This window comes from Arvicanthis niloticus, chromosome 3, assembly GCF_011762505.2.
Source record: "Arvicanthis niloticus isolate mArvNil1 chromosome 3, mArvNil1.pat.X, whole genome shotgun sequence".
NCBI classification, from domain to species: Eukaryota; Metazoa; Chordata; class Mammalia; order Rodentia; family Muridae; genus Arvicanthis; species Arvicanthis niloticus.
The window spans coordinates 133,056,734-133,304,574 of record NC_047660.1 but is presented as its reverse complement, the minus strand read 5'-3'; the positions used below and the strand labels follow the sequence as shown (position 1 = coordinate 133,304,574).

Sequence of the window (247,841 nt, the reverse complement as noted above, 5' to 3'; positions counted from 1 at the left end):
CCTAAATCCCTCAAAGTCCATTTAGTTCTGAGGAAGTCTCAAAATATACTAACCTTGCTTTTGGGCTTCTATAGTTCTGCTTCTGGCTGTTAACTGAAGTAAGTCAACACAAAACATGGTTTTTGTGCTTAAAAGCTCACCCGGCTAAGCGCTACACTGGGATCCCAAACACCCAGTCTAGGCATCGGCTGGCTGCTAAAGACTTCCTATTGACTTAAACCCGTGCCCCAGCACTCTTCTCTGGTGCATCCGCTGCAACAGCCACACTATATTGCTCTTCCTTGCAGCCCCCCTTACGTCTCCTCAGCAGTGATTTGACGCTCACTGACTCAGTAGCTCCTCAGTTACTACTGAAAAAAAAAAAATGAACATGACTGCTTAAAAAGATTGGGACAATCTAACCACTTTTCAGGTTAATTCACAGTTGTATCACGAGGCTTTGCCATGATATTGCTAACTTGCCACTACCTGAGAGGAAATAAAAAAGACATTTTTTTTTTTTTTTTTTTTTTTACTAGTGGAAATGACAAAATGCTAAATTATAAAATGTTGGAAGAAAAAGATACAGCAATTTAAATTTCTGGCAAGGGGTTTTTAATTTATTTGAAGCTCAGAGTAATCTGGGTCAGACAAATCCATTTCTGGAAAAAAAAAAAAAGTATACTTTATATTCTGTGACCCAGTGCTGGTTCTCAATTACATTACTATATGTGTGTTTTTATAAAGAATAATTGCTTTGCTTTTCCTCCTCCTCCTCCTCCTCTTCCTCCTCCTCCTCCTCCTCCTCTTCTTCTTTTCTTTTCTTTTCTTTTTTTTTTGGAAGAATTTTTCCAGGGTATGAAAATGTTCTTATTGCAGAGACCTGGTACTTTTGAACTGACAGGTCTAATGTGCTAGCCTATTATCCGGTCACGAAGGTCGACATGAAAGTCTAAGTAGACAGCAAGCAACCTAGAGCCTACATGTTAAAGTTGTGTTTGGGATATTTTTATCACCAAAAGTGTTAGTAAAGTTTTCTGTTTCTTATTGCCATTTACCTACAGTTTTTAAAAATTTTATAGCTAAGAGTTGTATGTTTACTGCTGAGTCTCAGAGGCTGAAGATTCCTTACAATGATTAAAAGCAAACAACAAAACAAAACAAAAAGCCAAACTAACTAACCTGATTTCAAAGAGTACCATAAGCAGTAAGCAGAGATCAAAGTGCTCTTTAACTATGTAAAGCTTTTCTTTTGCACATATTTTGAATCTTTTGAAAATATTCAAGAAGCTGGGCAGTGGTGGCCCACACCTTTAATCCCAGCACTTGGGAGGCAGAGGCAGGCAGATTTCTGAGTTCAAGGCCAGCCTGGTCTACAGAGTGAGTTCCAGGACAGCCAGGGCTACACAGAGAAACCCTGTCTTCAAAAACCAAAAACCAAAAAAAAAAAAAAAAAAAAAAAAAAAAAATCAAGAACCACTAAGTTAGTGCTTCAGGTATGTGGAAGACTATGAAAACAATATAATAATTTTAGAAGACAAAAGAGAAAACTGACTCACAGATCAGAAGCCTTCTGAGGAGAAGAAGCAAGGGGGGGGGGGTGGGGGGGTGGGGGGTGGGGGGGTGGGGGGGGGCGGGGGGGGTGGGGAAGAGGCTGAGCTCAAAAGCCAGACGCTCGAGCCACACTGAGCGCAGGATCTGGATGTTGCTATAATGTAATGGCTATTCCTGGTTGTCAACTTGACTATACACAGAATGAACTACAATCCAGAAATGGAGGGTTCACCTGTGATCCAGATCTTAAGGCTGGAAGGTACAAGCTTCTGACCTGGATCTTGGCATGGAGATCTTGAGGCATAGTGGCCATGAAAAGCTTAGGTTCTGACAAGGTTGTACATGCCTTTAATCCCAGGAGACTGAGCCAAGGAGATCTCTGAGTTCAAGGTCAGCCTGGGACAAGCCAGTCTCAGGCGTGGTAGTACACACCTTTAATCCGGGACACACCTTCTGCTGGAGGTCCAGAATAAGGGCATTGGAAGAAGGAAGATTCACTCTTCTCGCCTGCTTGCACTTGCTTGCCAGCACATCTGTTGGAACCTACTTCTTCAGGATTCCAGCTCATACAGAAGACCGGCTGAAACACCCAGCCTTGTGGAACTGAGTAACTACTAGATTCTTAGACTTCCTATCTAGAGCTGCCCATTGTTGGGTTAGTTGGACTGCAGATTGTAACAACAAATTCCCTTAATATATAGAGACTATCCATAAGTTCTGTGACTCTAGAGAAACCTGACTAATCCACTGTGCAACCTGAGTTAGCTTATCCTGCCTTGGTTTCACCATCTCTAAATTAGTGTACAAACCATAGTCCTCTCTTGTGAAGGCTGCATGAGATAGCATGCATGTGAAACCTCAGGAATGTTCTCCAGGACAGAAGATTTTCTGTAACATGGTTCTTTTTCAGTAGGAAATTGTTTTGGCTAGTCTTATGGCAACATGATACACAAACTAGAGTTACTTGAAAGAAGGAAACCTCAGTTGAGAAAATGCCTCCATAAGATCTGGCTATAGGGTATTTTCTTAATTAGTGATGTTGCAGAAGGGCCCAGCCCATGGTGGGTGGTACCATCCCTGGGCTGGTGGTCTGGGTTCTATAAGAAAGCAGACTGAATAATCCATGGAGAATAAACCTGTAAGCATCACCCTTCATGGCTCCTGCATCAGCTCCTGTCTCCAAGTGCCTGCCCTGCTCGAGTTCCTGCCCTGACTTTCTTGATGATAAATAGCAATATGGAAGTGTAAGTCAAATAAATAAATCCTTTCCTCCCCAACCTGCTTTTTGGTCATGGTGTTTCCTCTCAGCAATAAAACCCTAACTAAGACAGACATTTTGTTGGGTGTAAAAAGTGGTATTTCCATGGATTTAATGTTTTCAGAGTGATTGACTGGTCTAATACGCAGGCTGATATTACTCAGAGAAGTCAACCTTCAAATGAATACAAGCATATAGAATTCATAACTTGGAGCAAGTGCAGGACCAAGATGTTTTTATGCAGAGAGCAGGATTCACCTTAGCACTGTGTTCAGGAAAAGAGGAGTGTGAGTTTGGTCTCAAACAGATAGCTTTAAATAAGCTTGAAGAACAGGGACAGGAAGCTTTTGAGGCAGGAGTCTGTGTAGCATAGACTGGCTTCAAACTCACTGTGTAGCCAGGATGACTGGATACTTCTACTTTCCCTGTGTTCACTTCCTGAGTGAACTGCATACAGACACACTCATCACCCTTATGTCATATACTGTTGAGAATGAGCCTAGGGCTTCACACACGCCCGGCTTCACACAAGCTTGAAATAAATAAAACAAGCATTAAAGTAGGCAGGTGAGGAGAGAGACTGCGGTAAAGCCAGAAGCATCCTGCTAGTTATAAAACACAAAGGCAGTGCCCTAGTTACAATTTCTATCATTGTGATAAAACACCATGACCAAATGCATCTTGGGAGGACAGGATTTATTCAGCTTCTGTATCATCATCCATCTCGGAGGGAAGACAGGGCAGGAACCTGGAGGCAGAAACTGATGCAGAGGCCATGGGGCGCGGGGGGGGGGGGGGGGGGGGGGGGGGAGGGGGGATGCTGCTTACTGGCTTGATCCCTGTGGCTTGCTCAGCCTGCTGTGTGGTAGTGTCTGGTACCACTAGCCTAGGAGAGCACTGCCCACAGTGAGTTGGACCCTTTCACATCAATCATGAATCAAGAAAATGCCCCACAGCCTTGCCTACTGGCCAATCCAGTGGGGACTTTTTTTTTTTTTTTTTTTTTTCCAGTTGAGGTTGTTTTTGCACAAGTGCCTCTAGCTTGTGTCAAGTTGACAAAAAACAAACAAACAAACAAACAAACAAACAAACAAAAAACAGTAGAGGCAGAGAATGTGAGTCTTCTGGTTCAAATTGCCAAGCCAGCTCATCCAGGAACACTGAAGAAACCTGAGATTATGACCATCTAGCCCAGCCCTGTGCTTGCTAATACCAAAATAAGACAGGAGCAGGTTTGTGCTTCTGCCACTGTTCTTTTGTACTGATGCTGGAGTCCTCAAAAAAACATTTTATGGTATTTTTAAAAATAAACTTTATTTATTCTTTATTGTTATCGTTGGGGGAGGGGCTGGAGTGCCAGGGGTCATTTTGGGAGGTTGGGGACAACTTTGTGGAGTCCTTTCTCCTTCACTTCAGTTAGACAGGTTCCGGGGGTTGAGCTTAGGTTGGCAGACCTCTGCCAGAGTGCTTTACCCCCCTGAGCCATCTCCCTGGCTTCTAAAAATGCTTTTAAAGAGAAGAAATCCTGCAGGAACGAAGTGCTTCTCTGCATGAACACTTTCATTTCTCTGCTCGCCACAGCTTGGCAAGACTCTACTGTTAGTGGGAGCCTGTGCCCCAGTCTGTTGGGAGAAGTTCAGCCCTTAGATGCCTTTGCTCCTGGGACTTGATAATTTATGGTTTCCACCTTGAACTCTTACTAATAGTCTTTCTTTATATACTCGATTTCCTCCAAAAAGACCAAAGGGAAAGTTTGGAAAAAAAAAAAAGCCTTTGTAGTTGGTGGATTTATCAACTTTTGACAACTGTTAGAACAACTTTAATCTTTTCTTAAAATCTCTTGATTGATTGGCTTTTTAAAAGTACGGTCAGGAAGGTAAAGTGATTTCAAACCCTTATGTTATAGTCTATCTTCAGAAAGCTTGAGGGTCATGAAAACTAGGTTAATGGTGTTTTTAAAAATAATTGTGACATGCTCTGGGGCTGATCTTCATAAGGTTTTCTAGTAGTTTCTTGGTTAATTTTCTCAGTAATTATTAGATGGAGCCAACAGTTCCTATTTTTTTTTTTTTTTTTTTTTAGAACTACTTAAAAGCAGGAAGAAGTCCTCAGTTTTCCCTGCTACAGGAGATCTAAAGGCAGAATTGTTCTAGCCTAGCTAGGATCCCATCCCTTCTTGGGGCAGGCATCCTCTTAGTGCTCCAAATAGTCCCACTGAGCATTGTCTTGTCACTGAAACCTGGCAATCAAGAGTTCTGGGAACACAGCGGAGTCCCGCAGACTGCCTGCCAAACACATGCAAAGCCCTGGACTTATTGTCAACACTACATGGAACAGGCGTGATTAGTGGGTCTGCATGCAGTCCCAAGCACTTGAGAGGCGAACACAGGGAAAGGAGACGTGTCCAGTCATCATAGGCTACAGTGAATTTGAAGCCAGTCTATGCTACACAGACTCCTGTCTCAAAAGTTTCCTGTCCCTGCTCCACAAGCCACTGACTTATGGTTTATGAACCTGTCCTTGATATTTCTGCTATTTTTAAAAAGGTAGATTGGCCAGGAAGGTTCAGGGATCCTATTTCTGCCCAGTTGCTATAAGCAATTGGAACCAAAGATCTGGCACATATTAAAATACTTTGCCATGCAGTAGGTTTGTATCTTGTTTCTCTGGAAGCCGAGAGCTGTGTCTTCACTGTACTAGGTTATCAAGGTCTGGGGTAGCTTGCTTGGTCAGCTGTGGTGGAGACAATCATGCTGCCACTAGGCCAAGTATGGTGGATCACTTTATTAACAACCTCACCAGTGACAAACCCTCCGTAAGCTTCATGCTTCTGGAGACTGACTTGACTTAGCTGAGGTTTCACTCTAGGTCTTACTTCATGTAGTATAAGGTGACTACGGCTAAGTCATCTTTAAGGCTCACACATCCACAAGGCTGAGGCAGCTGACACTGGTACTCTCAGCCTGGAAAGCCATACCTGGCTTTCTGTATGCTCCCTCACACCAGGGTAGCTAGACTCCAAAAGAAAGAGACAAAGGGGGAGGAGGGAGAGAGAGAGAGAGCACTAAGTTGGCCCTATCACCAACTGTATCCCATTTGTTAGAATTCAGTCCAGTCTGTATTCAAGAGGCGGGCAATCAAATGGCACTCCTCAATGAGAAGTGTGTCAGAGAATTTGTGGACATGCTCCATAGCTGTATATAAACTGGAAGGAAGCTCTCTCAGATTTTGCTTGTCCTGGTCTCTAAAACAAAAATAAGAAAGTAACTTACCTCGCAGGTTTTTGTGCAGATTAAATAAAATTGTACCCAGTACTCAAAATACGTTAGCTTAAACCATTATCATGCCGATTGAAGACCTAGCAGATGCTGGTTACATTCATCAACGATGCTAGAATTCCAAGCAGATCCGTTTGTAGAGGAGGGTCTTGGTGGCCTCTGAGAAATCCCAGGGCCTGCGTGGTTCTTGTGCTGGTGGGACAGAGTGACTATATAAGGTTTGAAATCTTCGGTTCACCTCCTTTCAGTGACAGTATCCAGATATAGGTCAGTGCACTTAAACCTGGCCCCATTTATGGCAATTGATTTCATTATAGGATAAAGTCGTTAGATTCATGAGTAATAATTACTGTGTCTGCCGTGCTTTTAACACCCCAGCCATGTAATCCTCACCTCACCCCATGAGTAAGTTTGATGAACACCCTTACCTCTTCCAGGAATAAGTCAGACCCAGGGTCATGTGGCTTGTCCTGAATCCTAGTGTGGCAAGGACAGCTGGAGTGAGAAGCTGGGAGTCCTGCTCTTTAGATCCTCTACCATGGCCAAGTGACTGCCAGTCATTGCTCAGTACCTAATGATATATTCAATATGTATGTCAGTAACAGGGACAATAAAAGCCTCGCATGGCAGGTCATTTTCTCCTTCATTAAATTGTCATTTTGTGTTATTTTTGGGCACCCAAACTTTGACCTAGGAGAGGAGGCAATGTGGAGAAGGAATGTTCTCTTTGCTGCGGTTCGCGCCCAGGCCCTTGCAGCTGTCCGGCTCTCCATCTCTGGTCTGCCGTTCGGGGATCGTGCAGTGACCAAGGTGAAGGGCCGGCGCGCTTCCATGGGTGTCCCCGCCCGCCTGGTGCTCACCGGGGGGCGCTGTGCGGCCTGCGCCTGGGTGAACGGTGGTAGGGGAGCGAGGGGCGCGTCCGGGCGGCGAGGTCGCCGCCCCCGCCGGGAGAGGGGAGTGGCCGCGCCGCCGCCGCGCCTCAAGCCAGAGCACTCGGAGCCCAGCCGGCGGACGCGGTGTGGGTGCACGGGACGCACGGTCGGCTGAGCGGCGCGGGATCCCCGGCAGCAACTGTGACACGAGTCCCGCATCGGGTCGGACCTGCGTTCTCCAGGCGGCGGCCAGCGAGCAGCACGCGGAGGCGGAGCGGCAGAGCGGTTGCTGGGCGAGGTACGCTGCGCTCCTCCGTGCCGGCTCCCTTCCCGCCCGTGCCTTTGTGCGCGCGGCCCCAGGCTCAGCCGCAGCCTGCAATCCCAGGTCATCAGCTCCCGGGGCGCTCCTATGGGGCGCTGCGGCGCTCCACCGTGAACCCACGCGCGCTCGAGGTCGTCGAGGGTGATCCCGGCCCCGTGTGGCTTCGGGGGCGGCAGGAGGGGGAGGGGGCTTGCAAACTAAGTTGCTTTCTCACTTTGTGATATTGGCTTCGTACCAATGGGCGCTGGGGAACCCTGCTTCCTGCGGGCCCACTCGCATCCCCCTCGATCCCTCTGGCCCACTGGAGTTTCCTGGCCCCGGGTTCTGTGGAAGGACAAGCTTATGGCTTCCTGTGGGAAGGAGAAGCGGAGGTGGAAGCGGAGGTGGAACAATGGGGCGTCCTGGGGAGTGGGGTTCAGGTGCGGTGTGCCCCGGCCGTGGCGCACCCGGAGGGGCGCCGGGACCTAATGGATCGCCCTGTGAGTGCAGCTGCGCTCCGCTCCTTTGTTCCGCCACAGCGGAGGGGGCTGCCCCGGGTCCCGTTTCCTGCCCGGGATGGGATTGATTCACAGTCCCAGAGAGGCAAGGGGAAGGGGGCGGGGCTCGAATGGAAACCAGATTGGGAACGGGAGCCCTGGAGGGCGCTGGGCAGGGTGGAGCGCTGGGGAGGGGGTGATGAGAGTGCGTTGGAGTTAATTACAAACACAACCTTCTGTCTAAAGGCCTGTGGAGTTTATTTGCGGTGCTTTGTTCATACTACGGCCTAGCACTAATTGGTGCAGCAAGTTCTGTTCTTCCTTGAAGTTCTAGGCTCTGGCTATGGAAGTTTTCTGAAAGCATATCTTGTTATGTATAATGGATTAAGAGGGTTTTTGTTTTGTTTTTGAAATATTTTTTCGCAATGAGTCAGGATATACGTGTGCATGTGTATCTGTGGATTTCACTATGGCTCGGATAGGCTGACAAAAAAACCAAAACCAAAACCAAACCAAAAACCAAAAAACTTTTTGAGACATGGTTTATTCCCTGGCTGACCTGAAACTCAAAGATTCCGCCTGCTTTTGCCCTCTGAGCGCTGGGACTAAAGGTGTGCACTACCACACCCGGCTAGGTGGGTATAGAGCCATTTTTGACAAAAATAGTTTTCCCCATTGTCATACAGTATGTTTAGGATGCTTTTCCAAGAACGTTTGGGGCCTGGGAAGCACCAGGAAATTGGATTGCTAAATAAATGAAAAGATGATGTAACATTGAGTTGAGGATTCTTTTTCATTGGTCCCAGAAGGAAAAAAAAAAAAAAAAAACCCACCCGACACTCTTTGTGGGTTTGGGTTTTGATACTGGAGCCATGGCCTCAAGTGTTCTGGGCTTTTCTGGGGGCCTACTGGAGTAAGAGAGAGAACACTGCCCGAGAGTGACTATTTCTCTCTCTGTGTTTTTAGGAGTAAAATTGAGTGTAGTGTGTCAGGTGTTTGTTAAAGTGACCCAGTCCTAGATTGGAATCAAGAATTCCAGAAGGATAATCTGATTTTGGGAGTGGGAGCAAACACTGGGGATCAAGCTATGGGTGTTTCTGAAAAAGGTATTCCAAGAGCAACTGAGGAGGAGGCTGACATTTCCAGGCATTGATGGTTATGCCTGTGGGACTCTGATGGAAGAGACCCAAAGTCCAGTGCAGGTTAGAATTACTGTGGTGATAACTTACAGCCTTCTGGCTGGGACCAGTGCTTCCTTTTGGACAAGCCGAGGGGCCACCATGAAACCACCACGTTGGTCATTTGCTTTCAGGAGGAACCAAAGCTGAAAGCTTTTTAACCTTAGAAGGCGAATTGGGAGCTTACTCTGGGGGAAAAAATGTTTTGTGCCCACTAAGTGGTAATGGAGAGGAACCCTGCAAGCTCTGCTGAGGGCTTTGCCTGTTTTTGAGGGGATGTGGTCACGCTTCCAAGCCAGGCTGTAGAGGCTGTAGAGAACATGTCCTCAAAAGCCAGCATGATGTGAGGCTGGAGTGGGACAGTGTCCAAGTGTCAAGTTGTGTGCCATTACAACTGTCACACTGCCTGGCCGTGGACCGTGTTCAGGGCACTCTCTTTTGTTGTTAGCCTCCCGTTCTGTTCTAGACTTTCATTCATGTGAGTTGTTTTGTTAAGTGAGTTCAGTTGGAGTCCTCCCAAGTGCTCTTTGGTCCATACATTAACAAAATGTAAAGCATTACTGCTTCGGGGATCATGAATGGGAGACTCCTTAAATAGCTGGTTTCTGGCCTCTGGCTGTCCCAGTGGCTGCAGGGTTGTGTGGTGAGCCTGGCCACGGGCTGCGCCCCCTCTGGGATGAGTCATCACTCTGTCAAGTCTGGCGTTTAAGACTGACTTTCCCTACACAGCTATGCAAAGCAACAGGGATGGACAGGCCTCGCTGGGGAAGGGTGTGGGCTTTGAGTGAGATGCACATTTGTCTAAGAAGAGAACTGTAACGTCCTTGGCATCTATTGTATAGCCATGCCTGTACCACTTGATCTGCTGTGGTTGATGTTTGTCTCTCTCCTCTGAGCCACTGTTTTCAATAGCTAGACATTTACATTTTAATTAAATAGGCCAGCACTAATTATAGTTACCATTTACTAGGTTTATTATGCGTAGAATTTTATAGACATCATCACTATATTAATCTTTAGTAAAACAACTTGGCCAGAGGTCTCAGTTAGCCCATGCTGGCCTAGCATTCACTATACGTAGCTTGAGATTGTTCTTGAACTCTTGATCATTCTGCCTCTTCTCCCACCCCCAGGGCTAGCTTTGTAGGCACAACCCACCATGCCCAATTGAAATTTCTTTTGGTTTTTGTTTTGAAACAAGTCTTACTTTGTGACTCAGATTATCTTAGAAATCACTGTATATCCTGGGCTGGCTATTAACTCAAGGTAATCCTTCTGCTTTGGCCTCCGAAGTGCCGAGATTATAGGTGTGAGCCGGTGCTCTTTGCTTAGTACTTTGCCTCTTGTATTATAGTTGTGTAGTGTCCAGTAAGGGACAGAAATGAAGTCTCAGCACTCAATTCTGAAGTCAGTATTCTGACTAAACACTGTATAATTGCTGGGTTCGGTGCTGTGTATCTTTAATCCCAGTTATGTGGAGGCAGAGGCCGACAGTGAGTTTAAGGCCAGCCTGGAGAGTTCCAGGACTATGTAGAGAGACCGTGTCTCAAACAACAAGCGGACAAACAAATAAGCAAAATCTTACGAATAATCGTAATTCGCCTACTTCCTTGATTAGCTTTTTGCAGATTCCAAATCACTTTCATGTGCTTTATAGTTGATCCTTCCTGAAGCTTCTGCAGAATAGTTTTAGAAGGCCAGATGAGGGGCATCACTACTTTAAAATGCCAATATTTGAAAAGTTTATAAGCATTCTTAAAAAAAAAAAACAAACTGCCAGGATCTTATGTAGGCCAGGCTGGCCCAGAACTCACTGTGTAGCTGAGGATGACCCTGGACATCTGTTTTCCTGCTTCCCACTGCTTCAGAGTCTTTGATTGAACTCAGGACTTCCTGGGCAAGCATTCTCCCAGGGGAACTGCTCTCCAGCTCCCTTTATTGGTGGTTTTTGAGGCTGGCCTGGAATTTGCCATCCTTACATCCTTTGAACAGTGGGATTATAGGCATATGCCACCACACCCAGTTCCCATAAGCTTCAATGGAACAACTTTATTTTGGGGGCCAGCATTTAAAATTAAGGTTTTTTTTTTTTTTTTTTTTCATTTCAAATTGGTAGAATAGAAGTTGACTTTATATACTATTATACTTTCCTATTTCTTGATATCCATTTTGGCTCTTTTTCTCTGAAGGCCTCTGAGAACACTTTGCTCCTCCTCAGCTGAGACTCAGGAGGAATGTGATGCAGAGAGGAAGTGGGACATCAGAGTTGGAAGCACAGGCAGCCCCAGGCTGAGGATTTTCCCAGCACATGCTGCCCGTGCTGGCAGGAGCCCTTTGCAGAAGACATTCTTCCGTAGAGAAGTGTCAAGGGTCTTCCTTCACTGGATCCTCTGAGATCATCACATTACTGAGCTCTGTGGGAACACACATTCCACAAGATTTGTGTACTTAGTCCTTCCCTACTGGGACGTGAACTAGTTTAGACATCAATATAAAAGGGGAACAGAGGTGACCTGTATCCTTGGGCTGGAACAGAGAGTGGTACTGGGCAAAAGGACCAGACCTTGGCCCAAGAGTAACCACCAAGTACAGGATGGAGATTTGTATTGAATTATTTATGGAGTTCTCAGAATGCTGCTGGGCAGGTAAAAAAAAAATCACATTCCTCCACTTATAACACACACACACACACACTATATATATATTATATATATATATGTATGTATATATATATACACACACACACACACACATATATATATATACACATACATATATATATATACATTCACACACTATATATGTGATATATATAGTATGTGTGTCACATATATATAGTGTGTGTCACATATATATAGTGTGATACATATATATGTATATATATAGTGTGTGTATGTATGTGTATATATATGTATACATATTATTTCCTACAATAAGAATTTAGAAACTTTAAATTGTACCTTTATTTGTTTAAGTATTTTAGCCCAGGATAATGTTGAGTCCCCAGGGTCAATGGCATACCAGCAAGTTTGTTCTCTTCACATCATTAATTCTCCAAGACAGGCAGTATGTGTGAGTTCTTTCCTACAGACTAGTACTGAAGCAATGCTTGGGGGATGATGAAAAAGGCGCTTAGCAGACTCCTTACAGATTTGCTTGCCTGTGACAGTTTTGGGTACCTTCTTCATCAGTTCGTATTCTGTTAAGCACCCAGTTGCTGTGAGTGAGACCCTGTATTTGACACCTTTCAGATGCAATAAAGAAAATCCATTGTGTCTCCAAGGACAGTGTAGGTGGGCAGATGGATTCGCCTAGAGAGTGGATGTTGTTGAGATGAAGAAAATGGCTGTGACAGCTGTGGCGATCAAGGCCACAGCAGCACACACTGCCCAGGAAGCTGAAAATAAACAAGTGGGAAGAGAGTCAGGAAGTGCAGCACAGGTAACCAATCCATCCTTGACTTTGTTTTCCTCAACTTATGAGGCCCAGGACCCTGAAGTCCAGACCCTGGAATCTGTGAGAATGAGCGAGCAGCACATGGGTAGCTGTCAGGTCTTAGCTCCAGCGTCCTTTTGTCCTGAGTTCACCATTGCCTCCGGTGTGTTTGTGTTTTAAAGGCTGTGCTGAACCAGAAATGTCCATAAAGGAGGGATATTTCTGTCTTGGTCTCTGTTCCTGTTGCTCTGTTAAAATACCACGACAAAGGAACTTAAAGGAGAAATTGTTCATTTTGGCTCACACTTCAAGGTACTGTCAGTCTTAGCTGGGACATCAGGGCCACAGGAGCTCCAGGCAGCTGGCTATATTTTTCCCACAGTCAAAGATCAGAGGGAGTGAGTGTCTTCTGCTGCTGCTGGTCTCACATTTCCATCCAGGATCCCAGCCAGAGAGTGACCCACAGTGGATGGGTCTTTTCACCTCAGCACAGTCAAGGTGATCCCCATAGACATACCCAAGGGTCCAACTCCTTGGTAATTCTAGATTTTGTCAAGTTGATGCTAACCATCACCTTCCTACTTCAAGTTATGCTATGGGCCGTTCATGATATTTTCAGTAAGTACATGAGGTATTGCTGTTGTTAGTGCATGCATGGGTAATTATGTGGCATAGTTTTTTTTTTTTTTTTTTTTTTTCCTTTACATGGGTTCCAGAGTTCAAACTTAGAGTGCTTGTGGCTCAAGCACTTTTACCAGCTGAACTATCTCACTGGCCTTGGGCCACTTTGAAGGAGTTTGAGGATTTTGAGGGAGCACCCATTTTGGAGAGAGACTCCTTCCTTGCTTGTTTTCTTGGTCATCTAGGTACAGTCAGGCCCCCTGCCTATGCCCTGGCTGGCCCCATAGATGGGAAAATGGTTTGCTTTCTCTCCCTTTATCCACCTTTTTTGCATCTTGTGCTTAGCTCCCCGGTCCTGATTCTTTTCCCCACTGAGAAGCCAGGCTCTGGCTGGTGATCTTTCTTGTCAGTTCCCCAAAGCCCACAGCCCCACATCTCTTTCTGTGGGAGTTGGGCGTTTTCTAGGAGTTTCCTGGGTGCTCAGCCTCTGGTCATCAGTGTAGGTGGGAGCAGAATACTGTAGTCATAGTGAGTACAGGGTAATATGGGGTGAAATGGGATGGGTGTGTGACCCTGCAGACATTGGCCTGAAAGACTCAGGGAGAAGGAGGTTAGTCGAACTTCTAGCCTTCCAAGATTGGCAGTTTTAGAAATGGGAGTCCACAAAGAAGAGAACGTAGCATTCTTCCTTAGCTGACTGGACATGCAGCAGTACTGCCCCTGACAGACACATCAGTCATTTGTCTGTCTTTCCTTCTAGTACAAACAAGCCTAAGAGGACACCAAAGCTGGGTTTTCCAGAGGTATTAGGTGCCCTGAGATTTTGGAGATGACAAAATTTTGCTATGAACATGAAAATAAAATTTAGGGTTTTTTTTGTTTTGTTTTAAGTTTTTAAACATTTACAAAAGAGAAATTTGGTCGATCATATTTTGTCCTTCATGCTAGATGCATGTCTGCAACTGTCACACAGATTTCCCATAAATATGTAATAAAAATACTTGGGGCTGTGGTACAGGTAAAGTCCTTGCCTAGTGTTAGATCCCCTCTGAGTTTAAGTTCTGTAGCACTGGGGGTTGGGGTGGGGGCAGAGTGTGGAGGGGAGTAGCAAGCCAAAATCACCTCGGTATCCCCCGACCCCAGTCTTCTTTTTTTGTTTTGTTTTTTCGAGACAGGGTTTCTCTGTGTAGTCCTGGCTGTCCTGGAACTCACTCTGAAGACCAGGCTGGCCTTGAACTCAGAAATAAGCCTGCCTCTGCCTCCCAAGTGCTGGGATTAAAGGTGTGTGCCACCACTGCCCGGCTGACCTCAGTCTTAAATGAGAGAAGGGCTCACCCACTGTTTAGTCCAGGCTGACCTTGAACTTTTCTTTTAACAGTGTTGAGTCCTGCTCTTACCCAGCCTAAGAATTCAGCATTCTTTTGTATTTTGTTTTACTTTTTGTTTGTTTGTTTGTTTGTTTTTTGAGATAGGATCTCTCCGTGTAGCCCTGGATGTCCTGGAACTCACTCTGTAGACCAGGCTGGCATTCAAATCAGCGATTGCCTGCCTTTGCCTCTGGAGTGCTGGGATTAAAATCATGTGCCACCATTCCCCAGTTTAGAATTCAGTTATCTTTAAGTAGCTTTTAGAAAGCTAAATTGAAAGAAAATGGAAGAAATTATTAGTTATTGGTCTTAAGTACATGTGTCATGGACCTGTTATGTTCCTTCCCTGGTTTTACGAAGAAATTTTCAAGCCCTGAGACCTAAAAATAACTCCCCCAATAGACACATGCGCACGCACACACACACAGACACAGACACACACACAGACACACACACAGACACACAGACACACACACACACAGACACACATACACACACACACACGCGCGCGCACACACAGACACACACACAGACACACACACGCACACGCACACGTGCACACGCGCGCGCACGTACACGTGAGCACAAGCACACACATGTGTGCACACATGTGTATACACACATATGCACTCTAGCACATGCACGCGCACACACACACACACACACACACACACACACACACGCACCCCTCCAGAACTGATTGTGATGTCCCTGTCGCCCCATTCACAGTTCCCAGTGTGTAATCTCTCCCCTTCCTCCCTCTCCTTCCCTTTAAATCCTGTACTATTCTCCCCTGCAGAGTTATTTGCCATGTTCAGATAGGAAACATGCTTGCTTCCTAGCTGACCATTTTTCCCCCTTGAAAGTGCTTCAAAAGAATTGCCAATGTTCATTCATTTAGAGCCAGAGCCCAGCTGCCTTGAGGAATAGCTTAATTTTCATAACATTGGGTTTGTGCCAGTTTGCATTGCTAGTTCTATTTTTCAGTCCTCATGTAATCCACTTACATTTGAAGTAGGGGAACCATAGTTATGAATCAGCACGTGACACAGCGAGCCACGTAGGAAAAGGTTCTCATTTGCCTGAAATCTCCAGGGTGTGGAGAAGTATTCATAGAAGCACGAAAACTGCCATGAAGGGTTGGGACTTACTTAGGGCTTCCTCCTTTCATGTTCTGTGACATTTGGGGAAGGAAGTGCAGTGTGACTTTCCATGCAGGTTTTATAAGAGTCCAAGGGGATCTTGAACATTCCTATTAGGACAGTTTCTGCAAAACCTTTCAGGCCTAGTGAAGTTAATTTTGGCTTGTTTATTTTTATCTTATAAGCTATATGTTTCTTACCTTCCTTAAAGATAGAATTTGTAAAGTTGGTGTTTTGACTTTGAATCCCCAAGTTCTGCAAAGATGCAGTTGAAAGGATGCCGGCTGTACTTGAGACAGGGCCAGGCACATAGCGCTGCTAGGAGCCCTTGGTGGTTTTCCTTCCTGCGGAGATGGCTCACGGTCCCCCAGACCTGTCTAAAGAAAGCTGTGCTTGGCTTGGCTGTTTTTACTAGAAAGCATCCTTACTATGCACTTCTCCATTTCCTGCGACCCTCTGTCCACCTAGGTCATTGCTGAATTCAGCTCGCACTCTCTGTTCGAACCCTGCCTGAAGCCTTTATTCTGGTTTACACTGTTAAAAGCATTTGCCCAAAATAGCTTGTTCCACAAAAAGAGCAATATGGGAAAAATGACGCTCATAAGTTACATAAAAAAACAGTTCCTTGGCCAGTGCTGCTACTGCTTCGTTTGAATTGCTTCCTTTGAAGTACGTTTCCTTGCAGGATGACCTCCTGGCCTTTGTGGATGTGTGCAGTGAAGTCCTGAGAAGGAGCTGTGGCTGTCACCCGTCTCATCTGATGCCTCGTGTACCCTCATGAGGAATCTGTTTCTACATAACTCTGCTGTTGTCTCTTCATTGGATGTTTTCAAATTCATGGCTCTCTGACTCTGCTGAGAATATGTCCTGCATGAAATGAACTGCATTCACGCTTTAACTTCATAATGACCCACCTTTCCTTTCCTTTTCTTTTCCTTCCTTCCTTCCTTCCTTCCTTCCTTCCTTCCTTACACACACACACACACACACACACACACACACACACACACACACGCTTTCTATGTAGCCCTGGCTAGCCTTGAACTCACAGAGATCTATCTGCTACCTGCCTTTGGGATTAAATGTTTGTGTGACCATACCCAGCTATCACACCCAGCTTTTTTTAAACCAAACCAAACCAAACCAAACCAAACCAAACCAAACCAAACCAAACCAAACCAAACCAAACCAAACCAAACCAAACCAAACCAAACCAAACCAGCTTGTTTTTTGCAAGTGTCCCATCCATCAAACACATTTAAGAGTATCCAGTTCTTTTTCCATTTTCTTTACCAGTTTTCCCCCCCAGATTCAAGGTGTTCTTGCTCTTTTGAGTTTACAACACTCCCTGATTGAACTTAAAAGAAGAGAATGTATTTGAAGCAATAATATGGTAAAAATAACATTAAGTACCATCCCAGCGCAGTTACTGGGATTCACAGCATTCTCCATAGTGTGTCAGTTGGTGCGCCACGTGCAGCTGCACATTTGGGTCACCTGTGCCTGTGTTCTCTAACGTTGCTGGGAGCTCCCCACACCCACCTCAGTTCACCGCCCACCCTTTCTGTGTTACTGGAATCGCATGTGTCTTAATAGAAATTCAGGGGGAATGGACAGCTTTATAGCTTCATGGCTTATGGCCACAAACCTGATAAACCTCTCCGTTTACTTAGGTTTTTTACAACCTTCCAGTGAAATCTAATATGCACGTTATGTGTGAAAGTCTTTATCATTTGTTAGATTTTCTAGGTTGTTTATGGCTCTTCTGGTCAGTGTTAAGTGCCGTTGTGATTGCGGTCTCTGGTGTACTAAGAAGGAATTGACTTTGTATTTGTTCATTAGATGGTTCTTGGTTGATTTAAATGTCTTCTCATCTGTACTTGCTATGGGGACCAGGAGTCAGATGGCTTTCAATAGAGCAGGAAGTAACTTGAGTGTGTATTGGGAATGTCACAATTCATTTTAATTTAAAAATGTACCTTTAGAAGTAAAGGAAGATGACTTTTAGTTACTTGAATGCGTTCTCAGGTGCACGGTAGATCAAGGGGAGCACCAGTCATTGTGGACTTAAGTCAAGTTATTATTTGGTAAGTTGTGGAACCTAAGGTAAGCCAACTTATTTCCGGTCAGTATGCTCTTCTCTCTCAAACAAAGCTGCCTGAAGAGGGAGAGGACTGTCTGTCTTTGTGGTGGAATAGACACCCTATTTCCAGGTTTTAGTTCAGACAGCCCCTATGGCTCACCTCGTGGACTGTTTGAATTTATGATGGTGTGAAAGCAATATGCTTTCAGTGGGAACTGTACTCTGGAGTTTGATTTTTCCCAGGTTAACAATATATATCTTGTTGCTCTGTCCAGATGCAGGGCAGGATGGGAGGCACAACTCCCCTCAGCAAACATGGGCAGCAGGGCTAGAGGACCAAAACCCGCAGTGCCTGCAGTGGCGTGCAGTGTGAGGATCCAGAGGCAGGGCACAGTAAATGCAGTTGCAGCTCAGGGCATTTCAGCCTCTGATGGGTTTTGGGGGACTAAGCTCCATCATTAGTTGAACACTTACTGCTGCTGTCCTTGCCACTGACTCCTGCTTCTGTGGGGCATCTGAGCATCCAGGGAAGTAGCTGTCTTTGCTTGAGGTCAGGTCTGCTCCCAAGAGCAGGGTAGTTGGCTGGGGCGGGGGTGTGGGGTGTGGGGGAGAGTGATCTGGATTACCCTAAGGTCCTTGCACCCTGTTTCTCTGGCAGTGCAGTTCTGTTTGGTCAAGGCTTTGCACTTGGAGCAACTCCATCTGAGCTGTAGTCATTACAAGTGAGAAGCAGTGTGGTGCGCTGGTGCAGGGCTCACACAAGCATTGGCTTTGAACCTTGGCTTTTCTCTTTAGTGTTGCTAGCCTGTGTCTGTACTTTACTGTTGAGCCTGTGTCTACCTGTTTCCTCATCTGCAAAATGTGAGTAATAGCAGACTGTTCTCTGGGCTGTAGTAGGCACTGTGTGAGGAAGGCGTGTGTACACGTGTAGTGCCAGCCCAAAGCAAGAACTCTGTTAGTTCCCATTGTTCAGTCTTTTTGAGAATGGATTCCTGAGGCCACTCCTCCTTGGGATATTCAGAGCTGTTTGAACTCAAGACATGTGTATACTTTATGACCAACAGAGACTTTGACATATTTCTGTCTGGGACAGGTTTATAAGAAGAAAAATGGCACAGGAAGCAATGTTGGCAGTGACTGTTAGGACAGAAGAGCAACCACACGTGTATTGTTACCCCTCTTACTGGTTTTCCCGTGACCACTGATTGTAATACAGCTACTGGAAAAAGGAGAGGCCAAGCTAGCCTTTGCTCAGACGCTGTGGTGAAGGACAGCAAAAGGATTGGCTGACAGTCTAGTGCTGGCAGTTTTCACTGGGGGAATGCTTTTCTGGTGTATTTAAGAGTTGCAGAAATGCAGTGATGTGTTCAACTGTGTTCAGACAACCTCAACAGAAGTCCCCCAATGTTAGCAGATGGGCTGTGTGCATTGGGAGCCCCTCTTTGAGAGTTGCTTATGGTCTCATTTTCCCTCTTTGTCTCTGTGTTCCCTGAAGGGCTCCCAGTCATCCCCACTCCATCGCTCCCTTCTGTCCATCTCCCCTTGGATGCCACTTCTTTTAATCCTACCTTTCTCCTTTATTTGCTGCCATGCAGGTCTGATGTGCATGCCCAAGGAGCAAATTTGATTTCTTTGTTTGCTTGTTTTGTTTTTCGAGACAGGGTTTCTCTGTGTAGCCTTGGCTGTCCTGGAACTCACTCTGTAGACCAGGCTGGCCTTGAACTCAGAAATCCACCTGCCTCTGCCTCCCAAGTGGCATGTGCCACCACTGCCCGGCTGTAAATTTGATTTCTTATTACCTGGTAAAGTACTTTTCACCTTCTAAATCAAGTGGCCTTGTATTTAGGCACACCTAGACTCAGCAAGAGAATTTATGAATTAATTAAGCCTAAGGTTCCAAAAACACCTAGAGCCATCCTTGCAGGGTTGGTCAAGGGCATGCTGGACTTGAATTTTTCTCTTTGCTTGGGGGTCATCTGCATTGCCACCATTGTGTGTGCATCAGAAAATTCGAACTTTTCCATACTAGTAGACTAGAATTCTGGAAAATTACCCAATGCATTTTCACAAGGAAACTATGCCAATCTGATAAGTTTCCTCAAAACCTCATTGCTTTTAATTTCTCTCATGGAGACTTCATCAAGCTTTCCAGCCTTCCTCGTGTTTCTCCCTTTCTGTAATTGTGTGCGAAGAAGTGGTTCCCCCCCACCCCCCCGAGAAGTTTATCTACAGGAATTGATAGCTAAGTAGTTTCAAAGTAATCCCATCAGGCCGCAGGGTTACCTGGGGAACAGCAGCGTTGCCTGGTATCAGGGGAGAGTTGCTTACTCGAGGTGGGCATTTCAGTAAACAGAAGTACTGCCTGTTTCTAAAAACCTTGTTGTGTAATTGGTTTTTCATGCCATAGCTGAATGTAACAAACTATTTACATTAGTTCCCTGTCTTAGGGAATCTGTTGCACACCACAGCAGGATCTGAGTCGATAGTGTGCTCATGATTAGGACTTGTTGCTTTTCAAAAGCCTTCATCGCAGCGGTTCTTTAAATCTGTTTGAGCATGGGCAGCAGGTACAGGGGTGTCTGTCTGTCAGTGATGCTTGGCGGGTGTTACAGAGCCACGTGGAGTTGGCATGACCCTGCAGATTGATTTTCTATACTCATTCTGTGGCGTTGAGTTCAAGCTGGGCATGGCAAGGCTAAGGCCCGGACCTTGAGGAAACCCAGTAACATCGTGGGTTTGGCCTTAATGCTGGGCCTCCCTTGGCAATTAGAAAACAAAACCCAGGTGTAGGGAGAGTGTTGGAGGCAAGTTGTATAGTTCTGTGGCTCCTGGAGTGACCTTTTTGTATCCGATAGCCCTGGTGGCTCCTCACTAGGTTCCAGTTGCATACACTCTGTGACCTGTGGCTACCTGGTTCACCTTTGCCTCCTGTGGGAACTATTCCACCTTAACTGTTGTTTTTAGCCCCAGCTGGTGAGTTTTTCTCTCTAGAGCTGTCAGCAGCCTTGGCTGGTGTGCCAGCCTTTCAGTTGTACATTGTTTTTGTGTCCGGTTAGATTTCTAGAAAGCAGTTGTGAGGTTCTCATACTGACAGTTTCAAAGAATAGTTGGGTGTAGGGCAAACTACTTTTTGTAAGAATTTGTGTTGAGATTGTGGCAGATGTAGCAAGGAGATGGAATGTCAGTCAAAGGGATTTAGGGATGTAAACACAAAGCCCCGCCCCCAACCAGCCCCGCCCCCAACCAGCCCCGCCCCCAACCAGCCCCGCCCCTAACCAAGCCACCTTTTACAGTTGGTACCTGTTGGGAAAGGGAAACCAGTTTTCTCCAGTGGAAGGTCAGGAGGAATATCAAGCAGCCACACTGCAGGGCAGGCCCTACTCCCATGAGTGGTTGGCTAACACAAAACCGATCGACTGGCTGACTTTCTTTCAAGTGGCTTTTTTTTTCCTGATTGTTTTTTTTTTTTTTTTTTTTTTCTTTTTAAAATTTGTTTTGATTTTCAGTTTCTGGTTTGTTTTTGCTTTTTGAGAGAGAAAGAACATGAGGGAGGTAGGGATGATTTGGGATTAATAATAGAGTGGTAGAGTATTTATCTACCATTCAGGAGACCCTGTGTTTTATCCCCAGCACTGCATAAAGGTAGGCATGGTAGTAGTTCACCATGCCTGTAAGCCCAGGATTTAGGAGTGAGAATCAGGAGTTCAGAGTTATCATTGAACCTGATCTTGAATTTGTTTTTCTGTTTATTTTTTTAAAATTGTACTACCTTAAAATGAAAACTATAGTCATTTCTGAATAAAAGTTTCTAACCTTGAAATATAAATGTAAACATAGAAGACATTTTCTGTGTTGCTGCCTAGTTTTAAAATGTTACATTGAGTTGTCACTTAATTGAGCATGTTCATACAGTGAGATGTGTTAATCCATGTAACACTGTGATATGTAATGATCATGTCTCTCACCTCAGGCGCCGACCATCTCTTTGTAGTGGGAATGCCGCACAGTTATTCAGACACGTTTCATGACAGCGTAGTATTCCACTGGGTGCTGTAATTTCTACGGCACAGTCCTTTATTTTCAGATTATGTTGGTTTGCTGTCATAAATGATAACGTGGGCTCGTACGTTCTTCCCTCTCTGTTCCTTCTCTTCCCATTCCCTTCCCCCTTCTCTCTGTTCATGGTTGGCCTCTATTCCTCCCCCCTTCTCTCTGCCTTTCTTTCTGCCTTTTTCTGTCTCTACTTCCTCCTCAATTCCCCTCCCCAAGCTCTAAATGAACTCTATTCCATACTTAAAAAAGAAAATAAGAATAATACCGTGGATGACCTTTTGGTAACTAACTTCTTTCAGATTTTGGATGATTTTCTACCAATAGGGCCAAGAGTGAGAGGACTGCAAAGATTTTCATGAAGATTGCCATCATCGGTTGGGTGGTGCATGTGGATGGGAGGGGCAGGGGGAGTTGGAAGGAACATGGTAGAACACTTCTTCTGGCTTGAGTGATGCTAGCACAGACAAGGCTGTGGGGAGGGGTTCATTTCCATTTGCATAGCTCATTCAGGCAGTGAGGGAGTTTCAACACACTGCTGAATCCATGGGCTGGAGCTTGTGCAGTAGTCAGGGCCCGGGATCCAGAAACAGGTATCATGATGTCTAGGTGTGCTTCAGGCTGTACATGTGTTTAGGATTAAGTCTTGGATACCTAACTAGAGCTTGGAATGAGAAGAGAAGGTGGAGGACAGGGCTCTGGGGACCATTGTTTTGTGAGTAGAGGAAGGAGGAGCTTCTGAGACAAGTAAGGTTAGTAGGAATTATCATACAGCAGAAAGGGCGGTCCTAAGGAATGGGGTAATGGTGGGCCATAGAGGCATGGTGACACAGGGGCTGGTGGGCCACAGAGACACAGTGGACAGACTTTGAGATGGTTTCAAGGAGAGAGAGAGAGGGAAAGAGAGAGAGAAAGAGGAGAGAGAAGAGAGAGAGGAGAGAGAGGAGAGAGAGGAGAGAGAGAAGAGAGAGAAGTTTCTAGGCACGTCAGTGCCTGTCCAAGGTAGACTGTTAGACACCTTAGGCTTGGGTGAAGAGACAGGCTAGAAGGGGCTGTAGGATGTTGTGTCAGTTTACTAAGGCTTCCATAACTAAATGCCACAGAGCAGCTTAAACAGAGCCATTCCCTTGTAATCTGGAGGCTAGACGTTGAAGATCAAACCATCAGCAGGCTTCCCAGAGGTCTCTACTAATGCCTTTTGAGTGGCTTACAGGAGACCTGCCTTGTTCCCATCAGGCCATCCATTGATCTGTCTTATCTGTTACCTCTATTTTCTAAAAAACTATTTTATCTTATGTGTATGGATGTTTGTTTGCATGTATATCTGTGTACTATCTGTGGGCCTGGTGCTCACAGAAGCCAGAAGAGGGCATTGGATCCCCTGGACCTGGAGTTTCAAATGGTTGTGAGCCACTCTCTAGGTGCTAGGAATCAAACCCAGGTCTTCCAGAAGAACAGGCAGTGCTCTTAGCTGCTGAGACATCTCCCCAGTGTCTCTTCTTGTAAGGGTCTACTCTAGTCTTCCCCTTTAGCATGAAAGAGCCTCTCTCCAAAGACCATCACACTTTATGGTACTGGTACTGAGGACTTCATGTGAAGAGGAGAGAAATGTGGGTAGTATACATGGACTGTGAACCCAGTGACCCGCCTGCCTCTCCCCTTGCCCTGTACCTCCACCCTGCTGACCATCTGGCTCTTGTTGGTCACCTCAGTGGCTCTATTCTTGCTTGACTCTTTCCTGGTCATATAGATTTGCACCTTGGCACTTTTCACAAATCCAGCGTCATCTGTCTTGTCTCCTACTCTTCTTAAGTCACAACTCCACCTTCTGTGGCAAAACGCTCAGTTGAACTGTTGTAAAACGTATCTGACACTAGCATGGAGCGATCATGGGACCCCGAGCTTTTGGCTTTTCTTACTGTGTTCCTCCTCAGTTTGTGGTTTAAAGGAAAAGAAAAATGGGAATGCCACTTTAGGTCAAGGTTCAGTAAAAATGTACATTTGAGTTTGCCTTATGTTTCACAAATTAATTTTTTTTTTCCTCCAGAGTTTGGTTTTGAGTTCCTTTTCTTTTCAGGAGCCCACTTTAGTTAAAATTAGACTGAGTGGGTTGCAATCCCAGTAGAGTATGGGGGCAGAATTATTTCAGTGGGTGTGTTATAACTGACATACATCCTTTCTCTGTCTCTGTCTCTGTCTCTGTCTCTGTCTCTGTCTCTGTCTCTGTCTCTGTCTCTCTCTCTCTCTCTCTCTCTCTATATATATATATATATATGTGTGTGTGTGTGTGCATAATACACACACACAGACATATTTATATAGACACACTTGAGTCACACATATAGACACACACAGACACACATACAATCATATGTACACACATTCAGACATACACAGACACATGAACAAAAACACACACATATTCAGACACACAGAGATACAAATACATAGACATACATATTCAGACACATACATATACACATGAAGACAGACACAAACATACAGACACACATATAGACATATGAACACAGACACACACACAGATACACATATGAACACATAAATACACACTCACTCACATACATGGCATGGAGGATGAAAGCTGTGTAAATATTAAGATCCTGTTTGATGCTAAGCTAGACACACAGACATGCATATTAACAAAGGAATAAGGGTTGATGTAGGTGTGGACCATAAGCATTTAGTTGTTTTGGGTTTTAATGTTTATGTGTTCACCTAGAAATGTGGATTTTCTGATGTATGTGAGTCTTAGACTGCTTCTCAGTACTGTAACAGAATAGCTGAGGCTTGGTAATTTATTTAAAGGTTTTATGTCAGCTCATCATTCTGGAGATCCAAGAGCACATACATCAGCATGTGCTGGGTTTATGAAATGGAATGCATTTGGGCCCTCATGGAAGAGAGAGGAACCAGATGAGTGGTTGTGCTGCGTAGTAACCCACCCTTTACAGGACTAAGCCAGTCTTTGGAGAAGCACACTGATCTCTCTTAATCACCGCATCATCTCCCAACAGCCCACCGCTTCTTAACATCGCTACAGTGGGCAATTAAAAGGTAACATGAATTTTGATTGGAGCACACCGTATTCAAACTGTAACAAGGAGTGTAGGTGGTTTTCTTCTCCCAGTAATCTTTTGAAATACATTGATGTTATTTCTACATGAAAGGTCTTAGCTTTTTAAAAATTCACCCAGCCTCATGTCATCTGAATTGAGTTCTGCTCTTCCCCCCTCTCCCAGTGTAAGGAATCGAACCTGGGGCCCTCACACAGGATAGGCGCATGCTCTACTATAGAGTTAAAGATCATGTTATTTTCAGGACGTTGAGTATCAAATCTGTAAGTGTGGAGCAGTCGTAAATAAATTTACTATTTGGCTGCTTAGAGCAGGGATGTCCACATGTTTTCTGAGGTCCTTGATAGTCTTTGCTAGAGTGAAATTCTCTTTTGAGGGCAATGTTTATCTCTGCTGGCAGTTTTAAAGATGTAAAAATTTGAAGTATGAAACTCAAATTTCTTTTTCAATAGCAGTGTTATGTGTTGATTCTTTGAGTCTTTAAGAGGACAGCTATGGCATGACATGTGACCTTGTGCTCCCGACTCTATGCTCTGCTGTGGATTTGAAGTGTTATTTTTGTGCCTCAGTGACTTGAGCACTTGTGACTATACATTTGGAACTGAGTACATACATCAGGATATAGTTTCAAAAGGCCAGTTCTACTTTTAGCTGGATAGCATGCTGACACTGTCTTCTTTAATTGTCTAGGCCACAGCTTTAGAAAGCAGTAGTACATGTGCCAGGCACGGTGGCAGAACCTATAATCCCAGTACTTAAGAGGTTGAGGTCAGCCTGGGCTACATAGTGAGTTGCAGGCCAAGTGGAGCCACAGGAGACACTGTCTGGGGGCGGGGGCAGGGTAGGCCAGGGAGGGAGAGAGGAAGGCCTTCCGGTTTGGCCAAGCTTGCTCCCTCTCATTGGTAAGTTTCCCAGATTTTAATTGTCTAATTTCTTCTGTGCATTTTCTATTTCATCTCGTTTGACTCACTCCAGTTCGTATTCCCAAGATTGGAGGCCCAGCTGCTAGTCAGTGCCGTGCCTCCCCCAACCCTTAGAGCCTGCTTCCCCCTTTACTTGCCTGCTTTTATGTAGTGTGTAATCTAAACCACTACACCAAGCAGCCCTTGCTCTGTTAGTATTTGTCACAACTAACCCAGATGATGAGCTAAACATTCTTTTTGCTGTCTAGGCTGTTTTTAAATCTGAAGTGTCTTTCCAAAGCCCATGTGTTAACCACTTGTTTGCCAGCCTGAGGCACTCTTGGGAGAGGTTTTTGGCCACCACGTGGTGAAACACAAACATCTACCACGATGCACCACGCTAATCCTAAAGCCAAAGGGCTAAGTGAATGTGGAACAAATCCTCTGAAACTACCAGCCTAAATAAACCTTTGCTTCTTTTAAGTTGATTACCTCAGGCATTTTGTTACAGTAACAGAAGGATGACTAAGCCAGCTTCTGTATCTGTTCAGAGGTGCTTAGGTGGCTCTCCATCATCTGTATGTAGGATTTCCTCAGACTGAGACCATCCTGACCATTTGTCATTAGTAACAGTAATTAGTCTGCAGTGTGGACGAGGTACATGAGGCTATGTCATAGTCCTCTCCTCTCTCCTGCTTCCAGCACTCAGACAAATATACGTTCTTTAGGTAGATCCAGCATAGCCTCAGGTTCCCTTTATTTTCTGCTGCATTGCCCTCTAGGGCTGTACATAGCTGTCCCCTGTTGCCATTTTATGTAGTAGCTCTCTGCTAAACGTCTTTTAAAGCTTAGCGCTTTAAAGGGTCCTTCTCTGTGGTCACATCCATGTCAGCTTTTGCTATCCAGGTCATCCAGTCAAGTTTTGCCCTGAGCTGTCTTTCTCTGGTCTGCCTGTGCCGTACCAACTGCTCTACTGCTAATTGCAAATGTAAATCGGATCCCCATATTCCTCATCTTGAGGTGAAGAGGTTGTGTAGTGTGCACACTGTTGATTGTAATTGTCTCAGCTCGATTGCAAATGCTTGGGAAGGGGCGGAAAGATTCTTGCTCTACTGTTGTGCTCTGAGCAGGCTGGGGGCTGGATTAGGGCAACGGTGCTTGACAGCACACGGTCCACTGCAGTTCATCATGCAGGTCGGCCCTGGGTGGATGCTCAGGCCGCCTCTGCCAGCCTGGGGTAGACCTACTTTCCTCTTATCTGTGTGCAAACTATTTGTTGTATTTAGTGTGTTCTTGTCACAGTGAGTGTCTGTCTCTCCCTTTTGTATGAACCGAGTGCTAAAGTGCTGGTGAAGTCTGTGGAGAAAGCAGTGGAGGAGAAAAGTTGGTAAGCAGCTTAGCGTCTAACTGGGGGACCTTATACTTACTTTAGTTCAAAAGGCCTCCGATTTTTCTCAGCGTCTCTCTAACCACGTATTATGAAACCTGCAAAGAGTAGAACTGTAAATGTTAAGGTTTTAGCCTTTTAATTTCATGGTTCACAATCTCATGTATTTCGAGAATGCTTTTTGACCGAAGTACCTACAGAGGAAGTGAACATCCCTCCCCCCCTAGATTTGATGGTGTAGTTTGTTCTGTGTCCCCTGGGGACACAGGTTGGATGGCTCTTTGCATGGGCAAGCTGATTAAGGTGGATTTTTGTATAAAGTAATAGGTATGCTTTGTTCAAGGAGAGAGGTGTACACGAGGCTCTTTTGCGTATGGATGACGGCATTGGGGAAGTCCTGCTGTTGCCTTCGCATCAGTTGGGAGTTTAAGCGGAACTGTCATTAAAATTTAGTTAACATTTGCAAGTAGACATGTTGTAAGCATAGGTTTTAGGAAACATGTTTGGCATAATTTAAAAATTATTATAATGTGCTGTAAAGGCTGACTTGTTGTTCCTCAGTTCTTCATAAATGGTGCAGAGCACAGTCAGTAAGAATGTGATAGCTTTGATTCTTTTTTTGCTTTTTTGTTGTTTTTTTCGAGACAGGGTTTCTCTGTGTAGCCCTGGCTGTCCTGGACTCACTCTGTAGACCAGGCTGGCCTCGAACTCAGAAATCCGCCTGCCTCTGCCTCCCAAGTGCTGGAATTAAAGGCGTGCGCCACCATTGCCAAGGATAAAAAGACCCAGAAATTGATACAGAAAATGCTTTCAAATTCTAATGTGGTTGTTGATTTTAATCACCTTTGCGTGAATCAACACACTGTAGCAAGTTAGCTGTTTCTTTCTTAATTCTTTTCAAATTAGGGAGTAGTTTTGCTCTCTGAATTTATGTTATCAGGGTCTTTGGGGGGGGGAACATCTTAACTATTTTTGTTTGATCGCTTCTCAACAATAAACATTCATGAGATCCTAATGTAAATGTATAAACATGTCTCCCTTTGTTTACATAGTTTATTAGACTTTATTTTAGTAGCCAACTGCTCAGGGAGTTTCTGAATTTCTTTTCTAAGGACTTTTCTTAGTCACAGCTACAGAGCCTTTGCTGAAGCTGCATTTTCAAGGAATGTACTTCTGCTAATATGTAGACGTACTAATTTGTAATTTTGATCTCATAACTAAGTTCTTTATAACCAGATGGAGTTTTTAAAAGGTAGCTGATGATTGTGTGGATAGCTGTAAACACACAGAATCCGTGGATGCCTGGGGAGCTGCATGCTGGACCAGACTGTTTATTTTATGCATATCTTTCCGTGGTGTCTGTAGTTAGACTTTTAATACATGTTTTTCATGATGCGTCTGAAACAGACAGCTGCTTTTCTTTGCTTCTAAGAAGACGGCATCGAAATTTTTGTGGACTGGCATTTGCCGACTTTTTGATTTTTTTTTTTTTTTTAGAACATTCTTTAGAATTCCCTAGATGATGGAAATCAGCCTTTCTAAAATTAATCATGACAGCAATGAAGGAAAGAGGGACAGGAGACTATAGGAGCAAACCTGGGGGGCTGTGTTATGTACTTTTGTGGGGAAACTGAGGCTTGGAGAAGTGGCATTGTGCCTGAGGTATCATGGGCACACGGAGCTGGATCTGGAACTTGGATCTTCTGGGTTTGAATGATCTAATGACGTTGTAAAGGGAGCAAAAGTCTAGGATGTAGCTTAGTGGTAGATCACTGTTCTGGCATTCAGTGGTCCAGGCTTTGAATGGACAGGTGGTGTAAGCAGAGGGAGAGGACTGGTGGGATTTTTATCCTGTGGAACAAAACGAGCTAGGTACTCTATGATGAGTAAGTGGGTTCTTTTAGAAGGGCAGTTGGTTTCCTGGATGGCTGTACTGTTTAATAATTACTTGGCGCTATTGGCACCTGCGGATCTGCCAGTGCCAGTGAGAGCTGTCAGCTTGCCAGTTATAGTTGAGCACTTTTACATTCACACTGGGGTTCCAGTGTCGCCAATCTAAACATTTGACTCCTTGGAATCTTTTTGTCCGCCTTGAGGTAATGGATTGAGAAGTCTAAGGTTTATAATTAGCACACTCCCTCGTACAGCTGAGTTTGTGTTTCTGGATGGAACAGAGGTTTATGGTGTTTGGCTACCTTGTCCCGCAGGGATCGTAGCCCTTCAGACGTTAGCTCATTGATTCTTGTAACGTTGCTCCCTGTGAGTTGTGTAGCGTGATTACAGGTTTCCCCTTAACACTAAGTGTTCTGCATCTCCTGGGCTTGTGGAAGGTGAGGGATGGATGCTTCTGTAGGGTGTGGGGCAGCAAAGGAGGTGGGTAGGATGTGGCTTTTGGTGAGCCTTGGTGAGATGTCCCTTCCTCATGTTCCTGACTTAGGGGACCTAACTCTGGGAAGTGACAGTAGGGACATGGTGCTGGCTGGGCTTCCTGAGGAATGTGTGCTGGTTACTTTGCTTCTGTCACAAAGTAAGAAGTCTCAAGGGCTGCTTAAAAAAGGAAGTGTTCATGTTGGCTCACAGTTCAAGGGTGCAGTCTGTCACAGGAAGTCATGACATGGTGAGGGAGCTGGACACAGTGAACCCACAGTCAGGAGGCAAGGAGTGAGAGATGCTGTTGCTCAGCTAAGTCTTGGACCCCAACTGAATGGTGCCACACACATGTAGGGCGTATTTTTCCATCTGATAAAACTAAACCAGAAACTCCCCCTCTGACACTTCCAGAAGTTCACCTCTAGGTGATTCTAGATTCTTGGCAGAGAGACTAACCAAGATTAAAGGTATGACTCCAGGAGAGCGGAGGTCTTTTGCAAATGAGGTGACTAGATTAGGAATCTGGACATTCTTGAGAAGAGAGAGGCGGAAGAGCACGCATGCTCTTAAGGTCAAAAGAAGAAACCCGTTTCTGCTGCGTTTTTTTTTCTCTGCCAATCTGTGTACGCCTTGCTCTCATCCTGAGTTTGGGGATCAGAAATGAATTCCAGAGGTGAATTCCCTTGAATTGCAGTTCTTGACTCTATGATTGCCAAGCCTCAGATGGATGTACCGTTTGCACCAGTATCAATCTAGGGTCCTTTCTTGTTCCAGGTACATCAAACCCTCAGCCTGTGGGTCAGCTGTGGCCCAGGATAGCTATGAATATGGCCCAACACAAAATTGTAAACTCATTTAAAATTAATATTTTTACAGTTTCTTTTTGGTAATATAATTTTACTGTTCCCAAGCACAACCTTTGTAGATGACACTGTATTACATTATCTATAGGTCATGTGCCAGATGAACTATTTCTACATGACTTGGGCAATGCACAGTGAGACAGATGTCTTACCTCTGGATTGCTACGAGGAGCTTGGCAGTTTAGGACTCAGATCAAAGGGCGTGTGCATAATCCACCAAGTGCAGGGATTCTAAGCCCCTTACCATGGTTCATCTTTCCTGACTCTCACAGAGGAGCAACCCTCTAGGAGCCAGTGTTTTTTTTCTGAAGGGAGGGAGGTTTACCTGGGATGTGATGATGCCTGACTCCCTGCAAGTCATTCTCTTCCATCAGGAGATATGGAAGAGATAATGGTGGTTAGTAATCTAAAACCTTCACTGTCTAGATGATGTGTTAATCATATTTGCTTTCCACAGCTGGAAACAGCCTCCCTGCCTCCCAAGCCTCCATCTCTTTATGAACTGCAAGGTCTCGATGCTATTTTCCAGTCTCCGCAGCCTGCCTGGGAGTGAGTGGATATTGGCTTCTAGGTAGTTCTTGTTGATCAAGCCAGTTTGTATGCTCAGGTGGAAGCCAACCTTGACCTTGGTCAGTGGTGATTCTGTCTGTTTCTGGTTTTGCAGAGACACTCTCTGGGGTGTTAACCTTGAGATAACCATAATGTCACAGTTGTACTCTTACACAGGGCTGTAGCATATGGGCTTACATTTGTAAGTTTTCTGTTTACTCTCAGACCTTGTTCATAGCTATTTGATCTTCACTGCCTGTTCCCTAGCCTAGAACTCTGATGAAAGTCCTCTGAGCAGCAATCCGGTTGTCTTAGCAGAAGGCCTTAAAGAAAGGCTGGCGGTGGGCCTCCCTTCCATGTATTGACTTTACCAATGAAATAAAAGACTGTAAAGTCACCTAACTATCATTTGTGGAGATAGACACTACACATATAAATTTCTCTTAGCAAGCATGTTGGTAGGAGTGAAAATTAGCATGGTCACAAATGCATGTCAGCCCTCTTCCTCACATGCATTGAACAGCAGAAATCGGCTCTGTGGTCGTGTGCTCCACTAAACCTAGCTCTTTAGTGTGAGCCTGCCTTGCTCAGGGGAGGAGCAGGGACACACACTCGGTACTATTGCTGTGTTCAGTGCCTGAGATGCCGATTTCTTGTAGCTCTGGAGACAGGGAAGTTCAAAATTTGGTTTCTATAGGGTCTCCTCTTGCTGGGTTGCAGAAACATTGGTGTCTCCTCACATTTATGTCTTTTACAAAGACAAAACCTTCCTGTGTCCTTCCTGGTGGCCTCTAAAGCTGTTTCTTTTCAAAGGCCTCACCTCTAGTACTGTAGAGCTGGGAAGAGCTTCAGGTGGGAGAACACAAGCATTCAGTCCATAACAGCTGGCTTGCTTGTAGCTTGCTTCATAGGATCAGTGACTCCTCACACTGGGTTAAGTCAGGCCAGGCCATGTTTAAGTCAAAATCCCAGGTAAACCTCCTGAGGCTCAAAACTGGAAGTACCCCTGGCATCTGAAGCTTTTCTCTCTGCCCCACATGTTTTGTTTTCAGGTTTCATTCTTTCTTTCAGAAGGGTGGTCTCTGCAGGGCTCTTCTAAATGAAACGTGTTCTCAGCATCTCCACAAATGACTTTAGTGCTTGCAGCCTCTAAACTGTGGTTTGTGTGTCCTGGTCTCAGGCCCATGGAAGCTGGCATTGTTCTGGCCAGTGTACATTGCCCATTTAGCTGTGACCAGGTTGAAGATGTTGCCATTGGAGGCCATTGGAAGCCTTGACATGCTGTGTGTTGTATGTGTGTTGTATGTCCTAGAGTGGAGAGACTTCAAGAGAAGAGATTAAGGAGGAAGGCAAAAGAGGGGTGGGTGAGGTCATAGGTTCTCTGCCAAGAAATCTGTTTCTTTTTGAAGTAAAATATACATAAATGAAATTTATGAGTTTAGCTTTTCATAAGAATTCTAGTAAATTAAGGATTTAGGCCAAAGTAAGCATCTTGATTTGAGTTTTTTATTTCTTGCTCATCTGCATTTTCTATTTTTTTTTTTCTATAGTGAGCACACACTTCTCTTAGTCATTAGAAAGGTCATTTGAAATGTCAAAAGTGGACTGTTTGGGTTGGAAGGTTGCTCAGTGAGTAGAAGCATTGGTCACTAGTTCTGATGATCTGAGTTCCATTCCTGACCCACGTGGTCAAATGAGAGAGCAGACTCCCACAGACGTCCTCTGACCTCTGCATGTGTGCCCTGGCATGCTCACGTGCACACTAAATAAATGTGATCAGAAAATGGGGTGTTCTGTGGCTGCTCCTGCTAAACTCTGGCTTCTGGGCGTGGTGTGAAGGAAGGGGAGAGAGGTACTGTGATTGCTCCTGTGTCCCGAAGCAGTCATACAGTGCCAGTATCTCATCAGGATTAGTTCTGTACATGTTGCTTGAACAGAATAAAATGGACATATAATCCCCACCCCAACCCCCACCCCCATCCCCAGGAAATTCTTGGTGCTATTTTAAAAGGTTGAGGAAGAAAATTCCAGTTCTCAGTGCTTGGCTCCTTGAACCTCGAGGTAGAGCTTTTGGTCTCTCTTGCCTTTCCTTGTTTTGGGGATTTGATGAGAGTTATTTTGTTCATGACATCTCGTCGTATTGGCCCAGTTTTCTAACTGAAAACTGCATGCCATTCTCAAAAGCATTAATGGCTTCATTTGGAGCCACATGCTTGATTTTATTTCCTGTCCTATTGTTGGTATTGTGATTTTTGGAGAAATCAAGTGACTCGAAGCCCTTATCATTCTTCTGCCTCCTAGTTGTGACAAAACTTATACAGTGGCAGCTGTGAGATTGCCCACTGCCCTATGACTCGGACTGCCCTATAGTCGTTTGCGTCTGTGTTGGCTGTTTGAATTTTATTGAATGCCTGCCATGTACGTGGGGCAGTGCCATAGACTTTGGGGAAAAACCCAGGAGTAAGACATGATTCCTACATTGAAGAGCTGATTTTGTAGAAAAGGTATGGCCAGCAAACAGGGCCACTGTACCTGGAGGTTAACGAGTGGAAGCAGAGTCAGTTAAAGACACCAGTACTGTTAGGAAGCCCTCCTGTAGCTTCTGCGGCTGGAGCATGCTTCTAAAGGTGCTACAATGGCATCAATACAGTTGCTACAATACAATTCTAAAGATGCTGTGATGTTTTAAATGTCCTTCTCTTTCAGTTAGCCAGCAGAAGACAACTTTTCAGTGTTTTCCTACGCGTAAGTTGTTTTTGGATTCGCTGTAGAGCCTGTTTCAGATTTAAAATACTATGACTTAATATTCTTGTTACTCATTGAGATGTCAGCTCCAATTTGTTCATGCTCTTTCAAATGCAGAAGTGCTTCCGCCTAAAGTATTCATTGTTGCTGGCCTGTGGTACTCTGAGAACTTCAATGCATTGTGGAGGCAATAAGATACCTTTTATTTCTGTGTATCCTTTATTTCTTGTTAACTGTTAACTATTGATTATTAATTTGGAATATCTTTCTGTATTATTGTTTTGATATTGAATGGTGGAGTGCTCATGTACTTCCCATGTTTTTTGTTTTTTTTTTGTCCCCATCTATGTATGTGTCTGTCAGCCAGAGGGATGGCTGTCTCAGTATCTGTAATATTCATAGTTATGGTGAGTCTCGTGGTAGGTAGCTTGTAATATAAGGTAAGTAATGACTAGTTTGTTGAACTGTTAGGTTACAGTGGTACTAAGATGCTTTAGGATATTTTATCTTACATTCTCTTTTTGATTTTGAAGATAGTTTGAAATGATGCTTTTAATATTTTAAACTGTGTTTTGTGCTATATAGGATTCCAGTAAACAAGCTGGTAACATTGAAATAAGCAGTAGTCATTTTAGAAGTACTTGAGAGCAGGTAGGGGAGAGAGTGGCTGCCTTAGATACATGGAGAGTGGCTGTAAAGAGCTCACATGGCCATGGGGTCATCTGGTACTGGGTACTTGGGTTGGCTGCTGGCTCAATTACCCTGTGATTCAGGGGCCCTGCTTCCTTTGGCCCCCAGAAGGTCCCCCAGTCATTGTGTTTTATAGATGGCCTCAAGTTAGGGAGGAAGGTTAGATGTCACAAAGTAATAAAATCTATCAGCAGCCTGGTACTGTGCATTAGGTACACCCAGTTTTATGTTAGCTACGGAGTTGGTTGAATGATAGATTGAGAATTTCAGAGCGGTCACAGATTAACAAGGATACAGTGGGCAGGAAGCAAGAACAGGCCAGAACTGAGCAGCAAGAGCTATGTTGCTGAGGGGGCCGCATAGTCTACACGTTGCTGTGTGTGGTGATGAGTGTAGTCCTGGCCCTGACCATCTGCTGTCCGCACTCCCAGGAGGGTTAGGTGGTTGTGCACCAGCTGTGCTCCCACCTCCTGCTTATGCTAGGGTTGGGAGAATGTAGAACTGCCAGAAACTGGCATTGACTCTCTACAGAAGTCATTGTAGCTGGGAACTCCCTAAATGGTAGATCAGGGACAAGTAGGAGTAGGACCAAGTGACCAGCCCATGTCTACTGTGGAGATCAGCTGGCCTCACACACTTTATTTGTTTTGGGTCAGGTTTGTTTGTTGTTTGAGATGGAGTCTTGCTATGTAGTCAGTCTACACATTGTCCTGCCCTAACCCTGTTAGAGCAGGGAATGCCTGACTTCACATACACCCTTCTCTTCATACCTACATGTAGGAAAATACAGTGCTCCAGACAAAAGGATGCATCTCTTCACTGCGTGACTACAAAATGTGATGACCCACTGTGGTCTGAGAAGGTCTCTTTTGTTAGTTGACTTACCTGGCTTCCTGAGGGATGCAGTGGGTAGGAGACTTTGTGAGGCTTCCATCCTTAAGCAGTCCTTGTGAGTTAGACATCTTGAGGGCCGGTTGTTGGTAAGGGTCGAGCAATCAAATATCACCATCAGCCAGAATTTTGCACTATCATTCCTTAAAGATGGAACTGTTTTAAAGGTTGACTTGTTTCCATGGACTAGCAATACACACTGAATATACCACCAAGCCTCAGGAAACTAACCTGAGAATTTGCCTCTTGGCCTTACTTCCTTCCCTGCGGAGAGCTGTCAGTCTTGGTTGATGGTTGGTTGAGGGTTATTAAGAACTGGAAGCAGCAGTGTGGTGGTAAGTCCCGGATTCTACCTCTCTGCAGTGGGAGGGCTTATTTATCCCCTTTTAGGCACTGGAAGCCAAATGGTTGGCTTTGGCTGGGCTGCGGCAGGCACAGTGACCCTTCTGAGTAGAAATTCTTCCCTTGTGGGCCTTTCAGACAGGCCATTTTCATGAACACATGACTCTGGTATTCTGAATTTCCTGTATTCAAATCCTCTAATGTTACAGGTATGAGGTTCGCCGCCCGTGGTTCCAGTAATAGCTGTCAAATCTTGTAGGTCTTAGATGTGCAGTTCCCGTGTCCTCCAGTTCACACCCCATGCCTTAGCTAGGTCAAGCCTTTGCTTCTGACATTCCACTTTCTGGCACCAGTTTGGTTCAGCATAAGATGCCTTCTGGTGCAAATAGTTAAGAGAGCTAAGGGGGCTCACATCATGGAAACCTTGAGGAATGACGTGCCAGGGACCTTATGTGCAATTTGATCCAGAGATTTTTGATGTCACTAGAATTCCTTCACTAATAATTTTCAGTAATTTTCCTGGCTTGCCTCCTCCATGTGCGGTTTCCCCTGGGACTAGCCCATTTGGTGTGAGCAGGGCTGGTTGAGTCATCCCAAGTGTCCTATCCGCAAGCCAGCCTATCAGAGTGGACAGACCTGCGATGCTGATACTCCGGCCAGCATCAGATTCAGAGTCGGCCTTGAGTCAGATATAGCGACTAGGAGATGTTGGGCTAGTGTTGTGTTGGTTGATTTAATGTATATATGATATGTATGTGCTAATGACCTGCAGTTGAGGGTACAGCAATATAGACTCCTTTGAGAGCTTTTGGGAATGGGAACGCGCGCATGCGCGCACACACAGACACACACACCACACCCTTCTTTGTTTGATATTCACACACATGCTTGTGTATCACACAGTGCCCTACATACACCACCATTTTCCTGTATAAAGCCATGGAACTTCTTTTGATGTTTTAAAGAAACATTGTGTTAGCAAATGCTTCTGAAATTTGTTTTCATGGCTAATCATAAGTCTGTCAGAGAAGGAAAAAAAATTCATTTTTTTTTTTTGGCAGAGCAAATATGCCAGATATTTTTAAGTGAACTCAACTTATGCTAGAGGTAATGGCTCTAATATGCTTAAGGCAGAATAATGTGGATGCAGTTCATTTGTAGGAAGGTACGGGAGTGTTCCCGCCACGTTTCCTGTGGGATGCGGTTCATTTGTAGGAAGGTACGGGAGTGTTCCCGCCACATTTAATGTGTTCTCTTTTTACCTCTAATGATGGGAACCATCATGACATCATGCCCCCAAAACCTCGATGGGCTAAAAAGACAAACTTGTAACAAAATGAATTTTACATTGACTTTTCAGTTTGGTTTGTTTTATTGGTATATTATATTTTGCAAAAATCGTATTTTTCAGTTCTTAATCTGTTTTCCCGAATTGATTTGTACCTGCGTGCATTGTGAAGTTAGGATAGAATGTCAAAGCCGACTGACTGTAAACTTCCTTGAAAGTTGTGGCTGTAGAGATGGTGAAGCAGGCTTAGTTACTTCGACAGGCTGGCTGTTTAATTACCATTACCTGCAGCTAGCAGGTGTTGTCTTTCTAGCTGCTTCTATAAATAGACTATATTCAGAAATCCACCCGGGGCAGAGTTCCATTCAGCCACTTCACTCCTGTAAGTTGCTGGTTTAAGGTGGTGGTTATTTTTGCAACCCTTTCCAAGCTGGCCTCTCCCCTAATCCCTAAGCTCTCTCCCATCACCTGCCAAATTAGGTGCAATGCATTTACAGACCCAGCGTGGTTTTGGCACTGTTATGCGGCTGAAAACTTGAAATTTGATTTAAATGTTAATTTATTGGGACAGAGTTGGGCCCTCCTAGTCCTTCAATGGTCTCCTGGCTGCAGTTCAATCTCTGGAAATGGCAGGCACCTCCCACCTGCCCCTGCTCGGTTCTGAAATGGAGCCTGACCTACCTCAGTGCAGGAGCCTGACCCATCTCAGTGCAGGAGCCGTTCCTTGTTCTGTGGTTGTTGGGTTTTAGTGGTGCCTGGGACTAGTTATTCCAGGTGTGGTTGCCCTGAAACTAAATCATATGTTAGTAAATAAATAAATAAAATAAAAAGATCTTTTCTCTTGAGTGTTAAATACTTACTTGATTCAGACGTATTGGAGAAAATCTCGGTTCTTTCATAGTCCCTTTTTTGGCTTTCTAAGGCCTTTTTGTTTGTTTGTTTGTTGTTGTTTTGTTTTGCTTTGTTTTTAAAAACAGAGTCAGAAATAACAGACATATTTGTGGATATATATTGATTGCTAGTAATTAATAACAATGAATTTCTTAGTTACTAGGTCTTCCTGTTTCTCTTTATAACTTCAAGAAGATGGGTTTTCTCTTGCCTCTAAGAGACTTCTTGGCTATTTGCACCAGAAGATGAGAATTTACTTAAATTGCTAAGATTTAAACAAGCAGACCTTCCTATGGTCTAGTGTGAAGCGGCCACTCCATATGGAAAGACTCAAGTGGACTTTGCACTTAGAGCCAGGGGCTTGCATACACATATTTATTATAATAACCACAAATATTGTGGTTATTAATTAGTACCTTGATGTCAATTTAAGCTTGACTTCTACCCTGGAGACACGTTTTTTTGGAATGGGACAGTAAGTGCATCTGGCAGTGGAAAAGCTAACAAGACAAGCATTACCTAAGAGACATGCCACACCCTTTCCTCCGTTAAGCTATCGAAGGGTCTCTGGTCCTCTTGACAGCACAGAGGTTGGGAACTCTCATGGTTTAGCATTCCTCTGTGGGCTGTGGGTAGTATTCTACATACAAGGTGTAGAGTGCCACTGTTATAGGGCGCCTTTGTTTCTAAATGGGTAGCCTTTCCCACTGAGCCAAAGGAAAGGTAGTGTGTGGATCTGGTCATTGTGGGTTAAACGGGTTTTCTTTTTGCTGTTAGGTTGGCTAGTTGAGATGAAAATTGAGAATACAGTTATTACTCTTGGCAGGTTGCATTGTCTAGGCAGCCTCTGTTTACCAGCTGGTTGTGCTCTTTGTAAGCTAGCTTCCTGGACCTGGGAGGAAACGTCTTCCCGTAGCTACAGTATCCAAATAACATTGGGGTTCTTTTTGTTTGTTTGTTTTTGAGACAGGGTTTTACTGTGTAGCTCTGGCTGTGCTAGAATTCACTATGTAGACCATGCTGGTCTCAAAGTCACAGAGAAAAGCTTGCCTCTGCCTCCTGAGTGCTTCATTCAAAGGCGTGTGCCACTATGCCAGGAATGTTGCGGGACTCTTTAACACCACATTCAAAGCATTTATAAGTATTCACAACAAGTTGAGCATCAAGTTTTCTTCTCACTTAAAAAAAAACCCAAATATTTATTTACTTTTGCGTGTGTCTGGGTGACATGGTGAGTGTGTGCTACCGTGTACTGTGCAGATCAGATGGCAACTGCTGAGTACCTCTTCTCTCCTCAGGTCCTGGGAATTGAACTCAGATTGTCAGGCTTGGTGGCAAATGCCTTTACGCACCGAGACATCTGACTGCCTCAGTTTCCTCCTACAAATTTTACAATCAATATATTTTTGGGTGTGTGTGTGCCTGCCGTGGTATGTGTGCACAGGAGTCAGATGAGAAATTACAGGAATTGCTTCTCTCCTTCCATCTTGTGGGTTCTGGGGATTGGGCTCAGGTCAGCAGGCTTGGTGGCCAGTCCTTTACCCACTCAGCCATCTCATTAGCCCAGGATAGCTCATATTCATATGGAGCTAGCCATATCTCTAGCGGTGTTATTGTGAGGATTAAGTTCATTCCTGAACGTACAGTTCTTTGGTATGGTGAGCAGTCAGTGTTACTGGCGTCATTTAAAAAATGCAATTTCTTGGGGGAAATGCACTGTAACTTAATCTTGGAAATCTTGTTATCTTAGGGGAAGCTGGTTCATATAAGGCTCAGTCTGACATTGCTCTACAAGGGCTGGTGGCAAAGGTGGTTTTGGAAAGGGATTCTGCCGGAGTGTGCCAGTTTTTGGTTGGCGATAGAGATGGCATAGGGCAACAGTGACTTTGGTTTCCAGTTGGCATTTTCTGTAGATGGACTTTGCCTTGGAGGATGGATAGGTAATGGGTTTGCTTTGGCAGCAGGTTGGCATCATGGTGACTTCAGCCATTTGGATTGCTGGGCAGGTGGGGGTCATTTCTCCGGTCATACAAAGAACTCATCCGAAAGAGTTTTGCTCATAGAACTGACTCCTTCTTCTCTCTTCCAGCTGGAAACCATGGCCAAAATGGAGGTGAAATCCTCACTCCTGGACAACATGATTGGTGTTGGAGATATGGTTCTTTTGGAGCCTCTCAGTGAGGAGACGTTCATCGACAACCTGAAGAAGCGCTTCGATCACAGTGAGATATATGTGAGTGCGTGGAGGCTTTTTTGCTTCACACTTGCTTTCTTTGCTTTGTTCCTAAGCGTTCAGTTTTGAGCATTTACTAGATTGACATAGGCGCTGCACTGATGAGTCCAGCGAGTATTTCCCAACGAGTTTAACCAGCAGCTGTACGCAAGGTATCGCACAGGGTTGAGGTCACGATAACACAAGGGTGGTGTTTCAGTTCCTCCCTCTGAGGACATCAGTTCAGACAGAGTGTTGAGATCCATTGGTATTTCGGATGCCTTCAGAGGATTAGAACACTGATCTCTCAAACTATTCCCCAAAACAGGGCAGTGAGCTTTCAGAAAAGACTGGAACCTTCCTGACGCTTGCCCATAGAGGGACTGCAATAGATTGCTAGATTATTAGCATATGTTTCCTGGAGGTGGGCATCACTACGGTTGCTCTATGTATAATGGCATGCATGAAAAGGCAGAATGTAAACACATCCACTAGCAGACAAATGTATGTTTTCAAGATTCCTGAAAAGGGACTTCGCAGTGTTACTGTGTTAAGCTCTCCAAATATATTTAAAACATGAGCTAAAAAATAAATCTGTCTTCAACCCTTGCCCGTGTGGACATAAAGGTGTGGTGTGAATTCAACCAGTGAAATGGGGTATTGATCTCCAGTGCGAGGGGCTGAGAAGCAAACAGCACCTCAGTTGGATGGTGGTAGTGTGAATAGATTTTTGCCTTGCTTCTGAGCTCTTTCCTTCTTTAAAAAATGTGCTTCTGTGCATCAGAATGAGCTGTATTATTGGGATAGGCAGCATTTTTCTTTATTGGTATAAGGAGGAATTAGAAGGAGAGACCTAAAGGTGAGAACTAGCAAAGCTTTGACTTTTATAGAACAAGCTAAAATTTATATGAAAAATTATAAGCTTTATTATTATCTTTTGGTCACATAAAGCTTTCTGTTCTATGTAGTCAACTCTCTTAGAGGTAGGCCGTCTGTAATGAATAGTATCTTGTAGGTGACACAAGTTTATTTCTTGTAATCTAGAAAGCCCAGGAAGAAAGGACTAGCAGGTTCCGAGAGGAGGGCCTACCTCCTGGCTGATGGATACAGATGCTGCTGTGTCCTCCCAGGACCAAAGGGGAAGTCCAGTAGGGCCCATATCACTAACTACATTCTTGTGGATTCAGCACACCTCCCAGAGGCTCCCCCTCCAGACCACAGAAACACTTAAACCACAGCCCTCGGGGCAGCTCAAGGGCAGCAGCTCTCACTAATTAATTTTTTTGCGAAATAAGTCGTCATCTGAAGTTTCATAGTAAAGGGAGACTTGTGACCCCTGCTTTTAGGATATCTCTTTGATAACTGATTGCTAAACTGGGAATTGTAACAGTTCAGAGTTTCCTTAAGATGGCGATCCAAATGGAAAGGGCATTGAGTGCTTCTGGGAGCAGAAGGATGGCCTTGTTTGGCGTGGTGTCACCTCCCCTCCTGGTGTAGCAGGATTGCCTTCAGGTGGGAAAGCCTGGCCATTCTGCAGCTTTAATTGAAAGTATGGTCTGATATCAAATGAAAGATGGTCTGATATCAAATGAAAGATGGCCTTTAAACACTGGTCTCTGAGACTCAGACAGGAAGAATCAATTATATCCTAACTAATGGTGCTGATCACTTTTCTTTTTGGCTCTAAGCAGCACAATTCACTTTTAGATGAATTGGAAATAGGAGAGAAGGGCACTCTGTGAGTTTGAATACCTGATTTGTTGTGGCCACTAAAAATAAAACAATCTCCCTCGTAACAAAGTGGATCTAGCAGACAAAATGTCTGGGTTTCAGCTCTACATAATTTTATTTTCTAAACTATTTCTGGAATGCCCTTTCAGGCTTTATGACAGAAGTGGAAAGTTGACTTTAGCTTGTAGATACTGACATCAGTCGTTTTCCATGATACTTGATGGCCACTCTTCTGTGAGCTGAGCGCTCTCACTTCTATGCTTTTAAACACGTCATGTTAGATGACAATGGTGTCTCGATTTCCAGTGATACAGGGAAGATTCTAGAATAATGCAGATAGCGTGACCCTGCTCCTAAAGTGGGAGTACATTTTGAGTGTGTCTGACTATGCTGCATTGATGCCCACATAGAACAAGGCTTCTTAACTGAGTGCAGTAGGGGAGAGTTACTGTTCCATCTCTGCTTTGTAAGTTAAGCATATATGGCTTTAATTGCGTTGGCAATTAAAAAAAAAATGCAAGAACTGCATGGTAGATATGGTTATCATGGCTCCCAGCTGAAAACACCATGCACCCTACTGTAGGGAACCTGTCTCTAGCTCTTATTTTGATAATATTCTTGCTTTTCTTTTCTTCATGGATTTACTATAAAATTGTTTGGCCTGGAGCTTTAGCCTAAGTTTAAAATGTCTGCAGCAGCATCATCACACTGTTGTGTGTGTTTCCAGGTCTCTCAGAATAGCAGATTCTGTCGAAATCTGTTGTGTCCACCTATAGCTTTACTCTGTTCCTCAGACAACCACCTGGGATGAGCCATCCTGTAAGCACGCTAACTTTGTGCTGACGATGCTGGCAGTGACCAGAAAGTTGGCCCAGACTTGTAAGCTCTTGTATTATCACAGTGTGAGCAATTTCCTGTGTGATCCAGCCATAGATTGGGGAACTCTGTTTTCCATCCTGCTGTCCATCTTCTTTTTAACCCCCCCCCCCCAAAAAAAAAAGATAAGGGGGGGGTGTTTGTTGTCACAGAGCTGTTGTGAGAGGTACTTTGCTCTGGATGTGATTTGAGCTAGCATAGTCACAGACCCTCAGAGTCTCTGGGGCTTCAGCCAGCTGACTCTGGTGTGTGAGAGGGATGGATACCCAGGCAAATACAGGTCAACAGCTAGGGATAGTGAAAGACAGATGGATGCTGAGAACGAGCTGATGTACGGGGTGGCCATGTTGATGTTACTGCCCATACAGAAGATGTGCTTCCCAGGAGGGGTTAGTCGTGAGTATTAGGCTGCCTGTGCACCCAAAGGCATGCTTCCCAGACTTCCTTGCTGTGGGCTTCTGATGCCAGAAGAGGGTGAATAGATTTTTCAGAGTCTGAAGCAGAATTAAGTCTAATGATACAGAGAGGTTTCACCAGCTCCTTGCATGCAAAATAGTGTAAAGCTTTATTTATTGTTCCATACCAAGTGAGTTTATTTTGATGTAACTCCTTGCAACCTTCTGCATAAAATGCAGCCCCAAGAATATCTTCTGAACGGGGTTGACACATTGTTTAAATAGTAACATGCTGGTTCATGTCTGTGGCCCCAGGAGCATCAGTGTTGGCGACTGGTTCAGCTTTCCTTACAAGCCAGGGCTTTGGGCTTGTTCCTGGCTTTGGGCTTGTTTGTTGGGAGCTAGGGGAAGATCAAGTGGTGGGAGATAGAGGGAACAATTGGACTGGTGGGTTAGAAGCATGCAGGGTCAGAGGCTGTTTGCTCTTGGCAGAGTGTAGTTCAAGCTGGGACCAGCTGCAGGCCTTGCCTTTTGGTCTCAGAGGCTCAGTGTGGGGTCAGTGGCTGGGAAATACTAGTTGTGACATTCCCAAGCTCTGCTGTTCTAAGTTCTTTTTGCCCTTTGTCAGCCCTTCCGGCCCCTCCACCCCCACCCTCAGGCAAGCTTGCAGCCAGGCAGGTCTCCTGTGGGCCTTGTTGTGATGGAGGAGGAGGCAGACCTGAGGATGATCTGTTTTTAGGGTGACTGGTCAAAACTGTGGTTTTGTCCAGGAACAGGACAGCTGCAATTTAGGTAAGAACAGGGAGGACAGATATGGAAAGTAAAGAAGCAAGGTGCCTGTCTGCTGGCAGAAGTATTTGTGGTGCCCAGCAGTAAATTTAGTTTGTTTTCTGTCTGAATTGTCAGGTTGGAGATGTCTACATATAGAGGTCTGAATTAGCCCAGTTTCAGGATCTTATGTTAAACTAATTGCACTTGTAAAAGTGGCAGCCTGAAAAATCTAGTACAAATTGCCTTAATTTTTTAAAAATTCTGGAGGTAGGGATGGAATGGGACCAGACACTTCTGTAACACTCAACTATAAAGTACTGGATATTTGGTTAGTTTTGAACATTGTAACAATTACACTGGTTCACATTTGTACACTTCTCACTTACACACAGGGTAGTTCATGCCATGTGGGTCTGACACATCTTACACAGGGTAGTGCATGCCATGTGGGTCTAACACATGTTACACAGGGTAGTTCATGCCATGTGGGTCTAACACATGCTACACAGGGTAGTTCATGCCATGTGGGTCTAACACATGTTACACAGGGTAGTGCATGCCATCTGGGTCTAACACATGTTTCTAGAGATACTGTTTGCCATACATGACGTGTCTCTTTTTGTTACAGAACAACTTGAGTTTCTCATCCTCTTATTGTCTGTGTATGTCAGAAGTGCTCACTATTTATGTGACTGACTTAGCGCAGGGAATTCCCACCCTGTACTGAATGAGAATCTAAAATTTGGACCTTTCATTTGATAGCAGAACTCAGAGTTGACACTCAAAGTCTAGCTTAATGTTATTCCTACTGCCTAGATGTCCTCCTGGTTTTTATAATTTCACAGTTTCTTCTTAAAAGTCTTTACATTTTTTTCTTTTCTTTTCTTTTCTTTTTTTTTTTGTTTTGTTTTGTTTTGTTTTGTTTTTTGAGAACATTTTTTTCTTATACAAAAACGATACACTTTTGAAAAGCATCCAGGCAGCTTAGGCACATGTAACATGGAAATGTGGTTTTCTTGTATCAGATTTCCAGAAGTAATCCTAATTACTGCACTGTTTCAGAGTCTTCCAGGTGCTCATTTAAAGAAGGAAGGTTTTTTGGTTCTAGAGTTGGAATTAAGTTCTCTTTCCTCAGACATCCCAGACCCATCGAGGTTTGTGTGGGACAAGGTTAATCTTCAATGCCATTTCTACTTGTGCCTACACCAAGTAGGGAAGGGAGGTAGAGCCCACCCAGACCTGTTCTTGTGAAATGCCTAGACTGCAGTGTGTGGGGGTGGCTGGCTCTTGGGGGGAAGATGGAGAGCAAATTATTTGTGCAGTGGGAGTTTGAATGCCAACACAACATCGAAGCCTAGATAGGATAGAGCCAGGAACTTCAGTTGTGTGGTTAGAGGAATGTTGTGTCTGATTCTGAGATCAGTCCATCTCTTGCAGGCTTTAGGAAGACAGTCAGTTTTGATAATAATGTGTCAGTTTTTAGACTGTCCACACTTTCATAAAACCATGGTAACTGGAAAATCCTTAACCTTGTTGATGCATAGTTGTCTGTTTTCTGCCAATCTTAGTTATTTCAGGTTGCAGGTTCTATATTGTTCTTGCAATATTTGTGTAATATTATAAATATTCATAATCATTTAACTCAAGTATTCTGGTTGATTTGTAGTTAGATTTGGAGGACATGAGGATATCAGGAAAGACCTCTGCTGGAAGCACTTTGATGGCAGGCACCCTGAGTGGGAGCTGAGGCCTGACCTGAGGTCTGGCTCTGCCACTTTTGTCTATGAGACCTGGGAAAAGTTCATAAACACTATGAATACTTTAGGCCCTTTATATTTTAGTTCATTTAGTTCTTAGAGAGTCTTGTGTGCTGTAACATTTCCTTTTACATGTGACAAGACATTCTTAGGAAGGCTCAGTGTCTGTGGGTATGAAACGGAACCGTGATTTACATCCAGGAAATCCAATTCTGGAGGTCGTGTAGGAATGATAGTTCTGTTCACCTTACATGAATATCAAATGACCTCACTAATATGGAAGCCTGTTTAGTTTTAAGTAGTTATATATAAAACAGAAATTTGCATAGGCTTTGAAATAAGGCAGTTTCCAAGCGACCTAGCTGAATGATGGGTTTGATAATCAGTGCTCTTGCCATGTACTGACAGAGCACTCAGTGCTACAGTGACATGAACTTATCAGACATCAGAGAGGTACATTGGGTTCTCAAGTCAGAGGTTATCATGCCATGGTCCTTATAAGTCAAAGCAGAGAGAGACATGAACCAAGGAGATAACCACGTTACCTCCATCCCCCTCAAAACCAAACCAAGCCAAGCCAAGCCAAGCATAGAGCATCTCGTTCCTAGAGTGTTGTTCATCATGTTATGTGGACTGCAAGTGATTGGCAGTTCCTCATGGTCCTTTTCCTTTATGAACACAAGGTAGAAAAAAGCACTTTGCTTACCCACATGGGGCCAGTTCAGTTACACATGAATCTCCTTCTTTATTTACAGAGCAGATGGATTCTAATGACAATTTTAATTCTTAGTCACTCACAACCATCTGAACCATTGTCTGAGACTGAGTTCTTTCAGCTATGAAATGGGTATTTTGAGAATTATCTCACTGAGTTCCTGCACGGATGACTGACACATAGTAGGAATAGGATATATTGTAGGTGTGGGACTGTATTTGGGGCTGGGAAGCCAAGAATGACTTTTCTTCAATGATTTAGAATTTGTTATTTTTTGAAATTAGATTTCCATTTTTTTCTTCTGTAACTGAATACTGTATTGTTTTTATTTGATGTTTTGTTTTAGTTTTTTGACTAAGATGTATTTGACACATGTTTCTGGTGGCTGGTGGTCCAGACAGCGTGGCATTATTGTCCTGGTGAGGGCTTCTGACTGTTTCACAGCATAGTGGAGACACAGAAAAGGGAAGGTCTGTATGCGAATGCCAGTGATCAGTTGGTGAGACAGAAGGTGCAGGGACTCTGGGGCTAGGTTGTACTTTTTATGACCCTCTCCATGAAGTTGCATCCTGTGAGAACTACATGAATCTCCCCTGAGAGTGGTGCCCCACCCTTAAAGGTTCCCCCAACCTGACCACATTTGAGGTCAAGTTTCCAGCATGCAGATTTGGGGGATGGGGGGACACACCCCAGCCAAGTAAGCCTCTTTTTCTTCTTCCCAGCCTCTGTCTTCCACTTTGCTCTTGCTTTTGTGTCTTCCTTGTGGAGACTGACTTGCACCGTGTTCCTGTTTCCAGGTAGCCACATGATATTGTTTTCAGGACTCGTGGCAAGAAGAGAACCTAACCAGCCAGGGCCACAGGAACCCTAGTGATGGGCTTTACTGGATCTGGAGAACAGTATATATTTGGAAGATCCCGCCTCCTTTCAGGATCTGTCTCGGCGATGATATGGCAGTGGGCCGCTGTCCTGCTCTAAATTAAAGGCAGCCTGAGCCGATATTTTTAGCTGGTATTTAAATGTGGCATGGGACTCATATATAGTTCTTTAATTTATAGTGTGAAATGACTGACAGCCCAGGAATGAAAGATTATGATGTGATGGTAGGCTAGACCAGCAAAGCAGGCCTGGGTGTCATCTGCAGTCACAGTCTGCAGGCCTCTTAGTTTATTTGTGGACATCTCTGAGGCCGGTGACTTAAGGCACTAGATAAAACAGTGAACTGAGAAATACTGGAAAAATAAGAACACCAGGCAGGATGTGGTGTACGCTGTTCTGAGGGATCATGAGGGCGGTGAGGAAGCAGGCTTTGCAGAGCCTTTGAAGCTGACTCAATGTGGTGAGAGGAAAGAAGAAACAGTTTAGGAGAAGCAAGTATGGGCATCGCGCTGGGCACATAACCAGTCCCCCGTGTCCTGATTTTCCTGTAGCATTGTGATAGATGCAGGTGGGGCTGTGTGTGTACTGGTGTGTGTGCACCAGTTCACAGTTGTCTTAGCATCAAGGAGGTTACTGTGAGGCCACCACTGCTGTGAGACCTTGGGGACATTTTTTTCTCCAGATAATTCATTTGTAAAAAGAGGGCATTATTAGTGATGAAGTGTGTGCGTGTGTGTGTGTGTGTGTGTGTGTGTGTGTGTGTGTGTGTAGTGCCTCATGCATATAAACAATACATATATAGTACATTGTATATGTTATATACATACATACATATATTTATATACACATACACGTATATACCAGAAATATGTTTCTGAGAGTCTAGCTGTCAGATTCATACATTAGATCACATTTTTGTTGTGCCAGAAAGGTATTGAAATCTGTTCTTGACCTCACATTTATAATTTTGACTTATATCATTTTGTACAATTTTGAATGATGTAAAGAACAATCAAAGCGTTTGGTAGATCATACTCTGTCTCCTAATAAAACCCCAAAGGCAAAGTATCTCTTCAAGAGAATTGTGGGAAATATCACAGATGTCCACGTCATAGCACTGCGGTGCATAATAGTTTGTGTCCTGTGATCAAATTCCCAGGGGTCTAAGACCCAAGAAGAGAAAGGATCCCTCATCATGAAGTGAATGGTTCTTGTTTCTGAGGATTCCAAGGGGTGGTTTTGCTTTTGTTTGTTTGTTTTTGCTATCATCTTAGTAATAGCTTCACTAGGCTTATTTCACGTGCTCGCCTGGTAACTCAGCCATTTCCTGTTTACAAAGACCATTTTGAAAATCTTCATGACTCTGACTTTATAGGACTACTGGGTGAAGTTTGCTGAAGTGCAGGGCTTGGAGTCCTGACTTGGCTGTTATAGAGTGGTCAGTAGATTCCAGTGGAGCCATGTGCAGTTTATACCACCATAATAGGTACTGTTTATGGAATATTTGCTGTGGGCTTGGTGCTCTGATATGTAGTCTCATTTAATCCTCAGATCTTCAAGGGGGAATTAGTAGTAGTCCCACTGTATACAGGAGGAAACGAAGGGAGAAGCTAAAAATGTGCCTCGCTTTACACAAAACTCAAGATTTACAGGAAATGTGAGCCAGCTTTAAACAACACTCCACATAGATGAAAGCATCCCCGACAGGGTATGATGGAGAGCCCCGAGTGGAGAGCTCAGATCCGGTGGTGTGGGTCACATTTTAAGCATGATCATCTGACCCTTTGCCACTCAGTGACTTCAGAACTGTTCTTGCACTGCCTGGAAACTCTAGAGACCCATTCTGATTCCTCCCTCCCCTCCCCTGCTCTCCCTTTGTCTCTCCAAACTCCTCCTCCTTTCTTTCTTTCCCTGCCCTTCCTGTTAAGGATGTGATTCTCGGCTTAATTACTGGTTGGGTAGCTTGACTGGAGGGAAACCACACTATTTATTCCCTGTGTTCCAAAGGTGCTCCAATCTGAATAGTGTTCCCTTGCACGGTTGTGCTACAGTTCATTCACCTGTTTCCTGTCAGTGCCCCCTTGGGTTACTTCCCTGTCTCAGCTATAGAGAGCAAGGCTGCTGTGAACATGGATGTACAGATGTGTTTTAGTTCCTAGTAGTGCATGCTTTAGAAGTAAGTTAGGAGACAACTAATCAAGTGACTACCCCCTAAAACCAATCTCTCAAATGCTGTTCCTTGCTCTTGCTTTTCCGAAGTCAACTTCCTCCTGTAGACCTGCTGTGATCTCTGCTTTTCTTGGACATTCTTAGACCCTCTACAGGTCACAGGGACCTTTCTCCATCCAGAGCTCAGACCACGAGTGCTCACGTGGACAGTTATGTAAGATCCTTTCACTTAGTGACTAGATGAGTTAGCTTGGCTCCCCCACCATCTTTGTTTGTTTGTTTGTTTGCTGGGCAGCCCAGGCTAGCCTTGAACTCCAGTTCTCTATATAGTTCAGGCTTGCCTTAGACTCATACTTGTCTCTCTGCCTTAGCCGTGCTAAGGCTGGAATTTAGGCTTGCACTATCAGAGTATTTAGTTCTGGAACTTTGTTTTCCTGTGTAGAAGACTCATCTCAGCAATATTATGAAGGCCTCAGACGTATAGACTGTTGTGGAATTCTATAATTTGCCTTTTGTAAATGTGTTGCTTATTTATTTAACAGTCAGTTCAGTCAGTTTGGTTATGCGGTCCTGTGAGGGGCCGCTCTTGAGTCCTAGCCCACCCTTGCCTTGAACCATTCCTGCTTCACATGTATGGAGACTTGGACTCGGGGCTCGGACATCTTCTCTAATGGGTTCTGAAGACACTTTAGAGTCAGTGGCACTTCAGCTACGTAACTGTTTTATCCGTCAACTGACACCTTCCTGTTAATTTTTTTTTTTGATGTCGAAATGATTATTATGGTTAATTTTTTTCTGTTAAGATCAAAATGTTTTTCTTGTAACCTGAAGATTTCTTTTCTTTCTTCTTTTTTGTTCGTTTCTGGTGGCATAAAGACTTCAGCATCCACAGTCTGGATGGTTCAGTGGGAGGCTTCTGCCCAGCAGAGGAGTACTTCCGTGTACAAAGGTTGAAGACACAATCCAGAGCTCCTGGGCTTAGAGTTGTTGACTGTATACTCTAGGGAGACAGCTCATCCCTGACTTCTCATCTGAATCCATTTCTACAGACGAATGTGACCATTTGTTACTGTACTCCTTGCTTGGTTCTTGTGACCATAAGATAAGAATCTGTGACCCCGTCATGTGGGTTTACTCACAGCTAAGTAGAAGGCTACTGACGTGCATATTTTTTGCCAGCACTCTAAAGTACCTGTGTTGAATTTTTAAGGATCACCACGGTCATGCAGAAGATAATTAAAATTCTTAAGACAATGAAGAGGCTGGGTGACAAGTTAGTGGTGATGGGTACAGGGGCACGGCTCTGAGTTGCTTCTTGCAGCTGCCTGGGGGATTCATTTCAGAGAAGTCCACTTACACAAACCCAAGATTCTTGGTTTCATCCCAGAAGAGATTTTCAGGATAAGCTAGTATGTGTAGTGTTATGGTATAATCGTGTCAGGAGGGAGTACCTCGGTGGGCCCATGTCGAGGTGTCCCTCCTGAGGAATCTCGCCATGCAACAGGCCTAGTATAAAGAATATTTATTATGGGGGAGGGGAGAATGGGGACCTGGGAAGGCTGGGAACAGAGCCATGAGGGCAGAGAAGTAGGGAGAGAGAAGGACAGAAAAGAGAAAGAGAGGAAGGGATGGAGAGAGGAAGAGGCCGACTGGGAACACGTTGGAACAAAGAGAGAAAGAAGATGGAGAGAGAGAGCCTGGTGGGCTGCGACTTAAGCTGTTGCTAGGTAGCTGTTGGGCAGAGCCTAGCAGAATTGTTTGTAACCCAACATGTAGAGTTAGATTAGAATTTATTGAAAAACAGATTTTAAGCATAAGGATTAAGAGAAAGAGAGGTTCTCAACTATAAGGTAAGATATCTGGGAGTGTGGTCATCTGCTTCCCAACGTCACTGCTTTTCGGCAGTCAGGTAGACAGACACACTCCAGTGGGTTCTGAAGGTCTTTAAACGGGCGCCAAGGAAGCTGGGTGAAGGTAGAGAGGCACCTGCTGGGGTTCAGCAGTGGTGACAGTCGAGATGGTGGAGGGGATGCAGGACTGTAGGATATCCTCACTGTAGACAAGTATTTTACTTTGTGAGATTCTCAGAAAATATCCAGAGAGCAATAAGACCCTACCCAAAGCCATATTGTGTTCACATCTTAAAACCCTCTATGTTGTCATTTTAACATAAAATAAATAGAGGAAATAGATGGGGCTGGAGAGAAGGCTCGGTGGTTAAGAATACTGGCTGCTCTTGCAGAGGACCTGGCACAATCTTCTGGCCTCTAGGGCACCAACACACATGTTGTGCATATACACAGAGGTATACACACCGTATACATAAAAATTTAACACTATGGTTATTGTGTTATTGCGATGGTTATTGTGTCAGAATTCTTGCTTTTCCACAGGCAGGAAGCTTAACCCAGAAAGTTGCTCTACAGCAAAGCTACCCAAGCAGGAACTAAGACCTGAGTTCTTAGCAGCAGTGAGGTGGATGGAGATGGATAGAGAGAGGAAAGAAGGGGATGAGAGGGGAAGAAGGAGGGGAGGAGGGAGGAATCCGGCCCTAGAGTTTCCAGGCAGGCAGTGCAAGAGCAATTCTGAAGTCATAAGTCACTGAGTGGCAGAGGGTCAGGTGACAAACATGCTTAGGTGTGACCACACCACCGGGTCTGAGCTCTCCACTCGGGGCTCTTCATCATACCCTGTTGGTTATGCTTTCATCTATTTGGAGTGTTGTTTAAAGTTGGCTCACATTTTCCTGTAAATCTTGAGTTTTGTGTAAAGTGAGGCACATTTTTAGCTTCTCCCTAACCCGGTCTCCTCCTGTATACAGAGGGACTACTAATGCCCCCATGAAGATCTGAGGATTAAATGAGATTACATATCAAAGCACCAAGCCCAAGGACATAAGCATTCTGTAAACAGCATGTGTCATGGTGATGTAAACTCTGTGTAGTTATCTACTGACCACTGTATAACAGTAGAGTCAGAACTCCAACCCCTATACCTCAGATAAATTATCTAAGTCTATAATGCCAGAGTTCACCTGGGACCTCTTTAAAAGCTGTGGCTGGCTGGGCCTCCCCAGGTCACTGAGGTGGTCTCTGAGGAGAGAGCTTTGCGAGGACTCCTTTGTGCTTTAAGCTCTGATTCCGGGGACTCTTCTAGGCTCTGAACCCCAGAATCTGTAGAGGAAAGGCTGCTAGACTGACTGTCCTCCTCAAGAGAGGTCAGTTTCCTGCAGTCACAAGAAGCACCCTCAGGTTGTGTGTGCTCTTTGCAAGGCATCTGTTTGGAGGGCTAGAAGTTCTTAAGACATGCAGCTGGAGATGGTTGTGACTTAGGAATGTTTGCAAATTCTTGAGTTAATGTCTGCCCCGAGAAGTGAAAGGGAAGCTGTTCATTGAGTGTGCCTTTTATCCAAAGGTCCAGCCTCTCTTCTCTCTCTTTACCTTTTCTGCCTTGTTCCCTTTTCTTTCTTCTCTTTTCCTACACATGTCCTACATGTTGGAGGTTCACACACGCACTGACAGACAGGAGAGGAGCTTTTCAGTGGCTCGTGGATGGGACGTTGACACTGCTGACTGCTGGTCGGCGCTGAGATTCGGAGGATGGGGCGTCGAGCAAGGCGATGGCTCCTTGGCAAGAAACTTCCTATCTTTTGAGGGCCTGATGCAGTAACAAAATGCCAGGGAGAATGTTTAAGTCCAAGTCTTGGTTGGTGTAGAAATGAACTGTGTTCAGCCTAGAACCAGAGTTGAATGTCAGTCTCACCCAGCCAGCCAGCCAGCTGCTTCCAGAGCTGTCTTGTGTGTCTTCAAGGAAGAAGGATTCTGACTGAAGATTTCCTTTTTCCTACTGCTACCAGGGGAATTTTTAAGTCTTTGCAAATAGAGCCTTTAAGGAAGAGACCAGTCCTGGTCGAAGGCCAACCTGTGAAGGGGAATGAAAGTCCAGCCTGGCAGGGATGAGGTTATTCTGGAGACACATGTGAGCTTCCCTTTGACTATTAAAACAATTGTCCCCAAGAAATTGAAATTTCTCCAGGAATCTCATGCTGGGAGGAGAAGACCTCAGCTTGATTTCGAAAAGAGAAACTTGTCTCCAGGAAAGAGATTTCACACTGCCCTAAGAACTTGTCAGGCAACTCTGCAGGAGAGATAGAAGCCCAAACAATGGTGTGGACTGGGCTGCTCTCTGACTGGGACTATCTTCTATTTAAACAATACCCTCCTATTAAGACCCTAAAGGGGGACCGTGTGTGTGTGTGTGTGTGTGTGTGTGTGTGTGTGTGTGTGTGTGTGTGTCTGTCTGTCTGTCTGTCTGTCTGTCTGTCTGTCTGCGGGGGTGGGAGAGAGAGAGAGAGAGAGAGAGAGAGAGAGAGAGAGAGAGAGAGAGAGAGAGAGCACTTATGTGTTTGCAAGCATGCCTTCCTCACTGGACTTCTTTGTTCTTCCCATAAGTCTCCTTTTCCTGCTTTTCACTATTGCTTGTTTGTTTAATTGGTTTGTTGGGGGCACAGGCTGGGATCCTGCTTAGTGGTAACATGGGGAATATGACTGCTTTAGTGTCTGCTTAGATTATTGTCTCTTGTCCTGCTTGGCCCCTTCTCTGGAGATGCTGTTTGTATCAGTTATTGAAGTGATGCAGCAAGCCATTTTGAGAAATTAATGGCTAATGGCAATCTTCTGGCTCACAACTCTCTGGAATAGCAATTCAGGCTGATTATTTTTGTGCCTCTTGCTGTCCTCACCTGGTTTTATTCCTATGGTTGAAGTATCTGGTGGCATCAGTACGGGGGTAATGGTTTGGGATGGCTCATTCATAACACCTATAGCACAGGCTTTAGGGCGGGATGCATTGCTTCCCCACTTGACTTCTCCATTGATAGCTCAGGCTTATTCACCTCTAGAGCACAGGAGAGTTGTACAGACATGGGCACATCGCAGTCCACACATGGTTTTCAAATCTCTGCCTGAATTGCATTTGCTAATGTCTGTTTGATCAAACCATGTATGTCTCGATTCACAGGCTGGGGAAATAAGGACTCCCCTTTGCAACACTCCCCTTGTTTCAAAGTGGGTATTGATGGAACTACTAATGACGGAATCATATTGTGAAACAGGTCTCACAGAGAGGTTTATTAAAGAGAGGGGTTTATTACAGGGAGGGGGTAAGGGGTAAGAGGGCATGGGAGTGGGGGTGGTGCCTTTGGTTGGAGTAAGGGAAGAAAAGAAGAGGGGAGGGAAAGCTGGCTTTTTATCAGGGCCATGGTGCATGTGCAGGAGGGCAATGACAGAGGAGACAATGGGACCACTTGTGATGACTGTCTTGTCCTCAAGTCCCTTGGGGCTGATCATGAAGGTGTCTAATGGTTTCATTGTCGCCAGGTCCCTCGGGGCTGGCTGTGGAGGTGCCTCATTACTGACAGATATTTATACAGGTAGAAGACATTTTTCTGGCTGTATTTGTAAGCAGCCCCCTCAGTAGGGCAGGAAGCTGGAGAGAAGGACATTGCTGAGGGCTTTGTTCACTGACAACACATGGACTACGGGCTTAATAAAGTAGTGGCTACTGCATGTAGTGAATTTGGTATTTCATGTCATCACAAGAATGATGGACTGTATCGCCCACCTTCCTAGTGATGTTGGAGCCTGTGTGAGCAGCCTTGGTGGGTCCTGTTCTGCACGGCAGTGACACAGCTGGGGGCAGAAGCACAGCTAACTCAGAGTGCTCAGAAGCTACAAATAAAAAGAAATTCTCTTGTCATTAGCGGGGTTTTTTGATGTTGAAACTGAGACAGCAGTTTGTTCTCCTGCAGGAATGCCACAGTGGCAGAATTTTATCACAGTGCTGCATTGTAAAGTTTGGTTTGAAAGAGCCAGCTCAGTTGAGAGCAGGATTCGCTGCTGGTAACACATCTGTATACTTATTTTACTTTTATCTTACAAAAGCGGATAGATGCACGTACTTTCCCTGCAAAGAAGGCTCATTATCTATTTAATAACTGTTAAAGCCGTGGCCAGTGGCCACATTGTCATTTCTGTGGTGTAACTATAATTGTTAGAAGTGATTCTGCTTCCCATTTCGAACATCTCCATTCACCTGTTCTGGAGAGTTCTGGTGTGAGGAACATTGAAAGCTTTGAGAAACTCTTGTCTGATTGGGACTAGGGAACCTGTAGTCATTCTTTCAGGCCGGGTTAATGGGGTCCTGATGACAGAATTAAGGAGCACACACTGTGTGGAGGTTCTTATATAGTGGCATGTTTTCTGCCTTTGGTTAGATCCTGCTCATATTGGTGGAACATATAGAAAACGGTTTGTTTTGTTTCCCATGCTGGGAAAGGCCTTAAACATTGAACTCACTGTGACTCATATAAAGGCACTGCAGAATGTTCCTCCTGTTTCTGTGCCTTACTTTTCAAGCCCATAGGTCTCAGTGGTGCCAGGGCTGGAGAACTTGTCCTAGAAATGTTAACTGTTGATGGGTGACATTGGAAAAGTGAGGGTGCTAGGCTGGCCACACCCCTGCTTTCCTCTTTAGCAATGTTTTTTCTTTTTAAAACATTTCTTGTAAAGTTACGTTTTATTTATTTATTTATTTATTTATTTATTTATTTATGTGTGTGTGCGTGTGTGTGTGTGTGTGTGTGTGTGTGTGCGTGCATGCATGCATGCATGCAGAGGCATGTGAGGCACATGTGGAGGACAGAGGGCAACTTGTACTCGGTTCTCTTCTTCCACGATGTCTGTGGGTCCCAAGGATGGAATTCATGTCTCAATGGCAAGCGCCTTTACTGGCTGGGCTGTCTCACTGGTCCGCTTTTCAAAATTTTTTATCATGTATATAGTTTTACCAAGTAGCTATTGCCTGTGGCATTGTGGCGTTGCACAAAATGGACTAAACCAGTCTTCCTGGAGATGCCAGCAATGGAAGGTTTGCAGCTTGGAGTTAGTTAGCATCTGTGAAAACACAGTATTGATCCCTCAGGAAGTACATTTAAATTTAACATTAAATGTAAATTCAACATTACACGTATGTTCCATCGAAAAGAGAATGTAAATCCTACTACCAAAGTGTATTAGATACAGTATGAAATTCTGATGTTTGCTTATTTCCAAGGGCTGTGGATCTGATGCTGAATTGCTTGTGGTCTGCACTGCCAGTAGACAGTAGGCTGTAGAGGGGCAGTGCTGAAGGCTTACCCCAGGTGTGGGCGTGGCTGGGATAGTTGGGTTGCTGATGGCTTTGAAGCAGACTGATAATGGGGACTGGAGGCATTAGCGTCTCCTGGAAAAGGGTGGCTTTTGCTTACAATTACCAGTAGTTATGAGATTTGGGCAAGTGTGACAGGGCTTTGGCGAGCTCCGGTCCAGAGTCATAAAGTTATGCCAGGATTTATCTTGAAACATATCTTCATTCTACAAATTTGTGCTTTTCATTTGTGAGAAGAGTGAACATGTACTCTTGGCCACCTGGGCTCTCAGAGGCACAGTATTCTTAAATGTGTAAGACTGGTGGAGAACAAGTGTTGGTTTCACAAGGATGAAACCACATCACACTGATCTTAGAGATAGTTGTTAGCATATTATTTCTTTCCTTTTCTCTTTTTTGCAGACATATATTGGGAGTGTGGTTATATCTGTTAACCCCTACCGGTCCTTGCCCATTTATTCACCCGAGAAAGTGGAAGATTACAGAAATAGAAACTTCTATGAACTGAGCCCTCACATGTAAGTACGGCTTGCAAACTCTGAACTTTCCCCTTTGCTTCAGTGCACAATTGACAGATGTGTGCAGCTGCCTCCTCGCATCACAGCAAAAATGTTTTCTTTTCCTTGTTTTCTTCGGGTTTTTAGATCATGGAAAAGAATGTAGAAGTTAATGCGCTGGAGACTGAGGCAAACACTGGTGTGTAAAGTATTTCTGATGCGGCGTCTGTGCGAGCAGCAGCAGCTGATGAGTTTTGTACATAAACCAGGAGTGCACATTGTTTATGAGAGTCCGGGTGTGGGGTGGGGGTGGGGGGGTCAGGCGCTGGTGGCACACATTTCCATCCTAGCCCTCGGGAGGCAGAGGCAGGGGCAAGACCAGATGGTCTGCAAAACAAGTTCTAGGACAGTCAGAGCCACACAGGGAAACCCTATCTCTAAACACCAAACCAAACCAACCAACCAAACAAACAAACAAAACAAAACCGGAGTCTGTCTAACATTTTCATGGTATTTTTGGGCTAAGAAAGATCTCAAGTATTGAGTTATACTAGTGTTTGCCTTTTGTTTTCTACTCTGAATGACTAAAGTAACCTTACAAAAGTTGTCTTATGCTTGATGGATCCATACACACTTGGATTACTAGATTTAAAATTACGCTTCTAAAAAGGTCTAAGAAAGAAAGAAAGAAAAAGAAAGGAAGAAAGAAAGAAAGAAAGAAAGAAAGGAAGGAAGGAAGGAAGAAATTATAAGGCAAGTTCAGCGGAGTCTTAAGCAACAAAACTTTTTATTACACTAGTTACACTCTGCTCGTTTATACTCAAAAGAAATCTGTTCACCCCTTATGTTCTTGTGTCCACTGGTAAGTTAAAAGACAGAGAAAGATCTTGTTTGGGCCAAGTGGTGTAATGATCAGAGAGCCTCGGGCTTCTCTAGTTTTGCCTGAGCAGAGACATTTCCTGCCCCTCCTCCATGGGTATGTGAATTCCTCTGGAATTCTTAGTGTTTCCAGTTGCCTTAAGTAACTCGTGGCGATTTGCAAAGGGGGTGATTTGTTAGATGTGATAGAATACTTGTATGCGATAAAATGTCGCGTGTAGATTTAAGATATCCCGGAGCTGTTGCTGGATGCTGGCCCAGGACTGATGTATACAAAGGTGTCTTGAGAAGTGTCAAGGGCTCTGTGAGGCTGTGCCGTGATTGCTGCTATTATTACTGTTAGCTTTTATCAGAACACCCTCATCTTCTCGTCAAAAACGTATGCCTTGTTGAAAACAACCGCGGCGCATCATCAGATGTGTGTACATGAACACGTGTGTTCAATGCTTGCTGTGAGCAGAAGTGTTGATGTGGAAATAGTTTAGAAAAGGTCTTGGCTGAGGAAAGATTAATTTGTCATTGGGATATCGTGATAGGGCCGGTGGTGGTGGTGGTGGTATGGCTTTTGAAAGTGGCTAAGCTGCAATCCTGTGGTTCAGCTGTTCAGCAGTATCTCCAATCAGCGCTGATTTGGGTGACTGAGAAGTTGTTGATGTCTGAAGACGCTTGATTGTCGCACTCGTCGGTAAGAGGGGGCTGCTGGTTAGATGACAGGGATGCTACTGTACAGTCCACCCAGTAGTGGCACACAGCAGTCCACAGCTCACAGGGACAGTGTGCTGGAGCCAAGAAGCTCAGTACTACAGAGGAAGAACTTCAGCAACACCTTACCTGTGTTTGCTCCTGTGGTTAAAGATCACCTCTGTCGGTTTTGATGAAAACTGAGCTCTTATAATTAAGGAATGTGTATACACACACACACACACACACACACACACACACACACACACGCACGCGTATATGCACATATATCTGTCTAGTGGACTGTGTCTATCTCACTATCTCGTTGTATATTTTGATTTCTCTTGGTGATGTAGCTTATAGGGACATGTGGGGCTGTTTGGAATTAAATATGTGAAAATAGTTACTAAAAAACAAGCACTCTGTATTGTCCCAATTAGGTAGGTTTTGCCAGTGGTCTAGTCTCACTGTGCCTAAGAAAAATAAAAATCTGAAATTGCTTTTACCATTTATAAATTATAATCATTCCTCTAGATTCCTTGCAGTAACACATTTTATTTAGTGCCTGAATGTTTGTTTTAAGTCTTAGGTATTGAAGTCATGTTCAAAGTATGGTGCTTGGAGTAACTGCCAGATTCTCCCAAAGACATACTCAAAAACCATACTGGGAAAAGCCTGTGCTTTGGGAGCCCAGCTCCCCACGGACTTCCGGCTGTTCTTACACACTGCAATATATAGCTCACTCGGTGATGGATGTGGGGCTGCAAATGGTGTTCATTCTTAGTTTTGCTTTTTGCTGCAGACCTCAGACTTTAAGACTGCAGACCTCGGACTCGGACTTTTGCTTAAATGGTAACAGTACTGAGCAGACCAGCTGGTATAGCCTTGAGACTTACACTATGTGCTGGCATTGCCCTAAAGACTTTACCTGTATTATAATTCACTTCCTTCCCAAAACAATACTTTGAGGGAGATGCTGTTAGTAGTACGGAAGTGGTTACATCCGTTGGTGGCAGAGACCTTGTGGGCTTCATACCTCGCCCTCCTCTGGAAAGGAATTTCACACTGTTCTCAGCAGGGCTTCTTGCTGTGTATTTCTCCAGGGTTGCCTGTGTTCTTGTGTCTCCCACCCTCCGTAGGAGATATGACCATGCCTCAGGTTACAGCCTCTGTCTTCCCCACATCTCCGTTTGCAGTTTTAAATCTCTCCATTGGGAATGTTTTGATGTGGTAGATGGCTGTTCTAGGACATGCTTTGGACTGTCTGTCTTTATTCCTGCCTCTGAACCATTTGGGGGGGGGGGCGGGGAACAGCATGACACCTCTATCCGGGAGGAAAGCAGTAACACCAGCACTAAGGGATTCCCCGTGGGCCAGAGAAGCCTACGAAGCCCTAGGTGTGGTGACTTTGCGTGTCTGCCAGCCTCTGCCCTGCCTCCCTGTGTCTGGCCGCCTTCCCGTGCTCACACTCATTCCCTGCTCATTCCCTCCACAGCATCTCTGCAAGCTTTGCATCCGCACCTACAATGCTTGCTCTCCCTCAGCCCCAGAGCAGCTCCAGTGCCTTCTTCAAATCTCAGATGGTGTTAGACCCTCTCTCACCTCTTCTCTGCTCCGGCTGGCTCAGGCTGGCTCCGCTGCTTCCCTCCCAGTTAACAGTTAGCATTTACTCTGGGATTATCTGCCAGGTCAGGTGTGGTTTACCTGACGTCAGTTGCATCTGGAATGTGGGAGGGGACGTGACAGTGAAGGTCCATTGCATAGAGCTTGCTCTCTTACAGTCTTGAGCAAATCACTAGAAGAAGCTTTAATGCTGAGAAATTAAGTAGTTTTTTCTCTGCCCAATGGGAAACTATTTTTAGTTTATGATTTGTGTTGAGGGAGAAATACCTAGTTGATACCCAGATAGTTTCATGTACATGAGGGCTTGGCATGATGCTCCATGGCCCAGTAAGAAAGGACTGCTGCTGCCAGTAGACACGAGAATTAGAGTAACTCCGATAATAAGATGTGAGACTCTTTGCCAACCCTGTCACATGCTCTTTTCTAAATCTGCCTCCTCCTCCATGCTGGGACATTTCCCATTTCGTTTGGTGTATGAATCTTGCATTATTCCTTGTGAATATTTGTTTTTGACAGTATCTTGAAACAGGCTTTGTACTACAACCCAGGCTTCTGTTCTCAGATAGTTTTGGGTTACACGGTGATAAAAATGACTTTGGACTTTGAGATCCTTAGTTAAAATTGTTTCAAGAATTTGGTTTGGGCTTGTTGATGGCTTAGCACCACAGGAGTCTGAAGTCAATGCCCACAATCCATATAAGGTAGAAGGAGAAAATTGCTGTCACAGAGTTGTCATCTGACCTCTACACACAGACCCTGGGATGCATTCCTCCTGCCCCCCTCCGTCATATAAACACACACATATATAATCATAAAGTTAAAAGAAAATGGGGGACCTGTTAGTTTCAGGTAATGTGCTTGGATGCTTATCTGTGAATTCACCCCAAACTGCATTGAGAATCTGAACTCACAGTCTGCAAAAGCGTTTTCTTCTGATTCTTGTGTTTGAAAATGTCTCAGATGTATCTTTTTGAAAAAAAAATTTCAAGCAGTTAAAATATTTACATTCCACTTGGGCGGTGGTGGCACACACCTTTAATCCTAGCAAGTGGGAGGCAGAGGCAGGGGGATCTCTCTGTTCAAGGCCAGCCTGGTGAGAGTGACTTACAGAACCGCTAGGGCTACACAGAGAAATCCCATCTTCAATCAATCAATCAATCAATCAATCAATCAAACAAACAAACAGACACAAAATTTACATTCCGTGTAAGAAATATATGCATAAAATAGGATTTCTTACCCAAAATCCTTCTGAAAACACATTACTGTTGCATTTATGGTGTATTTGGTCCCTTAAACATCCAGCTCCCTTGAAGGGAAGTACCATTTTTTTATATAAAAGCTGCACTTTTGAGCCTGGGGTCCTCGGGTAGCAGCTTCAGGGAAATGTGGTTCCTTTCTAATTCGATTTTAAAATTTTTTGATAATAGTTTTAGAATGGTATTCTAAGGAGGTCTTGGTACATTTCAGACTACTCAGTAGCCAGGATCTCCAGAGAACCAACTTAGATCTCGAACTTTATCCATAGGAAAGAAGGAGGGGGATGAGAAGAGGAAAGCTTTGGGCTGTCTTGGCTCCTCCCACTGGGATGCCACAGCACTGGGATGGACTCCCCACGGGGATTTAGTTACCAGACTCAATGGACTTTTTTCGCTATATGTTTTTTTGGTTGATGCCATTTTTCACCCACAAGGTTGTAATCAGACCATGCGTCTCTTACCTATGCCCTGTGGTGATTGTTAAATCTTACTTCATGGTCAGATCCTGTGTGACCTTCCTGAGTTATCAGAATTGCCCGTGGGACCTTACATACTACCTGTCCTCTCTGTGGTTAATTGTGTCCCGTCTTATCTTTGTTTTTCCTTTAGATTTATTTTAATCTTTGTTTTTCCTTTAGATTTAATTCACATGTTTGGGTGTCTCCTCTGCATGTATGGGTGTGTATCTGGTGTCCATAGAGTTCAGAAGAGGGCACTGGATCCCCTGGAACTGGATTTAGAAGTGGTCATGAGCTGCCATGTGGGTGCTGGGAATTGAACCCCTAGAAGAAAAGTCAGTGTACCCTTAACCACCGAGCCGCCTTTTGAGCCCAAAGTGCCATTCTTTTGAATTAGGAATTTCTGTAAGTTAGGAAATTTATCCTGCTCTGTGGCTCCTGAAGCTCTTCCTTTAAGAGGTCAATAACTAGAAAGCAAAAGGAATTTAAAATAATTTTTATCCTATTTTGCTTAATCTCATAAATGACGTAATTGAAAATAAGTTCTTTTTCATAGGATAGGGAGGCTGTCCTGGCTGGTTTTATGTGTCAACTTGATACCAGCTGGAGTTATCACAGAGAAAGGAACCTCCCTTGAGGAAATGCCTCCATGAGATCCAGCTGTAAGGCATTTTCTCAATTAGTGATCAAGGGTGGGAGGGCCCATTATGGGTGGTGCCATCCCTAGGCTGATAGTCCTGAGTTCTATAAAAAAGCAAGCTGAGCAAGCCAGGGGAAGCAAGCTAGTAGGTAACATCTCTCCTTGGCCTCTGTATCAGCTCCTGCCAATGTGGAAGTGTAAGGTGAATAAACCCTTTTCTCCCCAACTTGCTTCTTGGTCATGATGTTTGTGCAGGAATGGAAACCATAAGACAGGAGTGTTTAGTCAGATGTCATGAACCATGATGAAAAATTTTATTTTTATCAGAAGGCAATATGCTCTTATAGTGCCCTTGACCCTGAGTATTTTTAGGTGGTTCATTTTGTTCATGCTGTTTATTCATGCTGTCCAAGAGCCTCTTGGAGGAAACTCACCACATAGAGGCAGACTGTATCACGATACTGCCAGAACCCGCCCTGATGGGCACAGTCCAGGACAAAGTGGAAACACATCCTTCTTGAATTGGGATAAACTTGTGTTGTTCACATTACAGTAAGATTTGCAAGCACTATTTGAGGTAAGCCATCTTTCCATTTTGTAAGTAGAAATTTGAAAATTTAGAAAAAAAAATGATTTAATGATTGAAATTTTTCTTATTACTCTCCTAAAAAACTCACGACTCACTAATTGGAGTTTAGGTGGTGCTAATGTTATCATACAGACGAATCTCTGTGACCTTGGACCCTGTGTTTGCATCAAACCGAGTCTTTAGGACTGCATGCCTGCAGAATGACGTAGCAAGGTTGCCTGTGTGACCTGAGTACTTGGTTGACCTGTACTCCAGGTGAGCCAGGTAAATGTTATAAACATTCTGATCATATCTCAGAATGTGGAAATGACGAAATTGGGCATGCAGAGCTTAGGTTAAGGGTCCTCTGCAAGAGACCTGGCTGCTGTCCCTTTTATATGATCAATATTTTACCTATGGCACAGCATGGAAGCTGTGATTACGACAGGCTTTATAGTGTGAACTCTCGCTTACGTCCTGTATTTTTGTAATGGTTGGTTGGATAAGCGGTATGGGGGATCTTTTCCTGAAGAGTGTGGGCGTGGCTCGGGTGTTGCTGAGTTGCTTACTGCTGCTCTCATTTCCCTTTCAGAGCAATTGCACCTTTAGTTGTTCTAGTGCCTTCTAAGGCACTGTATGTAGGAAGATGTTTGTCCTTTCCTGTCTATCACGCTGTCTACTTAACCGCTTTAGAAATGTTACTCATTTACTGAGTAAATATTTAATGAGCACTTGCTGTGCCCCGGGCCCTCTTTGAGGCACTGGGATGCAGCAACAAACAGAACAAAATTCTCATTTTCACTGGGGAGATAACATTTTGACTTAATGTATTCAAAGTCTTGCACACCACCAGCTAGGAGGGGGAAAGGGAACAGGAAAGGGGATGAAACTTTAGTGAAAGAAGAAAAAGATGATTTTCAGTGGTAGCCTTATAGTATATCTCTGGGATCACATTCTCTGAAACTGTGTGAACCGGTACGGTGGAGACTCTTGGCTGATGCTTTGTCTCTGTGTCTCTGATGTGCGTGTGTGACACGTGCAGGATGGAATCAGAGTACTGACTCACTCTGTATTTCAGACACTTCAGATTAACGTCTCCCTCTTAGCGACACCATCTTGAAAATGGTCGAAACCATCCTTTTACATTTATACATGATGGTGTGGGTCATAGTAGGGAGAAGGCAGACACAGTGTTTGCCTTCCATCTTTGGAGATATTTGTTTGGTTTAGAACAACTGAAAATCTCTTCAGAGTTCTAGTATCAGTTTTGCAGTGGCCATGGTTCAAAAGTCAGCTGCTACTGGAACAGCTTCTGATGCTGGGCCTACAGCCAAGCATGTCTCCTGGCCTCATGTGGACTCCACTTCGAAAAAGTGCTCCACAAATTGAACTCACTTTTAAATCTCAGACCTTTTCCTCAGGTGTCTGCCACCTTCCTGGGGCTACTTTTTTTTTTTTTTTTTTTTTTTTTAATTACAATTATTTATTTTACTTGGGGGAAGGCATGGCAGTCAGAGAACAGCTTACAGGAAGTCAGTTCTCTCCTTTCACCATGTGGGTCCCAGGAATTGATCTTGGTCATCAGGGTTGCTGGCAAGCACTGCAGAGCCATCTCAGTGTCCTGCCTGGAGCTACTTTTCAAAATAGTTCCTTTCAGAGACTGTTGTTTGGGTAGAGGGAGACCACAGGTAGTTATTATTCTTTCAGACTTTGAAGCTTTTAAAGCTAAAAATGGGGAAGTCAGTGGGATTTCAGCCAGATACTTTTGTTTTAAAAATTATAGTGATGTAAGAATGTGTCTGACAGTAGAAACTTTGTAGTACGTCCAGGAAGTCTCAGAGTCCTTAATTGTAGATGTCTGTTGAGACGTTTTATTGTTTCTTGTCAAATGCTCATCTGGGATTTGAAAGACTTTATCTAAAGGCTGTTTGTAGAGCTGAGCATACATCAGATATTCGAACCAGCCTGGAGGTGGTTTCAGTGATACAATCTCAAAGGTAAAGTTTGGTTCCCAACAAAGCAGACTTTCCTGTCAGTGTCACTGGTCTCTGATGGGACTTGGGAAGTTCTATAACAGTCCGGGAAAACGCTCCATTCCATTAGACGGGTAGCCCAAGGCCCCCGCCTCATAAAGGGTTAGCCCCTGTCTCCTTGACATCGAGGCAGGCAGAACACTCTCCGGGCACCCTTCCTGAACAGTATATGCTTAGGGAGGGTGCCATGTCTACCCCATTGTTTTTCAACAAAGAAGCTTTGCTCTGATCTGTGGGCAGGCCTTGTGTGACAGAATTGGAATTTGTCAGGGTAGAGGCTGGCCAACAGTTGTTCTGATCCATTTTGGGGAGGTGAGCAAAGTGAGTTTGGGGTCTGCACTTGGGAGACTCAGGCCTAAGAGTTGAGATGGGCTTTCAGGAGCTGAAACCCATATGAAGGGGAGCAGGCTCCATTATGCCAGCCCAAGAAGGGGGGCTTGTTGTTGCTCTGTGGTTCAGGGTATGTTCCTACCGGTTCTAGCCTGTGAGCAATCCAAAGTCATTGAGTGGAAGGATTTGAACTCTCTCCCAATAAACATAATTTAGTGTCCCTAATATATGCTAAGTTCTGCATGAGTTTGTTGTGAAGAATATACAGTCGCTGCAGGAGACACCAGGAAACCAATAACTGTAAAAGGCAAAGAAAGGCCACAGAAAGCAGGATGCATCCTGGTCCATCCTGTCTCATTAGTGTCACTACAGAGGGCTACAGTGTTTGAGTGTAGTAGTAATGGCCTTATGGAGAAGGTTTTAGAAGGTGGGGGCTTGTTACATGCTTACAGAATAGAGTCCCAGGGTCAGAGAGGCATTCTCAAGCCACGGGGAGCAGTATTGACTCCAGCGTTCAGCATGTCATCCGGATGCCTGCTAAGGACCATATACCATGTGCAGATGGAACCCTCCATTCCCAATACTGGATCCCTATGACTCAGGGGTTCAGATGTACTTGAGAGGTTTTAGGTGGCATTTGAATCCCTCTGTGTGGTTCTCCAGGGAGTGTTTTTTTTTTTTTTTTAAAAAAAGAAAAATGTAGTTGTCATAAGTTGGAACCTGTTGGCTCTTGAATATCCACTGTTGAGGAAGCAAGAGGGTAGTTGTCTCCTTCTAAGACTGTTGGTTCACAAAGTACTGAGTGTGTTGTCTTGTTCTTTTGTCCCACTTACCCACTTAAAGAGCAGTGTTGAGTTGGTCTCTTTGGTTTTCCCTATGGAATTCCCATATCTAACAGTAGGTGTAGAGTAAGTACCATTTCTGATACCAGAGTGCGTGATTCTTTTCCCCCCAACACCGTTAGCTTCTCTAATACTAAGCGGACATTTAACAATCCAATCAGTTCTGACACTCAGCTGCTTAGAAATAGCATAGACTTTATGGGTCACGGACTGTCCAACAAGACTTCTCCACTTAAGGTGCCATCGGTAAGTGTCTTTTCGGATCATACTTCTTTTTCAGTAGGCACACATTTAGATCCATAAATGTCACCTTGCCTCTTTCTGTTTTGAGGATTTTCTAGAGCCTCTCATAGAACTTAGGGAAACGCTTAACAGTTACTGATTTATTAAAAAGAGAAGATGCATTGAAAAAAAAAAACACTGACTAGCAAAGCACATGGGAAGGGCTCCAGGCCAGGCTGGACCTATGCTCTCCCAGCATGCTGCCTTCCCTGTGCCTCTGTGTCCTGCCAGCTGGAGTCCCCTCCCTGCCCCTGGGCATCTCACTGTCCAGGTTTTATGGCCTGATCTCTAGACACGCTCCTCCACCCCACTCCCACCCCCCACTTATTGGAGGTGTGGGGTGGGCCCGAGTTTTCACTGTCAATGGCAGGCTGGGATTTTCTGATGAACACCCCCATCCTGAAGCTACTAGGTGACCCACTGTGAGTCACCTGCTAGCATAACCTCAGGTAAGGGTGAAGGAGGCCTTTTTATGAATAATAAGAGACACTCTTAGTACTCAGGAAATTGCCAAGGTTTTAGGAGTGCCTGGGACCTGAGGCAAGGACCGGACTGTACATGTACGTGCATCCTCCACAAGCAGCTTGAGAAAGCCTGTCCTGAGGTGCTTGAGAGCTGGATTCCTGAACTTGAAACCGTTTTGTGGGGTCTGGTTTTGGTGTTCTAGAAATCTGATGCAGCCAGCTTCTCTTTCAAAGTAGTTCAAAAGTCCTGCCGCCTGAAGCATCCGACTCAGCTTCCCAGCCCCTCCTTAGGCAGCACCTCTGTTTGTCACACTGTCAGGCGGACCCCTCAAAGCCTTAAGAACTCTCTTACCCCTCTTTCTGCAGGATTGACTAGAGCCCTTCCCCACCGATGTCAGCATTTGTATCCGTGCTTTTCTGGCCACACCTCCTAGCTATCATGACAGGTCTTTGCATTCCTTTATCATAAGACTGAGAAAATTAGACATACTCGACCTTAGGTTTCCTCTAGTCTCTTTTGACTTGAAGCCACTGAATGTTTTCTATTTCATGAAAGTAGTTATTCTTTTATTTAAAAAATTATTCCTTGTATTTGTACACACACACACACACACACACACACACACACACACACACACACACACCATGGTGGGTGCACATGTAGAAGCCAGAGGACAAGAAGTTTGGGCAGTCCTTTCCTCCTACTACGTAGGTAGGTCCTGAGGTTTGAACTCAGATCATCAGACTTGACAGCAAGCTCCTCTACCCATTTTCAAAAAGCTATTTGCTGCCACTAAAATAGCTTTTTGAAGATTACCTGCCACCTCTATATTGTCAGATCTAGTGACCAGTCTTGCCTTGTCTTTGGCAGTGTGACAAACTTCTTCATGCAGTCTTTCTAAGTCGGGCTCTCTGGCCTCTATACTCCTGCTTTCCTACCCTCTGGCTCCTCTAGATGGATCTTCTTTTCGGTTGCTTTCTCAGTGGGACTTGGCTCTGGGACTTGTCCTCTCAGACAACCACTTAGACAAGCCGAGGGTTCCGAATGCCTGCTGTGCTCTGATGTTGTTTCTTCCAGACTCTGCAACCTCAGCTACAGACAGCTGGACTGCACTCAGCTCTTTGGCGTCCCCCCAGCTCTCAAAGGCATTTCAGCACATTATAGCCCAGACTTGGGATGGCCCTGCTCCCTTTCTCTTCCTGGCCGTGGGTGGCGCCAGCGCCACCCTCTGATTACTCACAGCCCAGACCTTTCTAGGCCGTTTCTCTCTCTCTCTCTCTCTCTCTCTCTCTCTCTCTCTCTCTCTCTCTCTCTCTCTCTCTCTCACACACACACACACACACACACACACACACACACACACACACCTTTTCAGTCTATCCCCCACCTCACTACGTGGGCAACTGGTTCACTCCAGCTCTCTGCTTTCTCCCATCATTTTGTTCTCATGTGCTGAGGACACGCTTTCCACAGGTGTTCAGGTAGTGGCTGTTCACACCTCTGTATGGCTCCCAGGTGCTGGGCTGCGGTCTCCCTGCAATTCTTGTCTCTCAGCCCCTTTCTTGAATTGCCAGTGTAATGGAACAGAAAGTAAGTATTTATTGGTTCGTCCCTGGGATCTTGATCCTAGAACTCTCAAGATACCCAGATCTGTCAAGGTTTGGGTCCGTCTAAAAAAGACATGCGTGACTCATAACCCTCCCTCACCCTGCACTTACTTTAAATCATCTTAAACCATCTCTTGATTACTTACAAAACCTAATACACCACGAATGTGATACAAGCCATTGAGTCTGACTTAAGAGAACAATGGTGAGGAAGTTTGTGTTCAGTAGTTTTTCTTTCAAGTCTTTTCTGTTGGTGGTTGGTTGATTTCACAGACGAGGAAACCTGTGAGCACAGAGAGCCAATTGCACATGTTTAGAGATATAAGGAAGGAATTGAACCCCTCAAAATAATGTGTTCAGAGACTTGGGAAGTGCTACGTGCATGGAGTCTTAAGGGAGTCTCAAAATAGGTGGCAGTTGTAGCTTAATAACTAGCTGTATGGAATATAAACAGAAAAGTGCTATTTTTGACCATGGCACAGTTAGCCAGGGTGCTAGGAAAAGCCATTTGGGTTGAGTTGGTAGCTCCATGTAGAACTAGTTTTAATTTTATTAAAATATTCAAAATCCCCATACGTTTGAGTCATTGGGAGGACTGAAGCATTGTGACAGTTACTCTAAAGCAACAGGAGTGTGTGGGGTTTGGAAACAGGTGCTACTTGAAATTGCAATTTATGTCTGGAGAGAATTGCCAACTTTCAACTCAATTGCCAACTGGGAAAAAAAATTCAGACTTCTTGACTATGCTCCAGTGTGTATGCATGTAATGTTTTAATGAATGATTGGCGAATGACTTACTTTGCAAATAACTTGTAAGTGTAAACATGTTAATTCATTTATGTTTCATGACAAAATTTCTACTCGATATTGGTGATGGATAATAATATCATTCAGGTGGGGCAACATTTGATGAAAAATATACTGATTGGCTTCTACAAAGGTAATATTTGCTGTGTATATGAAGTTCTTTTCTTTGGATACTGGTGTCCAATATGGATGCATGGGCCATGTCATTAGCTTCAAGACTAAAAGGAATATCCTAAGCCTTACAAATGGCTTAGTTTAATTTTACAGAAATTAACACTAGAGGACTGTGGTAGGAAGTACGTCTTTTCCACTAATCATTTTTGCTCTGTCCACCTTCACAGTGTGGAGTTAGAAAACATCTGGAGAGGGAGGTCTGGCTGCTTCCCAGAATGGACGTCTGTGTTAGGGAAGTGTAGGTATCGCCAGCTGCTTTGGGTTCAGAAGATGCTGTCATGTCCATGCGCCCTTTGTCACCTTTAGCTAGGTAGTGACGGTGTATCCAGCTGCCTTGGCTAGCAGGGACTTGGGCATATTTTTTGCTCACATAAACAGAACAGCACATAAAACCTGACATTTCAGATGGAACGTTCTCACCCAAGGCCGTACAGATTTATTAAAGAAAACATTGGTAAAGTATGAAGGCACTAAAGGTATAATTTGTAAGCTAAGCACAGGTAGCTGTTGAGATGACGTTAGGTTAGTGAGTCATTGTTATCTGGTTACTCATTACCTGGAACCTTGAGTAGAAGGAAGAAGGAAGTGTGGAAATCTGCATGTTTACTTTCTGGGCATTGTTCCTAAAAGCCACAGAAAATGGTATCTCCTGCTTTGAACACTGCTTCCTTTTCCTAACGTAGCTTTCATCTAAGGAGCATTGTGTCTAGGGTGGGAAATGGCAAACTCTGGCCTGCAGGCATATAGTTAAGATACCACGATTTTTACAACTTGAAAATTGTTTATCATTCTCTGGACTTAGGGACATTTTTCTTTGATGATTGCTCAGGGATAACTCTGATCCTGAATATCACTTTGAGAATTAAAATATGTTCCAGGTAAAGAGTCTGGCTTTGGAAGTGGAAATGTTTGTTACATGTGCAGTCTGTTTTAGCATTAGGCTCTTCTGGCCTACCATCCCAGTCACTGCTTCCTACCACAGTCTGTGCACACAATGTGCAGCAGCCCTGTGTCCTATCTGGGGCAAGAAACTGACACTGCTGTCCTTACCATGCACAGTGCCATGATCTTACGGTTCTTTTTGTACAGTGTCTGATCTATCTCAGTATTTTCTATTCATGTACTGAGCTTTTTACAAGAGTAAACATCCCCATTCCAGGATGTTACCCTTCCTTAGTTGCTTCATAATCACTGGTCTTAACATGCACCCAGTAGGCTTGTTACTTGGTCCAGTACCAGTTTTGTAATGCATTGTGTATCTTAGGAGACACACAAATATGAATTCAAACCTTTAATAGAAATTCTAATCTTTTGTATCAGCTCTCCAAAGTATCCCATGGGATTTATGTGCCTAACTTTAAGGTATGTGGGAATATAGTCAGGAAATACTTTCTTTTAATGTTCAGCTAGTCTGTTCTGACTGCCAACAAATTTCTATTGTTATAGTGAAAAGTCAAGATTATAGTGTGCTTAAGATCTAACAGTGGAGTCTAAGGGAGGGCTGGGATGAGGGAATTAGCTTGTGACGAAGGCTTGCTGTTTCCAGATGCTCACCCAGTCTGCTATGTGTCACATAGCTATCCTCAGGCTCTCTTCCAACCTGCTTATATCATCTCTGGAGCACCTGGTTTACAAGGCTTCTAGAAAGGGGAAGAGAAGAGCCTGTGTGGGCCTTCCTCATTGGCCTGTGCATAGTCACTTGGGTCACTCTAACTGCAGAGGAGGCTGAGAACCAATTTTCTCTTGTGCCAGCAAGAGGAGTACAAGGTGGGATATAGTGAGTGTGTCACACCAGCTCCTGCCTCCTAGTGTGTAGTGTGCCTCATTAGTGTGTAGTTGTTAGTTAAAGTTAACTCAGCTCATAGGAGCCATGTCAAAGCTTTTGCATAGATTTCAGCATGAGTGGGATGGTATATTTTTAGTAAGATTGAGCTCTTAAAACATCTCCATTTTTTTCTTATAATCGAAATTACAGTATATTTTCATCTTTTCATTTTAATCTCATCTGAGTGCATTCTTGCAGAAATAAAACCATTGGCTCTTTTTCCATGTTTCTGCTCTTATTTCTTTGTCTCACACTACTGTTCTGAATAGATAGTGCTAACTTTGGTTTATTAAACAAAGGTTTTTGGCAAGTCAGTTGCTATGTTTAGAATGAATCAACTTTATGTTACTGTTTGACGATGTAACTAAATGCTTGATACATTGCAGCAGTAAATGGTTTTGGCACAAATCACTTATTGATTTTCTTGCGACTAGTATTGGGATTTTAAGACTATTAGATGCTGATCTCTTCTGGGATTCTGGCACCATGGTTCTAACCAGCTTGGAGACCGAAGCCAGTGCAATGTTAATGTTTTCAGATCCCACTCTTCCCAGACGGATGGCGAATATGTAAAAGTCAATTTCCTCCACACTTGGGAGTTTAAAGCTGTGTTTAAGGACAGCGTAAATTGAATTTTCCTTTCCAAATATGGCTGTAGTCAAACACAGATGATGGAGAAGTAAAACCGTTAGAAAGGACCACAGAGGAATTCTGTTTTGTGTTTTTGGTCAAGTAAAAAGAAAAAGAATGCTTACCCAGCCAGGCTGATACTGTGATCATGAAAGTGTTTTTTTCCGAAGTCTGTCTGACTCCAGATGTACCCCCCTGTGCAGTTCCCTGAATGTGGGACTGGAGAACAAACAGGCAGTAACAAACACAAGAAAGAAAGGAGAATAATACTGGAGATTTGTACAAGAGGTGGGTGGTTCCAGTGGTTGGGTGATGGCTATAATTGAGACCATACATAAGCTTTGAGAAGACAAGTGAGTCCATCTCAGTAGACTTACCTCGAGTCTTCTGGTTTCTACGACACCAGACAGAAGAGTAGAGTCTCAAAATTCTTAGCGATGTGTTGAGTTTTGAAGCATAGCATCTTTCTTTGGTAAGCCCGTGAGTGTGTGTGAATGTAGATGTGTGTGTGTCTATCCATTTATCCATTCTTCATTATCCTCCCTCTCCCCAAAGAAAGAAAATCTGCATATAGACATATTATCCCTGCTGTATCAATTGTTTTAACTAATTATTCTATCATCTCATCTTCATAGTTGACTGAAGACAACTTACGATTTTACAGTTAATGTAATAAGTTAAATAGCCTTTGAAAGTCAGAGCAGTGGGGATGTAAAAAATAGCTGAGACCTAAGGAAAAGCTAGTACTGTGATGTTCTCTGTAGTAATTGAACTTACCCTTTTCATTCCCTTGTGAACATATGGGTCAATATGAAGGGGAAATACGATCAGTCATAAAGTTAGTTTTGCCTGTGGGATTAAAGTGTCTTGTTTGTTCAAGGGAGTGAAAGTTTTTCTTGTGTTAAAAGGAGATTTCTCTTAGGGGGACTTAGGGCACTAGGGACATCGTCATGAATATCTCCCAAAACTTCCTTGTAGAAAATAGTGTCGTAACACAGGAACATAACACTGGAGTTTCCTTACAGAGTTTGGAAGAAGCAAGCCTATGAGAAGTTTAAGTCAGCTTCCGTGTGTAAGGAATCTCTAGAGCAGAGTGAACATGGAGGGTCCACTCGCACAGGACTGTGCATGGTGAAGCATCTAAGACGCTCATTCAGATGGATCTGGGCTTCCCAGTTGAACCACCACAAATGCCTCTGAATCTGGAGGGCCTAGAAGGGAAGCAAGACATAGGGTTCTTATGGGATGTCGATGTGTCTATAGATGAATTCCAGCGGCATACAGACAGTGTTAGTTGATTAAAGAGTGCAAGGAATACATAGATCACTGTATTTCCGCCAACTGCGGAACCTGTGACAGTTTTCAGTTTATGTTTATTTCCTTCTTGGAATTTAGGCAATCTGTAGATCCATGAAGATTGTATTCTAGGTAAGGGCTTAGAGTACTTCTGCTGTTAGTAAAAGACATTCATTCATTCATTCATTCATTATCATTTGTTCTTTCATTCATTTATTCAGTGATGAGCTCTTACTATGACAGTCAAGACTGGCTTCAAACTCCTTCCTGGGTCAAACAATCCTCCTACCTCAGAATAGCTGGGGCCAGAGGTGCACAACACCATGCCCAAGTCAAATGCAAGTCACACTGAATAATAGTGGCATTTTATCATAACTTATGAAGCAGATGGAGACTTCCCTGAGTAAATGGCTCCTGTTTTCTGTAGGGACGTGGGTCCTAAGGTATAGTTCAGCTTTGTTTTCTCTAGACCAGCACTGGTTGGCAATCAAACACTTCTGTAGGCAGGCTGGAGTTACTACTAAGACGAATATTATCCCAGTAGTGTTGGTAGGATGTGTGTGTGTGTGTGTGTGTGTGTGTGTGTGTCTGTGTGTGTGAGAGAGAGAGAGAGAGAGAGAGACACACAGAGAGAGAGACAGAGAGACAGAGTGTGCGTTTGTGTGTATGTGTTCAGTGTGTGTGTGTAAGAGAGAAACAGAGACATACAGAGAGTGTGTGTGTTTGTGCGTGTGTGTGTGCACATGTGTGTGTGGTGTGTGTGTAGTATGTGCATGTTGTGTCTATGTGCACGTGGGTGTGCGTATATGTGTGCATGTGTTTCCATATGATTCTTGATAGAATTGAGAGAGGCTTTCCTCCACTTGTGATCAGAGACAGGTGGCTTTGTTCTAAATCTTTTCTTTCTTGCTGTTGCTCTTGCTGTTGGTGAGAGTCCTCTGCTCCTGTTCTGGGATATGCCACTTGAGTTGATTGGACTTGGCAGCATGTGCATGTCAGGTTTCAGTGGCAAGAAGGATGCTGGCCATCATGAGGCCGAGCCACCACCACAGCTTTCTAGGCAGTGCCCAGGAGTCATCATAGAGATTTAGAGTCTGAAGATGCATTAGAGCATTTTCCAGCAAAAATTTCAAGTGCCAGTTTCTGCAAATCCTGGTGATTTCCTGGGAGAACACCGCGGTTCCTGCCCTCCTTCAGTGGAGGCCTCTATCTGGAGGAAGGCAGAGGAGAACAGCAGTAGGCAGTGTTTAAGAAGATGTGAATGACAAAGTGAGGGTCTGAGAGGTGGGGGTGAGGGTTGGGGTTGGGGTTAGGGGTTGGTGGTTTTGTTGCTATCTTCACATTTAGTCACTTGATAAATACTGACCAGAAGAGATGAGATTAAAAGTGGTCATTTGGCCAAAAGGGTTATGGAGAAGTGACTCTACTTTTGGGGGGTGAGTGGGGAGAAGGCATCCTCAGCTAAGGGGTATGGGAGGGGTACTATATGATACCTGCCAGCCCCGAAAGTGACTCTAACAGCCTTTGCCTTCTACTTCAGAAATTAGTCTAGTGATGACTAGTGATGTCAGCAGTGCAGACATCATCACACTTTGATTGCCTCGAGCAGGTAGATTTTAGGTGACTGTTTGCCCCTGACGTCAAGCAGCATTTCTGGACATTAGTATTAGCGAGAATTGCCAAATCCTCCCAACACTACTTTAATGATCTATGTTGAGAGAGTAAAATAGAGGCCCACTTCTCTAAAGTTTTCTTCTTTTGTTTAAGCTTTTAACTTTAGAGTCTCTGTGTAACCCAAGCTGACGTGGAGGCTACAATCCTCTTGCCCCATGCTCACAGGACCCGTGGTTACCAGGCCAGCGCTACCACACCTAGTCTTCAAGAACTTTAAGCCCATCAAGTTACTTGTTTCTGAACATATAAGTTGTACTTACATATGGAGACCGAAATAACATTTCTTTTGATTTCACTCTTTTTTTTTTTTGGTCATTTTGAGATAATTACAGTTATTATAAAATTATTATCATTATAAAATTAAAATACAATGTTCTGTCTACTAATACGATGAAAGAATGTATCAGATACCATTTTAGCAGTTTATTCTGCCTAATATGCTGTGCTAGGAACTTGTGTAAAGAAAGAGAAATTGTAAACAAGAAGTCCTCCTAACTGATGACACTATACGCTGAAGGTGTAGTAGGTAGGCATGCAGAGAGGGTGCAGGCGAGGGATCCTAGCCTGAATGATGAATGCAAGGCAGGAACTTCAGGGGAGAGGGTCCAGAAAAGGAACTGGGCAGCCTAGACATTGCATTACAGTCTTTAAGACATGGGAATCTAAATGATCTGTCCCAGATTCGCATCCAGATGTGAATAGATGACTATAAATCCGTGTGTTTTGGAGAGAGCCTCTTGGGCTGCCCTTTTTCCCTTCAACCTAGTTCTGTCTGCCTGGGAAATCCTGAGATGTGCTACTGGTGCTACGTTTTGTGATTGAGCAAAACACATCTTTGTAGAAATCTTTCGAACCATGATTTGGGGGACAGAACTAAAGTGGCCTTGTGAAGGGGCTACTTACCTGTTCTTTCTACCTTGATATAAACCAAGCCATTACCTCTAGTTGGCATCCCAGTCCTTCACTGATTCGTTGAGCACTATATTTTAGACACTGTTCAGGGCTCACTCTGATAACTGAGGCTTAACAGGTGAGCCAAGCCTCAAAGCTAATTTTCTTTTACAACTGTACTTCTTTTCTATTGAACACTTTTAAACAGCCCCCCTCCCCAATACGTGTACTTGGGGCTCTAGTTCAAACACCACTTCCTCCACCCAAAATCTCTGGTACCATGGTCAGATCTCCTTGTACCTCTTTAGTATGCAGGGTCTCCCAGCTCAGTGTTGTCAATTGAGAATGGCCTTCCTGTGACCCACCTGGCTAAAGTGAAGCTATGATGTCCACGTCCTTATGCCCTCTGGACCCAGCGGCACAGTGAGTGTCCTCAGAGTCAGCTGGTGCAGAGCAGTTTATATTGGAATGTGGAAACATGAAGGACTTGCTTTTCTGAACGACCTCAAGATTTGGGATGTGGGCCTGAGAGCCCAGTGTGTTCTCCAGTTAATAAAGCAGAGTTTGGTTAGGAAGGGTCTTTAAACTGACCCTTCTGGGATGAGTCTCCAGGACTCAGTTGCCTATAATAGGGTCTTAGAAGCTGGCTGTGTATGAGCAACTTGGAATGAGTAAATAATAATACATTTAAAGTTCTGGCATATTTGTGCCAAAAATTTGTTTAAACTGTGTTTACCTTGAGCTGGAGAGGCTGTTCCTGTGGATGTGATTATTTTAATGAGAATTGGGAAATAAAAGACGATTGTCAGACTTTCCTTATTGAAAGAGATACCAAAAATACCCAAGTGCTAATTGGGCTTGAATCGAGAGCCCCGGCTGTGTATTTGTTCTTTCCTCCGAGTCATGTGTGTTTTGCTCATTTTTGGAGAGGGGAAATAACATAATTTCCTCCTAGCCCCCATAATTTCCTCTACATCCTCCTGGCCTCTGGCCTTGCTTGTGGCTTAGGGTTCAGATCTTACAGTTTTCCACGCTTCCCCAGCCAAAGCCACTTTTTTCCTCTCTCTGTTTTCTGGATGTTTGGAAGTACATTGCCATGTTTGTTATCATCTCTTGTGGGGCTTTGAGGCTCTTTCCTGTTTTTTAGGCCTCCGGAGGGCTTTAGAGCCCCCACTCATAAGTGGCTCATCCCTGGTGAGCACACCAGGGACCCCGCCCTTGTAAATGACCTTGTCCCTTCCTCTGTATACCCTCCTATGATTAAGGCCACCTGTGCTTCACTGCCTTCTCTACAGTAGCAAAGACTGGTAAAGAAGTGGAGCTAGAGTTAGCCTCCTTTGACCTCTTTCCAAGTCCAGGAAGGATGCTGTTATTGAGGGGGACTCTTGCCCCAGCATGTTGGTGCCCCAGACTTTCTTGGGTATCCGTTATCTTTAGAACAGATCAAGTTTTCTGAAGGTAGTTTTCGGCAGCACACCTGACTCACCATTAAATTCCAAAATGCTGCTCCCAGGCCACGAAGGCCGAAGTTTCTTCTTCTCTATGGTTTTCAAAGCTGAATCTAGTCCCTTTCCTTCCTGGGATGGGTTAGTCAACCCAAGCCTCTTCTCTGCTTCCTGATGCCCTGTCTCCAGCCCTGGCTTTTCCAGTCATTTATGAAAAGAACCATCACTGGTCCAGCCCACCATCCAGCCCCTATCATCACCGTCTGGTAGAAGGACAGGTGTTCATGGTGTTTATTCTGTTGGGTAAGTCTCAGGCCAGTCTGTGGAGCCTCAACAAACTGTAGGGTCTTCATTGATAATGGGGTCCAAAGAGTTTGGATATGCCGCTAAGCATTTTTTGTACTAAGGGTGTTGTAATACAAATTTCTAAAAGTCTCAAAAGAAGAACACCCATGTAATTAATTAATTAACTAATTAATTAATTTCAGTGCTGGCAGTTGAACCCAGGGCCTCCTGCATGCTAGGCAAGCTGTCTACCTCTGAGTTAATACTCTTAGTTAAGTTGGATTCTTTTTTCTTTTTCTTTTTTTTTTTTGTAACCAGCATGTGAGCTTTTAAGAGAGAAAACATTGCTTATTAAATCTAGAGCTGCATTACTAGAGTGTGCAGTCAAGTCATGTGGTGTTTTGTCACTCCTTGAAGTATAACACACGTGAAGTACTGTGACTCTGTCCTCTTAGTGGTTACACCTGACTGTAAAGATTAACATTTATTTTTGAGTGACAAGATATCATGAATTCCGTGAGCACTGAGGTTGGCCGGTCAGTGTGTGGCAATGGGAGGGTGTTTTCTGGATGCCAGCACGAGTCTAAAGGAAGAAGCCTGTGTGTCATGTCCTGCTCCAAAGCTGGGCTTTTAACCTTTTATTTCGTGTTCTGCTCTTGTCAAGAACAGATGTCTCCATTTCAATTCATCACAGTGATATTTTGTCTATTTGGTGGCCAGTAGAGACACAACTTTTCCAGTTAAAATACAGCCCAAAGAATGTTTAGGCTATGAATGCATATGAGCTTAGGAATTCAATGAGCTAAAATACTTTAGAAAATTATAGATATAGATCATTAAAATATACATTTTAGTGCCACTGTGTTTTGTTATACTGCGGTATGATATTTTTCTACTATTGAGGTGGCAGTTTGGGGCTTTCTCTGAGTTTTGATGTAGAAAAGGAAAGTATGGTTCCTTTTTAAAAATCAAAACAAAACAAAACAAAAAAAAGCAGTCCTTTAAAATATAATTCCTGTGGATAGCATGTCTTGACTCATTCTTTTGTAACCTTTCTCACATGCCATATGATTGACTCGGTTTACCTTCTGTGTTTGAGGCAGGGTCTCATGTTGCTGCAGGCAGTCCTTAAACTTTCCATGCACAGGAGGATGGCCTTGAACTGATCCTGCGGCCTGCACACTCTGAGTGGCTGGGCTGGCATAGACCAAAGTGCAGTTAAACTGTCCAGAGCAAAAGCACCAACACTGTAAGGATGACGCTGCCTCTTAGGAGGTAGTAGAGTGACTGTCTCTTGAATGGTTGGTTTATGTGGTGCTATTATTATTTTAATTTTCATTTAATTTCATTTTAATCCAATTCAGGGCTGCATTCTTTTTAAAATTATTATTATTTTTTATTATTCTTTTCTCCAATAGTGGTTTCCCCTTCTTTCTCTCCTCCCATGGCCCCACATCCTTTCTCTTCCATATCCCTCCTCTCCTCAGAAAAGAGCAGTTCTCCCAGGGACATGAACCAAACAGAATAAGCTACAGTAAGACCAGGCATACAGCATCACATCAAGGCTGGACAAAGCAACTCAGTAGGAGGAAAAGGGACCAATAAGTAGGCAAGAGTCAGGGAAAGCGCCCAATCTGCTCCCCTGTTAAGATTCCCACACTGACATCAAGCTACTCAGCCATAACATATATGCAGAGGACCTAGGACAGACCCATGCAGGCTCCCTGGTCTCTCTAGTTCCCATGAGTCCTGGTTAGTTGATCTATGGGCTGTGTTCTCATAGTGTGTCTCTGACCCCTCTGGCTCCTCCAACTGTTCCTCTTGGTCCTCTGCAGGACTTCCAAACTCAGCCTAATGTTTGCCTGTGGTTCTCAGCATCTGTGTTCCCATCATTCGCTGGACGAAGTCTCTCTGGTCTCTTCGATGAGGATTATGCTGGTTGGTCAAAAGTCTTATGGCTGGGCTGATGTCCCAAAGCCTCCAAAGTCCGTTGGACTTTGCCTGGTTACAGAAGATGGCCGGTTCAGAAATCTTTGCTTGGGTTACTCTCAGATTCCATGGAGTGTCTTTTGCCCTTGGTCTCCATCTGCAGGGCTGTGCTCTTGTCCAGCAAGCACACCCAGCAGAGCCACCCCCACCGCTCAGCTGTTGTTCTCTGTTCGGTCTGTTTTCGTTTTTCTTTCTTACCCAGGTTTTAAAAAAAATAATTTTTAAAAATTCTGGTTGTAAACCCTGTGTTATTTGGTGGTTTGGGGATTTGTGATAGACCCCCTTAAACTCTGAGAATCGCAGACTCAGTGTTACAGTGCCGTGCTAGAGAGCACGGTGCTGAGGCCTCCACACCCCACACCTGCCCCAGGCCTGCCCTCTATGCTGAGTCCCTCAGACCTCGCACCTGTCTTTATGTACTTTCCTTCCCTTCCACTTCTTCCGGGACATTTTGCTCCTCCTTTCTTTTGAGGACGGCTTACTTTGATCTTTGTCTTCTCTGCACTGACGCTTGGGTTGCTGGGATGCTAAGCAGTGTGGCTATGAGGAAATACCGTTATATACTTAACTGTCTTGGACTGTAATTCAGACATGTTTACTCTCTTGGGAAATATCGTCCTGTTATAAATCAGGGTTCCAGCTGCCCACTAGATAGTCATTCTCGCACATCATAAGGGACAGCCTCATCCTTACAGTGTTGGTGCTTTTTACACTTTTACAGTTTTAGTGCACTTTGGCCTAAGTCAGAACAGCCATGCTGAATTGACGTCTTTGTAGAATGTAGTTATCTACAAAGTATTTTACAACTTACCAACTTAGCCAACTTAGGGACTCTCCCTCAGAAAACAGAACCCCTACATTTCTTTCTCCCTTTTCTTCTCTTTGAAGTCTTCTTGTAGGCCGCCTTGCCTCTTGATCAGGCTGAAAGAAGTTAGATTTAGCAGATGGAGCTTAGACATTTTTAAGCACATTTTGGGGAGGGGCGGGGTGGTAACTTAGTTTAGAAACACTGAGATGTCAGAGCTGAACTAGAGTTAGGAAGGGAGAGAGACAGTCGAGATTTTAGTTCTAGAAGAGAATGTTGAGTCTGAGCTATTTGAAGAGGGCTGAGTTGAGAAGGGGAATTCCCTAGGGGGGTTGAACAACTCTGGGATTCAGGATCACATGGGAGGAAATGCCAGTTTGAGAGCCTTAGAAGTTTGAGAGCATTTGAAACAGGAGAGTGGAATCATTTATCTGAATTCAGGAGAGTTTTCTGAAACAGATTCTATTCTGTTAAACACTAGTTAACAGAGTGGTCCAGAACAGACTGGGTGTGTTTGCAAGCCACCCATTTAGGCAGAGCTGGAGACACTAAAACCTGGCTACTCTTGGGCATGTGTGCCTAGGTAGCAGTGCTGTCATGTTGGAGTGAGTAGCTCAGGCTTCTTTTCTGCTCTGCACTTGAGGTGAAACAAACTTAACAAGGAAATGGCAGGGTGGAGAGCCAGTGGAGAGCGTGGAGAAGGAAGCCCTGCCATTGCCCCTGATGACCATGCAGGCAGAACCACTATGATTAACACTCTCGAGTAGAAATAAGGCAGAGGTGGAACATAAATACCAGCTGGGCTCTCTGCAGCATGCAACCCACCCTTCTACCCTCACAGAAAATGACAGATGAGCCCCAAACCAAACTTTTGAAACCGAAACACGGTAATAGACAGAGCTGCTTGAAAATGCACAGTGGATGTATCTTGGTGTTCACTGGGCAAAGTTTGGTGCTCAGTAAACAGATGGGCGGCTGCTCTGGAAGTCTTGGGAATACCAGGTTGCCCTCATTCCTAAGGCTTAGCTCCAGGGTGGAAGAGGTGGAGAAATCCCTGCTTTTCTTGGGGGTCTGGCAGAAATCATGCTCCTCCCCTGTACTATCAGCGTTCAGTCATAATGGTTCATCCCAGTGTGTGGTAAATAATGCTGACACGTCACAGAGTAATGAAAAGCATGTGGATCATGACTGCTTTTAGCTAAAACTTCTCTAGAGATTTATTTAGGTTCTTTAATTATAGAGAGGTTTGGAGGCTTGGCATATGGCTTTAGTTTATACTTATAAATGGTGGCCTTGGGGCTGAGTGTGTGTAGAGTTGCCAGGGAGGAAGAGGAGTACATCCAGAAAAGGGATTGTGTTTTTTTTTTGGGGGGGGGGCATTCTTTTTTTTTAAAAAAACTCTTTTTTGGGGGGGCATTCTTTTGGTCATTGAAATAAGTGGAGATCTGTGTCTGTAGAGTTAAGAGCTGTGGCATTTTTGAGACTTGAGGTGGGTGTGTCTTGGAGCAAGGCAGCTTTTAAAGTGCTTAAGTATTTTGGTACATTTTCATGGCCGTTAGAAATCAGTCACTTTCTAGAGTCTTAAAAGAAAAAAAACATCCCCTTTTAGTTTTTTAATCTTATGCTAAAATTACCTCTGCCATTTAATGAATCAAGTCCTTAAGCAGTTAAGGACTGTTGGTTTTCTATATCCATGGATTCAAGCAGCCTTGGATCAGAAATACCAAGAAAGCAAATTATGTTTGCACCGAACATGTACAGACTTCTCCCTTTGTCATTATTACACATTACAGCTATTTGTAGCACTAGCATTAGACGAAGCGCTGTAGTTCTCCAGAGACAGTTTAAAGTATTCCGGGAGCTGTGCAGGGGTTATTTGGAAATACAACATTACTTTATATAAGGGGGTTGAACATCCACCATTTGGGTAGCCAAGGCGAGTTGGGAAGAGGAATGTCGGAGATGCTCAAAGAAAACAATTCTTCATAGATAACAAGGGATAATTATATTTTTATTTGGTCAGACAGAAAAAAGTAAGTCTTAGGTGTTTTGCCCACAGTAAACCCCTGGCAGAATTACTTAGTCATTTTCCCCAACCTTTTACATGTATGCATCTATGGGCCAAATGCTGTTATTTCTGTTTGAAGTAATTTTTCATTATTTGGTGCTCAAATAATAGAAACAAAGCTAATTTAGTCCTGGAACCACCAATAGAGGCCTGTATTTGACAATCCAACAATCCAGTAAATCTGTGTGGTTGGAAAACTTCTTTTGTAGTCACTGTAATGTACTTTCCTGCCTTGCATGTCAAAGAAGACGATGCAAGTGACATCTCTGAGCATGATCTGGAAGTTGGAGAAGTGGGAGGGGAGGCAGGCGAGGAAGAGAGTCCAAGCAGTGCTCTCCTTCCCTGCATGAAGGTCATGGAGAGGATGAGACTCTGGGTATTTACATGTTTTATGGAGCTCACTCACTCCAGCATTGTTCTTTTTCAGAGAAAGTGTATGTGTGCATCCATCCTGTCTTGCACTGGTCATGTTACATATTAGATTTAAAGCTGTGTGCACGACACGGGGATTAATTGGCTAGAAAGCCACTACCATGCAGGAGCTTATATTGTGGAAGGGAATAACAAGGTCTGCCTCTCTTAACTTTTATTCATACGTTTATTCCACACGTGCAAGGCCACGGATATGCCAACCACGTGAGGGTTACAGAGTAAGAGTCGGGTGGCTCAACTCCGGTACCACACAACCTAGCAGGAGATAAGATATGGAAGCTTAGACTATGTTTGAACTCTCTGCCTAGCTTCCCTGCCTCCAGCTTGCCTTCTCCAGGCTCCTTTGTCACACTGTGACCCATCTGAAGGCAGAGGCTGGCTCAGTTCTGTCTTTGTCATTTAATGCTGGTGGTACGAAGATGTATCCTTGTTTGTGCCAGTCATGTGAGATTTTTAAATGAGTAAGCATAAATGGGTTGTGGAAAATTCTAGTAAATGGAACTGTTTCTAGCTCTCAGTGCTGCCTTTTCCACTCCCACGTATAGGCCTGCAGCGGGACACCTCAGCGTGTCTTTTGTTCCTAGTTGGGACCCTGTGGAAGTGCCCCTAAAGCCTGTGTCAGCCTGCTTCCCTGGTAGTCTGGCTTTTGTTTATGCCCAGAAGCTCTTTGCCTTGCAAATTCATTCTTTGGAACTAATTTTCCACCTCTTAAGATTTCTCTTCTCCAACTCCAATCCCGACCCTCTTGGGTCGTTGTCTCGCTCTGCAGTGCTCTCCACATTAGCACGAGGCATGAGCTATTCATGTTTGTTTCTTCTCTGCTTTCCACTCAGAACTCACAAAAGAGGCTGGATGTTATTTTATATTCCCAGCTTGTTCTTGACACACGTTCAGTAAATAATGTCAACTTTCAGTAAATAATGTGTTAACCACTGGGAAGTAGGAACTTGGCAAAAGTATTTATCATATTGCCCAGAGGTTTTTTCATTTTTTTTCAATGGAAGAGGAACATTTATCTTGTTAGTAAAACTCAAGGAGGGACAGACCAACAACAGGAGGACTAGTTTCTGTGTCTTGATAGGGAAGTTCTGTCATCATAACATAGGATGATCGGCTGGGCACCAGGCAGAGGCCAAGAAGCACAGTGAACTCCGCAGTACTCACTGGGTTGTAAAGCTCTGCATTTAGCTTCATAGTAGTCACAGCTAGGTGGCATTTGAATGTATTTTGCTAATGTTTGGAAAAAATATCTTTTATTATTATATTGACGCTTCCATTTTCCATTGATAATGCTTTCTCACTATATCAAAATGCTTGAGTATATCTCTGAACAATACAGTCTCAATATTATCCAGTTGTGGACATGGCACTGAGACATTTTTTCCTTGGTTCTTTGAATTACCCAGATTTTAATAGAAAGACACGTACGCACGCATGAACGCACACACGCACACAGGCAGGCACAGGAGGGATAAGTAAAATTTCATTTTAAACTAAATAAATTAGTGTTATTTGCTTAGTAGAGAATTCATGGGAAAAGGTAAATGGACCAGAAAGGATGGATATATTGATTTGTATATTTTAAAAATTGTCAAGAAATGTGATGATTTACCTGTTCTTTGAAACGAATCACAGAGGCCCTTAGAATACCCAGAGGTACCCGATAACCACATATTAACCAGCTGAATTCCCCACATTTTGTCTTGCAGCTTTGCTTTGTCGGATGAAGCATACAGATCCCTCCGTGATCAAGATAAAGATCAGTGCATTCTCATTACTGGGGAGAGTGGAGCAGGAAAAACAGGTGAGACCACCACTAGACTGACCTTGCCCTCTCTGGAAGGCAGATGCTGCTGAGTGACAGCAGGAAAGGAGCCACATGGCCCTCAGGTAGCCCTCGGCAGCCAGGTGTCCACAGCTGCTGTGCAGGGGCAGATGGCCACAGTTGGTGTTCTGTGGGTAGCACATCTCTTATGTGAGGGGTAAAGGCACCATCAGGGTGCCAGCCAGTGTGAGTCCCACCTCTGCTTCTCAATCTTCCAATGCTGTGACCCTTTAATACGGCTCCTCCCAACCATAAAGTAATTTTCATTACTACTTCATAACTGGAATTTTGCTACTGTTAGGAATTTCAGTGTAAGTATCTGATATGCAACTCCTGTGAAAGGGTCATTTGACCCTCTTTCCCTCAATCCCAGAGGGTTTGTGACCCACAGGTTGAGAACCACTGCTCTAGAGTCTTTTGATCTTAAAGAACTAAGATTATGTAGATGTTGTCCAATACCTAAAAGGACAGGCTGTGCTTCTAATAAAAGGATTTCAATAAAACTGTAGCAGGCATTGGTTTTGTTTGTTTGTTTGTTTGTTTGTAAAAACAAGGGCAAAGGGGGTTGGGGTAGGGTGGATTTTCTTTGTAAAATGCTTCAGATGAGACTCTTATAACTGGTCTTCCTCTGAGTGTGCAGAAATGTGGTTGTGTTTCCATCTTGTATTTTATTTTAATGATTACACTTAACGCTTTCTGAGTCCTCATTGATGAAGAAAAGAAGCTTTCCCACAATCGTGCAGTCACCTGAGTCCATCTTAGCTTGGCCTTGAAAGCTTTCTTCTCATCTTCAGGATGGCTTTTCCTGTATCTGACTTCTTGCACTTTCTCAAGGGGTCCCTTTCCCACAGACCCCTGTAATGAACAGTGAATTGTGAGCTAAGTGGCCAGCTTCTTTCCTCGAGCCCTTTGGAGACATACTGCATGGATTCTTTGGGTGTGGTGCAGGCTGTGGCTGCTGAAGGGGCAGAAGTGCAGGAACCCCCAAGTCACACTAGCATAGTGTCATAGGTTGGAAGAGATTTTAGTTATAGGCCATCCCACGTAAAATCCTCCGCATGGGGCAGCCAAACCCCTTGTGGTGACGGAGTGCTTTTAACACTGTATTTGACTTACAGGTTCAACTAGTAAGTTTTTCTTCACCTACCTCTGTCTCTCAAGTGCTAGAATTTCAGTGTTCACTACCATACCCAGCCTCAAGCTAGCATTGGTGGACGAGATTATTTCAAACCTACACGTAAAACCTTTTATAAAACAAATAAACAAAACTCGCGTTCTGTTGTTCTTGTTCTAATCGAACTTTTAAGGAACTGGCACATCCTTGTTTTGCCCTTTCTCAGAGTCACTATCATAGCAGTGATCATAGCAGTAGTTACTGTACTCTGAGCATTTGAGATGTGCTTGGCACCATATTTACATTTTTATTGTGGAGAAATTGAGACACAGAATGGTTCAGCAGTTTTCCTGAATATCTCTATTACGTTACTGTTGCTTTGATAAAAATACCTTAAGGGAGAAAGGGCTTATTTTAGCTCAGATTTCTGGGTTATAGTCCATCATAGCAGGGAAGTCCTGGGAGCTTGAGAAAACTGGTTACATTATATTCACAGTCAAGAACAGAGAGGGGTGAATTAATTAACTATTGACTATTAACTATTAACTATTGTGTTCAGCTAGCCTTTTCCACTCATACAGGTCAGAATCCCTTGCTTAGGGAATGGTGCCACCCACAGTGGGCATGTCTTCCTACATCAATTAACATAAGACAATCTCTCAGCCAGCCTGCTCTAGATAATCCATTGACAGTCCCTTCCCTTTGTGATTCTGCAGTGTATCAAACTTCCCATCTCCTAGTTTCTGTAGCCTTTTAAAAGGGGGAATGATGTTTTGTGTCTACATATAGTCAAGTGATTAAATGAATCTCATTGTTGAATTTGAGGAGCTAGCCTCATGTCTAATAGAGTAATTGGCAAAAATACCAGTTCTCCTAGAAATTGCCCAGAGTTAGCTATTTTAGTTATTTATAAGGTCTATCCTAGAAGTTAATGGATTGATTTGCTTAGTGTTGGACATCTTTATCTCTCTGTAGTCTCTCCTTAGGTAGTTTCAGGTTGTCTCTAATTAATTGAATATATTCTGCATTTATACTTCCACCTGGCATTGCCTATTTAATCTAATTTTTAATATCACCCTCTCCTGTACCTTACATTCAGGTCCACGTCTATTCCCATCAGTCTTTCTCTGGAAAATACTTCACCCGAGGTTGTTCTTCCTTTCTTTTTGTTCAGATGGAGCCTCTAGTCCAAGCCACCAGCTGTGATTTCCCCTGAGTACTATTCATAGCCATTCTAAGGTTTCTCTTGTTCCCTTTGTATACCCCAATCTCTTTTATAGACATTGTTTTTTTTGGCGCTTCAGATTATGGGAACTGTAACATGAAGAGTGACCATGGGGGATGATGTGCTCTTTACTTGTCTCTTCTTGCTCTTTCACATGAAATGAAGTTAATTCCTAGAAGCCACCACAGTATCCTGTCTCTTGAGGATGGCCAGTGTAACTGGTGGTGAACAGCACAGAGCTGTGTAAATGTTGATGCAGTGGCTTATTTATTTCTTTAGCCTTAAAAGCATAAGATGCGTGCCTTTGGCATGCTGGTCTGCTTGCTTGTTGTCTTTATCTGGTGATGCGGTAGCCCTTACAGCAGGGCTCTGTACTCTGACTGTACCTCATGCGTCTGTCTCATCTTGTCCTTTTTGATTATGTCCGGCAGTCCACCCGTTTGTTTCTGAGAGCCCCCTTTCTGTTTTCTCTTGGAAGAAATTCTTTATGTAGTGTTTTTTTGTGACTAATGCCTTTTAAAAAGGGTATTCGGACTATATCACTCGTTCTTAAGTGAGTAATTTGGAAGTGGGCTGTGGTCACTTCAATCCACTAGACTCTAAAATGCAATAAATCCCAGGATTTGTGTTGTTTAAGTCTCTGTCTTATGGACTTATTTATGAGAAAATGAAATGATAGAAGTTAAATATAGAGATTGTATTATGAGGAATTTGGGAAGGAGGAGAGAACCCAGACTGCATTTGAAATCATTGTATTCACAAGTTTAACAATTTTAGTTCTGCACACATGCAGCCATTTAACTTCTGTTAGTAGGATAGAATTGTCATTTACAAAGAGTCTAACATGTGTATTACATAGAGTGTTTCATTTAGAGTAGTCTCTGACTTAAGTAGTTAGATAGCTGAGTAGTTTAGATAGAACTGCCATGGAGTGTCAGAGGGCTTTTTTATATGAAGTAATTAATTTAACTGGGCCATAAAACCCCCTTGGCAGATGACGATGTTATTAGTCGTAAACACTGGAGATTCTCGTATGCTACTGGGTTACATAATATGGGCTTTTAGGGAGAGCCATGAACTCTTTGAGTGCTATGGGGGTGCTGTTTAATTCATCACTGCTGTGCTAAATAAAAAATTCATCATGCCTTTTAAAAGTGCCCAGCTATTTCTAGGCAGTGAACTTGGGAGTTCACTTCTGTGAATTCAGATCCTTCGTGGCAAACTATTCAAGCTTCAGGATAGGGAGCACAAACTGTTCAAGCTTCGGGAGGCAGCACATGAGGTAGCCATCAGATCTGCATGTCTCCGAGGACATGGGTACATTCTGCACCTGAAACCACTGTTCTGACATAAGCAAACATTCTAAGTTATTCAGTTGCTAGCTTTACGGATCCATCAGTTTCTAGGAAATCATCAGCTGTCTGCTTGCAGAGGTTTGGAGTCTGTCTCGCTCATCAAGATCTTTGGGGCTAAACCCCAAATGACCTGGTTCCAGTTTATGTGCACAGTCGTTCTCCGACTGCAGTCTCTGACTTAAGCATTGAAAACATCATGTTGGAGCAGAACAACTAAGCAGGCTCAGGGCCAAGATGCACCATGCTCTGTTCTGCTTCTTCCTGACACAAGTATTTTATATAAATCATCATGGAGGCTGTGGCTCTCTCAAGAGATAGATTACATATGATTTTCTTTCAGGGAAAATGTTACAAGGCATACTTCTCTTGTAGTAGAGCCTGCATCTCTCTTTCGCCTCTCTTTCTACATTTTATTCATTTATTTGTTTGTGTGTGTGTGTGTGTATGTGTGTGTCTGTGTGACACGTGTGCCATGTCACACATGTAGAGATCAGAGAATAACTAGTGGGAATTGAGTCTTCCACCATGTGGGTCTCAAGTATCCAACTCTGGCTGCCCCGCTTGGCTGCAAGCACCTTTACTCATTAAGCTGTTTTGCTGGCCCCATGACTGTATTTCTTATCAAAACAATTCTCGTCTTTTGTTTTCATTGATGTAGTTCCTGGTTGCCTGTCTGATTGGTTTGGATATGCTGTAGCTGGATTGTGAAGGCCTGGGGACCCTGAAGGAGATGTTCTTCTAAGCAGCAGAAGGGTTGTTTCACTGAACACAAACATGGCTTCACTGGTGTAGCTGTTTTTACTTGTTTGTTGAGACAGGATCTCACTATAGAGCCCTGGTTGTCCTGGAAGGCTGGTCTTGAACTCAGAGATTCACCTGCCTCAGTCTCCTGAGTGCTGGAATTAAAGGTGTGCACCACCACCACCTGGCAGGCATTCTTATTCTTAATGTTTCTCAAACACCAGACCTGTGTAACAGCTGGGTCCCTAGAACATCTTAAACGTTTTAATGAACAGGACAGAGAGGTAGAGAACTCCTGCCCCCACTCTGTGTGTGTGTGTGTGTGTGGCACACACACACACACACACACGGTTTATCTGACCTCATGTGACATGCATGCTATTACATGTATCTGTGAACGCAACTCTTGCAAATGCCTATTAATTCTTACACAGATTTACTAAAGCTTTGTGACCAAAAGCTTAAAATAAGTTTGCTTACACTCACAGCCCTGTCTGCCCAGTCCTGAGACTGAATCCAAACCGAGCCCACTCGGTGAATTCTTAGGGGTTTAATGCTTTAGGGAGTCCCATGTTCAGGGTCATGTGTCTGTTTTTTTTTTCCCCTTTTTCATTTACCTACCACCATTATAAAATACTCTCTCAATAAAAGTTATTGTATGTGAATTCATTTTAACTTTGGTTATGGGACACATATGTAATAACATTATTCAAACCCAAGGCCAAGTGCCAACGAATACGGACAGGTCAGTTATTTTTCCCCTTATAGTCCTTTACAGTCTCCAGAATAAGGTATCTATAAGGTCTTTTCATTCCCTGTAGGAATTAACTATGGCTTAGACATCCTGAGCTCGACGTATCTGACTGCAGGTCACTTGTCTGGTGATGCAGAGTACGTGCTAAACCCTAATCGCCCTACCATGCTCTAGGAGAAGTGATTCTGGCCTTGAAAATCATATTTTGTCCAGCTGCTAACAGAACTGCAGGTTCAGGTTTCATGTAGACATAAATTTAAACACGCCTGGGTTTGATAACACGATGCAGTCCTCAGTGATTCTAAGCTGTGCGGTTATACTGTGCTAAGTTTAAGGCTGTATTTGTAGACTTACCAGTCAGTAATTAAAAAACTAGACTTTGAACCCTGGAGGATGGTATCCAGATCTTCCCTATCTTCAGCAGTATGTGTTTCCTTTATAGGGGTTATTACATGAAGATTTAGTTTTTATAAATACATAAAGATTTGAATACAGATTCAAATTCATTCAAACTTTAGAGCTTAAAGGAGAGGAAGCTGAATGCCTCATGTGATAAGCATGGTCTCCTGTTCCCAGCATGGCAAGGCCTGGAAACGTCCACACAACACAGCCATGCAGCTTGTCCTTACATTTACTGGTGTTTTTAAAAGTAGCGGCTATCTCATGAACTACTTGTGTTAAAGATCAGATATTATGTCGGTGAAAAAAATGTAGGAGTTAATCTTTTTTAGACAGCATGGCTTTATTTGAAAAAAAATGTGCATGTCTTTGTGTGTGAAGGCATGGTATGGCGGTCAGAGGACAGCTCCAGGGGCTGCCACTTACCCTCCACCTTGTGACTTCTGCATGGGCTACAAGGATCTCAACCAAGGTTGTCGGGCCTGAGCAGCAAGCGTTTTTACCCCACTGAGCCTTCTCTCTGGCCTCCTGCAAAAATTTATTTTTAATTCCTGTTTCTAGAAATGAATTATTAAAATGAGTTGTGTAGTAGAATTCCTTAAGGAAATTAAGAATGTGAGCATAGATACTTTCTACCAACTTATTTGTTAAAAAATAATAATTTATTTTAATAATAAATTTTAATAATTTATTTGTTAAGAAATAATTTGTTAAAACTTGAGTTATATCCTTGAAATGTACTTAAAAACTGTCAGGATTGTTTAAGGATATTTTAAAGCTAGTAAAAGTGCCTACCTTGCATTGAATTAAACCATCTCTACCTGTTCTTAGGTTCTGTAGGTTTATGTGCATTGTAACAGGTAAGGTAAGCCCAATGGACGTTGCACGAGATCTGCTTCCAGACTCAATCCTGCCTCTTTCTGGGCCATCCATAGGCTCCAAGAGGCCACATCAGGTCTAGTGTCACCAGTGAGCCATTGTGGTTGAGTCTCAAGTTTGAGGCTTGACTGAAGAAAACTCCAGTTACTGAGATAAACAAAGTAGCCTGCGGCTTTTATGTTTTATTTTAGTTTAACTAACAGAAAACTTACCTGTTATTTTATTTAAAGCATATTCTGTTTAAGAGAGTTATTTTGCTATAAATAGATTCAGTTTGCTAGCTTTGTAAAGAGAAGGACCAAAAGTTTATCTCTAACAGGAGACAATCCCTAGTATATACGACTGTAATGGTATGTAGTAGGGCAATGAAAGTACTCTGGAGACAGAAAGTGAGGAAGAGCCAGGAAGCGTGTTGTGTGACAGTGACTGTAGATGTAGTCACCATCTGCACAGAGTTCCTGTGCAGAGCCCAAGACCCAGCAGATAGGATGTCAGCATCCATCAGATCTAGAAAGAGGAGTGCCAGTTCAAATCAAGGGTAGAGGGAAACTTGGCCACTAAAGACTCAAGGGAAATACAGTAATTATACAGCAAATCCCTGAGAATAATGAGATACGTGTTTGGGGACTGTCTTAGTTAGGGTTTCCATTGTTGTGAAGAGACACCATGACCACAGCAACTCTTAACTCATTTAATTGGGGCTGGCTTACAGTTTTCAGAGGTTCAGTCCGTTATCATCACGGTGGGAAACACCGTGGGGAAGCATGCAGACAGACATGGTGCTGGAGAAGCCAAGATGTCTACATCTTGATCCTCAGGCAGCATAAGGAGACTGTGTATCATACTGGGCAGAGCTTGAGCATAAGAGACCTGTCCCCATAGTCACACACTTCCTCCAACGAGGCCCTAGCTCCCAATAGTGCCAGTCCCTGGGGGGGCAAGCATTCAAACACACGAGTCTATGGGGCCATTCCTATTCAAACCACACAGGGACTTTGAATAAAGGCTATCTCATGTGATCTTGCAATGATAAAATAGTCATTGCACTTTTATGCTTGTTAAAGGGAAGTAGCAACAGTGGATCATCACAGACTACTAGAGCGTTTGTATGGGTCCATTTGGATTACCCAGAAAGGAAACTGGATTGAGATTTAACTGTAGTATACACCCTCTACCTATAGTTCTTAAGGCTCCCCCAGTTTCTTTCTTTCTTTCCTCATGCCATAAATGCTAGTACTCCCAGAGGACACCAGAGCCTTATGACCTCTGTAGATTCTTGGAGCATCTCACTTCCTATTGTTCAGGCATCCACATGTACATTCAAATGCTGTTCAGCTTGCCCATCCATTGTTTGCCCTGGAGAGACGGTACTATACTCAATCTATAACGCTGCCCAAGACAAACAGTCATGTCAGGGTAGCCTTAGTGCATCCATTTGCAGGTGCATCATCCCATACCTGAGACGGGCTTCCTGCCCATAGATAGTAGTACCAAATAAAGATTTAAAACAGTGCTAGCCTTGCATACCCTGACTGCCCAGATCAGTGCATCTTGTTCTGCTGGCTCTTAGTCGAGCATCTCCCAGATGTTGACCATGGATTGTTGAAACTAGACATAAGGGGAGACTCCGTGGCAAATAAACTTGAAGGAAATGCAACATTCTAGAGCCCCTTTGGAGTTCTGCAACGTGCAGGAGCATAAGAAAGGCTCTAAGAAGCCCTCTGATAGGGACACTTGCTTCACTGTACTTCCCTCACTGGGGTCCACATTCATTAGCCTTGCATCACCTTCTCTTTGAACACATGTTGATAGGCTATCCCTTGGAATTAAGTGTTAAAGGAGGTGGTTCTGTGTAGAAGATGTTTTGAGAGTCATTGACTGGCAAGAAGAATTAAAAAACAGAAATAGATCTTGTCCCTCTCCCCACATTAGCTAAGAATTATCTGCTCTGTGTGATGGTTTTTTTTTTTTTTAATCAGCATGACTTTCAGGGTTACTTATAAAATGTACAAAAGTGACTGCCCAAGAAGGATTGGAAGTCTCCTTTAGTTGCTCACTTTTGGAACTGAAGAATAATCAGTCTGACCTAATTGTGAACAAACTGATTTGACTCAGAAACTATTTTGAAGGAAAGCAGCTCTTTTAAACTTCAGAAATACATTTGGCAAAGATGTACAGATGCCCAAGTTATTTTTGGCTTGAATCACGGAAAGAACATACTTGTATGTGCTCGATTCCTCTGAATGTGATTCTCCTGAGGTTTTTGTTGACCATGTAACTCAGCTTTTGTTTTTAACAGCTCAGAAATAAGCTTCAAGCGCAAGCACATTCTAACTGAATTGATGATATGTCAGTTTAAAATGCTCAGCTGAAAGCGTTTCCAAAACCGTAAAGATGTTTGGAAACGCAGCTAGTGAATCCTCTCTCCAAAGATGATTCAAAGATTCTTTAGAATTGAGTAACATGGCTGTTTCCCTCCACAGAGGCCAGCAAGCTTGTCATGTCCTATGTCGCTGCAGTGTGTGGAAAAGGAGCAGAAGTTAATCAGGTCAAGGAGCAGCTTCTCCAGTCCAACCCTGTCCTGGAAGGTAAGGATTTCATGTTTGGTCCTTGTGATTCAAATAGCAACTGTGTTTTCGGTTTACTTCAACTGCCCAATGTTCAGGGAGGGAAGAGGACACAGTTCAGGCCAAAGCCTGTTGAGGAATTAAGCCCCGTCCTTGTGAGGCTTTGTTTCAAGTACTTCAAAGAGGCAATCGCTTACTCATGGAAAAGGAACTTTCCCATTTAAAAATATTTTTGCCCTTCAATTTTTATTTAATGTACTTTGGTTTGCTTTTAAGAAATTGACTGGTTTTTTTTGCAGTTGATGGTGCAGTGGTGTTTTATCATTCATGGCACTGTCTGTGGCTGGTTATGTCTGTTGTCATGGAAATCAAAAGACTAAGGAAAGCTCCAGTGCTATCTATTTCTCCCAGACTCTGTTGTTAGCTCTCCGGTAACTAGCTCATATTCTTGAAGGTTAGAAATCTAAGAACAAAATCCTACTAAGGTAGGTTTCATTTGTAGATCTCTCTCATCTTAGAGGCAACTCCCACCTTGATGTTCATGTGAGCTCTTCTTTCTGTGTTTCTTGGGAACACAACCAGAAGTGAGCTCCCTGGTGTCCCTTATCCATGCTCCAGGTGCCAGTTACACCCTTGTACCTGTTGGGATAAAACATGTCTCCAAACATCGGCACTGTCCCCCAGGGAGTCAGAATCACACTTTTAGAATCTGGGCTGGAGGAATAGTGTGGCTCAACCCATTGCTGCGAGCACAGAAGGACAAGGCTGAAGGCTAATGAAAGCAGAGCTGTCTTGGGGTTGGTAGGTAACCCCTGACATGGAGGGTCACAGTCCCTCCCTGTTGCCTTTTCTACTCTTGCTGGGCCCCTCCTTTCCTCTGGGAAGTCTTCTTGAACTCTGAACATTGACTATGACTTTGTGCTTCAAAAAAACCATGGTGCCTACCTACTGAGGTGCCTGACTGGCAACATAGGAGAGGCATGGAGCCCAGTAGGCTGTTACATTTTGACCTCTACTCCATTTAATGCCTTAACTGGTAGAGTATGTAAGAAGTGGCGTCTCCACATTTTATTGATCTGAGATCTGGCCTTTTTGCTCCCTGCTTTTGCTTTTAGGTTATGTGCTCTGCCTGGGCTGTATTTCTGCACGAGCTTATTTTAGGAATGCTGTGGTTGAAAGGACCAACGTAGCGGAATGCTGCAGCTTGCAGTTTTTGACTAGGATCTTTTTATTTGGTGGTATTTGAAATGAGGCTGCAGTGCAGGAAATGGAAGAAATGTCCACTGTGGGTGTGTGCTATCTTTTATGGGAACGCTTTGCTTTTTAACTGGAGCAGCTACTGTACATGAACATTTAGAACAACGAACTTTGTAAAAAACAAACAAACAAACAAAACAAAAACAAAAAAACCAACCAACAACTGTGGAATTTGTCTCGGGTGTTCGATAATGGAACACTTGTTTTAGATTTCCAGACTCACAGTAAAAGACTGGAGTGTTTTGGGTTGTGTTTGGTAATATGCAGCTCAGACTTGTTTGAGGAAAAAGATGGTTTATGGCTTGCAGATGGGGCTCTGAAGCGAGTTCTGGAGCAGTCCTTCACTTCCTCCTAACTGTCAAGCCACAGGACACTGATCTTCATGTGTCAGCATCTTGAGCTGGCCTTGGGTCCTCTACTAATTAATTGACTTGGCAGGCCTATATTTCAAACCTGGCGTAAAGGATGAGTCCATAAATGCATGGGAAATGTCACAGTTTAATGGGGACCAGGTCAGGGATCCACTGTCATCAAGGTTGCGTTCACAGCTGACTTTTGGTTGGCCGTGGATCTGTGAGGATCGCCTCGTCCTCAGCGTGTTTCCTTCGGCGAGTGTTTCCACTGCTTCCTCTCTCAGTGTCCAGCATGTCAGCCTATCTTCTTTTGAAGTGAGCATTTGGTGTCAGGAACTTATCAAACCATACTTGACTCAAGCATCTTTAATATAAGGCATCTTCTCTGTTGACTTTGTAAATTTTGTCTTAACCTATCTTGAGCCAACTGTGTGGTATTTCTTTTTTATTGAAATATAGGTCTGGCTAGCCTAGAACTTACTATGTAGAACAGGCTGGCATTCAGCTCACAGAGATCTGCTTCTGCATGTTGGGGTTAAATGCTTGCACCACTGCACCCAGCCAATTACATGTTTTTAAGTAACAAGCTTGATACAGGACCAGTGAGACGACTCAGTGGGATAAAAGTATTTGCCACCAAGCCCGATTTCCTGAGTTCAGTCCTCAGCACCTACCTGGTAGGAGAGAACCAACTGTTTTAAATTATCCTCTGACTTCCTCGTGCCCACCTCCAATAAATAATAAACCAACAAACACATGGTTTTTAAAAGACATAAAACATTGATTTAACAAGAAATATCACACATAGGGTTTGGCTGCTAAGTGGTCGAAGTTGGTCTCCCCTAAGAATACCTCGTCTTCTCCAGGTGCTGCTTTCAGGACTAGGTGGCCTTTCAAGGTCTTGTGATCTGTGACACTTCCTTGTCATCCCAATCCTTGCCTCCATTTAACTTGACTAAGCCATGGAGGCTTCAGAAATGCCGTATCTAGCCTTTTATTCAAAAGGTTCATTTCATGTAACTACATCTTCAGGAATGGTGCTGCTAGTCTCACCCAGTTGCCACTCCTCGTCACCAAAACAGCTTGGGTTGGAGCGGGGCTTGGTAGAAATGCAGAGTTTTGTGTGTTCCAGGCTGTACTGGGCCAGAGTACCCTCATACAAGAGCCATATGTGCCTGGGTTCCCTCCAGGGTTTGGGATGTTCTGTCAGGGCATCCACAGGGAGCCTCTCTGCGTATGTGACTTATACCAACACTACTCTGTTCTCTGTTTCCATCACCTCAGTTTGGCTGGTGTTTGTGCACAGGCTTGGTGAAACAGTTCATTCGCCTGTCACTGTGCCTGGGGCAGAAGCACTCTGCACTTCTTTCAAAGGGAGTCCCAGGGCAGCTTGGTGTTCTTGAAGCGACTAAGATCAAAACAGACTTGAGCTGTGTGTTTTGGGTTACTTTAGTTCCCTTTATGTTCTACAAAGCCTCATGTAGGTCTGCCTGTTGGGCATGAGCTAACAAAGTGTGTATTGTTTTTATCTTATTTTAAATGAGTCATTTTCTGACTCCCAGTATAGTTCTTACAGTACTGTAGTTATGTAATCACATTTACATAAATAGCTTTATTTCAGAGTTAAACAGTTTTCAGTTTCACATGCCTCCCGCAGTCTATATTCCTCACCCACGTGCATCAAACCTATAATAATAGAAAATGATTTCTGAAACAACCCTACTGGTAGTTTGGACGGAGAACTAGGCACCTGCTTGCTGCTTACTAGTTAAACAGTGTCGACCTAGGCAAGATTAAATTTAGAGTAATACTTGAAACAATGCCAAGATTCAAGACTGTCCCTTGCTCTGTTTTCTGTGTATTTCTAATCACTGAGGGAAGTTTCAGAAACTTATAAAATTTCTGCTAGACATATTTGCGTGGGAATTGTGTGTAGAAATGCCATCACGGCAAGCTGTGCTTGCCAGGGTTATTGCTGTCCACTGCTACAGTGCTTTATGTTTCTGCTCCGAATTATTTTTTTCTATCAGCTTTAATGATGCATCTGTTTCTTTCTCACTAGCTTTTGGAAATGCCAAGACTGTAAGGAATGACAACTCATCTAGATTCGTAAGTATTTGTATAAGCTTAAGTGCTAACACTAATATTTAGCCCATGTGTGTTTAAACAAGCAGATGTTTAATATTTCTTAATACACACATCTTTAAAGTCAGAAGGCACCCAGCCCCAGTCAAGACCACTATCAGTTCTATGAAAGTTCTTTGTTTTGTTCTATTTTCTGAGATTTTTTTTCTTTTCAGTTTTTTTTTTTTTAGGGGGGTGGGGGAGTGGCAAAGTATTTTTATCATGTTTTCTCTTCGTCTTCATTCAAAAAAATTACATGAGTTTAAAAGAAGGCTATTTATAATTATTTCTTATACTCACCTAGAGTTTGGTATTTAGAAGTCATAATTAAGACTTAGAAATTTAGTAAAAAAAAAAGAAAGGAAAGAAAAGAAAAGAAAAAGAAAGATCAAGTGAGTGTTGTTTGTGTGCTCTGCCGCCTTTGTCTCTTACCTGATAGCCTCAGAGCGGATGGGATGTATTTTAAACTTCTTGGCAGTAAAATCACGAGGCTCAGTAAGTGTAAGGGTCTGGGAGAACTGAGTACTGAAAACTAATTGATGTCTTGTGGTAACTGAGTCTGGCCCTTGCTCATGTTCCGACCTCCACTCCTGTTACTGTCCAGCATGTGCCTGCATGTTGGTGAGTTTGATCCTCTACAGCTCACTTCAGACCCCTGGTCTTCACAAGGATACAAATACTACTTACGTTCTTGCCTTTTGCAGTGCTGGCGACTTGGTGCCTGCTGAGTTATAACTTGTAGTACCCCACTTTTTTCCCTCTCTGCTCTTTTTGGTTACAGGGTTTTGTTAAGTTCCTCAGGCTGGCCTTGAACTCATAGTATAGCTCAGGTGGGCCTTGAACTCTCTCATTTCTGTTACCTCAGCATCCTGAGTAGGTGGGATTATACATCTGTATGATTTGATCGGACTCCGTGAAGGTATTCTGAGATTTTATTTTTTTTCTGTTGTTTAACCAAATTTTTATATTAAAAGATTATTGACTTGAGCAATCTTCTTTCCATTGCCCATGCCATTGGTAATTTCTGCTGCTTCTCTACCAGAGATTCTCCCTGCCCTACCTCAGATCCCTCTTGGCCTTCTTACATAGGTTGTCCAAAGCTTAAATAAAGAAATGGTCTCTATGGATATAGGTTTTGTAACTTAGAAAGTAGAAAGCTAAGTAAGTTCTTAAACCCAAGGCTGTGAATTTTCCTTTTGGATCGGCCTGTAAACCTCTTATAACCAGTTTGATCTAGATATCTTCTTGTTTGGTAACATGGGTAATCTCGTTCATAAGTAGAATTTGAAGCTAAGTAATTCCATTGGTTGGGCTTAAACCTGTGTGATTTTATGTGATAAAAATTTAATTTTGTTTGCAAATTTGTGTGTGCATGTACTTTTAAAGATATTTACAAATACACATGGCCATGGCAATACAAAGGCAGAAAACTATATTGCTTAAAGGTCATTATAGTGCAATTTAAGATCCAGTGAATGGCTTGGTAGGCGATTTATCTGATTAAATAGCTTTAGAGAAATCCTCTTATAAAATGAGTATTAGGATTTGAGATTAACACTTGATTTGAGGCTAAATCATTTCATGCCTAGCTTCTAGTAATGTCTCTGCTTTGAGGTCTATGACTTGATTAATAACACACCCAAATACGTGTTATCATTTTATAATTGGACTCTATGCTATTTTGTGTGTGACTGTAATATTGCTTAACAGTACCCTTGACTATGTTGAGGTTGGTTAACTTAGAATGAATTTGTTGATCACTTTACTGAGAAATCTGACAGAGCCTGTAATTCTGTACTTAAGCCACATTGGTCATAGCTGACACTTGTAACCAGTGCATTCAAGGACATACCTTGCATCTCCCATATGCCCCAGTATTTTAGTTTTCTATTTTTTAGTTTTACTCTTTTCTTTTAAGAAAGAGACTCAGTGCTTAGGGCTTTATTAGTGTTATTGCTTCAGCATGTGCGCAACATCAACTGTGCACAGACTGCTGAGCTAGATAGGCCCTGGAGAGACGAGGGGAGCGCTTGCACTGTTATAAAGTGCTTTTGTCCAACCTCTCATTCACTAAGATTTCTATTTATTTATTTATTTATTTATTTTTGGTTTTGTTTTTGAATTTCTCTGTGTAGCCCTGGCTGTTCTGGAACTCTGTCTGAAGACCATGCTGGTCTTGAACTCACAGAGATACTCCTGTCTCTGCCTCTCAAGCGGTGGTAATAAAGGCATGTGGTACCATTCAATAAGAATTTTAGCCCAGCAAAGGTGGCATACACCTTTAATCCCAGCACTTGGGTGACAGAGGCAGGTGGATTTCTGAGTTTGAGGCCAGCCTGGTCTACAGAGTGAATTCCAGGACAGCCAAAGCTACAGAGAAACTCTGTCTTGAAGAAAGAGGGAAAAAATTAAAATGTATGGATTTGTCTCTGTGTTTTACTCTAAGTATAGGTTTCCTTAACACCTCCGTGTAGCCCATGGCCTTTCTTCCTGGTAGCTGGCGTGATCTTTGCAGACAGGTTCCAGCAGGCCTCTGTGATGCCCCTTTGCTTTTACAGTGTAAGCCTCTTTGGCAGCTTCCAGGTCCTGTCTCACTGAAAGACTTTGTCTGCTTCTTAGGCCCCCTCAGTTGGCCTCAGCTTCACACACTTTTGTGGACCTCTGGCATCCAAGGGCTTCTCAGCCCCAAGCCTTTGCAGTTGTCTTCTTCTGTATGTTGAGTGCTCTCTAGACCTGAACATGCTGGGTGGTGGTTGTAGTATTTATGTCTCTCTTCAAATGATACCTTGGTAACACCTTTCATATACTCTGACTTCATCTTTGATTTTATTTGCTGTATTAAAAGGTATTTATTATTCTTTAGAATTGCTGTATCAGATTACCTCATTTTGTTATCATCGACTTGAGATACTTATAGGTACCATGGGAACAAGTACTCTGACTTCCTTGTGTACCTTTTAGACTCTTAAATAGTTAGACAAGTGCATGGTGCCACCATAGACACTCAGAAAATACTTAACCAGTGAATGCTTCTCTTTAAGAAGCTTGTAGACTAATTAGGGAAGTTGGGCATATCTAAAAATAGTGATGACACTAGTACATACATTTTTAAGTTTTTCAGAAAGCTACGAGTGAAGTCTTCTGGACTTTAGAGAAGATTCTAGGGTAGAAGACAGTGTTAAAGGGAGTCAGACATCCTCTGGAGAACAGGAAAGATTGCTGGGCACCATGAAGAAGCCTGGACCTGAATTTACCATAGCTTGTTGCTGGGCCTCAGAGTGTGTGGAAGGAGTTTTAAGACCATGGAGCGTGCTGAGAGTCAAGTTTAGAGTCCTTACACATTGTTTGTAAGTTACAGAAAGCTACAAGTCATTTCCAAGTAGACTAGTGACATCATCAGAACCCAGCTTTAGTTGATCTGTAAGGGTGTGGACGCCTTAGGGCCATTCCTTCAGTGAGGAAATTCTCACAGCTGTCCAACAGTTCTCTGATGGTCAGCTTCCTGTTCTCTGCAGTGTTTATACTCTTGTCATTTACTGTCTGGTAGCTTCTTCAGAGAAAGCACCAGGCCCTCAAACTGAATTAATCCTATACCTAGTGCCTTGCTTGTGTGTGTCCCTATATACACCTGCAGTGGGTTTGTTTGTTTTTGTTTTTCTCATGGTGTCCAAATACCTTACAAAGCCAACTTAGGAAGGATTTCTTTTGGCTTACAGTTTAAGTAGAAGCATCCACAATGATTCCTGGTATTATGCCATCTGTCCTTTGGCTGGTCCCTGTGTCTAAAAGGTTTCACAGCCTTCCCAAACAGCGCCACCAGCTGGGACCAACTGTTCAAACATCAGGCCGTGGGGAACATTTCATACTCACACTGTCACCTTGGAAGATTTCCAACTCTTGTCTTACTAAGTCCCTCCATTTGCTCTCTGGATCCTGTTGCCTCCTGTGCCCGTGGACTCCTGTGGAAGGTATCTCCTTCTTGGAGGGCAATCCTTAGCTCACCTCTTTTAGAGTTTTCTTTCCTTGTCTCTAGTTGCTTTGCTTCCTGTGTCCCAGCTGTTCCGGAGGGCCCCTCTGTCCAGCCTGTCCCTGGAACTCTGGCTAGCTCTCCGTTTGTGTTCATCTTTTGCTGCTCCTACTGGAAGCTATCTCTCCTAATCAGTGCAGCCACCTGATACCCTGGTCCCTTGATACCATTGTGTCTGGTCCCGCTCCTTTCTAGTGCAGTGCACACTAGTCAGGTGACCTTGTAAAGTGGCAAATCTGATCATGCCTCCTTGTTTAGGAGGCTTCAGGAACAATGGCCCAGGTCAGGAGAATGTCAGAAGGTCACAATGCTGTGAGTTTGTTCTCCAGGCTGGACACCCTCCCCCCCCCCCCACACTGTCGTAACAAGAGCTCGTCCTTGTGCCTGCCCTTTCTGTTCCCTAACTCCTGTCCACCTAACTTCAGACTCTTCGTTCACTCTTCACTAACTGTGAGCTCACTTCCTCTTCCCTTGTCTTCCCACCTTTCATAACCATGTGTTAGCTCTGGCAAGGTTGTCACTCCACTACAGTGTCCTATTTACCAGGCTGCCAGCTACTTCCCAGCAGAGATGGTATTTGTTTTGTTTTTTGTTTTTTCCCCCCTGCCTTTTTTAATCTATAAGAAGTGATTTGGAGTCATTTGCTTGATGCACGTGAAGGTTTGAAAAGGATAGATGGTGGTGGAAGAGGAGACAGGAGGGAGCATCTGTAAGCTAATAAAAAAAAAGTTACAAATTGCATTGTTGACTAAGTGTCATGTCATATTTTTTCACCCTTCCTATCACATTTTGAAAAGTAATGTAACTCTTAGGGACAATTAAATACAAAGTGTCTATTTGACTATGATTAAGGTAGGACATGAAACAAAACAAAAAGTTTTTACTAATTAAATAAACATGCTTCTTTCCAACCCAGAGCAGCTGTCATGGTTATCCTGATGTTCATGCTCTCTTCAGCGATGCCTCGGAGACTGACCATAAACTTCACACTGTTAACTCCAGCCAACTTAAGATACTGTCTATAAAGTGTAATGTGAACCTGGGCTCTATATTGCTGTACAGTGTAGGTCAAAAGCCACTAAAAAGAATAAGTAGTCTTTGATTCCAAGCTTGTGACACCACATCACTGTGTGTTGTTGAGCAGATGGGAACGTGGAGGCCCTCTGTCCCCTCCCTCCTTGTCTGTGTGCATGTGTGTCTGTCACAAACTAGATGGGCTCTAGATCGTGGGTGTACAGTGTGAATTATTCACGGAGGCACACGGCTTGAGTCTTGCTTATATGAGGTACCTTTCTTAATTACACTGAAACAAAGGACTAAAAATGAGTCAGTATGCTGTTTTCCAAAACACGGGCTTTTGAGATGAACTTACAGAGTCTTTCTTTGACAGGGCAAATACATGGATATTGAATTTGACTTTAAAGGCGACCCTCTGGGAGGAGTGATAAGTAACTGTAAGTATTTTTCCTTGACTCTTTGTAAGCCAGTTGAGAATAATAAAACAAGCATTTTAAAATAGTGGAAAAAATGTAAACACTGTATCTTGAAGAGATGGGAAGAGGTCTGTCTACTTTTCTAAATGATTTTAGCCATTGCATTCCAGATTGCTTTATGATAAAATATATGTATACATGCATATACATATATATTGTTAGTTTTTTTGAGAGAGAAACCCTTTTCCCTTTTCCATTATTTATTTATTATTAATATTTATTTATTCACTTTACATTCTGATTGCTTTCCCCTCTTCTCCCACTCCCCCTTCTTCAGTCCCTCCCCCCATTCTTCCTACCTGTCTCTGAGAGTGTATAGGCTCCCCCTGTGTATCCCCTAATTCTGATACATTGAGTCTTTGCAGGGCTAGGTGCATCTTCTCCCATTGAGGCCCGACAAGGCAGCATAGTTAGGGGAATAGGATTCAAGGCAGGCAATAGATTCAGGTACGGCACCTGCTCCAGTTGTTGGGGGACCTGTGTGAAAACTGAGCTACACATCTGCTACATATGTGCAGCAGTAGGGGAGGGGTTCTAGGTTCATCCTGTGTATGCTCTTTGGTTGGTGTTTCAGTCTTCAAGAGACCCTAACAGTCCAGGGTAGTTGATACTGTTGGTCTTCCTATGGGGTTCCTATCCCCTCCAGATCCCTCAATCCTTCCCTCATCTCTTCCATAAGACTCTATGAGCTTGTTCAATGTTTGGCTGTGGCCCTCTGCGTCTGTTTCAATCAGCTGATGAGTGGAGCCTCTCAGAGGGCAGTTATGTTAGGCTCTTATCTGCAAGCATAACAGAGTATCATTAGTAGTGTCAGGGGTTGGCTCTCTCCCTATGGGATGGGTCTCCAGTTGGGCCAGTTATTGGTTGGCCATTCCTTCAGTCTCTGCTCCATCTTTTGTTCCTGCATTTCTTGTTGACAGGACAGATTTGGGGTTGGAAAGTTTTGTGGGTGGGTTGGTGACTTTATCCCTCTACTGGAGGTACTGCCTGGCTATAGGAAGTGGCCACTTCAGCTTCCATATGCCCACGGCTGGGAGTCTCAGCTAAAGTCACCTCCATAGCTTTCTGGCAGCCTCCCCCATCCCTTGTCCCCTCTGCCCCAGCTGCCAATTTCCATTCATTCTCCTGGCCCTCTGGCCCTGTATCCTGTCTCTCCCCACACCTTCATCCTGAACCCGTTCCCGCATTCCCTCTCTCACCCATTTCTTTCCCCGCATCTGTTGAGAGAGAATCTTAACTGTCTCACCCAAACAGGCCTCAAAACTCATTTATCACTGTGGCTGGCAAAATTGTTAATAAAAATTAATCTATTATTACCTTTGGGAAACTGTTTAGTAATCTACTAAAGTATTTGTTGTATTTATATCTCACAGGTCTTTAAGCTAATCTCATGTGGAAAAAAAAAATCCTTGAAGGGTGATTTTCCATAACAAAATATATTCTGTCATTAAAAAGAAAATCTAATTAATTCATTAATTAATTAATTTTGCCGTGCTAAGATTGAACCCAGGGCCTCACATACACTGGGCAAGTGTACTGAGCTTTACTTTAGCCCTAAAATATAATTGATTTGTTGTTGTTGGTGGTTGTTGGTGTCTGTTTGTTTCTTTATGACAGGTTTTCTCTCTTGTAACCCTGGCTGTCCTGGAACTTGCTCTGTAGACCAGGCTGGCCTCAAACTCACAGAGATCCATCTTCCTCTGCCTCCCAATTGAAGGTGGGTTGTCATGGCCCAGCTAAATCAATAGCTTTTAAAAGGAACCTTTATCTAATACAGTGAGCACAGACCTTTACCTCAGATGTTACTTTGAGAAGTGACACCTCTTTTCCAGGATATCTAGGTAGTAAAAATGTAGTATAGCTGTTAGTAAAAACACCAAATCATTAGCTCCTTCTGAGGGTGGCTGAAGTAACGGAATTGGCAGGACCGATTAAGGGCTGCGCAGTAGCCCCGGGCCAGGCCTTGCAGACTGTCAGGATTGAGCCGTGCCCTTGACTGGCTGTTGTGAGCCTTCATTGTCTTGGAGCCAGGGAGCCACAACACCACCCTGATGCTTCTCCTTTTTTGATTTTTTAAAAAAATTTTAAATGTCACTTGTTTGGAAATTAATTATAGCACAGGTGTTTATGTGCCCTCAGCCATTATCTTGAGTGTGCTGGTTGTTTTTAGGAACAGACCTTCAGGCTCACACCTCCAGTGCTGCAGGAATTGTTAGAATGGAAATAGATGTACATGTAGACTAGATAAGGAGATATCAGAGCTGTCTAAGTGATCAGAACACCTTCAGTGGTTTGTGACAGTAATGATATTCCTTTTATTTTTTTTTAAAGATTTTTAAGATTTTTTAAAAAAATTATGTATATGTGTATGTCTGTCTGTCCATGTGAATGAAGATGCCGGAGGAAGGTGTTGGATCCCTTAGAGGTAGAGTTACAGGTTGTTACGAGCTGGCTAATGTGGGCGCTGGGAAACTATCCTGGATCTCCCAGAAGAGCAGGTAGCAATCTTAACCACTGAGCCATCTCTCCATCACCAGCATTCCCTTTTCAAGTGAAGTGTGTTGCTGAATCTGAGATAGCAAATGGGGGAAATGAGCCATGATCTGGTGAAAGAGGGCATGGTTAGCCCCAGCCCTGAGCCCCCAGCTGTCCACGAGCTGGGCAGAAACTGGTGTTTTAAGTAATTTGAACATACTTTGTAGCCAGATTTGTGGAGTGTGTGGGAGAAGGAAGGAGAGGGCAAGAATGAGAACACATGTATATATTTATGGCTGCTCATGAGTATATGAGGGTCAGAGGTCAATGACAGTATGAGTGTTTGGAGGTCAGAGGTCAGTATCTTTATTCACTCTCCACCTTATTTTTTGAGCTGAAATCTTGAACCCGGAGCTCATAGATCTGGCTTGACCACAGGCTAGCACGTGCCAAAGTTCTTGTATCTCTGTCTCCCCAGGGTATTGTAGGCGCATTTCTCAGAGCCTGGGTCTTTACATGAATCCTTGGGATCTGAACTCTTGTTGTCATGCCTGTGTGACAGATACTTTATCAGCTGAGCTATCTCCCAGCCCCCAAGTAGCTAATTTTTAAAACAAAAATTTCATCACAATTCACAGACAGGGCTTTGAAATAATGGAGGTGAATTAGGTGAGTTCCTCCCACTAGGCCTTTTGCAGTTCTTACATTATTTAACTTTTCATTTTGGTTTGCCTGACTATGTACTTTTTTGTGTTATTCATTTTGATTGCACATATTTGTAAGAATGTATCACTGTGAGGAAAATGCCTTGAAGGGAAAGTTCGAATATGAAATGTAATTGGGTAGGATACTGCAATTTAGATTAGATGATTTCATATGCCAAATATGGAAGCAAAGCACTCATGCAGTGTGCATATCCTGTAACCAGAAGCAAATGTTCGTGGCCCCTACAGGCCACCTCAGCAGACTTGCAGCAGTGTATGGCCACTGATGAGAGATATCTAGGAGAGGGGGTGACTTGAGTTTAAGACCACAATTTTTAGGAACAATTAATTTTAATTTGGCAAGCTATCCATAAATCTTTAGTACTTTCTTTTTTATAAGGCACATAAACCCTAGTTTTTTAATTATATTATTAACCCTAGTTATTACATTAAATAGTTATTACATTGGTGCTAGCATTAGATTCCTCCTTTCATCACAGAACCTGCAATGAACATTCTGGAATGATTTAGTCAATACTGTTCTTGATGGGTCTATGAAGATAGTTAGAGGTTACTTCATTATAAGTGTGAGAAAATAATTTAGGATTTGAAATTTAAGTTCAAGTTTTAAACAGAAATGTCTCTTTGGCATAAGAATCAGAAGATTCTTACAGTATCCATGGAGAATAAATACTAAACACTTCTTTTCCATTAAGATTAATGTGCTTGTGTGAATGGATTTCATATGGTCTTGGTTACTACTTGTTACCACAAGAAAATTGTGAAGTGGAACACCCTGGTATTTAAGAGTATCCTTTGCTTTAGAGAGGACAGGAGATCTCACCCCATGTAGACAGGGCCTGAGTCACGGTGGTCACAGGAGCTGCTGGGCTGGCTCTAGTGCATGGAAAACACTGTTATTTCCAGACCATGACAGTAGCTTCTTGCAGCCTGGAAAAGAGGACAGACTTTGCTGTTTTGTGGAAGGTATACATTGCTTCCTTTCCCAGAAACCATTAGTAAAAGCACAAATTGTTACTGGCTAAAATTCTCACCCTAGGAGAGGTGGGAGACCCCTCTAGACAGTTGTATACCTGGGAAATGGAAAACAGGCTGACAACTCAGCTCCCTCTTTCTAAAAGAGATATGCAATAAAATTGTTAGTCTAGAACTCACTTGAAAGTTAACAGATCCCCGAGGGCAGTGATGTGAGGAAGGAAGTGTAATCAAAATGGAAGGTGGGAAATGCTTTCTTTAGTAGAGAAGATAAAACAAACATGGAAGCACATGTAGATGATCCACCCACCTGGAGCAGCATTGCTCCTAGTTGGTGAAGGCTTGCTGGTCACATACTAGTCAAATGCTTGCATTTAAGGTTTTTGTGCCCTACTCTTACAAAACCAGGTTCTTCTTTGAGAAACCACATTCTCCTCTTCCTCCTCATCCTCTTCTTCCTCCTCATCCTCTCCCTCTTCTTCCTTCTGCTCCTCCTCTTCTTCCTCCTCTTTTTCCTCTTCCTCCTCTTCTTCCTTCTCCTCCCCTCCTCCTCTTCCTCTCCTTCCTGTTCTTCCTGTTTTTCTTCCTCCCCGTCTCCCTCTTCCTTCTCTTGCTCTTCCTCCTCTTGCTCTCCCCTCCCCTCTTTCTTTTAATACTCCCAGGTGCCTTCTTAAATCTGTGGTGCTTGGAAACAATTAGACAGTAGGAAAATGTGATATAAATCTCAAGGGTTTTTATCTGCTCAAAGAATAGCACAGAGAGGAATGTGCTCTGAAAATAGTTTCTAATGTCAAATGAACCATCTACTGTGTAAACTAAGGTGAAAACTCTGGCTGCCCTCATCCCATGTGGATGTCAGGAACCTAGTGAAATAATGCCCCACGTGACTAATTGGAGCGACACAGGAAGCCCTGGCTGTCCTGTTTCATCATTTGGGCATCCGCTTCGTGGGCATCTTTTCCCTTGTTCATCACATGATCTCTGTGGTGTTTCTTCAAAGACAGCAGGTTACTGCAGTTCTCTGGTCCTCTACATCTTCACCCTTAAAGTGAGATTAACAGTGTCTAGCTGTGTGAGGATCTGTTATTCATCAGCTCTAAAGTGCTTGTTGTGGGGCCTGGCATGTAGTGAACACTCCATAAATGTTTATTTTCCATTATTAAATACCAATTTGTTCATTGTCTATAGCCTTCCACCAAATACACAGTCTGTAAGCACAGAGCAACCTATCTATTGCTGAATAACCAGCAGTTGAATAAATCTGGCAGCCTGCACATGACACACACACACACACACACATCACTTGTCAATATATGCGTTTGACTAAGTTAAGAAGTGAAGCTCCAGATTTAGTGTATAATTTTATCTATGTTTGATTTGTTGATAAACCTCGGGGTTGGATTTAGGACCTCATGCTTATGTACTCCACCACAAAGCTGCATCTCCATTCTTTCTTTACTGTTTTACATGTTCTCGCACTAAGTTGCAGGAGCACATAAAATAGTAAAACTGAGGTTTATTGCAGGCAGTGTCCATGGCCATTGCTCCATCTGTCTCACTGGACTGAGACCATAGGGGAGTTGGACCATGTACATCCTGGGATTGGGACTCAGGTTTTTAGATAAAGTCACTTGGCACCTCTTCCCACTGAGCCATCTCACAGCCCAACAATTTTATTTTTAGCATCCACAATTGGATAGATTTCCAGGAATGGCCACTATACCTTCTCTTTCTGTGTCTGCATCCTTGGGTTGGCCCATTCTTGTTGACTCAGGGCTTGGCCATGAGGTTTGTTGCAGTCAGTAGAACAATTATCAAGGAGAGCTTAGTCAGACTTGGAAACTGCTTGCATATTGGAGTTTGCCTCTTGCAGTTTTGGGGGTCCTTATTCACTACAGTGTATACAAGCCCACAGCCATCTCTTTGGGACAGAGGAAGGGACAGGAAATGAGCTGTCCAGTATGCTTTTGGGGACATCGACTGTCAGCTATCAGCCAGAGAGCAAGAGCGAGCCCAGGGCTGATCAGCCACACTGGGTTCAGACCACACCTTTTCATACCAGTGCTTTACATACTAAGATATAAGGTGCTTGCTTACAGTGTCCAGACCACCCCGTGTAGACATTATGGACAAGTGGGAAATAGGTATGGGAATCCAACTGGGAAAGTGACAGCTCTGTCACAGTTAAAGGTGAAGAGTAGTAGCTTTTGGCTTGTCACCTGAACACATAAGTGTGCTCAAAGCCCTCTGACAGTTGGAAGCCAGAAAGCCATTAATAGCCCTAAGTGTCCATGGCTTCTCCTTAGGGCCATTGCCCCATCTGTCTCACTGAACTGAAGAGCAAATCCATTATGAATGTGATGGAGAGAACCCAGAAGGGCACAGACCATACCTGCACCCCATTCCCAGACCTGCAATGCAGTTGTCCCTCCTCCTGCCCTGGGGAGGAGTGAGGAAGGATTAAGTGAGGCTGGGGAGTTTCCCTGGGGAACATCCTCGAAAGACCCATGGAGACAAAGGAGATGGCATCATGCTTTTGATTTCTCTCCTCTTGACATTTCTTGTGAATTTATGGTACAGTCGTTTGCTGCTTCTGTGTGTTGTCTCCTCATGGCTTATTGTTTCACCTCTCTGTAGTACACTATTACCATTGTAGTATATGCAGCGTGGTTGTACTCTTTTGATATTGTGAAAGACATATAGCTTTGTTCTTTTATGTGCTACTTTTGATCATATTCATGGAAAATCATTGATTAGGGTTGAAACTGTCCAATCCAATACATTCTCAAGGAAACTGATCTAATTTGTCTTTTGACACCATATGTGTGAGATGGATTTGGAGAACCTTATAGATCAGTCAGTCATCAAGTTTTTGGTAGCTGGTGAACATCTTTCTACCTGTAGATAGTATCTGCTTATAATATGCCTTCTGTGTGACTACAAATCATTAAAAAATTAGGCTAGCATATTATCTTGTTTGTAAAATTAGGCCGAGCTTCATTAACATTTTGATCTTTTTTCTCTATGGGTATGTATGGTGGACGTGTGTGTGTGTGTGTGTGTGTGTGTGTGTGTGTGTTTAATTATCCTCAATTGTTCTTCCATCTTGTTCATTGAGACAGGCTCTCTCTCAGTCAATCTCCGAGTTCATGAGCATGACTAGTTGTCCTGGGACTGCCTTCTTAGATATTATTACAAGCAGTCTACCATGCCTATCTGGCTTTTATGTGAATCCTGGAGATACAATCTCCATCTTCACATTTTTAAAAGAATTGTAATGATTTAAGATCTATGTTCCTAATAGATATTTATATTTGGGATTTTCCAGTGAAAATATTGAGTTCTGCTCAGCAATTCCTGGTTATTGGGTAGTTAGAGAAGAGGCAAGCAATTATTATTATTTATTTATTTATTTTTTTTTTTTTTTGGTTTTTTCGAGACAGGGTTTCTCTATATAGCCTTGGCTGTCCTGGAACTCACTTGGTAGACCAGGCTGGCCTCGAACTCAGAAATCCACCTGTCTCTGCCTCCCAAGTGCTGGGATTAAAGGCGTGCACCACCACCGCCCGGCTAAGCAATTATTTTAGACAGGATAAAAATGGTGAAAATTTAATACCAATGATAGTTTCTTATATTACAACCACATGCAGTTTGAATTAGTCTTTTGCTTTAATGGCAGGGCCTAAGTGCATTAGATGAAACTCTAGGTGTTTTCTCCCAGTGTTCATCTTGAACCACCATGGGGGAAGGTGTGGGGTCTCTGCAATCTGAGCCATGGACTTGCAGCATTATTTGTCCTTACTGGTAAAACTGAGATGAAGGTGATTCTTCCGTAAGCCTACATCGAGAACTTGACCACTTCCTTATTCTTGCTTCCTCTTTTGATGCTCTGTATTGACCTAACAGTAGGAGCAGCATTGATGGGATCTAATTTTTCCTTAACTTCTAAACACCTGCTGGCTTGGGTGGACAGTTATAAATAATACCTGGTCTTCAAGTTCCCCTCCTGTCCATCTGGACAGTGACTGGAAGGGCAGCAAACACTTGAGTGGAGAAGAGTAGGCCACTGAGGACAGTGCCTGCAGCTTCTGCTTTTCAATTCAGAATGAAGCTGCTTCTTTTCCTAGGAGAGAGATCATGTGTAAAACGAAGACATTTTTTCCAGGCTATCTAATCCTTTTGTTATGCCCCAGGGTAATGAGATTTTCTTCTTATTCCTTCCAACACTTTTCTTCTTTTTACTCTTTTGCTTCTTTTGTCCATTTTAAAAGCGTCCGTCTTCCAGCATGTGCCGTCACGGATGGTTTATGTCTAAGACATGAGCAGACACACAGACATCTTGTGGATTAGCTGGTAATCTTTCAGAATCAGAAAGCCCCTGCAGTGAAGGCCGGATTCTTTGTGTCGGTAGTCAGCTGGTGATGGCCTGTTGGGTAGGAGAGCAAGTTCTGCTTCCATGGTTTCTTTGTCCCCATTGTTTCTTTCCGCTTGACCTAATAAGTTATCTCTACACAATGTGAATTTATGTTGAACTTTACATCTTGAGATGCAGTTGCATTGGGGTATCTGGAGATTTTCACATGCTCCGCTTTACTAAGTATCTGGCATCTAGTAATGAGTTCTCTAAATCAGTGGACCAGCCGGTACCAACAGGAGTTCCTCAGGCAGAGGAGACCCAGTGGTAATCTGTTTTCACATCATTCAGGGCACGTTTAAGTAAATTAACATGGTCAGGTGAGAAGTCCCTACAGTGAACCGAGTGTATATTCTCTACGTTGAATAATTATTTGCTGTGCCTTCATGCTGTTGCCTTGTGTTGGTACCATGCTCATTTAGCACAAAACACCAATAGGGAATGTTTCAAATAATTAGTAAATTATTTGGGGGCAAACATCTCCTCTAATTACTTTTCTACCTAGAAGCTTATGACTTGCATGAAAACTCATAAAGAAACTGAAAATGGGCTCTGGGGGTGATAGAATAAGCATTGCAAGTCGTAAAACCTTCAACTGCTTTGTAGTGAAAGCTTCCTAGGTTTGTGGGGAGTTGTTTAAGTGAATTAGGGGATTTCACACAAAGTCTGGCATTTTCCAAATACTTAAGGGTTTCCCATTTTCTTTTCCCTGAAAAAAATTACAGAGCTTAACCATGAACCCCCAGTAGCCAAAGCTCTGGGTTCACATTCTGTGGGCCACAAGCCTCATTTTCTCATTTATCAAGTAGAGATGACAGAGTTAACGTCAGAGGAGATGCTCAGGGCTGCATATGCTAACTAACAGAAAGGAAGTAGAAATTCTGCCTCTGCTTCTTTTCTGCACCTTTCCTTTTAAATGCATGCACTGCGAGTCATGGTTGGATATGGCTAGCATTACTGACCATGGCGGTGCACATATAGGTCAGATACCTTCAGTCAACATTCTTTGTCACACAGCGATGAATCCGACAGCCATTGCTGTTTTGCTTTCTCCATTCTCTGAACACTTTCAAAGGGACCAGATGCCAGGGCAAGCAGTGTGGTGCAATTGCACAGTGAGGCCAATGTGTCACGTGCTTTCTGAAGGTATTATTTTGTGTCCTGAAGCATGAGAAATGATGCGTTAAGTACTGTCAAGCACTCTTGTTCCCATGACTAAGGGGCCATGGTTAGGTAAGAAACCGACTGTGGAGGGAGGTGTCCAACACTGAGGGATCTGAAAAGAGGCTGACTTTCTCAGTCATAAGCGACTTGTCATTCCTCTCTGAGTGTGTGTGTGTGTGTGTGTGAATGTGGGCACGCATTGCCATGGGGCTGTGTAGAGCTCAGAAGATGACTGGGGGTTGATTCTCTCCTTCTACTTTGTTTGGGGCAGGGTATCATATTCACTGATGAAATACCAGGTAGCTGACTCATAAGATTGTGGAGATTCTCCTTGCTCCTTCTACCTCACTGGAGATGTCGGGAGCACAGACATGCACAACCACATCTGGTTTTACTTAGATTCCTGCTATCTGAACTCTGGTCCTTATAGGTGCTTGTCAAGTGCTTTATCCCCTGAGCCATCTCCCTGGCCGTCAGCTTAACCTGTCACCTGGAAAGACTTCTATGTTGGTCATGTGGCGCAGTTACTAATATATGACGTATAAGCCAAGGGGAAGGAAGCTTTCTTTCACGTCCGCTCTCTCCTGTCTAGTTCCTAGGGCTTAGTGGGTGAATGGTGCTGATTCCACAGAAGGAGCTGGTGTGTGGATGGACAAAGCAGAATGCAGCCCTTGGTTTTGTTTCCCGCCTAGTCAGTTACTTTCTCCTAGAAGTGGGGATTTCCTTTCAGGACTAGCTCCTCTGTGAAGAGTCTGCCCCTGGGTTCTTGTTCTAGAATTGTGCAGTACTGTTCTGACCTTTTAGAAGCTTGACTGCTTGACAAGTAAAACTATACTGTACTTTTAACAAATTATTTTTCTGCGCTCATGTACACGTTTTTTTTTTTTAAGATTTTTTTTTAATTGTATGTATGTGAGTACATTCTCTTCAGACACACCAGAAGAGGATATTACAGATGGTTGTGAGCCACCATGTGGTTGCTGGGAATTGAACTCAGGACCTCTGGAAGAGCAGTCAATGCTCTTAACCGCTGAGCCATCTCTCCAACCCCCACTCATGTACATTTAATTGTTTGAAGTTTCATTTCTTTAGAGATGATGAATATTTTAGTTGCTTTCCCCCTAAGTTACATTGATCTGTGTTTTTCACTTTTTACACCTCCTCCCCCCCCCTTTTCCCGAAATGTCAAGTCTTTATTATTCTTCACCCACAGTTTAGGGGCATTGCAGTCTCTCGAGTTTCGTGACTGCTGGAGCCGAGCATAAAATATCTTCAGGATCTCATTTCTAATACTTTTGTGCTTAAACATTTTTATTGGTTTTTCCAGTCGGCTTAGTATAGGTCTTGGGTCCCATCTCTTCATTCTTATAAACAACCTAGTGTATTTAGAATGCTCCAGATTTCCCATTCAACATAGCTACGTTGTCGAATTCTCCTCACCCTGCATCCTCAAATGCTCTTGTAGATGCCTCAAATACAAATGGCGAACACAGTGACCCTTCCCAGGGAGCGCTCACGGTGCTCTTTCAGCCTCACACCCCTAAATAACACTTGGGTTTCCCTGTGAGTTGGACTTAGTGTGGCAGCCACTGCTATACTGTGTTCTGGCTAGAAGTGTAAATCTATAAAGATGCGTTCTATAGTTACAATTGGCCCTTGCCAGAAGAGCTCAGACCCTCTCTCCTGTATCCGGTGAGGAGTTAGCAGGATTTGAGGTAGGAGGAGACACTGTCTGTGATTCTGTCACCATGATTCCTTTCTGTTTGTTGTTGTTTTTTCATTTCTGGGTAAAAATATGAAAACTTGATGAGGCCTTAAGTTGTTTAAGAGATGGAAAAGTATCTGGAGTTAGTAAATGTATTGTTAGATAACACGAAATCCTAGAACTTGAGGAGCTAGAAAACCCAGTCTAATTCTTCCAGAAGGTGGGGGAGGGGGGAGGGGGGGAGGGGGATGTATGTGGAGCCTGGAAGCTGCACCTGGGTCAGAGGGTTGGATGTCAGATATGAGTTCCCAGATGAGCCTGCACGCTCAGCACTACTACGATGATGCCTTATAAAACAAGAGATTATCCAAGGTGCACGGACGGACTGGACCTCGAAGCTTGTTTTTCTTAGCATTATAGTTATGTGGATCTGAATGGATGCATTTCATATTTGTACCATTACATTTTAAAGACTTTAATATGACCGTTAAAAAGAGGATATTAGTATTAAAGGCTGTTATCCTGAGTGGATTTGTTGGATATAACTGCTTAATTTGGTAATTTAGTTGATTTCACTTGAGTTGTGCGTCTTTTTTTAAGTCAAGTTTAAAATATAATTTCTTTTATTGTTTTATTTTATTAGTATGAAACCAATGAAAGAGAGAAAGCAAGTACATATATATTTGAAGGTAAAATAAATTCGATACAATTTAATTTTGGTTGTTTTTTTTTTTTTCCCCCCTTTTAGATCTTTTAGAGAAATCTCGGGTTGTTAAGCAGCCGAGAGGCGAAAGAAACTTCCACGTGTTCTATCAGCTGCTCTCAGGCGCCTCTGAGGAGCTCCTCCGTAAGTCCGTGCTTCTGGGGTTAGGATTTTATTGTCAGAGTGTCTTCTGGAGCAGTCTCTCCAACACTCAGTCTGTATGTTGACATTTTCATTTCGTCTTGTTCTGGATGCTTCTACCACACCCAGCATTTCTTTCTTATTTCTGTGTCTCACCAGGACCAAATCATATGCCTCAGATGTGTTAAGCCTTATAGTTGGAGAAGGACACAAATTTAAAGTCAAAATGGAGAACTGTACCATTTAAGGAAATAAAATTGTACAATGTAGTAAAGGCCTACAGCTGTATAAGAGTTTTCTCAGTAAGGATTTAAAAAGCATGGGGGATGAGTTGTAGGCTGAGCAAGGTGGCTCAGTGAACAAAGGCACTTGCCTCCCTCTACACCATTGCCATGATACAAATGAGTGTGTGTGTGTGTGTGTGTGTGTGTGTATGTATTCTTTCACATGTACAGTAAATAAGTAATATTTTTTTATGTCATAGGGAAGATGTTTGTAGCTATACAAGAGTTAACAATCTGATTTTTAGAGATTTTAGAGAATTAAAAAGTTCACAAGGAAATTATTTAGTAGCTATTGGCTACATCATCAATAGTCAATAGTCATTGGCTATGTCATCAGTATTTAATAGCTTTTGACAATGTCATCAATATTCAATAGCTATTGGCTACATCATCAATATTCAGTAGCTATTGACTACATCAACAGTTCAAAAAAAAAGAGCTGAGGAAGGTCTATCACTCAGGAGACAAGCTCTTCCATTTGTTACTTTTCTTGTATCTGTGACTAAATACTTAGGGAGAAGCAATGTGAGAGAGAAAAGGTTGGCTTGGCTCATGGTGCCCAAGGTTGCCTCGGCTTGTGGTGTGATGGCATCAGCATGAGCAGTTGTAGGAGTGGGACTGTGATGCTGCTCACATCTGGGCAGACCGAGAGCTCAGAGAGGTGAATACTGGTGTTCACGATGTTTACTCTGGCCTCCGCGGCTGGTGCCACCCACGTTTCCAGTGTGTCTTCTCTCTGTTAAATCTGCCTCAACATTTCTAGCGTTGTGTCTCTTGGGTGATTCCAAATTTGGTTGACAATGAAAATTAACCCTCATTGCCATGCTCACTGATAAGCAACATATGTACATTAAAACTCATTGGATTGCACGCTACACATATATTAATTAGCAAAGTGTGAAAAGGATGAAGGTGGGAAGATTGGTCTGCTTTGTAGCCTTTCAATGAGAGGTCTAATGAGAGCCTCTCACTGTCAGTAACAGTTCCCCCCAAAGAGTCACCAAAAATCTGAGTCTGTAACTTCTCTTATCATCTTTGGGGATACATCACTCCAGAATAATTCATTGGAGTCCAAAGCCAGAGCCAGTTTATATGAAGGGCATTTCCCATTCCCTGTGCCTGTCAGTCCTACATCACAGTATCTCCCAGCACCAGTTACAGAAGCGGGCTTTGATCTTTGTGCATCAGTTTTTATTGTTGACTTGATACATAATACAAAGGACATTTTATCTGGGCGGTAAAAAGTGAAATTGTGAAGGTGTACATTTATGGATATAACGTATCGATTTGTATGCATGACTCAACAGACAAGCTTAAGCTGGAGCGGGATTTCAGCAGATACAACTATCTGAGTCTGGACTCTGCCAAAGTTAATGGTGTGGATGATGCTGCCAACTTCAGAACTGTTAGGGTAAGAAGTGCCTTCATTACCCTTTAAAATGGGTGACTCTACTGCTTAGCCAGGACTGCTTACAGTTCAGCCTTCTTTACATTATAACTTATGCTCCCTAAGGTTCTAGATACATCCAAGCATTCATTATGTTTTTATCAGTTCGGTTGTTACACTAGCTCAACAATCGTATAAGGTTTTGAAGGCCATGTTTGCTAGAGTGTGCTGTTTGACCATTTATAAGAAGGAGCCTTCGTCTGTTGTCCTGGGACTTGACTCTCAGCTTGTATTGAGGTTCTAAGTAATTTTTTAGCTAAAGTTAATTTTCAAATGTGAAATCTGCCTTTGGGTCCTGTTAGGTGGAAAGTATTTTTAGGCAGAAAAATCCCGTTTTTAAGCAGATTTAGAAAATGACAACACATTAGAAGACTCTGCATTCCTTGTTCATTAGAAAAGAAGCGGCTCTTACATAACACTCTGCTTTCTGTCTTTATGTGGCACACACTTTCAGAATTACTCCCATTATGACATTATGGTAACTGGGATTTACTTCCAAATGAGACAGCTGGGGCTGTGGGGAGGAGGGGGGGCAAGATTGGCACTCACTAATGGTAGATGCTGAGTGAAGGGATGTGGGGTCCTCCCCTTGTTCTTATTACTCATATGTTTGAAAATCTCCATAACAGAAAGTGGCCATTACTCCCACTGTCGTGTAGAACAGTTACACACATACAGAAGATAATAATGGCGGCTGTTCTAGGGAAGAGTGCATCTCTCAGTATGCTATTGTGTAGAACTGTATAAACACCCGCATATGGAAGCAATAGTCTGGACATGATTTTGTTTTAAGACTTGAGTCCAAGGCCAGTTCTGTAACCACTTTGCCTGGCACATAGTTGGCACTCTGTATGCATTTGTGAATGAATGAGTGTCCCCTGCACCCTTGGGGCACTTCACCATTGCAAGCCAATGTTTTTCTTGTATGTAAAATAAGCAACGTTGTTTCTATTGCTGGCGGTTGTAGAAACATCTTGCTTGGTTTTGGTTCTAGAAACAGAAGACCAGTGTGAAAAAAATGGGCATCTATGGAAACCAGCTGGTTGATTTGTAAAGAGGGGGTGGGCACTGAGACTCAGCTCCCAGCCCCTTCTTCTGACTTTCTATCTGTGTACCACATTCTGCCATAACTCTGCAAGGTGCCTGGGAGGCTCTTAAGTCACAGTTTGGATCCACCTATCGAGATAATTGCTTTATGTTTGAATTTTTTTAACCCCAGAAATAAACCTGTAATATTATTCATTAAATTTCATTAATTATTAAAAACAAGCAAACAACAAAACAACAGGTACAGAAGTATAGAAAGAAAACAGGTGCTTCTCTCCTCCAGAATGCTATGCAGATTGTGGGTTTTCTGGATCACGAGGCCGAGTCTGTCCTGGAGGTAGTGGCAGCCGTTTTGAAATTGGGGAACATCGAATTCAAGCCCGAATCACGAGTGAATGGTTTGGATGAAAGCAAAATCAAAGATAAAAATGGTAAGTTAGTGGACAAGCAGCTTGCCTCAGGGAACTTCCTTTGAATGTCTGCCCAGCTTCTAATCTAGAAAGCAAACCTTGGACTTATCATAGGTCTCAAAAAACTTACTAGTGAAACTAAACAGAAAGAAATATCACCGCAGTGAAGTTCTCGCCCTTCTGATGCATACGCGTTTACATACTTGAGTGTGATTTAGAAAGAACAGCTGCGGACTTGATCATGAGTAGCATGCAGAGTCACCGTCTCTGTCTGTTCTTCTCTATTCCCCAACAGAGTTAAAAGAAATTTGCGAATTGACCAGCATCGATCAAGTGGTTTTAGAAAGAGCGTTCAGCTTCCGAACGGTTGAAGCGAAACAGGAGAAAGTGTCAACCACTCTGAATGTGGCACAGGTGTGTGAACTGTAACATGCAGAAGAAAGCTTTCCTTACGTGGTGGTGTTTTTTATGTAAAATTGTATTTTACAGGCCGTTACCTCATGGCTAGGCTGCATTCTACATAGTGTTCTAGGTGTTGTGAGCACGGTGATAGATATATATTGTTAAGATAACGAAAGTTATATTTTATGATGCTGAGGGTCATCACACAAGGTTCACATTCTAAATCCCGAACTACAGGCCTAAGCCTAACTCCCCAAGGCTGCTCACATATGGGATGTATCTTAGCTGCAGGTCAGTCTCGAACAAAATTGTCTGATTAGAGGTTAAGATCCTAGGGTATACTCAAAGTGGCGTCTCTCTAGATGTGCAGAGCAGAGCGTTGCTCTTGGCCTCTGCTTATATACTGTCCAGTGGGTGTCATGGGAATTCTAAGACTGTATTGGTTATCTAAAGTGAATGATGTCACTGGCTTCTGGTTATCAGGTCCAGCCTTGGGTGTAGTGGGGATCCTAACCAAGCTATTTTTACATACATGAGAAGCATTTTTTTTACTATGCTCATTACATATTAGAAACACTAAGGAAAATTATACAGATAAGAGTTTCTGTTCTCAGGGAGCTGAAAATTAAGGGAGGGGGTGCTAGATAAATAGTCAGACACAGCAGATATTCTAGCAAGCAGCGAGTGCTAAGTATGAAATGATAAAGAGAAAGAAGAGAGCAGAATAAGGAAGATTGATGTCCATAGGGGCAGGCAGGAAGGTCATTCAGACTGAAGAGTGACCTGGGAACCACCAAGAGCATCCAGCAGAAGTGGGCAAGATCTGCCTCATATTTCAAAGGCCCTTCTGGCTGGATATAAAGAGCAGAGCCTGAGGGAAAATAATGGCAGAGGGACACCCACTAATCCAGAGCCAGATGGTTGCATTGGAACCAGGGGGTGTGGCCTTGCTGGGTCTGCTTTGAAAAATAGAGGCAACAGAATTGCTGCTGTCTTAGTGCAAGGTCAAAGAGGAGTGACCGGGGATTGATTGCCTGTTTTAGGAGACTAGGTAGAGCGGTCAAGCTGGACTCCCTTCCACTGTGTTATACTCCCACTATGCTTCACACACCAGAGAAGTCTTCCTGCAGAAATTCAGGTTGCTTCTACAGACGAGTGTATGATGGTGTAAATGCAGTCAGGTGGTGTCGGGAGGCCCTTGTGGTGTGAACCCTTTGTTCTGCAAGTTGGACGAGTTTTTCTACCGGTCGGTACTGATCTGGGCTAGAATTAAATGGCTTGCTTACTACTGCTCTCAGGGCCCTGCTTCGTTTGGTCAACCATATCTTCTGGTCTGACCCTCCCTGCAACCAGCCATTGCATGGTCACAGCCACTGTAGGACCACAGGGTAGGATCCCTCCATCCCTTCTGTTCCTTTCTACTCTTTACTTTCTCTGTTTCTGAGGCTGTGGAAATGCTTTGCCGTGTGGAGGTTGGGATTCTAGCAGCCCTTCCCTCAGTGGAACTGCTGTGTTCTTGTAAATGACTGCCAGCTGACTCGTCACAGTCAGACAGTGAGCAGTTGACTTAATTGGGGGGGGGGGGGGATATTGAAAGCATGTGAAGTACAAGCCCCAGCAGGAGCCCCTGTTAGAGAAACTGAGACTGAGGAAAGCTTTGTTGTATTTTATGATGCTGAGGGTCATCACCCAAGGTTCACATTCTAAATCCCGAACTACAGTCCTAAGCCTAACTCCCAGGGTTCAGATGAGAAAGAATCGACAAAATTGTATTTCAAAAAGAAAGACAGGTTTGAGCCCGAGGATCAGCCAGGCTTGGCTGCAGTGATAAGTTTGGGTCAGGATTCAGAATATGTGCAAGAGGATCTCAGACTTGGACACTCACCACAGTTACCTGGGTGGCCTGGCTAATTTTTTTTATTAATTAATTTATTTTTAATTGTACCTCCAGAGAGGTGGGTACAGTGGTCTGGGGGGGAGGAATCAAGAGTCTAGGATTCTGATACAAGCAAAGAGGCTACAGCTGGAGGGTCACCTGTAGAGAATCATCAAGTCTGGACATTTCAGCAGCCAGAGGAGTTGTTATCTGTGAGGTAAAACCATGAAAAAGCCTGTGTTTCAGAAGGCCCCATGGGAATCTGTGGGTTTGGGGTCTGCTTCTGTGGCGTTGGCTTCTTGACTTTTTATTCATTCAGATCAGATCCAGTTGTTGCCTCTTAGTTGATAATTGAGTGACCTTTTCTCTCTGGGTGAAACTTCCCCACATCTTTGAAACCTTTGTCAAGAAGAGTTGGCTTGAGCCCTTCAGGTGGTTGGCTGCTCAGTCAGGCCGTGTCTGGTGGGCTTTCTGTCACAGGCAGGTTATTCTGTTAGGGTTTACTCATAACGTCAACCTGAGGGTCCAGTAACATCTTTATTATCCTTCTGCCTCATTTTCTCCCAAAGCATGTAGATCTTTCTGCAGACGTGAAGACTAATACCAAGATAATGGAAACTTGAGACAGTCTGTTGTCCAGTGTCTGCTTGATGATTCTCTCCTTAGCCTCACGGCCTCTGTAATCTGGCCCTACCTGTGTGACTTCTCTCAGCTGGGCTCTGTAAGAGCCCAATTTATTTTATTGGTGTCTGTGCTTTTGCTTGCCCGTCATCCATATGCCACTGTTCACCCATGGGGTTCGTGTAATTTTACTCCATCTAAGGGATTTTTCTGATCAAATAGGCCCCTAAATCCCCCGTTTCCTGACCTCGTCTTTCCCTGCATTCTGGCTCTTACCCACCTTCTGATGGAGGGAGGTCTTTGTGTTAATGTGATCTCTTCTGCTGCAGGCTCCCCATCTGTGTCCCATCTCAGGCCATGCTTGATATTGGCCACTTTAGAAGTAGTTTCCACCAGGGACTTTCCTCTGTGAGCACCAGGTGGCTGCAGAAAAGCATACCGTTTTCCTAGTGTACTTAGGGTCTGAGGTGGTGTTCCCCTTGGTTCCTATATCACAGAAGTGGTCCTTAAATGGGAATTCACACTCCTGCTGTTTGTGCTCTCCAGGTTACAAGTGTCTAGAGTACACAGCTTGATTTCCCTCCCCTTCTTTCCGGTCTCCTTTTCCTTCCCTTTTTTCTCCTCTCCTCTCCTCTCCTCTCCTCTCCTCTCCTCTCCTCTCCTCTCCTCTCCTCTCCTCTCCTCTCCTCTCCTCTCCTCTCCTCTCCTCTCCTCTCCTCTCCTCCCCTCCCCTCCCCCCCCTCTCTTCTCTTCTCCTTACCTTTGTCCTTCCCTCTCTTGAATTTCTAGCAAATTTTCTAGTTTTTTTTTCCCTACTCCTGGTTTCTAGGGTCTCCAAGAAAAGAGATTTCCTTATTAACTAGGAAATGTGTAGAGGAAATGATCTCTTCCCACCTGGCAAGTGGGTGTGTTCTAAAATCACTCTAAAAAATAAGAATTCAACAAATATTCCACAGCCTAACAAGATGTGTCCTTTATAAAGTGAAGATGTACCGATTTAAGAAGAATTTTCGACTCACTACAGAGAGTCTGTGTTGTGTTTTATAAAAAAAGATAGAGAAGCCAGGGATATATTTGGTGGAGGTGCAGTATGGTGTGGGGGAAGGGAGTGCCTCTGCGGGCCCATACGGAGGCATCCTTTCTCCTTTGAGGGACCAGCCACCCTACACTGTAGTATAGAATAGAGTTTATTCAGAGCATAAGGAGGGGAGGGGGGAAGAGAGGGGAAGGGAGGGAGAGAGAGTGAGAGGGGAGGGGGGAGGAGGGAGGGGAGATGGAGGGAGAGAGAGACAGAAAGAAAGAAAGTAAAGGCCAGTCATGAGCATGTGGAGAGGGAGGGGAATGGGGAGGGGGCAGGAGCTAGAGGAGAGAGCAAAAGCTAGCAAGAGGAAGGGGAAAGCTGCCCCTTTTTTAGTGAGTCTGGCACACCTGGCTGTAGCCAGGAAACTGTGGGCGGAGTCTAGACTAAATGCCAACAGTCTGCAAGGTAAAACAATCGAGGTGTTTTCTAAGAACAGCAGAGCCTCTGGCTTTCCTCAGCCAAGGACAGTTCCTCTTGTACTGCTGACAGTGAGACTGCTGATAGGTGGTGACATTAGTACTTAAGGCGCATGCTTGGCGCCCAGGGTATTCGAGAGAATTAGATTTTCTCACCAAAGCTGTGCTCTCCATCCAGCCTGTGATTCTGAATCATTAATGTGTGTGTGTGTCTGTCTTCTGCCTCATCTAAGTCTCACCCCTGTGAACCGCTTTAAAGTGTACAAGTAAGCACACAAGAGGTACTTTACCTTCATACAACTTACAAAAGTTCATTGTAGAAGATTTTTAGATAATATTCAAAGCAGAATGAAAACAGTAAAATGTTAGACCTACATATTTGATTGTTATTAAGTTTTTGGATTTAGAGTACCAGCTTTTTGTTTTCCCACTTTTTGTATTGTATAAGGTACATTGTAACATTGCCTTCCTATCAATTGTTTAAGGATTTTTTGAATTTTGTTAATATGGGGTGGGGAATGGAAAAATGTGTGTCAGGATTGCAATTATGGATCAGAAGTTGGAGGGCAACTCATTTCTCTCCTCGTGGGCATCCTGGGCCTTAAGTGAGACATCTCATTGGCCCTAGTTTTTAGGAATTTTATATCTCTCCATAGGTTAAGTGTCTTTTTCTTCTTTGAATCTTTTGAAATGGTCTACATATTCTTCCCGATTATTTTATTATACTTTCTCTTTTTTATGGCTTCAGTTAAAGAACTATGTTTGTAAATGAAAAAAATTTATCGATTGTTTTATTCTGACTTATTTTATTTCCTTTCCTTTGTATGAGTGTGTGTGTGGGGGGGGGGGCAGTTACTGTATTAAGGACACAACTTTTCAGTTTCTTTCCTGCAATGTAAGTGTTCAGTTGTTCAGCTCTGCAGTGTAACTATATTACATCTCTTTTATGAATGTTGATTTTTCCTATTCTTGGGATCCTTTCTTGGTTTTCCTTTGTTCTGTAACATTAGGATGAATATTTTTGTGGCAAAACATTCTGTGATATTATAATTAATTGCCTGGGATGCAAAAAATGTAGTCTGGTTGAAAAGTTTACCTAGTTCTCTTAAAGTTTGACTACTTAGCCAGTATAAAATAAAATTTGCCCCAAGGAGAATTTTGAAATAAATAGTCTAAATACTTTTAAAGTATTTTAAATATTTTATAGAAATTAAGCATTGTTACATTTGTTAGTGTTAAGTTGTTCCTTTTTCTTTTTAATAGGCTTATTATGCCCGTGATGCCCTGGCTAAAAACCTCTACAGCCGGTTGTTTTCATGGTTGGTAAATCGTATCAACGAGAGCATTAAGGTATTGAATCTCTGCAAGACACTATTTGTAATAAATAAATGGTATTCACAGTGCAAACATTATCTTTAAAGAAGCTTAGTTCTGTAAGCAAGTATTCAATTGCCACTTTAAAAGGTGATTTTTTTTTTTTTTTTCTGATGGATCGATCTTGCATAAGACTGAACTTTGCCAGGGGTTCTGTTTCTCTTGCTGTATCATATGCACTGGGCTTCATGGTCTTTGCAGAGCAGTTAGCATTTTTTTTGGGTAGTTGTATACACTTTACTGAAAAGATGATTTTTTTCTTATAAGTACTTATATGATCTTTATTAAATATGTTTGGAGAGAATTAATATGATCTTCATTGAGTATTGGACAAGGTAACCATGAAAAGCTTTGTGCTTGGTCAGAGTTCGTTCTTTTCTTGTTTTATAGCATGAGGCACCACCAAGACCTTCAGTGCCTGTGTCATTGTTAAGTTTCTGAAGGATTCTACACCAGTACTCTTACCTTCCAAGTCCTTAACAGAACAACTGGATTATTATTTTAGACAAAACAACTTGTGCAAGTCTGTGCCTCTTGCTGTTATAGTATACCTGCATTATCTTATTAACGTGAAATATTTTTTTAAGGCACAAACCAAAGTGAGAAAGAAGGTCATGGGTGTCCTGGATATTTATGGCTTTGAAATATTTGAGGTAAGATGTTTTTAAAAATTAGTACTACTGTTATTAAGGTGAAACAATTAGAAATGAAGTCATGTTGTATAGGCAACTCATTATAAATAACTCTTATCTTGAATTTGAAAGTAAGCTCTCTGCAAGTACAGTCTCTGTGTGTGTGTGTGTGTGTGTGTGTGTGTGTGTGTGTGTGTGTGTGTGTGTGTTTAAGTGCTCAACCACCATTTGGAGACTTTATCAAAGTCACTTTTGAAATTTTTATGTGATAATGTGTCTTCCATGTTACATGGACACCAGTGACTCTGGTCATCCAGTCATTCATAGGTTGCTTGAAAAACAAAGCATAAAAAAAAAAAAAAACCCAGGAAGGGAGAAGCCAGAGACTTCCATCACCTAAATAAAGCTGGCTAATTCCTGTGAGTTAGGGGTTAGGGATGGGAATTCATGCCTCCTTTGGTCTTGTCCAGGCCATGCCCTGCTGTGGTCTTAGAATAAACTCCACAGCAGAAGTTCAAAATGAGCATGCTTGCTCCAGATTAAATGGTTAAACATTACACTTAAGGCAGGCATGGTTGCAAATGCTGTTAATCCCAGCACTCAGGAGCCAGAGCCAGGGGGATGTCTGTGAGTTTGAGGCCAGCCTGATCTACCAAGTGGGTTTCAGGACAGCCAGGGCTCAGGCATCCTAGGCCTATCTGATTGCAATAATTAACTGCTGTGTATGTTGTCAGATTTAATTTTCAGAACAACTCCATGGAAGTAGCTGTTATTCCTATTTCACAGATGAGAAAGTAAGGCTGGATAGCTACCACACTTAACTTCTGCTAAATAATAGATATAAGGTCCAACTCCCTGGTTTCCCACTATTTTCTTTATTTCTTTCCTTTCCTAGTAGGGTTAAGACCAAGGTCATTTCCTTACCCTTCTCTCCAAACTCATGGGTTCCCCATATGGGAAAACCCCAGTGTTGTTACAGCCTCCAGTTCCCTGTCTCCCTGTTCTTACATCAATTCCAGACTCTGGTCAGTTTGGAGATGCGTCTAGATGGAAGTGTACATGCTGGCCACTGCCCTTAGCTGGGAATGTTCAGCACAGTTCCTCTTAGGCTAAATCTACGAAAGAAGCTGCAGGTCTCTTGATGGTTGAGGTTTGTGCATTGGGAAAATTCTGTGTATATTCAGAAGTCACTGCTCAAATTAATTTCCTTTAGCAAGATCTCAGGATACTGTTACTAAATAGGCAGATGTTAGAGTCACTCTTTACCATTGGCAGGGTGAAATCTCTTACCAGGTATAGCACGGAGGATCTAAATTTAAATAGTTTCATGAGTTGGCTGACTGGTAAACATCGATTTTAATAGAAATTTAGAAGAAAAGATACAGTTGATACTCCTAAAATAAAGATAGTGGATTTACATTAATTTCCCCAGAGAACAATTTATTGCCCATAAATTGCATGTGTATTTTTAGAATTTTAGCCATGGCATCACAGGCATAGAGGGCCTATGTACGTATTCATTTATTGCTTATGAATAAGACAGATTCTTAATGCCGTGTCACACACAGCCTTGTTTGGCCTGGAATTTACTACAAAGACTAGGTAGTAGTCTCTGCCTCTCACATGGTGGGGTTATACACATACACCACCAGACCTAATTGAAACTATTTTGATACGATAATAGGGATATGTTGAGACATACACTTAGCTTGCCCTCTAGTATGTCCTAAGATGTAATTAGCTTTAGAAAACGGGTCCTGTGCCAGGCAGTGGTAGCTCACGCCTTTAATCCCAGCACTTGGGAGGCAGAGGCAGGCGGATTTCTGAGTTTGAGGCCAGCCTGGTCTACAGAGTGAGTTCCAGGACAGCCAGGGCTACACAGAGAAACCCTGTCTCGAACCCCCCCCCCCCAAAAAAAAAAAAGAAAGAAAAGAAAACGGGTCCTAATAGCTCTCAAAGGATATTTGAGACTCGAAGCCAAGTATACCTCACAAGCCATATAAGACAATCGGCCTGATGTGAGCCACATACCAGTAGCAAACAAGGCAGAGATTTCCTTATCTGCTCAGAATTTGCAATCTGGCTTTAAAACTTTAAAGTCTTTTGCTGCTGAAGATAGGCACACCCACACAGGAAATTAGGAAACTGACTGCCTAGGGAATGGCACCACCCACAGTGGGCAGGCCCTCCCACCTTGATCAGCATACTATTTTATAGTACCCTTGTTCTATGTCCCTAATCAGAACAGAAGTTGAATGTCAGTAGGCAAAACCCTTGAACTTGGTCCCAGATGCATTATCCTCCAGGAATCCCAGAATCTTTTCTACTTATTTTAGATTTCACTTCTTTCAGGTTTTTCTCCACACCTTTCTTGCTGGACTTTGCCTTCCTACTGCAAGTCACAGTGTCACTTTTTCAACACTGGTACAGCTCAAGACTCTAGCTCTGAAGACCTGTGCACTATGTTTCTAAATGCTCTTCAGATGGATGCTCTATTTCAGTATCTCAAAATCCTAGCTACATAGTGAAGTCACCTGGGGAGCTTTCAGGATTTCCTGTTTAGATTGTACCAGCTATCAAACCAGAATTGCCAGCACAGGACCTGGCAGCAGTGTTCTCACAGCTCCCCAGTGATGCCAATGTCCAGTCAATCCTATAGACAGATTTGTTACTGACCGGAAGCTCATGTTACGAGTGCATTCTCCAAACAAAAGTTTCTAAATGAGTAAATTCAGTAAGTTATACTTACAGCAAATTGTCAAATAATCACTGTCATAGCTTCTTTTTCTGTTGCTATGATAACATACCCTGATAAAAGCAACTTAAGAGAGAAAAAAAATTATTTGGCTCATGATTCCAGGTTACATCCCATCAGCATCATGAGAAACTCATGTTAGCAAGAACTTGAAGTCGTTAGTCACAGTACATCCACAGTCAAGAGCAGGGAACAATGAATGCATGGCAGTGCTCAACTTGCTTTTTCTTTAACAGGTCAGAATCCCCTGCCTTGGGAATGGTACCACCCATAGTGTGCAGGCCCTCCCACCTCAATTAACATAGTCATGGTATCTTCTACAGTCATGCTCACAGGGCAACCTAATGTAGACAATCCCTTGTTGAATTTTCTTTCCCAGTGATTCTAAATTGTGTAAAGTTGACAATCAAAACTTATCACAGCCATATAAAATCATTGAGTTCATTTCTCTGCATGAAATAAGGACATTTTTAAAAATTAAGCATTATAAACTCAAGAAGCTAGAAATCTCTTATGATTAAGAAGATAGTGATAAGTACAATTTTTAATAAGACCTTTGTATAGATGACACCTTTAATTAATAGATGCAGAGTGAGTGAATGGATTTAAGAAACAAGCTGGCAGTATAGCTTAGCTGCTTGCCACCAAGATCTGGTGAGCTGGCTGGCCTGGAACTGTCAGTACCTGCCTCTGTCTCCCAGGTGCACCCTTTTGCTTTGTTTTATTTCTTGAGAGAAGTAGAATCTGTGCATTGTACTTAATAGTTCTCTCTATTTTTCTGTCTAACTCTCTCAGTTTAATCATCAGCTAGTCTGATTTAATAATTTGTTTTTTATTTTATAAATATATTTATTTGGATGCATTTAGAATGGAAATTTAGCTGATAATTTTAGATATTTTTATCTATTTTTTTATTTAAAATTATAAAGGTTCTTTTTCTCTTAATAAGTTATTCACAAACCTTTCTCTGATACTTGCCTAAGCTTTCTTGGATTCTCAGCAATATTGTTACATATGAAAATGTCATTATTAACCACAGAAAACCCGACTAAGAATTTAAAGAGTACCAGAAGCTTAAGGAATCCACATAAGCAAAGTATTCAGAATTCATATCAGTGCAAAATAAGTGTTTCTTCTGTCAAAACTGACCACAGGAAATGAGGGTTCTGCCTTTTAAAGCACTGTGTGCTTTACTTTAAAACTGTACAGTAAGGTCCAGAACATTTCCTAACTGTCCAGTTCTGCCTCAGCGACTGGCCTGTCAGTCGCCATGGACGTGCTTTTCAGCTGAGCTGGTAGAAGCCTTTCATCTCTCTGGCTCCTCTCTAAACAGAGGGGGAAAGGGGACCATTAAGCCTTGGGATGATGACACATGGATTTCCTGAAAAGCACTCAGTGCCAGGGTGAATAAGTTTGCCTTGCTGGCCGCATGTGATCTGATGTCAGTGCGTGAAACAGATTTAGGGAACATAGATTTTAAAAAAAGGTGAAGCTCAAAAGGAAGAAGACACTGTAGCTGTACATTCTGGTGGACGGAGAAATCCACTTCCCAAAGGAAGAAAATCACTCCAGATGCCCCACACAATTAAGTTTGAACATTGTTTTCTTCTTTCTTTCTTACTTTTTTTCTTTTTTTTTTTCTTTTTTTTTTTTTTTTTTTGTTTTGGTTTGGTTTTTTGGTTTTTTTCGAGACAGGGTTTCTCTGTATAGCCCTGGCTGTCCTGGAACTCACTCTGTAGAAGGCTGGCCTCAAACTCAGAAATCCGCCTGCCTCTGCCTCCCAAGTGCTGGGATTAAAGGCGGGCGCCACCACCGCCCGCTTGGCTTGAACTTTGTTTTAATTCAGAATTTGGTCTTTGATTTCTGAGACATTTTTATAATGTGTCCATTAAAGAAAAAGTGGGCTGACCAGGGAGAAGTGGGGAGAGGTAGGAGGGGTGAATATTATCAAAATGCCTTGTATGAAATTCTCGAGGAACTAATAAAATGGAGGGAGAAAATAAGTAAGTGCTATTACTTTAAAAAATTATGTGACACCGAAAAACAAATTGAACAACGTGAAACCTCCCTTAGGCTTATCTGCAAGGAAGTTAGTTTACTGGAAAAACTTAATTAAAGATTAACACTCACTAGAACCTAGAGGCCCTAGTTTCTGGTCATGTTACATCCTGTACAGCTGAAATATTCTCATCTAGGCAAAGGGCTAAATTAACTGTACCTCTTGCCCTATCATGGTTATAGAACATGTTTTCCAATTAATTCTGGCTGTTGTCAGTACCTTCTATTCTAGTTCCCCTCTGTGCTGGAGAACATATAGTTAAGAAAGAAGGTGACTGTGGATTAGCTATGAATATGATGGGTTATAGTTTTTAAAAATCATAGTTTACTTAAAAATATTTAAGAAACTATGTTTCGGAAGTTGTTTTCCTTCAATCAAATATGTTACCATATTTGATTGTTATCTACCTATAAAAATGTTATGTATATAAAGGAAAATGTGTTAATCACTCAGTTTTATGAATGTTTAGAAGAGTAAAATAGCTAATGTTAAATGTTTTTCTTATACATTTCAAAGGGTTTTTTTTCTGATGTTCGGTTTTTTTAAAAAGTAGTTATCGCTTTGGAGGCTTTTTCTTGGCTTTAAAAAACAATTGTGGCTAAGTACATTACCTTTTGTCTATATGTTGATATTTTTGATGATACTCGGCTGCCAGAGGCTTTCCAACAAGGATGCCATTGCTAGGATGCATTTACAGCAGTGGTGTGTCCATCCCAGGTCTCTAAATTGTACCCATAAAGCTGTGGGTTTATCTATAAATGAACCATTTCATGTGTCATGCCTTTATTACATAAAGATAAAACCTCACCTAATACATTACATCTAAATGCCAAGCGTTTGTTCTCAGATGGAAGGAAGAGCAGACCTGTAAAAAACATTGACAGTGTATATTATTAATGGCACGTGTAGATCATTACTGGCACGTTTAGCTTGAACAAATCATGGTCTTTGTATTTGAACTGCCTGGTTTTCAAAACATAATGTCCGTCTGTAAAATCTGTCTATAAAATATGCCATCTCCCTATCCTTAATATTGAGGTATGAAGTTGTCTCTTGCATTTACCTCTTAGTTTTTAATATTTACTATTCATAAAGAGTACAACTTTTTAAAATTACATAATTTTCTTTAGAAATTCAAGATAGCCTTAACTGCTTCTATTGCGAAGAATATAAATAGGCCAATATTTCTGGACATGTCTTTCAAAGCCATGCTGTGTGGAAGAGTTGTGGTTGATACTTGGGAGTAGAAAGTAGCAGTGACACATACCGCGAGCACAATCAAATGGTCTCAGAATCTAGGACTTTTTAAGAAGCCCTACTGTTTAAAGCATTAGTTTGTTCTACCCCTATACAGTGGGTGCTTGCTCTCCTATGTACAGTCGGGGTACACGGTGATGTATTATGTAACCTCCTGCTTGTCTGTCTTCCCCACAGCTATCTGTACAGAGCTTCCCTGGAGGGAATCATTCAATAAAAGCCCTGAATGTCCTTGTCTGAATAGATCCCTTAATGCATATGCCACAAGATATGCACATTGTTAACTTTCGTTTTGGACAGTAATTATTGTCCTCCCCATGATAATGTTTTAGAGTATGTAGAAGGACACCATTACAGTAGGTGCTGATTTCAGTGTGGGGGAATAAGTTAATTTCTGCATTGATAGTTGAGTATTCTAGTTTCGTTTGGGGGCTCGGGAAGGCGACTTTTATTATTAGAGAGTTCCGTTCTTGTTTTTAGACCGTCTCTAGGTGGATACTGTCTCGTTGCTATCTGAAGTGATTTTGAACGAGGAGTCCAGCATGATTCCATACAACAGATCATGGATGGGAGGTTCTTCTGGAACTTGAAGGGTCTTGTCACTCTTCTGTGATCTTCCAGATGCCTTTGTTCCCTACTCTTTGGGTAGATATAGACCTTGACCACACATGTATACTTTCTTCACACTGATGTTACACTGACTTAAGAAATGCTGGGCTCTGAAGCCCTAAGACTTTGGGCATGTTTTGTCATTTATCAGTATTTCGGCCAGCCTCTTTCATCTTGCTGAGTTCTTCCTTAGCAGAGGCACAGTTGTGATCCCACATGCAGCTTTAGAACCTCTCCAGTAGGCTGATTGTGTCTTCATCTAAGGTTTTCTACCGATTAGAAATATAGCCTCACTGGGCAGTGGTGGTGCACACCTTTAATCCCAGCACTCAGGAGGCAGAGGCAGGGAGATCTCTGAAATCAAGGCCAGCATGGTCCACAGAGTGAGTTCCAGGACAACCAGGGCTACTCAGAGAAACCCTGTCTCAAAACCAACCAACCAACCAAACAGAAAACAAAACAGCCTCAGTGTTACAGGCACCACCTATAGCAGTGAATAACTCTTTGAAAAATCTATTGCTAATTAAGAACTGACTGCATTTTGTGTCTGTTCCCCTGCACCAGAATGCAGTAAGTATAAACTCTTTGCAGTGCCGGTCTGTTGCATGTGCCTGTGCTAATAGCTTCTCCAGTTTCTGTGACTTTTTTTTAGCCAATAGTTGCTGACTAATTGTGTGGCTGTGTGCAGAAAACCGTAAAGATTAACAGCGAATATAATTTAGCTTGAATTGAATCCATAAGCTGTGCTGTAATTGTGAAGCTTTGTCTTTGGTTCCTCACTTGTTCGTGTGTGTTTCGTAGTCTTGTTTGGAACGAGCACACAGCACATCACGTATCCAAGGACACTAGTCATGTCCCTCTCTCTCCTTCCTCATCAGTGGACACTCTAAACTTTAGCATCCTTGTGCTGAAATTACTTCATTAGCACGGATCCTCAAATAGAAGATTTGCTCTTTATGTTTGTTTTCCATTGTGAGAGGTCTACTTGTATTAAGCGCTCCAATATTAGTTTTTTAAAATTTTGATCATGGTGTTATAGAAGAGTATATTTTACCAAACCAGAAAAACCTGATGTTTCTCATATGAAATGACTGTGGTGCTGCTTAAAAGCGTAAAGACATCTGACAGCTACAGTGGACTGGCTTTATTTCCTGATAAAAGTTGTTAACTGTGGTTTTAAAGAGTTCATGTGAAAAGGCATCTGGAGAGGTGAAAACACACGCTTGCTTCTTTAGTAAAAAACCTTCAGGATGTTGAGAAACACTGATACCTAACTAAACTTAGATCAGCGAGGTCAGATGTTGATAGTGGAATCCTGTGGCTTCCGTTTATGTGGCTTGGACTTAGAAGTTTCCTCTGATCACTGCATTGTGGGTGATTACAAATCCTTAGCAAGATTCCAGACAAGGAAATAGTCACAGGTTCCCTTGTGACCCCATTCAGGTTTGCCCAAGGTAGGACTGAAGTTAATTTTTAAAAATCAGCTTTCAGAAACCTTTTGATTTTGTCACTTGTAGAGAGATGTAAAGGCCAGTCCCTCTGCTTACACACGAGGAGTGATGAGTCTCGGACTACCCTTGCTGAGGAGTTCCTTGTTAGATCAGGACTGGCCGCCTCAGTGGGAGCAGAGTCGTGTTTCCCAGAGGTGGAGTCTTTGTGTCCTTTTGCCCACTGCCAGTACCTCTTGGCAAAGATGGGTGTAAAAGTGAAGAAGACAAGCTTCAACACCACATCTGTGTCGTTCTGGAAGATTCTAATAAAGCATGTTCCTTCAGCAGATGGGATTTGCTCCTCCAGTGTGTTCTTTGAGCTCTGTGGATTGTTCAATATTATTTCATCACGGAGCTTTTATCAGAGAATATATTATAAGAGGTAATTAGTGTGAGGCAGAACTTCTGAAGAGGAACCATGGGGTACCTGAGAGAGCAGATTTGGCCTTCTGAGAAGAGAGAGATTGTCTCCAGCTGAGGGGATGGCTTGATACTTTGATTTCCATGGATTTGTTCGATGCATTTACTGGCTCAGTATGTGTTTGGTATTTACAAGATATATTATGGTGTGAATCACAGTGAGCAAGATGGTTCATATGTGAAGCTAGTCAATACATGTATATATCTGTGCACACATTTACAAACAGGGCATTGAGTGAGGGACCTGATTCTTGTTGGAGATGGAGGTAGGAAGACCTGAGAATGAGCCATTTGGAAGTTGTTGACAGGGATTACAGATCTCACTGTCTTTACTGAATTGCAGGGGAAATTTGAACCACAGATGGGATGCTTCTCTACCGTCTAAAGCTCCCCATCCTGGTACTGCGGCTTCGTGCATATCTTGTTTGTTCGCTGACTCATGAGCCATTCCCCACGTGCTCGCAAGGCACGTCTGTCCTGGGAGCTTGTGTGGGGCCACAGTCGAGCGTAAAGGGTGCTGGGTGACATTTCAGATGGATTGAAGTGTTGAGTGTCTTCCTTAGGGAGAGCTAGTGACATGGTTATAGCGTGTTTCCTTCTTTTCACACAGGACAACAGCTTCGAGCAGTTCATTATTAATTACTGTAATGAAAAGCTTCAACAAATTTTCATCGAACTTACCCTCAAAGAAGAGCAAGAGGAATATATTCGGGAGGTAAAGTTGAAACAGTCGAAAAGGTTTCTCCATTATAACTAAAAATCTGTATTTGAAGACCATCTGCATAACCCAGGAGTCTGTTCTAAGTTTAATATGCTATGTCTTCAAATATTTTGTTTGTCTGGTGGCTGTGCTGACTCTTCACTAGTTCTCAGAACAGTACCTGGTACATAGTAGGTTGTCATTAAATAGTAGGTTCACTTCAGTCTCATAGGTTCCACTGCAATTATGTAAAGTAATATTGTGCTAAGAAAATGGAGATGAATAAATAAATTAGGTCCACATGCTGGACTAGCACTCAGACATAAAAGGGGATGAGCGATTGACACACACAGCATGGATCATGTGCATTATGATAAAAGAAAGAAACCTGATTCCATCCATCTTAAACTGACAGAGCTGTAGATGGATTGTCTGTAGAAAGCCATCGTCAATGATTGCTGGGGCTTTACGAGTTTGAATGGTATGACAAGAGGGAATTTGGGGACTGGTTGCAGTTATGACTATAGATTATGTATGAGCTGACACTAAGAACTATATACCAAAAAACCTCTATCACTACCACAGCGAGATTGAGAATTCTTAGAGATTTTGCTCAATCTTAAAAAAAAATTTTAAAAATGTATAACATAATTTATACATAACATTTGTTATATGATCACCATATTCTGGGTGTTATTTAAGGGCTATCTCATTTAATGTCATCTTAAATTAACCAGAAATAATTGTTTGTAAAGTCCTTTCACCTTTAATTTTAAGCCACAAACTTGGTTTTCTTCTTTTATTTTTTAAAGTAAACATTCACCTTTTAAGTGATTGTTTTCTTATTCCTATATTTTTGTGTTTCATTTGCTGTAACATTTTAAGAATACTATTAACTGTTTTCCTTCTTTTTAAAAACATTTTAAACATGCGTCTGTGAGCACGCTCCAGTGCATGTGGGGGTCAAGAGATAACTTGCGAGAGTCAACTGTTTCCTAAAATGTGGGTTTCAGGGATTAATTTCAGACTGAGCCATCTTAAGATTCCACTATATTCCATTTTAAAGACAAAATTAGCAGTATAGCCCAAATGAACTTCAAACTCAAGATAGTCCTGTCTCAGCCTAAGATGAGTAGTTAAATAGACAGGCAGACATATATAGATATAGGTAGATGATAGATAGGTAGGTAGGTAGGTAGATACATGGATAGATGGGTGGATAGATAGACAGACAGACAGACAGACAGACAGGGCGAGCTTTGTTTTCCATGAGTACATGCTAATACATGTGGATGCTCATGTACTTGTTTTTAAACAGGTATCTTACTGTGTAGCCAAAGATATCCCTGAATAAAGGCTCGCTCCATCTGCCTTACTCTTAGAATGCCGATGTTACGGGGATGCACTCCTGCGTGTATTTTTCTAATAGGATTGCTAATCCCCCAGTGACTTAGTAAAACAATCCATTAAGCCAAACTGTTAATATGTCTTTGTTTTGTTTGTTTTAGCATGAGCATTCTAAAACTTCAGAAAAGTTTTGTGCTTTTCTGGCAACTTTCTGGTAATATAAATATCCTGAAATCAAGAATCCTTCTCTTCCTGTCTTCTCATCTTACAGAGACTGCCAGGGAGTTAATGTATAGATTACTTGAAATACTTCTAAGAGAATATAAGCAGATTCCTCGCTTGTTATATCTTCTCTTAAGAAAACTATTGTCTCTGCCTAGAGGTGGAGGTTAGGCAGACAGAATGAAGGCAGTTCACTTCACTGGTTTGGCTCTAGAGCTAGTGTTGGCGGCTCTGTGGGTAGGTTTTCCATGGTGTGTTCTATGGAAAAAAAAATACTTCCTCTCCATATTGAGGTGCTTTTACGCATGAAATAGTTAACTGACTTAGAACTTAGCATTGATTCTAAAATTAGTTTTACTGCGTGATGACAAAAAACGCTAGGCCTTAGTAGCTGGGATCAAGTTCTGCCTGATTTCCTTATAAACATGGTAAATATACACAGAACAATATTGACCCAAGGGCCTGTTGACTAAATATTTGGCTTAGAGCCCATGAAGTGCATGGGAAACAGTGACAGATGGGAGAGTGGAATGGGAAGCAGCCTTGGAGCAGGTCAAGGGCAATTGCTTCCATCGGTTCATGTCAGTGGGGGACTGCTGTGTCCAGGAAGCTTTGGATCGGAGGATGATGTTGACAGCTCTGGCTCCATAAAGAGAGAACTTCAGACTGAGATTGAAATGCGGAGGGGAGGGGGGTCCAGGGAGCAATTCATTTTCAGATGGCACGGCAGCATTGCCACATGTATCTGAGCGTGTTCCCTTTTGTTTTTAGGACATAGAATGGACCCACATTGACTACTTCAACAATGCTATCATTTGTGACCTAATAGAAAATGTGAGTACATCGGTATTTAAGGAATTTTTAGTAGGAGAATTAACCTTGTACAAATGATCTCACTGCCCTTTACAGTATGCATCCATGTTTTACACTTTTCTCTGTGTTCTGGGAACTACTTTGTTTGAAGACTTTATGGTAACCCTAAGTACTCATTCTCCGCTCTTGAGTGAATGCATGGAACGCTTTTATTATGGTTCTTAGCCGGGCTCCCCTGGTCTTGTTGCCCTGTCACAGCCCTTTTATGACCTCTTGGCGTTTGTGTGCTGAGAACCCAGGCCCCTGGGGAATGAATATGTGCACTGACCAAAGCAGGCAATTAGAGGTTTGCACATCAGTATACCCATTTCATGTCTACAGCCTAGTGCCCTCCTACTGTACCACTGAGTTTAAGGTAGAAAGAGGGAAGAGGCACAGACCTCTGAGCTGGATTAACAGGTCATTACTGGCCTATCTTTGACTCAGAGAATTCAGAGAGGATGCTATGAGTGTGACGGCAGGTGGCCAAGAACCTGGGATTTTTCAGCGTGTGTATGAGTTTGAAAAGGATAAAAACGGGGAAAATTACTGGGCAATTTTTAGGAAGCCGTTTGAATGTGTGTTTTTGGTTTGGGGCCATATGGTATCGTTTATTATAGTGAGTCACTTGCAGGAAGCTGCATTTATGTGGAAACAGGAAACCCCTTTGCTCACCTCGGGGTTGGTTGCTTGTACTCCTGCTCTTGATGTCGTCATTTGAGGCAGTGTGCATTCTTATTTCTCCTGCCAGCTTTTCACCTGTCCAGGGGATGCACACTGTGTTTACAGAACGCCCTCTTGCTCTTGAGTGTTCAGCAAACACTCTGTGCTCATCTCAAATCAGCCTGTGTGGAAATTACATGGTTGGCCAGTGTTTTCCCATCAATATGCAAGATACCGTTGAGAACATGATCTTAGATTTAGGTGAGCATGAGAAGCATAAACAATCCAAACCATCACTCCTTCCTGATAAAAAAAAAAGTAAACTTTGGCCAGCATCGGGAGGGAGTGTTGTCAATCTGCATAAAGAATTCGGAGCTCTCGCCTCAAATCCAAAAATCAAGACATTTCCTCAAGGTTTTTGTTGTTTTGTTTTGTTTTCCAAGCAAATTTTGTTACCTGAGGACTTTGCTGGGGAAAGTTTTACTTTCCGGATGAGATGTTTTTCTCCTAAACAGCAGGCTCTTGATTATTTCTCTTAAAGGAAAGAAATGCAATACGCTTAAATAGACCCGCACTTATCTAACAGAAGGTCCCTTGTGTAAATGATTGAAGAAACGTGTGTTCATAGAAGAGCCCAGAGCTCAAAGGAAGTGCTTCCTTCCAGCACCAGTGAACAACAATGTCTATTCTGGGGATGTAGTGAACATACTTGAGAGCCTGCTCTTCCCTTGGGTTTTGTGTGGAATGAGTAAGTGCTGGTCAGAGGAGCTCATAGCCTTCTGAGGACAGGGCCTTTGCCTTGGTGGAAGTGGGCGGGGTTAAGGGTCAGTGGCTTGGATTGTTTCTGGAATTGCAACTTAGGGGCTCTGGGGACAGTCACAGGAAGAGCACTGCCTTTGTTAGCAAAGTAGAAGATTCCTGATTTCTGGTTTAGTCTAGGGCTGGCCTATCTTGAAATAAATATCATAGAGTCTGAGCACACAAGTAAAATTTCACTCCTATTTAATACCCATTTAGATATTTTATATTGAACGAGTTTTATTCTAAACATGGGTTTGAACAGCACTTGATTGCATGATCGTTAAGAATGCCATCCTGCAACACAACACCAATCCCCTCCCCCAGAAACCCAGTGTTATTCTGAATCTGTGAGACCAATGTATTTCCTAAGCTGAGAATCGAACAGAAGACACAAGAGATGGAGCCAGGATTGGTAGCATGATGTAGACACCATTCTACCATGTTGGGTTTTGGATTTGAGGCCCATGCACACTTTTCTGACAGTGTGAACTTCATTTTACTGAGGGTGAGATGACTCTGGGTCCTGTCTGTTGGGAAAGGAGACACAAAGGCTGATGCCCCCACCCCAACACATCTGGGTCACTCTGGAAAGGAGCTGGCTTCTGTGGCCTTTGTGATTCTGTTTTCTGTTACAGCTGAACAGACTCTCACATGTAATTAAGTCAGTTGTGTTTGATGTTATGATTAGGACTAATTATTAGAGCAGCACAGCAAAGAAGGAAGGAGGGAAGGAAGGAAATACCTTTCTTTCTTTCCTCCCAGAACACAAATGGAATCTTGGCCATGCTGGATGAAGAGTGCCTGAGACCCGGCACTGTTACAGATGAGACCTTCCTGGAAAAGCTGAACCAAGTCTGTGCCACCCACCAGCACTTTGAGAGCAGGATGAGCAAGTGTTCCCGCTTCCTCAATGACACAACCCTGCCCCACAGCTGCTTCAGAATCCAGCATTATGCTGGCAAGGTACAGGGGAGCACCCTAGGCCCAGGCACAGTGTCGTTCCCAGGGCTTCTGTGCCTCCCGGGAGAGGGTGTGCTGTTGGAGACTAGGGAGAACAGCCAGTGCTCACTGGCAATTGAGCCTGGACCACCACGGTGAGCTACATTTTGTTAACACACGAAAACGAAAAACAAACCAGTGGCCTTAATGAACACTACAAAGTATCTTTGTCATTTTATTATTTTTCGCTCTTAAGCTGTTCTATCAAAAATACCTAGCAACACTGATAAAAGGTTGATAAATTGTGTCAGAAGAAAGGCCTATTGAAGGTTTTTTTTTTTAAACAATTTATTTATTTATTTATTTATTTAATGTAAGTACAGTGTCACTGTCTTCAGACACCCCATAAGAGGGCATCAGATCTCATTACAGATGGTTGTGAGCCACCATGTGGTTGCTGGGATTTGAACTCATGACCTCCAGAAGAGCAGTCAGTGCTCTTAACCGCTGAGCCATCTCACCAGCCCTACTGTAAGGTTTTAAAAGCACAAAACATTTAGCAAAAATCAAGAATTCTTCAGTTGAAATTTTGAGAGACACTAGGGAAAACACCTAGTTAAATAATTTTTTTCCTCTGAATTTGAGGAAGTTAATTTCAATAAAACAGTTTGAATAGTAGGCTAACTTCTAGAATTCGCAAAAGATTATTGATTGGAGTTAATGCTGCCTTTATAAATATGAATGGAAACTTCGCAGGAGAATTCCTTAGTCATACATTTATTGAAAATGAGATAATCCTGGATTGCCTTTGATTTCAGGACACCAGAGCATTGCTTCATTGAGAGGGCCCTTTGCTTTGCTTCATTGGCCCATAGTATTAAAAGCTACATTCCTGCTCAGTTTCTCTGTTGCTTAGGATGTCTGTGAAAATGTCCATGTTGTCTGTTTTTAAACCCTTTCTACTTTGAAACAGACTGGACTGGCATGTGAGGGAAAAAAAAAATTAAATTCTCAAATACATTCAGACATATACCCATACCAAAAAACATCTAACATCCTTTAAGAATGTTATGATAACCTTTTTGGAGTTTATTCTTGCAAATCTTGAAGGACATTATAGGCTATATTTTGATTCCTTTTCAAGAGATGGAACTCAAAGTTGGAAGCAATCTTAGTATCAGTGTGTGACTAGTCTACTGGGGTTTCTGATATTGGAGGAGTCTGGGTGTCATCCTTGTTTGACACTGTCCTGTGCAGTGAGCCTGCAGTGAGTCCCATGTGCTGTCACTGTCATTCACAGGTGCTATACCAGGTGGAAGGATTTGTTGACAAGAACAATGACCTTCTGTACAGGGACCTGTCTCAAGCCATGTGGAAGGCTGGCCACACCCTCATCAAGTCTCTGTTCCCTGAAGGGAATCCTGCAAAGGTCAATCTGAAAAGACCTCCGACTGCAGGCTCCCAGTTCAAGGCGTCCGTGGCCACCCTGATGAAAAACCTGCAGACCAAGAATCCAAACTACATCAGGTGCTTCTGGAACTTGAGTTCTTCTCTAAGAGCCCTCAACAAAGCCTCTAGTTTTGTGGTTGTTAGTTGTTTTGTTTTCCAGCTTCTAAGGTCATCTTAGATGGGATCCCATGCTTGGGATTTAGAAAGGTCCAACTAGGGTTAAAAGCAGTAGGAGGCTTGCTGTCTGATAGGTCAGATGTCAGCACACGCCTTGCCCTGGGAATTTCAGTTAGGGAGGAACCTGAGTGAACGGCATTTTTTGTATGTGTGTATCATTTACATGATATTTATATCAGTAGAAACACAAATAAGCACATTAACCTGCCTTGATTTACCCAAGTTAGAGCACATATTGGGAGAAAATATCATTTCTCAAAAATAGCCAGTGGTCTTTAATCATTTGCTTTCCTTAGTCTTAGTTGAGTAGAGTTTCTGAATTTTCTTGAGGCGCCATTTACATGAAGTGATACATACAGATTTGAGGTGAACAGTTCAATTACTTTATAATTGTGATGTTTACATTAGCAGCATCACCTAGGTTGAGACATAAAACATGCACCATCACCTTAGGGAGTTTTTTGTTGTTTGGTTTTTATGTGTTCCCCAAGGTTGTGAAGTGGTCCTCATAGGCTTGCTGCTAGGATCTTGGCAGCCTGATTTCAGACATAAGGGTATTACCATTTACTATCCTTGGTCTCTTTATCAATAACCAGTTCAGTATATGTATAGGAGACTGATTCAGAACTTGGTAGACTTTCCCATTGATTTGTCTGCTGCCCTGGTTTAATTAATGCATAGAGTAGATTTTAAGTGGTAAGAGAAAAGGTATAAAAACATCAAGACAGACTGGGCAGTGGTGGCACACGCCTTTAATCCCAGCACTTGGGAGGCAGAGGCAGGTAGATTTCTGAGTTGGAGGCCAGCCTGGTCTACAGAATGAGTCCAGGACAGCCAAGGCTATCCAGAGAAACCCTGTCTCTCAAAAAACAAAAATAAACAAACAGAAAACCATCAAGACAGAACCGGGTAAGATTTAATTGTATGCAATGTGTATTTAAAGAGATCACTTAACAGTTGAATAGCCACAACCATGGTTGTTTAGTAGTAGTATTAGGACAGGGATAGCTGCTGTGTGATCCAAAGCTCAAAATGACTGCCACAAGTCTGGCATTTATTTCTGTGTAAGGACTTTGCAGTGTAAGAGCTCTGTGGTAATAATAGCAAAATTCCTTCTGTTTTGTGGCTCTGCCATTTCCAAGGTGTATTCTTCTTCCCTGTGCTCAAAGATGGATGGCACCGTGTCAACACCCATAGCCACTGCTAAGCTGGCTGAGGCCTGCCCAATGGAAGAGAGGAGGCGTAAACGTCTTCCTTTTAAGGACCCAGAGCACATTAGTTCTGCTTTGATACTAAAACTTGGTCCTATTACTGTGCCAGTTACTGGCAAAGGAGGCTGGGGAAGGAGTCCTCCCTCTGCAACAAAGAGCTCTGTTACGAAGGGACAAAGGCCAGGAACACATAGTGTGCTTTGTCTTCTATGGCCTTATCTCCATTTATAATAAAGGCACCAGTGCTAATTCTACAACTTTTTGGGTTTTTACATATGTGTGTATATGTGTTAGCCCATTCAGATCTCAGTTTGAATTCCCCTGAACCCACATAGAAAAAGCTAGGCACAGCCCGACCTGCCTATAATCCTTGTGCTGGGAGTCAGGGTCCTCCTGGAGTCACTGGCCTGCTACCCTAGCTGAGGGTGAATGAGTACACACACACATACATAGATGCATCCATGATCTCAAAGGGTTCCTTACTCCTGTCTTCTGTGTGAGTCCTCACCTCACAGAGGAAGCAGCAATGCAGATTCAGGTTACACAGAGTGCTTCGTTTTCAAGCTTCTTTCATTCAGCAAAATGTCATTGACAATCATCAGTGCCATTGAATCTCTTAATCGTTTTTTTTTTTTAATCGCAGTGTATACAGCATTGTATTTATTCTTAGTTTACTTTGAAATGGTTTGAGATAATTAGAAATGATTTGGTTTTCTAAGAATAGTAAATGACTACTGTGAGATGATTAGACGTACATCACTGGGTAAGATTCATTGGCAGAGTTTAAAACTTAAAATACTTGAAATGTTTTAGGTGCATCAAGCCGAATGATAAAAAGGCAGCTCACATTTTCAATGAGAGTCTCGTATGCCATCAGATCAGGTACCTGGGTCTTTTGGAGAACGTTCGAGTGAGACGGGCAGGCTATGCCTTCAGGCAGGCCTATGAACCTTGTCTGGAAAGATACAAGATGCTTTGCAAACAAACATGGCCTCACTGGAAGGGACCAGCAAGGTAAGGGACTCTCTGGCTGTTAAGATCATCAGCTTTTAAGGTATCCAGATAATATTTGTTTTTGATTTTGTTTTGTGTCTGTATGTAAAGTTAGGCATCTGCTTTCATTAGGATACCATTGTAGATAATCCTCACCTTGCTATGGAGGTGTAGTTTTTTTTACGTGGAAATGGAACATATAAAATCTGCGTTTGGAACTTGAATGACTATAAATGTTTCAGATATACATATGGCGAAATGATAGTTAATATGTGAACTTTGTAGATTATAGATGGTCAGAGAAGAGACCTCTTTTTTTTTTTTTTTTTTTTTTTTTTGGTTTTTCAAGGCAGGGTTTCTCTGTGTAGCCCTGGCTGTCCTGGAACTCACTCTGTAGACCAGGCTGGCCTCGAACTCAGAAATCCACCTGCCTCTGCCTCCCAAGTGCTGGGATTAAAGGCGTGCGCCACCGCTGCCCGGCAGAGAAGAGACCTCTTGAATCGCCATCCTCAGCTGTCTGCTTTTCACCGAGGGATTTGTTCCTAGAAAGAATGGAGAGTGAGGTAAAGGTCTTACCTGTGGCTTTATGTGCCTCAGTCCATCAGTAGACTTGAAGCAGGTGGGATTCAGTATCAGCGTGACGCTTATCAAGTTGGACTGGAGAATATGGCTTAGCCATGAGTCTTTCCTGATTCCTGTAGTCCAGAGCAGAATAGTGGGCACTGCAAGCATTCCCTTCAGAGGTTCCTTGTTGACTGTGAGTTGTCCACATGCAGAGAGAACTTGTGTGCTGGAGAGCAGCTGTCACAGGAGAGAAATCTCTACTCTCGGCAGTCAGAATTGCTGTTTGTAGGGGCTGTAGAGGTCTGAATACTGCAAGAGGGCTAGTATGCATGCTTTATAGGTGAGGCAGGCACTTGGGGACTTTAATCTTGTTGTGCCAAGGTTATGTGCACATTCTTAGCTGGACCCAGCAGTTCACAGGAAATTGAGCGGTAATTAGACATGCAGCCTGAGCTAAGGGGAAGACGGAAGTATAGCCTGATGTCTAATGCAGACCCAGGGTATTGTTTCTACACACTATTAATTTCTAGGATATTGTGCTAAATATGCCATAACTGGGAGCATTATTTATCCCCTGTCTGGTAGGCAGTCCACAGCTTGGTGGAGCCAGGCTAATTTTAGAAACTGCTGTTGAAAGCAAGGTCAAGACCTTCTTCCTGCCACATGAAACTCATGTTCTGTAGCATCTCATTGGTCTGGCACTTAACACTGTTTTGGACTTTGCTCGGCCTCTGCAGAATTAGAAGAATATTAAACTGTTTCACAAGAGGGGCTGAGGAGATGGCTCCGTGGTTAAGAGCATTTGCTGCTTTTGCAGAGGACCTGGGTTAGGTTCTCAACATCTGCATGGCAGATCACAACATCTGTAACTCATGTTCCAAGGTATCCAGTGCCCTCTTCTGGTCTGCACAGGCACCAAGCATACATGTGATGCACACACATACACATTCCTGGTCTCCGCTGATACATTAACTGCCTTGTTTTGTATTGCTAATGAAATCAGGAAATACCTATATTTCTTAGTATTTAGTTCTGAACCTAGATTTCCGTTTATAGTGTTTACTAATTTGGGTTAGTTTGGGAAAACAAATCTTAAATCCTGTGGTAGAAAGATGATGGTTGCCTGAAGCATAGTTACCCTCAGCAGTGTAGCAGTGCTGGGCCTAGGGAGACGGGTCTTCAGGTGAAGTGCTGCATGGCCTGACCACCTAAGTTTGATTCCAAGGGCCCACATGGTGGAAGGAGAGAATCACTTTCTACGAGTTGTCCCTGACCTACACACATGCACACACACACACACACCCCTAACGTCACTTTATAGTGTAGCTTATTTGTGTGTTAATGAGAATATGATGACATATGGTATGATATGATATATGATGTGATATAATATTGGGTCAAGTAGTTTTTGTAGCTCAGGAAAAACATTGTTTTGGGTTTTGTTTACTCTTTTAGGTCTGGCGTGGAGGTTCTATTTAATGAGCTGGAGATCCCTGTGGAAGAGTACTCCTTTGGTAGATCCAAGATATTCATCCGAAACCCGAGGACAGTATGTAACTTTATGTTCTGAACTTGAATCCCGTGTATGTGACTTAGCTTACCACAATGAAGGCCATATTCTTTTATCTGACTGAAGTGTCTTAGAGCTGGAGCAAGTAAAAGATAGTATTTATGCAAAGCCATCTGATAGATTGTACAGAACTTAAGAAATGAAGACAAAACTATGGAGTCAAACCTTGGGTAAACCTCCCTCCCTGATTCTAATTTGTAGCAACTGGAAGGACCCATCAGTGTTTGCAGGATCTAAGTTACACAGTAGTTTTAGAATTACAGTTCCGTAGGTGCTGGAGAAACATGGAAGGAAACAGTTTTCAAAGTGTATCAAATTCATGGACCTCCTTAGAGTCTTGGAAGTCTTTGTATAAAAGAGATGGGCATAAAGTATAATTAATATCACAAAATGACTTAGTGATGTGAGCATTTACAGATCTTGAGAAATACTTAGGTTGTTGAAGAAAAAAGGCTGCCGGCGTCTCTTCACAGAACATGCATTTCTGGCCCTCTGTGGACCGATTAGGAGTAGTGCTTTCCTAGCTGAGCATCTTTTACTTGAGAATCTGAACTCCAGAGTGAACTGGATCTTCTATGAATCCATCAAAGTACTTCCCTCAGGCACTGGTGATCTATAGCATATACTGTTCAAGTAGCTCATTTCAGTCAACGCCCTGCAAATCCCTTTCATGTATGCCATTAGGTTTGGGCTAAGTCTTTCTATTGTTTTTTATTAGTTATTCCAACTAGAAGACCTAAGGAAGCAGCGACTGGAGGACCTGGCCACTCTCATTCAGAAGATTTATCGAGGATGGAAATGTCGTACACGTTTTCTGCTCATGAAAAGAAGCCAAGTGGTGATTGCTGCCTGGTACAGGAGATATGCGGTGAGTCTGTCGTTACAACCTGAGGCTAACTTCTCAACATTCTTTATGTGCTTATTGTGTCTGTAACTTTTACATAGCTAAAATTTCCCAACAACCTCTGGAAATGGTTGTTACTCTTTCTTTTTTAGCATGGGAAAACAGCACTGAGCTGCTTGGTATCCTGCTCACAGCTGTCAGTGGCAGAGCATGGATTTGAGCCTAAATGGCTCCGGAGCCTGGGTTTAGTGTTTCAGACTACTTTCCACTGATCTCCAGGAAGCATGTAGCAGGAAATCTATCTCTTGTTTTGCCATTGGTTTAAGGAGACTGTGCCATATCCTTTTACTATGATAGGATCAGCTCTCTAAACTGACTGGCTGGCTGAATTGTGCAGCCCTGAAGATTGAGGACTTCTAGAGTGCTGGAAATCTCTTTTGGTACAGCTGTGGTTCCTGCTAAAGGACTGGGTTTCCGCTGGTCCTCAGAGATCAGGCTCTGCTGTGGAGAAGGCGTCAATAATAAAGGATATTTGCTTAGTTAATGTAGAGCTTCCTTTTGGAAATGCATCAGTTGGTTGTCTGCTTTGTCAAAGGCATCCCACTGGTCTGAGAAGGACCTGAAGATTTGCCTCCTCCACCATCACATAACTTTATTTAGGATGTGTTCTTGCAAATGACTACACTCGAGGGGTGGATTTGTTCATGCCCATTCAGCTGAGACACAGATGACTGTGATCATTCTGCCTGGTGGCTCTAGGATCCCTGAGCACACAGCAGTGCTTTCTTAACCTTGCACATTCATGATGCTTTTTTTCTGTTTGCCTGAGAAAGGGAGGACCAACAAATAACCTGTCTTCAAGAAAGACTTCCCATCCCTGCTTATTTTGGAGTCATTAAGAAAAATTCAAGCTTGAACGGGTCCTGAATTAATCTGTCTTAAATTCTACAGACAGCTTCGAAGTGCCTACTGTACTCTTGAGAGTAGCAAAGTGGACCCACAACCTGGTTCCTGATTGATCAAGTTCACCTTTAGCAAGGGAAACTAGGTATCTGTCTAGTTAGGGTTACTGTTGCCGTGATCATCACCATAACCAACGCAACTTGGGCGGGAAGGGTTTGCCTAACATTCCACCTCCACATTCCAAGTTCATCATCCAAGGGCGTCAGGACAGGAACTCACACGGGGCAGGAACTTAGAGTCAGGAGATTATCCGGAGGCCGGGAAGGGAGCTGCCTACTGGTTTGTTCTCCTTGGCTTGCTCCGCTTTTTTGGAGGGATATTTCAAGCCAAAATCTATGCTGCCTACCTCCACTACTTCTGATGATCCTGATGAAGCCTAAGCTCTCAGATGTCATGAGAGACAACCATCATACTTCACAGTGAAAGGTTAACAACCTGACTTTAGTGTTTTTGAAATTGTTTGCATTTTCCTCCGAGTTTCCCATCTGTACCCCAACATCCATTCCAAACCAAAAAACCACTAGAAGGGCATACTTTTATTGGAAGTGTTCTATCAGCTGCATTGTCTTAAGGCATCAACTCTATAGCAAGGCCAGTGGACATGGAGCTTGTTGAGCCAAAGTGTAGTTGAGTACCTTTCATAGAATTGACTTTTGACACAGCCTGGTAAGGATGGAGATAGAACCACACATTCTCAGGGTTTGGTTTACATTTTGTTTTAATTGATACGGGGCTTACTGAAAATTACCCTGATCTCTAAAAGTAACCTGAAGGTTAGAGGTACACTGGCCCAGTAAGATGCTGGTGAAAAATGGTGCCAAGAAGAGACCACTCTCAAAAAGTAGGTGCAAAGCAGTGTGGGTCAACTCCGAATGCTCTGTTGGTGGTGAGTAGTGTGGGGAATGCTGCCTTACAGCACCAAGCAGAGAACAGTCGTTGGTAAGAATGGAAGGTCAGCATCTTTCGTGTGGACTGCAGACTTACTGTGATAAAGTTGAACTGTCTGACCTTTCAGTCTCTAGAATTGTGGGCGATCAGACATCCACCGCTCAGAATGAACAGATCCCCCGCTTTGGCTTACAAGGTCTGCCTTTTAGCCATGCAGATACGACTATTCACAGCTTCCCTTTATCCTGCAGCAACAAAAGCGGTACCAGCAGATAAAGAGTTCAGCCCTGGTGATTCAGTCTTATATCCGGGGCTGGAAGGTGAGTTTCAATAAGTATGTTTTATTTATGTGGGAGCTGGGGTTCTTTATAAAGGGTGCCATCTTCAGGGTCACTCTGCAAAGGAAGCTTCCTCATCTCCACCTGTTCTGTAAACAGCCTCATGGAAAGAGTAAATACTATGGGGCCAAGCAGGGAACCCTGGTGACCATGTCTTGGCTGCTTCCTTCTAATCCGCTTTATTTTTTTCTTTTTAAGCCTTTGTTCTCTAAGCAGGAAGTCCCTGAAATAACACTGTATATAATCCCAGTATCCTCATGCCCAGTGGTTTTGAGAGAAGCTATTGTCCAGAAAGCTGTCTTACACCCACTGCCTGAGTCCTGTGGGTCTTTGCACTCATCTTTCCAGTGATGATCCCTGCAGCCACCTCATAATGACTGAAGGCTTCTGGCTCTCCCTAGGGCTCTCCAGGAGGAAAGGGCAGTAGTCACAATTGCTAAACTGGGTTCAGATCCTTCCAGCTAAGGCTTGGTTCAAGGGTCAATGAACTTTGGGCCACAGGCGAACCTCAGCCTGTGTTCTGGCTCATACAACCTGCTAGCCAAGAATGGTTTTTATATTTTGAACCATTGTAAACAAAAGCAGAAAAGAGTTCAAAGCATGTGAAAAGTATATGAACTATGTATTTTGATATCCATACATAAAGACATGACCATGTTCATTTATTGTAGACTCTTGGTCCATAATAGCAGAGTCTGGTAGCTGTGATATTTACTCATCCTCTCCTGTCTCTCTCTCTCTCTCTCTCTCTCTCTCTCTCTCTCTCTCTCTCTCTCTCTCTCTCTGTTTTTCTCTCTCTCCCCCTCCTTCCCTCCCTCTCCCTCTCCCCCTCCCCCTCCTTCCCTCCTTGCCTTCCTCTCCCCCTCCCCCTCCCCCTCCCCCCTCCCTCTCTTTCTCTCACATACACACACCCCACACATACTTACTTTTCGAAGCCTCACTATCTTACTCTTTACAGAAAAAGTTTACTGACCCCAGACCCCTCTGGTCCTACTCCAGGATTCTTCTGACTGCTTTCCTAGAATGTTCAAGATCCAGAAGGGATACTGTGAGGTTGTGGTCAGTCTAGAGCTTCTTGAAAGGGTACAGGCTGGCCTACAAATCTAGCTGCATTGATTGGCCTTGGTATAGGCCTTGCCCAGATTAAGGATTTATCCAAGTTAATGTGGCCCACTTGCCTGTAGGCTCTTCCCTGACCAGGTTTCTAGGCTTTGGGACTGGTTGGTTTACAGGGTAGAGAACCCCCAGGGCAGGACCCAAAGCTTCCTCCCAAGCCAGGTGCCTTCCTACTGAAAAGGCATCACTATTTTGGATAAGAAAGAAAAATCTTTTGATTTGTAAGGATAGCCACAGTGACTTTCAACAGAGTGAGCAAAGAGACACAGTGGACTTTTGGAGAACCTTCTAGAACTCTGGCCATCATCTGAGAACAGCTATCTCCTATGAGTGGCAGCCTGCCTTGCCATGGCCGCATTCTTCCTATCATGTCCCACCCACAGTGGGAGGCCACCTTCTCCCTGATGAGACCACCCTGCCCTGCCAGTGTCTCCAGGCATGCTGGCTTCTCACTGGGCCATGTGCATTTGCCTCTTTGGAAATTATTTTCTACTTACTGTTAAGTTAATTCAGTGTGTGTGTGTGTGTGTGTGTGTGTGTACCTGTGTACACATCAAATCACACATATACACAAATGGGTACATGGGGATGATTTCTCTACCGTAGGCTCGAAAAATCCTGCGGGAGCTGAAGCATCAGAAGCGCTGTAAGGAGGCAGCCACCACCATCGCAGCATATTGGCATGGCACCCAGGTAGGTCAGAGGCCCTGAGGAAAGTGACTGGGTTGGGGGTAACTGTAGAGCCGAAGACCCTCAGACTCGGGCAGAAAATGATTCACTGGCTTGAGCTACTGAGCACGGTTGCCTCTTCCTCTTTGCAGCGGTGTGGGTGGTGGTGGCGGCACATGCTTTTGCGTTCGGCATCGGTGGTAACTGGTGTCTTTTTTTTTTTCTGTCTCCATTGGGAAGCAGCAGCAGCCTTTCCTGCCTTAACTCTTTCTGTAACTCCTTTTCAAACGCACCACAGGCGCGAAGGGAGCTGAGACGGCTGAAGGAAGAGGCTAGGAATAAGCACGCTATTGCAGTTATTTGGGCTTACTGGCTTGGATCGAAGGTACTTGATGCACGTATCTCATCACTGAGTCCAGGAATTCTGCAGGAACCAACCCTGATCTCTAGTATAGCAGGGATGAATGACTGCAGTTGGTAGTCACGTCAGTGCATGATCTAGCAGCCAAATTAATAAAATCGGGGATGCTAGACGGTAGTACGCCATGGAAGCTTTGACATGCACAGAGCAGAAAACTAACTCACTAATAAGACTCTAGCATAGCTTTTTTTTTTTTTTTCCTTTAATTCTCTAAATTAACTTGCATGGTTAGTGCCCACTGTCTCCTGCTGTTGAATGCTGGCCAGATTTTAGGGATACTTGTATGCAGGGAGTGGGGGCATGTGGAGAATGTTCATGTTGGGGTTTGAATCAGTTTGTACAGTGTGTTGACAAGATAATGCCAGTAACGCATGCTTTACAAGAATTAATCCTTGAATGAAGTTGCGTTTCAGACTGAATGTGGCATCTGTTGGTTACTGTAAGCCAACGGTGTCACGTGTACAGGGAGGGATCATCTGTGATTTCACAGAAATCTGTGTTCATGTGAAGCTGGCCATACTTGCCAGGGAAGAATCCCAGGAATGTCAGCATTGCTGTTTGTTTTCAGAAACAAAGGTCCCCCCTGGAACTCACTGACCCAGGCAGACTCTGGGCTCTGTGGGCATTTCACATACCCCAGGAACAAGAGATTTTCTAAGTTAGAAAAATCAAAAGTCATCTTTGCTTAAAATGTGTTCAAAACACGGAACTCTACAGAGTTGTGAGCGTTTTTACTAATGCCTGCTTTGTCAGCATTGTAAGCCCATCTTGTGAGAAGTCAACCTGGTGGGCTCCATAAAAAGGTCCCCAAAGACTGACCAAAATTGTTCATTTGTGTTTTTTCCGAAGTCTGTAAGACCCAGCCTACTCTAGTTCCTTAGCCAGTTAAGGGAAGTTTCCCAGCAGAAATGCTGGTCCTGTTGTTACTTCTCCAGTCTTAGTAGTGGGATGTCTCAAAAATCAGTGCCCATCTCTGCCTTGTGCAACAGTGTGCCTAAGATTGGCTTCCCGAACATCTTTTTAACCTGTCAGTTGTATCATTTTTTTTTTTTTTGCCCGATTTCAATTTTTAGTGTGTTACACTGTTTGGGATCCTGGCCTAAATGTATTTGTTTTGGGTGATGTGAGGGCTTGATCCCCAGGCCTTCTGAAGGTTAGGTCAGCAGTCTGCCACTGAGCTGTGTTCGCCCCTAGTGCAACTCAGTTTTCCATGCTGCTTCTAGCTCAGACCAGAAGGGACTTCTGTGTTTTTGTTAGCTTTACTCTTTTGCTTGCACTTTGCATACACAACCTTTACCTTTTTCAGTTTTCCAAATTCATCGCACAGATGAATTTTTTAATTCATCCAAATGAAGAATGTCAGAGAGCTTCGTAGTAAAGTCAAGTCTAGAGAGACTATACCTCAAGGACTTTGAGGAAATGTGGTGAAAGAGCTGCCGAGGGAGTGGGAACAAGGGAGAACAGAGAAGCCAGGAAATGAAGAAGCAATGCTCTTGGGTGCCACATAGTTCTCCTTATCTGGAAGTGATTCTCCATGCACTGAAATACAGGCCTCTGTACCCCTCCACATCGGATCCTTGGGTTGAAATGAGTGTACCCTGTTCCTCTGCCGTGCTGCAAGCCTGCTCAAATAGTGGCTCTCCTGTTTGGTGGGGGGATCTTTTTTCTGGTCATTTGTGCGGTCTGCATTGGGCTGTCTCTTATTTACTATCTAAAACGTTCTAGGCACGAAGGGAGTTGAAACGCTTGAAGGAGGAGGCTAGGCGTAAGCATGCAGTCGCTGTCATTTGGGCTTACTGGCTTGGACTGAAGGTACTTTCTCCATGACTTCTTGTGCCCTGGTGAACGTAAAGCCTTGCACCTACTAACCCGAGAAAACTGGCGGCGCTTCCTGCTGTCTGCACTCTTATGAGATGTCATCTTGACTAATTTTGTTTCATGTTAAAGGAAAAAAAAAAGCCAAAAACCAGCTACACACTAATTTTCTCATTTTAATGTGATTTTAATCTCTGCAAATAATGAGTGTCATGCAGTATATTTTGTCTAAGTCATGTTTTGTGAGTTTTATTTTATCTCTTTATGGGCTTTTAAATCACGTGGCAGAGTGCAGTCCTTGAGTTGGAAGCTCCTCTTCCAACCTCAGTGGCCTGCATCTGGGTGGTAGGCTTTGTTCCCATCTGTCTTCCTGTGCTGTCCCACTAAGGGCTAGAGTGGGGCTTTCTTCCCAGTGATCATGGCTCAGCACAGAGCAGAGTGAATGAGGTGAATGAGATCACGAAGTTCCGAGAACTGCAAGGTTCAAAGACCGTGTGATAAAGGCAGATGCTGGATTCGGGAAGAAAAGCACACACAAGTGAATGAGGACATTTGGCTGCATACACTGAAAGCCTTCAGGAAATAGAAAGATCTGGTCTTCCTGTTCGGTAATTAACCAGCACAGTGAGACGACTCATCACCCTTGGAGGTGTTCAGGATCCTTTCCATACCATTCCTCTTCAGTGTTCTGGTTTAGCCCAGTAACATTAACTCTAAATATTTGAGAAAGAGCTAAGAAGTCATTGATTCTGCATCTTAGCAGCCTTCAGAAATATCCCTGAATATTGCTTTCAGTAATCCCCATCTTCCCCTGAAAGTTCCTCCTAAAAACATTTAGTTAACTATCCTTTGATTATTCCGAGTATTCATGAGATAATCGAGAAGTAACTTTAATATGCATTTAACAGATGTTCTAAAGTTTTATTTTAACAGGAAGGGCAATATGTAGGAGGAGCTAAGGTGAGAGGAAGAGAAGGAGTAAGGAGAGGAGGAGGAGAAGAAGGAGAGGAGAAGCTAGGTGATGAGAGAGAGAGAGAGAGAAAGAGGGGGGGGGACATGGAGGCAGATGTTCACGTGTCTCCACCAGTCAAAGATAGTTGATATATCTAGGTTGGGTATTGGGTTACACTTCTGATTGAGCAATACCAAACCTATAAAGCCTTTGACTAACATTTTAAAAAAAATTGTATAAAAGCAAAAAGGAAAAGGGGGCATGGGATAGGGGTTTTCTAGGGAGGGGAATTGGGGGAAGGGGATAGCATCTGAAATGTAAATAAAATATCCAAAAAAAAAAAAAAAAGATAAAAAAAAAAAAACAGATGTTCTATTTGACAAATTCTGAATGCATTCTTTACATGCCCTTTTTGGAAGCCAAGCAAAATGAAGCGTTTCCCTTTTTATTTGTGTCTTAATTTGCAACATAGTTTTTATAAGTGCAAGGAAGCAGACAGTATCAAACCCAGATTCTTACACCCCATCCTGATCTCTGGATTTCTGTGTGTATGCTTTTGCACTGGAAGTGTGCAGTAGCAGCGGACAAGGTGAACGCTATTTCTACAGAATTAACCGGGCTTGCTCATCCCCCCTCAGTTTCTAATGAGACAGAAACATCTCATTATGTTTCCATTATTATTATTATGAAAAAGATGAAGCTTTTTGAAGTTTAAGATTACAATAAATTTGTCCTTTTTGTCATGGAAACAAGTTATACTGGTGTGAGCAGTACTTTTATCCTTTGAAATGATTTGATTGCTTGCATAAGTAAGTACAACTGGGCCTTATAGGATTCCTCGTGCTCAGAAAGGTCCCCATGGTGAGAAGAGTGTGACGGTGCCAGGTTTTTACTGTCGGTAGCTTTATTTGAGGCAGCAGCCATCTGTCCTGTGGAATATCAGAAGATGTGCTGACAGAGCTTCGATACAGTGAGGTTCAGCTGCATAGCATGGAGCTTCTGCAGTGCCTTCAGGGTGTGCTCCATGTAACAGGCCTCTCTTCACATTACCTTCTCTGTGCCCCTTGACCTTTATAAGCTGGAGGTCTTGTAAATCTAACAATCCCATGGCTGAAGGAGAAATGGCAGCTAGAACATGGATTCAAGGAAGGACTGCCTATATATTGCATATGTCCAACTGTATGCTTTAGAGATTCTGTGTTGTATAGAGCTGTGCGGGCTCACTTAGGGCAGGCAGGTAGCACAGAAGAGGATGGCAGCAGACGGGTTAGGAGCAATTGGGCGTGTACAGTGTGGAACCCGCAGATCTCTTTGTCAGAAGCCGCTGCTGTTCACTGTCCTGTAGAAATGGGGATCACCATTACTGGGCCTTAGAACATTTTAAGAGAAACCTGCAACCTAAATTGTTATAGACCATTATAAATTTAAAAATAGTGAATTGGCTCATAGGTTTCTATTTCACGGACTTCCATTGTGCATATATTCTAAGCATATGTATTTAAGCCCAGAAAAACAGGAAGCTAGAGACGAAGATGTAGAACTTCGAGATAAGCAGATAGGCTAATATGTTGCTGACTTCTATCTAACTCCTGTTCATAAGTAGATGATAATAAATACTTTATATGTCCCCTTGAGCTTCAGTATTTAACCGTATCATTCGCTAATTCTGTAAATGCCTTACTTAGTTATTAGATATTAATATGTGAAGTAGACAGTGACATTAGTTTGGGGAAGGTTTATCTTTAAGATGGCAGGATGTCTTAAGTGCTATGACAGTAGGTATAACGTTTTATGTGGTCTAATGGAAAATAATGATAGCCTAAGGCTTCTAAGTTACTTATTTTTAGCTGCATTAGTGTCTGTTGTTCACTAGTGAAGTCTTGTGTTTTTAGGCAGGATTTTTGGAAATTTCAATCTAGTTCTTCAGATAATCTGCCAAAAAGCATGTGAAGGAGGAATTACCTTATATAATGTTTTACAAAATGTGCTCTGATTTGTGACAAGTTTGCAGCTATTCCTGTTGAGAATTTCAGGCCAACATGAAGCTGTGTGAGAACCAATAGGATTTAATGTGTCGGTTCACTCGGTTGGTTTTTCTCTGCCGTAACTGCCACTGTCTGAGTATGCGTCCGTCAGTTTTCTCAATCCAGAAAGGACATTTGTAAATATGCATGTTCTCTACACTTCGATTTGTAAAGAGATATGTCATTATGAGCACCTGCCAGCCTCATTCTAACCCTCAGTCTGCTTCCTTTTAAAGGTACGCAGGGAATACAGGAAATTCTTTAGAGCAAATGCCGGAAAGAAAATCTATGAGTTTACCCTTCAAAGAATTGTAAGTTGAAACCATGTATATGGTTAATTAGCATTATTTGATGAATAGTACCAACTCAGTAGAACTCCAAGTTCAAATAGAACTATGTGAGAACAGTTCTTTTAGGGGTCTTTGATTGATATAGTTGATGAATGCTTATTTTATTTGACATAGAAACCTGGGAAGGTGAAGTGAGGAAAGACAGGCTCTTGCCCTGTTAAACTGCTATGGGCTGTATCTGGAGAGCGAGATTGGCAGATAGATTGCTGAGAGCAAGGAACAAACATGACTGCGGCTGCCTTCTTGGGTAGCCCTACTTGAGGTGGATTACAGTCAGCCAGGACTGTAATTTATAACAAGAATGAGTAACTTCTGTGGTTTTCCTTTGGCCATGTAAAGTATCGTGATAGGGCTTTTCCAGTCAGTGCCTGGCCCATGCTATACCCTTTGACACTTGGTAAAGTTGTATCTCAGTAAACCACATTCTAAGTTGAGAAGATCTATGCGAAGAATGCATTTGCCACGCCTACCCTACTGAGCCTCACAGTTTAGCCACATGGTCCAGTCCTGATGGTGTGACCAGCTGGTCCCTGTGCTCACCTGCCCTGTACCCACTGACGTGCCCAGACATCAGAGTGCCAAGTGTGGTTTCTACTGAGTACTCTCACTGCTCTTCCACCATCGTAAAGTCAGAAATTCATTCCCAAGTGGAGCTGTCTCAAGCTAGGGGCCATTTTTGTTCTGTTTGAAAGTTTTGCTCAACCAAAACTTTCTACAGTGACAAATGTGTTCTGTAACTTTAGAGAATGACCGACCACCTGTGGTTTATACACCACTGTGACTGAGGGACTGGCTGTTTACTTAATTAGAGTTCCCTAAAATGTGAGTGTTAAGTAGCTACATCCTGTGAGTGGTTCCCTGTTGAACAGAGCAGCTCTACTGTGCTAAAGGTGTTAGTCTGTGTTGATGAGAGTAATTGTATCTGTAGGCATCTTTCCTGATAACTGTTTGGTGGCGTACGTATCCCCTAGAAGGTATGAAAGAGTTAAATAGAGTTATCAAAGGAGATACACAATTTTATTGACTAAAACTGATCAATTCTTTTAAAGGCTGGTCTGGTTGATCACGAATATGCATCACGCCATCTTTCTGGTGTGTTTTCCTCATCGCGTATTTTCTGTCAACCCCAATACAGGTGCAAAAGTACTTGTTGGAAATGAAAAATAAAATGCCTTCCTTGTCACCAATAGACAAAAATTGGCCATCAAGACCTTACCTATTCTTGGATTCAACTCACAAGGAACTAAAAAGGATCTTCCACTTGTGGAGGGTAAACTATACAATGGTTCACTTTTTTCCGAGGTTATTCTTTCTTTAAGTGTTTCAAGGCTGCTATGTAAAGTCGGATCTTATGGCATCTGTCACCTTGACAAGGGTTGTCTGTGGACTCTGCCGTGACGGAGCCTCCCACTGTACTTGGCTTTCTGTGAGAACTCCTGCAGGAGCTGAGGCAGTACCTGTGCCAGCCGCTCCTGATGCAGTCGGCTTGTTTTTCTTTTACCTTCCAGATGGTTCAGGTAGTTGAGGATTCTCTTGTTTCCCTGTCTGTCTGAAGGAACTCTGCAGGAGGTAGAAGTCATTATTTTTAAAGATCTTCAGACAAGGTAGTTAAATCCTACTAATTAGGATGCATTTAATTTACCAGATTATTAAACACATATACCAATACATGTGTTAACACACACACTTCAGGCCAGAAAAGGAGCATTGCGATTCCTCAAGGACAAAACTTCCTCTGTCCTAACTGAGGGGAAGCTGAAAAATCTGTTGTGTCTTGCCTTATATTTTAGTCCTGTGAGTTTCTTATGGGAACAGCTTTGGAGCATGTGAACCTGAGGGAACTCAGGTGCAGTGGGGGACAGATACCATTGCTAACCAACCTTCCTGCGGAAGTGCGAGCCTTGGTGTTGCCTCTTCTTGTGGCAGGGCTTTTCTTTGAATAACTTAGTTGTTATATGGAATGTTGGTATGTGGCTATTAGAGGTGACAAATCAGCATTAGAAAGGCTTGTGGATGACGAGTGGCTGTATATTCTAGGCAGTTCTCTCCTTGGTCACATGTGAGGGTGACATTATTGCTAATTAGTATGACTCATGGTTTCCAAGTTCTGTTCTGTAGCAGATTTAACAGCCTCTCAATTCCTCAGCTTCTCCTTTGAGTCTGACATGGAAGGCATTTACAAGCATAAGAGCAGGAGTTGCTAATGTTGGGCTGGGTGCTGCCCTGTCTCTGCTTACCCTTTCCTCCTGTGGGCAGAAGCTGGGGGAGTGATCTGTTCTGTTCACTCCTGAAGTGGGCCTTATCCTTGAGAGACACCCATGACGGCCCTCTTTGTTCCTAGAATAATTTCAGCAGAGGCACTACTCTATCAATTCCTTGAAAAATCTGTCTTCACTCCTCTGGTCAGCCCTGTCCTCCTGCACTTTATCCTCAGAGTCAGAGTTGAGGCGTTCCCAGGTCTCCTGCACAGTATAAAGTGGTAGTAGGGGGAATTTAAGCGTTGGTTTTTTGGGCTGGAGAGATGGCTCAGCACTTAAGAGCACTGGCTGATCTTCCAGAGAACTCAGGCTCAATTCCCAACACACACATAGCAGCTCACCAACTGTCTGTAAATCCAGTTCCAGGGGATCCAACACTCTCACACATACGTTCAAGCAAACACCAAATGCACATGAAATAAAAATAAATTTAAAAAGAGGCATCAGTGTTCAGACTGTCCATAACATACTTGTAGATCATGAAATCCATTTAGTAGAGAACTACTATCATATGTCTGTGCTGCTTGTTTGTTTTTGAGACAGGGTCTCACTCAAACTGACCTCAGATTTGGTGTGTGGCCTGGGCAGGCGTTGAATTCGTACTGTTCCTGCCTTAGCCTCTGAAGTGCTGGGATTCGAGTGTCTCCAGACATGTCCAGCCATGACTAGCATTTAAAAATAAAAACTGTAGGATTAAAAAGTCAGAGTGCACACAGTTCCTGGTTAGAACGGTGTGCAAATCTGCATGGGATTGCTGTACTGTTCCATACAGTGCTGTGTCCTTTGAGTCTATGTTCAGGAGTGACAGCCTCAGGCATGGAGATCCTTAAGGATTTACATTGCAGCAGAATGCATCTAGACTTCCTGGGCACAGGCCACTTAGGCTCTGTTATATTTTGAGGAATCATCCCAGGTTCTGCAATACAAATGGTTATTACATTTTCTTAATGGATTTAATCCCAGAACTTGGGAGACAGAGGTGGGCAGATTTCTGTGAGTTCAAAGCCAGCTGGGGGATTCCAGGACAGCCATGGCTTTGTAACGAGACCCTTTCCAGTCTCACAAAACAAACAAAAAAGCAAGTGAGAATTTATTTGTGTAAGTGGTTCTTTGTGTATGTTTTTTCTTATATCTCACAGTGTAAAAAATACAGGGATCAATTCACAGACCAGCAGAAGCTTATTTATGAAGAGAAGCTAGAGGCCAGTGAACTCTTCAAAGACAAGAAGGCTTTATATCCTTCTAGGTACGTATAGTTGTGCTTACTCAGAAATGCCAGTGGTTTATTAATTGTTTTCTCAAATATGGCCGCCTCTTTTCTAATGGAGTTTAATTCTAGTAATAGCTGACTGATACTTAGTTTTCTGAGTGACTTCAGAAGCCTTTGGATGTAAGTGCACCTGACACCTGGGCAGCAGCTTCCATGGAAGGTGTAAGGATTACAGTTGTTGGTTTTGCTCTGTTGACCTTGACTTAAATCATTTAGTAAACAGGAGGTCATGCAAAAGGATTGTCAGTGTAGGGCCCTGTTTTGGAGGCTCTTTTTGCATTGAACGGTAATCACCATTGGGATCTTTCTGCCAATATCAAGTCAGATTAGAAACTCATTTGTAAGGTCAGTGCCTGAGGCAGACAGTTCATTACTCCTGCTTGTTACGTAAGCACAGGCCCATGCTGTCCTTAGGTTGCTAAATGGCTGGTCATAACCTCAGTGGCCTGTTCAAAAGTTCAGCTCATTTGTTTGGACACCATGTACTCAAGAAATGAATAAACATGTTGCAAATTTAGCAAGTCCAGCCCTTGACAAAGGACTTGGTATATGCAAGTATTACCCTGTATCCTACATTCATCTGTCCCCTACATTCCTGTTTCATCTGGTATTTTCAAACAAGTAGGTTATGTAGTTTCATGCCAGTATCTCCAGTGACTTGTAGCTTTGCTTAAAGAAAGATCTAGAAATAAAAATCATATTTCCTGTACATTTATTATTTCTATCTGTATATACATTTGAAAAGTCTACTTGTAAAGGGATTAAATGAGCAGAGATGCCAGGCCCCTCGGGTTTCTCCATTAGCTTTTTGGATGCTTAAGTCAAACACAAAATCCAAAATCACTAATGTGCCTACTATGTGCACATTAAGTCAGTGGGAAAGCTCTGTGCTATCTTCTGCAGCTGATCTTTATACATCCTTAAATTAGACAGCAAACTTCCCATAGAAGACTCTAAAAATGGGGGCTGGGGGAACATATAGAATATATCACTAAGGAAACAGACCAAAATTAGGCTCTTAGCGCTTTTTATTATTAAAAACATGACTAGCTCTGAACACAAAGAAAGTTAACTTTGGTTTAAAGTTAAATTTTTTCTGAGGCGTTAATGTCAGTTTTGAGAGAAGGTGGCCCTCTCCCCTCGTGGGAGATGGGGAAGAATTTGCCTCCTCATGCTGTGAGGCAGCATTGCCTGGGGTGTCAGCCTCTAGTCCTGGGAGCTGCAAAGAGCTGACCACCTACGTAGATTTTTCTTCTCTGAGCCTCCACCCACACTACAAGCATTTCAAGTCTTCTGTGCTCGGTTTCCAGAAAGAAATTCAAAAATGAAGCTGTAAATCCCATGGGCCAGCAATCTTTCTCTTGGTGCCTTTTTAACACTGCCCTGAGGGAGTCACAGGGTCTCCAAGGAAATTGCATTTAAGTGACCTCTCAGCAGAAGCAAATGGCTCAGGCTCTGCATGAGTGCCTGTTACCTCCAGGCACGGCCTAGTGAGGTGGCCATGAGTCTCCAGAGTTCCGTGGGAACATCAAGTACAAGATAGGCTTTTTTAATGTGATTGTCAAGCCCTAGGTCTGTCCTTTCCAGAAGGTTACTTATTGACTTTCTTCCTCTCTGTAAGAAAATGACATTTGTCTTTGGAGCAGGTGATGGTAATGATGCTGGCCTTTCTCATTGGCTTACATTGTTTACATGTGTTGGTGCTGCACTGTGTGGGCAGCTGTTAGCTTTCTGTTACAGATGAGAGTGCCGTATCCTGCACACAGGGCCACATACTTGACTCCGCCTGTGGCAGAGTGATGTAGTGTTTTCTCTCCTAGTTGGTACATGTGAGAAGATTTTTATCAAAGCCCTATGAACCAACCTCCACTGGCTGCATCAAAATCTATTTGACCTAAGCTTAAGGCTTCATTTCTAACTTATACAGGTGCCTGTGCAATGTGTAAATACATTGAAGTCACTTTCATGAAGTTTTCTAACTATTCCTTAAGATGACCTGACCTATCTTCTTCTGTCATTGGGTGTTTTCTGCTTGAAACCATTTCTAAGGTACAAGAATTTTTATTTCCTTTAGTGTTGGGCAACCATTCCAAGGAGCTTACCTGGAAATCAACAAGAACCCAAAATATAAGAAACTCAAAGACGCCATTGAAGAGAAGATCATTATTGCTGAGGTTGTGAACAAAATTAACCGGGCTAATGGGAAGGTAAAAAAACGTTAACACTCCTGTGGCCTGAAAGAGTCCTGCTCTTGTTTCTGAATGATACGATTTGCATTTCCTATTCTAGTAGAGTTAACAGGAGGAATCGCTCCTTACCTCTAAATGTAAATTTCTGTTCTCTGAAATTCTTAAAAATTGAAAATATGAGAGCAGGGGAGATGGTTTAGTGGCTTAAAAGCAGCTGCTCTGTAGGGCTAGCAACCTGAGTTCAAATTCCAAGCTTCAATGTAAAAGAACCAGGTGTGTGATGTGCTTGCTTATACCCCCACACTGGAGGGTAAAGGTCCTGAGAGCTTGTTGTCTAGCCAGCCTGGCTGAAACAGAGGTCCCAGTTCACTGAAAGACTTTCTCAAGGGAGTAAGTTGGGGGGAGATGGAATACACCCAGTATCCTCCTCTGACCTTCACACCTGTGCACCTGTGGACACACAGCCTCACACATATTTGTATGCATGCATCGCAAACATATATATGCACACATACATAAAAAGTTTTAAGAATTCATTGTTTATGTGTGTCTTAATTTACATAGGTATGCTTGCTGGAAGACAGCGGAATAAAGTATATATTTCTAGAAATAACTAAAGGTTTACACTTAGTGGGCTATTTTGGAGTGTTTTGGGTCATTGGTCCATACTTTTTTTTTTTTTTTTTTTTCCTCTTTCTCTCTCGTTTCAGAGCACATCTCGGATTTTCCTCTTAACAAACAATAACCTTCTCCTTGCTGACCAAAAGTCTGGGCAGATCAAGTCCGAGGTCCCCCTGGTGGATGTGACCAAGGTTTCCATGAGTTCACAGAATGACGGTTTCTTTGCAGTCCACCTCAAGGAGGTAAGCTCCACCTTGTGACTCGATAGACAGGCTTCTTCATGCGACCGATTTCTCAGCTACTGACTACATGTTTCACCTGAGTAGGCCTGCCACTCATATTTCTACTGACTTGTAAATTGACTTCACCCACATCTAAAATCTCAGGCCCTGTTTTTCAGTAATTGAATTACACTTTTATCAGCTTGCTCACTTGACTTCTGAAAATAATACATGAAAAATGTAGAGATGTTTCAAATTATGTCTGTTTTGGTGTTTCTTCTGTATGACAATTTAAAAATATCATCTTTCTTGTTCATTGCTAACTGGTGGCTTATAGAAGGCTACAATTATAATAAAACATTGTCCACTTTTTTTTTTTAACCTACATTTTTGCTGGCTTAAATTGAGAGGTTAAAATGTAGGCACTAAATGTATTGCTTTGAGGACTGGAGCCGTGCTATTTTTAACTCCCCGTTAATCTCATCTTTAGAATTGTATCTACTTCATAGCAGTGTTAGGAGGCTTTATGCACAGTGTACACAAATGCTTAACAGAATGATTGTCAGCATCTATCAGCCATATATAGAAAAGACCCAAAGGCTTGCTCACCTAGCCGGTCAACCCCAGTATGGATGTAAATCTAAATGGAAAAATAGCAAATCATACAACCCCTGTTCTCAGACCATTACACACAAAGCCAGCTTGGGAGTTTGGTGAACTGCTGCCTCTGGCTGTGGCCTGGTCTATTCACAGAAGAATTCTATTGGATGCAAGTTCCCTAGCGGTTCCTGTGCCCTGGGTACTTGTTTGAAATATTTTTGTTGTTACTTCTATTTTTAAAAGTTGATTGCTTGTCATATTTTTTTTTTGTTTATAGTTATTTGTTGTGTGTGTATTTGTAGGAGTCAGAGGACAACTTGTGGGAGTCAGTTTTCTCTTTCCATCATGTCAGTTCCAGGGATCGAACCCTGGTTGTCAGGCTTCGGGGCAAGCGCTTTTACGCACTGAGCCATCTCACTGGTCCCTGTTGTTACTTTTTAAAACCAAATCACTGTACGGTTTCTGAACAGTGTGCTTTGAGAATTAGTGATGAGTTGAGTCGTTGCTCTTCAAACTTGATTGTGCAAACCCACCACAAAGGAATCTAGTGGCTCTCATCCAGGGGGTCTGCAGTAGAATGTTGCTCTGGTCCACTGACTGACTCTAAGTAACAGGGGCTTGTATCAGTGTACCAGACTTGTCCTTCCTGCTCATCTGAGAGGATGTGCCCCAGTGTCTGAGGTTTTAGAAGACAAACCTGCAAACCTTTCCATCCTCCTTCCAACCCTTGTCTTGTCTTTGCAGGGCTCAGAAGCAGCTAGTAAAGGGGACTTTCTCTTCAGCAGTGACCACCTGATTGAAATGGCAACCAAGTTGTATCGCACGACTCTCAGCCAAACCAAACAGAAGCTTAATATCGAGATATCTGATGAGTATGTCCATGTATTGTGTAGTACCTTTAGCGTTACTGTTGCAGTCTGTTTGTCCACTCTCATCCAACTGCTTTAGGTAGCAGCGTATGTCCAGTGTTGTAGCTGATGAAGGATGGATCCTAGGCAACACTGACCAAAGCAAGTGCTAAGCGCCTCATACTTTAGTATCGAGACAGATATCTAAAAGAAAAATAATCAACAGGTGACATGATTTGGGCTTGTAGAAAAGAAAAAGAAAGCAAAGGTAGAGTATCATTTTGACAGAGAGATTGGGGAGACTTCTCAGCTGTAAATTGACTAAGAGCGCCATCCAGACAGCAATGCAGGAAGATGCTGTACAGCACAAACAGGCGATAGATCCAAAGGTTCCTAGATAAGAGCAATCTATGGCAGAGAGATTGTGGGAGAAGATCCCGGAGAGAAAAGTAGAGTCCAGTTATACAGAGCTTGGTTAAACACAGAGTCGAGCTCTTGCTGAAAATGATAAGGACTGCAAGGAGATTTGAGCACAGCTGGGGCCTTACCTATTTTTGAAGGACGGCTTTGGGTACAGTGTGGGCAGTTACCTCGAGTGAGAGGCTAGGATAGAACAGAGGGGCAAGGTGATATTGCTTTAAGCTAGGGTGTGAGCAGAAGATAGGAGTAGTCGGATCCTGAGTATGATGGGAGGAAAGACACGGGGAGGTGTGAGCAGGTTGCCTCTTAGGGTGGAGCTATGTCACTGGGTGCTGCATGTATGCATGCTGAGGAAAGGCTTCATGAGTAGCAGGAGTGGTTCTGAGTCAGACCGGACAAACTGTCATTTTATATATTGATAACCAGAGCTGTAGAAAAGGCATTTCACACTGACACAGTTTGTAAGTAATGCTAAGACTGGCGTATATGCAGAATGCTCTCCCTTTTAAAGCCTTTGCATCCACATTTTAATTTTGGATACTAATGTCCCAAGAAGATTTTATTTTTAAATTAACAGTTTTCCAAGGCAAGACTATTGGCACCTACCTGCTGTTCTAAAACTGATGCTTTTAGGGAACTTTAGTGCACTTGGGGAAAAGAAGAATTCTTTGGCAAAACTTGAAAATCCTTCTCTAATATGGAATTTGTCTGAGCTTCTGAAATCTGCTTTCTTCCCATACACACAGAGGCTTTGAGGAGACAGTGTGTTTTATGTTTCTCAGTTGTGGTCAGCAGTAGGATCCTTCAATTGGCTGTCCCCACCTGGGAGTGCTAGTGTGATTTCTTAACCCTGCTCTGCCCATCCAGACAGTATGTGACATTATAGATGTCACAGGCTTTTAGTAAGTAGTCTTCTGATTGATCCACAATGTGGCCACATGAAAGACGATTATTTGGCACCATTATAATAACCCTTCTCCTGTTGTATTTCCTAATGGTTGGTCTGGTGAAAAATAGATCAGTTGGTGGAACCTCTCATGTCCCCCATGGGTCCCTTCCCTAGAAGCTCCAAGAAGTCTGGAGAAGAATTTCCAGGAAGTCTCTTTCATGCCGCTGGTATTCCCAAGCAGGCCTTAGAAATTCCCTTATGGAGAAGTTCAGATTGACACAGACTTTTCAGACCCTAGCAGAGATGGCTCGTCCTATATTTCTAACCCTACATGGCTTGGCTCCAGCCCATTGCTAGATGTGTGACGCATGCGTCATGAACAGCGTGCACTTCGGTGACTATGCCCTTCCTTTTCGGAAGTGGAAGTATAGTTGGTTTCTCTGGTCATTGTGAATCAATTGGCTGAGTCTTACCTGCTAATTCATACGGATGTGGAAATGAGAGTTGACGTCACTGAGTTGTGTCAAAATTCCTAGTCCTTAAACTCCCAAACAGCCAATCCGTGTGCAGACTTCATGTAAAGATAGCTTGCAGAATGTGAATGTTTCAACGTGAAGTCATGACAGTAACTAACCCATGCTCCTTTTACTGTTGAAATTCTGGCTGCCATTGACACTGTGAAATAATATATTCTTATTCTTGTTGGCTGGAGAATGCTTTTCAAGTTGTTCTTCTATGAAAAAGAAATAAATAGTAGTAGTTCATGTCTTTCCAGTTGTCTTAAAGCTAAGTCCATCTAAATGACTAAGAACAGTGTGGTTCATGATATAAAATACAATTAGCTATGGCTATTTCCCAACTAAGTCTTGGTTGTGCCCCCATGAGCTCAAAGAAAGTATTAAGACTTATAAAATGTTTGAATCTATTTTAAATTTGAAAGCTTTTTTTTTTGAGGCACACAAGTGCAATTACATATATAACCAAGCATTCACAGTGGCTCACACCTTTAATCATAGCACCTTGTAACTTTGGGAGTTCAAGGCCAGCCAAATAAACATAGTGAGGTCTGGGCCATCCCAGGCTACATAGTGAGACCTTGTCTCAAAAAGAAAGGAATAATAATATATACTAGAGACGTATCCCAGGTAGGAGAATGGAGAATCACAGTTTCCTTCGCAGTGCTTTCAGTTGAAAAGCAAGAACCCATTTGGAAGGTCAGTGTTGTTGTCCTTTTACAACAGTGAGGAGCTAGAGACCTACCTCAGTCAGAAGAATGCTGACAAGGGCCAACCCCCCGAGTTCAGTCCTCAGTACTTACATTGAGTGGCTGGGATGGCTCTTGTAATCCGAGTGCCGGGGAGGCAAGCGAATCCCTGGGGCTTACTGCTCAGCCAGTTTAGCATAATTGGTGAGCCGTGGGTTCTAGTAAGAAAGCTTTTCTCCAAGAGCTAGGTGGATAGCACCCCAGGGAACTGCACCCAAGGCTTAATTCTAACCTGTACAACAAATGGTAGCACACCCACACAAGCATGCACATGCACACACACAAAATAGTGAATTACAGACCTGTGTCCCATTTCACCCCAGGAGATGGTGTTTATAAAACACGACTTTTAACTGGGGCTAACGTGTACATCAGGGCCGTGAATCCTTCCTTTTGCTGTGGATGTTGGTATTATCAACCGCATGCTTGTTAGATACGTCACTTAGGAATGGACCGGTAGTCTAGGCTTCCCCCCACCCCACACACACACACACACACGCCCCCAGGTACATGGTGAAAGGTCCCCTGGTGGCTGATTAAGATGTAGAGTGAAAAGATCACCAGCATAGGGTGCATGTTCTCTGTAGTTCATGTGTTTGATTTGTTGAACATTTCATTTGACCCTTTAAAATTTTTGCCATGTAACAGTGAAAAAAGGCAGATTACTGCATGTGAGTGTACAGGTACTTAATGTCCCCGCTGAAACACCACGTTAATTACTGTCAGCTCCTCTTACCCTGCTGGAACATGGCAAGCTTCCTTTTCTTGGAGCTAGCTGATGACATGTGGAAGTGAAATGCAGTCAGTTCTCATCAGACGTGGGATGGAAAGAGTTAATAAGTACCGGCCACAATCAATGTCTGTTGTCGCTGTGCCCCTCACCTGCTGGTTTTGTGTGTGCCTGAGTGTGTTTGGTTCTTTTCTAGGTTCCTGGTACAGTTCAGGCAGGACAAAGTATGTGTGAAGTTTATTCAAGGCAACCAGAAAAATGGGAGCGTGCCAACCTGCAAGCGAAAGAACAACAGGCTCCTTGAAGTCGCTGTCCCTTAAGTGAGACCTCCTCTCTGCTCTCACGGACTGGTTTCCTTGTAACAGTGCAATTTTATTTTGTTTTATTTGGGGCTCACTGTGTGTTTGGGAATTGCCGGAGGCTAGCTGTTAGAGTCCTTTTGGCAAAATTAAAAGTATTTGACTAATGAGTTTTAATTATCAGAATAGTTAATTCTTAAGTCCACATTCTGTCCTGGGCAGGATTATAGAAATTAACAATGTCTGATTCCATGGCATATGTGTTTTCTCCTTAGTTACCTAGACTTGTGTACCATAAAACCCACATATTACCCATAAATCACTAGTACATGTCAGCATAGGAGGGGGGCTTAGACTCAGTTATCAGATATTTATTGAATGCCTCCTTGCTGGGCACTGTGCTGAACTTACTTAGAGATTTCTATTTTTAAAGCTGTTGCCTTCTGGCTGATTTGTGCTGGCAAAGCAACAGATAAGAAGGTTGAAGAGATTGAGGCAAATGGGGGGCACTGGTAGGTGCCCAGTAGTGTGGCGTAAACAGTACACTCACTGGGAAGCAGTGGTCCTGGCTGGATTGGAGATGGGTGATTGGGTAAACGTCTCCTGGGGGGATTGGAAGTAGATGATTGGGTAAAGTCCCTCTAGATTTTTTTTTTTTTTTAATAATTCTGTCTGAAAAAGAGATAGCCAACATTTAGGCATACACATTTATTGGTTCAGATCCCCTGTCATTACCTTCTGATAGAAAACAGAAGCTGTTTTCACTTTAGAAAAAGTAACTGAAGCAGGGCTATAGAATGCTTTGTTCCTGTTCCAGAGAAGCATGAGGTAGGACCCTAGATGTCCACAGTGTATCCACCCAGAGTTACCTAGAATCCACAGTGTATCCACCCAGAGTCACCTAGAATCCACAGTGTATCCACCCAGAGTCAGTAGCTTTAGAAACTGCAGGATAAGAAGAGGCTGAGGGTTCAGACTGGCAGATCTTCTCTTTGATGTGCAATAAAACATCCAAGATCACTTTTGAAAGTTTTATTTATAATAAGCATTTCTTTTGTAAGAGAGAGCCGATTGGTACAAGGTGTGTATTTTAGTCAAAGATCAAAATTAAGTTAGAGCTAGTTTTCAGGGCTTTTTGTTTTTCCTTCAAAATTTACAATAAGGATTCATTTTGGAAACCACATTTTAAACTCTGGAACTAAATTGTTTCTTATTTGGGAGGATAATGTATATACATTGGGATTATGTTAAATAATAAAATTGTTCTAATTTGGTGCCATATGCTGGATCACAACTGTATTTTTGTATCTCAAGCTATTTTCATATATGTTAGTGTCAAAGTAATGTGTCACAGAAGGGTTTTCCATTCAGATATTATATGGTCTCTGTGTTAACAGATTTCCACTAATCTTTTTGTACCAGTATCAGTCAATGAAAAAAGTTCTCTGGGGATTTTCTTTTGATTTTTGTACTTTAAAAAAAAAAAAAAAGTTCTGCTAAAGAAAGTCTCAGACGTCTTTGTGTTTATTGGTGCAGGAAGAGGATATGATAATTTTTTTTTACCGATCCTAAAGTAGGTGAATTCATAATTCCTGTTACGAGCTAATGGGCTACTTAGGACTAATCACTGATATTTTGAAAGCAATACTTACAATTAACTAAATGTACTTACAACATTCAAAACCCTGGTCAGTATGAAAGGCTACCAAGTGTCCGTTTGTCTACCCACCATCCGTCTGCTCAGCTTCTGCCTCCAAAAGTTAGCCTTTCCGTTGCTTCTGCGTTGTGTGATCTGTTTGCTTCAAAGGAGAGTGTGTAGTTCTGTCTTCCGCTCAGTTGACAGATGCCAAGCTCATGTGTCCATGGACACGTTGTTCTTGCCTTCTCCTAGCAGGGATGCCACAGAGGACACGTTCTTTACAATGGCACAGTCCTTTCTTGTGAGGTGTCCCATGCTTCTTGAGTAGAACTGGAATTTCGGCGGACCCACAGTGTGAGTTGGCTTGGTTAATTGTCCCACCACATTTCCAGACTGTTCATTGTGGAGCTCTGTAACAGTACCATTCAGCAAAGGTGAACAGTTTCTATTTAGTCCAGAACAGCACTGTGAACAGGATTTGAAGTTCATATCTACAGGGAAACTAGGAGGATATTTTGCATATGCCTTCTGTTACATTGCTCTATCAAGTTCTTTTGGTCATAGAACTCACTCTGTATGAACTGTGCCTTCACATGGAAGAAAAACCTTTTCTTCCTTCCCTTTGAAAGTGAGAGTCTATAGTAACCTCAGTCCGAGGGATGATGAAAATGATTGATGAGAGTAAACATTCAGAAATTGTCGATTTACAGTATTAACTCCTTGGTCCTCGGGTTAGTTAGACTGCTTCTCAAGGGGACCTCAGCTCTGAGGACACCAAGGAAAATACTGGAGTCACCTTGTATCAACATACAACTTTCTGTATTCTAAAACCTTCTCCTGCTGAGCGTGGTAGTGCACACCTTTAATTCCAGCACTTGGAGGAAGTGGAGGCCACTGGGTCTCTGTGAGTGTGAGGCCGGGAATGAGGCCCTGTTTCAAAATTAAAAACTTCTGTTGTCTGTGCAGAAGTCGGCACATCACTGTCACTGGACCTTTTAGGGAATGTCGCTGATTCCTGCATTGGAGAGAGAAAGTACATGGTGGGACTCAAATTCTGAGACACCCTGGCCAGGCCACATAGCCCCAGCTTGCTCCTAAGCATCCCTCAGAAGTTTCTTCAGCCCTGAAGTGACTCCTGGGAGTAACTAATAGATGTCGTGCTGGCAAAACGGGAAATAGGTTCAGTTTCTAGCGTGAGCAGTGTACTGACGGGGTTACTCTTGAGAAGTTGCTGCCAACCACTGCGTGAGGAAGGAACGTGGAAATACATAGATGCACTCCAGAAGACTGATTCCTGTATCTCAGACTTGTAGAATGTCTCTGATTTATCTCCAGGGGTGATGGTCTGTATTGTAAGAGCAAAAGGTAGCCCAAGTGTTCTGTATCATAGGCATACCCTCCCTCATTGGGGGTTCTCCTGAAATCTAAGACAATGAAGGATTGTATCCACATCATTTTAGTAGTGTGCCGATATCTCTAAAGCTCATGGAATTGAATATTCTGATAATTAAAGCATAGCTTAAAATGCTTTTAGGACAATATAATTCTTTAATCCCTTTTTAAGTAATAGGTAAGATATTTCATAGCTTTGGTGAAATTTCAGGTAACAAGTCTTCCCTTTGGTGGAGGGCTTAGTGGCTTTCCTTGCTGAGTCTCTTAAGGTGTTCTGAGTGTTTAAGCCTGTGTGTTTAAGTTGAATGTTACATTTTTGTAAATACTGCCGTATTCAGTTCACTAAAACAGGAATAGGCGAGTGGAAGGGCAGAGAGGGGAAGAACCATTTAGCTCTTCTGTCCTGGTACAACGCGGCTGTAAGTCAGCGAGGTTCTTTGAAGATCTGTTGCTTCTGCTTCCGCCTCCTCTGTCTCATCCTAACAACTGTAACTCACTCTTCTGTTCTCTCCCCGAGGCACACCTCATGAGTCAGCACTTCTTTCTGCTCTCAGCAGCCCTCGCAGGAGAAAAATGGCTTGTTTCCAGAACATTTCCTCCAGTCCTTGCAGGGTTCGCCTATCTCTTTCCTGGTTTGAAGATCATTTCCAAATGATCTGGAATTAGTCACAGCATAAGCCATAATCATGCTTTCTCATTCACTTTTCCCCTGTTGTGGTGGCTAGATCCCCTCAGCTCAGTTCCCTAAAATTCAGCAAAAGCCTAAGCCAGCTTCTCAGTGTGTTGAAATGAGCGATGAATTTAACTCCTACTTGCCCAAGTACCCTGACAACCCTGAGGGCACTAGATCAACTGCATGTAGCAACTATTTTGTGCTCTCCCTAACTTTAGGGGTTCTAATGTTTCCTTTTTCTTTTGGAGATAAGAGTTCTTCACCAATTAATAGATCAGGCATGTTATATTAAAGTAGTTCTTGCAATGCTGTCCATAGAGAAAGGTATACATTGAAGTAACCGGGTAACACTCAGAACAGGCTCTGGGATGCAGCACCCAGCAATTTCACCCCAATCAAAATCATCCACTGATGGGAATTTTATCTTTTAGTACATTAATCTTCTCCCATTTTCAAGTGAGATCTTGTAAGATGCAGTCGTATGCCTAGCCGCTTTCTCTCAACATGACTGAGGTTTGCGAGTGTGTGCGTGTGTAACCCATTTTTAACTAACTTGTAAACACGAGTATGTGCACAGATCCCTGCTGACTCAGGGGACCTCAGAACAACTGGATCAGATGAAACATCTGTTAGCTATAGTGACTTTCAAGATGATTTCCGAAGAAACTGCTGCCGCGCCTGGTGGTGGCAGTTAATTCTGGCTCTGGTGACCCCCCGCTTTTTATTTGTGTTTTCTGATCACTAAAAAGCTTCATTGCCTGGTCAGTATTATCCATTTAGATCCTCTAGCAAAGTCCCTATTTAAACATTTTTGTCAGTTTTTCTGTTGTCCGTTTTTCCTGTGTTTTGGTAAGGTCTTGGTATTGACAAGTCTCCTCACAGACTGTGGTTACTTTTCTGTTGCCTGATTAGGACTTTTGGTGGACAGAGATTCTGTTTAATGGAGTCCTGATTACCAGCTACTTCCTCTCTGGCTAGAGCTTGGTTTCCTGTTGAAGAGACACTTGCTTACCTGAGATTATCAATGTTTTCTTCTAGAAGTTCTCCTGTGACATTTAGGTCATTAGTAGGGATTGATTTTTTTTTTTTTTTAAATGCTGTAGAGCGTCAAGATTTGTGTTTGCTTTGCCCAGCACCCCCAGTGGATACCCAACAGGCAACAGCTTTTGTTGGAAAGACCAACCTTTCCCATCCCACCCAGTGTTTCTACATCCTTGCATCTGTTGCTTTGTCTACATTGTCACTGTATAGTCCTTTTAAAGTGACATTAATAACTCTTAGCCATCTCCAGTTGTCCTGACAGGAAAAGGGATTAAAACTGACAAGTATGCTAATTAAATGAACAAATCATGTAAATAATTTCAAATGTGGGAAATAGGAATATTTCATCTTCTAAAATTACGAAAAGCCACAGGGGATTGAGCATGGGAGTTCTCAGTGGGGAAATATGAGGAAAATATTAATTGTTTCAATAAGTAAATGAACACCTTCCAATTTTGTGTGATTTACTTATTTATTATATGTATTTTTCCCATTGACTCATTATGGTCTGTCTGTAGAATTAATTGTTTCATTTCCAATTTTCCATAAGGTCTCCCTCCCTAAAATTACTGTCTTATATAAGTGTGCATGAGTGCTGTTTTTAGATTGAACTGTCTGCTTTCCTCTCTTAGTCTGAGCTCCTGTGGAAATGAATAATGAGAGACCTTGGAGTGTTTTTCTGGTTCTTTTAACATTACAGTTGTTTTTCCTGGGCAGTGATAATGGCTTATAAATGAGAACAGATGGTCCCCAAAGTGAAATCCATATCTTTCTTTGGCTTTCCTACTAATCACACATTTTTAAAAATTAATTTAATTAAAAAATAATCTCTAAATTATGTCTCGCTAATCACGCCGACCATTCTCTGCTTTTCAGTTCTGAGCTAGCTAAATTCAGTATTGCCTTTTAAAACTAACTATGCATGCTGGGGTTTTCTGAACTTGAGAACTTAACCTGACAGGGCAGGGGTACCACAAGGGAAGATGAAGTCGGGTTGTAGTGTTTATGTCCTGTTTTCCTCCAGAGGGCAAATCATACACAAAGGAAAACAAAGACTCTTATTTATTTTATATATAACAATAACATTTAATTGCTTAGGAAGTAATTGTAAGTTATATAGGAAATGTTTCTTCAGTATAAATTCATGCTGAAAAAAAGCCTAATGGAGCTGTATTGGCATTGACTAGCTTTAGGCAGAGTGTCTTCCATGTTTTAGAAACCTGAAAGCCATCCTTAATCGAGCATATTGTGAACAAGCATCATTCATTCACAGGATGATGCCATTCTGCCATTCTGGTTCATCGTAAGTCCTAGAATGAGATAGTGTGATACTGAAGAAGAGTGATCATAGAGACCCGTCATCGTTGGTACAGCCCTGACAGGGCTCTGAAAGCAGGGACTCAAGTACAGAGCCCACAGGAGACGGTGGAACAGATGGGCCTTGGTCACTCTCTGATGTGAGGAATTTACATCTATACACATAAGGGATTCGTAAGTTTAAAGCATGGGCACGCACACGCGCGCACGCACAAACACACACACACACACACACACACACACACACACACACACACGGCTTAAAAAGAAATGAGAAAGCTCCTCCCGTGAGCATTGTGTAGTGTTTAGGAAGCTGTAAGTAGAAATAAGAAGGAAGATGTTCCCTGGGATGTAAGTATTTTTGCTGGATTTTGCCTTTGCAGCATCTTGCTTTGCATTCCTTTGGAGGCAGAAGTTCTCTGTATGAATATCTCTGTATGATATGCATGAGAAGAATATCTCTGTATGATATTATTATGGACAGATGAATGCAGAGGTCAAAAAAATGTCAACAATTGGAATATACTCTTGCCAGTGCTTTCCCGGGCCGTTGGAACGGCTGTCTTTATCTCCTAGTGCAAATTAGGGTTGTTCCTGAAAAGAGATCCGGTAACATTACATGAAAGGTACTTGAGAGCTACTCCTGAAATGGTGGAAATCCACCCACCAATGTGTGCTTTCCACTAGGAAAAATCTCCACAGATGATTATGCCACGTGTGGTCTCTTGAACTGTCCCCAAACTACACCAGACACTCAGGCAGAGCCTGCTTGAATTTCTAAGTGCTGTCTTACCCATAAGATATAGACATACCACTCACATCTCTGTCGAAGGGACCATTTCTGTTGGAGCACTTCTGGTAAGTCATGTTCGACAGATGGGGGGGCCACTTACCTCCCAAAACAAACCCATCATTATATATATACAGTTGTGAGACCCCCATTTGGGCATTTCATTGTTTTCTGCCGAGACATGGTACTGTCTAGTAATAACTTTAGGTTTAATGTACAGATTTAAATTCTATTTTAGTGGAATTAAGTGACTTATTTTCCATTCCCTCTTTTTGTGGAGTTAAGAAATTATTTTTAGAAATCAAATCCCTGAATGAGATATTTTGCTGTATCTTAGCTTTCACTTCAACCAGTCATGGCAAGTCTGACATTGCCAGGATTGCATGTTTACAGTAGACATCTTCCTCTCTTATCAGTGAAGGCACGTTGAGAAGAGACAAGGCTTCTATCTTGATTCAGCATATGGATGAAAAAAAAAAAAAATAGTCCAGTGACTGAAAACAGTTTCAGTGGTTAACTGAAGAACCTCTCTCCTGCATTTATTGTGTATCAGTCAGATGTGGTGGCACACCCCTGTAACCCTAGTACTTCAGAGGCTGAGGCATGAGGATCACCCATGAGTTCAAGGCCAGCTTGGGCTACATGGTAAATGTGAGGCCAACCTGGACTGAATGCCAAGACCCTGTCTCAAAACCAAAACAGGACAGTGAAGTGCTCTTTCAGAGGACCTAAGTTCAGCTCCCAGTCCCCATTTGTGGCTCAGCACCCTGTAACTCCAGCTCCAGTGGTGCCAGCATCCCTTCTGGACTCCATGGGCCCCTGTACTCAAGTGCACATATCCATACAAATATACATAATTAAAAATATATATCTTAAAACACCCAAACAAGACTCAACTGTAGTATCAAGAATACCAGTGAAATGGAATACTGAAGACTTTCACCTATGTGGATCATGTTGAACATTTTTAGTAGAAAGTACCATTTCATTTTCTTCATGGACATATGTATGATAATACTTATGCTTTTGGCATTTTGTGTAAGAACATAAGCCGGGCACACATATGTGAAGACACACACATACCCTCTTTTAAGAAACCTTTTTATGTACCCCAGGCTTGGAACTTGTTATGATCCTCCTGCCTCAGCCTCTCAAATGCTAGAAGGATTAGTGACTTCCAAATCACAGCTTATTTTTCTAAGTTCAAGACTGAAGTACAACTGTATTCACATTTAAATGCTAATGGTGGGAAATGATATTAAAAGTATTTTCAAGTACTGTTTAAGGTACTCAGTAGATAGTGTGGTCATGTGAACTCAAAAGACACCCAGGAAACCTTCAAAATGTGGACATTGTCACCTCTGTGCTTTACAATCCTTTTATTTAACAGAGAAGAAAATCCGAAGCCCAGAGGTACTGAAAAGCTGCTGGGGCTTGTTGGGTTCTGGCAAGACTAAACTGGTTTTGTTCCACTCTCAGAGTCCCCATAGACGATTAGGAAAAGTTGTTCCTACTCACACTTGAAGGGTTCATTCTGAATTCACATTGTGTAGTTAATGGACACTAGCCCACTCCATCATGTGGCTCTGGCAGGCCTTGCCTCACTCCCCAGTTCACTCTGCCGTGCTAAAAGCATTCCTAAAGCTAGCCCCCAAGGTCTGTTTCCTTCTTTGGCCACTTCCTCCCCCTGAGGCTGACTCTCCAAGGTCCAGTCATCAAAGTTTTGAATTCTAGCAAGCAAAAGTGCCTAATTAACATGCCCAATTAAATTAAGCATGTTATCCTAATATGGGTTTCCCCCTTTACCTTTATAAGCTGCCATTTTCCTGTTGGCCACATCTGACTCCCCTCTATCCAGACACAGTCCTTTGTCCCCACTCCAGGACAAATATCTTCTTTCCCTTGAACCCTTCACCTTCCCCCATGTCCTCAATCTCTTGCCTTTTCCCTTATTCCCTGCTCTTTGTCCTGCTAGGGCAAATACATCTCCTTTGTGCTGGAACTTGGTCTTGAAGCCCTGAGCCTGTACATATTGTTTCCTTTCAATATTGATGGGAGGTGCTGCCACACAATGCAGGCCCAGGAGAAGTGGGACCCAATGTGGAAACAAAACCTGCAGTCCTGGAATGGGGCAATGACTCAACTCACTGCTTCTCTGATTCTAACCCTGAGCTCTCCCGGCCTCACCTGTCCTTATCCAAGCCAGAGTCATCAGAGAGGAGGGGGCCACAATTGAGAAAATGCCTCAAGCCTGTAGGCAAGCCTGTGGGGCGTTTTCTTAATTCAAGATTTATGTGGGAGGATTAGTACCAAGCTTGGGCTGTAGTCCTGGGTTCTATAAGAAAGCAGGCTGAGCAAGCCAGGTGGAGGAAGCCAGCAAGCAGCACCCCTTCATGGCCTCTGTATGAGTTCCTGTCTTGAATTCTTCCGGTCCTGCCTTCCTCTGATGAAGAACGGTGGAAATGGAAACCCTTTCTTCCCCAACTTGCTTCTGGTCATGGCGTTTTCTCACAGCAGTAGTAATCCTAACTGTGACACCAATACAATATTCCCAAAAAGCAATGTAGGAATTCAGCTTCCATCCCCTCCTCTCTCCAGATTGCTTTTCGTGGTAGCTGTTTAAGGGACGAGACTGTTCCTGTGGACCACCCCTCCCTCTGCCAAAGTGGCCAAATCAAGGGCAGCCATTTGTCTTCCTTTCTTTGAGCCTGGCAAATGTTTCAAATTGCAAATTTCTTTAAAATGTAAGTTTTCTGTAAAATGTCAGGCAGAAGGAAAGACAGACCAGACACAGACACAGACACAAGCAGCTTTGAGATAGCATGAGCTTTCAGTATTTTGTGGGGCAGGTTCTACACAGGACCATCTTTGTAAGAATCAGAGCCCACTATTACAAGCTGGGAGAGTTTCAGAACAGTTATATGGAGCAGGCTGTTGGAGAGTTATCTTTGGCTGGAGACTGTCCATTGCTAGGAGTGAGCAAAGAATGGTGAGCAGTGAGGGAAAGAAAGGCAGAATAGATCAACACCTCTCAAGGCCAGCTTTTGGGGGCCTCAGCAGAGAACAGAAGAGGCAGGAACCTAGGAAACAAGTCCAGAATGAGGATTACTCGACTTTGAGGAAACCTCCACCTTTGAACCAAGATGGAGAAACTTCTCAAAATGTGACCTAATAGTCTGCCTTCAAGAAAAGTAACCCTTCCCGGGTTTTGTATTTTTGCTCTTGCAGAAGTTTTCTCTGAGCTAATAAGATGACGCTTCATCTAAGACAGTATTTTTAGTATTGTAAGTATTATTCTGTATATATATACCTAATTCAGAAACACATTTGTGCCTCTATTTCTAGAGGCTCTGACAAGTCCACTTCCACTTAGAAAAGATAACAAACAGAACAAATAATACTTGCAGAAATGGTAAACTTTTCAGTCAGCCAAGTGTGATGTTAACACATGTAATCCCAACATTTGAGAGGTACATGCAAGGATGACCAGGGAGGTCAGTTCATCTTGGTCTAAATGAGAAGTTGGAGCCAGGTTCGATCGCTCATGACTTTAACCCCGGCACTTGGAAGGCAGAAACGGGTGGGATCTCTGAATTTTGAGGCCAGCTTGGTCCGGGTAGTAAGTTCCAGTGCAGCTGGGGCTATGTAGAGAAACCTTATATTATGTCCTGGAGGGTAGATCTTGTTGAAGAGTACATTTGATATATAGGCTATTACTTTAGTATATTACAGAAAAAAAAAAAAAAAGAGTTAACACTATCAGGTGTGGCTACTACACAACACTGGTTAACCCCTTGCAAACGTTTTTCAGTTTTGGAGTGGAAGGGTAAAAAGTGTTAGTACCAAGTACCTTCAGAAGTTGGTGTGAATGGCAGCTTACAGACAGACAGATGAGCAGGCTGTCCCCTAAGCTACAAATGGTTCTTGAAGCTACACGGCTGGTGCCGTGGACGTCCAAGAGAAAGACGGGCACCTACAGTTTCCTCTGCCTTATTCCGAGTTTGTGAGGGAGCCATTTTCCCCACCCACGTGTGGAGCCTGAGGCTCAGGTGGAAGAAACTCGGGTGTGATAACTCCTTTAACCTGGGAGCTTGCTTGCTAGAGGAAGGCTTTGCTTGCCTTGGCAGCCCCATTCTTCAGACTGCCCTCAGCGACATGCTTTTAAACAGCCGTGTGCCTCTTATTCTTTAGTCACATTAGGGTTTCTCTAATCGTTTAGTTGTTTTGCAAAATTAAAAGAACCCAGAATTCTGTAGCCTTTCACCTTTGGAACAGGCAGATCTGAGATACATCTAGTCAGGATGTTCTGGAGATATTTGTGTAACTATGTTGCAACATGTCGCTGCCCTTTTGTATCCCCTTTTTAAAAACAACACATCCTGTCCCTCTGATATTACAACTTTTGTTATGAATATTTTAAGAAACAGAAGAAAAAAAAAAGAACCCCTCCACAGTACCAGATTGGTGTATACTCACCACACCCAACCAGGAAAGGCCAGGAGGCTGATCCCTTGAGGGGACACACTTCTTTCCGGAAATCTAGGAACTGGAAGCTTCCTTTCCTCATCAGGAAGTACTGGAGGTTCTCCATGAAGTAGCATTGTAGCTGTAGGCAGTTCTGACAGTTGACAGAAATATGGGTGAGAGATTGAAGAACAGATGGTATGGTGGGGATGGGAGGTGACCATGTGGTTTGAGCAGGTAAGCAGGGCTAAGGGCGATTGCATGGCTGGAGGTGAGGAGAGAGAAGCAGAGAGGCAAAGGCTGTACCAGTTGGATGCCTTTGAACAGTTGCTAATTAATAAACAGAGCAATTACATCTCTATGTTGATTCTTCCAATTTGTTTTTTAGAACTCAATAACTAAATTCTATTAAGTCAAAAATGATTTGTCTAAACCATGAAGCTGACCTCAGTCACAGTGTGAAGCTCCTAAATCGTGGACCACCCTGTGTATATGCATGGGCTTGCATCCCTCCAGTCCCCACTGTCCTCTCCAGTGAAGTGCACAGGACAATATGGGCTCCCAATCTCCTCACCCACCCACCTCATGTAGGGGCTTGGCCTATGACCTTTCCTCACGAGGGTCAGCTTCCCCACTAACCTTCTCCTCTTTTCACCTCAGGAGAAGTAAATTTGTTTTTTTTTAATAACATTTCGAGGGGAAAAAATAGTGCCAGTAATGAAGTGATTCCTTTCAAGCATTTAGCTGACTTTAAATGTTTCCACCCCTTAGTAAGATTCTTCGCTTTTCCTAGGGACAAATAGTGGCATATAGTGGCAAATTGGGTTAAAGCACAGATTCAGGTATCTCTACTAAATAAAGAATAATAGCATTTCATTGACAATAGACCTCGTAGAAAACATACAGTCAACTTCTGAAACTCTTGGAAGTAATTTTCTAGTTAAAACTCTGAAGCCCTTGAGTGTTGTTTTTGCTGACCTATGGACAGGGCCTCCTGTTAAAGAAGTATTCTACCCTAAGTTACAAGCTGAGCCCTCGTGTAGAAATACTCCTTACATATTACATTATTTTTCTCTCTCTGTGGCTAATTTTATAGTAGTAGTATTGCCAGCCTTCTGCCACTGCAAACATGGGACCTGTCAGCCACACAGATCGACTTTAGGGACGTGTATGAGAACCTGCTAATCTTTTAAAAGCTTTTCTTGGATTCTTGGTCTCCAGCAATGCATTAATCTTTTTTTTTTTTAATGCAGTTTTATCTGTGTAGTTAGAGAAGATTTCTGCACAAGCAAAACCTGATGAAGTGTTGAGTGAGGTGCCACACAGTGCGAGCAGCCAGGTCTTTACAAAAATGAACATCTACTCAGTTACCTGCCAGTCTTACCGAGAGCAAGAGCTTGGCTATGACCCTACAACATGCTAGTGAGCCCCCTTCAGATCGGAGGCTGCCTGTCCGTCCTGGCACCTCTGCTACTGTGGGAGATTGTCCACTAAAAAGTGGGACAAGCTTTTCATTGAGCCACATGGATCCTGTAAAAAAAAATTCAAGGCATATTGTAAGAACTTCTCCCCAATAAATCATATTTTGCTGAGTCACACACCTGTCACCCTGGCTCTCAAGAAACTGAGAGAAGGAAGTTTTGAGTTGGAGACTATCCTGTGCTACAGAGGAAGACTCTGAAAAGAAACCAAAACAAACGAACGTATTATAGTGCCTACAGAAAATACCTTATTACTCCCCCTCTCTGAACTGTTGCATTCATTCACCCATCAAACGTTGCAGTAAGGATTATTATGCAAAGGACATAGTAGTGCCAACACAAACGTGTGTAAAACTCCTAAGAGAGAAATCTCTGCATCGTGCACAAAATACATGTGCATGCTACATTGTCCTTGCAGTTAAAGACTGAGGAGAAAACCCTAATGCCAGTAACTCTAGGCTGGACTTCAATTTAAATGCTCACTGTTTCTGTCATTCCTTTTATACAGTTATGAACATAGTCAAAACGAGACTATCATTTAAAATGAAAAAAGAGAGCCAGCCATGTACATTCACTCAGACATAGTTAATTTTAAAGTATTTTTTTTGTCAGTCCTGAGAAAATTAACATTTTCAAATGTGTTCTCTGCAAAGGCAAATGGTTTTTATTTGGGTCTTGGTTTCATTGCTGAGAGCACCAGAGCACGGCTCAGTGTAAAATGAAGCTCTGCTCCAAATGGAACAAGAGGTTGATCTGTTCTCGAGCCAAATACAAGTGGCCAGTACCTAGGAACATGGATTCAGGTTACCCCAAATGCCAGTACCTAGGAACATGGATTCAGGTTACCCCAAATGCCAGTACCTAGGAACATGGATTCAGGTTACCCCAAATACCATGTTAAAACACAGAAATTGTCTTGGGAAGTTTTTATAATTATAGAACAGGAAAATTTTATGAATTAAAGTGTTTCAAATATTACTGGAAACTTCAGGCAGGTTACAGCAAAGTGGGAGCTCTCGGCTATAGGCCTCTATTATGGTCTTTGCTTTGGGGTTGGTAAAAGTTAGTGGTCTGTTTAAGTTAATGTATCCCAGAGGGATTCTTCCTGGTAGCCACACAATGCTGGGTCACACAGAGCTGGGCAATGAATGCCTATTGAAGGAGTTAAAGATAGTCAAGGTAAGTTGCCTTTGGATGCAATATTCCACTTCTCTACACTAGGAAGTTCTATTAGTCAATTGACCTTGTAGAATCTTTTGACAAATATTATACACCTATGTGAATTATAGTCCAGTGAAAGGTTAATGTGTCTATGAAATGTGGAAGAACCAAGGTATCATGCAAGCTCTTGCTCTCTTCTATGCAAGCTGTTTTTTTTCTATGCTGTTTTGAACCTTTATCTCATGTGATTTATAAATAGATGATAGATAGATAGATAGATAGATAGACAGACAGACAGATGGACAGACAGATGACAGGTGGATAGAAGGACAGTAGGTAGGTAGGTAGATAGATAGATAGATAGATAGATAGATAGATAGATCTTTTGGCTTTTTGAGATGGTGTATCACTAGTAAGCCAAGGCTGGCCTTGAACTCCTGATCCTTTTGCCTCCACCCCCAAGACTTCTGGGATGCAGATAAGCCTCACCATGCCTGGCTCATATAGACTCGTTTAAAGAGACCTATGTTGTGATGTAGGAAACACGATATTAGAACAGTTTGAATGTCATTAATGTTTCTTCTCTTTAGAAAAGAACTTACCATGGTTTTGTTTTGGGGTAGCCAACATTACCAGTGTGGTTTTAGGGTTAAATTACTAACTCTCCTGGAAGTCTGATACTTCTGAAAGAAGAGGTGACCCTGGAATCCTCTAGATAACTATTTTTGCATCTTTCATTGAATGGGTACCTGGGCAGTTAGACTCACACAGCCTACACCTTTTCAGAACCTGAGCCTGAACTAGAGGCTTGTGCTTTGGGCAAGGTCTAGGATGGATTCAGCTGGAAGATACTGGCTGGCTTCTCTCTATACCAACATATTTCTATTCAGCCCTCGAGGGACAATTTCAAACAATCATGGAGTATGATGTCTGTGGAATGCGGCACATGGGTGCACATGAAAGGATTGTAGTCTGTGAACGAAGGGAGCCCAGGACAAGATTTGCCTCCTTTCCAGAGCTGTAGACTTGATAAAAGAGTTTCAGAGCAGAAACATCAAGACCACCCGGGGTGGGGGGTGGGGTGGGGGGGACTCAGGGCCAGATGTCATTGGTCACATGTAGGGAGTTGTTTGCAGCTGGATTCTGCTTGAAAGTGATCGCTGGTAGTCTCCTGAGACGGCCTGTGACAAATTGTATAATAAAAAATGTTAAAAATAGAGTATTTATTCCTTGGAAAAGCTGTTCCCACAATGCAGTGGGCTGGGAAAATTGCTGAAGTTTTTGAACAACAAGTGCTGATCTTGTGTCCTTAGAGCCCACATTACCCAGGGGCCTTTTTACCTTAGGTTTTGTTTTCCTGAACTACCCAAGCTCCAGTCAGCCCTTAAAAAAGGACAGCACAAAGCAAAGCACACCCCCACTCCAACCCTTAAGTAAGCTTGTATTTCTGAGGAAAAGTTCAAAGTTCAAATAAACCGTTCATATATTACTATAAGGAATTAATTATAACGAACCAGTAACTTTTTTCACAAAATCCTGTCCTGCTGACACCACATCTAGTATAATAAATATAGCATGTGTTATTGATAAAATACAAATCACATGTGTAATTAGACTTTTATTAGTAGCCAAATTAAGAAAAATCAAGTGCGATCAATTATATTTAATACCTTTACTTGATAACTATCAAAAACCCTTAGTTTAACATTAAATTGATGTAAAAATTGAAGTATGTTTTGCTGTATTTCTGGTGTCGAGTGTTCACAATGTATTTCTTAGCTGAGTATGGAGGCGCATACTATTAGAAAACTGAAGCAGGAGGATACTTTGAGCCCAGGGGACTGAGACCCACCTGAGCAACAAATTGAGACACTGTTTTTTAAAAAATGTAACTGTATTTTATATTCCTAAAGCCACTCAAATAACCCGGCCCAGTTGCCTCGCATGGCTATTAGGCATCATGACTGTATCACAGTAACATTTGAATTGAGAAAAATATTTTCTACCTAAAAATATGTAAACATCTGGGGCTTGAGAGGTGGCTCGGTGTTTTACAGTGCTTGCTGCATGAGCAGGAGACCCTGAATTTGAACCTCAGTGAGCCTGTAACCCCTGCACCTTTGCCCTGAAGACAGAAGAAGATCACTGGGGCTCGCTGCTGGTCAACCAAGATGCAGATGCTCAGTCCTGGTTCACAGAGAGACTCTGCCTCAAACACAGGAAGGTGGAGAGTGATGCAGCACACCTGATACCCTCCTCTGGCCTCCACACATGTGCATAGTCATGCACACCTGTACACATATGTACTGTTGTGCCAGGAAACATTCATGAACCCCAAAAGACCACCAAGGAGCCGAATCCCACGTAATCGCATTAGGGTCTCCATATTCAAGCTAGAGCTTGGGCTTCCCATTAACCCCTGACACAGCAGGAAGGTGGAGCCCTGAGCCTAGTTTTAGGCAAGTATTTATAGAGGCAAGAAGGGGACATCTAGCCTGGGACACATCTGATTGGGGGACCACTATGACTTTTAACATAATTGGCTGGTGCTTGGAGTTTATTATACATAACTTCTGTTTTCTTCCTGATTGGTGGTTGCTAGGAAGTGAAGTGTCAGGGGTGGGCTTGTAACCCGGGGGTGCAGATTTGTTGGGAAATAACCTGGAAACTGGTGTTAGATACAGGGTTTGGGTGGGGGGGGAGGTAGCCTGTAAACTGGTGCTGTTCTCAGAGTGCTGTTAGTTGAGTTCAACCTTAGGTCTGAGTCTCTAAGATAGAGTCTGAACCCAGAAGTTTTAGTGTCTCAGGACAGGTGTGAAAAACAGAGAGAAAGGATTTTTAAATTAAAAATTAAAAACTAAATAAGCACCGTGCTCCATGCTGCTGCTGAGGACCATGTGTGGTCCTGAGTGCTTTTACCGCTGAGGCACCACCAGAGCCCTCTGTGTTAGTTTTATAACTTTTTTCACAATAATATTTTATTGATTCTTTGGGTATTTCACCTTCTACAACCCTTCGAGTTTGCCTCCTAGTTCTTTCATGTCTGCAGCGCCCCTTTGTGACCTCCCCCAACAACAACAACAACAACAACAGCTCAATTTGTGTTCTCCATACACTCACTGAGGCATGGTCAAACTCCCGGTGGCTCGCCCCCTGAAGGAAAATTGAGTCCTTCTCCATGTGCACTTCAGTCAGAAGCAGTCAATTGTGGAGAGCGACAGTTCGGCATCCTTATTGCTATTTTTAAGAGTTCTCTTGGATGGCTTCCTTGCTTGAGGATGTTACAGAAGCCTTCTGTGTCCCTCTTCCTCAGCGATGCATCTGCAGTCACCCATATCACGGCCAAAGTGGCTTCCTTGTTCTTTACAGTCAGCAGGAGCTCGGATCACGGCTCATTGTGTCTGGTGACAACACAGACCACAAACATGGCATCTCAGTCTGTATGTGTAATTTTTAAAGATAATTTATTTAGCATTCTGAAATTATTTCAAGTGAAAATAGCTCAAGATATAAATATTTCAAAAGTGAGAGAGAAAAAGATATGAAGACACAAGTATTGAGATGATATATTAAATACTGAAGATAATCAAAGAAGATACATTATTGAATAATTTAAGACATTCCTTTAAAAGCAGATTTGAAAGCAATTTTGAAAAGACATCTATCCTGAAAGTATTGGCCTGGGCTAGCAAACCAAGATAAATTCTAGAAAAGAATCAACAAAGAAGAAACAGGAAGAGGAAGAGGAAAAGAGGAAAGAGGCTGTCTTAGTTAGGGTTTTACTGCTGTGAACAGCTGCCATGACCAAGGCAAGTCTTATAAAGAACAACATATACTTGGGGCTGGCTCATAGGTTCAGAGGTTCAGTCCATTATCATCAAGGTAGGAACATGGTGGCATCCAGGCAGGCATGATGTGGGAGGAGCTGGGAGTTCTGCATCTTCATCTGAAGGCAGAATACACTTCCAGGCAGCTAGGATGACTGTCTTAAAGCTCCACCCCCCCCCAGTGACACACCTATTCTGACAAGGCCACACCTCCTAATAGTGCCACTCCCTGGGCCAAGCATATTCAAACCATCACATTCCACTCCCTGGCCCCCATAGTCTTATTCAAACACATGAATCTATGGGGGCCATATTTAACCATAGCATAATAAAAATGTACATTTAGCTCAACTTCCAGAGTCCCCATAGTCTATAACAGTAGCAACAATGTTAAAAGTCCAAAGTTCAAAGTCTCTTCTGAGATCCATCCAATCACTTAATTGTATTCCCCAAAGCAAGACAGGAAACCAGCTGGATAAACTCCAGTTTCTGAATCATCATGTCTGATGCCAAAGCAGTTTTCAGATCTCCAATTCGTTTTTCATCTGTTGACTGCAACAAACTTCTTTCCTGGGCTGGTCCCATTCCCTGTTAGTATCCTTCCTCAAGAGATACCCTATGGCTCTAGCATCTCGAAAATCTTGGGGTCTCCAAGGCAGCTTCAATGTTACAGCTTCTTTTTTCAATGTTGAAGATACACACATGATCTTCTGGGCTCCTCCAAAGGCTTGGGTCACTTCTCCAGCTCTGTCTTACGTAGCACTCTAAGCTCAGGTTGATCCATCTACTGGCAGTGCTGCTCTTGGTGGTCATCCCATGTTACTGGCATCTCCAATATGCTGGGGTCTTCCACTGCAACTAGGCTTCACCAATAGCCTCCCATAGGCTCTCTTCATGGTGTCATTCCTCAAATCCTTTGCATGACCCCTTCAATCCTGGGCCATCAACTACAACTATGGCTGTACCTTCACCAGTGGCCTTCCTTGTTCTCTCACAGTGCCAACCCTCAGCTGCTCTTCATGACTCCTTCCTGCCTTCAAAACCAGTACCACCTGGGTGACTCTTACACATGACCAAGTACAGCTGCAGCACGAGGTACAACCTTAGCTATGTCTGGAACACAGCTTCTTTGTGCTCTCAGAAAACACTTCCCCAGAAGATTTCACTTCAGTGATGCGGGTCTCTTAATCACCATTAATTTCTTAGCTCCAGCTAACCAGCATCAATTTTCCCAGTAGTCCCTTCTATTTTCCACTCTAAAGCCAGAGCCACATGGCTGAAGCTGCTTGCTGGGGCTGGAACATCCCCTGCCCCGCTTATTACCAGCTATTACCAGCTCTCTGTTTTCCAACTCCCTTTCTGCCTAAGCTTGGCATTTGTAGAACTTGCTCTTGAACTCATGAGATCTGCATGTCTCTGTCTCCTGTAATGCTGGGATTAAAAAACATGTTCCACCATGCCTGGACTTAAGCTTTTCTTCACTTAGAACCTGCTTTGTTCCAGATTGGCTTTCAACTCAGAGATCTGTTTGGCATTGTCTCTTGGGATTAAAGGTGTGTACCACCATGCCTGGATCTAAATTTAGCTAGGTAGGATCTTGCCCCCAAATCCCTTAATCTGTCATATCCTAGAACATAGGATTCAGTACCATTTCACTTCCTGGTGCCCCTTTAATACTTGAACCATATGTTTTATATTTTCCCTTTCTAAGCTTGCCATGCTTGTTCAAAATACTCTTTGTGAGACATAACCAGAGAACAAAGTCTCTCCTGGGCTTTTTTTGAGACTTCTTTTGTCAATGCAATTAGCATAAATCTCTTTACCTTAGCCTCAGGTAGACTCTTCAGACAAGGGCAAAAAGCAGCCTTATGCTTCTCAAAAATACAACAAAAACAGTCTCTATACCACATATTGAAGTTCTTCTCCTTTGAGTCCTCTTGGGGCAGGTCTGCACAGTTCAAATTACTCTCTGCAACAAGGTCTCCCATATTCCTTCTAGGAGGACCCACTAAGCCCCATTTAAAGCATTCCACTTGCTGTTCATTGTGGAACACAGGCAGGGCTTATGATTTACAGCTGACCAAGCTGATCAACAAGCAGTGCTAGTTGATCACTAGTACTGTGAGGCAGTCTGCAGTACGATAGGGCAGTCTGCAGGCTATAAATATGTGGGAGGAGAAAGCAACTGTAGACATTTTCTGTACCTCACCCTGGAGAGAAAGCTTTGCCATTTTGTTAGGTCTGAGGCTATGAGGCCCTTGTCATGGCTGTGCCTGTGTAAACAGCACACTTTCACTCAGGACCTGTGATTTCTCTGCTTCCCACACTGCTGGCTCATGCATCCTAGACAGATGCTCTACTACTGATCTACATCCCCCAACCTCATTATCTTTTTGGTCACCAAGGCTTCATGCAAATAAACCATGGAGTCATGTAGTTAGGATCCCCAAGGAAACAAGTGTGGAGAGATTTTATGTCTCGCATAAGGGACACAGATCTCTCAGGCAGTGCTGGCTCCATGAAGCCATTCAGGGGCACTTAGATGTGAGGAGGGGTGGGATCATGTTGGGGTACACTAAGGCACATCAGGGCAATGGAAAAGTACATATTGTGACCTTGGAACTCGGGCTTTTAATAATACACTATTCCGTGCATTTATTTTAAGTGGTTTTCTGTATTAGCATTTTATTTTACTATGAAATTAAAAAAGAAAAGACGGGGGGAGGGGAGCAAAACAATCAAAACATTGAGTAAATTTTTCCATAACTGCTTGATTTGGGAGGACAGTACTCACAGGGGTCATTTGACATAACAAAACTCACATCTCGGAGATGTGGGGTTAAGTTTCCTCCAATCTGTGGTAAGACCTCTCATGAACAGTAGGCTTATTTTTAAACAGCAAGTAAACAAAGCAGCGATAAACTTGGTCCTTTGGCCTCACAGAAGCGGTGAGAAAGCACACTTATGTGATTTCTCGTGCAAAGATGTTGCTTACCAGTACGTAAAATATCTTCACGATGTATCAAGGCAATAAATGCCCATGAATTAATTAGGCAGCCTGACAAGATAGACTATTGCATTGTTTAAACTGGCTGCTAATCCCTATCACCCAGGTGCACTCTTGTGGACATGTTAAAGCTAGCCTCGTCAATAATTGGAGGTGGTGCCTTGAGTTCTGAAGACTCTTTCTTAATAAAGGCTTGCTTTGTTGTTGTTGTTTTTAAGTCGGGGTGAAGATATTAGCTGGGGAACACACACAAGTTTGTGAAGGGCCAAACCCAGATGGACATGCTGCTCACAGATACAGAGCATGAAGGTCTTAATCCAGAATGTCCCCAAGTCTGTCTTCTGTGTTAAGTTTTCTGCATCATCATGACTTTGACTAAACTGATAACTAACAAGATTTTTGTCTGCACCTCATTCTCCAGACACATATTATAATGGCTTACCAAAAGCTCCCCTAGCACGGCAGACAAGCATTTCAGATGTCTGTCCCAGACCAAATTCTTGATTCCCACCTCCACAAATGTTCTCCACCCACAGCTTTCCCATCCCAATGAATGGCTCCTTGTTCCTTCCCATTGGTTTGGTTCAGTTTGCGGGTGGATCTTCCTTGATGGTTTTTGCCTTTCTTATGCCACTGTGATCATCCTGACCAACATGAGGATAATCTAAAGGGACACTAATGTCCCTCCCTTCTATTCTCAGACTACTGAACAAGACACCCTAAGGAAATGCAATTTGCCCCAGAAATATTTTGTGGGGTTGGGGAGAGGAGTCTGATGCCAGCTAGAGGAAAAGTGTGTCTCTTGGAGAGAGCTCTCTAGGTGCTAACAACTCAGACCACCTTGAGGAGAACCCAATGATGGGGGGCGGGGCGGGGAAAGCTACATGTCGATTGCAACTCCTTAACTAAGCATGTCTCTGGTCCTCTACTTAAACCTAAACCTCATGTCAGGACCCAAAGATGGACTTGGCATGGGATAGGGATCATGGCATCTCTTTGTCCCTCTTTCCAATACAGCCACATTAAAGAATTCTTCTTTTTCTACTTTTCACTATTAATCTGACACTTTTAATAGACTTATTAACAATGAGTGGCAAAGCATGACTCCTATGACCATCAGAACACAGGTTCTGTTCCAAATAACCACTTCCAATTCACAAGCAAATCCTTTTGATTCTTTCAAAATATACTCAGCAATATGACATTCTTATGAAATACACTGTAATGACATCATTTCCTCCCCTCTTTCCTTTACTCCCAATCCCTGCTATGTCACTTGTGTTACCTTTGAAAGGCATGGCCTCTAATGCTTTAAATTATTATTGTGGGCTGGAGGGTTGTCTCAGCGGTTAAGACTGCTGGCTGCTCTTCCAAAGGACCCAGGTTCAATTCCTAGTACCTATATGGTAGCTCACACCTGCATATAACTCCAGTTCCAGAGGATCTGAAACCCTTACACAGACACACATGAAGGCAAAACATCCATGGGTTGGAGAGATGGCTCAGTGGTTAAGAGCATTAGCTACTCTTCCAGAGGCCCTGAGTTCAATTCCCAGCAACTACATGGTGACTCACCACCATCTACAATGGGATCTGATGCCCTCTTCTGGTGTGCAGGTGTACATGTAGATAGAGCAATTATATATACAAATAAATCTTTTACAAATTATTATTGTTACATATATGCTAAAGTACATATAAATTCATATAATACATATAAATTCATAAGTGCAATCTGCGGGGCCATTATAAAATACCTTGAAAACTTATATAGTTAATAAAAACACTAGAAACTCTAAAACAATTTAATGAAGTCCTAGATACACATGACCTTCCAAATTAAGTCAAAGCTGACACATATGACCCCCCAAAAGTAAATCAAAGTTATATAAACAATTTTGTCACAAGCAAAAAGATTGAAGCATAAAATTTTAAATTTCTTTACAAGAAAACCCAGGATTAGCCTGATTAACTGCCAAATTCTACCAACCTTTTTAAGGATGAGCTAATGGGCACTCCTCAAACTGTTCCACAAAACAGAAAGAAAGGGCCACTGCTAAACTCAGCCTACAAAGCCAGTGTCACCCTGAATAAGCACACAGTAAGAGGCAAGAACATAAATCCATTTCTCAGACATAAGCACAAAAATTAAAAATAAAATTCTCAGAAATTGTATTCAGGAGCACATTAAGAAGATCTTACAACATAATTTTAAGGATGGCTTCATTTCAGCATTGCAAAGTTGGTTCAACATTTGCAAATTCACATATGTAGTTAACACATAAATAGAGTTAAGGACAGAAATCACACATTTGAATATATGTAGAAAAGGCTTGTAGCAAAGTTCAAGATCCCAGCTATACCACTCCTGACTATATCCATAAGGAGATCTCAGGCACCTACTTCTGAGATAGTTTACTGCTGTGCCATTCACAATCACTAAGAAATGATGTCTGTCCACAGGTTAAAATGTCCACATATTAAAAATGTGCTATGTATACACAATGGAATTCTTATTCAGCCATAAAGAAAAGTAAAATCATGGTATTTTGCAGAATAATATATAGAAATTTTTATGTTAAACAAACAGGCTCAGAAAAACAAATAGTATGTTTCATTCATATGCAGACTCTAGGTTTATGTTTGCATGATTGTGTATGTGTGATTGTGTTTGTGCATGAGTGTGCAGGTAAAGAAAGTAGAAAGAGACCATGAGGATATGAGGAATAAGGGATCATAAAGGAAGGGGGATGAATAGATGTGACGTGGAAACATGAGGGTTTAGAGACCATCCAGCAGGGGACACAGGGGGAATGGCTGAGGGCTGAGTGACAACAAGGTACAATGACACTGTGCTACTCAACTGTAAGAATACATTATGTTTATTCGTTCTACAGTTGATGATCATTGGAATTCTTTCTAGTTTTACCTGCTACAAAAAATTCCTCAATAAACCAGCCAGGTATGCTTTGACAAACAAAGCCAAAGAAGTCACCAAAATAACAAGAACAATTCTCTTCCACCAAATTCCTCAATGCATCAATTTCCTTTGTTATTTTCTTAACTGCTTTAACAATTTCTTTTATGATATCTTTCACAACCACATACATAATACACACATAAACACAAACACACAGGTAAAAACATTTACACAAATGTATATAAATACATTCATAAATAAATACACATGTACACACAAACACAAATACATGCAGACATACTACACACACAATATTAACATAAACACATACAAATATACACATAAACATGGATTCACACAAACACACATATGGAAACATATATACACATAAACACAAATACACACAAATACACATAGACACAAATATACATACATACACATACAAAGCCACATACAAATAAAGACATCCAGATACACAATCACACACATCTATACATAGATATTCATATATTTAAACATACAAACATGCACACACTTATACACATATACATATATACCTACAGACTCAGAAATATAAATACACGCATACAAACACACACATACATGCACACATATTCACGTAAACACACATACATATACATACATATGCATGTATACACACAAACACAAATGCGTACACACAAATACACACATATTCACATACATACACACAAATAAGTACACATGCACAATTTCACACATATACACATATACAATCAACTACCTATATATGTAGACACACATACATATGTACATGCATGAACATCCATACATATACACAATAATACACATATATATACATATACACAGATACACATATAAACATATACACAAATCATACACACATATACATATGAATGCACACATACACAAACATATTCACACAAACACATATTTGCACATACACATATATATACACACACAAACATAGATACACATAAATGCCCACATAAACATACACTCATATACACACATACATACATAAACACATATATATGAGAATATATGAATGTGTATGTGTCAGTGTCTGTATGTGTGTATGCATGTTTGCAGATGTATTTTTATGTTGATATGTGTGTATGTATATGTGTATATATGTTCTTATGTATATGTATGTATGTAGATGTTTGTATGTATGTGTATTCTGTGCATTTCTGTGCATATATGTATATGTGCACTATTTCATTTTGTCCATATGTGTGTATAGGTATACATATGTATACATGTGTGTGCGTCTCATTAGGTCCTATTGCTTTGATGAAACACCCTGATCAAAAAGCAAGTTAGAGAGGAAAGGATTTATTCAACTTACACTTCCAGATCACAGTCCACCATTGACAGGAGCCAGGACAGGATCTCAAGCAGGGCAGGAACCTGGAGGCAGGAGCTGATGCAGAGGACATTAGGGTGCTGCTTACTGGCTTGCTCCTCATGGCTTGCTCAGCCTGTTGTCTTATAGAGCCTAGGACCACCAGCCCAGGGATGGCACCACCCCCAATGCACTGGTCTCTTCCCCACTGATCACTAATTAAGAAAATGTCTTATAGCTGGATCTTATGGAAACATTTCCTCAACTGACGCTCCTCCCTCTCTGATGACTCTAGCTTGCATCAGGTTAACACAAAACCAGACAGTATAGTTTGTATGTGTGCATCTGTATGTGCATGTATGAATACGTGAATATGTGTGCATATGTATTTATGTTCATGTATGTGTATATATGAATTTGTATGAATGTGAGTATATATGTGTATATGTGTGTATGCATGCATATATACTTGTATGTGTATATGTGTGTTTGTGTGTTCATTTGTATGTATTTGTGTACATGTATATATGTATGTCTCTGTGTATATGTGTATGTGTTTGTATGTATGTAAGTCTGTGTGCATATGTTTATATATGTATGCATGTATGAGTGTTCATGTATTATGTGTGTATATGTATGTATGTGTGTGTAGGTGTGTATATCTCTGTATGTGTGTTTGTGTGTATATGTATACATGTTTTTATGTATTTATGTAAGTCTGTGTATGTATGTTTATATATATATGCATGTATGAGTGTTCATGTATTATGTGTGTTTATGTATATATGTGTGTGTGTATATATATGTATGTGTGTTTGTGTGTGTATGTATGTTTATTCACCTATGTATATCTTTGTGTGTTTCTGTGTGTAGGGTATGTATGTGTGTGTTTTGTATGTATTTATGTTTTGGTATATGTGTGTATCTATGTGTATCTGTGTATATTCATGTATATATATATATATGTATATATATAGTGTGTGTGTGTTTTTATATGAGTGTATGTATATCTGTGTGTGTATATGTGTATATGTAAGTGTATTTATGTATGTGTATGATGTGCATATGTCTGTGTATATTTATATTTATATTTGTATATGGATATGTGCATATGTATGTGTCTATATGTGTGCATTTTTGGTTTTATGTATGTGTGTATTTATGAGTATGCATATGAATGTTTGTGTGGGTATGTTTGTTATGGGTGTGTTTTGTGTGTATATGTGTTCATGTGCTTTTATGTGTTTATGTGTGTGTATGTGTTTATTTGTGTGAGTTTGTATGTATGTGTGTGCATGTGTATATTTTTGTTTTGCTGTCTGTGTTTATATCTAATTTGCAGGAGCTTTTGTGTATTCTGGATCCAAGTTTTTCAGGCAAACATATTGCTAGTGGTAGAATACTTGTCTAGCTTTATGTGGCCCTGGGTTTAATCTTCAACATCATTACATAAAAAGGAGGGAGGGAGGGAGGGAGGGAGGGAGGGAGGGAGGGAGGGAGGGAAAGAGGGGGGAAAGGAGGGAGGGAGGGAAGGAGAGAAGGGGGAAGGAGGAAGAGAAGAAGGGAGGGAGAGAAGGAGGAAGAGAGGGGGGAAGGAGGGAGAGAGGGGGGAAGGAGGGAGAGAAGGAGGGAGGGAGGGAGAGAGGGAGGGAGGGAGGGAGGGAGGGAGGGAGGGAGGGGGAAGGAGGGAGAGAAGGAGGGAGGGAGGGAAGTATAGTGGCACATGTATATAAACAGGGAAGGCAGTTGTAGTGGCACATGTATATAAACCTACAATTGAAAAGGCTGAAGCAAAAAGATACCCAGTGAAACACATATTATATACTAGTACTCTGTCTTTATAAAAAATTAAAATGCGTGAGCTGGTTAGAAGGGTAGGTGGTTCAGAGCACTTGTTCTTGCAGAGGACCTAGGTTTGGTTCCCAGCACTCACATGATGTCTCACACCATTTGTAACTGAAATTCTAGGAGGTACAGCACCCTCTCCTGACCTCCAGAGGCACCAGGCACACAGATGGTAAGCATACAAATGAACAGGAAAAAACCCCATACACATAAAAAAAAAAAAAAAAAAAAAAAAACCTGTGGGTCTCCCTTTCCTCGGGGGTCATCGGCCACCAGTGCGTGAGGGTGGAGGGAGCAGGAGCGGTGAGCTGCATTCCTTGGGTGTAAGGATGACAGGACTTCTGGAGGCAGCTCCAGTGAGCCGGCTCTGCTTTATTGTTCCAGGGGTAAGCTATACAAGGGCTCTTAGGAGTACTTATGGAAAGGGCTGACTGGTCACAACACGGTCCTTAATTATCATATGGGCTGAAGAAAAAAGCAGGACTTGTGTGCTGAACCATGCAGTGCTTGCAGGGAGCTCTGCACAGGGGCATCCAAATAAGGTCAGGCACCTGTGCTCAGAGACACTCTGCACCAAGGCCAGGTAGAGAAAGGGACACCCCGCTGACAAAAGGAGTCCTCTATTTTGCCCCAAGCTTGGAGAGCTATCCAGATAGACTGAGACCTTAATAGCAGGAATCTCCAACAGAAATAAATCTAAAAAATAAAAAATAAATAGAAACACATCTTTCTTCCTCATTGCTGCCATTACTGTCACTGTGTCATCCTAACTCCTTTTCTCGCATTAATTTTCTTTATGACACTTACCATCACTTAAGGTACGATCAGTTGACAGTCACTAATAACTTATAATTTATTATCTTCCCACTTACAGGGCTGTCTGAGGGCAAGAGTTTCTATGTAATTTCTTTCTGTGTGAGTTTTGTCTTCATTATTTTCTCCCAAGTGCATGAACAATAGTTGGGAAGTGATCATTAGACATTAATTCAAAGAAGATCAAATAAAGTTGGGTCATCTTATGCCAGGCATTTTATACCTCACCCAAGAAATAAATTCCACAATGGAGTTGATTTCTCCAGATTAAATGTGGGCCAATAAGAACGTCTGCCAAAGCCCCATGATCACATGAATCTATGTCTTTTTGTCTTAGAAATGGACAACGGCAATGGCATCTTTATCCTATCACTTATTTCTAACCGTGTATGATAAATTAAATGTCATAGAGTATAAAGGAAATGGGTTCTCACACTTAATTAGGAACATTCTGAACCATATTAGTTACTGAACCGGCAAGTTTTATGTCACCTTGACACAAGCTAGAGTTATCTAAAAGGAGGGAGCCTCAGTTGAGAAAATGCTTCCATAAAATCCAGCTGTAGCCAAGCCCCTTGTGAGTGGTGCCATCCCTGGGCTGGTGGTCTTGGGTTCTAAAAGAAAGCAGGCTGAGCAAGCCATGGGGAGCAAGCCAGTAAGCAGAAACCCTCTGTGGCATCAGCTCCTGCCTACAGGTTCCTGTCCTGTGGAGTTCATGCCCTGACTTCCTCTAATGATGAGCTGTGATGTGGAAGCATAAGCCAAACAAACCCTTTTCCTTCAACTTGCTTTTGGTTATGGTGTTTCATCACAGAAGTAGAAGTTCTAACTAGGGCAGCTATGTATCGCTATGTCTCAGCTCATTTATTTGGAAGAATAATGGCTGTAATCCATTATTGGGAATTAGGTAAAACTGAGAATGACAGGAAACTCTAAATAATGGAAACTCATATGTAATGGCTTGCTTGTCTCTCCATTATGAGTATGACAACAGGCCCAGAGCAGGTACAGTGCTCTATGCTTTTGCTTCTTAGGATTCTGTTCTCATTTCTACGGCTACCTAATCATGCAATATGGTTGCCACTGTCCAGACAAAAGCAAGGAGAGGTAGCGGTCAATGGTTTCAGTTTCCCAAGAAAATACTTCTCTCAACCAGAACTTAGATTAAAAGCCTTATACGCAATGAGAAATGTAATGTTTATTTGCAATGTTCTCAGTCTAGTTGAAATTGTCATTACTGTGGACAAAAGGAGAAGAATAAACATTTGAAGCTAAATCTTAGTTTCCCCTCCAGCTGATTGTAAAAAGTAAATGTGTGTGCACATCATGATGTCTGGAAGTTGCTGAAATAACCTGTCTGCATTAAACATCTCTTGATCATTCCCTTTGAAGGAAACAAACATCCTGTCCTCGCACGTTCCTGCTGTGCTGGTCTCATCTCCTCCAGCACTGACAGAGACAACGTGTCATCCCACAGATCTGAACAGGCCACCCCACTTGGTGCTCATCCACTGGTGACTATACTTGGGGTGGGGGTGTCAGCAGAACTGGGGATTCCTAGCACTAAAACTATCTTGTGGCTTGTTTTCAAAGGGTGTCGACAGATCCTCAGGGTTCTCTAAAGCAGATGAATAGCATTTTTTTTTAATTCCTCCTTGTGTTTGCATCTCTTTTCTCAGTCCTGCTTGGCAAATGATACTCCTTGGCATCACTAACACTCTTAAAATTAAGGTTTTTATTTTAAGCCAAGAAGTTCTTTTTTTTTCCAAATAAAATTTTATAATACATTTCACACAGATAAGCACTACACCGTACAATAGGGTGTGTTCTGGGAGGGGTTATTTGCAAATGAGTGTCTAGAGCATTTCTTAATTTGTTGAGAGTCAGCTAGGAGAAGATGAATTTTGTGGATTACAGCAGGGATTGGCAGATACTTGGTAACCCAGCTATAGGCCAAGGTCTGGTTGCCTAGCAACTCCACCTCAACAGGTTCTGCCAATGCTTTCCCAGAAATCCACGGCTAAAAGAAATGGAGCTAATGATTAAACGTCAAGAAAAAAAAAAAAAAATCCAGAGAGTTACAAGTAAAACAAACCAATAAACTGTCACTAGGCCAATGCTGGGAGGCCTAAGGGCAGAGTGGGCAGAATATCTGAGGGCCATGAACTTTGTGGGCCGCCTGTCTGATTTCCCAACATTCCCTGCACTGGCCCGCAGACCCCTGCCTTCCCCGTTACCTTTTTTAGCCCAGCCTTTCTTTTAGTTTTTGTTTTTAACAGTTGTTGCTGCACTTGCCAAAAGTCCCGTTCTTACTTTCTTTACACCTCCATGAACCCCCTTCTTGTTTGTTATATGTTGATGAAAGTAACGTGGGCTGGGAATTCAGCTCAGTTGGGTGCTTGCTTAGCGTGCAAAAGTCTTGCATTCCCACTTAGCGTGCAAAAGTCTTGCGAGTGGCACACCACATAAACTGGGTGTGGTAATGTATGCGGGGAATCCCAGGACTTTGGATCAGAATTTCAAGGGTGTCCTCAGCTTCATAGAAGCCAGCTTGGACTACATGAAGCCTAGACTTAAAAAAACAAAATCAAAACAATACAAAGCAATGAAACTAACGTTGATTCCTAATGTCTGATATGATCTTTATAGCTCCAAGTGAAGGTGGGCTACTGGCAGCAAGTGGGTGAAAAGCATCTCTCTGTGTAGGCTGCTATGAACATTTTTACTGTATGCAGGTCAGCCTATCAGCAAAAAACGTATCGGACTCTAGGTGTCAGTAGTGCCAACCTGATCTAATTGCATATTAATATATATCATGTTACATATAAATACACCACATCTATAATAAGATTGTATATAATATATTGCATGTACATGTTAGTATACATGCATATGTATATTATATATATAATATAATACATTTGATATATTACATATGTACATATGGAATGATTACATACATGTATATGCAATATGTAATATTATACGCAATATGTAATATTATACACAATATGTAACAAACATATACAATGTTACATACATATATGTAATATAATGTAATATATACATTATTATAATGGAATATACAATAATAAATATACAATGTGATATAGATAGGCAGTGTGCTCCATATGAAAATAGTGTGTGGCTTGGCTCTCACTTAGTAAAACCCTAGCTCACTAATGTTATTCTGTGTGAAGGAAGTGGCAATTCAAAGCAAGAGTCTAAAAAGGCTCCTTATGGAGGAACTAGTGAAAAAGGCTGAGATGCTGCCTTGTGTTAGAATCCTTTGAGTGTGGCAAGATGGTTGTGGGGAGTCCTGATAAAGTGCACACAGCCAGAGCGTGTTGTTGGCCCACTATACACAACCTCCAGAGTTGGAAATAGACAAATCCTGATTTCCACAGGCAGGGTCCAGGAAGGCCAGCTCTCCAGCTATCTGGGCTCTGTGTTAGACGTGGCTATATTCTGTCAGGCCCCAGACTAATTAAAATATCTGGGCCAGTCAATGCTGTAATGATTCTCAGTGACTTAGAAGAATTAATGTACCTCTAACATGAATTTTACAGTTTCCCCAAAGGCCTAACTTGTTTGCTAGTTAAACACTGTCAGGCCAGAGACATAGGCCATCTTCTGAGAATATCCCCTTTCCACTACTGAAGAAATGCCCCATCTTAAGGTCTTACTGCAGCCGCGCGGTGGTGGTGCACGCCTTTAATCCCAGCACTTGGGAGGCAGAGGCAGGTGGATTTCTGAGTTCGAGGCCAGCCTGGTCTACAGAGTGAGTTCCAGGACAGCCAGGACTACACGGAGAAACCCTGTCTCGAAAAACCAAAAAAAAAAAAGAAAAAAAAAAAAGGTTTTACTGCTGTGAACAGACACCATGACCTATGCCACTCTTATAAAGGACAACATTTAATTGGCTGGCTTACAGGTTCAGAAGTTCATTATCATCAAAGTGGGAGCAGGGCAGCATCTAGGCAGGCATGGAACAAGAGATGCTGAGAGTTCTACATCTTCATCTGAAGTCAGCTAGTGGAAGACTGGCTTCTAGGCAGCTAGGATGAGGGTATTAAAGCCCATTCCCACAGTGACACACCTACTCCAACAATGCCACACCTACTCCAACAAAACCACAACTCCAAATAGTGCCACTCCCTGGGCGGCGCATACACAAACCATCATGTGCCCCTCTCTTGATTCAGCAAGCTTCCTTTGATTCGCGTGTGTGTCTCTATGATAAAGGTTTACAGTTGTAGCTCCTGCCTGAAGGTCAGGAGTAAACATGTCTTGCTGACATATTTTATTCTGTCCTAGGTGTTAGAAATGCCACGTTATAAGTAGTCTAATACTAATATTATATAACCCCAACTTGAGACCAGAAACTTCTGTTTCCTCTGACCACATTTTAAAATTAATACATTTTAAATCCCACCTGACTGGAATCCTTTAATATATTAAACTCTTATTAAGAGAACAAGAGATATGAAAGAATGTGTAGCATTTGGCAGACTTGGGTTTCATATTGTTTCTAGACAGCTGGTTGGTTTTTACTGACCTCCCCTGCCCTATGCCTGGAAACCATCTCAGCAAACTGTCTACTCCAGGAGAGGAAGCAGAGGACTCTTCAGGGCTGGAGCCACAGCCACACTGGCCTGTAATGGTTGTGACAAGCCAAAACTCCAAAATCAGAAAATATGTTTTCAAAGTCTAGGGTCTTGTTGACCATCACCAAACAGAGGGTGATCTAGGAATCCAGCCTCCTTGACCACACAGTTGAAGAAAGAACTGGGAAGAAAGGCGTTTTGCTTCCTGTGGCTCTGTGCTGCTTGCCTGGGGCTTCCTCTCACAGATGTTCTGAAGAATCCAATTACTCCTTCCCTCCTTTTCTCCCTCCTTCCCTCCTTCCTTCCCTCTCTCTCTCCGTCCCTCTATCCCTTCCTCCCTCCCTCCCTCTCATTCCTCCTCCCCTCCCTCCTTCCCTCTTAAATTTCCCTCCTATCAGTTTTCATCATCTTTAAAGAGCAGCATAAGTGGAGAGTGGGCTCATTAAGAGTGATGCCAAAAAGATACTTTACCATGGAATTACTTTCGGAGTGAATTCTCATGACTCAAAAAGTTTTATTAAGTAACTGTAGTATTATAAAAAAATTTTAAATGAGTGGGAATGAGAGAAAGGCCTTTTCATAGCCAAAATAGAAATCTTATTGGGTTTAGTTCTAAAAATAGAACCCCGGATGCAGTGTTGTTGCTACAGCTGACCCCCAGTGGCAAGGCCTGCAAAGCCACTGGGCTTTATTGCATGCACCATGTTCATTTCAAACCTGCTATGGTGTCTGTTAAGAGACATTATTTGGGCTTTTTTGAGTCCTCTTAGAACATAATTTAGTACAGTTCTCTCTTTTTTTAATTTTTGTGTCAAAAACATCAGTAGCTATTTAATAGCACATGGGGCATGTATTATCTCTGTTGAGTGATGTAAGGGCCTGATAAGTCAACTGCAATGGCAGAAAGCATGTATGCAATTGTGTAGACTCCTCTCTTCTCATTTCCAAAGAAAATGCAACCAAGAGAAAGTTAATAGCTTCCAGCGTAACATAAATTGCATATAAAAATGTACTCTGACCCCAAAGCTGAAGCTGTTGATAATGTTGCCTTCCATGCCGACATGTCCCATCATTATTAAACCACTCTTTCCCTTATATTATCCCATTTGATTTTCTCACCAATATATCATCTATGCATGCCAAGTACTATATAGTAGGCACGGCTTTTGTAAGATGAATAAATGCAACTTGTGTATAATTTACATTAATATCTGATTCTAGGTTGGTGAAAGGAGTTTAATTTCAGGACCCAATTAGCATAAAAATTTAAAAGCAGCGCTTCTAGGTTATAGAACTATAGAGCACACTATGAATGGGAACAATACACACAGCCCACTCCTCTGGGGCAGGACTTAGGACAAACAAATCTATCCACCCAACCTACTCCAATCCCTGCCTACCAACATCACTACAACTGCATAGAGACATCTTAGCATCCCAGAAGTCTATGTTATCTAGCAGAGCAAGTGTTAAGAGACACCTGACTCCATTTTTTTCTTTTCCTAATTAAACGTAATGTTAGAATTTATTTCTATACTGTTCCTTATGGTGTTTTTTCTCCTCTCTTCATCTATAATCTTGTGATTCAAATAACATGAATTCTTTCCACTCTTTCATGGAAATATAAACCCATAAGCTGTGCCTTCCCCAGGATCATAAAAATAACTTAAAAATTCTACTTTTGTAATTACTTGCTGTCTTGCTATCATGAGTTTCCCTTACTTTTGGTTTGGACTGCTTCATTCTCCTACTCTTGAGTAGACTATTAGTTTGGTCTGGCCATAAAAATAATTTTTTTTTATCTTGCAACATCTTGGTGTTAGCTCCTAGTTTTTGACACCATAACACTTGAATACTATGAAGTTCCAAGAGTTCCTGTCAAGAGTAGGGAACACATTCCAGTTGTTCACAAACACGGCCATGGTGCTACTTGCTATTCTTGCTTGCTCACCTGAAGGGTTTCTGTTATTTTTATATCACAGTTAGGACATGCAAACACTTGCTTAGAGCAGGTGATTCCTTCCCCATATATGCCATGAAGCCATTTTCTTCAGAGCTTCAACAAAGAACTGCTCTGGTGGGTCTTACTTTTGGTTCTCCACACCACTTTCTCCCTCACTGGCTTTCTTATATATATATATATATATATATGATATTGTATTTATTTACATTTCAGATGTCATTCCCTTTCCCCATTTCTCTTCCCCAGAACCCCCTATCCTATCCCCCTCTTCCTTTTTGCTTTTATACCATTTTAATTATGTGAATGTATTAAGGTCAGTTCTAGGTTGTGGGTCTAGCAATATGATAGATGCAAATAGTCAAGGAACAAGCAATACAATAAACACAAATAGTCAAAAAACAAGCAAGGCATTAAATCCAATTACATGAACACTTCTGTGATTACTGTTTCTAAGGGCTTATCAAGATGACCAAAGTATCTGAGCCTACTTCCCTCTTCTAACCCAAAGTCATTTTCATGTCTGAAGCCTACTTCCTTGTTCTAGCCTAAAATTTAGATTCATGCCTGAAATTACTTCTTTGTTCTAGCTTAAGATTTATATTTCTACCTGAAATTACTTCTTTGTTCTAGCCTAATGTCAGATTCCTGCATGACGCCTACTTCCTTGTCTTTGGCCAATGTCATACTCCTGCCAAGCAGCCCATTTCCTTGTCCTTGGCCCATGTTAGATTCCTGCCAAGCAGCCCCAAAGGCTCTTCACCTCTCTTCCTTTTTTATTTCATTAACAAGACTGAGTCTGTCTTAGGTCATTCTGACATGAATGTCTTCCTTACCCATCATAGGATATGCATTATCCAAATCAATGCACTTCTGTCTTAGGTTGGTAAGGCTCTGTGCAGAATCTTACCCATCCTTGGCTTGCCAGCCTGTTAATTTAATAACTCTATCTGAGGGTCCATTTTCAGGTTCAAGCCATGTACTTTGGCTGCCTCACTGGCTTTCTCTCTACAAGGAACCTACCTTCGGGTTCCTCAGTGCCAGCTCTGCTACAAACCTGCTGTAAATCTTGAAAACAGAGCTGACCACCTCCTTCAACAGAAAAAGAAAATGAGGACATAAAGTAGAGAAAATTATCCACCCACATTTTCTATATATTTATTATTTCTGAGATAGGGTCTCCTATATCAGACATCTGACCTTGACCTCACTATGATGACTGTGAATTTCTGGTCCTCCTGTTTCTGGCTCTCATGGGCTAGGATCACATGCATATAGCACTGTGCCTGGCTTCTATGGCATGAGTGATGCTGGAATGTTTGAAATTCTAAGGCTTCATGCATGCCAAGTGAGCACTTCAGTACCTGAGCTGCTGTGAAGTTGGAACCAATATAAACTCATGAGTAGGATCTGTCTTTTTTATATTATAGCATGATAAATAGAATTATGCATTTAAATAACTAGAGAAAAGGGATAGCCAGGCGGTGGTGGCACACGCCTTTAATCCCAGCACTTGGGAGGCAGAGGCAGGCGGATTTCTGAGTTCAAGGCCAGCCTGGTCTACAGAGTGAGTTCCAGGACTCACAGTGAGTAGCCAGGGCTACACAGAGAAACCCTGTCTCGAAAAAAACCAAAGAGAGAGAGAGAGAGAGAGAGAGAGAGAGAGAGAGAGAGAGAGAAGGGATAGGCCAAGTTGGCCTGTATTTGAATGGACTATAAGCAAGAAATAAGGAGTAAAAATGAAGTTTGTCATTTTTCATTCCTACTGTATTAGTTAAAGGATTTTCCTTGGTAATTGTGAAATTCAGTGTCTCTGCAATTCCTACTGTATTGTGAGGCAGTCATTGGGCACTCTTGGAAAGCTCACCTGGGTATGCACAACCTAACATGAGGTATCATTGGGCCTTTCTATTGTGAGGAGCATATTGAATGCCAGACATTCCCAGAATAATGTTTTATGTTTTCCTTTTGGTTTGTGGAGACTGATACATGCTTTGAAAGAGCCATCAATAAAAAACTCTAAAGCTAAATGGGAATTAACATAAGAAGTTGAGAAAGGAGGTAAAGAGAATAACACAGAGGACCAGAAGGTGAAGGGACATGATGGTTGGCTTGGGTTTTAACTTGGCTGGATGAAGCACTATTAAGTAAGGGTTGGTAAAATGTACCCCTGTGTGCCTGTGGGGCCATTTCCAGAGATGACTGACATGTGGAACCTACTCTAAATGTGGGTGGCCTCTTCCAATGGGCTGGCAGCCAGATGAGAAGTTGGAGGAAGGCAGTCTGCCTCTGGTTGCAAGCCCCATTCTGATGAATGTGTGGCTGGTTGTGAAACTTTCAAGGGGAAGAACTTTGGATCTACAGCTCTCAAGGGATATCCCAAATCTTCAGTAAGGGAGTGGGTGGGTATATGGGGGCAGACGGCAGGTGGCAGGTGTGGATGGGACTACTTCTCCTATTAGATGACTAGGCAGCTGCTTGGTTCTCTGCCAGCAGATAGCCAATGTTGGACTCCCCACCCCCATTACATAATTTAGTACAACAAATAGGTTTTCTTCTTCTTCTTCTTCTTCTTCTTCTTCTTCTTCTTCTTCTTCTTCTTCTTCTTCCTCTTCCTCCTCCTCCTCCTCTTCCTCCTCCTCTTCCTCCTCCTCCTCTTCCTCCTCCTCTTCCTCCTGCTTTTGGTTTTTCAAGACAGGGTTTCTCTGTGTAGCCCTGCCTGTCCTAGAACTCACTCTATAGACCAGGCTGGCCTTGAACTCAGAAATCCGACTGCCTCTGCCTCCCAAGTGCTGGGATTAAAGGAGTGTGCCACCACTGCCCCGCAATAGGTTTTCATAATATGTACAAACATCTTGTTTATCTGATCCTCTAGAGACCACTAATACAAAATGACTTGTTGACAGAATGAAGCATATTTTGTCTTCTGAAGCACAAAGTGTAAGGACAGAGGTAGGGGTGGGGACAAAGCATAAGAAAATTAAGATGCAGGATAGCATTCAGGTAGCACTGGCTATCTGTGACAGCAAATGAGTAACAGTGGCTTGAACAAAATGGGTGTTAGATTTTCTCATGTCATATTGTGAGCTGGGTAGTGTGTGCTAGGATTGGTCATGTCACATAACATCAGCAAAGCTAGACCTTAGTAAGTCTCTAAACTTTCTTCATGGCTTTAAGTAGCACTTCCATTTTTTTCTGAAAGGGGTAAGAAAGGCATACAGCTCTGACCCTCCCTCTTAAGGAGTTTTCCTGTAAGCCTAACACTTCAACCCACATCTCATCATTCAGAAAGCCATCACAACAGAGACACATTTTTCTTCTAGGCATCATGGCTCCTTCCCCAGAAAATATCTAGGGATTCACTTTGCCTAGATAAATTGGTACACAGGTCCACTTTTCTGAACCAATTGCTGTGTCTGTCACAAGCCAGGCCCTTGTTATTCTTGAACTACAGCCTGAATTTCTGATATAATTTCACGCTCCCAGGCCCTGATGGAAAAACTTCAAAGTCTTTCCATTACCTACAGGCTGGCTTTCAAGACTCTTCCCCAGTGTGGCTGCAATTAAACTCAACAAAAGCGTATTAACTACTGCCAGCTGCCTTCCTCAAGCACTCTGTTCCAGACACATTGGACTTGTAAAAGTTCTGTGGACAAAGCCAGTCATTTCCTTACCCATGTTTGCTCCTCGATTTCCTCATTTTCATCCTCTGTTCCCCATTTCCACTCATTTATCCTGTGCTTCTTTCATTCCTGATTCTAATATAATGTACCCCCAAGACCCTGCTCGAGCCCTCATTTTCTGAGTTGTTGCCTCTCTGTGTGTGTGTGTGTCACAACAACTATGTGAAAATCAGACAACTTACAGGAATCAGTTATTTTCTTCCCATGTGGGTTCTGGGAATTAAACTCAGGTTTTCAGGTTTGGCAGCAACCACATTCACTCCTGAACTCTGTCACTGGCCTTCTCCAGTTGAATTCATGATACTCATTGAACAACAGCTTCGGTCTAGTAATTAAAATGCATGATTTTATTGGTACTTGGTTTTTATACTAAACTCTTGTTTTAAGCTTCCAAATAATCATGTCTTACCTTGTTTTTATATCCTACAACAACAGAAACAAATCAAATAAATAAAACCCAACAACTCTTAGATGTTTTTAAAACAACAACATTCCAAATGTTCGATTTTACTACTGAAGACTCGGGAGCTAAATGCTGGGGTGAAAGCCTGTTAGCTCTGAGAAGCAAAGAAACCACCCAGCTGACCTTTCTACTCCACCAAAGTTCCAGAGGGGAAAAGACTGTTCTCCTTCTCCACACTGTATAAAATCCCCTTCAACTCAAAGACCCTTTCTTTTTCTCTTTCCTGGGTTTTCACATGATAGGGGTTTTACTCCCTGTCAATTGATCACTTACTCCGCTTCTTAACTTATTGTTGACTTTATTTAACTCTTGTTTATAGAAGGCTCTTGGGTTAAAGTTGTGGGCTAGGACTGAGCCACACCACAATGAGAAATAGGTTTTCTAGTTCACAATCTTAGGTTTCACAATGTGATCAAATATCTTGCAATGCTCAGATATGCTTAATATTAAAAACAGAAAATCAATTAATGAAAAAGGAAAAGAAAACCATGAACAAACAAAAGATTTTAACTTTATAGGTTTAATTGTGAGGCTGGGGAGATAGCTCAGTGAGTAAGAGTACTTGCACAAGCAAGAGGACCTGAGTTCAACCTCCAAGCACCCACGTGAGGTCAGCTGTGATCAGGCATGTACCTGCAACCCTAGCACTGTAGGAAGTGGAGACAAGAGGACAACTGGAGCTTGCTGACCATCAGTGTTGTATGTAATTTTAAAAAGCACACTTCCCCTTGCCTGGTCTCCTTGCCTGGTGCTGTGGTCCCTCATGACTTAGCTCTGAGATCATGCTGCCTCTGGGCTCCACTTTTACCCTGTCCATTCCTTCTTGCCCAAGCCAAAAATGGCCATCTCACCCTGGTTTCAGCTGCTGACTTGTTAAGCTGCCCAAACCTGTCCTTCCTGAGAACACCTGGAGCTACCACAGACAGACTGACCAACCGACTGACCGACCGACGGCCCTGGCAATTGGCTACAGTTTAACCCTCTCTCTTGCTCACCTAAATTGTCAAAAATGGAAAACACCAGACAGCCTTAATATTTAATACCAGCCAGATTTGTATTGGTAAATCTCCAACCCCAATATGCCCGTGCAAAGAACACACAACTCAGTTATAATATTTATAAGCTGCACACCTAGATTGGGCAGATATACCACTACATTATTCTATTCCCCAGCTATAAGATTCCTTGCTACTTGCCGATTCTCCAGGCCACATGATTTTGCTACATCTTCTACCTCCTCTTCCTCCATCTTCCTCTCTCTCAGTTCCCCCCAACCCTGTCCTGTTGTCTCTCTTCCTCCCTCTGCTCTCTCTTTCTCTAAAATTCAAGCCCCACCTTTACCTTCTATTGCCCAATTAGAGACTCTAGTCTTTATTTGACCAGTTAAAATGAGAAGAAGGTTCACATGGAATCACCATATGATCTGCTCCTCATGGGGGTGGGGTGGGGGACAGTCCCTCTTCAGAAAGCAGAATTAACATCAAAATACAAACAGCACCAGGGCAATCCACAACACATCAGGCTAAATCTAGGTTCATGGAGAGATTCTGTCTGTTGGGAAGAAGGCAGAGAGAGGTAGAGCAGGATGCTTGATTATTCTTTTGAATTCTGTGCATGCACACAGGCCTGTTCACCTATACTCATATACCATGCACATATTCATACATTAAAAAAAGAAAAGAGTTTACTTTCAATTGAAGATGAAGTTTTATTGGATTGAGTTTATCAGAAATCTTCAGAACTATGTGGTCATATTTGGATTTATGCAATTCCAAATGATTTCTGCACATTTATTATAGTCACGTTCTTTTATAGATGGTGACGTGACTTTCCTGGAGCACTAACTAGGTATTAGCAACACGAGCAGCTTGAAAGGTTAATGTAGGTTAATATCTGCCCAAGCAAATGAAGCAACGTGATTGTTAAAACTGCTTATTGAAATAGAGGGTATTTAAATTCTATGTCACCATTTAATTCTGATCCCATACTAAGTGGATGTTTCTGAAAAGTAACAATTGACTGAGTTTTAATTATTCGTAAGGAGTTAAGTTGCCTAAAAAATATAGACCTCCAAGAAGTTAATCCTGAATATAGCAAAACTTTTAAGTTAGCTTTCTGTTGTACAAATGTTTCTGGCTAGCTTCATGCTATTTTTCTGAAAATATATAAAGTAGGCCTTTGAGTTTTAGTGAAAAAGTGAGGATTGTTATAGCCCTTTGGTTTACTTGATTTGAGAGATGATTAAGCACAAGGTAGATATGTGAGGTTTGCTTTTGAGATGTAACATTGTGGAGGAATTAACATTCTTCCCTGGGCCGGGTGGCACTGGAGAAGATATGGATTTGCCCGTAAGTTTAGAAAAGGAGTCATGCCTGGACAATGTTTTCCAAATGGAGAATATTTCTTTCCTTACTTCAAATAACTTTGTAAAACAAGGCTAGCCCACACACTAGAAATTCACGTCAAGATCCTTCCCAATGAGAACCAGCATTGGTTCCTGTATCTGCTTCTGGAATTGGGTCAAGATACACCTTGAGGCTTTTCTTACTTGCTTGTCTCTGGAGATCAGCTTGAAGCCAAAGCTGCCTGTACCCAGTTAACAGCAACTGGGGCTGGCAGCAAAAGGCACTTACCTTCCATGGAACCTTTGGTCAGCTCAATGTTGTCTTCTGTCTGTGTAATTCATGGGTCCTAATTCTGGATCCATCTCCCTGTTTCTCTCCTATGACCTAGCACTCCTTGAAAACCCTACCTAACTGCCTCACTAAGGCCCCTCATACTGTTCTCTTCAGTGTTTACTAGACACTAAAGTACAATGATTTTTTGGCTAGATCTTGCCCCAGGCCTCGTCCCCATTGAAGGTTCACCTGGCAGTAACACATTGTTGAAACACTCCATCATCCACTGTCCTCCCTCGTGGATTTGGAGTACGAAACTACTGAAACCAGCTGTTAGGATTACTGTTACCCTGTAGAATCAGAATGGGAATTAACAGGAAATTAAAGAGTTAATTAAAACATAAAATCATACAAATGATAGGTGCACACTCTAAGTATTTCATTTCAAATAAAAACACTTGAGTATTTATTTATTTGCCAATGTTTTGAGGAAGAGCCAACTTCTCTTTGAATTCTTTTTGTGTTTTTTTTTTTGTGTGTGTGTGTGTTAAACCTTCTTTCTTTTGTTAGAGGGTGAAGGTGCAGAGAATTTTTAATCTAAATTTTAAATTTTCCTTTATGAAAAGAGATTTACTTATTTTACGTGTATGAATGTTTTTCTGTCTGCATGTATGTATGAACATCATGTACGGCAGTGCCCACAGAGGCCAGAAAAGGGCATTGGGTTCCCCAGAGTTATAAGCTGTCTGATATGGGTGCTGGAAACTGAACCTGGTTCTCTGTAAGAGCGGTTCTCTTAACCGCTAAGCCATCTCTCCAGCCCTATATTTCATTTTTAAAATTTAACTCTTTGAGAATTTCATTTGTTGTATTTTGATTATATGCATCTTTCTACTTCTATTCTCCTCTCTAACTTCTCCCAGGTCCACGCCACCCTCCAATTCTTTATCCCTCTTAAAAAATATTATTACATGTATATATAGATATAAATATATAAATTCAACCTACTGATTCCATTTAGTGTTGCTTACGTGTATGTGTTTTGGGCTGACCACTGGATAAACAACTAGACCTGTTCTCCTGTCTTTAACAGTCATTAATTGCTTATACCTCTTTGTCTAGGGGTGGGGCCTTGTGAGATCATCCATGTTGGCATGGGGGAAATAGTATTGTCATTGTTCAGGTCGTGTTTAGGCTTCCACATTGTTGAGATTTCATGAATGCAGCTTTGTGCGGTTCTCTGTGACCACCAATGCCTGCTGAGTGTCAACCCAAGGGAGGCAAGATGGGTCTGGTCCTGTAGGACTCAGTGGGTGGAAAGCAGGTTATACTATCACTCCCCTTGAAGAGTCAACCCTGTGTGTTTAACATTCCAGGTTTCTCTAGAGCTTATGTGAGCTCAAGAGAGTCTGCCTCCTACACAGCATGCCATTCTATCTAAGAAGACACCGTCTCTCAGCAGATGTTCTCACCCTGTGGCTCTTACAGTCTTTCTGCTCTTTCTTCTGACGTGTTCCTGGAGCCTTAGGTGTGTGAGTCGTGTTGTGAATGAATCCAGTGGTGCTGAGCACACCATGCTCAGCTGTTCTCTGTATTTCCCTCAGTTTGAGATCTTATTTAATAAATCGAATCTAGTCTCCATCTGCTGCAAAGAGAAGCTTCTTTGATTAAGGCTGTTAGCATTTTATCTAAACTCCACCTCACAGTTACCTGGCAACAGCAGGTATGCTCCACCCACTATAAAAGGGGCTACTTGCCCCCTTCTCCCTCTCTTGTTCTCTTGTTGCTCTCTTGCCTTCTTGCTCCTGATCTGTCCCCTTGTCCTTTCTCCATTCCCTCCCCCCCAACCATGTGTTTATGGCCGGCCTGTACTTCTCTACTCTTTCTCTCTGCCTTTCTCTGCCTTTGCTACCCTCTTAACTCCCTTCCCCATACCCTGAATAAACTCTATTCTATACTAGACCATCGAGTGGCTGGTCCTCAGGGGGAAGGGATGCCTTGGCATGGGCCCGCTGAGATGTTCCCTTCCCCCACACCTCACCACACCCTCATAGAACATATCTCCTCTTTCTTTATCTTTTTCTAAACACATCAGTAAGGGACATACTTACCTGTGGCTATAAGGGTAAGTATTTAGAATGCGGTTAGAAATGAACTGTTTTAGGAAAGTGGTAGTCGTGGTTTCTCCTCTGAGTTCCATGGCCTCACTAGCCATGGGTAATTGGCTAGGCTCACTGTACTAGGCATAAACTCCCTCCTATTGAGCAATCCTTAAATCAATTAGGCAGCTGTTGGGTGTCCTAGAGATATAAATGCCACCATTGTACTGTTGGGGATATTGTGCTGCCGTTTGTAACTATTTGTAGGTGTGGCATCTCAGTCTGTAACAGTTTTCACTGCTACAAGGAAAGGTAGAGAAAATAGGACATTTCCCCTCCTTAGATCTAGCCAAACTGCAGAGAAGTCTGTTTCTCTTTACTGCTTCCTAGATTCCAATTTCTTTTGAAACAGGGAAAGTAAGTTTCTGGACCCAAGTGTCCACTTAGATCTGAATTTTATATTCAAGTATACAATGATTTTATGGACTTATATATGTGTTGATAAAGTGGTGGCTTATATCTCTAGCTTTGATCTCTTTCTTAGAAAGATGCTTTATCTGTATGGTCAGCATGGCATGCTTTTCTGAGGCAATGTTAATCAGTTGTACTACAACACTTTGAAATTGTGTGTGGTCCAATATGATTGATGAACTAGGGAATAATTTGGGCACTATCCTTTGCTCATGAGTAACCTCATCTTTGAGAAACACCAGGTGAATGAAGAGTACTGCACCCAGATGAGACTCAGAGGACGCGAGACTCACAAGTTCGTTCACCCACCATCTACCCTGGTTCACTGTGACTTAGCCTACAAGTTTCTGTTGTTGGGAGCCGCAGTGAGCGTGTCAACATTCGCCATTCCAAGATGGCGCGGGCATCTTGTCCTCCCACTAGTAAACAATGGACTGCACAGGTGCAAAAAGGCAAAAGGTGCACCAAAGTCACTGGCCAATCCCGAGGCGTAATATTGGGTGATGAGTGAACAGCCAATCAGAAGTGAACACGTCACTCTAGGGTGTATTTAAGCTGTGCCTCTTCCTGTCTTTGGCCCTTCCGCAGTCTTCACTTCTGCATATACAAGATTAAAGCCTCGCTGTGGTAACCACCCGAATTCTGCCTCTCGTGTCTCTCTTCCACAGGCGAAAGGGGACACGGGAGGCACGCGGAACAACTGGAGCCGAAACCCGAGAGTTTCAAGGCAACGTGGAGGCCCCCAAGTTTTGGGGCGGGTTAAAAGACTACAGGATCAAGGTACACCTCTGGAAGGTATGCCTGGGGTGGAAGCTTTTGTTACAGGTGGATATTCACCCATTGCCTCCGCTGTAGTAGTTGGCCTCTGGCTTGTGTTTTCTCTGTTAGCTTATTTGTGTTGTGAGGATTTAGCCGGCAACACAGCTATTAGGGCAAGTCAAGAGGTTGCAAGAGAGGTCCACTCCAGGCTATCAGAACCAGAGCGTGTTAGCCGGCATCAGGCCAAAGGGCCTGGAGAAACAGATAAGGCCAAAGAGCCTGGGGAGACAGAGTACTCAAAAGGAACAAGGGCTACTGCAGAGCTCGTTAAGCTTAAGGACCCTTCACTGGCTGGTAAAGAGAGAGTAGAGTTCAGGGGGACCCCCCTGTACCCCATTAAGGAGCTTGCTTCCCGGCTCGAGCTGTGGGAACAGAGGCGCTGCGACGGTGCCCGGGTCAGACCGGTTGCAGGGGCATCTGCGCTCTGCTACCTGCGGCGGTTTGCAGCCCGGCAGAGCGAGAGCAAGAGAGCATGGCGTGAAAGACAGGCAGAGGAGGGAGACAGTCTGCTCTGGGAAGCAGCCATCCAGCAGCGGGCATATGGGGAGTGCCCTGCGAGCTCAGAGCAAGCAATGCCAGTGATAGAACAGATGATCTTTGAAAATGCCACAGCTGAATGCCGTGCAGCCATTGTCCCTCGTAGGAACAGGAGGCTACAAGATTGGCTAAGGGCCTGTTGTGGCCCGGGAAGGGAGATGTTTGTGCTTACTCCACAGGTGAAAACAATTCAATTTGGGTCCCTACGCGGCTGGTACAGATTGTGAAGAAGGAAGCCAGATTGCAAGATGACAACCCTGATTCTCCTGACACTGATGTTCGATTTGGCGATAAGTATACCACTGTGGGACATAATTAGATCTTGGCCTGTTCCCTTGCCAGTACATTCAAATGCTGCAGTGCTGCCGTTGTTTACAGCTATTGAGTGTTACTTGGTTGCCCTGGCCTCAGGCGCATCCGCCAGCAGCCTGAGATATACAATGCTACAAGTTTTCCATTAAATTTTACACTTTGTTTTGTGGCAGCAAAACTTTACAGCATAAAGGTAATCTACTTGGTGTTGATTTTAGATAGAGAAAAGATACAACACGTGTCTTTTAAGGTTTACAGTTTAAATTTAAGGTTCAAAGTTAAAGCCAAAATGCACAATTTGGCCTAGCCAAGCCTCAGAGAGCAGGCAGAGGGAGGTTAAGCGCATTTACATTTGAATTAAGACAATGCAGACTGAGCTACAGAAGCCCAGGTGCTAAGCATTCCTTTGGTTCTGGGTCTTTAGACCAGGCCCTAGAAATGTGCTTACCGGAATTTGTCTCTTGTCTTCATTGTTTCTTGTGAGACGAGGGATAAATCTAAGACCCAAAGACTTTACAACAATCTGTGGGCTAAAAGTTATGATTATGCTGGAGAAATTAAAATTATGTCTACTTCCCTCCATGAGTATAACTGTACCTGCTGATAAAATATGGTTCAAATTGTTTTAATTCCTTTATATTCAAAGTTGTTAAAAATGAGATGCTTTGGATTCCTCTAATATATGTAACAATTATTAGAGGATAAAGTTGGCTTTTATCCGATATTCTCATTGAACAAAAAAGATTGGTTATTAAATTAATCCAAAATAAAGTTCAAATTTAAGATTTATACAGCCTAACTTGCCTACTCCAGCTGCCATTTCAGTAAATGCTTATATAAAAGATGTTTTATACCATCCCTTTACATTTCTGGTAAAGGTGAGAAATTTACAGTTAGTAAACTTATTCATATTTTTTAAGAGCCCATGAAGCGATATTTGTTAGAAATAATTGCTTCAGAAAATGGTTAATCGTTTTACATTTTATATATATACAAATATTGTTGTTGCTTTAGTACAAAAAATTAAGAGGTTAAATCTTGTAGTGTATATTATTCATTGTGTGATACTTTATTAGTGGATTTCTCTAAAGAATTTTTTTCTGCAAGCCATTGCTCCAATATAACGAGCTTTAAAAATTTTTAGAGTACTTGTTGCTCCAAAAAAGGATTCAAAGACAGTGTCTTTCAATATTTGAGACAGGTTGGGGCTAGAGAGATGGCTCAGCCGTTAAAGGCTAAACTTTTAAAATATAAAAGCTGAATTCCCAGCAACCACATGGTGGCTCACAACCATTTGTGGTGGGGATCTAACGCCATCTTCTGACTTGTGAGTGTACATACAAAAAGAAAATGGTTTACTTTTAATCTTGATTTGCTCTTAGTGATTTAAAAGTTGTTAAGAGATATTAATTGGCTAAAACCTCATCTTAAGCTTACCATAGGAGGATTTAAACCTCTGTTTGATGTTTTTAAAGGGATGCAAGTCCTAAATTAAATCATATGTGTATTTTCTTGAGTTTACCCTGCTTCAACACAATTAAATTATGTATTGTAGCCACTGTTTAGAATGTTAAAAAAAAAAGGTGTATCTGCCTTTGTCTTGTTGAATGGTATATTTCATGAAATACATAATGTTTCAGCTACATGATCTAATATCTCTAGCCATTTGAATAACATTAAAATTAATAAGGTGTTTAGGAATGCATCTACACAACCGGTGTCGGTGTGTGTAGACCCTCCATTTTTCTTTATGTTATACAACTTTCAAAATAATTCTGATATCTTGGATTGTAAGAATGTTACATGCCTTTTAACACAATGCTGGAATGGATCACTAGACCTAGCCTTGGTTGTACATGTACCTACCTTTGTGCCCATCCCAGTAGAAGCTGATCCTGAAACTTTCCCTACTACATCATTATTGAGACATAAAAGAGACTTTGGCATTACTGCAGCCATTATCACTGCTGTTGCCATCCCTGCAGCTACAGCTGTGACAGCCGGCACAGGCATGGTTAATCAAGTTACAGCAGCTACTGTTGTTAATCATATTTCAGAAAAGACCTCTAAGTCTTTAACCATTTTACAGAAAGTGGATGCATAATTAGCATCAGACATCCTGTTGGTCAATCAGAGAGTTGATTTGCTCCAAGCCCATGTGGAGCAGCTCACAGATGTGGTTCAAATGAGCTGTGTGTCAGCAACCCCACATCTAGGTATTACACCTCTGAGATTTGTGAATGATACATTTATTCAAAGCCATAATTTTTCTGCTTATTGAAAAGGGAATTGGACTGGGGAGTTGGACCAGGTGCAGCAGCAATTGCAGATCCGGATCTTGAGCCTTGATGGAGTGCGGATGGACCCCGTTACCCCTGGTGATTTTACTTCTTGAATTTCTTCTGCCTTTTCCTTCTTTCTTAAATGGTGGGGATAGGCCTGTTTGGTACAGCCCTATGTTGTGGATTAGTGTTCATGATGGTTGGTCTGTAAGCTCAGAGCCCACCAAAAACGTGACAAGGCCACTATCGCCCAAGCACTCGCAGCCTTGGAGCAAGGATCTCCCCCTGAGTTTTGGCTATCTAGGCTAAGAAAGTAGCCGATGACTGAGACCCTCAGTCGATGCACCCCAAGGGTTCAGCACATTGCACTGGGTCGATGAGAGGTCTAAGTCCAGCCAGCCCTTGCCTGAATAACTGTGGTACCTGAATAGTAGGTTGACAGCCCTTGCACTCCTGGGAGCTATACTCCATTGCACAGGGACGGGTGTCAATTCCTCTTTACATCCCCTTAGCCCTTGCACCCAGAGGACTTGTTTCCATTGCACCTGGTAGGGTAAGGGAGAATCTTCGGGCTGTAAGCTCTTGATTGCTTATTCCCCCAAGATGGAGTTTGCTTGATCGGGCTTGAGTTTGAATCTTGATTGGTGCTGTGCTTAATAGGCAAAAGGCTGTTCCATATTAATAATTTAAACAGGGGGAGATGTTGGGAGCCGCAGTGAGCGTGTCAGCATTCGCCATTCCAAGATGGCGCAGGCATCTTGTCCTCCCACTAGTAAACAATGGACTGCACAGGTGCAAAAAGGCAAAAGGCGCACCAAAGTCACTGGCCAATCCCGAGGCGTAATATTGGGTGATGAGTGAACAGCCAATCAGAAGTGAACACGTCACTCTAGGGTGTATTTAAGCTGTGCCTCTTCCTGTCTTTGGCCCTTCCGCGGTCTTCACTTCTGCATATACAAGATTAAAGCCTCGCTGTGGTAACCACCCGAATTCTGCCTCTCGTGTCTCTCTTCCACGGGCGAAAGGGGACATGGGAGGCGTGCGGAACACTCTGTGACTCCTTGCTTCCCCTAAATGAGAACTCAAGGTTATATACTTCGTAGTCCCTCACCTGTTCTTCTTTAGTGTGTTTCTCAAGACCCTCAACCACATATGTGCCTTCAGTATGGGTCCTATTGTGTCACAGTCTCCATTAAAAGGTAGGGTAGTATATGGTTCTGCCTGGAACATATACTGTACCACGGATGTGCCCTTAAGAGAGTAGTGATTCTGAGGCAGGGCCCTGTTACTCAGATGCTGTGTCTGACTGGTACAGACAAGCTGTCTTAGGGTTTTACTGCTGTAAACAGACACCATGACCAAGGCAAGTCTAATAAGGACAACAGTTAATTGGGGCTGCCTTACAGGTTCAGAGGTCCAGTCCATTATCATCAAAGTGGGAACATGGCAGCATCCAGGCAGGCATGATGCAGATGAGAGTTCTACATCTTCATCTGAAGGCCACTAGAAGATTGACTTCTAGGCAGCTAAGAGGAGGGGCTTAAAGTTCATGTTTATAGTGGCATACTTCCTCCAAGGCCACACCTCCAAATAGTGCCACTCCCTGTGCCAAGCTTATTAAACCACCACACAAGCTCTCATAAGCTATTTGCTTCCCAGTTGCAAATTGGCTCAAGGCTCTTTTCCCCATAAACTCCTCCTTGTTATCAGAATTTTAGGGCTCTAGGAATCCCAACAGACTAGGCTCAGCCACACATGCCACTATAATATTAAAGAGTTATAGTGGTTGTTTTAGTCAGGGTTTCTATTCCTGTACAAAACATCATAACCAAGAAGCAAGTTGGGGAGGAAAGAGTTTATTCATCTTACATTTCCACATTGCTGTTCATCACCAAAGGAAGTCAGGACCGGAACTCAAGCAGGTCAGGAAGCAGGAGCACAGGAATGTTACTTACTAGCTTGCTTCCCCTGGCTTGCTCAGTTTGCTTTCTTATAGAACCCAGGACTACCAGCAAGGGATAGTACCACCCATAATGGGCCCTCCCACCCTTGAAGACTAATTGAGAAAATACCTTACAGCTGGATCTCATGGAGGTATTTCCTTTCTGTGTGATAATCCAGCTTGTGTCAAGTTGACACAAAACCAGCCAGTACAGTGGTCAAGGGAGAGAAGGACTTAGTCAAAGAGATTCAATGACCCCAAACACAGTTATGAGTTTGTTTGTTTGTTTTTGAAGGTTATAAGAGGTCACAGGCTTCCTCTTGGGGGCAGAGGTGGAGGAAGTAATCACCATTTCAAGTCAGCTGACCAGTGTTGGGATGAAGCTTCAGACTATCCTGCCTGGATGGAGCCTGAAGTAGAGGTCACATGCCTCTAGTGGAGGGCATATCTGTGCAAAGCTAAGAAGGGAGAGTTATAGGTGGTTGATGTTGATCTTTAACCACAGTAGATTTCAGAGTGTATTGAGGAAGTATTTCTTCCAGTGGATGCTTCAGTCTTGTGAAGTTCCGCTGGAACAGATCTAATTTCTGAGATTAACAGTGAGTCAGAAACTTAATGTGTGAAGGAAACAATCCCCTGACTCCCCAAACTGGTGTTGCGAAACCAGGGCTTTTAAGCAGCAGCCTGAGAAGTATTGAGGGAGGGGGTTCAGTTACTCACTGTTGTTGGTCAACTCTTTCTAAGCTCATGCTGACACAGACGGGATACCTGTAAACACACAGGAAAACAATCACCATCATGTGATATAAGTCTTCTTGTCCATCTGTCCTTTCTTTGGAAGGAGCCTGGGGTTTACTTACTTGTAGGTCCTCAGTACAGTGCTTGACTCTTTTGATAAATGCTACCAGCCAGAAAAAATCTTCACTAACTGCAAATCCAATAGAGGGCTAATGTCCAAAATATAGGAAGGCTAAAAAGCACTTAAAGAAATACTCAAAATTTTTACTCATCAGGGAAATGCAAATCTAAATGATCCTGAGATTGGTGTGAGGTGGTATATTTTACACCGAAGAATGAGTAAGATCAAAAACTCACTTGAAAACATATCTTGGTGAGAATGTGGAGAACGAGGAACACTGCTCCATTTCTGCTGGGACTGAAAAGTGCTATAATGACTGTGGAATTCAATCTAGAGGTTCCTCAGAAAATTGGAAATAGATCTACCCGAAGGCCAAGGACCGACCTTCACGGACAGTCTATGGCCTCTTACTTTCATGGTTCACCCAATGGCTTATTATTCATATTTTCTTATTGGGCTGCTACTATAATCTTGGTAAGCATCTGGTCTCTCTGAGTCTCAGTCAATTCTCTGTTGTCACACACTTTTTGAGGTACTTCCATCCCCTGGGCCCTATTCATACCCTCAAATCCCTCTAAATTTTGAGACTTCTAATATTTGGGGAAACTGAGTGACAAAAGCAACGCATGTTGAGCACTTGCCTGGTGTCCAGTGCATAGGGATCTATGGGTTTATAGATCTGATAAGCTTCTGGGTCGTACTTTAGTAAAACAACAGTATGTTCTTAGGTCCCCTGTGTAATCTCACTTAACATTGCCAGCTTTGTGCGCTTCTATACTGCTGCTCTGAGAACAGTTGGAAACTCCTGCAGTAGAGGTCCAGTGTCCCATTACCTTTGTCATTGTCAGGTTACTAGTGGGAGTAGGTTTGATGGAAATATACTATCAAGAATATTAACAAAGCCAGTGCTTCTGGTGAACCATCTGGATGAAGCACCAAGTTCAAGGATAGTTCTGCATGAACTTCCCAAAGCCAGAGAAGTGGAGCAAGAAGAAAGCCAAGCAGAAGGCATCCATAACCATCACCCTCAGCACCTTTCCTCAGAACAGGGTAACTTGGTCTGGGAGAAGAAGGGAGGTCCTGAGAGAGCTGGCCCTCATCTGCTCAGAGAAGGGGCCAGGTGTATTGGAAAAATTGTGGGTGACGAGGGGGTGATGGTGGTATTGAGCAGCATGTAAAGTGAGTAAGTAAAAATTATATTAATACAAAAATTAAATTAAATTCTTTAACAGAATGGGAAAAAAAATCTATTGATCTACTAACTCTAGGGTGAATACACTGACAAACACTTTAACATTTAGAGTGACTAGATGTTGTAAAGTAGGGGGCCTTTGTCATTTATATATACTATGTACATAGCAAAGATAAATAAAATGCGGGACTTGCAGCCCAATGATCCATTGTTCCCCTCATGTCCAAGTGACTCTGCTCACCCTTTCCAGAACTCTTTTTTTTTTTTTTTTTTTTTTTTTTTTGTTTTTGTTTTTTGAGACAGGGTTTCTCTGTGTAGCCCTGGCTGCCCTGGAACTCACTCTGTAGACCAGGCTGGCCTTGAACTCAGAAATCCACCTGCCTGTGCCTCCCAAGTTCTGGGATTAAAGGCGTGTGCCACCACCGCCTGGCTTCCAGAACTCTTGAGGCCTCTGTTCACCCAGGTCTCAGGGATCATTCAAAATGCAGTCCTGACGTCTGCCTCAGGCTGCAGAGGCACTAAAGGGCCAGACATGGCCTTGAGAGGGCAGCCATTCTTTCAGCCATTCCAGGCCTTCTGCCACCCAAATACAGACTTTTGCAGAGGCCTGTCATCTCAAAAACAATATCTTAGGTAATCTAAAAGTGGAATGCCATCCTACAGTCGTGATGTGTTGGTTAGACCATACAAGTTTACTAACATCTTCTATGACTGTTTTTCTGACTTGAAATTGAATTTTGGGATGAATCATCTGTGGAGTGGTTGCTAAGAATGAAATCATTAACTAACATGAAAAATACGGCCTTACAGAGCATGGGCTTAACATTCTAGGCACAGTGCAATTAGCTGGGGGAATTAAAAACAAATACCAAACAAAACAACAGGAATACTAACAAAAATGTTTAAATAAAAACCTCTTGAGTGCTGGGATGAAAGGCATGTATCAACTCTGACCAGCTTTGTAGGTATTATAATATAAAACAAACAGACATACACTCCTATTACAGTTGTAGCAGTGGCAGCAGAGACTGCTGTGTGATATTGTGTGCTGCTTTCTTTTCCCAGATAGCTCAAGTCTCCAGTCCTGTACCAGGTGTGCTGGACTTGAGAGTAGCCTAGTTGGCCTGCCTGCTGTCATGGCACGATTTTGCAGCAACCCTTTCCTTGGTAAAAAGGAGCCTGAATCCAGTTGGCCCCTTGTTGGGACATCCAGGAACCTTCCGGACAGGAAACAACCAAGACACCATCAGTGAAAGATCAAAGGAGAAATCACATTGGGAAAATATGTGACCTAATGGGAAAAGACCCTCAAACTTCTAATGCATCAACAATCTCCCCCCTCTTTTTTTGAGCTTTGTGTGGTGATATTGTATGGCTCAAGGTAGTAGCCAAAGGCAGATGTCTCCCTGCAAAAGACATACATGAAATCTGACATCTGTGAAGTTATGTGGCATTATAGCACAGATTCAGCACATCCAGGATAAGAATGCAGAAGCCACAGATGACAATGCCAAAGGGACTACCTCCTAAACTTATGGACCCATTAAAATTGAGATCTACCCTGACCTCAGGTCATTCCACTCCCTGCCTATGAGTACAGTATCATGGTACAACTCCCAACATCCTCATGCCTGGACTTGGGAATTGAGGAAGACAGTAACGGGAGAAGTGACAGCTATGTGTCTACAATGTAGTAGTGCACAACACAGGTTGACCTTTGCTCACTGATGGCCACTTATATAATTGTCTGGTTGTATTTGAGAAAGGGAGTACGTTCACGTTAATATTTTGAAGAAAGGACAGAAACTTTACAATTTTATATTTGCCCTGTAGTAGAGCCCCTATGTTCCAAAGAAAAGGGAGCATCCTAGCAAAACATAGGAGTATAAACCAGAGATTTTTTGAAACACATGGATGTGTATATGGAAACAATGCCCATTATGAAGGAATGGACATTAAGAAAATATGATCCAGGTTTTATACAATTAAAGGTATAGGAGAAAAATATTGGCCTCTGGGAAACAGGGAAAACCCAGGGCAGTGGATTGTATGTCACATGAATTGACTCAGGTGGTTATATTTATTATTGAGAACAATTTCCCACATCCATGATCCCTAGAGATTTGAGTGCTAACAAAAATGTCTTACCCATGTCAGGGTCCTAACCAACTCTTTCCATCCGAAGCACTTCACTTGTCATGAAGCAGAGAGAAATCTCTAACTTTGGATGGAGAGGTTGCCAAAGGGTATTCCCCAAGAATACCCTTTTCACATGAGAGGCTCCAGGAAAGGACACCCCAGAAATTGGACAATTTGGGGACAGCTAGTTAGCAGGTAGGTCACGGCAGTTCCTGGTGACATCATCAGGAATGCCTTCCTTGGACATTCTCTTGTATCTAGGAAAGAAGTAGAATCTTCTGTGATGTCACCTGTGTTGTGGTGACAACTGCCTGTGGGATATTTCTTCAGTGCCTTTTGGGTTCACAAACAGGCATGTTTTCCAGGCTGTTTAGGCTATGTCGGAAAGAGAATGTCGATCAAGGAGAGACCACACCAAGTACGAAGGAAGCTGGCCTCCTGTCTTGTAAAAAAGGAAGAATGAAATCATTCTGGAGAAGGCACAGTGAGTCCTGGGTAGAGTTGGGGAACTTCCTGAAAGAAATAGGCTTGAGCTGAGCCTTCCAGGAGTATGCCTTACCAGCTGGAGCCTTGGAATTTCTCAATGGCAGAATACGAGTCAAGAATTTCTGATTATTAGTTTGTCAGGGAGCCAGGTATTGACAAGCCTGCAGCTACTTTTCTGGGAGCTATTTAATTTCATTTTGAGTGGCAAAGAATGTCAGGAGGAGGCACTATGAGATTAACAGTGTGTCCCTTCATGGTAGGAGTTGAAGCCCTTCATCCTCTAGATTACTACAGGTTAAATGAGTCTCTGAGGACAAGAACAGAGAAGGATGCTATGCTGGTCATGTGTGGGGTCTCAGATGCTTTGGGTTTCAATACACATGAGTAGACCTTGATGGTGCTAAGCAATATGAACTCCAGGATTTACCTGTATCACATCTGATATGAACTGACAATGATCCCTAAGTCTCCATGTCTGAGGCAGCTTATGGTTTTCAGTGCAAGGGGCCCTGTAATAGGGAGTGTGGCATTTGTATGACAATGGTGTTTGGGAAGAGGGCTATAGCTGAGCAGAACAGCTCAAAGATAGTTTTTCTGCTCCTTCTGGGATTCGCTCTGTCTCTAGCTTTTCCTCTTCCTCACCTTTCTTTTTGAGACTCAGAATGGTCTCTCCTGCCCCTGGGCCATCAACTCTGCAAATTCATTTGTGTTTATCTATCTCCAGGCTCTGCTAGGCAAACATCATCCCAGAATTCCACCATCAGTAACCAGAAAGAGATGACGACATTGGAAGAACTGAAATTGAAGATCAAGAAGATGAGCTTTGAGGAGGAAGAAATTAGTCAAATGCTGAACCTGTACAATTATGATGATTTGAACTACAGGTAGTAATTATGCTCAGTGCCCTATTGACTGTATTGTGCCCTATTAACCCAAGATTTCCCCTCAAGGGAGGGTGTCATCTCTAATCATACAAGTTAAAAGCCCTGACAGGTGTTCAGTAGTAGGATACTTGACCTTGAGGTACTTGGAGTGTGATTGGTTCTGTCCACAGCTGGAAGGCCCTGATCAGACTTGCTGTCTCTCAGTGTGTGAATGAAATGCCTGCAGGTCATCACTGCTTTCCTCTGAGATTGGTCCTTATACTCTGAGACTATGGCACTTCCCTGGATTTAGTTGGCATTCTAATTGTGTTTGTGTGTTGGTTGGTGTGTGAATGTAGTTGTGTGTGTGTGCTGTCCAGGATCCGGGGCTTTGGGACCTTTGATAGGGTTTGAGGATTTGTCTGATGCACAGTTTGCAGGTCGGGATAGTGTTGAGTCCATAGAGGTTCAAACTGATCAACAGGGTACTTTGCTTCTTGTGTTTGCAGTGGTGTTACATAGGAATCTCCTGGGAGAGGAAATGTTATTAAGCTTCTCTCCTGTAAATACTATTCTTCTCCTCTGTGAATTCATGTAACAATAGGAACCAAGAATTGAGGTGCCTGCCTTAAAAATAAAAGAAAAGTCATCAGAGATATCTGGTGGGCACAAGCTTGTGGCAGAGACTAGGAGAAACTTCTCACAGAAGTTTCCTTCAGGCTCGCACTGAATGCTCCCTCCATTTGGTCCCCTGGCTCTGCTGTCCTGTGCCCAGGATTATAAGTTTAATCAGCACCAATAGAACCCAGTTCCAAAGAGCAAGGCTGTGGCACATATTATTGGCTGGGGTAGTCCAGGATACAGCTGTTTTGCACATGATCCATAGAGAAATATTTGTTCCTTGGGCCATGCCCTAACACAGGATGAACATCGAATTCAATATCATTAAAAGAAACCACGAAAAGACCATTATGCATATCCAGAAAATGACCGAGTCAATAAGTGATGCCATGGAGAAATACAAGGAGCTCATTGAAGAAAACTATTCCTACAGGTGAGTGACTGACACAGCTGAGACCCCAGCACTAGGCAGGGAATGCTTCTGTCCTCCTAGGACTTTGAAGAAAAGTAAGGGCTCTGGTTCTATACTAACTTTTTCTTAACAGGAACCTTGCCTTGAGGAAAGGGTCATGGATTTGTACCTCTTGCACTCAGGTGTCTTAAGTCTGAAGAGTGTATAAGTGTATAAGTTTGTAAGACCTTTCAATCTTTATTCTTCCAAATTCAGGATCCTCTACATAGAAAGCATGTCCATCTTGATGGGAATATCAATCAACACTGAACCTCTAGGGCTCTGAAGATTTAAAGATCTGGGATCCATGACAAAAATGGAAAGAGTGTATTCCTGTTGGGTCTTCTCTCCTCTCTCAGAGGGGAATTGCCCTCTACCTGCTGATGATTTTCTAGTACCAGGGACATATAAGCACCCATGAGGAACATTTCCTCTTCCTTTTTGGACATAAACCCTCTTGCTGTCAGGCCTTACAGAAGTACTTTCAGTCTGGTGGAATGTGGCTGGTCTCTGGATGTCACCTTCCTCTAATTGGTGCTGATATGTATACTGGGGACTCTAGTCTGAGGCTGTCTGGGGACCAGGACACTTGTAGGGATGATGGTACTGGGAGGAGTGACAGGCAAATGGAAGCTGGCTGGGAATCACCATTTTGTTTGTTTGTGGTTCAGCACCAGGCACTGCCAACTCCGGAGAGAATGTTCTCAACTGAAAGACAATGTCAGGATATTGCTGCAGAGCGGGAACAGAAATCTGCTGGTGGAGCAGAGTGAACCACAAGTGTCCTATGGGGAAGATAAGAGCTTCTGTGAGGAGGCCAACAAGAACATCTATGTCCCAAGTGCCAAGCATCAGCAGGTAGGATGAAACATCAGAGGCAGAGTGCCCTCATGTCTAACCAGAAACATGGACAAACCAGTGTCACTGTCCACCAACTTATCTAGGCCCTCACCTATGTCTCATCCAAGTTTTCATTTATGTGATCATTTACAAAGTTTCTGTGGAGGTAGCCTTTTTCAAGAAACTCCATGTTTGGCAAACAAATGCTCCTGCTCTGCTAGAATCTGCATTTCTTTAAGGGAGATGGGTTGACTACACGCCACACCACCGCCTGCCATTAAGTTTGAAGGGTGCTAGGTGGAAGCCCTTCTTTAGCATAGCACAGGGCTTGGAAAGATGAAGAAAAGACCTGTATCTCATTTGCTTTACAGGGATCATGTGAGATTCCAGGCAGGAAGTAGTTCGCAGGGATGAGAGCATAGTGGAAATGACAAGTTAGTGGATCTCACTGTTGTCTTTGGCAGCTTTGTTCTTCTCTCTCCCCCCTTTTCCCTCTATCTCAGGTTGGTCTCTTCTGACTCCATAGGTCTTGATCCACACTGACAGAGCCTCAGTAGCAGCTTGTCAGTCTTGTTTTCTCTGAGTGCTGCTGTAGAGGCCATTGTTCCTGGGCCTTACAGTCTAAAGCTGGCTGGATGAGCAGGGATGTGGGAACAGATTCTCACAAACTGAGGTTTCTTGTGAGAGATTTGAGGCTTCAAGAAAAATTTCTCCATATATACCCACCCCCATTCTGACCATCAAGAGTTTTCTCTAGGGCTTTTAATTTCTCTAAGAAGAATAGCAGTGATGTAGGTCTCACTTGAATCATCTGGTTTGCCTAGACTAAATTACCTTTTCTTCAAACATGAAAAATTCCTCATTGTTTTCTGCTCACTTATGATTTTTGGTGTTACTGTGTGTGTGTGTTTGTGTGTGGTGTTAGTGTGTTTGTTCAGACATGCACCTGTGTGTGTGTCCAGATGCCAAGTTTAATGAGAAAAACACTCTGAGATTTCAGTTCGTTTGCATGAAACATCAAATACAGTAGTCCAATTATTCTGCATCTCCACCTAGCCCTCAAGAGAAACAGGACACAAAAAAATTCTTGTAAAGTCAGATTTTTAAATGATTTAGGGGCAAAACTATTGATTCTCATTGAAGTCCTTTGGAGCAAATCAAAGAAATATGGTGCATGGAGGTAAGGGAAAGATTGCTGTATAAAATCCATGTGTTTATGTCCCCTTTCTGCTCTTGATGAGTTGTCGAGGCCCACTGGAATGTCAGGTTCCTCACTCTGTCTTCTTAGCATCCCAGGTTGTTTTCCTCATTGCCTGCTACCATTTCCTTTCCAGCTACTTTTGCTCAGTAAAAGTTTGCATTCGAATTTGTCTTGGATTTTATTTTTTGAGAGATTGAGTTGCTTGGAGCTGTATCTGCATCCAGCAGAAGTTCCAGAGCTGTGGTGTAAGAACAGGGCTGTTTCAGGAGCCCCTTGTGGCTCATGATATTCTAAAGCACTCACCCTATGTTATCTCTGTAGCATTCTGCAACTGATGTTATTCAAAATAATTTCCTCTGAGTTAAAATCAGCCTCAATGGGGTTTGGGAATAATGAGGACCTTCAGACAGGTCTGATAGTGTAAAATCAGGTAGGTCTGTGAGAAGCCTTGTTCAGAAAGTAGAAAAGAAGTCCCCTTTTACCCATCGAGTTAGAACAAGTAGTGGATGTACACAGAGCATCTAGGGCACATCAGGGTTGTAGTGGTCTGCAGAGCATCTCTGAAAGAGAAACTATCCAGATGTCCATTAGCTAAAGAGTGAAAATGTACCATTTGGTGCAGTCCTTCCATGGACCATTGCTCAGTGTGAGATAATCCAAACAAGCATTTGGCATTTCAACTAGTCAGCTTTATCTTACTCAAACTATCCCTGACACAGTCACATGATGGGGAGAAATTTGTACACTTCTATCCTAGTTATGGGGATTTCTTATTATTCTGGGCTTTTAGCTTTGGACACCAAGTCAGTCAGGCTATGGTAAAGGAAGCTCCTATTGGAAGAAGCTGTTTACTTGGGGACAAGTCTGAAACAGTGAACAAGAACAAGAAGCTAGTCTACCACCAACATGTGATCCTTAGCTGGGAAACAAGCCTACTATACACAGCCTTGGAAACTTGCTAAGCCAGATTAGATAATAGGCCAAGAAGCCTGATTCCAAGTTAAGTTTAAGAGTAGAAAGCTATCACTGACTGAGCTGTCCATATGCTATGCCACTATGCAGCTATCCCATTTGAGATTTGATTTTTTTATACCTGGAAAATATACTGGACAATTTTTATATTAGCAATAACTGGGAAACTAAACCAGTTACTGCAATATACCATGCTCATATTGTGTGAACACAAATATCTTGTGTGCTTTATCATGTGCCCTACAATAGCCATAGACATACAGGGGTATGTTCTGTTTCCTCATGACCATCACCTTACAGTTCAGTGCCTAGCCTTGGGAATATTTTTCTTTAACACACTCTCGCTGATTATAAGACCAGGGCAGTGCCCATGGATTTCATGTGAGATGGTTTCTCTGGGTATTTCCAGATAAAGGGATTGACAAGTGGAACACAGGCAGGTTCCTGCACTGGAGAAATAATCATAGCCTTCACTTCAATTCTTAGCAGGTTCCTTATAAGACATCTACATGGTTTTCTAGGTAGCTCTCATCTCTCTTAAACTCAGATTCAGACATTGCTACAATGTTATTATTACACAATATTATATACCTGGACTACTGGGGAAATACGATTTTTTTTTTAAAACTCCAGTACAGTGTGTAGTTCACAGGACAATTTCTAGCAGTTTTTAAAAGCTGGGAAAACGATCCAAGCCCAGGTGCTCTATGATACTTGGGGATCAGGGAATGGCCTCAGCTGATGGGTCATGCTGGACTGTCCAGCTGAATAGAGCTGGTGTGGGAGGGAGAGCTGAACTGACAAATCCTTACCAGGCCTTTGGCTCTTCCTTCCTTCCTTCCTTCCTTCCTTCCTTCCTTCCTTCCTTCCTTCCTTCCCTCCCTCCTTCCTTCCTTCCTTCCTTCCATAGATCTAAAATGCTCCAGCAGAAACTCAAACATGGCACAGACCAGGACAAGATCTCCCACCGAGAGAACTGCTGTGTGAGGTGCACTGAGTGTGTGCATCAAATGAACCACTATGGCATCTCATCCCTAATCATGGCAATCGTGGGCTGCAGTTTCTTCTTTACATTGCTTTCCTTGGTGTGAATAGGTCTTAATTTCATCTGGCCACTAGCCCAGCAAGAGTGCACATTTGGAGGAGTTCAGAAAAGTGCTGAGGCACATCAAGAGCTGCTGGGCATCCAGGAAGAGTCTAAGAGTGTTCATTTTTTTCTTGTCCTAATGGGTCATCAAGAATAACTTCATGGATATGAAGTCAACAAACTTGCAGACTTTGAGCCAAAAACTGTAACATGTCTTATGCTCAGTCTCGGGAGGATATATCTTTCAAACACAGACTCCAAAAAAAAAGGAGACCTGCTTACATTTCTCTTGAAAAGATTATTTCCATCAGTAACTGCTTTCCTACGATGTTGCCAAGGCCAGCCACAGGCTGTAAATCTGTGCTGCAAAATGAGCAGCCAGAGAATGCTGCTTCCCACAGTTCTGGAGTTTGAATTTTGTTTTGAGTTTTTCTAACTTTGGTTATTTGGTTTTCCTTGTTTTTATTTGAAGTTTTGTTATTGATTTCTTGTTGTTTTGTTTTTGTAGTTGATTTGATATTGACTGCCTGGTTTCAGTCACTTTTGATTAAACTGAATGTATTCTTATGAATAAAAGAGTGATCTTTAACTCTTTACTTATAAGAACCTTCTTTATTTATCAGGTGTGGTGTCACCATGTTGAAATTCCACACCTATCAGACAGAGATGGGTCTCTAAATTCTCATGGGGCTTGGGCTTCTTAATTACTTCCTGATCTGGTCCGTCCAGGTCAGTCAACAGGGTCTAACAAGAGAGAGAGTAGGGATGGAGGGAAAAGAGGCACAAAGAATGGAGACAAGACAGAGAGTCTGATCAAGTCCCATTTATTGCAAGGAAAGTCTGGGTATTTATATGCTTTACCACGTGCCTTGCAGCCGTGGACAAGCAGGGGAACACAGCTGAAGACACTTTACCACGTGCACCTTGCAGCTGGGGACACTAAACAGCAAAACAAGATATGTGGAATAAACAAGATGTTTATCAGAGTGTGCTCAGCTGTTGTAGGCTGTTTGCAAAACAAGTCTCTTGTCATGGTATATGGCTCAGATGGCTGCAAAGAGGGTAGCCGCTTTCTGTTAGGAGTCGGCTCCCAACAACTTCCCAGCCAGACTGAGCTACAAAGGTGTTGGGAGCCCACTCCTAGCAGAAAGCAGCTATCCTCTTTGCAGCCATCTTGGGCCATTTATTTGTACGTTGATCCTTGTCTACCCTGACTAGAAACTTGTTTTTCTAGCCTGATATTTTTGCAAGCAGCCCACAACCACTGAGCACACTCTGAGAATCATGTTGTTTTCCTCAGACATATCCTGGACTTGTTGTTTCGTGTCCCCAGCTGCTAGCCACTAGTGGTTAAGTGTCTCCAGCTGCACGCCCCTCTTGTGCTTATATACCCATAATTGTGTTTCAATAAAAGAGACTTGATTAGACAACTGTCTTGTCTCCATTCTTTGCCCCTGCATCCCCACTCTTTCCCTTGCAGATCCCATTCACTGACCCTCAGGCTGGGTCACCTGGCAGGCAATGTGGGGCAGCAAGAACAAGAGACTCCTTGAGGGACATTACTGCAACAAGGGTCATAGACCGGAAATTCAAAAGTGAAATAGGCTTTCCAATCTAAATATTGGTCAGGTGTTAAGCAGGCCCACACAAGCCTTGTACCCACAAATTTTCAATAGAAGAAATTATACCAATGAAATCCTTGAATTTGCATCAGCTTAGTAACAATTATACAGATTTCTACCAATAGATTATAGCTGTGTAATCTTCTTTCCTGTTCCAATAAAACCATTACTTTTCCCTAGAAAGGCAGTCTAATATTAACCACCTCAGTCCCCAAGTTCAGGGAACTGGGGCACCGTCTCTTCATTAACTTCTTCAAGCTGAACATGGGCATTGAGATATTAGAAGAGGGATGAGGGAAATGGTAAATTGATAAGCCTCTGATGCCTGTGTTAACTGCATCCAGCTGGAAGTCCAGGGCATCAGTGAACATGCAGGTGATAAGATTCATTCACCAAGGCTGTGTATTCTGTAATATGAAAATCTCAAAACAAATTTTAGTATCAAGATAATTATTTTGTTTGATTCTCTGGAATCTAGTCTTCTGGAGGCCTACCTCTGTCATATCTGATCCATATAATTCTGGAAGATATAACTACTAACTTAATGACCTCATCAAAAAACTCATAGAAAAGCCTTTTTTTCCCCAAATTAGCTTTTTCTTAAGCCAGTAACCAGAAAAACCTATACATTGACCTTTTGTCCAGAGGAAAAATATAACTATACAACTCAAAATCACACCCATTTTAAAAGTTAAATCAATTAACATTATCATTCTTGGACCCTTCGTTTCTTGGCCATCTTAAGATCCTTCCCTGAAACCGAAACCTCATCCATGGCCTATAAGAACTTTTCCAAAGTAGCCTTCTTAAACTCTACTCCTTTTGATTTTTCTGCTTAACTTGTCCTCAAACTGGGAACTTTATAATCTCTAAACCAAGAACTTATCCTTGTCCCACTTACCTGGGAACTTTATAGTCTCTTCTGAGAGCCTGACTTGTCCCACTAACTGGGAACCTATTTTCACTTTCAACTGTCACTTTCAACTCGTCCCAATACCGGGAACCTATCTTGTCTCCTATCCGAGAACCTAACTTGTCCCACTTACCTGGGAACTTACCCAGTGGACTGTCCTGAAGCCGCAAGAAGTTCTGAACATGACCCGAGAGGTTTTGGTGGTTCCCGGGTTTCGGTACCACTTATTGCTACCCACGTCCGACCCTCGGAATAAGGCAACGGCAACAGTGTTCTTCAAGCAGTTTATTCAGCTATCCCTGTACAGTGCGCTTACTCTCTCTCTTTCCTCTTCCCTGTGCATCCCCTTAAAACCTTTTCCTTGTTCCAATCAGCGATTGCCACGATGTCACTACTAATTGGTCACTCTCAATGACTCGAGGTAAGTCGATCGGGTAACCACACCTCTCAGCGCATACAACTCCATATATGGAGTTGTCTTTTCTCTCCAGCGGTGCCTATGCCAAGCGCCACCTTGTAATGGCGAGAGTAGAGCCGTTTCCCACAGAGTTAAACTAAAACACCACATTTCTTCAATAGTCCATATATAATATATTGAAAAAATAACTGTGTAGCAATGTCTGAATCGAACACTATACAGAGGCCTTCAAGGGAGCCTAGCCACCATTGAAGTGAAGGCTCTTATTATATCTGGAGTGCAGTAACCTGCCTGGGTTCCACTTGTGCAACCCTCCATCTGTGAATCCCCAGACAAACCATCTCCCAGGAAATCCATGCTCACTGAAGAGATACTGTAATCAGCAAGAGTGTGCTGCATGCAAATCTTCCCAAGGGAAAGCAATGAACTGTAAAAGGGATATTAATGAAGAAAGAAATGATACCACGAGTTTATAGCTACTCTAGTATTATTTGTGGGGAGACTGTGGACCCCTACTGCTTGTTCTGTGGCTTGTCCTGCAGGGCCGTAAACAGGGTCCGGGAGATCACCTGAAAGAGAGAATGGGGGAAAACAACCAAACACAAAGGACAATTTGCCTATAGTCTGATCAAATCCTAATTTTTACTTTTTCACACAGGGGTTATAAACACAAAAAGGCAGAATGTGGGAAAGGGGAAGACACAGGACAGTAGTTTTTCAGGGGGAGTACAGGGTATCAGCTGGGTGAAGGTGAAGGAAACAGGCCACTATGACTGTCTGTATTCACTTGTCCTTATCTAAATTGGTACTATCTACCAAGGCTACCTATCCACAAGATCTATGACTATCCAGGCTGGTAAATTTCCACCAAGGCTACTTGTTTACGAGATCTTATAGCCATCTGTTCAGTGTTTTTCCACAGAAACCAGGACTTTGTGTTAGCAGGCTGACTTAGACCTATGGCTGATTTTAGTCCTTCAGTGTATAAGCAAGGCTGCCCCTGACATCTCTTCCCTTCTCCAAGTAGAGAAAGACCATGGCAATTCCAATCTTGCAAAAGCGGAGATAGAGGCCTGACCTCCACTGATTAAAAGGGACCCTGTAATGGCTCTGATCCTCCTGTCGTCCAGTGAGGCATGAGGGCCATACCCATCCCAATGTCTTTTTCCTGGAGAGGGGATACTTTTGACATCAACCCCTATACAGTCAGGCTTGTCCCTCAGGGAACCCAGAAAGATATTTTAAATTTTTATTTATATTCCCTTGCAGTGCTTAGCCTCGCAGCCTAAGCAAGAATTCAGATTGCCAGTCAGAGGGGGTTGTGGGTGGCCCCTCTCTACTTGGTCTAGGGGTGGGAGTCCCCTCTTTTACGTTGAGTAGAGATGGGTTTTGGGAACACCCTGGATAGAGTAACATCCTCATCTAGCGTCTTGTGGTCTTCCATAGCTAACTTATGATAATGTATCTGAGTAGGTTTTGCTATCAAATTATCTACCTGTTGTTTCACAAAGTTAGTCAGCCTATTTAAGGCCCAGAAACCAAAAGGAACAAGTAAAAATATCCCAACTAATGGTCTTAAAATGAAAAGAAGTAGGGTTAACAATCATGGAGGGGTTGAATACCAATTCTTGTACCAGCTCTCATCTTTCTCCCTTATGTTCTCTTTAACCATCCCTGTCTTATCTATGTAAAAGCAACATTCTTCTTTAAGGGCTGTACACAGTCTAGAGCTGTACACAGTCTTCTCTATTGTAAAAGAGTAAATCAAGTCCAATAAAGTCCTTTGCATTTTTGGAGGATCACTTCAGACAGCAAAACGAGGGATTTCTCCAGATTAATGATGTCAATCTCTAGCTGTTCGATGTCCTTATCACTGGCCCACTGAAGGTCTGAGTAGGGTAAGTCCGGAGGCCAGCATCAGGATTAGAACGTCCAACAGCAAATACCATAGATGATTCATTTTTACCTGGAAAGGAAAAGGAAGGGAATTTTCAGGGAGATTTCTCTTCCCTGGATGTCAATTGTTATTCATCTTATTTATAATTGGGCCTTGCTTTGTGGGGGTATCTTTTTATTTCATTAATCTTTTTGGCAACCATTTAGCTGTGCCTTCTTTGGTATCAAACAGGCTTCCTCCTGTGGCCTATCACAGCTCTTTTTTTTTTCATTTTTAATTTTTAATTTTTTTTATGTGAGTACACTGTTGCTCTCTCTTCAGACACACCAGAAGAGGGCATCAGATCCCATTATAGATGGTTATGAGCCACCATGTGGTTGCTGGGAATTGAACTCAGGACCTCTGGAAGAGCAATCAGTACCCTTAACTGCTGAGCCATCTCTCCAGCTTGAGTCTTGAATTTTAAATAGAGGAGAAGTTGGGTCAGAGGCCAAGAAATACATACAACTAAGCAGTGTTGGTCAAATCATGATTTGATTGGTCATTATCTTTGTTCTGGTTCTGAAAATTGTGAAGAAGACCTTGTGGCTTGAGATTTATGGCTGGTTTCTGTGAGATGTATGTTCCTGCTGGGGGAGACCTCAACATAGGGTGATATGTCTATGAGGCTCTGTTGGTCCTGGATCCCAAGGTACCAACAGGTTTAGGACAATGGGAACATTGGTGTATTTTTGTGGTGGTGATGGGGATCTGGAACTAGACGTTGTAGAGGCTGCTAGTAAGTACCTCAGGTACTCTTATCTAAAGATGGTAAGATAGTTCAGCTATCAGACAGACGTTCCTCGAGCAATACCATGCCTATGTGTAGAGTTAAGCAGAAGCCTGACTGGGAAGATATTGAGTGAAGAGTGAGATGCTAGTTTTATCTTGATTTTAGGTACCTTGTATACACAAGTAGGAAAATCAGTGATTTTTAGCAAAAGCAATCTCTAAATTGTTATATAATAAATCCATCCATGTATCATGTTTTGTGGATTTATGCAATTGATTGAACCTAAATGTAAAACTTGGCATTTGTTCATGTTTAATTTATTACTATTCCCAGAAGCATCTAGCATAGCTAGTCAATAAATATTTGTTGAATTGAATAGGCTTTCTTTCATTTTGCTTTAGGCTTTCTGGACAACTTAACAAAAATGTTTTGAATTTTTAGTTATTTTATATTCTATAATATTTAAGGTTTTCTACTTTGAAAACTGATTTGACACGATAACCCTGATTCTCTTCCCTCCCTAGTGGTGTGCTTTCTGTAAATGAGACAAATATTTTAGTTCTGAATCTATAATATGCTAGACCATGACATGCCTGGAACCCAGTGTTGTTCACGCTTTCCTCATTAAAAATGAGCAAGATGTGATCTTGAAGCACATTTAATCAAATGTGCGGCTGTCAATGAGACTTCAAACCATGGTAAATAGCATAATTCTTTCCTTGAGAGAGTTAACAGTGTGAATCCTACCTTGGTCAAGTATGGGCTAGCCTGGGATTCCACTGACATTTAAACAGAGTTGAATCTCAATTTCAGTTGAGGCTCTCTTGTGTTTTGGATAAAAGAACTTCAAATTTATTCCAAATAGAATTGTTCCGTGCTGTTTTCAAGCATACACTGAGGACTCATGCACAACATCTGCAACAGAAAAGGAGACTCTTGGAAGAGGAGCCCGGTGCCTCTTTGGTACTGATGGTGCCCTGACACCAACTGTCTTCAGGGAAGACTAAGATATTACCAACCCCCCCCCCACTACCCCCCTCCCCCCATCCTCTGCAGATAGATGGTGAAGAGGAGGGAGCCACCCCCCCTTTTTTTCTCTTTTTATTCTGTGAAAAAATGACTGTGGACCTCTCTAGGGTTTTAATGTTCCTGTCTCATAAAAATAATCAATATTGGAGGGGGCGGGGACTAGAAGACACACACAAAGAACAGAAGACAATAAAAACCAGCTACAATATTCACTTAAGTGCTAAGGTGACTGCCGTGAATCTGGTTCTCAGTGACTGCAGCTTCAATCCATTAAGCCCTTCTGTAGTAAAGGGCACAATGCCCCACAACGCAGAGGGTCAACCTTAACAAATAAAACACAACAGAGCAGGGCAGCGCACACGGAGAAACCCTAACAGCCTTGGATGCTCAAAGGCTCTTTGTGTTTGTTGATTGATGGGTTGATTTTTCGGAAGGGAAACTAAATCAGGAGCCTGATGCTTGGACTAATCTTTCTCTTTCCTCTTTTTCTTGCTGTCCAGGAAGGAAGCCATTGAGGCGACAAGCAGGCTCTTATCCAGGGCTTCTTATCACCAGCCAGAGGAGCCTGCGCTGGAAATGAAATTCAGAGCCACAACAAGGAAAGGCCGCTTCCTTAATTGAGCCTCTCCCTTTTGAAGTCGTCTCTCACAGAGCTGGAGCTGGCAGGTCCTTTGGCCAACACAACCCCTGTGTAATCTCTTGCTCACCAGAAGCATATGCTGCTTGGAGAGGGAGGCTTTTGTGAAAGACGTTTAATAAGGTTTCTCAGCCTTGCACATGCCGGCCAGGCAGAGGGAGGGCCGTTTTTCAGAAAAGCAACTGATCAAAGACATCAAGATTCTGGCACTGAGGCCTTTCTTGCCAATACACCTAAGTCAGGATTCTGAAGTGGGGGTTCTAGCACCCTGAACGATTGACCATCCAGTCCTGTTCCTCTCCCATGCCCCTCAAAGCCCTGTCAGCCCTATTCAGGACCACTTCTCCCCCAGTTTCTTCACCTCATGGGAAATTAAAAAAATGGTCTTGGAGATTTTTCTCTATCTTTTTGGGTTATTTGAAACACGGGGGCCTTTGGTAGATTTGATAAAGAATTTTTTTTTTTTTTTTTTTTTTTTTTTTTTTTTTTTTTTTTTTTTGGTGACAGGACTTCTAAAAATCAGTCAAATCCATAATCCATATAGCAACCCTTTACGTTAGGGTACACGAATCACAAACCCTACAAATATGTGTACTGCCAAACACAAAGACAAATTGTCCTGGAATTAACATATAGAAATCCTGAGAGAGCCTGGCATGCACATTCTAAAAAGCTCAGACGTGTGTATCGGTGGTTTATTAATCCCTTTAGCTGAAGCCTGAGGTTGCCTCTGAACTTCAGTCCTCAGGTAGCCCAGTGGAACGGAGCGCGGTACTGAACTAAATGAAAGCCTAACTTAGGAGCGGCCAACAGCAGTCAATTACAGTGACTGAGCTCAGCCAATCAAAAGAAGCCAGCTCATTCAGCTAAAGGGCAAAACGCTTAGCTGTAGCCAATGAAATATGTAGTAACTTCCATTTTCTGCCTGGAAGTGTTCTGCTATCATATTGCAGCTCTGAGGTTCCTTGGGCCTCTTGTGGTTCAAAAAAACTCAGATTGTCATTCCTAAGAATTTACAGGAGGACTCAAGAGAGTCTTACCTCACAGTGCAAGCTAAGTGGATACGTTCTAGCTGCCTTTTATTCTCTTCTCTTCTTTTCTGCTTCTATCCCTCCTACAGTACATTCAGATGGAAACATTAAAACCTTTTGTGAATTTTAAAATGAAAATTTTTAGAATTTACTCTATATATTCTCCAGTGAACTCTCATTTGATTCTTTACATTAAGTCAGTCATTGGTGATTCCTCTTGTAAGTTTCTCTGCTTTCCTTGTTTTCTTCCTCCTGGTGCTCCTCGAATTAAACCTGGAGCTTCGCAGAGACATGCTTGCCCGAGAGTCTGAGCTTTGGACCTGAGGGTGTGGCTCAGTCCTTGCTTAACACACATGAATGCCAACACTGCACAATCAGTGAGGTGATATTCTCTTGTAAAGCCAGATCTATGGAGGTGGAAGGATCGAAATTCTCAGCCACACAGTGAGTTCAAGGTCAGTGTGGGATATATGAGACTATCTCAAAACACACAAAAAATGGGGCTTTGGAACTGAATGGAAGTAGATTAAAATCTTTGCTTTATTACCAACAGGGCAACACTGGGCCAGTTATTTCCCCTCCTTGTGTCACAGGTTTTTTTTTTTTTCTGTATGGTTAAGTTGAAATGACATTTTATATGTACAGGAAGTAACAGAAAAAGTATGAAATAAATATATCAGTATAAAATGGACTGACTTCGTTAACTTCCTGAGTTCTCGTTCTCCAAGCACTACTCTAATCTTGAGCCAGTGACATCATTATCCAGGTGACCCTGGTTCAAGGCCAGAGACTCTTGGTCTCAGCTGTATTAAAAGCCCTTCTGAAACTGGGTGTGAAGCTTTATGAAAGGTAGAGTGAGGAGGATCAGGAATTTAAGGTCATCCTACATAGCAAAGGGCTAACCTAGGCTATATGACACCCAATCTCAAACAAACAAACAAACAGTTCGTCTTACATGAGATAGACAGTCTGAGCTCTGGGTTGGGGATGAGACAGGACTTGTGTAGCTCGGAAGATAATAGTCAGTGTGTAATGCTCCCAGACTGAAATCCTAAGATATGGCTCTTCAGGATGACAGTCCGAAGCTCTACAATTCTGCTTTCTGCCCTTTCACACAGGCTTACTACTCTCCCACCACCCAGTCCTGACATGGACATCCTGCTTGGGATGTCCCCTCTGCCTTTCTCCTCCTGGAAGATCCTTTTGGTACGCTTCCACCTGCTGGACCTCCTTGACCTTGTGTAGTCTCTTCTTGCACATCATCATGGGTCTTCCTCGGGCACCATCTCTTTCTTCTTCCATGTAGTTCTGTCAGCAGCTCTACATCCTGCAAAATTCATGACTCTCATGTATTTCTGTATAGGGCAGACTCTTCCCTTGCTATCACTTGTGCCTAGTGTCCACTCAGTGGGGAATTTATCTCTTTCAGAGTTAGAGGAAATAGGGAATGCTGAGGGTCGGCCCTCTCTTGCAGGGAATGATAACCTATGATTGGAAGTTCATAGGAGAGAGATCTTTGTCTTAGCCATACCTGCAGAGCAAGGGAAAGGAACAGAAAGGAGAAGAGAGGAGGTTGTGGTTCTGATATTGCAGAATTGCTTTTACTTAAAACCAAATGTTAGATTTTTCTTGCACAGACTTTTTCTTCATTTTCTTTTTTCTTTTCTTTTTTTTTTTTTTTTAGGACAGATTAAAGACCTTGAGTATTGTTTTTAGGAGTGTTTCTTACACTCTCTGTGGTGGTTTAAATATGCTTGGCCAAGGGGGTGGCACTATTAGGTGGGGTGGCCTTATTGGAGGAAGTGTGTCACTGTAGGGGAGGGGTGGCTTTCAGAGCTTCCTGTTAGATATGTGAGACACAGTGGAACTTTCAGCTCCTCCTTCACCATGTCTGCCTGGATGTTCCATGCTTCCTGCCTTAATGATAATGGACCTGACCTTTGACCCTGTAAGCTATCCTCAGTTAAATGTTGTCTTTATAGGAGTTGCTTTGGTCATGGTGTCTCTCACAGCAATGGAAACCCTAATTAAGACACTGTCCTTCTGAAGACAGGGGCTCATTCAAAATGCTGCTAATGTAGACTTGTCTCATGCTGATAAGAAACAGTCTTCAGTGGGTAAAAGATAATCTCTTATTCTAGCAAATTCAGTACTTTCTGATAATTTGCCTTCAAAAGAAAGTCAAGTGGCTTTCTTATTTGCACAAAAACTCCTTGAGAACAAGCACTGACCTTGGCGAAGAAGGCTGGGGAGTGGCAGGGTACTCAGCTAGAGGGAAAGGGAGTCAGCGTCATAGAATGGACCTGTATTTGGTCAGTATGATAGCTAATCTTGGCTGTCAACTTGACCACATCTGAAATCAACTAAAACCCAAGCACCTTGGGTCTGCCTGTGAGGGATTTCTTGATTGTCTTATTGGATTATTGGATGATTGGATATTGATTTGGAAAGATCTACCCTAAATGTAGACCACACCTTCTGGTGGCAGTACACATAAAAGGACTGAAGAGGGAAGCTTTTGCTTTTTGCCTGTTTGCTCTCACTCTCTGTGGCAAGTTTATCTATTCTGTTACCCAGGCGTTCCTTTGCTGGTATTAGCGAATACTTCTTCAGGATACCAATGAAGGCCAGCAGCTCTTTAGTCTGCACCCCTTCCGAGTCCCCTTCGCCCGTGAAAGAGACATGTGAGGCAGTATTCGGGTGGTTACTACAGTGAGGCTTTATTCTTGTATCAGCAGAAGCGGAAGACCCCAAGCCCGGGAAAGGCACTGCTATATGTACCCTAGAGTGGTATGTTCACTTCTGATTGGCTGTTCACTCATCACCCCATATTATGCCCCGGGATGGGCAGTGACTTTGGTGCCTTTTTTGCCTTTTGCACCTGCGCAGTTAGTTGTTTACTTGTGGGAGCACAGGATGCCCGTGCCATCTTGTAATGGCGAATATTGTCACGCTCACCGCGGCTCCTAACACTTTAGGAATCCTTAGGGACTCTAGCACCAGGTTGGAACTGCTGGGACCTCCAGTTATATGGGTTGAAAAACTACAGATTCTTGTACTTTTCTGCAGGAGATAGCCATTGTCAGACTATTCAGACCTCAACCTGTAAGTCACACTAATAAAGCTCTCTTTCTCTCTCTCTCCTTCTCTCTTTCTCTCCCCCCTCTCACTTTTGTTTTGTTAGAAAACTCTAAGTAATGGTCAGATAGGCTGTTTACTGTAAACTACAAGGCCATCATAGATTTATACTTATAATTATGTCCAATGTTTATGTTTTATCCCCCAATCCCTTTTTTATAGTTTTCTACCTTTGCCTGTGTCACAAGAAACTGCCCTGAAGGAGCTGTTCTAAAGGTTGCCTTGTTCTCTGGCTTCTAGTTACACTCAGAGATGAGTAGAGGGCAAAGGGAATGTCAAGAGAGAATATTTTCCATTTTAATCCTCTCTCTGCTGCATTCTATGGGTTATCCATATGTCTCTACTGATGGTCACAGTTCTCATTACACAGTCTTCCCTATGCATCCACTTTTCTTTGAGTTGTGCTGACTCCGCCCTGCCCTTGAACCTATATGCTTAGTGGGTGATAATGGCTTCCAACTGTTACAAGTTCTGAGGTATTTACTTTCCATTATTTGTTTCACTAAATTTTGCCCATAACTTTGTACACAGTCCTTGCATTAAATAGGCCTTTCATTAACTGTCTTTAAATTACCCAATCTGAACATACCATCTGCTTTCTCACGAGACGCCGGCTGATAGCAACCATTTTGCTGCAGATGGCAGTCAGATGTCTTGGTAACTGGGGCCCTTTTTTGACCTTGCACTTGAGCTTGCCATCCTGGGGATAATGTAGGATATGGTGTAACTACGGAGATGCTTGGGAGAAGCAACATTAATAAAGTGGTTTTGAATAACAAAAGAAACTTGGATATAAAGTAGACAGGAGAGATTCATGAACTTGTGGACAGTGCTCTTTGAACAGATTATTCTTGTTGCCTTGTGAATAAAAGAAAAAAAAAAACCAGTATACAGAGGAAAAGCCAACTGGGAGACTCTTGCTATATTCTAGGAGCAGTGATGCTTTACAAAGAGAACTCTAGATTAGAACTGAAAGGCAAACACAAAGTCACTCAAGCTGAGAATAGAAGGGAAGTCAGGAGCAAGAATCAAACACTACTTAACATAGCACCACGATAATTAGAGAGTTGAGGAAGACAATAGAGTAGTTAATGGTGGTTTAGTTCATTAAATGCTTCCTAAGTTTAGGACTATGGGACCCAACAAAGGTTAACTCCATCAGCCACCGACTTTGCAAAGTACACTTCATGCTCTCCATTTGTGGTAGTTTGAATATGATTAGCCAATGGGAAGTGCTACTATTAGGAGGTTTGCCTTGTTGGAGGAAGTCAATGTGTAGGCAGGCATTGAGGGCCCCTAGTGTTCAATCTCAGCTCAGTTTGGATGAATCAGTCTTTTCCTGGCTGCCTTTGGATCAACATGCAGAACTCTTGGCTCCTCCAGCACCACGTCTGCCTACACTGCTATCATGCTGCCCACCATGATGATAATGGACTGAACCTCTGAAACTGTAAGCCAGCCCCAGTTGAATGTTGTTCTTTATAAGAGTTACCTCGGTCATGTTGTTCCTTACAGCAATGAAACCCTAACTAAGACACCATTTTACGACAAGTAAAAGAGGCATATAGAGCTTGTTACTTATTGAAGAGCACAAGTTAAGCAAATTACTGAGAAACTGATCTGAGATTCAAACTACAAAGCCTGAATCTTGCTGCCTCTTGAGATCAGCAGGCTACATGGTCAGGAACACTTGCCGATAACCCATCTGCCTTGCTGTTCACCTTTGTTACCCCCATGATACTCCCAATCCCTCCTTCAATTAACTGTTGTTTCCAAGCTCGCCAAATTCTTCCCTACTTTTGATGCCAACACCTTCACTTTTCTTACCCGGTTAATAATAACAGCTAGCATTTGTTAAACACTTATTATTTTGTAAATTTGACATATCACTTCTTAATCTTCACCAGGTATGTGAGAGGCATAGTAAAGAAAACACCAAAATAGCTGCTCCAGGATTAGGGAAAAGGTTTTTCTAATTGGGAATAAGAAAGAGAGAAAACATCCAGAATCCTTTGGGAGAGTCCTGAGAAGAGAGAAGAAGACGTAGACTGAACATGACTGGGGATATCAGTGGGAAGAGAGGAATGGAGGGAGAATTGGCAGAGATAGCCAGGTTATGAGGAGAATGGCTTACCTCCCCTGCTGGGGAGCGAAACCTGTGCACTGGAGCAGGCCTGAGAGTTCAGGGTACAGGAGGAGGTGAGAAGGGCCAGAACCCTGTGTTCTGGGGGCTTTGAAATGTATAATGGGTACTTTTGAAGGAGCCTGAGTCCAGCATGGGCTTTGAGATGCAACCATAGGGCCATGTCAGTGGAGAGCCGTGTATATATGTTTCTTCTGCCAGAAGCAAAGAAAATGACTTCTCCTGGTAAATGGGAACCATTTTACCAGCTTCTGAGGAACCCTGGTTTTATATACCCTATGGAAGTCTTTCTATGGTCCAGCTTGGGCTGGGACAAGATTGTCATTTCTGGACATATGACTTTCTGAGATCTAACACATGGAGCCCTATGGGGTAGGTATTACCATTGTCATTTTCGTCCACTAAAGGCGGGCTGTGAGGAATGGGAGTTTCAGCTTGTTTATTAATAGAGTGCTGCTGCCTCTGTTGTCGTGCTCCAGAGCTGTGTCATGAGCAAGCTTTACTGATGATGAGGAAGCTAAAACCCAGCCAGGCCTAGCAGGCACAGGCAGCAGGAAGTCGACAGTGTGACAGTGCCTCGGGCTCAGACTCTGACTTTTCACTTACTCCTTCAATCTAGCCTTTAAGGAAAGCGCAAATGTCACCACCCCTTGGGAGTTGGAAGGGAAATGGATTCTCTGAAATAAACCTTCCCACTCTTCACCCTCTCCCTTGGGATGTCTTAGAGGAAACACTGTGTCCCAGGCTCCAAGCAGGAACTTCCACTGGATAGCATCTTAGTGCATTTTTCAGATTCTGTGCAGCTCGTGCCTACTCCCTTTCCTTCTGTATTCCTGTGTTCTCCTGTCCTCATCTTGGATTCTCAGGATCACACCTCCGTATCAGCCTCACCCTTTATTTCCCATGGCAAAGTTATGACAGTGACACTCTATGCAGCCACCACCCTCTCGCCGAGGCCACTGTGCTCACTCTGAAGAAGACACCACTTGTGTTTTCATCTCTCTCCAACCTTTGATCTTCTTCACGCTCCTTCTATAGTCTACACATTGTGGTTTATGCAGCCTCTCGAACTGAAGTCAGGCAGCAGGGGACAACTTGGGCGAAGGACTCTAAAAACAGTGTAGTCATCACCCCTCCCTGACTTCACATGCAGCAGCCCAGAAAGAGGACTGTCAGTATCTATTAGATTCAGTCCACTCATCGGGGTGGAGCATCAAAGTGTCGGTCACCATCAGGTAGATCACTCAAAGGATCCTGCTCACTTTGCATGTGCTATGACTTCGAGTACCATTGCTGAGCCATGAATACAACTGAAAATAACAACCAAAATGAAAGGTTCCCACAATGGGAAAAGGAAGGAATCTTCTGAAGCCATGAGTTTGAGGGGAAGCACCTGAGATTTCATAAGTTATAATATTATTTTCTCTCTAGAGAAGTAACTAGTTCTTGGTATACCAGCTAGGAAAAGCACATTGCCTTTTGTTTCGATTCCCGACCTTCTGATTTTGTGACTTGCAACCACAGAGACTTCAGCTTGAGCCCAGGCAGCAGCCTGGAGCTGGGAAAGGAGGCTGTTCCTGTGGGTGACTTAGCAGCATTGGTCTGAGGCAGCAGGGGAATGTGGTGCTGCTGGTGGGAAGGAACCACTGATGTCTTTTCTTTTCCACCCGCTGGAGGTTTGCCCTGGCAGATTTTCCTGCTCACCAGGCAATTGCTGACTTGCCACTCCAGACATAAAGTTTCCACAGAGGTCCAGTTATGGACTATTTGAACTAGAAAGTTTCTTATACAGCATCCTCGCCACTGTTTTAAGTTGTAGGGAAACTGAGGCATATATGCCAACCAATTCACTTGAGGTGACATCATGTTCTCAGCCAGGTCTGAACTGATGTCTCTGAGTTCAGGGTTTCTGGCATGGAAGCAGTCAGGATGCACAAAGGAGCCATCTGCTGGTCTTGGGTAGAGCACTGGGGAACAGAACAGTCTCTTTTGAATGACAGGTCATTGACACTGTTTTGGAAATTTATGATGATGAGTGACACTGTGCATAGACAATGCTCCATTGTCTTCTGTAAAGAAATGGGAGCCCAAAGGCCAGAGAGCTAGAGGCACTTGTAAAACCATGCAGGGCTTGAACTGGGCTGGCCATGTTGGCGAGAGGGGCTTCAGGAGGCCTGACCTGTCAGCCTGCCAGCTACCTAAACTCTGATGGCTTGTGCTTTAGGAACTTGACTAAGCCTAGATCCTTGTTGTCCAAGTCTATACCTCTTTATGGAGTTAGAGTTGGCAAGATACACATAATTTGAAAGGAAAGAAAATAACCAGGGCCTACTTCTTTCTGATAACCTTTTTAGGGCCCGGCATGGTGAATGAGCTTGCATTGCTCTGCTCTGAAAATAGTTCTCCATCTAGTTCTGGATCTGCTGCCCAGCTGCACCTTCCTGGGCACCCCTAGAAGTACCAGGCTACTGACCTACAGAAGCAGCGAGCCAAGGGCTCTCCCCAGACCAGATTTTGCCACTGTTGGTCACTTTCTGAAAGTGTCCCCTCTATATGACAGGAGGTGACTCCTTTTCTTATCCCTTACCTACCGCTTGCGCACTCAGCCCCTCCCACAGCTGTGGAAGGTCCACTCTAGCGCTTAGTGCTATGATCTTGCCCAATGACTGAATCTAGGGTGATTTAACCTGAATCTCCAGGAACAGTGAGCCTGGGACTATCCATCCAATTCACAGGCCTTTCTCTGTGGGCAATCCAAAAAGGTATCACCGCGGGGAGAGAATGGTCTCCCACCACACCACATGCAAATATATATTGCCAACAGAATCCCTAAGGTAGAAAGAGAATGTTCTGGGAAAGTGAATCAAAATGAAGTCATTTGTGAAAAAATAAGAAAGTCAGAATTCTCAGCAGGAGAGCCTCTCATGCACCTATGCATGAAAACAAGAAAAAATACCAAGGGTTTTTGCAAGAATCACATTCCTGCACAAGATCATTACAAGCTCACACATAAAAATGGTCGTATAAGGACATTTGCCATGCGACTAGGTATTTGACTTTGAACCACCCTTTCTTTATTTATACCTATAGACAAGATTTATTGTGTCAAAGCAATTTGTGTGATCTTCCTCATTTGCCTTTTGAAACTTCCCCTTGCTTCAGTGTGCACACAATTCACTATGGCTTGCACATTCCCATTAAGTGTTACTCTAGAGTAAACTCATTCTCTTTGGTGAGTCTCTGTTTGAAATTTAACATTCCCAACCCTAAGCAAACACGAAATTTAACATTCCCAACCCTAAGCAAACGATGGAGTCGGCAGATGAGGAGGAAAGCTGGGTGTTCTACATCCTTGGTGGCCTGCCTCTCCTACCTCTTTGAATTCTATTCAACATACTCCTGATCATCTCTGTCTTGGGGTTTCAGTTGTTGTGAAGAGGCACCATGACCATAGAAACTCTCATAAAGTGAAACATTTAATTAGGGTTGCCAAATTATTCAGAGTTTATCTCATTAACAGCATGGCAGGGAGCATGGCAGACAATGGTATTAGCATTTCTTCTACGCTCCGCCCAACAGTTACCTAGCAACAGCCAGGTACCAGCCTGGCTTTCTATAAAAGGACTGTTTAGCCCCTCCCCGTCATCTCTCCCCCATCTCCTTCTCCCTCCTCCCCTCCCTCCCTCTCTATCTCCCTTTCTAGCTCTTGCTTGCTCTCTCTAGCTCTCTCTTGCGCTCTCTCTCGTTCCCCCCCCCCCCACATACACACCTTCTTCCCACATGTTCCTGGCTTATCTGTTTCTTTCTTTCCCCCTCTCTTCTCTCATTCTGCCTTTCTCTGTCCCTTTTCTTTTTCTGCGTCCACGTCCACTCCCTTCTCACCCTCTCTTCCCATGCCCCCAATAAACATTTTATACTAAACCCTTAGTATGGATGGGCCTGCTAAGGCACCCCCTTCCAGAGTGTCATGCTGCCTAATTACAAAACATATCACATGGTGCTGGAGAGGAGCTGAGGATTCCACATTTGGATCTGCAGGTAGCAGGAAGAGAGTGAGCCACTGGACTTGATTTGAGCTTCAGAAACTTCAAAGCTCACCCCCAGTGACATACTTCTTCCAACAAGACTACACTTACTAATCCTTTCAAATAATGGCACTCCCTATGAATCTATGGGGGCTACTTTACAGCCCTCTAAAGAACTGAGCTGGGCTACAGGACTTCCAATAAATATCCTTGCTGTCTGACTGACCTGAAGAGCTGATTACTGACTTTCTTAGTCTATTTTGACAGTTTCTATTTCCAGACCTTTCTGTGACCTTATACTCTCTCTCTCTCTCTCTCTCTCTCTCTCTCTCTCTCTCTCTCTCTCTCTCTCTCTCTCTCGGTTTCATTATTTTCCCCTTGCCATTTGAAAGCATGAAATGACAGTAAGAAATCAGAGTATCATTTGTGTGAGTTTTATGGATGGAAGGTGGGTTCTCCAAATTTGAAAACTACTTAACTCATCATATCCTTGATGAATTCTAAATGGTGGAGGAAAAAAAATGAGTCTACAAAGATCACATCAAGTGCCTTTTTTAATAATGATTTCTCTTTTCTTTTTGGGCAATGCAAATTTGTATTTATGTTTTTTGATAGCTAAATCAGCAATTCTTGAGAACACTGATAGGAAGGCAATTAAATAAACATTAGAGGAAGAAAGGATTTGTAGATCAAAGAAAGTATGGGAAACACAAGGCTATATAAAAAATAGTCATAGAGCAGCCTTGTCATAGGAGCAGTGCAGAGCGTGCAGCAGACACACCTGGACCTTGCTCACTTGGTGCTCGAAGTTGAGCAAGCTTCCTTCTGGAAGATTCCTGAGAGAGAGACTAGTATGCTGACCACATTTTTCAAGCCAAAATGGAGTTCATCAAAATTCTTCCTCTGTGTCTTTACACTTAAAGAGTTGAGCTAGTTCTTTTTAGGGTTTCTGTTAACTAAACACAGGGAAGAACTAAATAGATCCTGAACCTTAGTAATGCGTAAGAATGTATTTCTGATGCTCAGCACTAGAACTTTGGTCCAAATTAATCTTTCTTTCAACAAATACCATAAAAGATATTGTTCACTTTCTGTAGAATAAGCTAAAACACTGATACGTTTGCGAGCAATTTTGCAGACAGACCTTGAGATTCTCCCAACTTGCAGTTGAGAAAATGTTCAGTGATCTGTGAATTTACAAAGCAGAGAAACAACAGATGCATGTGTGGGGTTGGCTTATACCTCTGATACAATGCTTGATGGTATGGACTAGACAAAATGAAGACCTGGGTTGCACTGGAGGATTAAAACCCAATGTCTACTTATATGCATTCAAGAGTTATTTTCTTAGGTAGCTTTCCATAACAAAGCATGTCCCACTTCTGCAACCGAGTCATCTCAAACTAGATGTCTTCCCAAACCTCCTTCCCACTTGGGCCCTACTCAAAGCATCTGTGTCACCTTCCTCACAAAAGGCTGCTGTGGCCTCAGCTAAGGGATGACACATCAAGGATGTGGCACTCCACCTCACCCTGCTCCTGCATCTCTGCTTTGCTTTTTAGTCATTTATGCTGTAAGAGCTGGGGTATGTGAGGACAAAAGTAACTCAGATATTACTCTAAGAATTCTTTAGGCTTTTCATCCCAGAGATTTAGAATGTCAAAATCCTGGGTTACATCTCGTTATTCATTACATACGTTTTCCTCTTTAAGAGAGGTCAGATACATATCGAGCATAATTCAATATTCATGTGGTGGTTTGAATAAGAATGGCCTCCAAAGGCTTATGTATTTGAGTTTTTAGTCACCACGAAGCAGAACCCGAGAGTTTGAAAAGATTAGAAGGATTAAGTTGGAGAAAGTGTAGTCTTTGAGGTTTTAAAAATCCACACCAGATCCAACCTCCCTCTCTCTCTCTCTCTCTCTCTCTCTCTCTCTCTCTCTCTCTCTCTCTCTCTCTCTCTTCCTCCACCCCCCCCCCCCTTAGGGATCAAGGTTTTGCTCTCAGGTACTATTTCAGTGCCATGAGTCCCACAATATTCCTTCTATTCCCTTGCCTTGATGATCATGGATTAACTCTCTGAAATATAAGCAAGCCCCTGAGTAATTCTGTCTTTTATAAGAACTGCCTTGGTCATGGTGTTTCTTCACAGCAATAGAATAGTGACTAAGACAATTTATATATAGCAGAATTCATCCAGTTTTATGAATTTTTACAGTTGCTACTGCTGATGAAACAAACAACAGCAACAACAAAAACCTTCACACTTATCACCTCAAAGGGAGTAAGAGGGAGTTTGTCTACAATACAAAATTGAGTGACCATGGCCTGGAAAATATAGAGCTAGGCCTCTTGGTTCAGAGTGGAAGTGGTTCCATGAACTGTTACAGTAGCAGAGCAAAGAAAGTCATGAAGCAAGGCTATGTTAAAGTACAAACCATTGAGTGGGCAGTTCCAGCAGGCAGAGGAGTCTCAACTACAAGCCTATGGCATTATCTTAGTCCTCCAATGATGGAGAATAGGGTATTGTGGAGTCAATATATCAAAGGTGTTTAATTTGCTTATCAGATTGTTAGGTTAGATATAAAGGAGGGCAAGGGATGGTTCGGGGGGGGGGTCAAAAATAGGTCCAAAGAAATTTTAATTGGGCTATCAGATCAAAGACACCCCAAACTCTTCATAGTCATCTGTGAGCCTATGCAGACAGCTTTACCCAGGAATTCTCAGTTATACTCCTGTTGTATAACCAACCCCACAATCAAGACGTGGATGCTTCTATCACACCCCAAATTCAATTGCATTCTTTCTAGCCATTTACTTACCTGATCACAGTCCTTGGGTACCTTTAAGCTTTAGTCGTTTTAACTTTACCTTTAGGAGAATGTAGCCAAAATTAAGAAGTATGTAGCTTCACTCTATAGTATGTAGCGTCACTCACTGAAATGACTGCTTTGTGGCAGTGGTTCCTTCTTATTGCAGAATAATATTTCATCATTTGAGTCAGGTTTAAAAACATCTTGTTGAGCTGGGTGGTGGTGGGACAAGCATTTAGTCTCAGCACTCAGGAAGAAGAGGGAGGCAGATGTCTGAGTTTAAGG

General features: G+C 42.8%; 2 protein-coding genes and 1 long non-coding RNA gene across 9 annotated transcripts; 2 read left to right on the top strand and 1 right to left on the bottom strand.

Annotated features, from left to right (window-relative positions):
• Window positions 1-6,956: 6,956 nt before the first annotated feature.
• On the top strand, window positions 6,957-168,177 carry Myo1b (myosin IB). 7 transcript variants are annotated; one of them, XM_034497897.2, is made up of 31 exons: window positions 6,957-7,239; window positions 39,718-39,861; window positions 56,742-56,857; window positions 84,534-84,628; window positions 93,600-93,704; window positions 97,356-97,402; window positions 102,835-102,898; window positions 115,144-115,242; window positions 116,831-116,934; window positions 118,301-118,448; window positions 118,723-118,841; window positions 124,087-124,173; window positions 124,785-124,850; window positions 134,030-134,134; window positions 136,460-136,522; window positions 138,767-138,967; window positions 140,244-140,470; window positions 142,594-142,794; window positions 144,793-144,886; window positions 145,626-145,775; window positions 147,854-147,922; window positions 149,663-149,749; window positions 150,024-150,110; window positions 151,872-151,958; window positions 155,174-155,248; window positions 156,423-156,557; window positions 158,685-158,791; window positions 160,890-161,022; window positions 161,715-161,867; window positions 163,191-163,318; window positions 166,794-168,177. In XM_034497897.2, the coding sequence occupies exons 2-31, from the start codon at window positions 39,727-39,729 to the stop codon at window positions 166,915-166,917; spliced, it is 3,411 nt and encodes a 1,136-aa protein (XP_034353788.1). In that variant the 5' UTR covers window positions 6,957-7,239; window positions 39,718-39,726; the 3' UTR covers window positions 166,918-168,177. The 7 variants fall into 7 exon arrangements, with proteins under 7 accessions (XP_034353788.1, XP_034353790.1, XP_076788039.1 ...); XM_076931924.1 differs by lacking the exon at window positions 6,957-7,239 and adding an exon at window positions 7,374-7,394; XM_076931923.1 differs by lacking the exon at window positions 6,957-7,239 and adding an exon at window positions 39,565-39,634.
• LOC143441836 (uncharacterized) lies at window positions 154,126-163,911 on the bottom strand. Its single transcript, XR_013109558.1, has 4 exons — window positions 163,843-163,911; window positions 163,343-163,498; window positions 156,745-156,847; window positions 154,126-154,252 (listed from the first exon to the last, which is right to left on the bottom strand). It is a non-coding gene; the product is annotated as an uncharacterized LOC143441836 (long non-coding RNA).
• A 52,698-nt stretch (window positions 168,178-220,875) lies between the features above and the next one.
• LOC117705651 (uncharacterized) lies at window positions 220,876-227,712 on the top strand. The gene is made up of 5 exons (XM_076930511.1): window positions 220,876-221,081; window positions 221,808-221,967; window positions 222,869-223,000; window positions 223,690-223,876; window positions 226,942-227,712. Exons 1-5 carry the CDS (start codon window positions 220,952-220,954, stop codon window positions 226,945-226,947), a joined length of 615 nt encoding a protein of 204 aa, XP_076786626.1. The 5' UTR covers window positions 220,876-220,951; the 3' UTR covers window positions 226,948-227,712.
• The last annotated feature ends 20,129 nt before the right edge of the window (window positions 227,713-247,841 follow it).

What these genes read in the sequence shown, in the direction of transcription:
- LOC117705651 (XM_076930511.1), top strand. Translation starts at nt 220,952, where the DNA reads ATGTTTTCCAGGCTGTTTAGGCTATGTCGGAAAGAGAATGTCGATCAA. An exon ending in ATCATTCTGGAGAAGGCACA is followed by an intron (nt 221,082 to 221,807) that starts GTGAGTCCTGGG and finishes ATCTATCTCCAG; the next exon opens with GCTCTGCTAGGCAAACATCA. An exon ending in GAAGAAAACTATTCCTACAG is followed by an intron (nt 223,001 to 223,689) that starts GTGAGTGACTGA and finishes TTTGTGGTTCAG; the next exon opens with CACCAGGCACTGCCAACTCC.
- Myo1b (XM_076931923.1), top strand. Translation starts at nt 39,572, where the DNA reads ATGGGTTTGCTTTGGCAGCAGGTTGGCATCATGGTGACTTCAGCCATT. An exon ending in AAGAGGAATATATTCGGGAG is followed by an intron (nt 134,135 to 136,459) that starts GTAAAGTTGAAA and finishes TTTTGTTTTTAG; the next exon opens with GACATAGAATGGACCCACAT. An exon ending in TCATCCGAAACCCGAGGACA is followed by an intron (nt 144,887 to 145,625) that starts GTATGTAACTTT and finishes GTTTTTTATTAG; the next exon opens with TTATTCCAACTAGAAGACCT.